Source organism: Sander lucioperca, chromosome 16 (genome assembly GCF_008315115.2).
Source record: "Sander lucioperca isolate FBNREF2018 chromosome 16, SLUC_FBN_1.2, whole genome shotgun sequence".
NCBI lineage: Eukaryota > Metazoa > Chordata > Actinopteri > Perciformes > Percidae > Sander > Sander lucioperca.
The window spans coordinates 19,461,970-19,682,431 of record NC_050188.1 but is presented as its reverse complement, the minus strand read 5'-3'; the positions used below and the strand labels follow the sequence as shown (position 1 = coordinate 19,682,431).

The 220,462-nt window shown below is 41.4% G+C and overlaps 11 protein-coding genes and 1 long non-coding RNA gene across 71 annotated transcripts; 5 read left to right on the top strand and 7 right to left on the bottom strand.

Annotated features, from left to right (window-relative positions):
- Positions 1 to 2,549: 2,549 nt before the first annotated feature.
- Positions 2,550 to 6,921, bottom strand: fabp3 (fatty acid binding protein 3, muscle and heart). Its single transcript, XM_031323186.2, has 4 exons — positions 6,646 to 6,921; positions 4,759 to 4,931; positions 3,046 to 3,147; positions 2,550 to 2,958 (listed from the first exon to the last, which is right to left on the bottom strand). Exons 1-4 carry the CDS (start codon positions 6,716 to 6,718, stop codon positions 2,905 to 2,907), a joined length of 402 nt encoding a protein of 133 aa, XP_031179046.1. The 5' UTR covers positions 6,719 to 6,921; the 3' UTR covers positions 2,550 to 2,904.
- Positions 6,922 to 20,503: 13,582 nt separating this feature from the next.
- On the top strand, positions 20,504 to 28,465 carry dclk3 (doublecortin-like kinase 3). Of its 2 annotated transcripts, none has more exons than XM_035992797.1 (7): positions 20,504 to 20,818; positions 22,277 to 22,494; positions 22,874 to 23,005; positions 24,485 to 25,639; positions 26,323 to 26,455; positions 26,642 to 26,809; positions 26,899 to 28,465. In XM_035992797.1, exons 1-7 carry the CDS (start codon positions 20,752 to 20,754, stop codon positions 27,768 to 27,770), a joined length of 2,745 nt encoding a protein of 914 aa, XP_035848690.1. In that variant the 5' UTR covers positions 20,504 to 20,751; the 3' UTR covers positions 27,771 to 28,465. The 2 variants fall into 2 exon arrangements, with proteins under 2 accessions (XP_035848690.1, XP_031179035.1); XM_031323175.2 differs by having other exon boundaries at positions 24,485 to 25,711.
- Positions 28,466 to 29,620: 1,155 nt separating this feature from the next.
- On the top strand, positions 29,621 to 36,924 carry cyhr1 (cysteine/histidine-rich 1). Of its 2 annotated transcripts, XM_031323183.2 has the most exons (7): positions 29,621 to 30,151; positions 30,409 to 30,739; positions 31,695 to 31,789; positions 32,451 to 32,594; positions 33,765 to 33,976; positions 34,200 to 34,378; positions 35,021 to 36,924. In XM_031323183.2, exons 2-7 carry the CDS (start codon positions 30,452 to 30,454, stop codon positions 35,231 to 35,233), a joined length of 1,131 nt encoding a protein of 376 aa, XP_031179043.1. In that variant the 5' UTR covers positions 29,621 to 30,151; positions 30,409 to 30,451; the 3' UTR covers positions 35,234 to 36,924. The 2 variants fall into 2 exon arrangements, with proteins under 2 accessions (XP_031179043.1, XP_031179042.1); XM_031323182.2 differs by having other exon boundaries at positions 29,621 to 30,739.
- A 1,881-nt stretch (positions 36,925 to 38,805) lies between these two features.
- Positions 38,806 to 50,866, bottom strand: arpp21 (cAMP-regulated phosphoprotein, 21). 3 transcript variants are annotated; one of them, XM_031323176.2, is made up of 20 exons: positions 50,774 to 50,866; positions 46,335 to 46,496; positions 46,031 to 46,196; positions 45,869 to 45,907; positions 45,699 to 45,764; positions 45,488 to 45,596; positions 45,122 to 45,260; positions 44,561 to 44,698; positions 44,370 to 44,469; positions 44,167 to 44,262; positions 43,979 to 44,016; positions 43,824 to 43,880; positions 43,284 to 43,474; positions 42,662 to 42,796; positions 42,453 to 42,571; positions 42,223 to 42,297; positions 41,960 to 42,109; positions 40,581 to 40,683; positions 39,586 to 39,692; positions 38,806 to 39,449 (listed from the first exon to the last, which is right to left on the bottom strand). In XM_031323176.2, the coding sequence occupies exons 3-20, from the start codon at positions 46,190 to 46,192 to the stop codon at positions 39,291 to 39,293; spliced, it is 1,983 nt and encodes a 660-aa protein (XP_031179036.1). In that variant the 5' UTR covers positions 46,193 to 46,196; positions 46,335 to 46,496; positions 50,774 to 50,866; the 3' UTR covers positions 38,806 to 39,290. The 3 variants fall into 3 exon arrangements, with proteins under 3 accessions (XP_031179036.1, XP_031179038.1, XP_031179040.1); XM_031323178.2 differs by having other exon boundaries at positions 39,586 to 39,689; XM_031323180.2 differs by lacking the exon at positions 40,581 to 40,683.
- Positions 50,867 to 68,849: 17,983 nt separating this feature from the next.
- Positions 68,850 to 83,609, bottom strand: LOC116066920 (programmed cell death 6 interacting protein). Of its 2 annotated transcripts, none has more exons than XM_031323126.2 (18): positions 83,287 to 83,609; positions 80,422 to 80,476; positions 80,261 to 80,330; positions 79,122 to 79,249; positions 78,401 to 78,554; positions 77,515 to 77,615; positions 75,632 to 75,763; positions 75,248 to 75,470; positions 74,913 to 75,036; positions 74,415 to 74,592; positions 73,357 to 73,468; positions 73,012 to 73,181; positions 72,309 to 72,557; positions 71,742 to 71,876; positions 71,479 to 71,573; positions 71,090 to 71,207; positions 70,766 to 70,974; positions 68,850 to 69,964 (listed from the first exon to the last, which is right to left on the bottom strand). In XM_031323126.2, the coding sequence occupies exons 1-18, from the start codon at positions 83,490 to 83,492 to the stop codon at positions 69,775 to 69,777; spliced, it is 2,649 nt and encodes an 882-aa protein (XP_031178986.1). In that variant the 5' UTR covers positions 83,493 to 83,609; the 3' UTR covers positions 68,850 to 69,774. The 2 variants fall into 2 exon arrangements, with proteins under 2 accessions (XP_031178986.1, XP_031178987.1); XM_031323127.2 differs by having other exon boundaries at positions 75,632 to 75,748.
- A 1,214-nt stretch (positions 83,610 to 84,823) lies between these two features.
- Positions 84,824 to 99,313, bottom strand: ubp1 (upstream binding protein 1). 5 transcript variants are annotated; one of them, XM_031323130.2, is made up of 16 exons: positions 99,032 to 99,313; positions 94,205 to 94,356; positions 92,851 to 92,927; positions 92,627 to 92,732; positions 92,431 to 92,537; positions 92,141 to 92,293; positions 91,916 to 92,026; positions 90,496 to 90,603; positions 90,081 to 90,184; positions 89,897 to 89,993; positions 89,598 to 89,691; positions 88,562 to 88,652; positions 88,314 to 88,462; positions 88,072 to 88,214; positions 87,256 to 87,307; positions 84,824 to 87,132 (listed from the first exon to the last, which is right to left on the bottom strand). In XM_031323130.2, the coding sequence occupies exons 1-16, from the start codon at positions 99,103 to 99,105 to the stop codon at positions 87,095 to 87,097; spliced, it is 1,656 nt and encodes a 551-aa protein (XP_031178990.1). In that variant the 5' UTR covers positions 99,106 to 99,313; the 3' UTR covers positions 84,824 to 87,094. The 5 variants fall into 5 exon arrangements, with proteins under 5 accessions (XP_031178990.1, XP_031178991.1, XP_031178988.1 ...); XM_031323131.2 differs by lacking the exon at positions 99,032 to 99,313 and adding an exon at positions 97,132 to 98,083 and having other exon boundaries at positions 89,939 to 89,993; XM_031323128.2 differs by lacking the exon at positions 99,032 to 99,313 and adding an exon at positions 97,132 to 98,082.
- Positions 99,314 to 100,322: 1,009 nt separating this feature from the next.
- Positions 100,323 to 161,484, bottom strand: clasp2 (cytoplasmic linker associated protein 2). 50 transcript variants are annotated; one of them, XR_004895443.1, is made up of 47 exons: positions 160,517 to 161,484; positions 152,557 to 152,635; positions 148,951 to 149,054; positions 148,167 to 148,258; positions 146,368 to 146,443; positions 145,544 to 145,641; positions 138,976 to 139,046; positions 128,090 to 128,230; positions 125,471 to 125,544; positions 125,222 to 125,314; positions 124,938 to 125,083; positions 124,347 to 124,482; positions 124,146 to 124,216; positions 123,918 to 123,977; positions 123,730 to 123,807; positions 123,365 to 123,532; positions 122,777 to 122,817; positions 122,266 to 122,418; positions 121,490 to 121,513; positions 120,878 to 120,895; positions 119,671 to 119,772; positions 119,416 to 119,442; positions 118,448 to 118,474; positions 116,843 to 117,016; positions 116,583 to 116,627; positions 115,292 to 115,399; positions 114,815 to 114,877; positions 114,204 to 114,310; positions 114,088 to 114,111; positions 113,760 to 113,915; positions 112,941 to 113,032; positions 112,793 to 112,856; positions 111,999 to 112,058; positions 111,682 to 111,684; positions 111,022 to 111,185; positions 110,756 to 110,834; positions 107,830 to 107,973; positions 107,473 to 107,616; positions 107,290 to 107,396; positions 106,676 to 106,817; positions 103,953 to 104,148; positions 103,651 to 103,844; positions 103,425 to 103,553; positions 102,932 to 103,138; positions 102,525 to 102,641; positions 101,695 to 101,883; positions 100,323 to 101,519 (listed from the first exon to the last, which is right to left on the bottom strand). XR_004895443.1 is itself a non-coding variant. In XM_035993339.1 (46 exons), exons 1-46 carry the CDS (start codon positions 160,712 to 160,714, stop codon positions 101,806 to 101,808), a joined length of 4,674 nt encoding a protein of 1,557 aa, XP_035849232.1. In that variant the 5' UTR covers positions 160,715 to 161,484; the 3' UTR covers positions 100,323 to 101,805. The 50 variants fall into 50 exon arrangements, 49 of the variants coding, with proteins under 49 accessions (XP_035849232.1, XP_035849233.1, XP_035849237.1 ...); XM_035993339.1 differs by having other exon boundaries at positions 100,323 to 101,883; XM_035993340.1 differs by having other exon boundaries at positions 100,323 to 101,883; positions 113,760 to 113,912.
- On the top strand, positions 133,681 to 141,742 carry LOC118493473. The gene is made up of 3 exons (XR_004895444.1): positions 133,681 to 133,882; positions 138,016 to 138,025; positions 141,730 to 141,742. It is a non-coding gene; the product is annotated as an uncharacterized LOC118493473 (long non-coding RNA).
- A 422-nt stretch (positions 161,485 to 161,906) lies between the features above and the next one.
- On the bottom strand, positions 161,907 to 178,468 carry fbxl2 (F-box and leucine-rich repeat protein 2). 2 transcript variants are annotated; one of them, XM_031323162.2, is made up of 14 exons: positions 177,902 to 178,468; positions 171,888 to 171,949; positions 169,219 to 169,273; positions 168,420 to 168,494; positions 168,036 to 168,130; positions 167,307 to 167,471; positions 166,993 to 167,119; positions 166,056 to 166,130; positions 165,816 to 165,946; positions 165,285 to 165,345; positions 165,125 to 165,169; positions 164,710 to 164,766; positions 164,374 to 164,586; positions 161,907 to 164,007 (listed from the first exon to the last, which is right to left on the bottom strand). In XM_031323162.2, the coding sequence occupies exons 1-14, from the start codon at positions 177,929 to 177,931 to the stop codon at positions 163,900 to 163,902; spliced, it is 1,299 nt and encodes a 432-aa protein (XP_031179022.1). In that variant the 5' UTR covers positions 177,932 to 178,468; the 3' UTR covers positions 161,907 to 163,899. The 2 variants fall into 2 exon arrangements, with proteins under 2 accessions (XP_031179022.1, XP_031179023.1); XM_031323163.2 differs by having other exon boundaries at positions 165,816 to 165,943; positions 177,902 to 178,467.
- A 7,426-nt stretch (positions 178,469 to 185,894) lies between these two features.
- susd5 (sushi domain containing 5) lies at positions 185,895 to 197,242 on the top strand. The gene is made up of 5 exons (XM_031323207.2): positions 185,895 to 186,282; positions 187,579 to 187,756; positions 191,416 to 191,525; positions 192,157 to 192,345; positions 193,411 to 197,242. Exons 1-5 carry the CDS (start codon positions 186,195 to 186,197, stop codon positions 195,297 to 195,299), a joined length of 2,454 nt encoding a protein of 817 aa, XP_031179067.1. The 5' UTR covers positions 185,895 to 186,194; the 3' UTR covers positions 195,300 to 197,242.
- Positions 197,243 to 199,400: 2,158 nt separating this feature from the next.
- Positions 199,401 to 205,230, bottom strand: LOC116066965 (cartilage associated protein). The gene is made up of 7 exons (XM_031323208.2): positions 204,496 to 205,230; positions 203,197 to 203,346; positions 202,432 to 202,603; positions 201,454 to 201,582; positions 201,221 to 201,366; positions 200,374 to 200,457; positions 199,401 to 199,782 (listed from the first exon to the last, which is right to left on the bottom strand). Exons 1-7 carry the CDS (start codon positions 204,955 to 204,957, stop codon positions 199,705 to 199,707), a joined length of 1,221 nt encoding a protein of 406 aa, XP_031179068.1. The 5' UTR covers positions 204,958 to 205,230; the 3' UTR covers positions 199,401 to 199,704.
- Positions 205,231 to 205,954: 724 nt separating this feature from the next.
- fkbp9 (FKBP prolyl isomerase 9) lies at positions 205,955 to 216,280 on the top strand. Its single transcript, XM_031323242.2, has 10 exons — positions 205,955 to 206,290; positions 207,382 to 207,527; positions 209,180 to 209,369; positions 209,463 to 209,608; positions 210,490 to 210,679; positions 211,709 to 211,854; positions 212,699 to 212,888; positions 213,486 to 213,631; positions 214,794 to 214,957; positions 215,074 to 216,280. The coding sequence occupies exons 1-10, from the start codon at positions 206,088 to 206,090 to the stop codon at positions 215,248 to 215,250; spliced, it is 1,698 nt and encodes a 565-aa protein (XP_031179102.1). The 5' UTR covers positions 205,955 to 206,087; the 3' UTR covers positions 215,251 to 216,280.
- The last annotated feature ends 4,182 nt before the right edge of the window (positions 216,281 to 220,462 follow it).

The window sequence follows — 220,462 nt, the reverse complement described above, 5'->3', positions numbered from 1 at the left end:
CGTGCTTCGTAGTATAGGCCTCTGGACTGAGCCGAGCTGAAGGATTAACACAAACTGAATTCCAGGTTGGGTCATGTACCCACAGGTCAAAGTTGCAAAAAGTAGGCTAGCTTGTTTTTTCTTTTCTTTTCAAAAGACAACCTCTGTTAACTGTCAATGTAAGACAAGATAAGGCGATGTTAAGGAATTGCCATCTTGTTTCTTTTGTGCTGCTCTGACCTTGTCTCAAAGCTCCCACTTGTACAATTGTGGAGAAATAGAATGTTTCCAGCTGTAGCGATTTGGCAAGACTGCTGTGAACTCCATTGGCAGTGAGCCCTTTTCTTTAGTCAGTCTCAAGACTCCTCTTCCTTTTCTCACGTTCTCCCTTCGCTAGTTTGCACCTGACAGATGTACAAGATATATATATATATATATATATATATATATATATATATATATATATATATATATATATACAAGGCTCCAATTACGTGGGAGCCAGTGGGAGCTGAGCTCCCATAGAGAGGGTGAGCTCCCATGAAAGCAGTAAAATCATACACCTGTGGGGGTCTCTAAAAATTATCAGCACCATTATTTAAATCATAAATAAAGCACTTTTCCCAAACACACTGAGCTCTGACGCAGACCTGTGCGTCGCTTCCACTCTCGCTGTAAAAATAGACATGAGCAGCACGCCTTCCGTCCGTGGTCTGTGCAGCTTCAGGTTTATAATGGACGCGCTCTGCTGTCGACATGCTGCGGCAGACGTGTTACGTTTGTGCTCCGTGTAATTGTGCCGTAGTTTTGGTTTTCCACCTCCGATGTAGAGTAGCGTACAGCCACTTCCCTAAACTCTGTCTCATTCAGAGACCAGAGTCTCAAACGGGGCTCTGAGTCTGTCAGGAGGTCTGAGATCTACCGTATCAGCAGAGCAATCACGTAATGCACAGCAGACTATGGTGCAGGTACATTATTTTCTGAAGTATTGTGACTTTATTCTTGTAATAGCCTATTATCACTTTATTTTTCTCAAAATATCAAGACTCCTCCAAAACACAGAGAGCACAGATGGGATATATTTTGAATGTGCACACAAAGTTTTGAACATGAGCAGAAATCTTGCTCAAACACATCTGAAATATTACAGTCCAGGGCTTTATTAATCCATTAAAATGAATTCATGTATCATTGAGGTGAATAATTGTCATATGCACATTTAAGGAGGTTACTTTCTCAACAAAACACGCAAAAGAGGAGGGAAGAGTAAATTATAGGCTACATGTGTGCTAACTCAGATATAATTAGAAAAGTCGATCTACAGGAGAATAAATAGCAATACAGAATGCCTGAGAGCCTTATTGTAATATATTCAATTATGTTTTTATATTTGGATTGTAATCTGTTTCCCTTTACATAAAGATATTTCCAGCATACATTGATTCAGAAAAAGGTAAATAGGTGCATAAAAATTCACCAGAATGCAGGAAATGAAGTGTTTAATGCTCAAAATTTGCTGCTCATAGACTACTTTTTTTTTAAAGAGACCCCCACAAAGATGAAATCATAATTTCAACTATATATATATATATATATATATATATATATATATAATATGTACGTACATTTAGTATGACCCTGAGCTTGCACAACCAGAGTTGTGAGCTTGTTGCGTTATTGCACATATTTTTAATAAAATGTTTCCACACAGAATTATACCTTCAACATATTTTCACCTTGATAAGCATGTATTCAATACTTTTAGCTATGCAGATATAGTTACAGTATATATTTGATACAGATATAGAGGTCTATACTCAATCTCTATTTTGCATTGGGTTTGTCCTTTCTTCTGACCATTTCAGTTCAGGTTAACTTTAACTGCCCTGCACCCTTTCACCCCTTCCCCCTGCCTCTAGTTGGCAGGCTGTCACTCACATGACATCAATCTACTGTGGAGGAATGATCCGAATTTAGAAAGCACACACACGCACCTAATGCACAAGTACAGGACATGACAGTATCCACACACCTAGTACAAGCAAACTTTCCCCTCACTAAGCCAGGGCATAAGCTATAATTACCTGAGTATCTGTAAAACTAGCGGTGTTGGAAACTATGGTCACATTCTGTGTAAATGCTTGTACAATTGTGTTGCCTTACTGAACTTTTGCCTGGAGTGCGTTCAAGTCCACAACACTCAGAAAGTTTAGCTCTGAATTCACGACCGTGACTAACTTTTACTGCGCCCTTGGGCTGAAGCTCCCTGAATGACACTGTACATAATTATTTACTGATTGCAGCTGCCCAGACATTTAATTACATGATACGATATTCCTGAAATTCTACAATAAATTAGAATAATGTGAAATCTCCCTCAAGGATATTTGCTCATTTCAGTCCCAGTTGAATAAACTTTGTCTTTAGTCAGTGAACGTTGTGTGCCTGGAACTACCAACTATGTACGAACATTAAACATCTCAAGAATGAACACATCCCAGAGCATTTTCATTGTTTGTCCAACAGTGTACACAATTTAATTTTTTTCAGGTCTCAATAGGCACACTTTTAAATTCAAAACACTTTTCCAAGTTTAACATAGGCACCATGACATAACACATTTTCAACAAAAAAAAGAAATGCAGAACTGGATTTTAAAAGAAAACAACAACAAATCATTGGACTATATTCAGTGTGTCTTACAGTAGGAGGAACACACAATATAAAGAAAAGTACAGGGAGAAAAGGGAGCTCACAGTCAGCAGTAATGTTATCACTGAGCGTACAGTATGAAGGGAATCTGCAGTAGTAGTCTGCAGTGCCATATGAGGGGATTGCTTGGCTTGGGCTGAAGTGGTGTTAAGGACTTTGGGTGTGCGAGGCTTTAACTGATGCAAGTAGATGTTGGAGGGAGGTTTCAGTGTTTTACTCTGCCTTCACGTAGTGACGTTTGCAAACGACATTTCCAATTGAAAGTGTCTGTGATGAAGAGAGAGAAATACAGTTAAAAAAAAAAGCAATGAACACACATATTGTTAAATGTACACATTTTGTGTGAGCACTGACCAGTGTGAGGGCGTTGCCGTTGACTTCCCTGACCAGACTGGTCTCTTTGCCGTCCCACTTCTGTACGTGCACCATCTTCCCATCCTCTATGTTTACAATAGACTGGAGCCAGCAGAGAGACAAACAGAAGGAGCTTATTACACCCTAGTGTACATATTCAAGACCATATGAATCCTCTCATGAATGAATGTTTGGTTCATTAAAAATGTATTTAAGTAAATGTTTAAATGGTATTTGCTTTGCTACTTTACACTTCTACTTAACTACTTTTCAGTGGTGAATACTGTACTTTTTTTTTTACATCACTACATTTATTTGACAGCTACAGTTAGCCTACCTTGCAGCTGCAGCTGTTGCGATTGAAACAGCAAACACCAAACTACACAAATGTAATTTATGTGTTTTTTTAATAAGTACCACTATACTGTAGTCGGGTAGTGGGAAAACAAGCCGGTATATATTATACTGGGGGTGGTAATGCTCCGCCTGGTTGCTATTCACCATTACAAAGAAGAAGAGTCATTTCTGGTAAGTGCATAATGGCAGTGGGCTATTTGAGACTACTAGAATAGAATACTATCCTGTCGAAATGTATGCACTACACAAGTGATTACATAGTGTACACACTGTACTTCATGTAAGTTTACTAACGGAAGCATCCACAGTGAGACACAGTATACGATTTCACATGCAAACCATATGATCTTATTAAATATGCATGTTACAGATTAAACTACCAAACACTAAAGTAGTTAAATTAGCTGTGCCTTGACCAGCTACAACAGAAAAATGCTACTTATTACCGAATGTAACCGTAATGCTAAAACGTTGTGTAAAAAATAGCACAAGTAGAGAAGAGTTGAGCCAAACTGACTCAGGACTGTCAGTTATACACACAGCAACATCTGAAGTTTGCAAACATTAGTTAACGTTAGCCACCATAAGCTTTATAAAATCGATCATAGGTGTGTTTTATCACTTGTAAATGATGGTTTTTATTTAAAAGAAAGAATGTTATTTCTTCTCTCAAAACATACATATATATATATATATATATATATATATATATATATATATATATACTATATACATACTCTAAAGCATGAGTAATAATGAGCCAATCATATGTAATATTTTAACATTCACAGGGGTAAGTGCTTTTACTTTTGATGCTTTATTAATACCAAAATGCCTTCTTAAAGTTCAGTATGCATCTGCTCTGCCTGTTTTGTGTCTTAAGAGTTTTGAATCAGACTGAGAAATGATTTGACTCACAACGAGCCACAAATAAGGATTCCAGTCTGTGACGTATCTCAAACAAGCAAAACTCTACTCCTCTGTACCCCGAAACTACAGTACATTCCCCCCCCACCCTCTAAATTAGAATACGGTTATGTCACTGTGTGTCTTAAGTGGTTGCAAATTATAACCAGTCCATTTTTTTACCCCTGACCTTCAAAACAAGAATCACAACCTCCAACTGTGACAAATCACAGTTTTTTGTTTTGCCATCAATCTTCCTCTTGACTGTTATTATCACTCTCATATATTTATGGATACTTCAGCATGCTTTAGGTGTATAGTGGGTTTCATAGAGAACCACTTAAAGACGCTTTATTAAAAAAATAAACATTGTTAAAATATAAATTGAGGTTGTGCCCTTGAGTGTTGGTATTCTCACTGATCTCCTGTATGAGCAACCTGACCTCTCACCTTAACTTTCCTGTCATCGGCGGTGGTCTCGTCAAACTCCTCTCCCAGCTTGAAGTTAAGCTCTGTGTTCTTTATGGAGCTCTGGGTCTTCACCGTCACCTTGTCACCTTCCACTAAGATGATAGTGGTGGGCTTGGTCATGGTTCCCACTGCACGTGTAGCAAAGCCCACACCTGTTAAAAACAAAGACACATGGGTTATGTAATGTTTTGGGGGAGGACATACAGTAGTTGCCTTGATGCATACAAAAAATAAACAAAACTAAGAGCCTACAGCCACACTAGCAGCTCTAAGAGGCGATAAATCTCAACCAATTAAAAATCAAAAATGTCAACCCTGTGGTGGGGCTACATGAAAAGTCAAGTAAAAAGCAGTGGCCATGCATTTGTCCTTTGGGTCTCCTTCAGCTGACACTCTCTAATCTCTATTTGACTGCTGTCCAAACTTGCAGCGTGTTCTTCAAACACTGCAGGGCCCCACTGACCTGTCTGCCTGGGCATGTATGTGTGCAAATGATTACTTGCTTTCTTGTGTGTGTGTGTGTGTGTGTGTGTGTGTGTGTGTGTGTGTGTGTGTGTGTGTGTGTGTGTGTGTGTGTGTTGTGTGTGTGTGTCTGTGTGTGCGCGAGGGAGGGATCAAAAGACTAAATTTCATTGGGTAATAGTGACTCCCTTGTCTACCAAAGGAGAAAGGAGGCTGGCAATCCGGTTCATCTCCAAGAGCAAAAACAACTACTTTCCCACAATCAATACAACAAAAAGTCTGTGTGTGTGTGTGTGTGTGTGTGTGTGTGTGTGTCTGTGTGCGCTGCATACACCTCATTGATCAAGAGGATTTAGGATTTAGAGGTTGAAGGGTCTCGGTTTCTATGGTAATCAGAGCAGATAGATCGATTAATTGTGGCTGAGGTCAGTAGGCATGAATCTCTCTCTCTCTCTCTCTCACACACACACACACACACACACACACACATAAAGTAAAATAGTTTAGTGTCATTCGTCACGGTTGTAAAAGTCCGAGCACCTGTCCCCATCACATACACACAACAAACTATGTGCGAGTGTGGGTGAGATATTTGAAGCCCACTTTTTCTGTACATTCTCATCCCATTTGCTCCTCGGCATTGGGACCATCTTAATATTCAACTCCTTTCATGGCCTCAAACAATGAACAGCTTTCAGCAGAGGTCACCCACACTATGCAAGTCTGTGAATGCCAGTTTGTTGCCATTCAGACTCAAAGGGGGGGTTTGCTCCACTAAAAGAAAGCCCCTCCCTCATTTCCAGCACTTTAGGCCATGCGGTCAACCACTCTTCCTCTTTTTCCTCCCCCTCTGGTTCCCATACTCTCCAGTTTTCTTTCTTTCTCTCTTTTTCCACCCTTGTTGCTCTTTTACCAGTTTTTCTCCTATTCTCTATTTTGGTTCCACCCTTATTTACCCATTCTTTTGTCTCCCTTTACCTGCTTTACAGCTTCAACAGCTGCTTAAAAAAGTTAAACACAAACACACCTTCAAACATCTATCTTTCCTCAGCCCAATTTTCACATGTGCTCACATGCAGCATTGCGTCCTGTTACTCACGCATGCGCACACATTCACATGCATACATTTTCAAGATTCAATTTTTCTATTGTCATTAAGCAGAGTACAAGTACAGAGCTAATGGAATGCAGTTAGCATCTAACCAGAGTGCAAGAATATAATGAGCTATATATATACATATATAAATATGTATACAGAAAGTGCAGGAGTAAGTATTGCGGTGAATATATTAAAATGTAGACAGTAGGGATTGCAAATATGAGGTATGTAAAGTATGAAACATCAACGAATGTACAGTTGGATAATATATGTACATTTACTGTACACACAAAACACACACTTACCCAGCTCCTTCATGTAGTCATCAAATTTCTCACTCTCCTTGAGGTTCCATGTGCCAACGAAAGCCTCGGCCATGTCTGCAGCAGTGTGGAGGAATAAGGTTGCAAGAGACTGTGGAAGGGTGTGTGTGTGTGTGTATGCGTGTGTGTGAGAGAGAGAGAGAGAGCGTGTGAAGCAGCAAAGGGAGGGAGTGATAGAATGAGAGAAGAGGGAGACAGTGTAGTCAGCACCACAAGCTGTGCAGCAATCCTACTGGCTGGATTTATACCGGCTGTTCATGATGTCATCAGGCTGTGCATAGAGCGCAAGGGAGGAGGGAGGGGTGAGGAGGGGGGTGGAGACAAAAACAGGCTACTCGTAGTCTCAAGCTGTTTTTTTTCTCCTTTCTGACCGTGGGGGCTCCCCCTCCTCCCCCTCTCTTTATTCAAGCTTGGGTGTCTTTAGGTGGCCTTGTTGCTCTCACTGATCCTCCCTCTCTTACTCCTTCTCAAATGTTACAAAATTCACATTTTTTTTGGGGTCATAAATAAATACAATGTTGTCAGGGTCATGTTGTACAAGGCTTACAATGTAGGTGTAATGCTACATTCCTGAACACTATACTATGTTATACAACTACATTACATAGGACACTGATAAATTGATGCAATCTAACCATTAAAAACATGTAATTCAAATTTAAATATACTTTATTTGCATATTTACAAGTGTCTGTAACGCCACAGGTGGCCTTCGGCTCGGCCCTCAGCGCCCTTGTCTGGGCCAAAAATTTGCAGTGAAACACACCGCACAGACTATAGCCGACTGCCAAGTACCACGTACATTTTGCGCAAGCGTGCAATGAAATAACTCCCCATACTAGCAGGCAGCGGTAATCTATTCATCATTCAACAACACAAGGGAAACCGGATACTCTGGTGAGTGAATTTTATGAATATGAAGAAATTAAATATAAAGGAATATGTGCACATCTTCACAGATGGATCAAAGGATCCAGAAACAGGAAACACTGGATCTGCTATTGTAGTCCTGAGTTACAGAGGGGACGTTTGTAGAAGAACATCAAATTTGTTAAGTGTATTTACAGTGGAGCTATATGCTATATTGATGGCTCTGTAATGGGTGGGAGAATATAGACCAAAGAAGGCCCTAGTCTATAACGACTCTCTATCTGCCCTGTACAGTCTAAGATCAGGAACATCTAGTCGGCAGGATTTGCTCTATGAAATCATGACAGCACATGCAGGAATAAGAAGACAAGGTATTCATATTGTATATATGTGGGTTCTTGCTCACATATGCATTTTGGGTAATGAGACGGTGGACAAGCTAGCCAAGGAGGAGGAGGAAACGGACACAGTTATTAAATTATCAAAAACGGAAAGAAAAGAGCATTGTGTGGAAGGAAATAAACAAAAAGTGGCAACAGCACGGGGAACAACAACAAAAGGGAAGACATTTATATAACATACAAAATAGTGTTGGTAATGTAAAGAGAGGAGGAGGAAATAGGAAAGAGGAGACAGTCATCACCAGACTGAGAATTGCGCATACTTATTTAAATAATATGCTTTTCATCATGGGAAAACATCCAACAGGGATGTGTAATAGATGTCAAAAACCAGAAACTGTGCAACACAGCAGCTCGATTGGTTGGGGTTAGGCAATGACCTGGGGTTAGGATAGCCTATTGGTCAGGATATAGGACCTGAACAAATCGGGCTACGTTACCTTACGTAAGCATGGACGCCTGGCCAGTAGTAATGTGTGAATGCTATTGAAGGGCAGGTCTTGCCCAGAAGTTGCATGGGTTCCATAACGCCACAGAGAGAGGTCTATTACGGTCTTTATATTAAATATCACGGTGTATGATATTAGTTTATTAACGTTAGTTTATTTTATGTTATGTTGGAATAAAAATACCTAAACAGGTAGTTATGTATATCTCGTTGTAGGTGACGTTTGGCATTTTATGGACATGTGCAAAAATAGCTATTCCAATAGTTCGAACCTGTGTGTTTTTAGAAGGAACATTCAGAATCAGAATCAGAAAGGGTTTTATTGCCAAGTACATTTTTTAACACATACAAGGAATTTGTTTTGGTGTTGTTGGTGCACGTCACACATTCTCTAGATGGAATATTAAACAATATAAGTATAGGTATAAACAATACACATAGTATATGTACACAGTATGTATTAAATTAAAAATAAAGATAGAAATAAAAAATAAAGAGCATTACAGCAGAGCGAGAACAGTGGCATGAAGAGCCAGGGGTGGAGTTTCAGGGTGGTTTCCGGGCCTTGTTAATAAGGCTAGTGGCGGATGGGAAAAAGCTGTTCATGTGACGTGAGGTTTTGGTCCTGATGGACCTCAGCCTCCTGCCAGAGGGGAGTGTCTCAAATAGTTTGTGTCCGGGGTGGGAGGGATCGGCCACAATCTTTCCAGCACGCTTCAGAGTCCTGGTGGCGTATAGGTCCTGGAGCGGCGGCAGATTACAGCCAATCACCTTCTCTGCAGACCGAATGACACGCTGCAGTCTGCCCTTGTCCTTGGCGGTGGCAGCAGCGTACCAGATGGTGATGGAAGATGTGAGGATGGACTTCCACCACTGGAATGATGGCTGTGTAGAAGTGCACCATCATTGTCTTTGGCAGGTTGAATTTCTTCAGCTGCCGCAGAAGTACATCCTCTGTTGTGCTTTCTTGACGAGGGAGCTGATGTTCAGCTCCCACTTGAGGTCTTGGGAGATGGTAGTTCCCAGGAAGCGGAAAGACTCCACAGTGTCAATTGTGGAGCCACAGAGGGTGATGGGGGCAGGTGGGGCTGGGTTCTTCCTGAAGTCCACAACCATCTCCACTGTCTTTAGAGCATTGAGCTCTAGGTTGTTTTGCTTGCACCAGGTCACCAGGTGGTCAGCCTCCCACCTGTAGGCGGACTCGTCTCCATCAGAGATGAGTCCGATGAGGGAGGTGTCGTCCGCAAACTTCAGAAGCTTGACGGACTGGTGACTGGAGGTGCAGCTGTTGGTGTACAGGGAGAAGAGCAGAGGAGAAAGAACGCAGCCCTGGGGGGATCCGGTGCTGATGGTCTGTGAGTCGGAGACGTGTTTCCCCAGCTTCACATGCTGCTTCCTGTCACACAGGAAGTCAGTGATCCACCTGCAGGTGGAGTCAGGCACACCAAGCTGGGAGAGCTTCTCCTGAAGCAGAGCCGGGATGATGGTATTGAAGGCAGAGCTGAAGTCCATAAACAGGATCCTGGCGTAGGTTTCTGCGGAGTCCAGGTGCCGGAGGATGTAGTGGAGGGCCAGGTTGACTGCATCGTCTACAGACCTATTGGCTCTGTAGGCAAACTGCAGGGGGTCCAGGAGGGGGTCGGTGATGTCTTTGAGGTGTGAAAGCACAAGGCGCTCAAAGGACTTCATAACCACAGAGGTCAGGGCGACGGGTCTGAAGTCATTAAGTCCTGTGGTCCTTGGCTTCTTGGGGACAGGGATTATGGTTGAGGTCTTGAAGCAGGCTGGCACGTGGCATGTCTCCAGTGAGGTGTTAAAAATGTCTGTGAACACTGGAGACAGCTGGTCAGTGCAGTGCTTCAAGCTGGATGGGGAGACAGCATCCGGTCAAGCAGCTTTCCTGGGGTTCTGTCTCCTAAAGAGTCTGTTGACGTCCCTCTCGTGGATGGAGAGAGTCGTCACTGAGGTGGGTGGGGGGTGGAGGGGGGGACCTTTAAGGAGGGCATTGGTGGGGGGGCCCAGGACCCTGCTGAGGTGGGGGGAGGTGGTAGTGATGCACAGTGGCTGTAGCTGTAGGGAGGTGTCGTGGGGGATGGGGTCAGGACTGTCCTTTTGTCTTTCAAATCGACAGTAGAACTCGTACAGGTTGTTGGCTAGGTGTCGGTCATTGAAGGAGTGGGGGGTTTTAGGCCCCATCCACACGGAGACGTTTTTTGGTGCAAACACACATTTTTAGCATCGTTTGGGCCGATCGTCCACACGAATGCAGTAAACGCACTGCCTGAAAACGCACTTTTTTGAAACCGGGTCCCAGGGTGAAAAATTTCGAAAACAGCTCTCTTTTGGCTTCGTCTGGATGGTGAAGCCGGCTTTTTATCGTATCGATGATGTCATTGCCACACCCCTCGACCTCTCACCCGCAGTCCCGCACTAGTGCACGGCCACACACGACTGTGGTGAAGCTAGCGAGCATATCCCATCTCAATGGTCAAACCAGCTCACTTCATCTAGCTAAATAGTTTGTCTCTGCTCCCTGACACTTCCCTCTGCTCTGCCGGTCCTGGATTCTACACAAGATATATTGCTAACGTTAAACATCGCTAAAGTAGCTGGCCGCTAAAGTAGCTGGCCGCTACAGCAGCGACGTAACGTTAACGTTAACTGCTATGGTTAGTTAGCTGTTTATAAAGTGGAAGCTAGCTAGCTAATCTGTCTGCTTATCAACTCCTTGAACGGATTATAGTAACTTTTACCACGGCTTATTGTAGAAAAGCTACTGCAAGAAAAACGTGTAGATTATCACAAAGACATTGGATCATTGATGTTTGTTTGACTGCCGATGTTAGCTAGTTAGCAGAGCTAACGTTAGCGCGCTAAATGAAAACCGGCAGCTGATTGGACGAACGTGTCACGTGGGTCTTTTTTCTCCGGAAATTCACAGCCAGACTGTCATGGCGGCTCGTTCAGAATACGATCTCATATTGTACTAAAATAGTTCACCGAAACGTGTTTCTGAAAACATTTTAGGCGAGAAATTGGCCATGCAGTTGCTGAATCTGTCTTCATTTCAGATCAACAAAGGTCCGTTAAAAAGATTTTCGTCAGATTTTGAGCGGCTCATCCACTCCCCATTTCCGGGTGAGCCCCGACTGCCCTGTCTCCGACTGAACATGTCGGGTCGGCCCAAATGAAGGCCGACGGCACGGGACACACCAAAGAGACTCAAGTCACCGACCTTGCCAGACGGTCCGACGGCCGATAATCGGCTGTGTGGCAGCGCCCTTATAGGTGGTGATCTGCCTAAGTCCTTTCCAGACAGTCGCAGAGTCGTTAGCTGAAAACTGGTGTTGGAGCTTCTCAGAGTACCGTCGTTTAGCCTCCTTCACTGCCTTGCTAAACTTGTACTTTGACTCTTTAAATCTCTTTGTCCCCACTCCTGAACACCTTCAAACGTAATCTTTGACCCGTTTTGATGTATCTATGTGTATTGCATTGATCAGATGAGATAAAAAATGTAAGGAGCCTTGGGTGCGCCTGTCACAGTCATTTGTTTGTTTTCCTCACTCTTGTTTCCAAGCTGAACAGCCAAGGCGACGCCAACGCCCTAGGACCTTGGTGTGTCAGGGCCAAGGGAAGTTGGGGGATGATAGATTTTTTTGTAGGGGCAAGGTTTGGGGGAGGGGGGGGGTGTAATTGCATGTGATGGCAGTGAGCTATAGTCATGTTAACGAGTGTCGATATACAGGTGTTGGAAGGTTGGTTCATTACTACAGTGCTTATTTTACACACACACACACACACACACACACACACACACACACACACACACACACACACACACAAACTTGTGTTTGTTGTTTAGGAGGACTTATATCAATTCCCTAAAGACTTACCATAACCTTAACCAAAAAGATAAAATCTGGTGATATTCTATAGTTATCAACAAATCCCATGATAAAACAAAACCAACAATGAATTGATATTCATTATATCATCATATGTGTAGCTTTTTCTTCTGTGCCATATACCTCAATTTTCTTCAAAAACTATTTTAAAACACATCAATGAGCCACACAGTTAAAAGAACATGGGCACTGTAATCTATTTTGAGTCAAACCCCACCCAGATGCAGTAAATATTCACTAGAGCACCAAATGTGTATTCACCCACAGCTGAAAATAATCCACAACAAATGCACTTTTTACTCCTGTTTGAGCAACATTAGATAATAACTACAGTGCCCAGCTGTATTATGAGTTTGTTTAGCCTTGCTTAAAAGTATAGGCTATATTTGTGACTTGTTTTTAAAGATCTGCTTCTTCACAAGAACCACTGGGCTAACTGCTGAACACCAGACAGGGTAGAGAGACGAGCTGATGCATTGTTGCTTTTGGTCTTTTCATGGGATTTGTTGACAATAATAACACCAGCTTCATCCATTATAAGGAAAACCTATTTAGCAACATTTGAATCTAAATGGGATAACTTATATTGGCAGGCCACTGTGAATCATATCTGATCAAACCACTCTAAATAGTCCTCAGCACCTAAACTATGAAAAGCTCTGCCTCCACCCTTACGGTCTGCTGTTTCTAATGAAGACTTACCTGTTTGGACAGGAGTTTTGGTTTACCTGCATGCACCTGGTTGGCTTACTTATTTACATACTAATAAATCATTACTAAGGATTTCTTTCTGTGCAATTTTAACTTTGATTGTTGCTTATATAATCATTCATATTAATATTATAAAGACATATTATATATGGTTATGAAACCAGTTTTTCAGGGGCTATAATCTTTAAATGTAATAGTTTACTCTGTAGAGATCAGCTTTTTGTGCCCATTTTGGAGGTCACTGCTCTGAATTTTTCATGCACTATAACAGGCCCAACCTGAAGACATCTACATTCCAATATTGAGTCATAGTCATAGCGCCACCTACTGGCAACAGGAAGTCAGCCTTATGCGACATTATCCCATTTACATTAAGAAATTTCTATGCATGTTTAGTGCATGTTGTCTAACGCCATATGGTAAACACAGGAAGCGATCCAAACTTTGCAAAACATCATCTTTAGCGCCTGGCACTCTGCACAGTGTCCGATGGTCAAAGAAATACACGGCCCCGTCGACAGATGTACCGCCAGTGCCCCTGACGTGCGGGGAGGTGTGAGACCCCATTCATCGCTGGTGGCAGGTTTAATAAACAAGTTATATCTCATTATTTAACTTGTACAAAAACTGAAGTGTAAGAATGAAAAGTTGTGGTTTTAGGGGGGATTATGTGCCAGACTATTTCTTAGCCAGGCACGGTGACTTTCTAGTCTTTGTCTTGCTGGTTGTAGTTTCATATTTAGTGTACTGATATGAGAAAGGTCTCCATCGTCTTATCCAACTCTTGGGCAAGAAAGCAAATAAGCCTATTTCCCAAAAGTGCCCCTCAAAGAGCCCTTTAAGGAGGTGAGGACAGGCCAACACTTTTTTAGTTGCCAAACATTTCCCCACTCCCAAGGGTTAAAATTAAAATCATTCCTCACATAGTGTAATGTTGTAGAGGGGACAAACACACACAGAGCAGCATTCATTGATAAGCACAAATGTCCACTTATCATCTGTCTATCTCTCCATGTGCAAATATTCTCTTCACACATTAAAACTAACACCTCCTCCCAAACGCACACACACATTTGTTCGGTAAAAGCAGGAATTGAAGGGGGGAAAAAAGTCAATAGTGAATGTTGTTACATCACATCACAAAATGTTTCACACCGTTCTACTGCCCCTGTCCTCCAGTTGCATTCCTTCTCTCATCTATTAGTGTGTCTAAACTGGCAAGTTTGTGACGAAACAAATCTCTGGCGTGCATGGGTCTGACATTTAACATAAACAGGTGTGAGAGAGACACATGGAAAAGGAAAGAGGGAGAGAGAGAGAGAGGTGAAAGGTTGAAATCATTTACGAGGATCATTTGAGGAGGGGGGGATGGAGACGACTAGCTACTTGTTTTACAGATACTTGTTTATGCAACAATGGCTACCATGTAATTAAGTATATTTAAATTTGAATTAGATGTTTTTTATAATGGTTAGTTTACATCAATTTGTCAGTGTTCTATGCAGTAATATAGCTGTATAACATAGTATAGTGTACAGGAATGTAGCATTTTCTTACATTCTGAAAGATTACACCTACGTACATTGTAAGCCTTGTACAACATGACCCTGACAACATTGTACTTATTTATGGCCACAATTTTTTTTTTTTTAATTTTGTAACATTTGAGAAGGAGTAAGAGAGGGAGGATCAGTGAGAGCAACCACGCCACCTAAATACACCCAAGCTTAAGAGAACAAAAGGCAGAGCAAAAACAAACAGAGCCTGAGGGGAGGATAGATTTTCTTTTATTGGAGGGGGTTGGGGTTGAGATCAAACTTAGGGAAAGACTGCATTGATAAGCATAAATGTCCACTTATCGTCTGTCTGTCTCTGATGAAATACCCCTATCTGCAAATAGTCTGATGATCTTTGGAAGTTGTGTAATAATGAACACACATACACACAAATTTGTTTCGAAAAAGCAGGGACACACTGTCCCACTGCCCCTGTCCCCCAGTTGCCTCCCTTCTCTTATCTATTAGTGTGTCTAAACTGGCACATGTGTGTGTGACGGAACAAATCTCTGGCATGCATGGGTCTGACAACAGGTGTGAGAGAGACGCATGGACAAGGAGTGAGAAAGAGAGGAGAGGGAGAGAGAGGAGGTAAAAGGTCAAAATCATTTACCTCTGGCCTAAAATACATTCACAGGCTGTCTATGGCTGTCCAAGTGAGTTTTACCATGTGTGTTTGATCCTATGCAATCCTATGATATAGTGCTCTGGGATGCCACTGTGGTCATAACTAACATCAAGTTGGATTTTCTCCTGCAGTTTCAGGAAAGATATTCCCTGCTTCACAAAGGCTTCTAACACATGCATGGTGAACGCTTAAGCTAGGCTGGATAAATAAGCACTATCTACAACATGAAGGAAAACACGGATGGTAACATTAAGCGATCACATGAGCAGTGTCCTGTTTGTGCAGAATCTTCTAATCTTTGTGTACACATTACACAAAACACTTTCAGGCTAGACTGCTATTGAGGTTGTTGACCTGAGATGTGATTATAGCATCTACTGTATACTGTACAGGCAAACCCTGCACTGCATCTGTGAGTGTCTGTGTGTGTCTAAATACATTGAGCTGACATAGGCAAAAAGCTGGTAGGGCTTAAACGCTGAACAAGGTTAAATCCTCGAACAGCTAAAAGAAGAGTGGGAGTGCCATAAACCGAGGAATGTTGATACTTCTTCCAGCTTTCTTAAGGCTTTCCCGTGCATCTGTGACCATGTGAATAAAAAACTAAATAAACATCTGGACATGTCACTCCCTTCTCTAACACATACTTATTAGTTCAGTCATGCTTTCTGCAGCCTCTCCCTCAACTCCCTTGTCCAAATGGAGCTTGAGTGGCAAGATAGAAAGTTAATGACATGAATGGAGGGGCTAAAAGCCTGAACAGCATCAGGACTCTGCATGACTTACATTACAGAATGAACAATGGACTTGCATCAACAGTATATAAGCTGTAACTAATTGCTTTATTAATGGTTAATGGCTAACCCATTAAAACAGCAGCTTTAAATGTTAATTAAAGCTGCAAGCAGCGATGGACGGGCCCTCGCTCCTCTGCGCATTTGCGCGGCACTCAGACACTGCAAATCGCCATTGAAAAGGGAACTCCCTGCTGAGTTCAGTAATACCTCACACAAGACTCTACGTCATACAGTTCATTAGCTGTGACAGGGGGCATGGCCAAAGCATAGGGGTTGGGGCAAACCCTTACCAATTAAAAAGAAAGTCTCTGCTGAGTTCATTGATATCTCACATAAGACTCTACCTTAAACGGGTCACCAGTTATGAAAGGGGGCGTGGCTTAAGCATAGGGGGGCGGAACAAACCATCACCAATGAATAAGGAAGTCTCTGCTGAGTTCAATGATACCTCACACAAGGGTCTACCTTAAACAGTTCAAATGTTATGAAAGGGGGCGTGACCTTAGTGTGTGGGCGTGGTTAAAGTATAAGTATGCCAGCAGGGGGCGCTATGACCAAAAGTCAATATTGGCCTGTAGATGTCCTCAGGCCTGGCCAGGCCTCGTGAGAAATTTCGGCCAGATACGAGAACGTACACTCAAGTTACAACAACTTCTTTGTTCATCGCCAAACACTCAAAATGGCCACCACGCCACGCCCACACCGTTTGATGAAAAGTTTTTCTTTTAATAACTTTTCATCTTTAAGGTGTAAAGTTATTAAAAGAAAAACTTTTCGTGGTGGTGGTGTCTCCTTCAGCACCGAAATTTTGCCGGGGCTTCAGACCAGAATGTTTTGAGTGTAGCCCTGAATGTATTTTGAAAAGTTGACTGACAAATATGAAACCGGACGTCGCTTAGTGTCCACTCTCGCTGTAAAAAGCTGTGCAGCTTCAGGTTTATGGACGCGCTCTGCTGTCGACATGCTGCGGCAGATGTGTCGCATTTGAGCTCTGTGTAATTCTGCCGTAGATTCGGTTTTCCACCTCCGATGTAGAGCAGCGTACAGCCACTTCCCTAAACTCTGTCTCATTCAGAGACCAGAGACCCAAACGGGGCTCTGAGTCTGTCAGGAGGTCTGAGATCTACCGTATCAGCAGAGCAATCACGTAATGCACAGCAGACTATGGTGCAGGTACATTATTTTCTGAAATATAGTGACTTTATTCTTGTAATAGCCAATTCTAACTTTATTTTTCACAAAATATCAAGACTCTTCCAAATCTCAGAGAACACAGATGGGATGAGTTATATTTTGAATGTGCACAAAGTTTTGAACATGAGCAGTAATCTTGCTCAAACACATCTGAAATATTACAGTCCAGGGCTTTATTAATACATTAAAATGAATCATGTATCATTGAGGTGAATAATTATCGTATGCACATTTAAGGAGGTTACTTCCCCAACAAAAGATGCAAAAGAAAAGGGAGGAGTAATTTATAGGCTACATGTATACTGACTCCGATATAATTAGAAAAGTCGATCTAAAGGATAATAAATACAAAGCAATACAGATTTCCTAAGAGCCTTATTGCAATATATTACATTATGTTTTTATATTTGGATTGTAATGTTTCCCTTTACATAAATATATTTCAGGCATATTGATTCAGACCCCCCGCATCATAAGTCACCAAACAAATCTGGTAACAAAACCCTGACCTTTGGGTTGCCAGACCAGTTATGATTAGGCCAAATGTTGGTGCCATCTAACTAACAAAATTGGAAGCTAAAATGAACATACACTGGGTATTAACAACCTGGGCAAGCCAATCGCTGTTTTGCATTGCATTCAGTTTATTTAAATGGGTCTGGGCTAAGCCCCGAACCTCCTCTAGTCCTAAACGCCCCTGGCACCAAATATTGTTATTCCACTTGAATTATTTCTCATATATTGGCAAATACATGGCATATGAGACTGAATAACGGGTAGAGCTATCAAGCAGCTACCACTTAAGTCATCTGTTCATAGTCTGGAACTTTTTCTTTTTTTTTTGCCATTTTCAAAAGGGTTTTTTTGGGCCGAATCAAATGTTTTATGGTCACGATTCATCTTGTAGCTGGCTGACTCGGTCCCAGACTTAAAACTCTTTATATCAGCAGTTTAATGAAACGTCAACGGAGATAATGAACGAGGGGAAACACTTTGAAAACAGAGCCTTTAAAAAATGGTGATATAGAAATTGGCCCTGATTCTCTTAAATCAACATAATTTTCTTGTTTAAAAATATGTTTACATATTTGCCAACCAATATTTTTCAAACATTTTCAATTTCATACATTTTCCAAGGGTGAAATCCGTTGCCTGCCTGTTAACATTAGCCTAAAGGTAAAAAATAATAATAAAGTAAGTGAATTGTAAAGTATTTCTCTTTGTTTGAATAACTGATTGACCCTACCTTACACATTAATACTGGAAATAGAGCCCCGTTGGTGTAAAAACACATTAAGTAATTGTACGGCGCAATTTTGAATGATGACCATTTATCGTAAATAAGGGCTCCCCCTCCCTACAAAAGCCAATTTAACCACTGTGTGTGTGTGTGTGTGTGTGTGTGTGAGTTTTGTGTTACCTCTGCAGATGGGCTTTGACCTAGATTGCAATCCTCTGGTGAGCCAGCACCAAGTTAAAAAAAAGGGGAAAAACAGACAGTTACTCAAGGACACTTCAATCTTCTTTATAATTGCTTCGGTGTTGTCAGAATCAAACCTGTATCATACCACTGCATGCATTTTACAAATAATCTCAAAATATAAATCTACTAGGATGTAATGACAAGATACATTGACCAATGTTTATCTAGCTGGGTAGTTCTTCAAGGGAACCACTTTCCTAGATCACTATGCATGGGTGCAACTACTGGCTGCTAAGACACACAAAAGGTACACTTTTGTTTTTTGAGACACATTAGAGCAGAGAGAGAGAGACACAGTTGGGTCTCAGGGTGAGTCCAGGATAAGAACCGTAAAATAGACGTTGTTGCTTCCTGATCCAATATTAACAGTAACCTTGGAGACAGAGCCATGGGGGGCAGTGTATTAAAAGACCCACCGGTCACTGTGTGTGTGTGTGTGTGTGTGTGTGTGTGTGTGTGTGTGTGTGGCAAAGTATTGGATTCCATCAGTGAAACTATGGTAACTTTATTGTTTCTATGAATTAGGAGGTTTTAACAATCTGAGGAATTTACTTTCTACAAATACACAACATCAGGGCTACATTGTGGGTTTGTTAGGCTCATTCTTTTTTTAAGTAATTTAGACCTTTTTACTTTTTTTTTTATAAGTTAGTGATTTTATTACCTGTAAACACAGTAGCCTAATTGGATAGTCTTGGATAAATATCGTCTTTCTTGTTTTCTGCTATACTGGCTGTCTGATCTCTTTCTAAGACCAGGCCACAAGTAATTCAGTAATTTAAAACAATATCACGTTAACTAAAACTGTAATATAATTAAATGAATCGCCAAGACGCAATATGAAATGTGCAGCCATTCTACTACAAAAGACTGCTTATATCAGCCACTGAACACAACATTATCTGTAACGTTACATCTTACAAGAGAATATTAAGTCAGGTCACCAACCAGAAAAGCCATTCAGCTAACGTTTTAAGTTAGCGTTAACGTGAGTTAGCTGCTTTATTTTCTAACAATATTTGACTATCTAGCGTTAAACATAAGAAAACATGGCACCACAAATGAGAAAAAAACGTAACATAAATGTATAGGGCATTTGTGGACTTTTCTCACCTATAAACACAGTAAAAGGGCCGTCATGAATCAATATCGGCTTTCCTTTTTGTTGCTGTCATGGTTTGCTCTCATGCTCAGACTGTGCTAACCATAGACTGTATATTGAAGGGTGCTAACTTCCTTCTCGTAACAGCACCAGTCACTAACATAGCGAAGCCACTACTGCCACCTACTGACAAAAAATGAATATCGCCCCAGAGCTCCTGGACATGAGCAAGTCAGTTTTCTACTGTCTTTCATGTGACACAAAGCGTTTTAATTAATGATAGGCTATAATAAATGATGACCAAGGTAATAACACAAATTAATAGAATACTAATCATTGACATAATCCTAATTAGGCTACTAAAAGGTCCAGTGTGCCACATCAGCATAGGACTTTCAAACCCCTATAAACCAGTAGGCTATTTACCAACTTGGTGATTTAAAATGAAGCAATGACTACTTGTGACCCCTCCTCAGGAGTTGCAGGAAATTCTATGTAGATGTGTTTTTCTCAAGGCCCCTCAATGTATCTCACAACCCCTCGGGGTCTAACCAGTGCCATGCCACAAGGGTGTTCCTTCAGGCTTGTCATTATCATGTTTAGTAGGCATACAGTATAGTAGCCTACACTAAGAGAAAATGGTTAGTTTCTAGTTTCTAGTGGTAGATGACAACCTGTTTGTTTTAAAAGTATGCTGCTTGGTAGATAAGCCATCAACGAGACAATATTCAGTCATTCAAAATATTTTATTTTGTCGGCAAAATTGCTCCGCTTCCGGTAGCCTATTTATCTTTCTTTAGCCGTCCAACTTGACGTGTATCTATGGTAACCACTGTAGCTACACCAGGTCCGGTCATCTCACAGCGCATCCTGTTACCTTTTCTAGAAGCTAACAGCCGAGGATATGACAGCAGCGACTTATAGAGAAAAAAGAACTGAATAAAAAATGAATGTCACTGAGTTGTTTTAGTTCATGTGTTGTTTTGGAGAGTCATGACGCCCTCACAGAGAGCCCGGTATGGATGCGAAGCGGCACGCAACCCTAAATGGAGAATAGCAGGTGAGTCGATGGTCGGATTGAATGGATTTTACTTATATAGCCTAGTTAAAATAATAATAAAAACTTTAATGAGTGTTACAGTCAAGACTCTTGAATACAAATAATACTTTGTCTTTAAACTCAAATGGCTAAGCTGCGTAGGTAGGCCATTGACGATTAACATTTTAAAGTATTTTAAAGATTGAGGCCTCATTTTAGCTGTGCAATATGTAAAATATTGTGATTTATTATGTGTTATTACTAGGTCTAAGAAGAAGAAAAGTAAAGAACAAGAAGACGGGTCTTAAAATTATTGTCTACCCCCCCCCCCCCCACACACACACACATATACACACACACACACACACACACAAAGACCCTCTGAGGTCCCAGAACCCCAAAGAAAAGGCTTATTCTGTCTTTCTTGACCGGCCACAGGTGGCTCTTTATGAGTTGTTTAAGCTTAATGACATGACGTTTTTCTGTGTCCACTGTGAAAATCTAGTGTTTGTGTGTGTGTGTGTGTGTGTGTGTGTGTGTGTGTGTGTGTGTGTGTGTGCGCGTGTGTGTGTGTGTGTGTTTAACGTGGGGTCCAAAAACCGGGAGTCCAGTATACTTGTGGGGTCCTGACAGCTTTGTGGGGCCAAAATGCTGGATCCCACAAGTTTAAAGGGCTGTTTGAGGGTTAAGACTTGGTTTTAGGATTAGGGTTAGAATTAGGTTATGGTTAGGGTGAGGGTAAGGGTTAAGGTTAGGCATTTAGTTGTGATGGTTAAGGTTAGGGTAAGGGGCTAGGGAATGCATTATGTCAATGACGGATCCCCACAAAGATAGTGCCACAAACCTGTGTGTGTGTGTGTGTGTGTGTGGGGGGGGGGGGGGTGCTGCTGCTCACTCTCAGGGAGGCAATGGTGTCTTGTTAAAGGGGGGCACTGGTCATGATAGAGGTATAGAGGCTTGTGTTTCTGTGTGTTCTTTTCATCTTGAAACAAAAGAGAAACCCCCCCGACTGGATAACATCTCTCTTTCTCCCTCAGTGGCAGAAAGTGAAACGTCAAAGATGTTGTGTTTCTCTAATGCTTCATTAATCATGCAGATTCAGCTGAGCCCTAACCAGGTCAAGCAAGCTTTTCTCAAGTGTGTGTGTGTGTGTGTGTGTTGTGTGTGGGTTTGCATGACTTAAGGTAGCCTAAATAATTCAGTCGGTGGAGCAAGGTGCTTGAAGAATCTCAAATGGCCTTTGCACTCCATGTGATGGAAAACGCTCAAATCTGATCAGCCGGATTTGTTTTCACACACGCGTGCACACTAACACAAGATGAGGAACTGGTGTTGTGTTACTTATGAGTTTTCCTTTGTATACAAGTCTCGAAGAAACAATGTGATGACATCAGTGTTATTGAGTACACTTTCAATAATCCAGCTCTCGCTTTCTATCTTTGTGCTTTCACCCCTGTCCTCCATTTCTCCCTGCTTCAGCTCCTCCGGTGCCCTTGATGAAGCGTGCTGGAGGGGCACCCCAGCCATGGCCCATTCACCCCCACCCTACGAGACAGGTCCACAGGTCCCACTTCCTTCCTCCTCCTCCTCCTCCTCCTCACCTCCCTCTCTTCCACACTCGCCATGCAGAAGAGAGCGCAGAGAAGCCCCATCTGGTCACCATCATCCGCCCCTGTGGTCAAAGTACACTACGCAAGGTGAACTCAATATTTACCACTTTCACTTTAAAATAAGGTACAATTCCATTTCCTGATCAACAAAAATTGACAAAGGACCCTAAACCACGCAAAGGGACTTTAAACAACCTGGCAACCTAAATGTTGTTCTCATGATCAGCCAATAACATTTTGGCATTTAACCAATAGGATAGTTGTAGACTGGAAAGGGGGGAGAGAGAGGGGAAAGACATGCATCAAAGGGCTGCAGGTTGAAATCAAACCCTGGGCTGCTGTGGTAAGGACTGAGCCTTGGTACACGGGGCACACGCTCTATCAGGTGATCTACCAGGGCACCCCTCTAGAGTTACATAGGAAAAGATTTCATAACTTAACTGTAATTTTTATCTCTGTTTTCAAGATAACAGTGCTTTTGAACCGTAGAGGTGTGGTGTCCTTCGAGCAGCTGCTATTAGATATCTCTGAGGCGTTGGGGTTTCCTCGCTGGCACAGAGCCAGAGTCACACGTCTCTACACGACCCACGCACGAGAGGTGAGGCTCAACCACGGTCACATAAAACCTGAGGCAAAAAAACTATTCTCACATTCTTTCCACATTCTCTGCAATATGTACCTTGCACCAAGGTTTGCTGTAGGGTACTAGGGATATGACACATGTAAGCACAAAATCCAAAATAATGAAGGACTTGAAACTAGATTTTTCATGACAGGGCCTCAATATTAGGTAATACAGCAGGACACACCTTAAGGCCCTTTTCATGTCAGTTGCTCCATACAAATGTTCAATTAAATAGCTCAAACAAGAAGACACACAGTAGAACTGGAGCTTTCGAGGCCCCTGAAGTTATGGGGCCCCAGGGCATTGTCCGTCTTTGTCCCAGTTGGTAATCCACAGCACAGGCGGCTGAAATAAAGGGATATGTGGACACTATCCCAATGAGAATTTAGAAATGTTCATGTTCACAAATTGCATGCAGTGATGCTACAAAGCTCTTAAATGATGGTTGAAAATGAAATTACCTTGGGGTCGCAGGCGAAAGTTGTTCTTTCTATGGAGCACCACTTGCGGGGAGAAAATACTCAATATTACAATAACTTTAAACTATATCTACACTCTGAGGCTAAGCAACTCATCTCTTCCTATTTTGGCTGTCATACAGCCCTAGATGAGAAATGCTGCTTGACATTGTAAATCTGGAGAACAACAGCTTTCTCCACCACTCTCTTACATTAAACTAAAAAAGCAACAACAATCAATTGTTGACCTTTTTTGAAACTCTGTGTGCTCCAGGTCGACTTTCTTTTATAATACATAGAACAAGACATTTTTTTTTTTTTTTAGATCAACTTTTTATTGTTTTTTTATATGCAGACATACAGAACAGAGAAACACAAACTGAACAAGAACAAAAACCCTCACCCACCCTCTGCAGTCTCGAGGAAAATAAAACAAACAAATAGAAATCACACCTTGCCTAGTCGCTCTCCTCTAGTTGTTGTGGCGCTGTAATTTAGAGTCATCATTAAGTAACAAAACAATCAGGTCAGTAGGAATTCAACATCCTATCACATCAGATATTATTGATGTTGTTTTATTCCAGAACTCATGCACTTGTTCACACTCCCAGACCATGTGCAGGAAAGTTCCAGTTTGTTCAGGTTGACAGAACGTGCAATAGGGAGTGGAAATGACTTTAGAGACGTGTCTCTTCTGGGGAGTCCAATATGTCCTATGACATATGTTGAAGTGGATATAGCCTACTGGTGATTTGGGTTCTTGGAACAGTGGAAAATGTTGTCCCAAACTGTCTCCCAATTAATTGCGTTCCCCTCAGGGCTGAACAAGACATTTTTTAATTAAATAATTACAGTAAACTGAAAGACTGGGGGAAATCTTAAAGGTAAAAAAAAAGTAAATTTTTGGGCTGGATGTAATAGTTAATTCTAAACAGGAGCCTTATGAAATTATGTTGTGGTTTGATCAGGTCCACTTGCCTGTTTTTTTTCATAGGTGAAAGGTGTATGTGATTTCTTCCGAGGCGAGGTTGCCTTCCTGGCGTTGGGGAAGGCTCGTCCAGAGCTGAGTGGTGTGCAGGAAGCTTTAGAGGAGCTGTTTCCAGAACATTCCCATTACCGGGCTGACGCACTACGGGCCTGGGAGAAAAGACTTTGTCCAGCGCCAGATAAAGCAACTAAAGCTGACAGTGGATACAGTGAGGGGACGGACAGCAGCAAGGCACAAACTAACCAAGAGATACATCAGGACACAAATACACATGTCAAAAATAATACAAATACATACCCAAGTACACAGCTGCCTCACCATATAGGCACACACCAGCCTGAAAATTATGACTCAGAAGTTCAGAAGTGTCATAAAAAGAATTCATGCAGAAAACCTACTCAGCTGCCCAACCACCTGCAGAGACTGCGTGTGAGAGTTGGGGTCAGAGAGCGACAGCTGTCTGTCATTGGTCCATTTAAACATGAGGAAGGTCTTAGAGAAGCAGACATAACCTCTCCTGCACTGTGTGAAGACTGCTTAGCAAGGAGAGTTAAACATCAGTGTCCAGAACGGCTCAATCTACTGTCAGGGAGGGTCCCACTTCCTCCTGTGTCGAGGAAGCAAAAAGGAAGTTCCTATACAGAAACGGAAGTAAGAAAATTGCACGTTAACATCAGCCCTCCACTTCTTCAGCCAATCAGCAGAGATGAGGAGAAGAGTGTTGCCCAATTACTTTCAAATCCACTTCGAGATGTGGGTCGAGTACACAAGGACATACAGCAGAGGACGAGCTTTGACCTTCCCTCAGAGAAAAGTGATGTCCCCCTGGCAGATATCGAGCGTCGCTATGAAATTGGACGTGTGGTTGGAGATGGCAACTTTGCAGTAGTGCGAGAGTGCCGCGATCGTGACAACGGACAAACCCTGGCGGTGAAGATTGTTGAACGCTCCAAGCTGATTGGGCGAGAGCACATGATGCAGAATGAGCTGAGCCTTCTGGGTAGCCTCTGTCATCCTCGCATAGTGCGGCTGTTTGCGCACCACCACACGCACACTCACTCCTACCTGGTGATGGAGCTGGTGAGTGGGGGGGATTTGTTTGAGGCCGTCAGTGAGAGGGGGAAGTTTCCAGAGGCAGAGGCAGGACTGATGGTGTCAGATGTGAGTGAAGCACTAAACTACATCCACTGCAAAAGTATTGTCCACCGAGACCTCAAACCAGAAAACCTACTGGTGAGTGTCAGTGTGATTCGAGAATTACATTTGAATTTGTATGTGATTATTGCATCTTGATTCTGATGGCATACTTTTTGTTTGAAAAAGTTTAGACAACCTGCTTTATATATTGCCACTAGGAGGTGCTAAATATATATATATTTTATAAATTCTATACATAGTTGCAAGCAAAATTATTTATTATGATTTTTTTTCTTTGTCTCATGAAATCCTATATCCAAAATGGACCTTAAAGAAAGAGTTTTCAATTAGAACAGCAAATAACCACAATGGTAATTGGTAATAGGTAATTGGTAATAGTGTAATTAAAGGCAACAAGTCAGACAACTTTTATGCATCTTCTGTCTGGACCTTGTTTTAAAACTTTGGCTGGCCTGTCAAACTGCCACATTACGAGTTTGTCATACCAGTACAATCGATGATATTGCACTTAATCTGGAGGAAACTATATTCTGCAAAAAACAAAAATGCAGGAACGTGTCAGTAACAGAAGTTTCTATGGCAAGCATGAGGGTGCCCCTGGAGACATTTGAATTTTAAAATAGTCTCAACGCCTCCAAGCCTGACTCAGTTTCTGTCTGTGTCTTGTTTTTCTTGTTATCTCTCAGATAGAGCATGTTGCTGCTGGCATCTGTAGGCTGAAGCTGGGTGACTTTGGGCTTGCCATGGTTGTGACTGAACCAGTCTTCACCATATGTGGCACACCCACGTATGTAGCCCCAGAGATTCTCTATGAGACAGGTTAGTATTGTTTGCAGCATAAATCACTGCTTTACAAAAAAAGTAATGCTTTTTCATTTTAAATCTGTGTTTTATCACTAATTAAGGGTGTTTCTTATTTTAAACTCTTCCTAAAACTTCTTTTTATCAATTTGTAATCTGAATTTGAGAAATATTTTCAAAATTAACTGTGGTTTGACCCAGCAGGTTATGGAGTTGCAGTGGATGTGTGGGCTCTGGGTGTTATTCTCTACATCCTGCTGAGTGGATTTCCCCCATTTCGCAGTCGGGATCGGGACCAGGAAGAACTGTTCCAGCTAATAAAACAGGGACAACTCCACTTCCTGTCCCCCTACTGGGACCCAATCTCAGAAGGTGAGAAGTACAGAAAAATAAAGTGTGCAACCACAAATGACACAAAAAACTATATTTTTTACTATATTATTGTATGTGCTTGTGTGCAGAAGCCAGAGGCCTTGTCAGCGCTCTGCTTCAGCCAGATCCCACGGTGAGGCTGACAGCAGAGCAGACCTTGCTCCATCCCTGGGTGAAGGCTATGGCTTCAATTTGCAGGCAGAGGGCGCTCACAGACAAGACTCAGAGGGACACCGCAGATACTGGAGCAGAACCAGACAAGTCCAGACAAGTCCAGAGACTAGCTCAGACCAATGCAGCCGAAACAACGACAGACACAATACCAGGGCACACCAACCTTGAGGGAGAGGTCACACATAAAGAGTTCAACAGACATGATGAGAGACAAACTGAGATGAACACAGAAAGAGGACAAGATGAGAACAAACCATTACGGCAACAATCAAGAGAGACAAGTATAGTTCACACCATATCTCCACAGCTCCAAGTGCACACACCTTCAGTGGCCACACCTGGTCAACAGAAACCAGAGTGCATCTCTGCATGCTCCAGTTCACCCAACAGGGAGCCCAGCATGCCAGAAATGCAGGATCCAGGTCCCCCAGACTGTGATCTTGGCAGCCCAGTCAGCCCGAGTGTTGAACTCAATCCGCTTGGTGCACCCTCAGCCCAATCTGAGTTTCCATCCCAGATTAAGACAGAGAACAGCCAACAGCAATTACCTACATATTCACCAACTTCCACCAATACAGTGCAACGAACCACAGCGGGTAACTTAACGGAACACCACCCATCCTTGAACCCAGCAGCACCTTCTTCATCTTCTCACTCTCTCCATCAGCAGAACTGCACCTCTCCCCTGCGCAACTCTACCACAGCCACTGCCCAGAATCACCCATCTGAAAACTATGACAAGCCGAATGCTTACACCACCGCCACCCACCCACCCACGCAGTCTTGACCTCAATGTCAATCTCCTGTTTCACTGTGTGATTAGATCAGGGTCATCACTTTCATTGTTCCGGACAATACCACTGATTTCCTGGCAGCTGAATCCTTGAATGACCTGCAGATGATGTGATTTACTCTCTTGGGAGTGAATAGGTTCTGACTGGCTAGGCTAGATAAATCTCATAAATGTGTGTAATCCATGTATCCGGCAATCACAAATTGATGATGAGGTGTTGTGTAATGACCAAGGTATGAAGAGGGGAAGTAGTTTAGCACTATGTTGAAGTTAATGGAATAGAGATGATCAAGTGGGGCTCAATTTTGATTTAAACAGATTTGCAGTTTGTCATGGTTTCTAATGTTGTGATGTATTAATGAAAAAGACTTTTTAGTATATTTTTGAAGTGTTTTTTTGTTTTAGTTGTTATATATCTTTTTCTGCAAGCCATGTTTAACTTTGAGAATATGATATGTTGTTGTGTCTGCCATTGCTAGTGGTGGCTATTTTTGATTGTTTGTGTGACGACACTAATCCATCCTCCTTTTATTCCCCTTGAAGTCAATTCCTAGAAATCTGTGCTAGGATCGTTTATCTAGCAACATTTGTTTACTATACATTCATAAACTAAAAATACCTGTACCAAGAACTTTTCATTTTAGTCCAGGTAAAAGTTTGCCATATTTACTAAACTCTTGAACACCATATTTCTGACAATGTGTTTATTGTCCATATTTTGTACTGGGTTGGGTTGGCAACAAACTAGGGCTCATGAAATTAATAATTCTGGCACTGTAACCATGTGATAATCAACAGCCAGTGAATTAGCAATCTGTGGTAATATTTAAACAAATTAATGTGTGATAAGATCCAGTGGATAATAATGAGAACTGCCCAGCATTTAGGACACAGTGTATGGCCACATGCTACTGGCTAAACTGGTGTGCATAGCTGAAAAGGTATGGCTCCACTGCCATGCCACACAGACCAAATAAGGCATATCTGTCTGTCCAATGGGAGTGGTTAGTCTCTCCCCCCCCAACCCCCCCCCCCCCCCCTCATTGCACACAGCTGACACATAGACATCCTGCCCCACCTAATCTAAAGGACTTACACATAGCCCCCTATCCTGTACACAAATGCACCCCTCCCAGCCCCTGAAGCTGCTAAGCCACATATCTGGGGCGCTGAAGGGGTAAATAAGCGTATAAATGCTTCTGACCTACTATCAGTGGCCAAGGTTAGTTTAGGCTTGCTTCAATCACCGTGTTTTTTTCTGGCTGAATTATTTATGCATTCTTTAAAACACACAGACACAGGGGCACAACCAGTTGAACCACTTTGATAGATTGCTGCCACAGGGCCATAAAAATGGCAGCAGAAAGGTGTTTTTGTTATCAGAATAAGAACCAGCTTGCGGGGCCAAATTAGTGTAAACACATACAAGGAATTTGACTCTTTTTGTTGCTCTCAAAGTACATACACATAGACATATGGCTAAAAACAAGGACAACAAAGCTGAACAAGGTAGACATAAACATTTGACTACTATGTACACATATGTTTGTATATAAAAAAGTGTACACACACACACACATAAACAAACGGCTATGAGGATTGTAAACAGTAAGACAATAGGGCAATGCAAAATGAAAATTAAGAATGTAGTGTTATGAAGTTTAGTGACGGTGTTATCAATGTGTTATAATATGTAGATGTGGTCCATTACATTGCATGGACGCATCCTCTGTTGGAGTGGCCTACATTTGTCGCATATCAGGTTTTGGTCACCTTTCAAGTCCTGCCATACGCTGACCCGCAGGCGCTCAGTACGCATGCGCTTTTAAAAACTCTTTAAATACCCCAAGTCATCTGCCACAATAAACATTCCGCTGTCAGCCAATTCACGGCTGTACTGAAGTAGTCACTGGCACATAGAGGCCATTGCAGATACAGACAAAATATTTACTTTTAAATACGGTTCTTCTAGTATTAGCCACGATCGAGAACCTGCCTGAGTAATAACGAATTTGACCCGGAGTCGTAAAGGCTGTGCAGGGTGAAGTCGGGGGAGACGGACAGGAAAAAAACAAAGATGGCTGTGTAGCCAGAGAGACGAGTCCCAGCAGAACTGTCTCTAGCCACAGCTTTAATCACCGACAAGTCCCGTGGGTCCCGTGGACTGTCAGCCGGTACCGAAGCAGGGACGTTAGATGAGCAGCCGAGCTGGGCCGCTGGTGTAGCTACATCGTTGTAAGCTGCTGTCATTGCGAATAACGGCGTCGAGTGTTCAACAACAGCTGAGAGACGCCTGAGTTGTTTTTGTTCTGCAAGGGGAGAGGACTGCTGTGTTTGTGTCAACGTAGCTAGCCGCATAGTCTGCTAGCCTCACTGTAAGTCAACAAAACTAGTCAACGCTTTGCACATGATCTCGTTATTACACAATCATTGGCTTGTTAAATTTCAAGTGCGTAACGTTAAGTGGAGGGGGGCATTAATAACAATAATAAGTTAGCCTGCATTCCTTTCTGACAGCCTGCTGCCGTAGCGTTAGCCTAGCTAACGTTAGCTAACGTTATCTGTCAGCTGACCATTAGCTTGACAGGTTGTAAGCTAGCCCTGAGCTAACCTGCTAATATTTCGGGCTCAGTCTGGTCGCGGCAGGTACATCTCAGAAATTTCTAGACATCGCCATGTCTTCACTGGAAGAGAGAGACGGTGGTGTTGTGGCCGCCCCTGGCTCCTCCTCAGCCGGTATGGGGGTCGGGGCCGTGGGGGCAGCGGTGGAGGCTGTCGCCGGGGTCGCAGCCATGCAAGAGGAGGTCGGGATACGACGAGAAGGGCCCGAGCCTGACCCAGACGAGCCACCCAAGAAGAGGGCGAGATTGCCCGAGGGAGAGTCAGGAAAGCTGGAGGAGAGACTGTACTCAGTGCTGTGCTGCACCGTGTGCCTAGACTTGCCCAAGGCTTCTGTATACCAGGTAAACGTGGTGTCAATCACAAACCTTCCCCTCATAACCCTAAACCTACCGTCAATCAGCAGCAAACCAGCTGGACCTCATACTAGAAACTCTCCATGTGTCCCAACCGCCGATCCCCAGAGTCAACCTGTTGAATATGGCCAGCAGCATTTATTTTTAGTGATACTAGATACAACACAGGCCCCAACTGTCTATATGCTGCAAGCTGAGCCATGAGGCTGACAGACCAGACACACCCAGGCCGAGTTGCCAGCTGTGCTGGCTCAAGTTTATAACATTATATTGTGAATTCTCCTCAAATAACCCCCAGCAAAAGCCACATCCCCAAACCCCACATAAGAACTCAAACATCCAGAACTCAACCAAAACTAAATTTGAATAATCTTTTGCCCTTCCCTTCAACCCACCCCAACATTCTCCTTCATGACCTCAAACTGCTCACTTCAATGTCAAGTGAACAAATTTCTTAAACATGTACATGCCCTTCATGCAGCACACATGTTTTAAACAGTTGTTTAACATTTATTAACAATACTGTGTAAACACAAGTTGACATTCTTTCCATACACAATATTCTCCCTTTAACATTGATACATATCTTAAAATGTATTAAGAGAAGCACAACAAGTCAGAAACATAAAGCCTGTTAATCCATATATCCCCCAAATTGTGTGTCTATCTGAGTATAACATGCAATTCTAAAATAGTCTGTTTCTTCTTAAATATTTTCCCAAAATATCTATTTTTTAGGCAGTCCCAATTAATAGTCTTTAAATAAACCACAAATGGAACACATTATGTTCACATTTTTGTCATAACAATCAACGAGAAAGTTAAAATTTAATTTTCAAACTTAGTCCTTTCCAGCTTGCACTTAGGATCCAAAGTAATGATTTTTTTTCACTTAACCCATACAATTTGTTTGACTGTTGCCTCAACCTTTCCCCCACCACAGTGTACAAATGGACACCTGATGTGTGCAGGCTGTTTTATCCACCTCCTGGCTGATTCTCGTCTCAAGGAGGAACAGGCCACGTGTCCCAACTGCAGGTACACCAAGCTCCCTGTAGACATGAGCACTTCCTGACCAGTGCACATGGAAATACCAACTAGTTCAAAGTTTCAAAACAGTTATACTGTCAACAGACACTTGGCTACAAAACATACTTTTGTATGGGGCCATTATTGTAGCAAAACTATTTGCAAATGTGTGTCGAGAGATGTGCAACTGTATTTCAATCCGTGTGTACTTAATCACATTTTTAAATTTGTAAAAGAATATTTAAATGCGTACTGACTGAGATTTGTGAATGTGTACAGGAATCTAATACTCTAATCTATAAAAAAATCTCCAAATCTGTATTCAGATTTGATGGTAGCTAATACAGCATCAAAAAACACAAATCCGATGAGCTAAGGCAAGATGACAATGATATCAAACGGTAGGAAAAACATTAATGCAGTTAAGTTAATAAAGTTCTCAGAATCAAAATGTATTGTTATTTACAACATAGTTTTACCAAATTACTTTAGCATTTATCAGTGATGCATGGGCACTGGAAAAATAATTTGTCACCAACAATTGAGAAAAGCATAACATAACTAGCTATTAATGGTTGTGTCAAGAACTGGTTTGAACATTCTTTACATACCACACATATTACATATCCTACTGCATTGAGCTATGATATGTGGTTTTCTGTTTGTGTAGGTGTGAGATCAGCAAGAACTTGTGCTGCAGGAACCTTGCAGTGGAGAAAGCTGTCAGTGAGCTGCCGACAGAATGTACCTTCTGCCTAAAACAGTTCCCCCGCTCCAGCTTAGAGAGACACCAGAAAGAGGAGTGTCAAGACAGGTATATACACCCCACACACACACACACACACACACACACACACACACACACTCACTCACCTTCACACTCACACTCACACACACACACACAAAAACACCTTTTTTCCTAGCTAAGAAATCTCACATACCTGTAGTCAACACAAATGTTCAAATTAAACAGCTTACAAACGCTGTCTTCAAGCAAGTTCAGGCTCTTTCAGATTACAGAGAATGGAAAGAGAAACATGAAAATGAAAGCTGTGTGCATACCTAACACACACAATGACTAAATCACTAGTACATATACATAGATGTGTGTGTGTGTGTGGGTGGGGGGGGGGGTGCTGCTGCTCACTCTCAGGGAGGCAATGGTGTCTTGATAAAAGGGGGCACTGGTCATAATAGAGGTATAGAGGCTTGTGTTTCTGTTTTGTGTGACGCTCAGACCAGTTGAATTTGCATGCATGAAATCTTATGGGGTTGTTGCTATAGCAACAGGTGACCCTGCTTTGGACAGCTGTGCCTGCACTAATGTTACCATGACAACGGCCAAGGCAGTCACCAGGTTTTTGGTCAGGTCAGACAGAAGAATGTGCTGGTCTCCTTTGAGGACCCGACTGCTTCTCACATAAAGGTGATGTTGTTTTTCTCAGGGATGCCACCATTCTTTTTTAAGGAAATCTACCCATTTGAATATCAAACTCAGTATTTAATATGCAGTAATTACAATCAGTGTTTACATTTATTTTAAAGTACTCTGCCAAAGTAGTGAATCCAAACTACTGAACCCCTTCCAGCTACTTGGTTATATGTATAAAGCAAAACTTTGCAGTTAACATAAAGAGAATTACATCAGTGTGATTTTAATTATCTGCGGTTCACTAAAGAGGTTAACTAGTACGTTTCACTTCTACTGTTAAGAAAGTAACAGGTATTCATTGAAAAGCACTTCAATCCAGGATGTTATTGATATAAATCCAAGTCTTTCTTTCCTTGAGGTTGGCTCTCGGCACAAACGTATCATTAGTACAGTATGAATTAGCCTCAATTCACAGCCTAGGTTAATTACAACCTTTTGATATTATTAGTACCTTCCACTCACTGCAGAAAAGTACACATATTCATCACAAAGCACATCTGTAAGGGATCTTATTTTTTCATAAAGCCATGACTCTCATCATTATGTTGCCAGGGTGACACAGTGTAAGTACAAGAGGATTGGCTGCCCTTGGCAAGGTCCGTTCCATGAGCTGCCAGCACATGAGAGTGAGTGCTCCCATCCCACTAAGACTGGTACAGAGCTGATGGGAATACTGGGAGAGATGGACCAGAGCCACCGCAGAGACATGCAGCTCTATAACAGCATCTTCAGCCTGCTCTGCTACGAAAAGATTGGGTTTACAGGTACATGCAAAAAATACATACGGACGGACGGACGGACGGACGGACTGACTGACTGACTGACTGACTGACTGACTGACTGACTGACTGACTGACTGACTGACTGACTGACTGACTGACTGACTGACTGACTGACTGACTGACTGACTTACTTACTTACTTACTTACTTACTTACTTACTTTATCCATGTTTCAAATCTTGTCTTCCACTTATTTGTTCATCCAGAAGTGCAGTTCAGGCCGTACCGCACTGATGACTTCATCACTCGTCTGTACTATGAAACACCGCGCTTCACTGTTCTCAACCAGACGTGGGTGCTGAAGGCCCGTGTTAACGACTCTGAACGCAACCCCAACCTGTCCTGCAAGCGCACCCTCTCCTTCCAGCTCATCCTCAAAAGCAAGGTACGCACACTCCTCCGTCTGTCCGTGTTTATTTTTCAAGTTTTTTAGTGTGTGCGTGTTTTCAGGGCCGATGATGCCAACGATGTTAAGAAAATGACATGATAGTTACAGAGTGATCATCACCGCTTAGCTAATAAAGATTAGGAGCTTTCATCTAAGTTGCTTATTTCTCAATATGAATTGCATCAAAGCATTCAGACCATGACTTTAACACATCCGCTTTGGTGTAGTTGTGTAAAACACTGAAGTTGGCCTTTCCTGCTCTAATGTTTGTGTGTTATCTTTGCCATTGTTCCCTTATTCATGTCAAATGTAAATGGCAGTGGAGCATGACAAATACATATGCATGGCCCAAATCATGGGCCATATTTAGCTTATCACAGATATAGCAATATTGGCGTATACGTCGACTGATAAGTAACAAGAAATGTCAGGACAGAAATAGCAGAAATACTGTATGTTGGGAGGTCTCATAGAAGTTTGTCCAACAGCGAGCACTGACAAGTTTATTCCCCCCAAATTGACAGGATTCTTATCAAAAATGTTGATTTAAAAAAAGAAGAAGATCAGTATCATATTTGTTGTATCCTTAGTCAGCAGATGTTGGGGCTAATATAGCAACACATGGATTTGTTTGTGCAGGTGAACTCTGCCCTGGAGTGCTCCTTTCTGCTGCTGAAGGGGCCGTATGACGACGTGCGGATCAAGCCGGTCATCCACCACCACTCCTTCTGCAACGACGCCAACGAGACCGACTACGTCCCTCTCCCCATCTCCGATTCGGTGGAGTGCAACAAACTGCTGGCCGCCAAAAACATCAACCTGCGCCTGTTCATCTTCCAAGTCCAAAAATAAAGAGTGAGGGAAGAGAAGGAGGAGGAGGAAGAATGGTGATGGAGGGCGAGGGGCTGAGAGAGAGGAGCGATGAAGATTAAAGAAAGACACCACTGAACCACTGATACCTCTTAACACACACACACACACACACATTCACGCAGGGTACACACGCCTCCACACGCACACACATACATACACACACACCACTAATTACACTTACCTCCTTTTACAAGATAGTGAGACCCCTTGCTTCGGGGAGCTGTGAGTTGCTATGGAGATGGGTGGGCGTTGCCATAGGATGGAGGGGTGGGGTGAAACATGCGAAGGCACTGGCGAAGGTGTTTGGGTGAGGAAGGGGGTTCTGGGATGGTTGGTGTGTACAGTACCTGTGGAGGCTCTCTGACGTTAGGTTGTGTCTGACCTGTCACCCCTGACACCTGCAGCCAGAGCTGGCACACACACCAAACATAGCAGGATTTGCTGTGTGCATTTGTTGTGTGTGTGTGTGTGTGTGTGTGTGTGTGTGTGTGTGTGTGTGTGTGTGTGTGTGTGTGTGTGTGTGTGTGTGACTGAGAGAGAAAGAGAGTTCGGTGACCCTCGAGTGTGGCCCATACTCTGATTTTATGATGAAATGTCACAAAGACGTGATAATGTGAAAATAGAGTGATTGACTCTACTAAGCTGTTCTTTGGACATGTGACTTGATGTGGAGTGTATGTGTGTGTGTGTGTGTGTGTGTGTGTGTGTGTGTGTGTGTGTGTGAGAGAGAGAGAGCGAGTGTGTGTGTCCCTTCCCTCTACACACTTTATGCCTGAGTCTAGTCTATGATTTCTTTCTGTTTTGGCAAAAGTGTCCCTCTTGCGTCTCAAGCTTTACCAGAACAGACAAAAGATGACGTTCCCCATCAGTGACCCCCTTTTACCTTTCACCAAGAGGAGAGATGGCCTGGCTGCATGCATATTTTAGTTTATTCTTCTACTTCTTCCTCTAGCTGTGGTTATATTTAACCTTCAACACTAATACCATTTTTATTTCTCTTAACCCTAAATATTTAAGTACCTGTGAACTTTTTTTTCTTTTGGGTTTTAGCGTGTGACTGGCTGCCAGTATGCGTGAGTGTGTGTGTAAACAGATCATAATTGTGAGAATCCTGTCCCTATTAAACAATACAATCCTTGAGGACATGGCTGGATTAGCAACAGACCGTCAGGGGCCCTAAAAGCCCCAGGTTCACTGCGTGTCAGCTGCCTTTTGGTAATTTGATTATTTGCAAACTTATTTGGGAATTTGCACCCCTTTAGTACAATAACAACTGGTCCTGCATAACTTCTAACATTCTTGATTTTAAGGTAGTAGTTAGAGCTAGATCTATATATCCACCAGGGAATATATTAGTGGATGTTAACTTGTCGCGGCTATATCAGTATATTGTATATGTCGGCTGATAAGTAACAAGAAATTGCAGTACAGAAACTGTCACCAAGTTTGTTCACCAGAGAGCACTGACACGATGTTTCAACTGTAAAATGTCCCGCTCAGTGTGTATCATGGTCACAATCCTTTAAAAAAAAACAAATCTAGGGCATCTGAAACAAGATTGTTTGTTTATGTTGTGTATTAAAATAAATAACTGAGATTTTTAGAACTCCCAAATACCTTTATTGTTATCAGCCCCAAATATCCAGTATCAGTCAGGCTATAATCACTGGATATGTAATTTCCTGCCATCATGGAAGAAGTTATAAATAAACATTTCTTTTATCAAATTACCACAAACCGACATACAGAAAACCTGGGCCAGGTTGTTTTCCAGTATAAGAGTACTGGTTGGATTTTGGGTCTCTGTGCAAAACATAAAGAAGATGGCATCAACAGTGGGACATGTGTGTGCGCTGCACTTGATGGATGACTTTGGAGACAACAGGGTCCATGAGGACGAGCCAACAACCCAAACTGTGAGCGCAGAGTCTCAGAACGATCTGGACTAATGCATTCGCTCAGAGCTTCCTGGAAAACATTTCTGGAAGATCAGACTTTGAGTGGTGCAGGATGGTGTGTGTGTGGCAGGGGTGGGAAGGGGGGGGGGGGGGCGGGGGTTTACCTTACCACATAACATATTAGTGTTAGTCTTACTTGAACGAGAATGAGATGTTACTTAAGTAGATTCTACTGTAAAGCAGATAGATCTCTCTCCTCCTGACCTCTACTTCCTGTATTTCTGTGTTTTAATGCTTCGTCTCTATGCCAGTGGACTCACTCATCTCACTATGGCTGTACATGTGCCTTTTATTAAAGATCATGGAACCTGCACTGCTGCTCGTTTGTGTGTGTGTCTGAATATAGAGAGGACAAAATAGAGTTGGCTTTCTGAAACTGTTGGTCTGTATAAATATTGCATTCAGTTATGAAATCTAAATTTTATTTTAAAGCCTTGTGCGGATGATGGATATGTTTCATTGAATTTGCTAGGGAGAATATAAATCACATTCAGTAAAAAATTATCCAGCATCTGAACACTAACGCACATTGGCTCATCATTATTGCTTGCATGAAAGTGAAAGGTGTTTTGAAGTAGTGTCAAATATCAGATGCCTGAAGACTTAAACGAGAGAATTTTATGTAATGGTTCTGTATGTCTGTAAAGACAAATTTAATTGGATATTGAGCTGTATATTTTCACGTTGCAGCAGAAAAATCATAGGCGTAAATAAATTAATGATGGCTGGATTCCATTTAGCTGCTTCAGATTCAGGGTGTTAGTAAAGTGCATGCTGCCTCACTGTCTCACTGGCATGGCTTACTGGGACACTTGAACACAACAGAGCCGATGTTTTTACTAACACTGGTGCTTTTCCTGCTATGACAAGTTAAAATGTCTGCTGTAAAAAAAAAAAAAAAAAGCCTATTTAATGTACATCATTCTCCCATGGGTAGAAATAGCATCGTAATGATTATTAGTCAATCAACGTGAAGTTAATTGTTTAGGCAATTTTGTAAAAATCCCCAAATTTGATTCCAGCTTCTCAAATGTTAAAATTTGCTGGATGATTAATCAGTTAATTATGAAAAATACTGCAGATTCATCAGTAATGGAAACGATTGTTAGTTGCCTCCCTTTGAGCTGTACAGTCTGAAGAGCAAGAAGAACAAGTGGTAAAAAAAAAAAAAGAGACCTGTACTGTTTTACATGAGAACAGTGTGTTGAGTCTTTGAGCAGGAGGGGGCGCTAAAGTCTCAGTGAGAATCTTTCAGTAGTTTGATGGAATATGGTAACTGACAATAGTCTCTTTTTGTATAATTTGCAACCATTTTCCAGATTTACTTGTTTTCAAGTGTGAAAACCTGAACATTATTGCTCAACTGTATGAAAACTCTTACTGTGTGAGCATCTTGGTCTCCCAATACGATTCCCTAAAACTAAATGCCCTTAATGATCAACCATGTTAATGCAAAATCTTTCACTTGCTAAGGCAATGACATTCATCTCCGTTTTATGAACTCAGTGGTTAACAACACATATCTCCGCACCTACAGCACACACATCACTTTGATTATCATGTGATACTGTTGTGAACAGAAAGTACTGTATATCCTCATATAATGTACTTTATTTCCTGGCGTATGTATCTCGCCACGCCTGCATCCACTTGCATTAGCATCATCATCGTTAACATTGCAGGAAACAAAGAGCCAGGATGATATAGAAATGTGACATCATCAATCCAGCCACAGCACTTTATTCTATTCACACAGTGCATTTTCTTGGAACACAATATATAATTTAATATCAATATAAAACTCCATTTGTGTATATAAATTATGCATTCAATACAGCAGCTCTGATATATACTATTAAGCTTTGGTACAGTGGTACATTTCTGTATGTGAGTGGGTGTATGTTGTGTGCGTGTGTGTGAGTGTGCACATGCTTGTTATGAGTGTGAACGGAGTACCCTGTGGGCATTGTCAGGAGGAAGATAGGTGTAGGTGAGGGAGTGTGTGTTAAGAATATGTGTGTACGCATCTAGGTTCACTCAAGAACTCAAGTATCAGCGCTCCATCCGTCGAGACATCATCAGTACTGTGCGCTCCAGGCCGGGGCACTGAGGTTGGTGCAGCTGGGAGGATGGCAGCTGCCGTGGTGGGAGGGTGGGGGCACCACGCAGCAGTAGCCCGCCTCCCCACCAACTCCTGTCACAACTTTACTTTGGGGATAGGAGACTGAAACACCTCCCTGCAGAAAAAAGAAAGTAAAGTTGGAGTGAAGAACTTGCAAACACAAGCACTTTCTGAAATGCTAAACGCCTCTATTGGGGGCTGAGTTGTTGGAGGCTGTCGCAGAACGAGACCTTCGGGTGCTCTGTGTTTACCTGAACTATGCTACGCTGATGAGGGGCCATTGGTGAGTAGGTCCCCAGCACAGCCTGGCCCTGGGTGTGTGAAGACTGCTGCACACCCACAGCAGGAGCGTAACCTGCTGCAAACACACAGTTTTAAAAGAGATTATTTTCAACATATTTCATCAATGCAACTTGTTTAGCAATAGGTTAATTTAGAAGTGAGTTTTGCAGTTATTTAAGAACAAATAAGAAAAAAAAGAGAAGATAATTAACAAACCATTAAAAAACAAAGAGATGGGAAATACTCCAGAAATTGTGTCTTCCAAATGAATTCATTATTTTCTGGCTGTGTAAGTACTTCTCTATTTTTTATTATTATTTAGACTGACACAAATCATGTATAATTTATAGTGTTAGTGGTGGATTTGGTTAGTTCCTTTTTAATTTATTAATTCAGTATTTACATTTGAATATTTCTTGGCAATATTAAATAATAACAGCAACAAAAACCACTGCATGGGAAATACAGATTTCTTTTCCATCATTCATGCAGTCCTGCTGATGGAGTCATTACTTCTGATGTTGCCGCTTTGAGTCTTCTACAATAAATCTTATAGAATTAATTTCTGTTTATTTTGTTAACGGCCACTGATGCCTAAAAGGTGTTTACGGACAGTTTGCAGCTGTTTTTAATACATTTGCTCAACAATATTTTTAAAAAATTCTAATACATGACAGTGTTGAAATGTGCGTCTCATCGGCCTTTGTCGTTGCGTTGAATAGAAGCAGCAGGAAAAGAGACCGGTTCACTGTGAGACCCTCAGACTACATCTCTGACAGTGTAACGGCCCCCTCCTCTACTGCCACGGCCTGCATCTCTCACACACACACGCGCGCGCACACACACACACACACACACACACACACACACACACACACACACACACACACACACACACACACACACACACACACACACACACACACACACACACACACACACACACACACACACAGGGACATACCTGTTGGTTGCGCTGCTTGGCTGTGGATGTGCTGGCTAGGTGAGAGAGGCCTGCATGGGTGCTGAGCTGAGGTAGGGTACTGGTTGTAGTAATACACAGGCAACTATTGGAAAATAATATGAAAAATACTAGCTTTATACTTACTATTATTTACCTTAAACTCTTCTTTGAAATGGCTAAATCAATTTAAAGTCACTAAATGATTGTATAACCAGAATTTAAGCTTATCAATGCAGAATTTATACATATTGTTTTCTTAAAACAGCAATATTTAATACATCTTAAATAAAAATAAAATGATTGTTTCATGTACTTGCAGTAATAAAAAAAGTGACATGACCGCAATTTGGAATCCCCAGGTCTCAATCTTTTAGATGTTTGCAACTTCGCCATCTGTTAGTGGGGATTTTTGGATCCAGTTCTTCAGCCCCAAAGACACCAGAATGTTTAGATAAAGTGTTGTTGAAATATGGAAAAGGTCATGAGGCTTCTAGGTATTATTCTATGCTTATGCAGAACCTGGGGGACGGAGCTTGGACAGCCCTCAAAAAGACACGGGAAAGGGATCTGAGTATTACACTTGATGATGAGGAATGGGACAGAATCTGTAGGAATATTAAAACTATGTCACGCGATGTGAGGGTGCGCCTTATTCAGTTCAAGATTATGCGTTGTTTCTATTGGACTTCCTCCAGATTGTTTAGAATGGGTCCAAATTGTTGGAAATGTAAGACAGAGGACGGCCAATTACTTCATGTCCTATGGTCTTGTGATAAGGTCCAGGAATTTTGGACCAGAATACAGGATAACCTATGTCGGATTGCAGGGACCCAGCTTTCATTCAGCCCAAGATTATTTGTTCTGGGAGATGGGTCAATCCTAAAAGGGATGGATAAGCACATAAGAAGCTGGGTCCAGACTAGTTTAATGATAGCCAGACAGATTATTTTAGGGGGAAGAATGAAGGGGTGCCATCAATCCAGGACTAGGCTTGTGAGATGGCTAGGGTGGCGGCGTTTAAAAAAATGTCATATAAACGGTTTGCCAGATTGGAAGTCTATACGAGAAAATGGGGAAAGCATCTGAACTTTCTGGAGGGCTCCTAAGAAGCTTTGTGCTGGGGAGAGATGTGTATGATGGGCTTATGGTGTTGTCATTCATACATATGTTTATTTGGTTTATGGCTTATTGTCTTTTTTGTTACTATTCTGTTGAATGGTTTTGAATATTGTAGTTACTGTGTCATTTTTCTTGATTATTATTTGGGTATTCATGTTGTTAGTTGTATGTTTTGTATTTCGTTAAAAAATGAAAAATAAAAAAAGTAGTTAATCACAAAAAAAAAGAGGGAAAAATACAAAGTGCATGTGTATCCGTACCTGAGGTGAAGGCTGGCAGTAGCTGGGGGGGTTGGGAGGGGGAGGAGGAGGAGCTGCATAGATGTAACCCTGACTGGGAGGGTAGAGGGGCGGGGCTTCACCCGCCGACTGACAGCTCACATGAGCGAACTGCGAGGAAAGATCTTCAATCTGTTGGTTAGGAGAAAGGAGGTCAACACACGCATTTGGACGCCCATAAACATACAGACATACTGTAAACACACTTGTGTGCAGCACTTGTCAGACTATACAACGATACATACTGTGGTGTATGGCTGTGAGGGACTGACAGGCAACATCTGTGGAGCTGTGTAAGAGACAGATGAGTACTGAACCACCTGAGAGACACACATATGGGATAGAGATAAAGACATAAGAAGCAACATGTATGCATGTCAGTCTGAACATGTCAAACAATCCTGCTGTGTGTGTGTGTGTGTGTGTGTGTGTGTGTGTGTGTGTGTGTGTGTGTGTGTGTGTGTGTGCATGCTACCTGCTGCTGTTGGTGCTGAGAGGGAGGGCTTTGCAGCTGAGTCTGGCTCCTTATTGGCTGCAGACTGTCCGGAGGGTTGTACACAGCAGGGGTTCCATCGGGGTTCAGGAAAGGCTGCCCTAAAGAGGTCAAAAAGTTGAGTATGATAAATGTGTATTTGTCGTGTATGTGATCCTACTGGCTACTGGTGTTACTGGAGTGTTATTTACCAGTATGTGGGTTCACTAATATGCTTCCCGGCGGAATCCCGTTCTCCATGATGTAGGCACAGTTAGAAGGCTGCTCATCTATGATGGGAGGAGAGGAGGGGCAAGTGGTTTGCAGTCGGAAAAGAGCGATCGAGCCTGAGACAGAGAGAGTGAAAAGTGGAAGAGAAAGTAGACATGATAAAATAAACGGCACGTAACAAATTCACGTTTAAACATCTTAATTTGATAAGAAACTTAACACTCAAGCCCTGCCTGTGCTACAAATATACTGGGTGCAGCCCTTAGCAATGACGTATTTTTCTTGAATATGCGAAGAAGACTGAAGGTGTTGTGTGAAAATTTACAGCTATGGTGTGAAGGTTTCGTGGATTAAGATACACAGAACTTCCACCGCTTTTTGTTAATTAGATGCTGCTGAATAAAGAACAGATATAATTTATAAACAGTGATTTTCCCAAGTGAGGTGCAGTGATGATATCTGCTAATAAGTGTGCTTGCACACACAGATAGAGAGGAGTGAAGTGCCTCACCCACGATGACTTAATTTACACCTTTAGGTGTGACAAAGAAGTGATAAAACTTCTCTCAGTGTTATTCTTGATGCAAGGTTCAAAAAACACACCTGAACCACGTGCGTCCCAGCTGTGGTTAGCAGCTTGGCCGGGTTTCTGGGCGGGACCCGTCCATTGGTAGGAGGAATCAGAGTCTGTGCTGCTCCAAGGTCGGGGGTCGTTGCTATAGCGACAGTCAGTCTCAGTGCTACTCTGCCTGCTGCTGCCTGTCCAGCTGGAGCCTGAGCTGTCACGGCTCCCCCTGTGAGGCACATCCAGAATTATCCTACAACCTTATTACTGCATGAGAGGCATGCCATTTATGTGAATGGGGGACAAAAACAGCTTCCACACTTGCTCATATACCACACATAATGAAGGCCATGAATACATTCACTGAGATAAATAAAAATATAAACTTTTCTTCAGTTATTTTCATTCACAATGTAAAAGATTTTCAAGAATCCTTAACCCTGATACAGACCCCTCCCCCACCCCCAAATCTAGGTCTTTATTTTGTTTCCACTGCAGATTCTGAACAGTTATGTTGCAGCCAGGCTGACCAGATTAAGATGATAAATGACTACGCATCTGGGCAGATAGAGCTCTACCTGAAGAGCTGCCTTCTCCTCTGGGTCTCAGCATATGGATTGTACTCCTCCACAGCCCTGCACACCACACACACACACACAGTATATTAATGTCCCCATCTGAATATAAAAAGCTGAAAAGGCACATGGAGAGAATACACTGCAGGCAAGGTTACCTGGTTTCTGCATGGGTGCGCTCCTGGGTGCAGAGTGTCTGTAAAAGTACATTGGAGAAATTAGTCTCTCTCTCTCTCTCTCTCTCTCTCTCTCTCTCTCTCTCTCTCTCTCTCTCTCTCTCTCTCTCTCTCTCTCTCTCTCTCTCTCTCTCTCTCTCTCTCTCTCTCTCTCTCTCTCTCTCTCTCACCTCTTGGTTAAAGATTCGGTCTCGTGCTCGTTGGTATTCCTCCTCTCTCTCCTCCATTGACTTACTTTGCTTCTCCCGTAAAGGGTGAAATCGGGTCTTTAGAGAGAGAAACGAGAACAGGTCAAAATAGGATACGATCAATGTCAATTATACAGGAAATTCCACGGAGACAGGCAAATATAGAGATAGGAGGACAGACAGACCTGGTCATCTGAGCTGTTGTCTCTCTTCAAAATAATTTTCCACTGGTGGATCTCTTCTGTCTTGTCCTTATGCACCTCGTCTAGAAAACGCTGCTCCGGTCTTGAAGACAAACAAGTAACAACCGCTGTTACTTCAAAACAAACGCTAAAAGGCAAGGATTTACATGCAGAGACACATTATGCATGCTTACATGCGTGTGCTGCTGGTCCTGTTGATGATGACAGACTTGCCTGTCTGGTCTACATTATGCTCCATGCCAAAGTAGGCCGCCACCCGATGGACCAGCATTCGGTGGTAGGACGACATGTGAGGGAACTTCTTGTAGGGGCTGAGATGTGAGAAGAGAAAGAGGCAGGGTAAAAAAAAACAGTGAAAGGGAAAAGGAAGGATAGAGGCAGAGAGGAAAACAAGTATATAACGAGAGAGAGACGAAAGAAAGTGGGAGGGAGGAAGCAAGGTGAAAGAGATAGGACAGAAGGTAGGTAGATTGTAGAAGGTAGGTAGATTGAGACTGGTTGTATTTTTTGACTTAAGTCCAATTTTATCCCGGTGGCTCAAACACACCCACACTAACATAACTGGCTCAATATATTGATCAGTACACTAAATAAGCTGTATGGACAGAATTATAATATATGAGCTGGAAACATATCTTAAATTAGCATAAACTGTATTCAGTCTTTAATAGGATTAAGCATGCATACAAGTTTTATGTACACACACATATACACACACACACACACACACACACCTATTGCTGGTGATGAAGTCGATCATGTCCTGCTCCAGTTTAAGCAGCATCATGCGGTCTCTGGGGTTGCTGTTGAGGGTGTCGATGATAAACTGGTGCAGGTCTATGCCGGTGGAGTCGGTGTACTCCACGCTGGACTCTGAGAGTGTCACAAGCAGGCAGGATGTATTACGAGACAATAAAATAAAAAATACAGAAACTACACCGCAATATTAAACACCCCGGGAGAACTACATCTAAATAGCAGCACTGAATCCCGTTTTATTACATTTTATTTGCTTTCTCTTGTCTCTCTTTTATGAGATATCACACACACACACACACACACACACACAGATACACACAGACACACACACAGACACATACCTTTGGACAGTGAATGTTTCTTTGGATCTGTGCTGTTCTCCTGCTCATCCTCCTTACAGGACGTTCTCTCATCATGGCAGCTAGATGAGATGTTTGCGTCTGGAGATGCCTGAGAGAGAAGAAAATAAAAAAGAGTGATGATGGTAATGATGAGAAGGTGGATGATGATCTGGTATGTGTGTGTGTGTGTGTGTGTGTGTGTGTTTGTTACCTGGGTTTCTTCAAATGGTGAGGACTCCTCACAGACAGCCATACTCCGCACTAACTTTCCTCTGGCCTGAAATACACACACAAGCAAGTAATATAACAAATTCATAGAGTATAATACAATAGATAAGTAAGTAAGAAAGAATAATGAGCAGCAGAATTATTTTAGCTTACCTTAACTTTTTTCTTTGGTTGCACCTGGTTACAGTTTGTCTGCGAGTGAGGACACAATTTGTTATAAAGTAAGAACTGGTAGTGGGAGGGGGGGGGGGGGGGGTTGCATAATTTTAATGTGGTATATTATAAATGTGGCACACTACATTTTGTGTAGCTCACCTGCTGCACCAGCTTCTTACTGTCATGGTGACACTCCTCGTCCTCCTTCTGATTGCAGGAGGACAGACATGGCGGCGGGGAGGGGCAGCTGATGACTTCACATGACGTCACATCACAGGGTTTTAGGAGGACATCTGTACTTTCTACAGCTGCTTCAGTCATCCTTCTAAACGATGCAAAACATGGACTCATGACGCGGTGTGTTTACCCACATAACGTCTACATTTGAATACAGTATGTTTCTGCTGTTTAAAGATATCTTTGCCTCCATTGGCATGAGTCTGTGTGTGTATGCTGTATCTACCTATCTGGCGTTGATTACTGGAGAGCCTCACAGGTGAATGATGAGGTCATATATCCCATGTTCCCACAGGGCAGCCAGAAATGCAATTATACTCTCCGCCTGTGCCCAACTTCTCTACTCTTCCTCTCTCTGCCGGCTCTTTACTGGTCAATGGAAAATGGCCTGAAAAGATCGAAAAACATAGGAGAAAAAAACAGTGTTAGCGGTTATTGTACAACAGAAACACTGTCACACACACACACACACACACACACACACACTGTCACACACACTGTCACACACACACATCAAACAGTTGCCAGAGCATAAAAGCATAGCTGCTGGAAATTACATCAAGTAGCTAAGCTTTGCGTGTGCGTGTGTGTGTGTGTGTGTGTGTGATACTGTTACATCAATTCCAGAGCCTCACTGAAGTGCAGGGATGTCTGTTTAACCTCTGTGTGTGTGTTAACCTCTCTCGGCTTCCCAAATGCTCTCCTGGCTGACAGTTAATTGCTGCTTAAAGTGTATTACTGTAAGTGTTCCTGTGCATGTGTGTGAAGGTAGCATAAAGTCATGTGGTTGTATGTGGTATTTGAATGTGTATTTACATGTGTGTAGCTGAACGCATGTCTGGTGTGTTTGCATGAGTGTGTCCTTAAGCTTTTCTTAGAAACAGCAGCTGTGGAGAGTATCATCCGATCCGCCAGCATTGATATTCCCAGAATGCCAAGCTGAGTCTCTGATCCCAGTGGTGAGAATATTACAGAGACCAAAGAGATAGACACACACAAGAGGAAGTGGCATTCCACAATCTTTTCCTGAAGGGCCAACTGCATTCAATGGGGACACATTCTGCTGTAACACAGACCTCAAGGGGACACTTATTCATGTAACACCTGGGACAGAATAACGAGCTCAGAGGATGCAGAGTCCCATAACATGGTTATTTAACACCCGACTGGAGATTATAGCACTTTTTAAAAAAAGACCTCTGTCAGTCTATGTGCACCCAAAGTGGTGTTTACTTCCCAATGCCGCCTCAATGAAACACTATACATGACAGCAGTGATTCCACCCAGCAAAAATATTCTTAGTATGGTAGAGAGGCGCCTGAAATCTCTGCATGTTTTTATACGGTCATTTTATAATGGGAACATCATCAAATTCAATGTGGTACTTTACAATTAGAATTGGTTTAAAACATACTGTACTTTATATATCACTGTGTGATAACATAACCCTATAGTTAGCATGTTTGTATTGATATAGCGCATTGATGGAGGTTTTCCAGAGAAAATAGTCATGTGATATGAAACCACCCTGAGTTGAGGGATTATAGAACGGGGCTCTGCTCTCTATGAATTGAAAAGATGTGATTCTGTTTTATTTAGATGTGTAACAACTAGTCAATTAATGTTAATTAAAAACTAACTCCATTTCAGTCACAATTAAAGCAAAAATGCTAGACAATTTCCTATTTCCAGCTTTTCATGTGTAAAGAGTTGCTGCTCTTCCTATACTTATATAAAAGAAAATAGAATATGCATTTTGGATTGTTGGTCGGACAAAATAACCAACATAAAGATGTCACCTTGGGATCTAGGAAATCGTGAAAAGCATATTTCAATATTTTCTCACATTTATCACATACAGATAAGATGAATAATTGATCAATCAAGAAAATAATTGCAAAGTATTAGAGCAGAACTGTTTGACAGATCTGTATCACTGTCTTAGCTTTGTTCTGCATCCTACCTAGGGAAGACACCTAAACACTCTTTAGGACATAATAATTTGGGAGACTCCCTAATGTGCCAAACAGACCAGCTCCATGTGTGCTGCACTGTAACTGACCCTGACATTAGACCTCACAGAGGGGAGGGGCAAGGGAAAAACAACACATCTCCTTTAATTAATGCAATCAAAGATATTTTGTTTATAAAATAAGAGAAAGCATGTTGGTATTAAACTGTATTCGAGCTGCGAATTGAGAGCAATACCAGCGAACAGGGACATAAGCGGGAAAGAAAAGAACGACGTGGAGCAGATGCACTACAGAGAAAACAAGATGAATGGGAGGCAAGGGAAGCAGGGTATGAAGAGAGATGAGAAAGGAGTCTGCAGGGGCTTTAAAGGTAAAGAGGGGTGAAGGAAGACGATGGAGAAAGAGGAAAGTGAAGAATTAGTGATAGAGAGGCTTGCAGTACAGTCTGTCTCCAGGCTTTTCAGCCGACGGCTGTGGAGAGGGGATTTGAGTGGAGCTACCAGTTTTTGAGCTGAGCGCTGCAGAAGCGGCCGGCCGCCTGGGGAGAAGGTGTGACACGATCATTAGCGCGTGACGGATGGCGGCAGGAGGCAGGGAGCGCCAGTACCCGCTACATCATCATCCATCTGCTGCTCTTCCCGAAGCCTCCAGCCTCAGAACCACCTACTCACCAGGACACCTTTCTTCTCCAGCCAAAAGCTGCCTGGCTCATCAACACTGACATACAGGCAGGCCAGTGGGGAAATATCCAAAAGCTACTTAAGATGGCCATTGTCAGCTCTACCAAGTTGCATTAAGTGCTTAAGCCCAGTGCAATCCTGTTTGTAATTAATTAGACCACTGAAAAATGTATCTTCAAATACCAGGACTATAAATATCAGTGGCAGTTTAACACTGAGGTCTACTATTTTACCTTGTATGCTTGGATTTATTATCCTGCCCTCTGTACTTCTAGACATTTATCTGTAAATTTTTCTCATCTCTAAGGACTTGCTAGTCTGGATTCTTTTTTACTTGCACCCTTCCATCCCCTGAAAACCAAACAGAATAGGAATAGAAAACAGAAATCATCAGTGCTGAAAATGCTGATTGTGTTTTGTCTCTAAGGTTGCGGCTGAATTTAAAAGGGGATTTGTGATGTTTTCTCCCTTAGCTCTGAGCTCATTAGGAAATGATTCAGCAAGAGACTCAGAACTAGAGAGCAGGTCTCTCTGGTTTAAAATAATTGAGAATTTTGAGGCAAAGCATTCAGTGCTTGTTTATCCATAATCTGTACAGGCTTTGCCCCTGAGTCTGTAATTGGACTGCTTTCCCTCTTACAGTATATAGGGTATTTTGAGTTTTCACTTACACATTTTTTTGTTTTTTTATATATTGTTGCATCTTGTGTGCCTGCACCTTTTACATTTGCAGCTGAATTATTTCCCTTCTGTGCATATTTTATTTTATGTCCTTGCTGCTGCATATTTAAGTCATATAAAACAGGGCAAGCATTATTTCACTATCTACTTTAAGACAAGCGAAGAACAGAAAGTAGGCTACACATGAGAAGAAATGTAGGTTACACCGTCCTTTGAGCAGCCACCAGCTTTATTACCAAAGTGACTTGTGGGTGCGACAGCTGTGTCGCTCTGCAGCTGAACTCAAACCTCAAGACGGGGGGGGGGGGGGCTGCATATATTCAACACAGTACAGTAGCAAGTGCTGGTGTTAAAGGGCTACTTCACACAAAATTAAGCTTCGCAATCGCAACTCTTTATAGTTCAGTCTACAACTGATGGCATCTTCACTGTGTCACACGTTTAAACGGAGGATGCGGTAAGTAGGCAAACAAACAGGTGTCATCTTCTTCATGCACAACTTCTGTGGCATCCTGTTGACCTACATAACGGGACAATCCGATAACGGAGCACGATCGGGTTTGTGCGATCTACTCGGGATGGGAATCTCCCTCTTGGATGGGTGAATGCAGGAAACCGATGGGGAACCGTGTCTGATAGTGTGCGTTTGTTTGTGTGCCGCATTACCGTGACCCAGGCTAAGCTGCCACACCGGGCTATTTTTACCAATGATTTTTACACCCGGGAGGGAGTGGACCTCCTGCTCCGGGACTTGACCGTGTTGTCAGCTGCATGTGGATCAGCGCATAGGACGGTGGGCAAAGGATACACAGCAGGAACTCAGTATTACAGAAAGGGACTTTTGTCTTACAGAAACACAGAGGCACATAGGCAACTTAAATCGCCTTAAAACTCACATTTGTACACTCAAACACACACAAGCCACAAGGCATATAAAGAGAGAGGTATCTGGTTAAAATCCGTTAAAAAAAATACAATACATTTACTGGCTCCTAAATTAACGTTATCATTCATTCAGCGGTGTCGCTAACGTTACAGACCCGGGGGGAAATGCGACTGATAGCTAGTTGGAGCCCTTAATTTAAACCGTCAACTCAGTAGAGTTTCGGCTAAATTATAAATATTTCTTAACCCAGTGTGTTCTTGTATCGCCCTAGCCCATGATGTGGTGTGAACAATATCGCAAAAGTACAAGCAACAAGGGACGGCGCTGACTAAAACAGCATCACTAGACAGCAAAAAAGCGTCGACGTACAACCAACGGTTAACGCTAACCGTTAATCAAGCTAGTCGGAGAGATGTCTTCGCGGTGAGAATGTCCGTTAGCTTACCGTGAGGTGATGTCTTCCTCCCTCCGTGGGCTTCTGCCGGTGTAGTCTACCGACCGACCTAACGTTACTGCTGTCTGTTGACTGTGAGGTCCTCTGTCGGGAGCAGGGGGAGCACGGGGGGAGAACGGGGGGAGGAGTAAGGAGGGAAAGGAGGAGGGCCGACAGCTCTATGCTCTGAACCCTGCCACGCGCCCACACACACGCGAGCAATGCACGAGAACCAGCCCTCCACCAGCCCACTCATCTCCATCTCTGTCTCTCGCTCCCATACATACTGTATGTTTCTCTTTGTCTTCCATTTCCTTTTGAACTCAATTAAATATCCCTTTGCTATGCAATACTACTACTGCAATAACTGACACTAACACTTGAGGAGACACAACAAGAAATACTCTCTTATAGCTTTGTCAACGTAAAGATTTTCCTCTTATGAAGTGGTGGACTGTACATTTTTCTGAAGGCTACCTACAGTAAGTAGCCTACACATTTCTGTGTACTTCAGTTGAGTATTTGCATTCTATGTTATGTTGTAGCCTACTTTTTTACACCACTACATTTATTTGACAGCTTTATGGTTACTTTACACATTAACATTTTAGACACAAAACCTATAAGGTACCATTATATATATATATATATATATATATATATATATATATGAGGTAGTTAAAATTAGCATCCCCTCGACCAGCTACAACTGTTAAACGCTGCCTACACATTAGTACTCACAAGGCCCATGCATTGTGAGTACTTTTATTTACCTTTGCTTGATACTTTAAGTACATGCTAATAATACTTATATAGCCTACTTTTACCTAATCAACATTTTCAATGCAGGACTTTTACCTGTAATGTAAAATTTTCATATTGTAGTATTGCTAATTTTACTTCAAAAGATCTGAATAAGTCCTCTACCAATGCTCTTATGTAGGAAGAAACAGGAAGTTCACATGGTCAAATTAACACTGTACACCCTGAAAGCATATTAATTAAAGGACAGCCTTGTAGATTCTGATAGGATCTTGCAGCCTCTCATCTGTTGCCTAGAGATCTAACATTAATCATTGGGATCGAGAACTGTAGAACGGCCAAAGTTATACCACTCAAACTGGATATTTTTTACTGCTTTATACACTTTTGGGTAGAAAAAGTACAATATTCCCCTCTAAAATGCTGTGGTGGAAGAAGTATTCAGATCCTTTGCTTAAGTAAAAGTACTAATACCACAATGTAAAAATACTCTATTATAAGTAGAAGTCCTGCATTGAAAATGTTACTTAAGTAAATGTATGTAAGTATCATCAGGAAAACGTAAAAGTAAAAGTACTCAATGCAGAAAAATCCTCAAATTTTAGAAGGTGGAAACGGTCAAAAAAGTGTTTAATTAGTGGGAATGCTGTTCAGCAGCATTCCAACTATTGTTGTTCCTGTCGGCCATTTTGTTTATATATTATTATTATTATTCCGTACGTTTTTTGGCTCTCTGTATCTTCTGCATACGTTCAGCTATTAAAACCATTCAACTTTTAAAATGTTCAGCTCTTTCAGCTAATGATGGGACTTCTTCAACTTTTTTTCTACTATTCATACTTTTTAAAATATTCAGCTTTTTATGACTTTTTTTTAACATTGAAGTCAATGAGAGCATGCTTCAAATCCTTCAAATCTTCTTCCGCTCCCAAAATTTTCAGCTCCTTCATACTTTCACCTACAGACGCCACACAAACTTTAAAATGTTCACAAAATATTCAGGTATTAGGCTATGGCTTTTCAGTTTGATATCTTTTACAGTTTTTGTGAAAAAGCTGTTTAAGTTTAGTGATCATTTCAGGATTTTTCTGTGTTTCTAGTGATTGTGTATTGCGGCTGGCAGAGTGGATGATGTCATCGTTAGAGTGCAGCAGCTTAAGAAAAATATCTTCGTCCCCTCTCTATAAATTGCTCTCACGCCCACAATATCTACTTGTCGTACACAATTTATACATCAAAACGTAGGTATTTTTGTCTAGTTTCAGCCAATGTGCTCAGTTTTGCGATACGCCTTATACTTTTGGCTCCGTGAGCTTCCAAATGACAAGAGTTCCACATTTCCCTCCATTCACGGCCATTTTAAACGTCCTCCACATTTCCCAGCGAAACGCAGAGCGAACCACTTTTTTAAATCGCTGATATGCCCACATTTTTAAGTTTATCAACATAAATTTTATATCAATACGTTCACAAAGGTCTTGTGGTGATCACGATTACATCATTTCACCGATAGCCCTTATCGTTTTAGCAGTCTGAGGCTTTATTTGAGAGCTTGCTCTGTGTCTTTGAATAGCTCCAGTGGGGCACAGCTGACAGTTTCAGCAGGTGACACGGTCGTTAACCTGATTAAAGATCAAAGAGATCTCATCACAGACTTCAAAGGGTGTTTTCACTGGTCATACGTTACCATGACAACCCTTTCACAGACACTTGACTTGAATACTACAGGCAGTAATATGAACATTAGTCTATATCTTTAGCGTTCCACTTCTGTCTGACTGTCTCTGTCTCTCTTTGTCTGTCTCTGTCTCTCTTTCTCTGTTTCTCCCTGTCTCTGTCCGTCTGTCTGTTTCTGTTTCTCCCTGTCTCTGTCTCTCTCTGTCTCTTTGTCTGTCTGTTTGTTTCTCTCTGTCTGTCTGTCTGTCTGTCTCTGTCTGTCTCTGTCTCTCTCTCTGTCGCTCTGTCTCTGTTCCTCCCTGTCTCTGTCTCTCTCTGTCTGTCTGTCTGTTTGTTTCTCTCTGTCTTTCTGTCTCTCTCTCTCTCTCTCTCTCTCTCTCTCTGTCTGTCTATTCCTCTCTCTCTCTGTCTGTCTATTCCTCTCTCTCTCTCTCTCTCTCTCTCTCTCTCTCTCTCTCTCTGTCTGTCTAATCCTCTCTCTGTCTGTCTATTCCTTCCTCTCTCTCTCTCTCTCTCTCTCTCTCTGTCTGTCTGTCTATTCCTCTCTCTTTCTCTCTCTCTCTATCTCTCTCTCTCTCTCTCTCTCTCTCTGTCTGTCTATTCCTCTCTCTCTCTCTGTGTCTGTCTATTCCTCTCTCTCTCTCTCTCTGTGTGTCTATTCCTCTCTCTCTCTCTCTCTCTCTCTCTCTGTCTGTCTGTCTGTCTGTCTATTCCTCTCTCGCTCTCTCTCTTTCTGTCTATTCCTCTTTCTTTCTCTGTCTGTCTATTATTCTCTCTCTCTGTCTGTCTATTCCTCTCTGTCTGTCTGTTCCTTCCTCTCTCTCTCTCTCTCTCTCTCTCTCTCTCTCTCTGTCTGTCTGTCTATTCCTCTCTCTCTCTCTCTGTCTGTCTATTCCTTCCTCTTTCTCACTCTCTTTCTCTCTCTCTGTCTGTCTATTCCTCTCTCTCTGTCTGTCTATTCCTCTCTCTTTCTCTCTCTCTCTATCTCTCTCTCTCTGTCTGTCTATTCCTCTCTCTCTCTGTGTCTGTATTTCTCTCTCTCTCTGTCTATTCCTCTCTCTCTCTCTCTCTGTGTCTATTCCTCTCTCTCTCTCTCTCTCTCTGTCTGTTCCTTCCTCTCTCTCTCTCTCTGTCTGTCTATTATTCTCTCTCTCTGTCTGTCTATTCCTCTCTCTTTCTCTCTCTCTATCTCTCTCTCTCTCTGTCTGTCTATTCCTCTCTCTCTCTCTGTGTGTGTCTATTCCTCTCTCTCTCTCTGTCTGTCTGTCTATTCCTCTCTTGCTCTCTATCTGTCTGTCTATTCCTTTTTCTCTCTCTGTCTGTCTATTATTCTCTCTCTCTCTGTCTGTCTATTCCTCTCTCTCTATCTCTATCTCTTTCTCTCTGTCTATCTATTATTCTCTCTCTCTCTGTCTGTCTATTCCTCTCTCTCTCTCTCTCTCTCTCTCTCTCTCTCTCTTTCTCTCTGTCTGTCTATTCTTCTCTCTGTGTCTGTCTATTCCTCTCTCTCTCTGTGTGTCTATTCCTCTCTCTCTCTCTCTCTCTCTCTCTGTCTATTCTTCTCTCTCTCTGTGTCTGTCTATTCCTCTCTCTCTCTGTGTCTATTCCTCTCTCTCTCTCTCTCTCTCTCTCTCTCTCTCTGTCTGTCTATTCTTCTTTCTCTCTCTGTCTGTGTATTCCTCTCTCTCTATCTCTCTCTCTCTCTTTCTCTCTGTCTATTCCTCTCTCTCTCTCTCTCTCTCTCTGTCTGTCTATTCTTCTCTCTCTCTGTGTCTGTCTATTCCTCTCTCTCTGTCTATTCCTCTCTCTCTCTCTGTGTGTCTATTCCTCTCTCTCTCTCTCTCTCTCTCTCTCTCTCTGTCTGTCTATTCTTCTCTCTCTGTCTGTGTATTCCTCTCTCTCTATCTCTCTCTCTCTCTTTCTCTCTGTCTGTCTATTCCTCTCTCTCTCTCTCTCTTTCTCTCTGTCTGTCTATTCCTCTCTCTCTCTCTCTCTCTCTCTGTCTATTCCTCGTTCTCTCTCTGTCTGTCTAGTTCTTATATCTCATTCGGTACATTTTTTGGCTCTCTGTAACTTCTGCATACGTTCAGCTATTAAAACCATTTAACTTTTAAAATGTTCAGCTCTTTCAGCTAATTATGGGACTTCTTCAACTTCTTCTACTATTTATACTTTTGCATACGTTCAGCTATTAAAACCATTCAACTTTTAAAATGTTCAGCTCTTTCAGCTAATCATGGGACTTCTTCAACTTTTTTTCTACTATTTATACTTTTTAAAATATTAAGCTTTTTAACACCTTTTTTAAAAACATTTAAGTCAATGAGAGCATGCTTCAAATCCTTCAAATCCCACTGAGGTACATCAATCAATGTTTCCCTGAGGTAAACACTTTACCCATACTCACCTCAAGATGTGTTACCACTGACATATATAGTAATTGAAAGTTACTTCTTTTTCTCTTTTTTCCTCTCCTTTTATTTTTCCTCTCTTTTTCCTCTCTCTCTTTCTGCTTGTTTGTTCTATGCAATGGATATGGCTGATAATAAGTCTTCTTAGTCAATTCATTGAAACATCCACTTTTGACAGTATTACGGTTTAGCTTCCAGCTTTTCTAAAATGTATTTTAGCTCTTAACTTATGTGCAGATCAACTTCCAACTTACAAGTTTTTCAGCAGTTTAGAACAAACAATTTGTTCCATATTTCTGCATTTTCATCAATGTTTCTCACAGCATTTGTAAGTTTTCCATACTGATTCATAATTTCAGATAAAATATTATATAACATGTAAATTACTTTATACATTAGTGGTGTTATTCAACTTTTTAATGAAATTCATACTCATTCTACCAATTTCCACTTTTTCAACTATTCTCACTACTTCACCTTCTTCTTACTGATTTAAGCTATTCAACTAGTTTAGCTTTAGCAATTCAGCTATTCAGCATTCCCACGCATTTTCCGCAGGAAATGCATTTTCTAGTTGTCAAATAATTTCAGCTGTACTTGTAGGCCTATATATTGTTGGGTGGTTTCAATTTATAATAAAACATTGTATTTTGATCAGTATGCTCCTTAAAAAACCCAACATGTGTAATACTATTACAGAGGATGAGACCTCAGTGTCCTCAGTGGTAGCTGTAGCCTTGGGCAGGAGACGTGGTATTCTTAACCCACGTCTGTTTGCACTTACCAAAGAGCCCATCTGAAGCTGAATCATCAAGTCTTATCTAGCTCTGGTTTCACCACAGCAGACACAAGTAATAAGATATCTTTTTATGTGGATGGCATCTTGTTGAATGTTACCAAGCTAAATATCTGTATCATGGCCAGGTCCATTTTAAAAATACTGAGGTCATATGTCCAAGTCCAGTGATAGCTACAGCCCTGATTGCACCCATTCTTAACAAATATAATTAATTGGGGGACATGGCCAGATTTACCTACCCAGGGCAAAAATAAGCAATGAATCCCCCATTATTTCCCATGCAATGTGTACAGTTTTTTTATGGTGTTATACTACCTTTACTTGTTAATTATTTCCCACAATTGGTATGTGTACTGTCAGTAACCTTTATCTGTGTGCTTAGTTGCAAAAGAAGTGTGGACTTCCTACAAGTCTTCAGGTTACTGCAAATCAGAAACTACATGCACACCCACACAGCTAATTTTAAAAGTGCTTCTGTTTTTTACAAGTCTCCCCTTATAAACAGGTCAAGTTGAGGCTGTGCCTTATGATGTTTAATAATTCCTACGAAAGAAGACCAAATGCGAGAATAAACTAGAGACACAGATCTATGAGGAGATAGGGGCATCAAGTCAAGAGCAGATTCATTCTTGTTCTATTAATTCTTGTCTCATTCAGTTCAAAGTCATTCACAGAATCCATTATTCAAGGACAGAATTACACAAGATATAACCTGAGATCTCTCCGATAAGTGATAAATGTAGCCTGGAGAAGGCAAACCGACTTCGCAGCTTCGCCCCTTGTCCCAAGATAGAAAATTAGTGCTCTGAAGAAGTTAATATCAATATTGATCCAGACCCTGTTTTAATAGTTTTGAATCTCAGAACTGATTTTGACACTTAAGAGAAGACAACAACAAATTATATATTATATACATAATAGAAAATATAGTATTTTGGAAATATCTTTCTGCTCTTGTGATGATGCTACATATGAACAATAGGCAATACATGTCCATACTGTATATATATGACTTATAGGGGCACCAGATTCAAAGTTATAAACTACAGAGATGACTGATCGCAGGACTCAGGATGTGCGTCATCCAAAATTGACGCACACACATTGCTATGTGTGTGCATCACTGGTTCTCTCTACATCTCTACATCTCCACACACACACACACACACACACACACACGTAAATGTAATGTTTGAATGACACTTCACTGACTTACAAGGAATGCTTTTACATTGTGCTCAACATTAATGCAGCTTAATGAAATTGGAGTCATCCACAGACAACTGGTGTGCATATAATCTAAAATCTGTCCTACAAAGTGGTTGCCTATGAGACACACACACACACACACACACACACACACCTGCTGTCTGTTGGTTCTGGCACTATGGTTGGCATGTGTGCACACAGGACAGACTCGGTGGCGTGGTGCGTGTGCACAGAAATACCGCTACTGTTGTGGCTTGTTATATAAACAGACCTCATTAGAAAGCGCACAGCTGATTGTGTGTGTGTGTGTGTGTGTGTGTGTGTGTTACCGTTACATCAGTTCCAGAGCCTCACTGAGGTGCAGGGATGTCTGTTTAAAGACCTTACTGGAACTGGGATCAGAGTGGCCCTCCTTTCAGGCAGGCCGTGAAGGGTAAACTCACTACCTCCTCTAATAGACACATAAAGTAAGTCCATATAATATCTACCAGCACATTACCCTTAAAACGACACAGTCAGTGTTACATTGCTGTGCAGACTTAGCGTGTGTCTGTGTTACTCAATACTCAGTTCATTGTTAACTTGAAAAGCACTTTTTTATTCCCAGTTAACTTTCTTTAATCTTACCTGGTTGCCTGGCACATAACCTCTTGTAAAACGGTGAAATGTCGCTTTTCCACATTGGTTTTTGTACTGATTAAACAAATAGTATATAACATGTTAATTAGTGAGCTTTAGAGGTGCTAGGCTAGCTGTTGTCTCAATGTCAGGTCTATAGGCTAACCAGCTGCTGGCATTAACTTCTAATATTGTACGCACATTTTTCATCTAACTCTCAGCAAGAAAGCAAACCGGTATATTTCCCACAATGTCAAACTATTCCGTTACTATGAGATAGTCACTAGTTTTATGGATGTAATGGACTTGCCAGTTTTTATTTACCATTACATCACAGCTCTAGAGTAACTTACACCACTGGTTATGAATCTGCCCGAGACATAGCTATCTCCTTTGATCATCAGTGTGTGAAAATGTCTGTGTGTGCATGTGTGTACAAGAGATCGAGTGACACCTCAACAAGTGAAGCTCATGAATATTAATAGGGGCATCATGAATATTCAGAGGGTGCGCTATGAATATTTAAACTATGATGGAGCATGTGGCCGGGTGACTAGACAGCCACAGACAAGAAACAGACAAATAGACCTCCTCCTTTGCTTCTTAACCTCAGTGAGACACAGCAGCACAGCCTTTCTTTTAGGCTACATTAATTCTAATTAAGAATAAATAATTTTCATGATTTTAGTTTCATGTGAACTATTGCTCAGGATAAGAATAATGGTCTTCATGATGTTTTGCAACAGACTTGCTGCTTTATTCAAATGAGGTAAAACATGCTGAGTGGAGGCTTCCTAATTTAAATGTTGCACACTGTCCAAATCATAAGGATAATATGTAAAAACACATAGAAGTCTGAAAATGTAGTCCTAATAAAGATACTGTACATTTCACTTAGGCTCATTTGCACATCCCGTAATCTTATCTAGGCTATATTTGACTGACTGTGTTTATTTAACTTGCCCATTCTGTACATGTTACACCTGCTGGCTGTTTGTACTGTTTATCACAAAACAAGACTCATTCTACTGTACATGCTATTTATTGGTTTATGTTCATAATACTGTACATATTATAGTTACATTAGTGGCATATCACAGCTGCCATTCAATTGTACTATACATTTTGTATATTGTGTAATTAGATGCTAAACTGCATTTTGTTGTATTAGTACTTACTTTGTGCAATGAGTATAAGTTAATGGTGAACTTCTAACTAAAACAATTTTCCCATGTTTTTGTGCCTATAAGTGACTAATGGGTACAACAGTTGGTCCAATATTGAGCGAAAGCCCTGTAGCCGGCAGCCACAAAACGGGCTGCAAAGTGAAAGGATACCATACCTTATTCAGACACTTAAAATAACAATCTGAGCCTGTCTGTGGCAAAAAACAGCCCTCTTAGTGGATGTACATTAACGGTGCATCATTGCCCCATTGGATTACATTTTGTGGCTGCAGGGCTCTCGCTTAATACTGGGCCAATTTCAAAAAAGTGTTGTCCCCATTAGTCACTTAGACATGGGAAAATGGGGTCCAAGTTGAAAAATAATGAAGTTCCTCTTTAAATCTAAAACAATTATAATTCTTGTATGTAAAATATCTGATTATATATTATGTATGAAAGAAAATTTTAATCCCTATGATAAAGTGTCATTAATGCTTATGTCAGAAAAGCTATTAATCTCAAAAAATTCAAAAATCATGGTCATTTACATAATGGATTACAGAATACTATGACCATTTTTAATATCCCTGCAGGAGCTCTTTTTTATACAGTAAACAGTAAGTGAAAGATCCTCTGAAAAGGTTACATCTTAAAATAGTGTATGATCTACCCAGAGTCACAATTCTGCACCACAACAGCATTTACATTAGTAGCACAGACATCACAGTTCTCATTGGTAGGATGCGGAAAGATGTCACTGCTGTTTTGCAAACAAAGAATTTGCTTCCAAATACACCTAAAGCTGTTGAAATTGTTAAAGTCACATAGGGACTAGAAAAGGAGTAAAATATAGGAGTACAGCTCACAATGTAGGGTCCATGATAAAAGAGAGACCCCTTGAGAAGGTTTCAATTCATTCATTGATAATTAATTAGAGATCATTTGGTGCTTCATTTCCCACCCACAATAGAAACAAAAATACCTGTTTGATGGGGCTCCTGTGGTCTTAACTGTACCTATATATGAGGTAAAAAACAAAAAAGCCCTGATGTAACCCCATAGGGAAAGTGGATGATGAATTTAGATGCAGTGCGTCAGCAGTCAGAATTACAAAACTATGAGCACAGTGAGGAATAATATGGGTTCGAACGTGGGTTGGCCTGAAATTGCGCACTCAGATTGTGCCAGCGCAGAGCTAAAACAGTTCAGCTCAGGAGTGGGGTGAAGGAAGCATCAGTATAAAGAATCCTCCTTACTGGTTTTATTTTCCGATCAATGAAAGTGACTTACTGTGGATCACCTTCCGCTGTATGTAAATCATCCAAGACGGGTTTATGCTATGTGGACAGGCTCAATGTGCGTAAATGTGGCGTGCGCACGCACGCACGCACGCACGCGCACTCACACACACACACACACACACACACACACAGTATCAGAGTTTATGAGAAAATGTGTGTGTGAAGGTGAAAGAAGTGCACCTGTTAAGTGATAGACCTCAGCAGTGCAATGGCTGTGTGGGTTTGTGGTCTATAACGGATGTTTGACAGGCTGATGAGCTCTGGCACTCAAACACTGCTTCCTCCACACATTCTCCCCATCCTCTGCCTGGCTTCTTATCTCTTTAGGCGGTGGGCGTAAACTCCCTCCTTTTCTTCCTAAACACTGTCTTTCCTTCTCCACTCTTTTTCCCTCCCGCTCCTCGAATCCTTCTATGCATGTTGTTTTCGCTGATTGTGAGTTTGACAGGTCTTCAGAGAGAGAAATGCAGAGGAAGAGGAATCAAACAATCTCCTCAATTAGACAGCCTACAAAAACGCACGTCTGAACTCTATACCATCTTCATCAGTTGTCGCAGTTTTCATCTTTCAGTCGCAGACACCTTTGTTCCCGAGTTGAAAACACACTGTTCACAACAAAGGCAGAGAAAACCATTTAGCTTTGAAGAACAGAAAGCCCCGACAAGCTTTTAAGGTTTATTTGCATCGAGAGGACGGAGTCTCAATGCTTTTTCTGCCTTAATTGACCAGTTTGCCTGAAAATTTGCAAAGGCTACACAGCGTCCACCGCTATGAGGGCATTCAAACTGCAAACGGATCTCTGACTGATTGTGTTATAAGATTTAATATAATCTGGGAGCTAAATTTCAGCAGTTTAAATGCAATTAACGAGTAAAATGGGAGATGAGGAAATTGCTGTTATGTTCTGTGTGTCGTGCAATAATTGTACCTACTAAATGAAAATGAAGAGATTCCGGATGTGAGGAATAATAACATTGCACGCTTGAACAGGAACCAGGAGTACACACGGCCTCTCTGGTCTTATGTCACTAACCAGACTTTCAGCACACGCACACGCACACACACACACACTGAAGAGAGGCAGCCGGCTACAAAGGAATAGAAAGAGAAAGTAAAACACAGGAAGCAGTGAGACAGATAAAGTCCATACAGGACCTCCGGACTGTCAACAACAGGGATGAGTCAATACTGTAGTAATACTGTGCTGCACTGCAGCATACCTGGAGAGGCTCAGACCTGTTGATGCAATCAGTGGTGGATGTCTCGAGTTTTCTCTTTGCTCCCATCTGTCACCTCTACACTTGGCTGTCAGCTTCTCTCACAGCCCCCACTCCCATCTTTCCTCCCACAACGCCTGCCGTCCTTTCCTCTCCCCTCCTCGCTCATTATGTACATCCCTGGGAAAAAAGAAAACGCCGGTTTTGCAAAAGTCAGTTCTTGGAGATGAAGAAAAAAAAGAATTCTGCCTTATTTCCACAAGGCATCCACACCATTTCATTATGCTATTTCAGTCATGCTTTCTTTTGCACTTATGTTTTGGGATTATATCTTTATCTTGCTTGTTGCCTGATCCTGTCTCGTGATTTTATTTCATTGTAAAGCACACTGCATGTAAATTCACTGATTTTCAAAAAATCTGGGGTCATGAAGCTCCCTTATACAATTTTAGTTAAAAAAACAAACAGGTTGACATTTGAGAGATTTTCATCAAACAGTGAATCTTTTCCTCATCTATCTTCTTTCTTTCCCACACGTACATCCTCTCCAGTTTCTCCCATCCTCAGGAACTCAATCTTTTCCCTCCCTCCATCCAAACCTTTTTTTCCCTCCTTCCTTCCATTTAATTCTCTTAAATCATTTCCTCCATTTATCACTTTCTCTTTCTCCGCATCCTTACTCTCATCCTGTATTGTTGACCTGGAAGCCTCTAAGCCTGTTCTCTCAGCTGTGGGCATCATGACCATAAGCTGAGTCGCAAGGCTATTTATATTTGTTCCTAATGAGGTGAGATTTTTCTCCGCCATAGCAACGGTCTCTATGGATACCCTGCACTTGGATACCAGATCCCATCCTGTTTTAAATGTCTTATTATGGGCTGCGCCTTCCCCCGTGAATCGTAGCCTAATTAATTCTGAATTATGGCCCCTCTGTGCAAACAGTGCAGAAATGCCCCCAAACTACCACCAAGCAGGTCGACATCAGTACAAGTTTAGATCAAAAATACTGATAGGAGTTGCAATGGTCAATTTGCAGCATCAAATAGATCAATATTAAAACACTTAGACATGCAATGTGATGCACAGCTCAGTTTTTTTAAACTGTAAACCTCTGCAACATGCAGAAGGGAGTACAGACCACTACAGGTGCTCTCGTTATGTGATCTGAAACACGGACAAGAGTAGTATCTATCTTCTGTGCGCGAGAGAGGCTGAGGGTGTGATATTGGTCTGAGCCAAATGAAGAGCAGGTTGCAGCACAAGACCCTGGCAGCCGAGCTCAGATCATTAGAGGAACTCTGGGGTCACACAGGTGCTGAGACCCGCCATCTCATTTCCTGCCACAAAGCGAGACAACCAATCAATAAAGCGGCAGAGCAACTTCTGGAGAAAGCCACAGTGGTGAGAGCTGACACACATACAGTATATATGGACAGTCTGTGTGCTTTTGTATTTACAGTAAGTGAGACAGCTGCATGCACATGTACTCGCACAGGCAGGCAGGCACACACACACACACACACACACACACACACACACACACACACACACACACACACACACACACACACACACACACACAGGTGTGCATTGTTATGGCGTGTCCAACTCTGGCAGCTTGTTTTGCCTCAGACCTCTCACCCTGTGTGATGACTCAGAGATGGGGAGATGAAAGGAGAGGCAGGGACATGGTGGAGGAGAGGGACGGGGCACTCTGACAGGAAGGGATGGAGGGCCTGAGATAGTTTAAGTGTAAGAAGGTTAAGTAAATCATATCATTAATACTATGTTAAGAGATTGCTTTGACCTCTGCTTGGCTGTCTGCATATGCAAGTATGTGTATGTGTCTGGCCTTTGTCCCACTAAAGCAGGTGGCAGCAATGACGTCCGTCTTCTTCCCAGCAGCGCACACACGCACACACACAAACTCACACACTTTCTCTCTGCCGCTCTGTGCTCTCCAGTGTCAGTCCCACTAGATTCTATCGTGCTTGAAATTCACTCTTCATATCGGGTGGCCTCACTGTGCCGCTTGCTGACACAAGTGCGGGCATGCATGCAAAGACACCCACACACGCACACATGCAAGAGCACAGCGCGGTGGACTGACTTGATTATACAAGCAGAGCAGCTCAACCTGACAGAAGAACAAGCACCAAAAAGGAAACACGAAGGGAATATAAAAGGCTTATTTCCCCGTGTTGTATAAGCATGTTTTATCTTCCCACTCTCGCCTACCCTCACCCACACAGGTTAGATCCAATAGCTAGTGCCAGGCCTCTATCTTGCAACACAAACATCTTCATGTGAAAGAATGTTGCAGTTGAGTTCTTTTTCATAATCTCTTCCCTCTACACCCACACAAGCACATAGTGAGGGGGTGAGAGGGAGACGGGGGTAAAAAGGAGAGCTGGTAAAGGAAAATGAAAAGAGAAGAGGTGAGGGGGGCGGAAAGGAAGAGAGAGAGAAGTGCTTGTGAGAGCCAGGAGGTAGTTGTTATAGTAACTGAGTCTCTATACCTGTCAATCAAAGCTATTTCAGGCATCTCGCTTCTATGGAAAAAAGCACAAAAAAAACCTTCACATATACCAGGGCCAGAGAGCTGTTTCGTTGAGGCAAAATTATCAGCCAACGCACATGCACCGATACTGGCAACTTGTAAGCCGACAGACTGAACAAATTAACACCATAAATTTAGCGCTATGCCATTCTTATCTTTTAAAAAAAAAGATTCACATTTTTACTTCACAGTGCACTTTATGGAAGGAAGACAGAAAGCAAAATGAAAGCCAAAGCATCTGCACACTTTGCTACCATCATGTTTTTAATTTGTTCATTACTGTTTATTTTTAAACTGGATGATATTTAAGACTATCAATTAATAAAAGTGATTATGTTTTAATATTATTTTGTACAATTAAACTGCCAATGTTTTGGTCATTCTGGTCTGCATTTATCATTGTAGCTACATACTTGGGAATTGGCAGAAACGTGACTTTAACGAACCATCTATTATAATTATGATTTATCCATTACTTTTAGCTATGTGTCTCAACCATTGTCATCCAAAAGTAATGGATCCATTACTTTAATACAGTTCAACTATTTGTCAACTACCTTTAGCTTTTTCACTAAAGCTATTTATTATTTACTTTTAGCCAACTATTTCTACCATTTATTCATTACTTCTATATAAATATCTAAATGGTTTATTCATTATCATATTTTTAGCTAACTATTCCAACTGCTTATCCATTATTTTTCAGCTATACAGTATATTCCAACCGCTTAATCCATTTCTTTTAGGTAATTATTTCAACCTTAAATTCGTTATTTTTAGATAACATGTTAACTATTTCAACTGCTTATCCGTAATTTTAACTTACTATTTCAACCATTTATTCGGTATTGTTAGCTATTTATTTCAACCATCGTTACTTTTAAAGGTCCAATATGTAATACTGACAACTAGCGTTTAAAATAGTTACTGCAGTCCAAATTCAAAATACTGGAGAGAGTCGTCTCCCACGGCCCCTCCTCCCCAGACTCGAAGTTCATGGAGGTTGCCTGGTTGACAACCAAAGGGGTAAGCTTCTCCTTGGAACCGGAACGCGTAGCTCCTATGGCGCCATTTTGATGCTAACAAGCCATCACCTCCCGTTAGCATTCCATTGACTGACATTCATTTTGGCGCCACTTTGACGAATAACTTTACATCTGAAGCGTTTAAAGAGTTTATTTGTCCATTGTTTATTTCTAAAGAAACACAACAATGTATTAAAAGGCTCCATTACCTGGTACCTCACGTTATGGCTCCGTAGCAGACGTTTTTGTAAAAATAGGCTAACGATTGTGTCATAACCACGCGACTTACTGTCGCACAGTAGAGAAATTACTGTACAGTACAGGAGAAGCTCGCAGGCAGTTTTGACTCACATTAGCTGTTTAACTACTAGTGTTAACTAGCATTTTAGTTAGCAATAATTAGCCTGTGTCCATGTTATCTCCTTACATATACCTACGCTCTCCGTCTCTGCTAGATTGGGAATGATTGAGATTTCTCTTGGCACAGCTACCAGAAGACTTACAACTTTCAGACAGGTTGCTCATGTCACATCTACGTCTTCGAGCTCAGTTGGAGGCTGCGCAGTAATGCTCAGCCATCACCAGAAAAGTGCTTCTAATATCCTTCACTGGTCTCCGTCCAGAGCAACGGGATCTGTTGGTCCATTTTATATATGTCAACGTTGAGAACGCATCATCCAACAATGTTGCTAGAAGCTAGTCTCATATAGCCCGACATTACTCCACAGCGCAGCTAATGTTAGATGCTGGCTATGTTGACAATCATAAAAGCCCGTACTCATGTGGAGCTCTGTACCCGACTGACAACCACCCTATCTCCGCTTAAAATTACTGCCCTGCCGTCCTCTCTACCCCTTAAAATTATGGCAACAACCGCTACTCGCCGTCCTCTCTACCCGACTGAGAAACACTTTCTCGGCTTAAAATCACGGCATCAACCGCTAGAAACACCACTACCTCGCCGTCCTCTCTACCCGACTGACAGACACACTTTCTCGGCTTAAAATTACAGCAACAACCGCTAAAAACAGCGCAAACTCACGGTCCTCTCTACCCGATTTAAAACCACCCTTTCTTGGCTTAAAATTACTCACCGTTTGTCAGCTATGGCCACTGAACCGGCTACACGTTGTAAACAGTTGTGGCCCGCTTGCCTGGTCCTCCAGTAACGTTAGCAGTTATGGCATGTTAGCATGGTGGCGTTAGCCAGGACCAGTCGGGATCACTTCACTGGCTGCGTCTCAATTGTTTTTGCGAGTAACCAATATACTAGAGTACTCTCTATAATTCAATGTGAGTATGCCCGTCCCTAGTAGCCGTGATAAATTAGCCTGAAGCTAATGCTTAGCTACCTGTTCAGGAGGAAATAAGCCAAATCAGCATCCTTTTGGGCTCTAAGCTGTCTCCATCTTTCAAATACATCTCCAATATTTACCCGGGATTTGTTACTGGCAGTTGATAATAACACAGGCCAAAACACAGACAGTCCGGAATGGAAATTTCAAAAGGAGAAAATACTGGCTTTAGCATTGTTGTCAGAAAAGATAGTATTTCAGCTTAGCATGTTTCCTTAATGTCTGATGACATATTGTGGTCATTTTGGGATTTAATACAGTAAATATTACATATTGCACCTTTAAATAATTATCTGAATAGTTTATTCATTACTTTAAGCTAACTATTCCAACCACTTATTCATTACTTTAAATAGCTAACCTTATTTAAATGGATTCTAAATTATGTTTGGTTAGCTATTTGAACAATTTATCTGTACTTTTAGCTAACTGTTTAGACTTCCTAGCTTGCTTGCTAACGTTAACTTAATCTCAATTGCAACCTAGTGTTTAGGTAGGTGTTACAGCTCACTCAATATGTGGATTATATATATAGGCTATATATTATATATAGCCTTTATGTATTTTAATCATAATTTATATTTTAAATTGATTGAGCTACATGTACCCCCTGGCAAATGCATTAGTGCCCTAAGTTGGGACTCACTGTATAAGAGAAGATGCTTTGTTAATCAAGTATTTCTGTGTAATTATCAACATCATAGCCAAAGAAAACCCTTGATTCAGCCATATTGCGGACAAACACATGGTGAGGAGGAGAGAAAAGAGTGGGGGAGTAAGAATAGTGTGAGCACCAATATGGCACAGTGCTGAGTTTGGGAGCCATTAAGCAGAAGGTAATTAATACCTGTCACCACAGTGCTCTGTTCGCTGCCTTTATTCTGTTTCAGACCAATTAAAATATGACACTCCTCTGGTGGAGAACGTCTTGTTAAAATTAAGCGCCTGAGACGCACAGACACCTTTGATAAACACATCCACAGCTACAATTGGCTTTGGCAGCAACGGCATGCTGTATAGAGGGATAGAGAAGAACATGGCTGTGTATATATGTTGTGTCACTTCCAGTAGATGTGAGCTGTTAGATCTGATTAAAAGTGTGTGTCCTTCCTTGTGAGTTTCACTTTCAAACACACATACACACGGTAGAGTGACGTGATGTTATGAGACATTTATGAGCCAAAAGATACTGACCAGTGAAGACAACTCACTGCCAACGATTTGCAGCTTGGACAGCAAGGAGAGACGAATGGTAAACAAAAACAGATGAACCAGGGGAGAGGGAAAATAAATGAAGGAGAGAGCAGCTGAGGATATAAAAAGACAGGTGGTATACAGAAAAAGCTTAGAAGCAAAAGAACTGATGAAGAAAAACAAAGGATGGGAGAGCGCTGGGGGAAAGTGAAGTGAAATATGGTGGGTTTTTTTCCTGAAAGAATCGAGCAGATAGGAACTCAGATTAGATGAATAGAAGAGAGGGGAAAATGGAGAGAGGTGGAGTGAAGAGAGGTGGAGTGATGGTTGCCGGCAGGGGACCAGCAGCTCTCTGCCAACATCTCCATGCATCCTTCCAGACATCACACTGCGCTGCCATCTGCACACACACACACACACACACACACACACACACACTATGAAATCATTAGCGTCTCCTGACACTGAATAAATATCTAGGGATGAAATCTGTCTGTGGAGAAATAACCTGCAGGGAAATATGATTGGATGAGCTCACGACCTCACTGGAACGTAATTTGCATGTCATCTAAATGGGATCTGCCCCCATTGCTCTGGAGGTCAAAAGGCACCAGATTAGTTGATGGCATAACTCATCCTCTGATTGGCTGAAAGGAGAGACAATGGCAGGTAAACTGTTGCTCAGCCGCATCTCCCTCTGTGAGCTGCAGGACTGCCCTCTTCTGGCTGCTTTACAAATCTCCAGTTTGATAAAAACTCAAGACATCCAATTTGTAAAGACAAGAAATTCTGGCTGGCAGTTGATGTTTTTAATCACATTAGAGCTGAGAAATAAAAATAAACACAAAGAGCATGAAAGTGCAGCACACAGAGTGTCTCGGTTAACCACAAACAGTCTTATTTATACATATATTTATATAATAGAGCCATTTCTCCCACTTGTATAGCCTCTGATTGTAACACAGAAATATACCAACATTCCCTGGGTGTGAGAGAGAAAAGAGCGAAAGAAAAGAGCAGAACTCTCAACAGTCATCATCTACATTAGAAAACCTACAGGCCATTCGTTTTTATAGGTTTTTACATCAGCGAGGCATCAGTATTCATTACAAAAATAGGAATATAGTTGATATAGAAGCACTGGGGGTTGATTGAGTGGGTGGGGGAGTTAGGATGTGGCTGTGCCCTCCAATCAGTGGCATGACTAGTAATGACCACCCATCCGCCCACCCGACACATACACCCAAACCAGGAAACGAAGGAATCCTAGGATTCTGTGCGTCTCCATGAGTGTTGTACAGCAGTCCAGCCATGACAAAGTCAGTTATCAATGGAAACCAGTTTGGGTTTAAATTAAACAATCAACAAAACCATTAGAAAATGAGTACGTAAAAAAAGAAGAGGGGGTTAGTGCATTGATGAAAGTCGAGATAGTTTAAGAAAAGTGACGTCAGAACCCATCAAACATGAGCTAGGACAGAAAAAGGGGGGTGAGATGAAAAGGAGAAAGGAATAAAGGGTGACAAAGTAATAAAGTATTTCAGAGAGAAGTGCAAAGCAGCTTCGAGGTCGCCCTTCACTTGGGTTTCTATAGCTGCGGTTAGTGAGAGAAAACAAAAGATGAGAGGAGTGGGAGCTAATGGAGATGGTTATTGCTGGGGCTATTTTTTTATTTGGTGTTAACTGGTGAGAAGAGGAATGAGGGGATGGAGAGGGGAGTTATTGCTGAGGGTAGTAGGGCTGCTGCTGAGGGGGTTGCTGGGGGTAGCCAGGGTAGGGCTGTCCGGCAGGAGGGGGTGCTGGGTAGCCTCCCTGTCCTGGAGTCTGCTGGTATTGCATGTAGGGCATGTTGGGCATGTTGTACTGGCCGTAAGCATAAGGATTGTAGCCCATAGGCATCTGGAAGTACCTGGGTGGACACCACAACAGAGAAAACTAACTTTAAAATTCAAAGCGTTCAATATTTTGGGAAATATGCTTATTTGCTTTTCCTTTACGAGAGTAAGATGAGATCAATATCCCTCGCACCAGCTTAAAGACTGAGAACAGGGGGAAAAGAATCCACCTACCAGCACCTCTAAAGCTCACCAATTAACATGTTATATCTTGTTTATTTTTAAATCTGAAATGTGAGAAATGTTGAGACTTAAAGCAGAAGGGAAACACTACCCTGGGGTCAAGGTTGGTTGCCTTGCAACGTCACAGAGATGACAAGAAGTCACTTTGCCGTTACAACACGTACAGTAACTTGCCATAAAATCACATACGTTGATTTTACACCTCGTTTTTGTTCAGATTAAACTAAAAAGATATGATGATGATATGAGATGCTATCTGTTTGCTACTGTTTCCAGTCTTTATGCTAAGCTAAGCAAAGAGGCTGCTGGCTCCAGCTACCTATTTACTGTACTGTAGAGTGGTATCATCTAACACTGTGCAAGAAAACCAATGAGCATATTTCCCAAACTATTTCTTTACTTAATTACAATTTCTAGCAACAACATGTGTCGAAGCAGATCCAATACAGAGACATATCTTTTCAGAACAATTTAAGGGGTCAATTGATTTAGATTGGATAAAAGACATGCTTTTACTATCAAAATTCTAAAAGGTGCGAGGAGGAGGATAAAATCATGTTAACTCTATCCTGACATATGTGGGTCAATTTGTACTCAAAAATCGGATCAGGATGTTGTGATGGGAAACTCACCCTGGGTAGCCTTGATAGCTGGGGTAAGGTGGTCCCTGGGCCTGGGATGGTGGGGCCAAAGGTGGTGGGTTGCTGCTGGGAGGGCCAGTGGCCGGTGCATTGGTGGGAATGGTGGAGGCTGCCTGAGGGGTGAAGCTCGGTGGAGGAGGCCTGGCTGGGGGCATGGGCTTCGCCTGGGGCTGCTGCTGGGCTTGTTGAGGCTGCGGGTTCTATCAGGTAGAGAGAAAGAAGACAGACAGATCAATACCTAACCATCAGCCTCAAATCTGCTGCAGTGGTATTGAACAGTTGGCTTTGTGTTTGTTTGTTTGAGTGACTGCTTACAAAGACGGTCCTAGGGGCAGGGGTTGGGCCACCAGCGGGGGGAGCTGGGTTGCTCTGATAGGCAGGGATGTTGAAGGATGGAGCACTGGGCTCTCGGGCAATGCTCTGCTGCAGGTCCCTGGAAAAAGAATTAAAGCATCACAAAACAGTGACTGTGCAGCAATGTTCCCTTCATATGCATGCATCATTACTGCATGCATTTATCAGCTCTCATTCTTATACTGCAACACACCTTAAAACTAATGCTGGAATTGGCTACTACAGTGTTAAAATCAAATCAATCTACAAACTAGAAACAAATGTAAAACTGCTGATTGGCCTAACTTTACTCTCTGGCCAGCTCATAAGACATGTCAGACAAATCAGTCAGAAACCAGGAAAGTACATACTTAAGTAGCTCATCCCGCTCTGTCTTGCGAGCGAAAACGATGTCGCTGCATTTGTTCTGGAACTTAAGCAGGATTTCTGTCAAGTCGTTGTAGAACTGAGGAGGGACAAACAAAAGGGGACAAAAATAAATCACTTGGGTTGCCAACTACCTCACCAAAAAAACAAATAAAAGTAGAAAGTTTCCAACAAGATATGCATTACTGCAGTGCAGTGCATTCTTGCTTAGGCACGTGTGTGCCGGTATGTTGTGCTGAGTGAGTACCTTGGTGCCTTCGCGCAGGTTGTTGCTGATCTCAACGTAGCTGTCATGGGCTGAAGCCAGCTTCTTCAGGACCTCCTCCCTCTGGTTGGCCTCCGTGTTAGACTGCTTCAGACTGCTAAACTCCTGGTGGGACGTCTGGAAGGAGATCACAGGTTGAAAAGATCGATCACAGATTGAGAAGATTAATCGCTGACACCTCTTAGAACACAAGTATGTTTATGCACAGTAAACTATAAATTATTTCTTCACAGTGGCACTTTGCCACTGAGAGGGCAAACTAGGTTTAACTCACTCTTTGGATTTCATCTGCACCTGTGTAACTGCTTGCATGTGATTTTTATTTTATTTTTATATATAGGTAATGCTTCATTGATTCCATTAAGGAAATTCACTTTTTGTTTGCTCTACTTCACAAGAAGGTGAAATGTCTTTATTAGCTCACTCTTCTGACACATGACCTGATTAAGAAATGGTCTCTTTAACTTCTTTAACAGCCACCTTGCTGCTCAATCAATATTTTGTTTCTGAAATAACATCAATCTTCCAAAACTGTGTGTGTTTGTATACCTGAACTTGTCCCAGCAGCTCTTCCTGCGTGCGGATGGTGGCCTGTACCCTCTGGTTGTAGGCGCCGTACAACTGGTCAAGCTGGGAGAGCGACAGCTGCTCCTCATTGATGGCCCCGTCCTGGGCGAGTGCCGTCAGGAAGGTGGTCGACATGTCAAAGGTCACAGCCTTGATCTCTCCCTCTAGGGTCTCCCTCTCCTTCTTCATTTCGTCCAGCTGGACGAGCTGGGAGCGCAGCACGTTCACTATCTAGGTGACGATAGAGAAGATGAACACAGTGAACAAAAAGAGCAGTAAACATGTTAACTTCTACACCTAACCCCTGACCTCTCGCCCTTATGATGATTGCAATATACTGTTGTTTTTTTCCACTTTAGCGTGAATTCAGTGTAGCTGTGAAGCGACATGCACTTCTTCCTTGTGCTTTTACAGTTCTGCTTGCTTAGTTATTTAAGTTCCCGAGTGACACACAATGCAAAGTCAGCAAACAAAATGAAAAATGGAGCTGCTGTAGAGAGGAGGGACACTGCCCTGAAGCACACAATGTCCACTGAGTGTTTCTAAAGCAGGAATCTATGTTTACATGACATACAAAATACCTTGCGAGGAGGTGACACACACTGAGCTAAAAAACTAACCACAACAATGTCTGTCCATACAAGCAATATATAATGTATAAATACACCAGTACAAGCGGACAGACCTCGCTGCCCTGCAGTGTCTTAGTCGGGTTGGCGGAGGGGATGGCAGCATTGAGCTCGTTCTCTGGTTTACACAGCAGAGTGATCATGTCACAGTGGGTGTTGTAGCGGTCCCTCACCACCTGGTCTGCCTGTACGGCCTTGTCCAAGATGTTGCTGAGGTTAGCTCCCTCTGAGAGAGAGAAGGGAGGGAGGGAGGGAGGGAAGGAGGTAAGGTTAGAGATGACAAGGGAGAAGGAGAAAGGAAAGAGGAAGAGACTAGGATAAGAGCATTGTCAAAAGTGGATGACATGGAGACAAAGACAAACTTCAAACAGGAAGGACATGTTTTTAGTGTGTTTGCGTACCTGCACGAAGGGGCTTGTAGAGGTCTCCAGAGGGGGTTCTGTTCCAGCGCTGGTTGAACTTAGTTCTCAGCTCGTTGTCGGTCGTCTCTTCATTATCCAGCATCTTCAGAGACTGAATACAACACAACACACAGACACACACACATACACACTAAGTGCCTTAACAACACACACAGCAGATCCTCAGATGAGTACACCTTTAGTATTAATTTGTTGTTTTTAACCACGTGTAAGTATTATCTGACTGTTAAGGACTATTTTAAAGTATAATTATTACTCAGCCATCTCATTGCAACTATACAGACCATCATTTAATGTAGGGCAGAAACTAACAATTATCAATTAATTTAATTGATTTATCAATGAATTGTTTTGTCTATAAAATGTCAAAAAAAACAACAACAAAGAAGCATATTCATTCAAAGAGTTCAAAGACATTCTGGCCCGATACATAACTTCAACAATTATTCTATTTAATATGTCTGTTGAATTTTCTTTCAATCAGCTGATTAATTGTTTCAGCACTACTTTCAAGTCACTATAAAGTCAGCTTTTTGGCAAGCAGAAATGTAATTTTCTGTTTTTTCATTTTCGTTTTTGACAATTGTCTTAATAAAAACACAACCGACTACTTTTTTGGGGGAAATTAGGACATTTTAGTGTGGACTTTTCAACTCTGCCAACAGACTTGGAAGCAGTTTGTGTCTGAAGATGTCTAAAAAAAGAGAAGAGGGTTGGCTGAAGCTGGTGGACAGACAGTCCTTGGCCAAAAGATCAGTGGATTTGAATTTAGTGATGATCCTGATTTGGGATTTCTGCCATTAGGGACGATTTTGAGTTTTCAGCATTCTAGTAGTAGGTGGTAGAAAAGCTGCTAAACAGCATTCCAATCATTTGCTTCTTTGTCAAGAAAGCAAACCCATATGACAAACAAGCTGTTACAAGGCTGTAGTTAAAAAAGCTAAAAATGTCTGCTTTACTTTTTAAATAAATTTGTGGTTACACAAAGTGGATCTACAAAGTGCAGTAGCATAGGTGTAATTCAGTGTGTTTCTGACCTCGTCCAGGATCTCTCTGTTGCGGGTCAGAAGCTCAGGCAGGTCTTTGATCAGCTGCTCGATGCTCTGCAGTCCTCCTAGCTGCACGATGGCTCGGGCCTTCTCAGCAATGGATTGTGGGATAGAGTCTCCTGACAGGTCTTCCAGAGCAGCTGGCAGGTTTAGGGAAGCCAACACCCTGATGGACAGTTCCAAAGCATCTGTCAGACATCAAACATCAACTTGTGCACCTTGCTCTTTGGGCAAAATACACTAACTGTTAAGCGCTTATTAGTGCCATTAGATAGAGTGATACAAGCACTTGACTGCTATTAAGGGCACTATACTAAAACACAAGTACTTCTATTGCATTTTTAATAGTACCTGGTACACCATTATGTTATGAATTTTTAATAAATCCATGTACGGAGACACAAGTGCTCAAAACACTTTCATCTGCATAGTCACTCATGTGCACAGCAACATATGGTCATATACAGTAAACACAAAACAGCGTACCCATTGCAGAGATTGGTGGCCTCCCTCATCGTTCCCACCAGTCTGTTCACAGTCTCAGCCTTCCTCTGGCTGTAAATGCTCATGGACTGCTGCACCGCCGTGGGGACCATCTTCTCAAACAAGTCTGAAGAGATAGGAACAACATAAACAACTGATTAAAAAAAGCAGAAGCAATAACTAAAATCTTACCATGGGGTTACAGGGCAACCAGCAGAGACATCTAACTCTTGACAAGTAAATAAATGAGCGTATTTCCCAAAATGTCAAACTATTCCTTTAAAGTTTAAACTGTCTTGACAATAAAAGGCACTTTGTTGAGTGTCTGTGTTTCTTACCTGTGAATTTCTGGCTGAGTGGAGGTGTGATGGCGGTGGCTTTGACCAGCGTTGCCTTGCCGATGTGTTCCAAATCCTTGACCTCAGGCACGCGGTCATGGTAGATAAAGTCATTGTCTTTTTTGGCTGCGGTGAGGGCTCGGTTGATCTTCTCACTCAGGTCCTTTACGCTCACATATTCGTCGTAACGTGACGCCACCGTCTTCACCAACTCTGCTGCGTGCTGGACAGATGAACAGCCCAGAGGAGAGAAGATGGAGGAACGAATTTGCTTTATGAATAAGTTTTTACTAGTTTTGATTTGAAACATTAAAGGCATGTATGTCCAGTTTTTGACAGTTATACAAGACATTAGAGATCGTAATCTATGTTAAAGCTGTGTACCTGCAGGCGAGCGATCTCCTCTCCAAAACGCTTCTTCTGCTTGGCCAGGATGCTCTGGTGCAGCTCAGCGTTGGCTTGCATGATGCAGTGCTTGGCCGCCAGCACCGGCAGCACTTCCTGAAAATAAAAATACTGACCAGGGAGAGGCAACCACAGAGCAACACGCAGGCACGCAAACAAATATACACACACACGCACGATGGCAAGGCAAACCACAAAATGGCAGACGCACACCAGCGAGGTCAAATACCAAACAACATCACGAAAGCCAATCACAAACAGGCACAAGCAGTCACAGGTGTGCAAACATAACACAAGCGCGCGCGCACGCACACACACGCGCAATGCCAACACCACCACGAGGGATGCAGGAAGAAAGGAAGACAACAAGAGAGAAAACAGAACAGGCCATAAGTGTTTAATCTTTCAGCAAAAGCTGCTACACCTTCATCAAACGACCCATAGCCATATGTGTGTGTATGTATGTGTGTATGTGTGTGTGTGTGTGTGTGTGTGTGTGTGTGTATGAGCGTGACTTTGACGGTGCAATGTGTGTGTGTTTGATTTCAAGCACGCAGGGAGAACACAGACACGGCTTTTTTCCTGATATGAGTCAATTTACCTTGCTTTGTTTCCTCTATCCAAACTGAGCAACATCTTTATTCTAAACAATTAAAAAACTACAAGCTCATGAGTGTAGAGCTGCTGTCACTGAGGAGACTTACGTGCTTCATAACAGAGTACATATGACGAGAACTGTGTTGCACCAGCTACGCATAAATCTATTACTAATTTTGTAATTACTTCCTAGTAACTATCAGCTAGTTTCAACATCTATAGCACTGTCAAATTAAAAGCAATAAACTATTCTCACGGTAGCATCACAAGCTGTAACATAACAGTTTCCCAGAGTTCAAAACAATATTTTCTTCTGACCAAACATTCTAAAAAGAGATTAAATTCACACCGATATCGTGCAAAGAAAAGCATCAAATCCTCACATGTCAGAAGCAGGACATTTTTTTCAGTTTTTTTTTTCTTGAGAAATGACTCAAACGATTAAGTCATATAATCTTCTCTTAACTAACTAATCGATTAATTCACAATCATTTCAGCCCTTATATGCACACATGGAGAAATGTGTGTATTTCAGTATTATGTAGTTAACTGTGTGAAAGAAATGTAGAATATTATGCAACCTTTCCAACGTTATTTGGTCATTTAGTCTGAAGTTACTGGCATAGCATTTGTAATGTAAGGTATACTGTGTTATCTTTCTGAATTGTATTTTGAAATCATTATTACACTTTATATAAGTGTCACTTATAAGAACGCTCATTCTGAACTTACACACAGCTGATGCAACTTACTTTTTTGTGCTTTTCACTTAACTTTGATTTAATTAACCTAAAAAATAATAAATCTGTAGTGTGAACTTGAGGTAGTGTGTGTGTGTGTGTGTGTGTGTGTGTGAGAGAGAGTGTTTCAGTCACAGTGTTAGACAGACCGTAAGTACTTCAGATGCCCATGTTTAGATGGTAAGAAACCAATCAGAATGAAAAAAAAACAAAAACAGGTTAAACGGCAGCTTAGTAAATCACCAACCAATCAGAGTGAAAACAGGATGGAAATGGACCAATGAGAACAGAGAGAAGTTGCAATTTGGACAGTCACACAACCTGAGTACCACTCTTTAAGTCTGTCTCAGAAATACACACAGACAAAACAATACACACAGACAAAACAATACACACAGACAGACAGACAGACAATACACACGCCAAACCATACAAAAACCAAACCGTATGCATCTTCACCACACTGCACACATGGCTGATAGAGCAGTGTTTAGATCAGCGTGTAGCTGTATGTCCTTCACATACCTTGGGAAGGTTGTCTTTGTACTGGCACTGCTTGAAGGCGTCGCCGTAGAAATCTGCTGCCTGATTGGCCAGCTTTGCGATTACAGCATCTTTCATCTTATCTATTGAGTGAACAAGCCACTTTTAAGAGTTCATATCAGATAAAATACACGTAGGATAAGAAGTTGTGTTCTTGAAAAACACATCACAAGCTGATCAGAACATCTGTGCTTTAAAGTGATTACTGACATTTGATCATACATTTAGTTAATTACTCTAAGTGGTTTTCAGAGAGCCTACAGCTGTCTGTTGTGTTAACTGTATTTCACAACGGTGTTTCTACATCGCCCTGATGAAATTGCTTTTACATCTTACAAAGTATAAAAACAAAACCATCCCCCCTCAGCAAAAAAAATTAGAGCTTATTTTATGATGTAACCTTCAAAACGGTTGTGCTTAAAAACTCTAATAAGCAACTCTGTAGACAGAACTGGGACAGAGGCTGTGTGCAACCTGGATCAAAACGGCCTACTGCCATCGCTATAAATTAATCTTATAACAACACATGTGCCTGATTAAAGATGCTATTTATTCAAAGTGCAATTGCTCCGCTTTCCTTTATATCTGGCTGACTGGCAGATTTGTCATACCAGTGTCCATAAACTTGTCAGACACATTACAGCGCAAAAGACTAAGCAGTGGTCCATGTCAACGATGCACTTTTAAACTTAGGGACTAAAAAATGGATTGCGTTTCTCTTCGTCTGAGTATCGACATGACAAAAACAGAGATAAATCATAATGACACTGAAAAGGCTTGAAAGTCTCCCCAGCAATTTTTGATTTAACAGTCTCTAAGTGAAGACTATGTGTGTGTTTGGATCCTTGAGGTGTCTGTCCTTTGGTACCTGAGGTGGCTTTGAGGAAGAAGACCTCCTGGGCCTGGGCCAGCATGATGAGGCTCAGGGTACCAACAGTCTCAGGGGAGATGTCCATGGTGGGCTCCCTGTTTAGCGCTGACAGCACTGTGTCCTTGATGTGACCAAACGCTCCGCTGGCCAGCTGGGTAGTGAGACAGATGAAGAGAGAAACCGATGAGACACTACTGCAGAGATTGCCAATGATTGTTGGTCACAAATACAAGATAAACCTGCAAGACCTTGCATGCTCATGCCTGTGTCAAAAGTGTGGAGTTTATTTCGATTAGTAAAACATTTCAAAATTAACAGGGGAAACAATCTCATGTTGAAAATTTGTTGAAATTGGCCCTAGGTCTACTTTTGCTAGAGGAGCTACTATTTCGAGACACATGTAAACAATACATTTGGTGTCTTAATCATACTGTTTGTGTCTATGTTAAATAGCCATTATTGAAGGAAAGAAGAAAAACATCAATATAACAGGGGATTTCAAACTTTTGAACGGTAGTGTAAATAGAGTGAAACTAGTTTCTTTTGTTTGTTTGTCACATCCCTGTCCCAAGTGATGACATGGTGTGTAGCATCAGTTACCATACCAATCATAGTTGAAAATGTATTTTCAATATGCTTAAAACACAAAATATGTTGACAAAACAACTCTCCTAATCTTCTAATCGCAGCACATGTTACTGTGTGTTGGTATGCCCACCTGATAGTACTTGGCAGCAGCCTTCAGTCCCTCATCGTTATCCAGGTTCTGCTCTGAGGCGATCTGACTTGCCAGTGCTGCTGCGTTGAACAACACACATGTCTTCTCGTAGCCCAAACTGGCCAAAGCTGCAATACACAAAAACAAATGCACCGGGGTAAGACTTTTTTTTTTTTGTCAGAGTGACTTTTTGTTTTCCCCATCATCTGAATCTTAAAGGCATTCTGGTTGTTTTCATGGACAACTTGAACTACAGAATAATAAGCTTTCATAGCATACGGGCGAGTTTCCACCAAATATGTGACAATAAGACTGGTTTTAGTTTCTTTCCCACAGCTAGAAAGTGATGACAGAGGGGAAAAGTGACATCTATCTTTCATCCCTTGGATACTGTGTCGGATATTGACTGCTTTGTTTTTTGTGTGGGGTTGGCATTTTCTTCAACCAACATTTTCTATTGCTTCATTTTACATTTTTCTGCCCGGAGTACACTGGAAAAAATCCCACAATTCACCACAGAGGACAAAAGATTCAAGCGTAAACAGAAAAAATGTGAAGACTGAACTCAACAAAGAGCAGTCTTGAGAACTGAAAGATGTTTTTCTCTCTCATTATTCTTTTTTTGTTTTGTTTGTTTATTGCTGTTATTACCTGTTAGCACCTCTGACCCTGACAGACACTTATGTTACAACGCACATATACCTGTGTCATGTCTTTCTTGCAAACCCTTACACCCATACTTCAGTGGCAAATTTTTCATCAAACCCTATAAGGCACCTTGTCAGCCCGGTTTCTGGACGCAAAATAAAACGGGGACCTTTAGTGTAAGAAAGCTTTGTTTCTCATTGTGTGTGTGTGTGTGTGTGTGTGTGTGTGTGTGTGTGTGTGTGAGTGTGAGAGAGTGAGAGAGAGAGAGAGAGAGAGAGAGAGAGAGAGAGAGAGAGCCAGATAGACATACAAAGCAATAGATTATAAGAGATTGATAGTAAGAGATAATATGAAAGATTTGTACCCTGAGGGCAAAGTCTTACATTGGCTTTAACTCTTTTTAATATGAAGCTAACTGCATATGTGTACTCGCACAGTTACATACACAGATATTCTTCCACAGACACAAATGTATTTGAGGTTGCACTTACCGAGCTTGACTGAGCCTCCAAACAGAGATCCTTTATCAAAGGCATCCTTCCATGTGAAGGTTAAGCAGAGCTGTGGAAACAGAGAGACGCTTTGTGTTCAAGTTCTTCTGTTTGGGAACTACTGTAAGTCTAACCCACATGTGAGCTGTCCAATCAGTTACCTGGTTTTCAGAGAAGGGAAACTTGGGCTCGACAGCACACAGTTGGTCATAGTATCTGGAGAGAGAAAGAAATGGTAGGATTAAAACCATGTTTCCTTATGTCTAAACCCAAATATACGTGCTCTAAATTGTTTTCTACAGATCATATTGTCATCGCTTTCATTGTAAAGACAGATATATAATTATTCTAATTATTATTAAACTTAAGTTTAGTTAAAGTTAAGTTGAAAAAAAAAAAGGAAATAAGGCCGTACAGTAAAATCATAATTGAAAAACTAGGTTAAAGGGTAGTAATTATTATGACATAACTACAGATCTGAGAAAGCTCTGCCATTTCAGAGACACATGACAATGAGTCAGGAAAAAATAACAGACAGGCAAACGCGCACATGCACACAGTCAGTCAGTCAGTCAGTCAGTGACGGCTCCTCAGCACTGGCATAATATATAGAATTACAAACACAGAGTTTGTTATCCTTATGTTCCTCATTCAGATACACAAGGACACACAAATGCACAGAGGAAAGCTGAGATGAGGTGGGCCTACTGGTTAACTAAAGAGTAAAAGAAACGGCCTGGACAAAACAATGGTTACCATGGTGAAACAATAGATGTGTGTCATGGCTTTGAAAAGGATAGGGCCGGTTGCCCTGGCTACCTGGCTGACATACGACATGTGCAGAGAGCCAAGGAGTGGCAATGCTAGCAGTCAGCAACGGACAGACATGCTAGCTTCCACCTCGTTGCTAATTAGCCAAGACCATGCATCTACTAACTCGCAGCCCTACATCTTACACACAAAGCACTTCAAAATCACACTCTACATTTGAGGTAGTTAGTTACATTCCGAGATTAAAACAGTAGGCAAATCTTTTAGATCCTGTGAGAAATATTGCCTTTCAGGCAGTACAGATCACATTTTTTGGGGGATTTCCTGTCAATATTGCTTTCAAATACTATCTTAGAAAACAGTGGCATAAACCAGGGATGCACCCATCCAACAGTTTGTCTCTTAATAAAAATGATGATACCACAACTAAGGTTACATGTCAATAGATCTGACACCAGTTCGCTCCTTTCCCCAAATTTAGAATCTGTATTGGGATCATTTTTTATGTAGGGTAACATGATTTCAGAGATTGCAATGACACTTCAAACTTGGGCAAAAACCAATCTGGTGTATTAGATCGGTGCAACCCTAACATAAACTGACTGAAACTGATCAACAGTCATGACCATCAGCCACTACTTTTTGGCGTCTCAGGAAAGCATTAAAGTCACATGAGTGAAAGAACCCATTGTGTTAATGTTCTGCATAATTTTGCTGCACTCTGCCTGTTGGCCTTCACTCAGCACCTTGAGCTGGTATAATTTTTAATACCTAAAGAGCTTAATCTTGGCACTCGCTAGACAGTTCCACTTTCCGCACCCTGCAAGTGCATATCTGGCTAATCACGCAATCTGTGCAAACCCTGTGCAATAAATAAACCATGTTGTCATAGAGAAGAAAGACTGAAATGAGAGAGGGCAATCTGCATGTATACGTCACCTAGGAATTTAGTATGTTGGTTATTGTGAAGTCACAACAATTTTACAGTTTTCTATAATAAGTTAAAAATATTTAATATAAAGAATAAAGAGCAGGTTAACTCAATCAAGACCTCTGTGGCCTTCTGCATTACTAGCGCTCAAGTCACTAATATATTATAAGTCTGAATTACTGCATAAGAGCAAGTCGGCAGTCAACAACAGCCAAGCAGGGTAAATGGAGCATGGGACACTTTATTACCATAAATCCTATTTCGGTCACAGTTCCTCTATGCAAAGTGGTTGGCACTGTGACAATCTTTTGCTCCACTGTGTATATATGTCCTATGTATTTTACAATTTTACAGCCAGAGCAACTATTTTAAACATAAAATCCACTGAGTATATACAGGCCTTCTCTGTAGCTCATGTCTACATGTGTTTTCTTGCTTCTGAGTCTGGTACACACAGCTGTAATGTTTTATCATATTTATCTCTGTTGGCTGATATGAAAAGCTGTGGTTCTCTTTCCTACCTACCCTGGATGTCTGATCATGTGGCTACCAGTGGCCTGAAGGCCTAGGATGTAATGTGGGCCTGAATGTGACTGACATCTGACAGGAGAGCTGGCTGTACTTTCTCACTGGTGCGATGTAGATACATAGCTCATGTAATTGTTTCTTAAAAGGTGCCCATGAGTTTGAATATGTATTAATAGATCTGTAGGCTGGTGATCTTCTGTGTAAGTTATCGTTTGAAGCTGTGACCTCTGTTGATGTCATTACACCAAACACAGGAACAGGCAGGTGAAGAAGGTTGATGGATGATGGTTGGATGTACTCCAAATTTTATGTTATGCTGTCACTGATTTACAGTTTTATTTGAGCTTGTATGGTGGGTTTTAGCATGTGTTTTTATATATTTTATTATGTTATGTATGCTTTTCACCTTGGGGACAATACAGTTTAAGTTGAACGTTGAAGCTAATTCTAATGCTAAGGTAAACCATGTAGCTAGAGTTTACTTCACTTCGATGAATAAGTCAAAGCTAAAGTCATTTTATAAGTATCGGACAGTTCAGTTAAATAAGTAAACAAACAAAGTCTGTGTCTCTCAATGAAACTTGGCATGAATATCGTATGAGTCAGTTATTATGGTGAGAAATGCCTCCTAGCTTATTAGCTTGTCTAACTTTAGCTCCTAGGTTAGCAACTAAAAGCTATCCCATCTGGGTGCGGCAATGACTGGGCTAACTCATCGCGACAGGTAAGAAGGCTGCCCTGAGTGTTAATAATATCGTATCTAGTTCAGGCGTGTTATAAAAGGTTGACTTTCTACCTGAGCAGAATCTCCAGGCAGCTCTCATGTTTGTCCAGCGGCCTTCCCAGCGCGTTCCTGCGGAGCTTGTTCAACTCCTCCACGGCACGGATATACTCCCCCTGCTCCTCGCCCGCTGGGTATGTGGTTGTTACAAATTTCGATAGCGGTTTCATCAGATCCACCTCAGAGGACTTTTTTAACGGGACTGAAATAAACGTCGCCATTTCGGCCCGTAAAAGCGATATATTAAATCAGAAAAACAGAGACGATTAACGACCAACGAAATACAAACAACAGTGAGCTACCCACTTCCTGGATTCTGACAAGGAACGTCAAATTACGTCATGGGAAACGCAGAGGCGCACTGCGCAGAATCGGTATTGTTCAAATGAGAACCTGTAAGGCCTTATCATGTCAGCTTTAATTGTCCATTACTGCATTCCCAAACATTGTTAGATCATTTTTCAAACAAATAATCAAATTCCTACAAACCAGGTGCTACACAGCGAACCGGGGGCTTTCTGGGCCAATGTACGGGGCCTGGAGTCCGCAGTTGCCCACTTAACCCAGGTGGTGATTAAGCAATATGCACCTGCACAACATATATACAATAAATGTAGTTATAACTGTTAAACCAGATGGAAAATGAAAAAGGCTATAATGCAAGCAACTGGGCGACCTGTAAAACCGCACATACACTCAATGACAGACCCTTTGAGACATTCAGGTGTGAACTACCAGCTGTTTTCAGTCCACCAGAATGCAAATAAATTGCTAGTTTTTTGTCCTGTCTGATAATTGATTGCAACAGCTGTATTCACTTCATCCCAGATGGGATTCAGCCTCTGACACAATTGTTGGAGTATACAGTAAATGAGCACGATTCTGGGTCCTAAACATCTGCTTTGGGAGGGACCTTTGGCAGGTGTTTTGTGCTCTCAATCTGCTAAACAAACTATATGAGTCACTGCACTGTCATCTATTTGTCCTGCAACAAAGGACCACTATTTTGCACTGTCACCTTTGATATCAAGCCAAAACACCAATACACAGACATTGTTATTCATTGTTCCTTAGGGAAGTCAAAATTAGATTTTTCTCCAAAGTAAATGGATGCTTTTATGAGTCAAGAAAGACAAAATAGGTCCTTTAGATTTATGACTGCCCAAACTGATGTATGAACAAGAGTTTATCTGGATTTTCTTTAAATAAAAAAATTAATAGGGGCACTCAGATTTCTCAGAGTACAACTCCGCTTGTGAAAACAGGTGTATAATGTCCACTATGGCATTGAAGGAGCTATCCAAGTCTGAGAAAATAATCCAGATTTTATTAGGGTCGTCTTGGTTTAGAGAAAACAGAAATATTGGATATGCAGTTTAAAAGACATGGGCGTTTACCAAATAAGGAGGGTCTAACTAACAAATATACAAAATTGCAAAAAGTACCCCTTTAAGAACTATGACAATCAAGCCCTTCCATTTCTCTGTCCTATTGAGTCAAGCAACTATGCTACAGTTCAAAGTAAGGAAATATAATACAGCAGGACACCAGAGAAAGTTATGAAATCATTTATTCCCAGCACATGTGGTTGTGTACATCTCCAGCATACAATACTGTGCACATGAGAAGCATCATCATTGACATTAGGCTGTACATGAACAGTGGTCACCTCTCCTGCTCACACTCTCTCTCACACACCCACACACTCAGTTGCACAGACAAACAGACAGACGACTGGTCAGGCCTTCAGGGGACCAAAACTGCTCGCCAGAGTATGCCTGACTTAGATATCACATCCGTTCTGTTACTGAACACAGTTTACTGTGATATATACTCATGTCCTTGTAAACACCACAAGAGCTACAGTCCTGGCTCTGGCGCATGGGGACTCAAAAACACAGATGCTTTTTAGTCGGGACATTTTTTTGTTTTTGTTCTCCTTTTTATAGGCGGGTAAGAAAAGGGTGTAGTCTGTAGGACTACCGACTACTCATCCAGCTTGAGTTTTGTGATTTCTTAGTGCAGACTTTGTCTCTAACATATAAAAAAACAAGGAGGTGTTATACTCAACAAGAACCAAATTATCCCCCCCTCTCCTCCCCAATTTTCTTCCACATGCTCTTTACTAAATAGCAAGCTAAACAGTTTCATCATACCAACAGGAAAAAGTTTATGACAACTACTGACATAATTAAGTTTTCTTCGCAAGAATGAAAAATGATACACATGCACACACACACACATTCTGACACTTAGAGGCGTGCAAACCGTATGAACCTGCAACACTGCCAGACATTGTGTACCAAAATTAAACGGGGTCAATTAAAACAACAGTGACTCCAAGGACCTGTGTGAGATTTCACACAGTTGTCACTCAAAACACACAACCTGTACTTCCCGTGTTCAGCTACATTAAAAACACAAGATTTTAACGATGGACGTGGAGGATAAGACTACTGAAACCAGGCTACCGCTGTGATACATTTCTACCAGCCTGCTGTGTGATGGGTTGTTGCAGAGCAGATCCTGGAATGGAGGGTTTATTATTATGTACATGCAGCGCACAAGCAGCTCTACTAGAGGAGGGTTTAATTCACCATCGGATCAATTCTATGAACGCTTCTGATGACCAAGATGTACAGAGCCAATGAGGCTTTTCTTCAAAAAATGCCTAGCAATCTGAAACCCGTTTGGTCCACATTATATAAGTTTTTGGATAGGCGTTAATGCTCTGCATGTCAGTCTTCTATAGAAGTTTGTCCCTCTTTTTCTGCATATTTATGGCCAAAATCCCAGAAGGCGTAAACCGCAGTCCTCTAAACCAGTGTTTCAAAGTCAGCACAGAAAGCAGAGGACTCAAAGACGAGGTGCACGTGCACTGTGTTTGTGAAAGTGAGTAGAAGATTGAGTTAAAAAGCCAGTATGGCACCAGGAACAAGTAAATTCAATGACAGCAACACAAACTGCTGATCCATAAATAAAGCATCAACTAAAAACAGTAAAAAAGCGCAGGCCAACCAGAACGTACGTGAAGAGAGTTGAGCCGAGTGGGACGTCATGTCAACAGACAGAGAGATATGGTTGGAAGTCTAAAATCCTAAAGGATGACTCTATGTGACACGAGTTATTGAAATCAGTCCATCTGACAAAGTCCAAGAAAAAAAAAATAAAAAATAAGAATCTTGGTGTCAACATCCATCAATTTTCCACAAATTTAGCCTGGATATTTCAGGGGTTACCAAGTTCAGCTGATCAATAAATGGTTTATTAAGACAACCCCGTCAAGATTGTTAAACAAGCAGAGTAAATTTTGGGATTCTCATTTAAGCAGGTTAGTATGTTGAGATCGCATGCTGTTCAGCAGTACAGGTTATCAAATACTGGCCTAGTGCTGGTTGTGCGCGTTGTGTAAGAAGGGCAACAAGCAATAAGGAAACTCTGCTTTCTTTCCTTCTCCTCTCTCCTGGAGCCGCCCCCCCCCCCTTATCCCGCAGAAACCATATAAAAAGACAAAAAATAAAATAAAATAAAAATACATACATTGTTATCTTTCCCCTAACCCCATATCCCCCCCAGTCTCTCTTCTTTTAACTAATCTCCTCCGTTATTAGTGTTTTCAATATGAAACAGTGGTCACACCCATGTCAGATTCTAACATTTACATGGCTTTAGCGCAGTCTGACTGCTTTTCATCGAGCGGTCGTTTTTTGAGAGAACGGGAGGAAGTACTAGGAAAGAGTAGAGGCAGGCAGAGAGAGACAGAGGGTGCTTCTGCTCCAAAACAGAGGGTGGAGTACTAGTGATGCCATCAGATGCCTCCTCACTACTTCAGGATTAGATGGAGTCCTTCGCCCAGTTCATCTGGAGACGTGTTGTGAAAGAAAAAGTACATTGAATCCTTGTCAAAAAAGGGATCTACTGAGTCTCGTTACAGGCCAAAATATAATGCAAGAGAAATGGGCAAGTAATGCATTATGAGCTCACCTTTGACAGTGCTGATCAAAAAACAGCTCTCGTCAGGCAAGTTGTAAACCATCTAGAAAAGACAAAAAAATACAGTGAAAATTGGCTGTTCATCAAATGTCCCTGTCAATTTGTAGAAATAGTGGTTCCTTGGTACTTTAGTGGTGACTGACAGAGTTAGGAGAGGTGTTCATAAAAGCAGCAGCAATACAGTACAGCATGTGTGTGAGAATGTCAATTACATGCAAATAAGAGACCGTTGTTGTTCCTGGTCAGACGGCACACAAAATAGTGACGCACATCTTAATTCTTCCTCTGTACAGCCTAAGTCTCAGTCCCAGTCCTGCCATTTACTCTTGCCCCATCACCCAATATTACATTTTTTAGGCACATACCATTAATTAAGCGACATTGAGACATTTTTGTTACATTGCCCCTGTTGATTTATTTATTGGCCTTTTATTGGATTTCAGAACGTCAAGGGCCATCCGTGGGTCGGATTAGAAGATTTAGACACGATTCACAGGAAATGTAGTGTTAAAATGAAGTTAAAATGAAAAATGGCAAAGTCTTAAACCCATTATATTATAATACAGTCATTGTTTTGCGGATGTTTTGTACTTATAACAGCAGCACGAAATGCATGAGCAAGCAAAGTGTCTATAAGTATCCATGGTGATGGTTTTTCCTGCTTATAGCAGAGAGTTTCCCACAGTTTACCTTTTTAATTATAACATCCCTCTTAATCAAGAGCCCTCCACAGCTGAGAGTGTGACACTCCAAAGTGCTAGTGAAGAGGAACAGTTTTGCAAACGGCCTCTGTGTGTCTGTTGGTACCTGGTCACTGAGCAGGATGTGTATGCCTGTAGGACCCTGTCTGTACACCTGGTTGATCGTTCCCAGGGGAAGGCTGCACACACACGCCATCTTGCGGATCAGTTCTGCAGCTGTGAGCTCCTCTAGGTACAGAGCATGATACACTACACAGAAACACACCAGAAAAGATGACATGTTAATATTCACACTCCTCCATGGACTAATATGAGTGTTACACTGCTGTCAAACACAGATTTGTTTACCGTGTAAACTAGAGGAAATGCTGTGTTCTCCATTTTCATTGGTAGAGTGTCTCTCCAGCAGGGGGCTCTCCAGCAGGGGGCTCTCCAGCAGGGGGCTCTCCAGCAGGGACTCCTGACAGACGTACACTGTCAACCTGGGACGCACTGACCTACAGACAAACATAATAATGTATTCAATGAAACATACTGGCACCTTTGAAATAAGCATACACACAAACACAAAAACTGACACACACGTTGTAACACACCTGGATTTAAGTGCATTGAAGAGTCTGATCCCATCTGCTGGCCCACAAATCTGGACCAGGTCGTCCCGGGTTAGTTTCAACAAATCAGAACCTAAGCAACAAGTTAAGAGGACCAGTCAATTGTACTGCAGCATTAAGCTAGGTTTATGGTAGCTGCGTCACCACGGCTGACGTTTCCAGCGCGAAGGCCCCGCAAGCTTTTCACGGCGCATGGTCGTGCACCTCTGAATTTTTGTAACTACACGGTCGGCTGGGGAGAACAGGTTTGTCTGTACAAACATCTGTGTGATTGTCTAACTGCGTGTCAATCACTGTTCATGCACACGCATTCATTCTCCCTTGTGGGGGGGAGGGGTTTAGGAGAATGTTTTGGGCTTTAGCAAAAATGGGGGAGGGACTGAGAAGTTGTTGATGTTCAAATGTTTTGGCTAAGTCCTGGATCTTCCCAATCCTACCTACAGCACCTTTAATGATTAGAGTAGATAAGTAATGTTTCGCGGTACGTTGGCGTTTTAACATGGATGTGTTTACTACTGTTGCCATACAGCCTATTTTTTTTTTGCAGGGTGGTAGGGGAAGACTCATGAATATTCATTAGGGAACTCATTCCTGAATGGCTAGAACTTGTTGCCTGCTCTGGTTGGGTTGGTTAGGTTTAGGCAAGAGGAGTGGGATTGGTTATGGTTAGGGTAAGAATGTCAGGGCGAGCCAATCAGGGATGAGCTCCCTAATGAATATTCACGAGTCTTCCCCTACCACCCTGCTTTCCTGAACTTCCAGTTTCTTCTTCTCTACTACTTCTTTCTCATTTACAGATTATTTTGTCTGTACGCCCTCTGGTGTTTCAGAGAGTACTGCAACGAAAAATGCGTTGAGAATAAACGTCTGTGCGTGCTTGTAGGGCGCTTGCCATCTACGGCGGCCCGCGCATGGTGTCGAGCAGTATACCCGCACCTTCACACCCAGGTTTTAGTGTATTTGACAGCGTGTGTGTGTGTGTGTGTGTGTGTATGTGTGCGCGCACACACGTGCGTACCTGAGAAGTGAGTGAAGAGCCGTGTGTAGGAGTTGAAACGATTTTTCAGAAGCCACTTCTGTGCGTCCTGTATGGAGGCAGTGGGGCTCAACTGCTGCAGAGGAGGACAAGAGACGCACACGGTGTCACCACACTTCCACACCTGAGTTTTGCTTTACCTACTCCACACTAGCTCAGTCCCACTGAGGAAACATACAATACTGTACAGTTTTCAATGTTTGATGTAACAATTGGGGCTGTAACTAGTCATACGTTTCTTTTAAGTATTGTAATGTAATGTGAAAAATGTTTATATTTACCTTTTCCACCAATTCATACAGGTGAGAAGAGGGGAGACTAACCTCCGAGTTGCCATGGCTACCAGGGTCTGCTGGGTGATTGGGTGAGGACGAGTCACTAGAACACAAGAGAGGACAATTATGAGAGGTGAGACCAACACACGCCTCAGTTAAAGGCCACACACACTTGCACCCACACAGTTACCTGTCCGGTACTGAGGAGGTTGTATAGGTGGACAGGGGGGTGGAGGTGAAGGAGGGAGTAGCTGCCTGGTTGGGGCTCACGTAGGCGTCTGGCCACGGGGAGCACTGAGGGGAGACACATATATAAATACACAATTAATCAGACATACTGGGTTGATTAACACTGTAGGCCAACTCCAAATATCCCAAAGAAAAAGCATAAAGGTTGAGGAAAAGTCAAGGGTGGATTGGGAATTTAGCTTTGCACCGTCTCCACCCAACCTAATGTCAAATACATGGCATTAAAACACCTCCTTCCCAGCAGCTGACGGTCTAGTGTCTACCAGCTTCAGACTACAGCCAGGTGTCTACAGGGGGGGGCAGACTGTGGATGGACTGATGGAGAGGAGTGGAGGAGAGGGGAGCAGGGTGCTTACACTGCCTCTCTTGGCCAAGGAGTCACCACAGTCAGCGGGAAGTGTCCGCTTGCTGGATTTTTTCAGCTCGTGGTCACCCGCATCCTCTATGATGGGTTCAAGCCTCGTCTACATACAGACACACAGCAGAGGTTAGCCAGCCAGCGACCAACACAAAAACACAACCAATAAGCTGAGGGCAGTCTTAGTGTGGCATACAAGTGTAGTACATCCCGAAAAAGCCGCGATAAAACCTCTGAGACAATAAACAAACGGTCTAATCTATACTGAATGACAAAGACTTAACAGCCCAATCAAAGGAGCAGTGTTTTTGTACATTTTAGCATTTTCTACAAAAAACTGGTCTTCCTTTATTGTGGACATGGGCCGCCTCACCTGACAAAAAAGACCACCTTTGCTAATGTCATACAAATGAATGTAGTTTCATAAAATAAAACATTAGCGTTCTGGGGAAAAGAAGAGCAGCGTGTCTATTGTTTAGACTGTCCTCTACTAATTAACTTGATCATGAGACGAGATGCGTCATGTTCCAGGTGGCTGACCACCTCAGCTAAACAATTTACAGTACTTGGGGAAACCCTGTTGTGCATCTTAACATTACTGCCAACCACTTTCCAAAGCATACCAGATGCCATACGGTCTTGCAAGCAACCATTTGTTTTAGTTACAGAATTAAATGTACTTGAGGAGACTTCAAAACTTTCTGTGGTGGTTTATTAATGGGCTTATGAGAAGCTATGCCATCTAACATCAGCAACACAGCATTTTAATTTAAGAGCTATATGTTGGAGGGAAACAATCAAAGCCAGAAAACAATAAGAAAATTAATAAAAGGGATCATGTTAATTTGGCAGCTCCTTGCATTAAAATGATTGCTGTTCAATAGTGTTTTTTTTCAATAGATCAATCTAATAGTTGGTTGGCAGAAAATGAATTGGCAACAATCGTGATAACAGACAATCACCAGTTGGTGTCAATTATCAAGCAAAAATGCCAAAAATCTCTAGTTTCAGCTTTTCAAATGTGAGGATTTACTGATTTTCTTTGTCAAATTGAATATATTTGAGTTTTTGACAGACAAAACAAGCAATTTGAAGACGTCATCTTGAGCTCTCAGAAAATAATTATTGCAGCCCTACAATGGCTGTCTGGATGGTAAGAAAAAAAAGTTTATAAATCTAAAGCATTCACACATTTGAGAAAATGGTTGGCAGTGATGTAAAGCACCAGTATGGCCCTTAACCTCAAATTTAGCAACATAGTGCACCGCTTTGCAGAGACACATTTCACTTACTTGGGTGCATACATGGGTAACCCCCAAATTAAAAATGAAAATGGATGCTTTCTAGTACTTTAGCCTAGTTTGTACTAAAGCCACATATATGTAAGACCTGACAGTCCATAGCAGCTGCATACTGACCTCTGACAGGATAGTGGTATCATAAGAAGGCTGGTACTTTTCCTTCTCTTGAGGTGAACGTTTCTCCATCTTCTCCCTGTCCGTCTTTTGCTTTCGGTCCGCCCCCTTTGGCTAAACGGGAAGCAAAAAAGCAGAGATCGGTAAAGGAAGACAGATTTAATTAGCTGTGAGGGCCGACGCATGAGGTGGTGTAATGTTGACCCCTATGAGAGAACAGGTGTGTACCTTAAAGACTTTAATTTGGCAGGAGGCAGAGTGGAGGTGCTCTGTGTACTCTCCACTCTCTCCCTGGGCGAACGTGTCAAACTGGATCCTGAAGGGGACGCCCTTCTCTCCACCATGCTTTCTGGGAGTGAACTCTGTGCTGATGCAGTGCACCTGCAGACAGCAGGGAGATAAGAGTGCAATGATGAAAATATGTGTTTAATGTGGAAATTCAGTAGCACGCCCAACAGATGGCACAAAAGAGAGCTTGTGTGTGTGTGTGTGTGTGTGTGTGTGTATTAGTGTGTTACCTGCACAAACACAGACGATCTTTTGTTTAAGTCCCACAGGAACTCTGCAGCATTAAGCTGGGAGGGGTGAGTCTTTGGCTCCACAATGCCCACGGACATGGGGATATCTGTCTCACACACAGACACGCAGATATTTGAACTCCAAATCACACACATGGGACATTTTAGGTAAACATTTCTCGCCAGGCTTCATTACCGATGTCAAGGAGACGGTCGCCAGGACGATTCCACTTCCAACCCTCCAGCTGCTGGTGCTCGGTGTACTGCAGCCGACGGTCATGAAACACCACACGCACTATGCTCTACACACACACACACACACACACACACACACACACAATGTTAGGTATGAAGTATGTTTGACGTAAGAAGTGAAATATTTTTCCTACAGTTACCCTCCAGCTGTGAGGATCCTCTCACCTTCACCATCTTGTTGTTGAGCTCTGGTAACTCTTCCTGCTTCCTGTTGTCCAACATACGCACCTCATAAGACTGGCCTGAGAGAGGAGAGGACAGGGAACAACATCAGAAGAAGGCAAAAAAACATGAAAAATAAGAGCTACTAAAAACAACACAGTGGAGTGAATGCAACTATTCCCTGTGTTTTAATGGTCTCCTCAATGAGGATAGCTTTGTTTGTTGTGTAATTTAGGTTACTTTCTCATTATATGGTTTGACACTGTATGTTTATAAAAGACTTAAATGTCTTTACGAAGGCAGCATTTTTGTGGCAGACTTTATGATTTCAAAAGTAATGTTTTACATAAAGGCCCCTCTACACTGTGTGATTTTGGGTTGTCCCAGTCAAAAGATGACGATTGGAGAAAAACGTGAGTCGGAAATCTTGGTGTTGGATTGTACTGTGAGACAGACAGTCCACCAACAGACAATTTCAGAAAAAAAGTCAGCATTTGACCCCCCACGCCTTGACCAGCTATGCATTCTCCACCTCCTTTGAGGTTTTTTTAAGCACAGAAGTGCTACAACTTACTCCTCTCTCTACCATCCCTACAAGTTGGATCTTGACTACACAATAAGTTGACATATTTACATCATACATATTGACATGACATATTTAAGCTGACATTTACGTCCTGATAATAACATGGATGACCAGACCATCTTAAAACAGCCCAGTCTGCACTTTGGAAAATGTTTTGCACCAGCAAACAATAGACCTCAATTTGCATTTTAGCTGCACTAACAAATCCATTTATATGCATACATTCTGTTAAATCCTCTGTAATTCCATAAAACCCAGCTTAATAATTGACAATTTCTGTCTTCCAGTAAAGCATATACGGACATAATGCCACATATTTTCTGTGCTTCTCTTTAAAATGAGAATGTTGCTAGTTCCTTCATTGATGTGAATCCCTTTGCGTTTAATAAAGTAAATCTCCATTCGTTCCATAAAGCAAAGTACTGTAGCAGAGTCAAACTGGTGGTGTCTAACATTAAAGTGCTGAGTAGAGATCAGAGGAGGCTGCCATCCGCATCAGCAACGGTTTCATTTTACAGTAATTATACTAATGTGCAATGAATGAATGTGGTAATTATTTATTTATGTTAAAAGATGGATGTAGCCCCAAAACACAAAGAAGTGAACTGTGTATGTACAAACCACATCAAATGCCAAAGTCGTTATGTGCAGTTTTAATAGTCCAAGTAGAGAAAATATAAAGTCACTATAATATTTAACAAAAAAAACGGACAAACTGTTGGTTAAGTATAACCAAAACTTTCTCTTGAGTGCATGTACGGTGTGCCTCACCTTGGTTCAGGTAGGTGAGCGTCTCATCGTGCAACTTGACAGCAGGCGAGGTGGCGGCGCACAACACATACTGGAATGGGGTATTTTTGGTCTCGCTTTCAGGAGGAAGGCTGGAGTCCTCCTGCTTAAAGATGGGCAGAGCCAGCACATCGCTGAGAGAGACAGGAGAAGAAACAAAGGGGAGAAAAAAAACAAAGTCAGCATGGATGTGATGAAAAGACATGCAAGCAAACAGAAAACCATCATGAAAGAACAGCAGCCTAAAAGTTTTCCCTTAGAGCTGCAAAGATTAACCGATCAACAACTAACCGCCAGTTATTTTGATAATCGATTTGAGTCAAAAGTAAAGATTCTCCGATTCCAGTTTCTTAATTGTGAATATTTTCTAGTTTCTTCACTGAATTCGGAAAACACTGATCGACATTTTTACCATTTTCTGACATTTTATAGACCAAACAACTAATCAAGAAAATAACTGACAGATTAATCAAAAATAATCGTTAGTTGTAGCCCTATTTTCCATGAAGATCTTAATTGGTGCATCTTTGGCCCCTCAATATTTTTCAACTGGCTTTTGTCCGTTTAATAAAAGTTCTAAGCTTTTTTTTTTTTTTTTTTTAATCTTCAATACCATACTGATGGAAACCTATCACTGTGACCTCCAGGTATTTTTGCAGTTATCTCTAAAAATACATCAAATTTGTTTCTGCCATTTAAACTGTTGCACGCTTTACTTTTGGCATGACCATACTTTACCTCCTCATAGTGTGGAATTATTAAATGCATTGGCTTATTTTAGAAGAAGGGGCTCTCCATCGATCAAATGGCTCTCTTATTATGTATGCATGAGACAGAAGCAGGATAAATGAACAAAAACATCCAGAGATAGCCTGAGCTGCTGACACACACTCTCTCTCACACTTGGCAGCCAATCTAGACAACCAACCTGTCCTCAGCTCACCCTGACAAATGCTGCAAGAGTGTCAACCGGTGCACAGTGAACTGGGTGTGTGTTGATCTCAGGGGCTGTGCAGAAAAGGATCCATGCAAAAAAAATGCATAACATAACATCTCATTACCTGAAGAAAACTTTTGGCAAGTCATGATGCTGCTCTAAACCAGAGCCCAAAAAAAAAAAAAAACTTGTCTCTAAATAACAATAACTTGAAAATGTGAAGACATCCCTGAAGCACCTTCCTCCTAAACAACAAAGTCTTCCAAACAGAAACCTGCTAGATTTATTCAGTCTCAAATCACATCTCTCGCTGAATCACTTGCTGCTGTGTTTTCTCTGCAGAGTGGGTGCCAACCTGGGTGCCACAGCCCTGCTGCCCAGGAAACTACATTTTCTTCCTGAAATCTGAGGAGCTGGTTTCACTGAAACACACGGAGACATTCTGTTCCTTCTAACTGCTGACTCCAAACATGCCCTGCCGAAACCCACCCCAACACCACAGATAGCACTACTCCTGCAGCCACTGACACCCCACACACACTCCGTTTTCACTTATTCACTTACATGCAACCCGTCGCTTGAGTATTGGCAAACTAGCTTACCGTCATAAGAGACTGACACACACCTACGTCACACCCAGCTGTATGTACGCTAAAAGCAGATGGCCGAGGGGGCAGCTGATAAGACATGCAGGTTCTGGGAGCTTCTTGACTTATGCACATAAATGTCATCACCTCCCATAACCTATTACATAATTCAGTGCACACATACCGCAAGTTACTAATTTAACAGGTGGTTTACAACATTGCCCCTTCGATGCCAACACATTCCTTCTTAGTCAACCATTTAAGAAAGAAAGATACAGGAAACATATCCATCATCCACGGACACATTATCGACAAGTAGTGCTGACTAATCAGTGTTTTCCTGATTCATAATATGCAACATTTGGGGAGAAATCACCTATGTGACCTGCAACTGGTGGTATGTTGACAAGTCATTCAATTAACATGGAAGATGAGAGGGCTGCATGTATTCCATTCGGGCATTGAAGACTGTGGGTGATTACTGGAGCTTGGTATCTTGTGTAAATTTTAGATTAGATTTTGTTTCAATGAAAGACCTGTATAGTGATACCAAAACAACCTTTTTTTAATATAAATGTATATATATATATATATAATATATAAATAAAATATAAATGTTTTGAACATCTAGAATTCAATGACATCTGGACAGACTCTGATGCTGAGGATGATTGTGTGATAGGATCAAAAGCTCTAAAGCAGCAACTTAATCGTGAACCTTGTGGTGAGATTGTTTTGTTCAATGTTAAAGAATCTGACCAAGCTTTCATTTTGTTAGAAGTTAGGAAAAGCCCAGGACGGTCAGGTCCTTCTTAAGCTGCAAGAGAGAGGAAGAAAGTGCTGAAGCTTCTGCCACTTACACCTCCAAGTCAATTTTAGGAGCTTTTCTAATTAAAAAAATACTCAAATCAGATCAATCACTTTGTACATAAAGTACAACCTTTTGTTTTCCACACACAACTGGTCTTTAGAAACAAAGCCATAGATCTGTTCTGATAGCTCTGCCAGTCTGAGGGGCCAAAACAAGGCCTTTCCTGCAGACTTCCTCTGTGTTGAGGTCTCTTTATGGTAACGCACACATAATTTGAGCAACAGCATGGACTGACAAATGCATTTGCCCCCCACATATAACACGTGTCCTTTTGTTGTTTTTGTGCGTGTGTTTAGAGAAATTAATCTTTGTGTGGCACCCTGCAATGACTGCCCTTCTCCAAATCTCAAAACAAAGAGAAGCCATGCACTCAGTAGAAAGGGAATTGCACACACAAGCATGGGGGGTGTAATGGTAACACTTCCAGACAGAGTGTATCTTGTTCTCTCTATCTGTCGACCCACTAATGTTAGGAAGCTGGGGTTGGCATGTTGATGTTGACTCCGTCTCTAACCTCATGCTGTAGGCTCCAGCCCCCAGCTCCTGCCCGATGCCGGACAGGCTGGCATCGAAGTCGTGCACCAGCCCCGACTCTATGGAGGCGTCGTCCATCTTCAGCACCCAGGCCATCGGCCCCAGCTCCTTGTCCTCGGCTTCTACTCGGAGGGCCGCCAGCTTGCTTCAGGTACGAGAGGTTGGCTAGCGAGGAAGTGGGCTCTACAGCTTCTTAGTGACACCGAGAGAGGAAAGTTATGCTAGTCCGCTAGCCGCTCCTTGGCAAGCTGGACAAGCGAATCGGTAGCTTTCCACAGAGACCGGATGTATCGCCATATCTCCACTTGGGGTTTTTCGGTGGTCTTTCTGTCACGCAACACGGCGCTCCACAACTGGCAGACTGTCAGAAAGTAACGATAAGTTTTGGTCCACTCAGCTAGCAGATGCTATTCGTGACTGAAAATGTGAGCTGATTGTCAGTATGCTAACGTGAGCTAACAGCTAGCTAGCTTCACAACGGCAAAAGCAAGATAGCATGAATCCAGCCGCCCCGTTGTTAACGTTGACCCAAGTCGCCAAGCAGTATATCTTACGTTAGCCCGACAAAATGTAACAAGCAGAGAATTTGTTTTAGTCCACACACCGCATCCCACGCAGCGTCCGCACAGCTGTTGCTACCTAGCTAACAGGCTAGCATCAACTTCACTTGCTTGAATAAACCGTGTAATGTCTGGTGACCTAAGAGAAGCTCTCCTCTGGTGCTCCCTGTACCATCTCAACCCGCTCTTCTCTTCTCATCGCGGTGCTGGAATCACCGCTAAGGCTCCCGGTCCTTGAGACGCAGTCCTTTAACCATCCAAAGTGCAGCGATTGACACAAAACCAGGCATCAACATGGCTCCCTTAGCATACAGACTGACGGTCTGTGTGAAGCCTGCACGGAAGCCACCGCCAGCCTCAGGAAGGATGCCAGGACGGCGATCAGCCAATCAGAGGCCACATTCTGTGCACAGCGCAGGGGGGTTAGCCAATCAGAGGCCTCCGAGCTTCCGTCATTGTGTCCAACTGTACTTGCGCTCAGCCTCCCAAAAAGTATAATGCATACTACTGTCAACAAAGATGAACACTTAGAGACATGGTACAAAATTAGCACCATCCATCAGCCAAATGCTGGTAAAATATGCATGTGGCTGGTAGATTTGATTAACTCACCGGTCAAAAGAACAATAGTAATCTACTGAGTGGCTGGTAAAATTTGAACATTCACTAGCCATTTGGGTTGCAAGGAAGTTAAACAAGGTGTATTACTGAGGTGAAAATCTATATTGCAAGCCTGTTGGCTACAATCTTTTCAAATATTAGTTTCCAAAGAGAAAGATAGATAATTAATAGATGGAATTAAAAAAGACTCATTACTAAATTAACGGCTTGAGTAATTTTAGAAGAAAAAAATCTCTGATTCCAGCTTCCTAAATATGACTATTTACTGGTAGGCTATCTTTAATTCTCTATTACAGTAAACTGATTCTTTTTGAGTTGTGGACAAAAAAGACATTCAAGGATGTCATGTTGGGCTTTGGAAAACACTGACTGACATTTGTCACCATTTTCTGGTCTATTTTTATTTCATAAACCAAACAACTAATTGATTAATCGAGAAAATAATCGACAATTAAAATAACTGTTTGAGTATTTCTGTAGATATATGCAACCGTCTGTTCCACACATAGACAGTATATAAGAAGGTTCCACACAGAAACACATGTCATGTAGGCCCACACACTCAGTGACAGGACGCATTGAGCCCAGATTGCCTGACGTGAAAGAAGCCAAAAATAGTTATTTATTAACATATATTAGATAACTCAGACAGCTATAAACAAAATAAACATTTCACTTTTAGCTTCACGAGGTTCGTACCGTGTGTAACTGCTGCCGCCGTCTCTCTGTACGGGGGCTCGGAAGTTTTCAGTGTAGGGCTGCCAGAACAACATCGTGTCCCACAAACAGCTCTCGCTTCAGTACGTCTCACTCAAAATAAACACGACTCAGACCGGTACCGAGGAGGTCCAAACAGGAACTCATGTCTGTTTCATTTTCACTGTTGAAGAGGAGTTTGCGCCACAGAAGTCGGTTGCAGGCTTGTCTAGTCAATAATTATCCACAGGTCGGACCCTGGACGTGGCGCGCGGTCAAGTCTCTGGGTGGCAAGTTTTTCCGAGCGGGATACACGCGCTATTTTGGCTCATGGGGGAAGACCCGCCTCAGGACTTAATTACTGTCCCCCTGTTTGACTTCGCACACGATTCAGGACATGGACATTTTAAGTACTTTATAACAGTGCATTATATTTTATAAACTGTTCATGTTTTGCATTTAATCTGTGAAGTATTTTCCCTGAATTGTACAGTAGAAGTATAAAGTAACATACAATGCAAATACTGAAGTACAAGTATCCTATAACTGTACTTAAGGATACTTTTTTGAGGAGTGACAACACATTAACTGGGACTTGGCAGTTAGGTGACTGCAGGCTGATGCTGTATCTGAGATCCTCTATAGCAGCACCTACATTTACAGCCCAGATAACAGATGCATACATGACATTCAGCACCAGTTTCACAAATAGCTATGTTGCGTAAGACATGGATGTTGTATTTTACACCACGCCTGGTTTAGTCCACTTTATTAACTGCTGTGCACATTTTCCTGCAGATGAAAAATAATGAAAATATTACAATGAATAAAAGTGTACTTTTATCACAGGTTAGACATGAGTTATGAGCAGTATAACCAAAGAGGCATTTTTCTTTGTCAGTTTCATTTGAAGGATTTTTATCTGCCTAAAGAGGGAAATGTATTCTGTATTTCACAAGAACAAATCCCACAACAATCTTATTCCGTTTATCATCAGCTGTGATATAAGATATAAGTTACTCCAAAAAGGACGGAGGCATTGTTGCAGCTTTTCTTCAGTAACTAATCATACACCTTTTAAATGTCAGGATCTCTTGGTTGAAGGTACAGCTAGAGATAGTGGATCTTTAAAAAGATATACTGGAGGTGGTTTACCATTGATCCTGGGTCTTCAGTGTTGAAATGCACGGGCAGTACTGCAATCAGTAAAAATGTTTAATATATCATTAACATTTCTATTCACCCTTTTACCACAGGACTCTTTTCCACTGCACAAATCAAGAGGCAGGGCTTATCATGGTCTGTACAAGTTCTTTATTGTAATGTAAGCACAGCTTTGTAAATGCACGGAGGAAACACAACAGTGAAAACTAGAATGTTACAAGAGGAAGGAAAGAAAGACACAATGAAGAGAAGAGAAAAGGGCGACATGACGATTTTTTTCAGAGCTGTAAATGATACATTTCTACAAATTTCTCAGCTGAGAAAAAATAAGTGAGAGAGAGAGACTACGGCTAGCGCAACAGAGAGAGAAAGAGAAAATAAAAACAAGGATGGGCACACATGCGCACCCCTCTGGGCGAACTCTCCTAAATGACACTGTTATTATTGAATATCCCATTTTAATATCATATATAGATACATATCCACTATGTGATAATAAGCCATGTCCTGCCATACTTCATGTGGTAAGCAGCACGCACCCATCTTCCTTCCCATGTTGCCCAGAAGTGGACTGATCTAAGATGAGCTGGGAGAAAGGGAGGACACCATGAATTTTTCTGAAAGGGGGCGGACAATGTTCACATTAACTTAAAACCCCAGTCACACTATTCTGACCGCCGATAGGGCTCCAATAAAAACTTTTTAAAATTTAGTCTCATGCATAGCCAAGCACATAACACCTCCGATACTTTGGAATCTGCCTGTGTACTGTATTCGCTATGAGCAGGCATGACCCACTGTGACCCGTTAGTGCTGTGCACGGTCGGTTGGTCGTACCTTTTAGGCTAATCAGCACCTTTTTGAAAGAGAGAAAGTGTGTTAATGTGTGTGTGAGAGAGAAAAAACTTGGACATAAAAAAAAAAAAAAAAAACCCTGCTGCAGTAAAACCTCATTGCGTAAAATAAATCCAAACTATGACAAAATGTAAATTTACATTCCTGTCTACCTGGCCCCAGTTGCTCACTGTTTAAGAAAGACACAAGACGGTACCATTCGTTCGTCTCAGCCCTGTTCTATGAACCTTACCCCGTTAAAAATGAGAACCATGCAGACGCACCGCTTCCTGTTGACATCAAGATGTTATTCAAAGGGATACTGTAGTGTTGGGGATAGAGGACGGACATTTCATATCTTCATCCTTGAGTGATTAGTGACAAACCTGGGTGTGACTGAATGTGTGTTATCTGTTTATGTTTAATCCAGATTTGAGGGTTCAGTTCAGTCTGTGATCAGGGTGGATCCTCAGCGATGGTCAGGGGAACTACAACACTCCTCTCTTCTGCACCACAACTACCATCTTGTAGTGGGACAGGAAATGTATGAGGACTGTGTGTGTGTGTGTGTGTGTGTGTGTGTGTGTGTGTGTGTGTGTATGTGTGTCACTCTTCTGGCCAGAGTGCAGGTACGTGTGAAGCAGTTTGCTCCTGTGAAATGTTCTTAGGATGTGTGTTTTGTTCTCGGTCTGTGTGGGTGTGAGCTCATGATCTCTCGTTTACGTTTGGTGGGCAGAGTTGCAGTTCTGTGGTTGCCCTGTGGGAGGGCGTTGTGTCTCCTATAGGCCCTCAGATGGGGGTTCACTGCCGCCGGAGCCAGACTGGGCACGCTTGATGTACAGATTCAACAGCTTCAGCTGCGGACAGAGAAACAGACAGAAGATAGATATGTAAATGCATGTGTCTCTAGGGGTTGTAAGGAAGTTATACAAGGTGTATTACTGAGGTGAAAATCTATATTGCAAGCCTTTTGGCTACAATCTTTTCAAGTATTAGTTTCCAAAGAGAAAGATAGATAATTAATAGATGGAATTAAAAAAGACTCATTACTAAATTAACGGCTTGAGTAATTTTAGAAGAAAAAAAGAAAGAAAAAAATCTCTGATTCCAGCTTCCTAAATATGACTATTTACTGGTATCTTTACTTCTCTATTACAGTAAACTGATTATTTTTGAGTTGTGGACAAAAAAGACATTCAAGGATCTCATATTGGGCTTTGGAAAACACTGATTGACATTTTTCACAATTTTCTGGTCTATTTTTATTTCATAAACCAAACAACTAATTGATTAAATCGAGAAAATAATCGACAATTAAAATAACTGTTAGTTGCAGCCCTATATGATATTGCATAAAAATACAACAAAAAGACCACACTGGTCTCCCACTAACACACAGAAAAGGTGTTTGCTCCCATTTTTGTTCAAAAGTATCTTAAGATGCCAGAGTTCAATCTGTTAAGACGCCATAACTTGGTGTGTACAGACATATGCTTACCTTGCTGCTGGAGAGTTGGCTGAGGTGCGGTTTGAGATCCTCTCCGATCACTGCGTAAATGGCCACCAAGCAGAACACGCACGCTTTCCTTACACTGCTCTCAGAGTTGTCGTATCCCTGTTCAACAAGATAAAATAGATTAGAAAACCTGCAGGACACTTTGTTCAAAACAAGGAGTCAGAGAAAGTATACATGTATGAATGTGTGGATGGTGTGTGAGGACAGGAGGTGCATTCATTTTACAAACTACAAAGGTCTAGAATAACTAAGAACCATTGTTTAAACAGTAACACTTGCAGCATAAGATAAAAAGAACAATTCCTCCTACTTTTCATGATTAATACATCCAACATTTTATTTCTAAAAGTGCTGGAACATCAAATTCAAATATATGATATGTGTGTTACCTGTATGAGTCCTGGCACTATCTCAGGCAGCAGGCTCATCAGGCCCTCGCGGGGAACCCTCTCCACCACTTTGGTCTGCATCTTAATGGCAGCCAGGTTGATGGGGTAATCAGCTGACTGGATAATGGGACACAACACCTTGACGCACTGGTCTGGACTGATGGACAATGCTAACATGGCTGCCGTCTCCTCTGCTGCTCGTACCACCTGCAGGAACACACACACAAACATCATCAGTACTGATGCTGTAGAACAATAACTTCACCCTTCACAAGTATGTAATCTGTGTTAATTTGATCTTTTCATCTGAAATGGGTAAATATTACATTTCATAATCATGTAGCAGATGCGTACATGTTTTTATTCTACGTAACACTTTCATCGTCCATAAATAAACTGAAACACAACCTTTGGACCATCTCTTCACGCTCTCTGAAGTCCTCATGATAAAAACTCTTCAAGATAACTAATTTACGTGTTTGAGTACACGTACCTCCTTGTGGGGGTCTTTGTGAGCCTCCAGGGCCTTCATGATGGTGAGCTCTGCGTAGTTTTTGAACCTCCAGGGCTGCTTGCTGAGAATCTCCCTCAGCACCCGCAGAGCCAGCGTTCGGATCACATGCTGGGAGAATAACAAAGATTTTAGAAGTTTAAAGGAAAGGAGTTTAGCTTGGCCTATTTGCACAGTGTTGTCAATGAAATGTAGCGAGTGTGTGTACCTCTCTGTCACCCATCGTTTCCAGCAGCAGCAGCAGGATGGTCTTGAAATGTTCGTCCCACACTTGCAGGGTGTTCTCGCGAATCAGCTTCAGCAGTTCGCACAGCGCTGCCTTCCTCTCCTCAATGCGCTCGTTGTGATTGGACAACTCTTTCAGCAGCTCTGCCACCAGCTCCGATTGGTCCAGGCTGCTGTCTGTTAAGAGACAATAGACAAGAAAAAAAAACATGGGACAATTATCATATAATTTGTTTTGTGTGGTGCAGTGTGTCTGCGTTTTTCTTATAGAATGTGTTTGTTTACCATCTGTGAGAAGCTCAGAGTCATCCATGCTGGTGTCTTTGCGGCTGTGTTTAAAGGGAGAGTCTGATAAGTGATCGCGGGCCCCTCGGGGGCTGGAGGACAGAAGGGGAGTGTTGAGGAGGGACGTCTTGTTGTCCAGAGCCATGCGACCTCCGTCCATAAAGTCTGACACTCTGCCGTCTGTCCCACTGTCCCCCTGCAGAGATGTGATAAAAAAAATGTAAGAGGCTTGGACTTTCAGGTCACTTTCACAGCTGGATTTTAGTTCACACCAAATAAAATGAGATAAAATGAGATAACATAATTATCTTTTATTTCTACCAATCAAAGTAAAGGAGTAAAAATGTAACTCATACATCAGACAAATTCCATGTAGTAAGTCAGATGCTTATTAATGTGCATTATTATTTGCTTATATTTCAGAACCACATCCAACTTCACATGTAATGTCAAATACAACTTCATAGTTAACTTCATGTTGGAGTTGTAAATAAATCTTCCTGGATCTCAAAGTCAGACATCTCTGGTTCAAGTTCTTACCGGACCCCCTACAGCGGGCCGGTGTTTCAGTAGCCAGTTTTCAATAGTTTTTACAAGCCTATTGCCTATATTTTTGTAATATAATAAACACTGTTACACTTTCTGAAACTATTTCAGCTTGTGTAGGCCTATCAGTGCTTTCTGAACATATTGAACACACTTTTAAAAATACCGCGATAATACCGAAAACCGTGATAATTTTGGTCACTATAACCGTGAGGTTAAATTTTCATTCCGTTACATCCCTACTTGGGAGATTACTTTATTGACTATCACAGAATCCTGTGTAGTTGGTCTGATTTGCTTTTACACCAAAAACAAAATGAACCAGAGTTGGCTTGGAACCAGACCCAGCTTTTAAAGCAGTCTCAGTCCAGTTAAGTCCACAGCAGAGTTAAAACGACAGCTTTCACAAGAGACTAAATAAACCAAACCAAACAAGTGAACACACCAGAATCCCTTTGACATGCCTTAAAAAGGTAAGGTGTACAAATATCCTAAAATTCTGGGCTGTACGCTATTTCAGCAGGTGCAGATACTGGTCAAAACAAAGGAAACGCACACTATTTCACACGTTTCACTTTCCAGATCTATTCATCTGGATCACTTCAAGGTACATGATCAGTAAAATGTTGGTAACATTTCTTTTGTTGACAGCATGTAGTTCCCTAGATGTGATAAAAGCAACCCAGTGTTGGAACTTGAGAAGGCTGACACACCAGGTGACAAATGGACCAGGGTGAAGCGGGTCAAGGTGCTCTTGTTTCTGTGTATATTTACACTCAAACCACTAAATGCCACTATCTTGAGTGGGGGTTTAATGAGTCAGGTGTGATGTGATTGGCAGGCTGAGGACATGTGGGCTGGTAAGATTTCGGTTGCATCTCATGGGGAAAATGTCAGAAGGTCACACCTCTGTACTAGAGTACACCATGTTGTTGGGAGGGACCGCAAAAAGACCTGGCATGTCGTCTGAAGTCATACATTTAAATTTGGACTGAACAAGCAGAGTATCAAAATAAGCACTTGTGGAAATATTAAAGGTGAGGTTCTTGTTGAGAAAATTCTGGGATCAAAACAAAAAATGCTCATTATTTTATCAGTAGCTGTAGAGGATTAAGTTTACGGTAATCAGTCCCATAAACACTTAATGTACAGTGCTCAGCATAAGTGAATACACGCATGCTAAAGTTGACTAAAAAGAGGAATAAAAAAAAATCATCTTTTGGAAATTGATCTTAATGCCTTAATTAAAAAAATGAGGAAAAAATCCAGCCTTTAAGTACACCAATTTTCTTTGTGAATGAATAATGTATCGTAAATAAATAAATGTTCTTCCTTAAAATACCGGGGGCATAAGTAAGAACACCCCTATGTTAAATTCCCATAGAGGCAGGCAGATTTTTATTTGTAAAGGCCAGTTGGATCCAGGATACTATGCATCCTGATAAAGTTCCCTTGGCCTTTGGAATTAAAATAGCCCCACATCATCACATACCCTTCACCATACCTAGAGACTGGCATGGGGTACTTTCCATAAAATAATCTCTCAATGCAAATCAAACCAGCTATTAGGCTAACTGAAATAAAACCATTATTGATTCACAAAGAAAATTGGTGTCCTTAAAGGTTGGATTTTTAATTTTTTTAATTAAGCCATTAAGATCAATTTCCAAAAGATGATTTTTTATTCCTCTTTTTAGTCAACTTTAGCATGGGTGTATTCACTTATGCTGAGCACTGTATGACCATCAGTTCTCACGCTAGAGGGGGAGTGGTGAACAGATCAGATGTCAGGGTCACATATAGTATGTGTTTAGACCTCTGCAAGTCTTGGGAAACATGCTGTAAGGCTAAACAAGACTATGCATCAAAACCAATTACTGTTTTTGAGCAGCAAAAACAGTCACAGATCAAAAGTTAGCATGAAATACTTTGTCAGATCGTGTTTACATATTTTTTGTTAAATAATCAAAAAAGAATTTAGAACTCTTCTTATAAACTAAACTAAATGAACTTGTTCAAAGTCATGTCATCACGCCTTGGTAAAAAAACTAATTTCCTTCACAATAATATTTTACAGAAGAAACAGTACAGCTCTAATAGTTCCATATGCGGATATACACATACTGATGTACACTACTGATCAACACATACAGCATCCATCCGCCTGCTCTACTGACCTCCTCTCCCTCCCGCCGGTGGACTGGTTCATTCATGTCCTCTTGGCTGCGGACGCTAAAGTTCTGGATCGCCTCAGTGACACCTTTCAGTGAGCTGTAGATGTCCTCGGAGTTCATGTTCTCTGTGTCATAGTCAAATGCACTGCACACAAACAATTACAGCTGAAGTGAGTCATCAACCGGTCCTGCTAAATATCACCCTTGGTATTGTTATACCTCACGTATGATACATATTTCAGATGGTATTACGATGGTTTGTTTTTATACTACACACTTGGCAAACATCTGGTTGAGATAAATGGGACAAGTGGGGGGAAAAAAGTCATTGGACTACCAAAATGTTTATAATTACATAAATAAATAACACAAAAACAAAACAGTATTGATCATATATTGTCAGACTATTTCTTTTACACTGTGAACTAAAAACAAAAGGAGAAGAAGAAGCGCATTGAGCCATACTGTCTCTACTAAAACTAAATGTGGTTTAATTCATATAAACATCTGTAGACTTCACTCTTTTCTACTGTGTACATCTTGTCCTATGTTTATGCTAATATGTCAATGATTATGAGATGGATTTTTCCAAGTGTGTGTGTGTGTGTGTGTGTTACCTTGGTGATGGGGTGTTCTGGGAGGTGTTGGTGGGGGATGTGACCGGGCTGGACCAGCTTGCTGGAGATCGGGGGGTGTGGCGCGTCAGAGGGCTGCCGATCGGTGCCTGAGGAAGTTAAGTTAGAAATTATGCCATTAATGTTACACTATATCATGTGTGTCTGAAACACTGCCTTTGTTACCTGTGCAGCGTTGCCAGTGTTCTTCAGATGGTTTTGAAGCAGCTTGGTGGCTCCGTCCTGAAAGGTTTTGGGCAGAGCTGCCAGCAGCATGGTGAACTCTGGAGTGTTGAGCTGAAACAGTGAGATTAGCACCGACTGGGCTGCCTGTAACACACAAAACACATCTCTCTCAGTTAAAAAGACTTAGAATCTCTACTGTCTTTCCTGTGTCTGTGTGCACGCGCGCACGTGCGCGTGCGTGCGTGTGTGTGTGTGCGTGTGTGTGAATGAATCAAAGTGTGTGGCAATTCCTTCCAATAACATTAGATAATGTTAAATAATAATGCTTTGAGCTAGTGGAGGTTTGTGTGTCAGTACCTTTCTGACGTCAGAGCTCTTGGGTTCAGTCGTCCAGGTGATTATGCGGGAGATGGCCAGCCGAGTCTCACTGGAGTTCACAAAGTCTGGAGCTTCCATCTGTAGCGTCAGCGTCTCAATATACTTCAGAATGGCCACCTTCACCTGCAATACAAAAATGTCCATTTAAACAAAATCATTAGTAAGTTGATTGTTAACAAAGAAATTGCATGGCCAATAGTCACCTGCAAAAACACAAATGCAGTAATTACAAAACTGCAATCACACGCATAAAAAAGTGACCACCAATGTTGACAGTCAACATGTACAACCGCAGCAGATGTGCATCTCTTGCAGGTCTGAAAATCAAATGATCTGATGAATCAGTGAGAGAAGATAAAAGTGCATACGTGGTCATGCTTTATAATGTGGGAAAACAAATCAATCAAAAAGAAAAGTGATGACAAATGACAAAATAAAGGAACCAATAGATGCAAAACATTCACCGCAGAATCCGAAACGCCACAACAACTGACTCCTGCCCTGATTTCCCTCCATCTCTCTCCATATGCACCTCAAGGACCAGAAACGTCCTCCAAATCACTTATCGTACGCGCCATATAATTGCTCCCCCCGGAGCACACTGACCTGGGAGGACTGGCTCCAGGCTGCGGCCTGCTCGTCTAGAGAGCAGGCATGGCGCCGCGCTCTGGGGGGGAACAATTTTACCCCGGACCCTCCCCTGCCTCGCCCTCGCCTGCAACACGAGCTCCGTACAGGCTTCAGAGAGAAAGAGGAGAAGCACCGCGTCAATCAACGGAGAGAGCAAGGGTGACGAGGAACAGGGGAGGGCAAGGGGAGACAAAAGAGGAAAAGGAAGCGGAGGGAGGGAGGGTGTAAAAGAGGAGTTTAAGAGGAGAAAAAAGATGTGAAAAGTAGGCTTGGGCGATACTGAAATTTTATATTATTCTGAAAATCGGGCAATACACAATGTAATTGTTTAGGCTAAATGATGACAGAAAAGAGCTGTGATGCCGAGTTAATCAACAAAAAACAGTGGTTCATGAAGCTTAATGAAACAGTTTATAAGATGGACAATGACTGCTGCGCCGCTGAAATGCTCAACATTGTATTAACATCCTTATATGTGTACACTTATCAGCATTGCAAGGAAAGTGCAGGTCTTGATCTTGCAAGTCACCTCAGGCAGTATCTTTAGGGTGTTATTTGTATTTTTATTGTGTTATGTTGATATATTTTGATAAAAAAGTAAATTGAGAAACTGTTCGAAGATGAAGATAAAATAACTAGATGGGAATGTTGGATTTTAGTAAGCCCAGTGAATTGCATATCAGAAAAATCCAGGTACTTCATCACATTTGCAAAAATACTGTAAATCCAAGATTGAGTACGCTTACATGCACACCAATATTCCACTATTATTCCATAGGACAATATTCCAAATTTGACACAAGTCATGTAAACAGCATATTCCGGTTGGATATTCCGAATAAGGCCTTTTTTTGAATATAGTATTTTCCGATTAAGACGTGGGATATTCCGGTATTATTGGGGTTTTAGAAGCATTGTTTGGACATGTATACAGCACATTCAGAATCTGCGTCTCAATTGGAGTTTTTACTGCAGGCTTATGGTCAGCTCTGTGCGTTGCTATGGTTTCTGTACACAAACCAACCAGCCAACAGTTTACAAGGCTGCAGACCCGATAAGAAGGAGAAACACAGCTACTTTTAAACATGATCAAAGACTTGGATGTCAACAGGTTTTTGGATATACGCACACATCGCTATGCCGACCTTTTCAAGAAGCTGGATGAAGAAATGAAAGAGGGAGGCTGTGTTCGCACGGTCCAACAAGTCTCCCACCGCTGGTAAACTTTGAAAAAAAAAATTGTATTTCGCACAGCTGCATGTAAAAGAGAATATTAGTGGAATGTTCACTTTCATTAGCCATGTAAACAGCTTAGTCATAATATCGTCTTTTTCGGAATAAGGGCAAAGACTGGAATATTATGTGCATGTAAACATAGTCATTGATTTGCAAGATCCTCCACAAACATATTTCTACTGTCTGTGTTTGACATATTGCCCTCTCCTAGTCTGTGATGTGAGCTGAAATGTCACGCTATGAGCTAACAGAGTCTGAGAACAATGTTTTTTGATCATTAAGAGTTTCATTTTCTCTTAAATGAGGTGTTGAAACAGCAATAAAAGAGTCAAATGAAGAGCGAAAATAATCTTGAGGAAATGTATATTGCAGTGGACGGGTAAAATTGTGATGCTGATAATATCTTTCATTGCCCAAGCCTAGTTGGAAGAAAAGAAAGACTAATAAGGAATGAAAAAGTCGCGAGAATGGGGTCAAATATTGGGCAGAAAGACGGAGAGATAAAGGGGTGAGAAGAGCAAGGGGTGAGAAATGAAGTAAAAGAATTTGAGGGGAAGGTAAGGAGTGGGGGGCTAGGTGATACTGGTGAGGCGAGAAGCTGCTCTAACAGAAGGGTTAGTGAGGAGGAAAGTACGAGAGGATGGATAAGGAGTCAGAGGAGGAAAGCTTAAAGGGAGTGCCCACACTGTAGCAGAGCAAAAAGCCAGTGGAGAGGCTAGATCAATCATTATCCAATCACAGGCCAGGATTTTAGGGTTTTGGGCAGGCATGAGGTCATAGCAGTACAGCGGTTACCATGGTTACACAGTTTTGTTGAGTTTCCAGCTTTATGTATGCTGTATGTTCCCCCCCCCCCCCCAAAAGACTCAATCTACACGCTAGCAGAAATTAAGCTAGCTAGAAAGCTAGCATTGAAACTTGAGACACGCTTGCAACAATAGTGCAGCATTTTGAACGTGCATCTACCAGCAAAACACAAGGAAGACAATATCACACCCACCCACACCCACACCCCCACCCCCACACACGTGTCATTTACCTTGAGGTTGGGCGTCTGCGTCTGGTCCACAGTGAACCTCATGAGAATAGTAAACTGGAGGTCATTGGGGAAAGACTCTCTATTTAAAAAAAATAAAATGAATTGTGTTACCAAAAGAGTCAGAGGTAAACAATAATTTGTGTTATCTTTTCTCTTTGTGTATGTGTAAAAACACAAGACAGAGAAGGCAGTCTATTTATTCTTTTATATATATAACAAATCAAATGTCCTAATGTCAGTCTGTACTGTGATAGCACGACACCCACCGTGTGACATCCAGGGCTCTCTGAACTTTGGCCTGTACCGAGCCCAGCAGGTCAGCTCCCATCTTCTTCAGCAGCTGTGTGAGCAGGACAAACAACCAGTCCTGCAGATCTTCCTTATGGACCTGGATGAAATCTACCAGTGTCTCCAGGAACATACTGAACACCTACACACACACACACACACACACACACACACACACACACAGTTAGAGTGACAGTGACTCAGTCACTCAACAATTCACATTTCATGCACATATGCATGCATACAAGTAGTCCTGTGTTTACAGTGTCATTACAGGATACATGAAGGTTATGCTGAAGAAGTATCATGTGAGAGTAACATTAGTTCCCACGGTGAAGTTAGTGGTTATTCACTCATCATTGCAGCAGCCCACCTTCATTTCCAATCACCAATTAACTTAAATCACCCAAATTAATAATAATAGTATTAATATTAGAAGACAACCACAATGAGACAGTTTATTACTTGACAAGAATTAACACCAATCAGACAGTGTGGGGTCACCATCTCTACATGCCAGTGGTTAATTTCAGCAGCACGGTGCAGTTACAGGTAACCTTTTGTGAGGTAGGTTAGTGTGTGAGATTTTATTCAAACACAATGTATGAATACAGTTAACACTGATTGGCCAAACTTACTCTCTACAGAGAGTTCCAGAGTAGGGGATGCATGGGGGAGAGAGAGACACATCTGTTAGCAACCTGACAAAGAAAACCTGAATGAACTCGTCTGTGTACACTCAAAATCAGTCCATGCCTTTAATCCAACATTTGCAAAATGGAAATAGAGTCAAATAAATAAGAGCAACAACTTTTAAAAAAACGTGATGTTTTGTGCACACTAGGTAAGAAAACAGAGAGACGTTGAAAAAAAAGGGAGATGAGAAAGAAGAAGTGGGGATGGTGTGGGATAGATAGATGAAGGCAGGAGAGGGATCCATGGTGAGATGCAGTACCTTGAAGGAGGCTGAGCTTATACCGGATTCTGCCGTGCCGTACACCCTGCTGCAGTCTCGCTGAAATTCATCAAATCGTCAAACGTCAAACGAGGGGGAAGGGGAGGGGTTCAGCTCACACACCTTATGACGTGTGAGGCAGCGGGCATTCAAAAACGCCGAAAAAACAGTAGCAGTGTTAGAGAGGGTGGAACGCAGCTGGTTAGTCAGAGAAGAGCTGGCAGCCCAAATATTTGTGTGTATATTCAAGAGCGTTTTTTAGCGTGTGTGTGCGCGGCCAGTGTCGTCACTTCAGATTGCAGGGAGAAAGGGGAAAGAGAGGGATTGGCAGTGAATGCAGTGAGCACAGCCGGCGGTTTGGCTGCTGAACAGTAAAAGAGCAATCCTACAGGACGGCGGAGACAGTGTCAGGTCACACGCAAACTCAGGCTTGTCATGCCGTTAGAAAACAGTCCGTTGCACACTCTGCATGCCTGTGATTATGTTTGAGTGTAAATATCAATGTGTGTGTGTACATCTGAGAATACATTTTGACCTATTTATCTCTAAACTTATTCAAAAGACAATGTTTAACATCCTTGAGTGTTAAAATGTGTCCGTTTGTATTAACAAATAGATCCTTGTGTTTGTTTTGGCAGAATCCGGTACTGTCAAGAATGGTGGGGATAAACAAAATATTTGAAACCAAAGTAAAAATAAAAGTGGGTGAATTATGAATCTGTTTGGCATGATATTAGAAAATGAGTGAGTGTTGTGCGGCTTAGTGTGAGTACTTGCGCTCTATGCACTCATACCTTACTGTGAGGATCTGCAAACATCCTGGTGAAGATTTCACAGAGCCTCTTCAACTCTACCCGACTGCAGATGAAAAACAAACCGTTAGATGAAAATCAACAAATCAATGCATTCTTTGAAAACACATCCACCTGTTCTGTGGCTGACCTGAGGGTGCGTTGGTTCTTGAGCAGCGCCTGTAGGCCCAACAGCCCCTCTTTCCTCTCTGACCAGTTGGCACTGGCACAACGGTTCAGCACCTGGCAAGAAACACACACACACACACACACACACACACACACACACACACACACACACACACACACACACACACACACACACACACACACACACACACACACACACACACACACACACACACACAGGCCTGTTGAGACTTTATATAGGCACAAGGGAAGTAATGACATTAAGAAACATTTAGCCTGATACTGAAGTGACATGGCTTTCCATTCCTAGCACAAATTTTCATCACTGAAAAGTTGTAGTGCTCAAAATCATCTGAAATCCAAATTTAACTTGTTTGACCAAACTAGCATGCTTATAGCTCAATCATGGCCTCAAAATTCTACACTGAGGACATAAACTTAAAGTCTGATCATTGCAGATGCACAGTATATTCATTCAGCAAATCCTTAAAATCTGTGCAAGGATAAGAAACTGCAAGGCTTCAAATTGGATGTTTTTCAAATGTAATGAACTTAACAGTACATACATGTACAATATGTATATATGAGTAACATGTGATCAGCAGTATATTATTTTCTGCATGCCATAGGAGGCAAGACACACTGAGCAGAGGAAAAAACTGCCTGGATAAAAGACAAAATGCACTATAAAGGTGTCATTGTAATCAGTTTCGGAAAGTGTGCACTTCTGTCTGGCACGTGTCTTTTTGATACTTGTTGTTTGGCCTAATGACTGATCTGGTTCACAAGAGATTTCTGCTGTACTGCTGTTGCTAACAACCTCAGCTACGTCTTCAGTCTGTCTCATGTAGGTGGGGATGGCTCCTCCGTTCCTGGAGCTGTAGGACCTCTCTGAACAGGCGCTTGATGCATCACTGTTAGCGTCATCATCAGAGTACATGCTGTAGTTTTCGTACCGCCGCCGTGCTGGCTTCTTCTGTGGGTGGAGGACAGGAATCCAAAGGAGATGAAATTATACTGAAAGTGAAGACAGAGTAATACCAGGCACAGGCAGAAAACATGCAATCACACCGCTGCTTTAAAGAACACACACACACACACACACACACACACGCACACACACGTAAGAGGCAGGAGAAGAAGCTGACCTTGGACCGCATGTCTCCCAACAGCTGAGAGCATTAAACAGCAGGTAGAACCAGGGGTTAGTTAACACAAAGTGTTATGTGTTTTTAATGTATACGTGTTGTAAGTGTTTACATACCAGTGCATCTGCGAGAGCCTCTTCTACGTCTGAGCCTGTGTTGAGGACCCTCATGGCACTAACTGAGGAAGAGAGACGACTAGACTGACTGATGCCAAAACCGGATCCTGCACGGAATCAGACAGATAGAAAGATCCTCTGATGATCCACCATTCTCCTCATCATCCATTCTCAACCCACACACACTACATTTCCCATGAGCCAACCCTGTAAGTTGATGTGATGACTTGTTAGGTGACATTGCAGGTACCGCTGGGGGAGAAAGTATGATTTACAGAAAACACACAAAACATGTTGGAGTCCTTGCCAAAAAGGGGCAGAGCTAAATAAAGAAAAATGGTAAAACTGGCAGAATGGTTGTCAACTGGCAACTGAACGGGTGGAAACATGCTATTCCACTGGAAGGTTCGACATCCTGGAGCAGAATAACAAAAAAAACAAACAAAAAAAAAACACACACAAGGGCTGATGGACAAGAAAAGAAACAGGTTGATAAATAATATAGGAGAAGATGCCTGGCAAGAGAACAAAAGGAGTGACGGGTGAGCGAACACAAATTAAGGCGACGTGGGTGGGTGAGGTACGGAGAAATAGATGTACTCAGCCTTCACCTGCAGCACCAAAAGCGTCAGGTGTGTGTAGAGCTCCAGTGGAGCGAGAGTAGCTCCGCGTTGCTGCAACCAAGATTAAAACACACATACAATATAGAGTTTAACACTCGCACACAGACACACACACACACACTCAAAGAGACAAACGCACACGCAACCCTAACACTGATCAAACAAGGTGTAAGAGTAGAAAGAAAGGCTGAAAAACATGCAAGTGATTGTTTTTTGATCACCCTCAACTTTTTAAACTGTTGAGATTTTTTATAAATTTGGTTTAAATAAGACACTGAATTAAAATAAAAGCATATGTTTCTCTGGTTTGAACTACCTTTATGTATAAAAGAAAGGTGTCTTATTCATTCTGAGTATGACATGGGTCATTCTCAGTGACCCATGTCACGATAGTAGACTCACAATGGGTCATTCTGAGTCTACTAGTCATCCCTCCTGGGGTATCTGGCTACCACTGCTACTCACCAAGGGGAGTGAAGGAGCGTATGGGGCTGGTGTCCCGGCTGCTCTCCCTGCTGGCCTCTCTGCTGCAGCCCTGACTCATACTGGGCCGAGGGATACGACTGCCCCGAGCTAACGCCACCCGGGTTACAACACCGCACCGCAGCAGAGGGAAAGATGAGGAGTAAACAGTGAAAGGAAGAGCAGCGGAGAGAAGAAAAGTGGTAGTAAGAACACAAACGACAAGGGGAAGGTACATAAAGAAAAAAAAGACAAAGAAGAAAGACAAACATGAGCAGTGACAAAGGAGAGAGAGTGGACCTTACATGAATATAGACATAAATAAGACAGAACAGGCAAAAGTGACAGAAAACAAGAGAGAATACGAGCACAGGTCGACTGACTCCGAGGGAGCATCTCAACAGATTTGACTTATTTTCTGTTATTTTAGAGCAAGAACAAGAAGTTCAAAATAGTTGCACATTACTTTCCTGTCGATGACAAATCGTTTAAGCTCATCTATAAAATGTCCAAAAATACTGAAAGCACCCATCAAACGTTATATATTTGGGTTCTCCTTTGTTGTTTCCTAGTCTACTATTTAAAAAAAATGCTAAAATTAACATCTCAGGAGCCAGAACCAGTGAATTTGGGCATATTTGCTTAAAACGATTAATTGATTCTCAAAATTGTTGCAGATAATTAATTTTCTGTTGATTGACAATTTTGTTCAGCTCTAGATGAGATGCACCCAAAAGAACCAGAGGACTGCAGGACTCACATATAAATGAAACAAACTTGTCTGATAATCACATGCACTCAGACAATCACCCTGCGTCTCACACAAAGACACAGAATGGTCAAGGAAATGATCTGCGATGAATTAAGCGATCGAGGGATGGACAAAGGGAGGATCTGCGTTTGCCGTTTTCATCCAGTAGCATCGCAATCAACTCCACTGTTCATTGCTCTGTTTATCAGCCTCAGCATCTACCCAGCCAATCAGCGTTAATCACAGCCTACCAAAGGGTTACCCAGCCCTGATGAAGCTTCGCTGATCCTGCTAGAAGGTCCATTAACCAGCCACTGACAACAGGTTAGTAAAGAGAGGGAGGAGTTCATAATTCATGGACATCTGCTGATCATGAAGCACCCATCACCATAAAACACAGCCATAAAGTTAGAGACTTGATGTGATGGAGGGATTGGGAAGGTGGGAATGATGGATTGAGATAAAGAATGAGAGATGATGCTGAGACTAGGTAGAGGTTAAGAGATGGATAGCAGGAAGGTCTGGTTGAGATCGGAGCCTTACCTCCTCTGCTTGCTCCATTGTAGATGGAACTAATGCTGGAAGGAGCTAGAGGACAGAAGTACCAGGGGCAGGAAGAAATGAGGACAGGGAGCAGGAGGGGAAAAAAAAAAGTTGAGATCCAAGGGTATGTGGATGATTGTGTGAGCTGCTTGTGTCTACAGCTGAGTTTTTAAACCAATCCATCAAATAACATTTGAGCAGTTGTTATAAAACTGATGCAGGAAGACAAATATAAAATGAACCACTAATTGTTTACTTACCAACAGACAGGCGGGTGGGGGAAGAGTCTCTGGAGCAGCCCTGGCTGCGGGGGATGCGGCTGCGTCTGTTTTTGTCCCCACTGGACCCAGCCAGCACCCGGTGGGCCCCTGAGCTCATGGTGCTCAGGGCTGTACTCGTCAGCACACGACCCGGGGAGCCACTCCGACTGCCAGCTTCAGAGAGACAGAGAAGAGGACAAAATACAAAGATAGGGAGAAAGTAAAGTCAGAGCCTCACTCAGGCAACAAGTGGAATTTGACAGTGAAAGCTATAGAATAAAGGAAAGCCCCCTTTGTGGAGCTTATTTTAGAAGTGGTGACTCGTTTTGACTGACAAAGACAGTTGCTACTGCCCTTCACTTAGTTTCCAAATACTTTAAGTAAATGTTGTAACATACACTACGTATATTTAACATACACAGAACTTAATGACAAACTTTACAGTGTTGGATGTCATTGGAAATAGGATTCTTGGGGCTAGGAGAGTTGAAAACCAGACAAAGAGGAAAGTGCATTTTACAAGTGTTGATGCTTATTTGTACAAAATCTTTCCTAAAAATACATTTCAACAAAATGAAAACATTTAACAAATGCATTTAAATAAAATGTAATTAAGGTTGATGCACTATTAAAATAAAAAAGGTAGCAGTGTACTGTAGAGCCTACACTATATTAAGGGAGTGCTTTATGTTTTAGTAACAAGTTTGGATGTTTTTATAAATAACATAGTTGTGTAAATAGGCCACATACAAAACAGACAACACGATGATGATTTACAGACAGCTCTCCTGTCTCTTTGAAGAAAGTTTTTGTCCAAAACGAATACACATTTGATAACAGAGGTTTCAATTTCTCCTCTCCATGACATCCTGTCTCCAAATGCAAAGTCCACTGTGTGTCTAATTCTACAATGACTCACATTACTATCAACCTGAAGACAAACATAGGAAAAGCAGCTTTGAATATAAAGTGTGTGAACAGACTTTTGGGAAACAAGCTCAACACATGAAGCTTAATGGATTTCAACATGCTTGAAAATGAGCACGCAGACCAGACTCTCTCTATCATTGACACACAAAAACTACTAAAGCCAAACACACAAACTCAACCCATGAAAAGTCTGTTGCTTTGTACTAGTACCTAGTGACACAAAGCTAAACAAATACATTTAAATGACAGGAGAAAATCTAAATGGGGATTGTTCTATTATCTTGATCACCACTTGTGACTTGAGTAGCTGATAATGTATTCATCTTTTAACGTTTATGATATAAAAAAAGACTTGATCCTGACTTTGACCTCAAGACATTTTTTGTTATATTTGCCAATCAACTCTCCCTTCCTTCCTCTTCTCAGTCTTCTCAATCTTAAGACTACATCCAGGCACACATAAGAGTGCAGAAACATGAGGCTCCCAAAGCAGTGTGTTTAGCATGATCACATGAAAGCCATGTTAACAGTCTGTGACTACAAATCCCAGCATGCCAGAGTGGGAGGAGTTTTAAGTGACCTTTTTGGGTGCATCTGAAGTATGGGGGAGTCAGGGCAACAGAGGAAAGGCAGTAAAGATAAAGAGAGCGGAAAAAAGTAGCGTTGTAATCTTACCACCAACAGGGGTAGCAGACTGAGATCCTGAGCCATTAAGCCCATTGGTTGGGAGGAGGGGGAAAGCAGAGGCGAGGGGGAAGGAACAGCAGATTAAACCAGATGAATTTTGGGTGTTAGCGCAAAAGAAGTATCATGGGAGTTAGAACACAGAGTACGATGGGAGCGCATCCTGGTGTTCCATAAATAAACAAATCAATTTATTATTAAATAGAAACTAGGTATTGAAAATGTGTTGCTAAAACAAAGACACACTGAACCAGCAGCAGATGATAGCCTGGGAAAAGCAGTGCATGTTGGGACAGCTGGCATATGTATCAAGCACAAGCCTGTTCGCAATGAGGAAAAGAAAATGCCTCAAAGTAAATATGCTCAAAAATATCCATACACTCGATCACACGCACACATATACGTAGAAATCTTTGTGAGACTCCGTTCAGCTGCCATTTCCTCGGTTTCTGTTAGAATGTTGTTCGGAGATTTGGGCTTTGAACTCTTGATCAGGCAACTTCCATTTGGTCTTTAAATGTCCAGATCTGATTGGTGCAGTGGACTGTGGTCCAATCACTGTCCACCTTTAAACTGGTTTTCAAACCAGCACCAAAGCCATCATGCTTTAAGCAGCAATTATTCTAAGAAAGCAGGTACACACACATCTGCTTTATGAGTTGCAATAGCAGCTAGCTCAGTGGCTTGTGTTCCTTCGTGTCTGTTTAAGTATTTTTAATAACTTAAATGACAGCCAGAGCTATAGGCTAGAGCACCGGAAACTGTCCACCACACAATCCTCAGTGATGAGACACAGCATGCATAGTAAAACACACACACACACACACATAAAAACCCACATACACACTCCTCTTTACACAAAACACCTTGATCAGAATGAGAGCAATAGCAGGTGGGCCACCATTCCCACTGTGATACACAGATAGACACACTCTGACTCTGACACACAAACAGAATACCTGGTGTGCAATCGGATTCGTCGGAACCTAAAGGCACAAAAACATTTACATAGAGCTTATCGTCACCGTGAAGGCAACAAGTAATGAAACCAAAGAGCCTGAGAAACTGCAAACATTCACTCCAAGAAGCTCACACGCCCCGTTTCTGTTGCTGTTTATTTGTTTATGTTATGTGGTAAGTGGACTTGATACCCAGAATGTTCCAATCACAGCTGATTGAAGTCATGCTGTGTGTCGGTGGAAGGGGGTACATACGTTGTGACTGGGAGACCATCTTGGTGCGGCTGCGTCCTCGTGAGTCCACCTGGCTAGACATGCTGCTGGCAGTGGATAAGGGCTGCTTGGTACGTACACGGCCTGTATGTAAGCGGAGGGAAAAATACGGTATAAATACAGAAACACCAAACACTGCTGTACTTTCTACGCTCCTACTTTCTATGCTCCTACATCTTGTTACAAACTGTTGAATGCAGACCAGAACCTAAAAGGCACTACAGCTGAAGAAAAGCCACTAATGCTGGAAGCCGCTGAATGAAAATCAGATCCTAAACTAAACACTCAGATTCAGCCACACAGATACAAACACCAGAGATGCTTCAGTGGATTAGGAACCAGTGTCAGTAAAGGGCGTACATACAATTTGTAACTTGTCATGACCCAGCTAATTATGTATCTTTAAGTATTGATTGATTTGATGAAAATATCATCCAACATCTTGCAATATTTTGTGAGTCACCGTGGGATATTACTAGCCTGGAAACCAAAATAATCTGTAAACTCATGTTTCATTTGCTCTGGCAGATATGTCTGGCACCCTTCCCGTTCATGCAGATTTCCAGGCGGCCAGAACCTTGATGGGTCAATCACAACCGTTTAGCTCACATGGGGCGGGTTTAAGACAATGACTCACAGAGGAGCGTCATGCTTACCGAACGCCATCCATGACATGACCGAACTTAACATAACACTCCTTGGAAATTGAAAATGAACGGAGAGGTTCCAGACTAATACGCATTTGCCAATTAGTCTGTTGAATCCAGGCAAAAATATTACTTCAACCCACAGTTCATTCATATCATTCACTTTAGCCTCTGCAGTGCATCATCCAATCCACTTACAGCTGCATTTTTTGTTTATGTAAAGTAATTCTTTATTAATTATATTAAAATACTTGTTCAAAGGCATTATTAATGTTGGATCTGTAATGTCAAATTTCAAGATTTAGAGATATTTAATTTTTAAAGTTTTAAATTGAGGGTACCACAGTAAAATAATTTCAATATATTGATTACTGGTGATTACTCTGCAGACGACAACAAACTAACTAAATTTGTCAACTTTCCCAACTAGAACATCCCTAAAACATGCCCACACACACACACACACACACACACACACACACACACACACACACACACACACACACACACACACACACACATCCAACTAACCACGATCTTACCATTGTCTGACCTGGTCCCTACAGACAGAAAGAAGGAGCAGGTTGTAAATATTACATTTCACCTGCACGTTTCAAAATGTAAATATCTAGCATTTTCCCCTTACGGTTTATTCTACATTCTCTATTTATTCTATATAGTACTGTTCATCATGTATATACTCTGTACATTACTCTGCACTTTACTGTTGTTTTGCACTTCTGGTTGGATGCTAAACTGCACTTTGTTGTGTCAGTACCTGTTCTCTCTGCTCTGTGCAATAACAATAAAGTTAAATCTCAACTTACATGAATATAATAACACCACAACAACACACCCTAAGAGTATCCTAATAAAGCCTCAATACCTGAATGATACAGTTTAATGCAGGGGTTGATTAGTTAGACCGCTTCTGTATTAAAAATAAGATGATTCATGATATGAGTAGGATGGTGATGTAAATGAGGGTTGAATGCAATCTGACAGCAGGGGGCGCTGTGGCCACACACTGCAACAAAAGGAGCTGATATGGACTGGTGGACTGGAATGAAGTGAGGAAAGGGAAAAGAGGAGAAAAAAAGATAAGAAAAGCATGAGTAGGTTGTCGCTGGTGAAGCAGAGTGAGATGATCTTACCATCCGTTTTATCAGAGGCATCATCTTTAGTGGCAGAGAGAGAGAGAGAGAGAGAGAGAGAGAGAGAGAGAGAGAGAGAGAGAGAGAGAGAGAGAGGGGGGAAGAAAGAAAAGGGAACAAACAAAGGAAAACAAAATGGAAAGGATTGATTCAAATGATTATTAACAGTAAGAGACACAAAAGGAAAAGCCCAAGAAAGGGAAAATGAAAATTGAAATGAAAATTAAAACGAAAGTGTCAGTAACCAGGAAACACAAAATGATGAAAAAGAATACATAATGAGAGAAGAGAGACAAGAGAAGAGAGGAGAGGAGCACAGTCTGTATTAGTTACAGAACATCTGTTTAACAGAGAACCATGCAGATACAGTGGTCAACATTGAAACAGCGAGAAACAAACACAAGGACGATATTCATCTACAGAACATGCACACAGAAAATATCCATACCAAAACATATACAGGATACATTAACAGGCAATGAGGAGGCATCAGGAGAGGAGAGTACAGGAGCGGAGAGGAGAAAGGCCAAGCACTGAAGTGTGTGTGTATAAGTCCATCCTTAATCATTGTTTTGTAGATGTGGGGAGCCTTTATAGAGGATGACCTTTACTTCTTACTTCAACCTGTCAGAAGCTTTAGAACTACTACTACTTCTGAGCTGATCTGAGAGGACTCCTCAGATGTGGTCATCTCTGCCTGACATCCTGCTGATTACTTGCCGACTAATGTCTGCACTGTCTGATTAGTCATCTAACTTGACTGACAGGGCCCTTACCCAGTGAGGAGTAGGAGCCAGGGGGCAGACGCCCTGTTGCCCTGGTCTGTCCGACGTGCCGGTACTTAGCGACTGCTGCTGCGTTTACATCCACATCACTACGGGAGCGCTGCAAGGAAGCCGACGACAACCCACCCTTTGAACCCGCAGGGACTGATAGGACAGGAGGAGGAGTGTGTTGGAGAAGGGATGGGAGGTGATGAGGGGATATATATACACATCACAAACACATGCAAGCACCACACAACCCAAATACTGATACCGTACAGAAATACACAAACAGCCAGACACATACACATATGTGTGTGGTAACATAAAAACAACATAAAAGGATGTGACTGTACAGACACAGGCAGATGTAAATGAGAATGATGGGAAATGGCTCTGTAAGAGCTGATGTTTGTCATAGTGTATGTGTGCTTTCACAGGAGTGAGTGAGCCTGAGATTATTTGTTTGAGAGAGCCTGCATGTGTATCTGCCACTGTGTGTGTCGGAGTGGATTTGACTCACCTCGCCCTGGAGCTGCAGACCATTTAGAAGTCAGAGGCCGACTGCCAGAGGAGGGAACAAAGTAGGTCAGTCCACAACAAAACAAAATCACATTGCTAATGTAATGCTGGGTGATGAACAATTTTTTTTTCTTCTCATAGTAATAAATATAATTAAAAAAAATATATAAGCTAAATATTGTTTCAATGAAGTAGAGTGGACTACTTCAAATGTTAACAAATACACACTAGAGCGTAAATTAGGGCAGAAAGAGTACAACATGAAACTGGGTTATTCAGAGAATGTGCGCTAATTCAACAAACGATTTGTTTGACATAAAAAAAATCTATCTGCGTGTCAGACAATATTTTGGTTTATTTATGGTGACTCAAACAGAGGTCAGTTGTTTATGTTGTCCTCTGTGTCCCTGAAGCCAGCATTTTTACATTTGTTCCACATAGGGTACATTCTTCTAACCAATAATCTAGTTATCTAATTCTATTCATTTTTCCTCTAGCATCAATCTAATTTGTTAAGACTCAAAGGTAGTCTTAAAGTAAACCTAGAGGTCTATAGAACTATGAAGGAGCATAGCTGAGCGTTGATTACTTGAGGCTCTCTTGAGAGGAGGACGAGGAGCGGTCACTCTGGGGAAGTGAGGCCACGCTGCCAGAGCTCCTCAGGCAGGACTGAAGGGTCCTCTGGTACGATGGCTCCAAGGAGTTGTAGAGAGCGTCGGTCTCCCCTGGAAAGTGGTTCCTCAGACCCCAGTAAGCCCTGGAAGACGCAGCAGGGAAGAAGGAAACAGAGACGGGGATGGACAGAGAGAGATGAAGAGAGACAAATGAAAAAGTTAAAAGGAGAAAAACATGGGTGATTAAGACAGGAAAAAAGGGTGCTATTTAACACGACCTGTCTTTCATATAATACAATTCATATAATAACATTTTCAGAAATGCCTGCGTGTGTCTTACTTGCGGGCCTCCACTCTGGCCTCCGAGTCTGCATCTCGAATTCCCTTCTTGATGCTCTCAACCAGAACTGCCATGTGCCTGCAAGAAAGAGATACATAGGTACAAAAGGTGCACTAGTGCACTAAGTGTGAACAAGTAGAAAAGCAGGTTTAAAACTTATTTTGAACCTTATTGGAATCAGTCCTCACCTCTCTAGAGAGTGGGTTTGCCATTCCTGTAGTAGAAGGTCTAGGAATTCATAACCGCGCCTGGAGATGACACATTTTTATCATTCTCATTATCACAAAAAACATTACTTAAGAGCATCATCGTAAGCTTTTTATAATCTTACAGCTGTTATTATTTGAGACCTGTTCATTACCAAACTAGGCTTTTCATCACTGTAGTGTCAACATCAGTTCCTTTGCTAATCTCACCTTCTAACAGACACAGACTTGGATGTGCAGTTACTGGTTATCAGGGGGATGAGCCTGGGGACGTGGGTGTGCTGTAGAGAGGAGAGGAAGTAGAGCGTGAAAGAGGAAAAAAAATCTAATAATCAGACTACAGCAGTAACACTGACCACAAAGAACCTCAACGAGAATTTTAAAAGTTATAAGTGTGTTTGCAAAACTCACCCGTATGATGGTGCGGATAGCCAACACGCCAGAGGTGGCCATGACTTTTGCACAGTTGGGGATGAGGTTGAAAAGGACGGGAATGATGGCTTCCGCTCCATGATCAAATTTATTCCCCAGCACTGATGAAAGGTGGCTATAAGATTACACAGACAAATACACAACAAGCGTATGTTATGAACGCAGAGCACAATCAAAACTGTGGTAAACATCACAACAAAGGTTGAGTGCAAATCTCATTAATCAGGACTGTCTCCAAAATCACACTTTTATTAACTTTATAGTGCCCTCAAAAATGACACCAGTGGAACCAAAAAAGGAGTGTCAATGCAATGAGCACTTCTTTTTGCTAACTTACCCGCAATGCAATGAGTTTCATTTGACCGACAAAATTACCAATGTGCAACTCTACACCTGTCAGTGATGACACAAAATGACAATGATCAATACGTGCAAGAAGTTACTGTTACTTATAAATCCAATTACTGTGTGTCTGTTTATTGAGGGAGTAGTGAATGATTTTGGACACAGCCCAGGTTTCCTCTCACTGCACTTCATGCATTCACAGCAGTATCTATAATCAACACTCACGCCACAGTGATGCAGGCCTCTCGGACAACTTGTGAACGCAGGTCTTTAGCTGACAGTTTGAAGGCTCCATCCAGTAGCCGCAGGTGCTGGTAGAAACAGTCGTAGCTGGTTGCGCCCGCAACCAACAGCGAGCGAATCTTCTTCATCTGTAAAAAAAAAAACAACCCAAAAACAACAAAAAAACATTAAAGACACCAACAATGATCAAACAAAGCAGTGTCAAAGAAGGTAATATCATTTATATAACCGAAAAAAGGAAATGCACTGAAGGTGAAAATACTGACAGCGCTGGCTCTCTGGTCCCAATCATGTTTGTCATCGGAGCAGACCTCACGGATCTTATTCAGGTTGTCTTCGAGATCCCTCGCGGAGTAAATCTGCATAGAGACACAGTGAAGAAAAACAGGAGGGAAGGGAGCACGGCAAATATGTGAAGGACAGATAAAAGTCTCAGACAGTCTAACCTTGATAGCCCGTGTAGTTTGTTTATTAAATAGGATGAATGTGCATTTATGCTCCTGTGTGTAGTGTACCTGGACAGAAGGGACATCTGTGAAGGCTTTAATGAAGTCCTCTTCATCAAGTCCCCCAGCACCTTCCTTGGATACTAGAAAATCAGAGCAGAGTCATTTAATATGTGTGTGTGCATTTAATCGATAGCTTGTCAGCCTTCAGCATTTAAGGATTTCTGTGCTGGTTGGTTTTGTGATTCTGGTTTAACTCACAAAAACACAAGCACACTTCCAATTACACCCTCATACACCCCCACACATTTAAGTCAGTAGGAGCAGCCTGTGTTTTTATGGACTTCCTGGCAGTAATGGGCATGTCAATCATATTGCTCTGGGGACCACACATCCTACAACTCCTTACTAGGGAAGCAGAGAGGAGAGGGAAAGATAAGACAAAGAAAGCAAAACAAGAAAGCGAGCAAGGAGGAGCTGAGAGCAATCCACAAGGATGAGAATATTACATTTTTAAATTAAGTGACAGGTTAGAGAGAAGACGTTCACAGGACAAAAAGAGGCTGAAGGAAAGGTGTAGACATGGTGGAGGAGAGTTGTGTATAAACAGAAATAAAGGCAGTAGAAATATATCCTTTCCTTCTTTTTCACCGGGGTTGACTTTAATCAGGTTGTTCCACAAAGACGCGTTATGTCAAAAACTCTACATGTATATGGCCCTTAGAGAGCTGGTGAACATTGATGTGGCACTATCCTCTGTTATTCTCAGGGAGTAACATGGTAGCAGCCTGGGCATGAAACTCCATCACCATTTTCAATTATTTTTATTGCCAGCTTTATGAATTGGAAATGTTCATGGCGTGTTATCAGGGTGAGCAGTTATGGCTGCAAAAATAATTCTAATTATGTTGATAGGTGATAATTCACAATTCTGAGAACTCACTTTGATATGAGAAGCATTTTATATATATATATATATATATATATATATATATATATATATATATATATATATATATATATAATTTTTTGGGGCATTTCCACCTTTAATGGCTAGGACAGCTATGAAAGGAGGGAGATAGAGGGGGAAGACATGCATGAAATAGTCACAGGTCGGACTCAAACCCTCGACCTTCTGCGTCGAGGAGGAAACCTCTAAATATGTGTGCCTGCTCTACCAACTGAGCTCACCGGCCACAGAATAAAATGTATTTAACGTAAGATTGTAACTAAAGTATTTTGTTACCTGTATAAACAGATGTGTGTGATCATAATGAGAAGAAATGATCATTAACCAGCAGTGTGAAAACAATGTGGACTGCTGTGATTAAATACTGCTGACAGAAAGCAACCACCTTGTCCTTTGAGAGAAGTCGTGCCCTGGTACTTCATCCTTTTGGTCATGGCTTTAGATTTTTTTCAAGACCTAGAGTTTTTATTCTGCCAGTTATTGGCAAAATGGAAATGTCTATCATCTGTACGAGTCTTGCTGCCGGGTGTTGCCAGTGTGTGGGCGTACTGTCATTTAAATGCAAATACGGACGAACAGGCCTCCCATCGCCACTATCATGGAAACTAGCCTGACATAGCAGAGTAAAAGCCAGACAAACTAATTTCCAAAAAATTAAATGAAAAACAAAAGGACAGGTCAAGTGACTGAAATAGCACTATGCTGTGGCAAAGGTCAAGTCAGATATTTTCCTTTTCATCAAATTAAACTTAACAAGATCAAGGTTTAAGAGCTGTAGTACTGTGAAAAATACCCAGCATGCACTTGACTTCAGCCTCTAACAGCCGCTCCAATATCAATAAGACTGTAATGATCCCAGTGACAAAAGATCACAGTCTTGCATTTCCAGTCAACGAAACAACATACCAGGACTCTGAGCTTGCTTGTGAAACACATACTTTCCTTACAGCTTTCCTCCAATAGAGAGATGGGAAAAATCAATACATGCAAAGATGAAGCAAACATAACAGTCCAGCCATCTACAGCAAGAGGATGACTCGACAGAGAGGAGGCTTTCTCAATGAGAAGGATGATAATAACGCTTTCTGCAGGCCTGAGTCTACCACAGATTTCTGAGGAGACACAGAGGGAGTGTGTCACTGTGGACTGCAACGTCTTCCTACTCAAGTCCTTTCGCTTCTTCCAACAGCCCCAATAGTCTGTCCCTATTCTGTGACCACCAGTAATGTACTATCAGAGAACCTTAATACAGAAGGCCGCACCCACATCCTGGAAAAATGTGACCTACACTGAATTGTCTCTGAACCAATATTAATTCCTGTTGTAGTGGTCCAGCTTTGTATTTCGACAGCCTGGAAGATCGCTACCAGTCATTCAAATTCCTGTCTGTACAAAAGAAAACATTTTCTGCCATTTGCTCACAAGAGGAGGATACTGGTAAATTCTTAATGATGCTTTATGGCCTTGAACTCTTTGTCAGGCAGCGGGATGTATTTATGCTTAAACATAGATAAAAGCAAGGCTTGCCAATTGCAATTATTCTGATCATTTTCATTTGCTACTAGCGTAGAGGAGCCCAAGTCTACCAGCCATGAATGAATAATATAAACTCCACTTTCTCAATATAGAAATGCCCTTTTTCCGAACTTGGAGGAAACAGATGAACTCAGCTGTGTGTCTGCATTCATTGTGTGTTTAAATGTACAGTAAGTTTATACCAAGCTTGCCACTGGTAGCGCTGGGCCTGCGTGAAGCGGAGGACTCTGCAGGCTTCTTGGGAACTTTTGGCACCTTGAAGGCAGCCTGGGCTGAGGAAGAACGAATCCCATCCACACTGTCATCATCTTCAAAACTACGATCTGGAAGGAGAGGACAGAGAGAAGACTGTTACCATCCACACTGTAGGCAAGGAAAAGTGCGGTTCAAACTTTTTGCAAAGTCTAAAAAAATGTATATTAATAAGAGTAATCATTTGACAAAAAGATCGAGATCTACTCTCACAATTACTACGTTGGAATCTGATTTCTAAAATGTTAAATAAAAAAAGATGAATTATTCAAAACCTCAGGTCCTTCTGAAAAATGTGCATCTTTTTTTTTTTTTTTTTTTTAAATCAAGGTGTGTTTTTAAAGATTTTTAGTGTATACAAGAAACTAATCCCGAACATCTACCCATCCACCTACCCGACCCACACCTCTATATTAAAGCTGGTCACAAGAAGAATGGAATAAATAAATGAAATGAGAAATCAACAATAACATAGGAAGTTACAATGTATTATGTATATGGTTAGATTCTTTGCTTCCATTTTTTTCTACAATATTCAAGAAAGGCTGCCAAATAGCATGAAACTTCAAAACAGACCCTTGGAGAGAATATCTTATCTAGTTTAGGAAATTGCATAACTTTTTTAATCCAGAGAATACGAAGGGGGAAAAGGGTCTTTCCATCTGAAGAGAATGAGTCGCCTGGCCAACAAAGTGCAAAAGGCCAGCATGTTACACTTATTATTACTTAGCATATCCTGTGATATAACACCAAACAGAGCAGTGAGAGGAGGCGGATCAGTTGGCTCCTTTTGTATTTCAGAACGAGTATTTAAAATTGACTGCAAGAAATAATGTAGTCTTGTCCAAAACATATGTAATAAGGCCTTGTTTACATCTGTCACATGTGGGGTCTGTACTTTGGATTTTATTTGCCCATTTTATGTTGAGCATAACAAGCTCAACATAATAAAGACGAGAAGAAAAGAACGGAGGAGATGGTCATCTATAAAGAGCTTGGTCAGGAATCACTAAATCAATACTAATTAAAAACACACTGGTTAGAAGAAAGGCAAACCCACACACACACATATACGGTCACTTCTAAGAGCCCAAAAACAACAGCCAATGATCAAGATGCCAACCATGCAACCAGTGACTGGCAAAACTCCTCTGCAGACCAAAGACCCAATCTGCATGCTAGCAGAAATTAAGCTAGCTGGAAAGCTAGCATTGAAACTTGAGACATGCTTGTGCACAACAGTGCAGCATTTTGAACGTGCATCTACCAGCAAAACACTCGAGGAAGACAATATCACACACACAAGTCGACTGTGGAGATGCAACTGTTGGCATAGGAATGCAGCTGCGCTCCAGTCGCTCTGACAACCAGCCGTTCATGAAATGCGCCAAAGCCACCACCCTACACCTTGAATCATACATCAAACTTACCAACACTCGCAGTCAACATGCAAAATCAATTGACAGGAATGTGTGTACATACAAGCTACATGTTAACAGTGATTGCAGAACCTATTGTGTCAAGCTCAGGAAATGTTAAGCAGATGTGTATAGAAACATACACACACACGCCCATCAATGCACTCACAGTCACAGATTCGGTCGCAGATAAGTCGCCTCATGCTTCTTCTCCTCTTCTCCAAGTGGTACCACAAGACACATACACACACTTTATAGTTGGACTAGAGCTGCACGCACACACATACACACCTCACACCGCTGTCCAAAAACCCCTCCACCCATACAAGTGCCGGCATTTTCTTTCACTCTCTATATCCTATATCCCTTCCTCTCTCTATCCTAGCATCTCTCCTCCTTTCCTCAGCAGCCTCAGAGCCAATCAGACGAGAGGTGACATCATAGTGTTGCAGCCAGTGCGGAGGCAGGACTAGGAATGTGTGTGTGTGTGTGTGTGAGATGGGAGAGAAAAGGAGTGACACACACACACACACACACACACACACAGACACCCCAGGAATATTAACAGGGCTTCTCGATGTCCCTGCCAGACTAGCTAACCTAAACTCATTACCATTGACAATACACAGCCTCTCTCTGTCTCTCTCTCTCTCATACACACACTTATCAACAACCTCTTAACATACTTTTTGTGTTGCTTCATTTACCTGTGAGACACGAGGGAAAGAGAGACATTCGCCCTCTTCACATACACAAAAGAACAAAGGATGATGGATCAATGATCAAAGGAGGTTGTGTGTGGAGGGTGAAGGGGGGACCACACCCCTCCATCTGAGGCCTACACACACACACACACACAAACACACACACACACACACAGCAGTGTTTTTGAAGACTGGGTTTGAAACAATGACTATGACAGGTCAAGTGCCAACTTTCGGCTTTAATTGGAAGGTGTTTGCATCGACATCAGATGAGCAGTGGAGAAATTGTTGCCCTTTTAATAAAAATCTACTATAACCATATAAATCCTTTACAATAGGGCTGGGCAATATCTATGTGTGTTCTGGTAATTCAATAAATAGTCTATATAAAATAACCACATGGTAAAGCCTATTTATTTTTGTATACTCTATACTGTGAATTAAATACTTGACAGATAAGAAGTAGTAAGTATTTTCTCATTTTATTAAGAACTCTAGTGCAAAATGAAGACAAGATGCAAGGATCGGAACTTAAAGCGTCGTCCAAATGATGTAAATATTGCCGTAAAGCAGTTCAGCTGCTGGTTTTTTCGACATTGCGATAAAAACGATATAGATAAATATATGCGACAGGCAATTTCATATCGTTTTGACGACATATAAAACAAGCCAGAAGTGAAGATGGCTGTAGTACAGCCCTGACAGAAGTTCACCAGGCAAGATTCAGGCAGGTTCTTCTTACATACGTAAAATGCATGCAGAAGAAAAAACAGTAATGTTTACAGTTAAATTTGAGTATGAAGAAACTAATGACTAAACAAATTCACAGTATCATACCAGATTAGTGAATTAAAATTGCTTTCTAACAAAACCCATGGGGTCCATTAGCAATACTCGGTCATGCATCGAGGGTCTTAGCATCGACTAACATCACTGTGAGCAGGATTTGCATCTCCTGCTTTTGTCTAGTCAGACCTCATGGGAGTAAATGTCTCTAGGTGAAGGACAGAGCAAAGACACCAGAGAGAAAGAGAGAGAGGGGAGCGACCGAGAGAGAGAGAGAATCCCTTGTAGAGAGCAGACTGCACACATGCTGTTGCCATGGCGACCAGTGCAGACCAGCTTCTCAAATAAGTATAGCAGCAAACAGGGAAAAAAGATGTTCAGTAAGCCCACTTGCACATATCTAATTCAGTGTAATCAACAGTTGCTGTTTATTCACTGACTTCATGCTGGTTTATTAAATTAGGATTCTGGTTTGAGGGAATGAAAGGCTCCTCCAGCAGCATTAGTCTCCAAAAATACACCACATTGCAAAATAACAGGGCACAAAATGCAAACAAGTATATATACACGTACACCCACAGAAACAGACACAGCCATACACAGATATTGGCTCCACCATGTACCAGCCAGTGTTGCCATGGAAACCCCAGGCCGAGATTCCCTTCCTCTCTCCATTTCAGAAGAGACAAAAAAGAGGAGCAAAACGAGTCTTGAACATACAGATCTGATAGTATTCCAGAAATGATCAATGGTCAAATTAAAGACATTGTTAAAACATCTGCACCAATGCCCCAGTGTGTCCCCCATAATCCCAAAGTTCTTCCCAGCCAAAACAAACAAATCTACATGCAGGGAGAGATGGGGGAAATGAAGTAAAACACATGCATTGTTGTTCTGTTTCTCTGTCCCTGACTAAAGAGAAAAGGAAAGAAAAGAAAAGAGGAAGACATATAGATCTGATCAGTCTTGCGAAAGTCATGTAGTGATTAAATCACAGATCTGTGAACACAAGCACATTTTCAGTTGTGACCACATGGTGGCAGCAACGGCTTCGTCCTAAACAAATTATTTCTATGGTTCAAACATGCTAAAATCCTCAAAACACAGAGGGACACAGTATCCCACTGCATTATAGACAGAAAAGAGAATGAGAGGTAGAGGGTTTGTGTGTCCCAAGAATTACACGGAATACACCTCAAATCTCCCCAAACCCAACAGTAACAACTCAAACATGAGATTAAGATTGTATTTAAGGCTGGATGTTTATGACCCTCTGGAGATGTATTGGGACTATATTTCTAACTTAAGTACTCATGAGTCATTGGCTACAATGAAATCAAGGTAAAGCCAACAAAGTACCACCACTTCAAATAAAAACAGCCATACCAAAAGCTCACACAGCAGTGCTGTTGGTATAAACCGTATAATCATTCTATGCTAAACTTCCTTAGCCTCAGTAACAGAAAGTGAAGAACTGTCCAGTCAGTTTAGCTGTTTTGAGTATTGAGACATCTGAGAGTATAGTGATTATTAGTAGAGAAATGTAAACTGCCTCAAGGGCTACAATTTGAAGAATCTAAACAATACACACAATGAGAAGCATGAAGTTGTTTACAATTTGCTCTACTGTTATCTTAGTCTTTTATATATTTGCACTCTTTCTAACTGCACTCTTCCAACTTTGTTTTGCAGCTGCTGGGCAGCAATTTCCCTCAGAATAAATACAGTTTTATCTTGATCTTATGAAACCACATATAGAACAGAAGTAAATATAAGCTATCACCACACAGACTCACTAATTTATTTGTTTCATAAATGAGTCACTAATTAGTGCAAAAAAGGAGGAATAAATAAACTTGGCACTGTTAAGTATTTTTTTATCAATTCTGATCATACAGTTCATTTATAGGCATTGGCATGATGATCAGATGTTTCACTTTCAGCCACCCAGTTGTTTCTGGGACGGAGAAATGACAGAGAAAAGGGGGAGAGAAGAGAGTGAGTGACACAATTGAATTTCAGGCCCAGATTTTCTAAGAGGAGACAAACTGCTCCATTTCCAACCGAGCTCAGAGAAAATGAGCTTCTTTGAGTCCCAATTTCAAGTCGGGAAGAAGGATAAACCATAATATTCAGAGGAAAGCTTTGCCATGGCAACCAGCCTAGCCTGGAAACGGGGTCATGGTTTCCTTTGCAGAGCCGGAGATGCACTGAAGCAGAATGAGCATGTCTGCGAGAGAGAGAGAGAGAGTGAGTGTGATTGTCTGTCAGTCCCTGTCAACACTGAGCTATGCAAGCAATGAAAGTGGCTACTGATGGTAAGTTTGCAAGGCACCAAATATCTCTGGGCTTGTATATGTGAAGGTAGGTGTAGGTGTGTGTGTGTGTGTGTGTTTTTGTATTTGCACAAGCACATTTTCAGACATGACCAAATAACATTAAGTAAGGCGCCAGCGCCACTGATATGCATTACTTTCTTACACAAACACCGGAAACAAGCTTCATTCCTCCACACACACACCCTTACACACAGTAGAGGATATACACAAATGATAATTATTCAATTAGTTATCAATTCTAATAGGGTAACTAATCAATATTACCATTGCCCTCTCTTAGTCGCTTTGTCAACTTATCAGTCGTTTTGATCTTAATCGACTGGGATTTCTTCAGTCGATTAGTTATTTTTTTTAAAGCTTTTTCATGATGAATAACTTATTTCCTAAAAACTTATGAGCACATCTTTGGTAAACACAATATTTAAAAGTAATGCTTTTGCATTATTCTTTGTGGAGAAACTCAGTTTTAAAGATATGTTGATTAAATGAACTAATCGATTAGTAAACAAAATCATGACTGTTAGTCGACTAGGAATGCCTTTAGTTGAGACAGTGCTAGTCGGAGGTCAGTTATTTTGTCTTGCCTGGGGACTTTCAGTTACTAGTATCCAGCTGAATTTTGGTTTTTCAATGTTGAAACTGGACGGCATGTCAGCCTGAAAGAAAGGATTTGTTCAATGTAGTAAAAAAAAAAAGAGCTCTCTAGCAGCTTGTTATGCTATTTGGTGCATGCATATTTTTTTTTTATTTCTTTTTTTAATGTTTAGTATAAATGCAACGTTATCATGATTTTTCTATTTGTTTTGTGTATGTGCTACCTGATGATGTGTTCTTATATTTTTTGATGTTTTACATATAGAAGTGTCTTGTAATTCCATTTGGGATGGGCTACATTTTCTGCGAGACATGGAAAAAAAAACGTATGTAACTATTATTAGACAGCAAGTAGAAAACTTTTGAACAATTGATCTGTTTATGACTGTACTGCCATACTAGATGACATTAAGCGGCCCTATGTGAAATTCTTAGAAAGCCAGAGAGAAGAGACACACAATTCTCTCAAATAATGTTAATTATGTTTCATCTAAATTTAACCTCCATCTAAACAAATGTATTTTTCTACTGTGACACACGGGTAGAATGGTTGGTCCAATGTGGAAGGAAACACACTTTTCAAGGCTGGAGTCAAGACAGGCAGAGTGAGCCATAATGGACCTTATCTTAACAATGATTATTTGTTCATAATTAACAATCATCAATCGTCTGTCCACTGGCTTGTTGTGAAAAAATCTTGGATAGTGAGAGTAGAAAACAGGAAGGCTGCCAAAACAATAGTTAAAGTGGGAGAGAAAAAGGCAGAAAATAAGAGGCTACTTCGCAGTTAAGTCCCAGTATTTTTATTTTTTTTTCCAGGTCACTTGAAATATGACACTGAAAAGCAAGAATCAGAAGAAAATATTTTCTTTAATTTCTAAACCAAACAGAGAAATTGTACATGATTCCCAACAGAATATTCAGTCTAAGCATTCGGTTTGCTTGGGTAGCTAAAGTGCGTACCTTTTTCATGTAACTGCAACTGTTATCCTGGGTTTAAGTCAGGCCTCAGGCTGCAAGTCATAACAGCAACCATCTCTCCCAAATATGTCCCATCTCTCTTTCATATTATTTTGAAAAATTAAAACAAAAAACAATGAATCGCAAGGATACACACATGCTCTTGCACATTGTACTGTATATCCAGAGAGACGCACAAACGCAGTATGCCACGATGGGAGACATTTTAGGACACCCCAGTTTTCACTCTCACACACGCACACATGGAAATGTAGCCTACTTCTCAGCCAGGGCACTTGGGGTGAAAGTGCTTTGAAATTTAATCTGATTTCAATCTAAAACCATATGTTGACAAGCCTTTGTCTGAGTGCCAGCATCCACAGCCAGATGAGATTAAACACACACTCACCATCGCCATCATCTCCAACTGCCATGGTTACAGTGTGTTATGGATAGAAACTTCCTGTTGTCTTTATCTGTATTCACTCATCTCTCTCGGGCCTCTCCTTTGTTTTCTTCTCCATCTCCTTTCCTCTCTTGTTTGTTCAATCTCTCTCTGTCTCTGTCATGATGAATCAGGGAGAGGCAGTGATAGGCACAGCGCTGTGACTCGCCTACTGCGAGAGATCTCTGTCAGCTTCCTCCCATTTGCCCTCTTTGCCCTCTTTGCCTCCCTCCCTACCTCCCTCCCTCCCTCCCCCACTCTCTCCTGTTCTCTGAGCAACAGCTGCCTTGAACTCCTAGAGCAAATGCCAAGAGCTGGCCTAAAAGAGATGTGGAGCAAGGGCAAGAAAGAACAAATAGTAACAAAGTTTGTGTCCTGTACTTGTCTCAGAGGTTGAATTCTTGATCGCTTCTTGGGAGTGTTTAGAGACAAACACTAGCTCATGCTCATTATGTTCAGTTTCTCACCTTCCGCTAACCTTTTTGGTAGATTTTCTCGCCTAAAATAGAGCTGGCTGTGAGCCTTGAGCTGGTCATTGTTACTTGTTGAGTGCCAAACATGAGCTCAGAAAGCAGGAACAAGTTGGGGAAACTAACAGACTAACATTATTTGTTTATTCAACAGAAATATTCAAATTTGCTTTGCATATGAAAGAGAGTCAATTCAGTTTAGTATTTTTATGGCGCATGCACAAACTTCGAAAACTCAAAGCTGATACCGTTTGTCGATTGAAAGAAAATGAATCTGCAAAATGACAAAGGATTAATTCAGTACCAAAGTAGTTGCAGATTACTTTTCTGATCAATTTACCGACCAATCACTTCAGATTTAACATTGAATATGTTTAGTTTTGGACTGTTGATCAGTCAGAACAAGTAATGTGAAGAGGAAACTTTGGGCTTTAGAAAACTGTGATGGGAATTTTTCACCAAATGTTTATTCAAGTAAATAATGTGCAACTTGATCAATAATTTAAAAAAAAGCATGTGTGACTCAACCAACTGTGGCATGACAAGCTGCAGTAGCTGAGAACTACAAAAAGAAAGAAACTTAAAAAGGAGAATTCCGGTCAATTTCAACATGTTTGGAAATTTGGAGTGCTGGCAGTAGCAAAAGAAAACGAAAACAATCGGTGCTGCCTACACCGTGTTATCCTCCTGCTAGCGTTAGCACCCAACAGGCTTAAACAGGGCAAGTTTTAAACGTGTTTTAAGCCTCTAAACATGCTTGAAATGTCATTACAAGTGCCTACCCATGTGAAGTGATTCCTTCCGAGGGAACACAGCGAATCTGACTGCAGTAGATGTGACAGAAAGGCATAAAAGTTGTGTTAATCCAGCCAGTGCACATACCTCTGTTTATTTCCTGTTTCCACACTAGTCCACACTAGTCGATTGTCGAACTCATGCAATCCAATATTCCAGTCAAATTTGCTGTGTTCCCTCAGAAGGAATCACTGCACATGGGTAGGCACTTGTAATGACATTTCGAGCATGTTTAGAGGCTAAAAACACGTTTAAAACTTGCCCTGTTTAAGCCTGTTGGGTGCTAACGCTAGCAGGGGGATAACACGGTGTAGGCAGCACCGATTGTTTTAGTTTTTCTTGCTACTGACAGCACTCCTAATTTCCAAACAACAGAGCTACGTGTTGAAATCGACCGGAATTCTCCTTTAAGTACATTTGAGGTGGCAGCCAAAGCCAAACAGGCAGGAATGCAGCCAATGTTCACCCTGGAGAGCATCTGCCCCATTAGTATCTGATTGTTAGGTGGTTTTTGAACTGCTTTCTATGCTGTTTCAGGCCAGCAGGAGGGGTTGTCCTACACTGCAGGTAAAGGCCGTTACAGACCAACCAGACGGCCGACCCTTGGCAGAAAAGGCAGCTGGTTGGTCAAAAAAAGTGCCTCGGAACACACCAAAGCGACGAGACGTAATACGTCTCCATAAGAGCAGGCGGCGCTAATCAGCTGATTGGACGAACGCGTCACGTGGGTTTGGCTGCTGCTTCCGGATTTGGGATTCTTCAACCGGCCATTACTGGCGACTCGTTCAGAATATGATCTCATATTGTACTAAAATAGTTCACCGAAACGTGTTTCTGAAAACATTTTAAGCGAGAAATAGGCCATGCAGCTGCTGAATCTGTCTTCATTTCAGATCGACAAAGGTCAGTTTAAAAGATTTTCGTCAGATTTTGAGAGGCTTACTCACGCTCAACCTGCTTGCCATTTCCGGGCGATTCTCGACTGCCCTGTCTCCGACTGAGCATGTCAGGTCGGCCAAAATGAAGGCCGACAGCTCCTCCAACGGACGACAGCACGGAACACACCGAACAGACTCGAGTCACTGACCTCGCCAGACTGTCCAACGGCCGATTATCGGCCTGGTGTGTAGCTGCCTTAAGGTGTAGAGTTTTTAATGTCTCAGGCATGAAGGATGGTTGTGTATCAAGCACCACTACATATTTTGTTGACCATCAACACCAGTTCCTTCTCAAACTTTTCACTCAACTGTTGCAATGTTTACTCCAATTGTCTTTCTCTGCCTCTTTTTCACTTTTCATCTTTTTATAAATGAAAAGTGATAGTCCAAAAAAATATTCCATCTAGATAACAAACTGTGCTTTCATGCCCAGCAAAGCACATGACAGAAGACAACAACCCTGATTTAAAAAGAAAAGAAAAAAGAAAAGAAATCACATTATTTGATCATAACAACTACATAATCATGGATACAAGAACAAAAGCTTGGTCTAAACCCTAGGGAGGTGGGAGTTAAAAGTAACACTCCCTCCATCCCTTTGCTGCCACCAGAGATGGCATCATGGCAACTACAGCACTACACACCCTAAGCTCTTCTCCACATCTCTGCCTATGACTCTCTCTCCAAGTAAACAGACTGCAACAGCTGACCTGACACCAACCGCTGCTGTCGTTGTTAGACAGATAGAGACTATGACAGGGCAGCCTAAAGGTACTAACAGGCAATGACAGGCTCTGCTTGACACCAACAACAGACCAAACTGACCACACAGAGAACACATACTCAACCTTTTCTCTCCTGATACCAATCTGATACCAGTGCTCTCTTTCTTCCCAAATTTAAAATCTGTTTACCTACTGCAATTGAAATTATTTTTGTACAAGGTTAACACAAGGTTACAAGGTCCCTATCAAATAATGCATTTCCTGCCAACTACCAAAAGAGACCACTATGTTGATCATTATTCAGTTAACAATGTTCACACAAACAATTAAACATATGCAAGAAGGTACTGAAGGGTTTCATGGGTGTGTCAGTAAATCCCTAAAGGGCAACTGTACCAACTTTTATATTCTGAAAGGTGAAAACAATAAAGTGAAACAATGCTGTGGGGTGTCCTCAATACCACTATAACTTCCCATGGTCAAACAACACTGGTTGAGCCTGAGGCTCCCAGAGATCCACAGCCCCACACAATCACAAACTGCAAGCGCACATACGCACACACATCTTGACAACATGACTAAACTTAGTGGCTCTCAGTGGACAATGCAACTGTGGCAAAATAAATGAGAGAAGGCACTGACCGTGATTAGGGCTGAGAGCCATGTTGCCTGAATTCAAGGCTTCATCAAAACGAGTGAATAACGTCTGTAACCTGAAAAGAGAGAGAGAAGAAATGTTACAGCAGAACACGCAATCATCTTCATTGACAGGATCATGACAAAGAAAATGAGAACACACACACACACACACACACACACACACACACACACACACGACCTAGAGACAAGCAAGGTGCTATGAATCCCAGGTGAAAGTAAAGTATCAGCAGCAGCAACATGTGGAAAGCCTGCCCGCCTGTCTGTCAGCGGGTGGGTGTGTCTATTGTGCCAATCACACTCATGAAGGTGCAGGAACAACACGACTTCTGACATCCTGCCCAGCACCAAACACACAATCCCAAGCCAGATCTGCTCAGTCACATGCTGTACATGTAAGACTGTCTGCATGTTAATAACACAAAAATCTAACCCAATCACAGAAAAGTCCAATGAAAATAACATCTTTGCACAAATAATAGCTTTAAACATATCCTGCACACTAAGCAGTGTCGATACTTTTTTTTTTTTTTTTTTTTTACACACGACTGGTATGTCAATAACACAACGCAGACACAATGACCCACATCCAGTAACATGCCCTAATGTCTCCTTGCCAATAGGTTAGCAATTGATGTGAGCACACAAGAATAAGAGTTATACACACCGTCCTCTGTCTGTCTTTTAATGTCTGGGTGCTGGTCCACAACTACAAGACAGCTTAGCAGGTCCTTATAAGTGATGATTAGCGTTGCTATGGGCTCCACCACCGTTCAGCGTTTTCACATGGTTCTCTTTCTTTCATTAGCATTCCAATTTGCCTATTTGTTTCAGAAATAGCCCAGCCTTTAATCTTCTCTACTCATTTGCCTCAGTACTTCCCAGTGGACTGATTGATAGGTTGCTGCGCAACGTTGCATTAGCTCCCATGCTAGTGACACACTCCGGTCCTCGGCTTCCCTCAGCTCTTTGTATCCAACATGGTGCAGTGGCTCCGAGAAGGAGGGAGGAAGACAGGAGGATGGAGGGAGGGCGTGAGGGCGTGTGAGAGAGAGAGCGAGAGAGAGAGAGAAGGAGCCAAACAGTAAAAAAAAAAAACCAAAGCATGCTGATGGCATACGACAAAGCACCACCTACTGTCACACATACGTACTGTATGCTGATGAGCCCACACACCCACTGAGAAATCTCCCCAGTGGTACAAAGAGTTAAATCTCAGACAGGGTCTTTGCGTGCATGTGTGTGCATTTGTGTGTGTTGAGCGAGAGACAAATAGGCCAGTGTGTGACCGGGTGCGAAGAGATTCAGCTACCCTTTACATAACCTCCCTCACAGACACCAACACATACATACTGGTCAGAGGGGGAGGGGCTGTACAGCTTGCAAGGCTGCTCCTCCCCCCTCTATGTCTCTCTTTTCACCCCACTTGCCACTTGGCTCCCTTGTATTCCTCTTTTATACACCCACCTCCCTCTTTACATCCAGGATCCCCTCTTCACATTGCTGCACCTTTTACACTGAGCTCTCAATCTGTGGTGGACACAGTCATTGAAGAAAGGTCACCTCAACTCCAGATGATTTACACCTTTTAGGTAGCTCATTTCCCTTTCCAACAAGAAATTCAAGCAGCATTTGACCAACTAATAGGAGACTGTTGTCACAGGTTAATCCCATGTTGTTACTCTTAACAGGGACTCAGGTCTACAACAGTACTTCCATACAAATCACTGCTAGACCTTAGAAATACCGGTACACACATTTACAGTATGTTAGAGAAATACTGCTATAGAGTAGCTAACGTTTTAGTTAGTTTAGAGCAACGTTAGGCCTGTAACAATAACAATTGTCTAACCGCAATTATTTTACATAACCGTGGTTATTTTGTATAATCGCAATGAAAGCATTAGAGCATTTTTAATGAGATTGGTCACAATATGATTTGGATCCATCAAACGCGTTTGCAATACCAGCGTAGCATCACCTAACAGCAACGTTAGCTAACGTTAGCTAGCCTATGATGCTATGGATTCCTACCAGAGGACACCCCGCCCGCAGCAAGTCCAGTCGGCTTTCAAACGTTAAAAATCCACCGATTACATGTGTTGTAAGTAATGTAGTTAGTGCGTCTGTGGTGTTTAATCTACTAGGGTGCTTTGTTTAATTAGTCACGTTACCGTAAATGACGACGCTGTAGCGGAGATGGCCGTCATTCATTAGCATTATCCTAATGTCGGTTCACGGGGATTTGTGCTTTTATTTTTCTAATCTGTACATAACTTGTTTGCTAACTTTAGCCAAGGTCCTAATGGGTATGACTGTTGATGGTAATTGTTGGTTTTGTTTAGATGTGCCAAACTGTAATTATATAGCTAAGTGATTATTTGTCGGACTGTTGAGGTAAAGCTATGCTAGTGGCAACTGTCACTTGTTGTCATAGCAACTCCAAACATCCAGGGCTGTTAAGCCGTCTAAAGCCAGAGAAATGAATCACTCTTTTTTTTAATGCTTTGTTTTTTATTGACGGGAATAAATGTTATTTTTTTTTTTTTTTGTTCATTTAAGCAAAAAAATGTATGATATATAAATGATAATAAGGAGGTGTGGTTTACTTCGTAGGGGATTCCTGGGATTCATTTAAGCCTTAATTTGTTTGAAAAAGTACTACTTTTAATATTTTTTGAATTTATGTACTACTTTAAGTAGTACATAAATTCAAAAAATATTATTTTACTAAAAGAGACAATTATATTGTTAATCGCAATTATTTGTGAGACAATTAATTGTCCGTCAAAATTTGGAATTGTTACAGGCCTAGTTTAGAGTCATTTCTTAAATTATGTTTAAACTTCAATAACAATTCTGATCAATAAAACTGCCATCTGTGACAGAAACGCACACAAGGTAGTGTGTCTGACCCGCATTCAATGCAGGACAGGAGGAGCTGGGTCAAACAGCCAGGTCAGAGGAATCTCGCTGACCCATTTGGACCATTTGGTGTGACTGTCCATCTGAGAGGGGTTATTAGGTTCACTGTAGAATGAGTGATCTCATCTGACACTGACTAACATACAGAAAAGTGCACATATACAGTGTGTAGTGCTGAACGCTGACCAGATTAACTGACCTGAATGATGAAATTAAACAATATTCCAATCCGGTTAAAAAGTCTGGGACCCCTTTAGGGATGAAACTAATTTGGAGTAACACAATTCCTAACATTCAACTGACAGTTTGTAAACTATATATTTTAACCTTTATTATCAGGCTATACAATTCAGGAGCCTACAGACAGAACAACCTGCATTTCATTTCTGCAATGGTTTGCTTGTACAGTGTTTCCTCTATGATTATACAATTGGAACCCCCGCCAGGCCAGAAAAATCCTTTTTTAATGCCAAAAATACGCCAAATACTAATTCCTGTGTTTTTCCTTTATTCATTCTGCAGCGGTGCAGCTCCGTGAACGGCAGCGACGCACCACTGTGAGTCTATGATTGAGGCAACTGTCTGTGGTTAGTTCACATGTCTGTAATAACAGCAGGATAATTAAGTGTCTGTTATCTAGACTGCTAAAGTCAGTTGAAGATAATGTTGTCATTAGCCTAACCGGGTACAAACAGGTTCGGTAGTAAACAACACGCTAACTTCCAGACGGATTCAGTGTTTTTAGCTGAGCTAGACTGGAGAATATTCAGTTAATACAGATCGATGATGCTGTTTTGCTCTCATTGTTCTCCGTGAAGTTTGCTGGAATTGATGTAATGTAGCCCCGGTGTGTTTTGCTTCTGGTGTTCTTCATCACTGTTTTGGAAGAAGGAAATAATTGGAGTAACTGGCGAACCAGCTTTAAAAGTGACAACTTCTTTTTAAATAAGTGCTGTGTGGTGGATCTAATTCATGCCGATATGAAGAGTGGTTCATGTGGATTTCAAAAAGTAACCTAAATATTTGGAAAAGTAACTTATAAAGTTGGTGTCGTGGTAGCACGCCCCTACATAGCAAATGACACTGATCACCCCCTCAATCAACACTTCACATTACTTCCATCTGGCCGGAGATACAGGACTCTAAAATGGAGAAGAGCTTGTTTCAGCAGGAGGTTTGTCCCTTCTGCAATAGCAGCCCTAAACAATTTGCCTCATTGACACTGTTGTGAGCTGGGATGATGAAAGCATTCATGGAGATTTTGTGTACTGTCTAGATCTGGATGTGGCTATGTGTTGCCATGTGTACTGGCTGTGAAAACAAATATCCCTCTGCGACAATAAATCTACATCTAATCCATTTTAAAAGCGAGATGTGAGCGGCCCTTAAGAGCTACTAAAGCATTTGTTCCATTAAATCCACACCAACTCTGCTCAGTTCGGCCCATCTCTGTTGTCAGAACCAACTGTCTGTCAGCAGCACAGCTCCTGAAAGAGCTGAAAGGACAGCGGCTGACCAAAGGTCTTCACCAGGCTGATTGACAGTAGAAATTTACTATAACAATGATAGTTTTACATAGGCTCCACATGAAGACACATGGCATTGTTTTTACTTATTGATGGATGCATTTTATTCTGCCTGGGTATTGTGGGCTATGCCAGCATATGCCAGATAGTGAAACTGGCTAACTCACAGTCTGAGGGTAAAAGAGGGTGCCAGGCAGTGCTTAATTGGTAAAGTGGGCGGTCCCAGAGCGCGGGGGGGGGGCTTGATCCGGCGACTCAAAACGGGGGTTGGAGGTAACGGAACAAAAAAAGAAATTACACTGCCTACGTAGCTTCTCTGACTAAAAAAACCTAAACAACGCTGTGTGTCCATCAGGGCAATGTTTATTTTTATTTCAGAACATGCACTGCATGGGTACAATGGACAGCCCAGTCCAGTTTTGTCCATTGTAAGCCAGGGATAACTTTTTTTCTTCCTCTGTAAACTGAGCGTCCGTTCAGATTTGCCCAGTTTGAGTGCCCCCGACAAATGTACCTGCTTCGTCGCCATCACAATCTCTCGCAGATCCAAAGTGCCCATCAGCCGTCTCGTTGTCATCTTCATCTCCTTCCCCATGTGGGTCATTATCATCCCCGCTAACGACGACAGTGACGGTGAATTAGCAGCATTAATGGTAGGCGTACTACTGCTGTGTCCACCGTGGTCTCCACATTCTTGATCGGCGGAAACGATTTTTGCTTGTTTGGGATCCGACTGGCCAGCGTATTTGAAAAAAATTAAGCAAACTTTGTTGTCTTTTTGACATTTTTCCCCTGAGTGAAACAAGGCTAACAGCAATCTCAACCAGCACAAGCGCATGTGTCACTTGAAGTGCCTCCCCTCCCTCCGTCCCTCTCCACCCTCTGTCTTACCCTGAAAATTCACCTCAAAACGCATCGAAAATGCAAACAAGATTTTTGTGGAACTTCAATGGGGAATAAAGACTAACAAGACAGATAACAACATTTAACACTACACAAACAGTAATTTATTTTCTTCATTTAGGCGATTCATTTTTCATGGTGACACAGGAGTTGCCGGATCCAATAAAAAAGGTTCCGGATCCAACGTCGGAGGTGCCGGACATGTTCCGGCGTGTTCCGGCTCAAATGAAGCCCTGGTGCCGGGGTGACATGCGCATCTCTGTGTGGATTGCGATATTTTATAAAACGGAAGGAGCCTTTCTGATTTCATTAATGCTCTTTTTACATCTTATTCTCGGCCTTCTACACTCCCCTTCTCTCCATTATCTGATGCAAGCTCTACAGAGTTGATATGTGATCTGGTCAGCAAGACTCTGGCTACAGCCCTGCATTCCACCCTGCAACCATATACTAACACAAACACTACTCAGGCACACACAACCTCCACCTTACCTTCATATCAGTGCTCCAATATTTATAGTGAATACTGTAACAAAACACTACATCTACAGAAGAACAAGCAATGATTTCAGACTTAAATCTTTGCATCTGTCAGACCTCCACACATAACAGACACACACCAGTCTGTATAAATCCCACATATACAGACAGCGTGTTTACACTGGAGACAGGCTCAATATGCGCAACACATGACACATGGCCACGGCCAGCATTCACAGACGCAAGACTCATACTGAGCAGTCAGCACACAACACTGGCTGCTGCTCAGATCACAAGGGAGAAAGAGGGAGAGGGGGTCACTGTGTGCTTAGAATAAACCTCAACCCAGCACATGTAACCAGGACGACCAAAGGACTAAATGGACCTCTACAGATGACATGAACACACACACACACACAAACACTTTCTCCAAATTTTCCTCAACTTTGTTACTCCAACCAATTCCTTTGTATCCCATCTGCCTCCTCCACCAGTCAGTCAGCATTGTGCTCTGGATGAAAGTGCCTCTGTATGTGTGAAGGGCAGAGTGGTGCATGGCGTGGCCTGGGACAGACTGAGTGCCAAGGCCACGGGACCCACAGGCCCTCCACACAAACTCATCCCCTACTGTGCAGAGCAGGCACACACCCCAACATACAAATAAAGATATAACCAGTGCTCACAGAGCTTATCAATAACTGACACAGAAAATAACTCACCGTGCAGCAGGCAGTCCTCTCTTTGCCAGGTCTGCGCGGACCCTCTCTCCAACGTGACGATAAACATCAACCAATGCTGCTATGGAGGCCTCACGTACCTATAGACAGCAGACATTAACCAATTTAATACAGACAACACACAAACACAAGACACAAATGTAAAATGGTGTGTTTGTTACGATTATGGTTAACTTTCTTAATAATTCCATACACCCCACTGTCTGGGGTTACACACACACTAAGGATTGCAAACGTAAACACATTAAAAAAACAAAGTACTTATCCCCCTAATGGGAGATATCTGATTTGTTAGTTATGTTGTGATTTGGTAGTGGGGTGCTGTTAAAGGGATTTTCTGCAACTGAGGGGTGGGCGGGCCTGTTGAGGATTTTGATTGGTTGGGATAGCATGTGGGTAGATAATCATTGGGTAGACGATAAGCAGATTTCAGCTTTGGGGTGCAACTCCACAGGAGGTTAAAACCAACCTCTCTCTATCCCGCTCTCTCTCACACACATATTCAGCTAGTGTTGTTGTGTGGGTTAATGGTTGCTTATGATTCAGCAGTGAAGCTGGGTGGGGGGACTCTACAGACCACATCTCCTCACTAATAACAGTAATAATCACAAAGATGCCTTACGATGCCTGCCAACACACTCTGGATGCTGAGAGCTAAACCACAAGCTTAGAATAGCTACAGACTGATACAGGGGAAAAAACATAGGACCTCTACCTACTCACTCAAACACACAGAAATTACAATAGAAACAGATACGTAGGAATGTTGATGATGTATCATATTGCTAAAGGGCAGTGTCACTTACCTGTGGGTTCTGGTCTCCAGTCAGAGAGCAGAGATGAGGAACTAGTTTACTGAGGCTCAATGTCTGGGCTCCATACCTGAGAGAGAGAGCCATGAAAAGACAAGGAAAAGGAGTTACCAAAACTGATGAAGATGCTAGTGATTAGTAAATGGCTGGCATTAGGTGTACGGAGAAGATCTCCAATACTAGAGGAGTAATGCAATCAGAATTTTAAAACTAAGATAAACATGGTTACTTCATTTTCCAACATCGTAGAAAAGTGGTCAAGGTGTTAATCAGTTTTAACCGCCACACGGAAACTTCTGTTGAGTTGTGTACGACGTACAGCGTATATACACTACATAATAAGAGTAAAAATGTAGATGGCTTCTTCATTTCCTTGTGTTTTACCATTTAAGTGTGTTTCTTAAACTGCACTACATTGAGCTTTGTCAGTTACTGTAATAGCTGGAGCTATATGACCTACACACAGCAATAACAATATAAAACATGGAGAAAAAAAAAACAGAAACAGACCATTTCTGTGCCATGTTATACTCAGTCTACTCAGGCTTATTGGATACCTTACTTGTGTAGGCCCAGTAAATACTTTAGCTTTACTATCAGTAGCAGTTTAGCATTAAGCACAACAGTGTCAAAATCTATTAGCAAAAAGATGCTAAGATTAGCACTGCCATTCTAACGGGCTAGATTAGCTGTGTGGTAACCTGAAGGAGGACAAATACAGTAAGTTACAACCTGCACAGATCTGAACTGCCTTCAAGCTGCTGTCAAAGAAGGTGAGGCTAGAAAGCATTCGTTTAGTCTTAAGTCTATAGGTGTATTTGTTTAATGATCTTGCAAAATGCAGAGTAACTATGACAGCTGTGTCGCTACAATCCCTGACTGTGTGGCATTCTACAAGAGCAGAAATCCTCTAATAGCTAATTGGAGGAGATGAGAACAAACCAATTAATTTAGGAATAAGCAGAAGACATAAAATGTGTATAGAATACAATGAAAATGAAGTCAAAAGGCCGTACACAGCCCAAAAAAACATACGAGAAAAAAAGCAGCTAACCATGTGACATTAATATTGACCATTTGCAAGTCATGATGTATTGAAAGAAATTAATACGTTGTGAGAAAATGTTGTCTAGTTTAACAAACAAGCCAATTTCAATTGGTCTATTTTCATTTAAAATGGGCCAGCATATTTTCCTCAGAACATAGTAGTAAGATACAGTCAGTCCCATTCAAATTAAAATAGTAAAACACATGTGCTCCATCAGGCCTGACAGCTGAGCATGAGACCATGTAAGAGTTGAGGCCGGGGTGATTAGAGAACAGATTTTTAAATCTCTTTAAAAGCAACAATTGGCCAACATGTATCCTTTAAGGTTGTTAACGCCACATGACAAAAGTGGTGGTGCCATTCGCAGCACGTGTGTCAGCTCCACAGAGTCACACAAACAGTTAAGAAGATTAACCCTGGACACAGAGACTGTGTGTGTTTCTTGAACAAACTAAATGGGGCATGCTAGCAGAGATAGTAATAAAAACACATAGGAATAAATTGACCCCTCTGTGTGTGAACATCAATAACTGAAAATAGATACATATGTATATAGATAGGAAATCAATGAGTTTGTTTAAAGTAAGTACAATTAGATATACTGTATGTTTATGTTTTATGTAAGGACTAACGTATGACCTTCTGCCCACAAGATGAGATAAAATATGCATACAATAGCTTTACAATTTATTCTTTCACATTTCACCCTGAAAGTGATACAGATGAAGAGGGGGAAGCTACTTACGTGCTGAGCGTGGCACTGAGACAGAGGCAAATTCCTTCTCGACTGCGGAAGTTCTTGTGTTTAAAACCAGGAAGTAGCTTTTCCCAAACATACTGGACGAAGGAGAGATAGAAAATGGGAGTGCGAGAGAAAGACAGTGTCAGTAGGAACGAGAAAAAGAAGGTTCTGCCAAACAGCTCATCAGGGGTTTCAGCAGATTACAGAGTGCAGAGGAGGTTACAATCTGTGGCGATGCGCATGTGTGCTGTGTGTAGATAACCCAAAGCAGAGTGGAGATGTAGCCTGTGTAATTCCTTTAATTCCCAGGTGAGGGAGCCCAAATGACAAAGTGCACCTCTCAGCTGTAGTGAATCTCTATTCATGTGGAGGTGGCTGTAATTTGTCTGCTGTCTCTGTCTTGATCGTGCATTCTTTCGAATAACTACAATTGATCTAAAGGTTCCTGCCTACTGACTCTTTTAACATAATACCAGACACACAATACAACACCGTTTTTCACATTGCAACCTTTCATATCATCTACACTCAGTGCCTGAACTTGAAACACAACAGTCCTGAAACCATTTTAGGGATTAAGATCTTTGTGTGACGAAAAGTTATTATTCTGATATCTGTCATGTTACACGTGGTGCTAGAAATCAATCGCTCAAAAAATTTATTTGTCTGATATCCTGGTTTCAATCACTATTTATACGACGGTTATAACAAGAGGCTTTGTCTGGTCCTGAGGCTGACATTTGTGTGTGTGTGTGTGTGTGTGTGTGTGTGTGTGTGTGTGTCTCACCATGGGCGAGGCAGTCTGCTCCATACAGCGAAGGATGACAGCTTGGCTGTTCTCCCTGACTTGGTCCTTCCCATCACCCAGCCTGTCCACCAAAGCTGGCAAAACTACAGACAGAAAAAGAGATGCACAAATGGAGAGAGAGAGAGAGAGAGAGAGAGAGAGAGAGAGAGAGAGAGAGAGAGAGAGAGAGAGAGAGAGAGACAGAGAGGTTGGGGTAATGATGAGAGTCGATGTATGAAAACTGCAGTTGAGGCCACACATGACAGAGCCTCTACTGGATTAGAAAACCATAACAAACCATGACAATGAAGACTGCCCCCAAGTGGTACTTGAGCCGCTTAACTATCCGCTGACATTTCAGCGGCACAGTAAATCTTGAACTGTATTGGTCTTGCAGAGGAACATGAAAATAGAATGAACAGAGCAGTGCTGTTTTGAAAACAGTTTACATTGTGTGTTTGGGTTATGTTGTACTTGATGCGTTTTATTTTTTTTTTTAATAACAGTGGCACTTCTCCTTTTGATAAGAATCCAGCCATATTCCTTTCATTGTATTTAAAATACTCCACTTTAATTTCAAGTGAAAAAAACAATTTGTTCCGTTAAGAACTGACATGTTATAGGCTAATGTTAAAAAACAAAAAAAAAGTCTAGTGCTGACTGAGCTTATGCTTCACTTTGATGATGGCCTTAGTCTATAACGTGGACATTTTTATAAAAAATAAATAACAAAGTTGATTTTTGTTTGCACTAATTAGAAAACCTATTCTGTTAATATTGATTTGAAAATTAAGAAGTGTTTAGAGAATTATGTAAAGGCAAACTTTTTTTGCCAAATAAATAAATGAAGGCATGTTGAAATTGGAAATACACCTATCTCTTAAAAAAAAACAAAAAACAAAAAAACGTACTGAACCAAAAACTGTGATATGAATTGAGAATTTTGTGAACCGTTCCACCCCTAGTCTGTGGGTGTGTGACAGAGAAAGACATTGTAATGTTAAAGCTTAAGCAATACCACCATTGACACCAAGGCTCCGATAAGACGAGGGGAAGAAATGACAGGAAATGAGAAATGGACCGTGACTAAAAATAATGTCAAGATCATCAAATGCTCTCGTGTCAGTTCCACTTTAACGAACACAACTGCTCCAGTAGCACGGCCTATGTAATACAGTGACCCACAATGTACAGAATTAGGAGTAAGAGCCTTTAAATGTTGGCATTCACTCAACTACACAAATGTTTCAGATGGTTACTCTAATCCTCTATGAAATGTGGAACAGAGTGAACAGGAGGGCCCTCAGCTTGTGGTGTATTTCAGCTTTAATATCAGATGAACAGCTACTTGACCGATTTTTATCTTTAGACCATTTGTGGTTGACAATATGAATAAATAATCTTCAGTGAAGAGATCATTTAAAAAGGAGATCCTGGAAATGTCAAATATTTTTCTTGTTATCAACACATCTCATGAAAAGACCTAAAATCAACAATGATTTGTTCCTATAAAGATTTTTCTGAATAGGCAAAGCCTGATATATCTTATTCCTCTGTGCGATAGTCTTCCATTGTTGTCCCAAAGCTATTTTAAAATGCATCAATGAGCCAAAACGTTGCACTGGCTGACATGTTTCTTTATTATAATTTGTGAGTCGATCCTATATACATAGTCCTGCTTTCATAAATGCTCACTAACGCGCCAAAACTTTGCAGCTGAAAATCCTGTTCAAACCGACAAAATGCCAAATCTGGTGAATCTTTCTCTGTCTGACCATCAAATGGAAAACTTTAAACTTTCTGAGTTACAAAAAACTCACAATCTCCCGTTAACATTCACTCAATGAGACAAAAAACTAATACCCACAGGATGACATGAGCCTACATTCATAAAAACACACACACTCAGCATGGGGAGTGATGTCATCTGTCCATTTCCCGTGCTCTCTCTCTGTGTGTGTGTGTGTGTGTGTGTGTGTGTGTGTGTGTGTGTGTGTGTGTGTGTGTGTGTGTATTATGTTACCAAAACAGCTGGTTGCCTTGGCAACAAGGACAATACTCTCAAACAGAAGAAATGACAGGGGGACATTGTTGCACACAACGTCATCTGCTGTAGTAAGCATGAACACACACGCACACACCCCCCTTGTGTGGCAAATTGACTCATTTTGTTTTCAACAAGACGAACAAACTGGCACACAGCTGCTGGGCCAATCATGTCATTTTATCTGTCACATTGCAACAAGAAGGTCCAAGTACAGCCTTGTGTGACCTGTAAGTTTCACTTCCATTCTCACTTCACATCTGGGAGTTACTTTGCAAGATAGCCAAAAGTGCAGTAACAAAGCACATACAGTATAGCAGCCCTGAGTCAGTCCTGTAGATCAATACTATCACTTAGTCTCAATGATCTCATCTTCCTCCCCTCTGAGTGAGTGAGTGAGAGTGAGTGTGTGTGTGTGTGTGTGTGTGTGTGTGTGTGTGTGTGTGTGTGTGTGTGTGTGTGTGTGTGTGTGTGTGTGTGTGTGTGGGGGGGGGTGCAGGGGGAAGGAGAGAGAATACAGGGAAGAAGAGATGGAAGTCAGATGGAGAAAGGGGAGATTCCAGAGCCAGCAGTGGCTCATAGAGAGGTTTTTACCATCAATCTGTAACACACACTTCCATTACACACACATATACATAGAGCCAGACTAAGGCACCATCCTAGACAGTAAGCGAAATTTCTCTGTGTGTGTGATGGCAGACATTGCACTGTGTGACAGGTCCAGTCATCCCAGAGCTGCACTGCAGGACTGACTGTGTTTGTTGGTGACAAGAGCCAGCCTGGTTAACAAAGACAGCTGGTGACACCTTCAGCGGGCACACACAAGGGCTGGCGCTGACATCACACACAGAGCATGACATCTGATCTGATTCAGTGCATGAGGTCATATGAATGTGAGGTGTGGTTTTGGGGTGTAATAGGCCGAGCTACAGCATGGCAGACAAATACCAGCCTAAATGATATATAGTAGAAAGAGGGTGGTGCCAGGCTTTAGAGTAGTGCTCCTAGTCTGTCTCTGAGGAACCACAAAGTGGAAGTGAGTGACTAAATGGAAGGTCAAAATGCTGAAGAGTCTATACAACAATACAGAAACTATTACACTTCATTCACAGAACAGTGTTGTTGAATACAATTTGGGAAATTGTAGCGATTACTGCCATTTATTAGCACTGCTTAAGACAATGGAAGGATGAACGTAGCAGCATTTACCTTTGAGCCTGATGAACTGAACAAAGAAAGACATTCTTATCTCTTTTGCAAGGAATGACAAACTAAAATATAACAGTAAGCATGTGTCTATATAATGTCTGATAACAGGTTTATACAGGTACAGGTTTGTTATCCATTTCATGGACAAGGAATTTTCCACAAAACATAAAAAGTATGTGTAAAGTTGTTTTTACTTCAGCATTTGAGAAGCAAGAAAAAGTTAAAAGTTTTAACTAAGTTTTTTGTGAGCAAGCTTGGTTTAAGAACAAAAAAAACATTTCATGAACAAGTTTAACTGTAAAGAGAGCATAACCTTAAGGAAATTTAGGGTGGGTATAGGTTAGATATCTTACCTGTGGCCAGGTATGTTTTGAACCGCTCTCCCAGGCGGTCCACAAACGCACCACAAATGTCTATCCCCAACAATGCCACCTACAAAACACAGAGCAAGACAGAGGCAAAGGTTATAGTGGGCCATACACATACTATAATATACCTGGCTTCAGGTATATGATATTCCACAGCAGTTTCCCGTACTTTTCATGTCACAAATTGAGTACATTTTGACCAGTGTCACTGTCTGCTTACACACATGTGGGAACCACAGTGGCAACAGTGATAGGAAGACAGGATTAAATCAGGTTCTCATTGGAGAAGTTTAGACAAAATCTGATCTTGGCATCCCAAATGGATAAAAAAGTGCCGAATCAAACTTCTTCTGAGGTTTGCTGACTCAGCAAACAGAGGAGACTGTGAAGGGTAATTTATTTATGTTCAAGGACTCAAAGTCCGTCAGCCAATAGCTTTTTAAACCGGTAATCGGTACTACCGAGGACAGATTGACGTTAAATCAAGCGCGAGCATCTCTGTCCTCTCTGCATGTTTCACAGTGAGCGGGGCTTAGCTCTGACACACACGCAGGGGTGCGGTGCAGACAGAGCGTGACGACGTCGCCTCTAAGTCACAATGAGTCACAGCAATGCAAGTAAAGCGGTCGCAGCAGTTTTCTAAATTTCACGCAGACAGCGTTTGCAATATAATATAATGGCGAGATCGCGGTGCAGTTAACTTTGCACTTCCGAGTTAGACAGGCACAACGGTGTTCACCATGCCCTGGTGCCTGCCTGCCTGCCTGACTGACTGACTGAGGTTGAAGGGCAAGGAAACTTGATATTTTATAGCACATTTCAGCGACAAGGCAATTCAAAGTGGTTTACATAAACATTATAGAGCAATTAAAAACGGCCATGAAAATAAAACATACAAATGCAAGGATATATATAATGTTCTAAATAAATAACAGAATGTTTTAAGTAAATAGGATAAATAGGCTTGGAACTGAAATACATATGTATAAAAATACAAATAAATACTAAGGAACAGTACACAGTGTACAATATTTACACTAAGCTACTGTGATTTTCCATCTACCTGTTAAGCTGGAATGAATGGTAATGCCAGAAATTCAATAAAACGTTTTAGGACCATCCTTGAACCCCTACTACGCCCCAACCACTTGTTATCACGTCATCAATAAGCAAGGATACCTAAACCAGCTCCATTCACTGGTGAAGACCCTGAAATGCAGTGGAAAGCTCCAGAAAACCTAGTAGGTGGACTTTTCAGTTGAGATTATTTTGTCATACAAATGTTCTGAAGTATGGCGCTTGGCTGAGGTCGAAAATGTTCACGGATAACGAGATGAAACAAACACATGCCACATTTAATGGGTAACATCATCCTGTATCAAAAGGTTACTGTGACAGCTGTGGCACTCTTGATTATGTAACCTTTTTGTGCCTTCTTTATACTTTCTGCAAAACAGCAGCTAGCACATTCATTTGCACTTTTTTGTTGTTGAAATTTGGTAAAAATCAAATGACTTGGATATCACCACGATGACTTAAAAAGGTATAATATGTAACATTTCATTTGTAACATTTCCACATTAAAATATCTATTAAAAAAAAAACGACTAGACCTATGTTGTAAATTGTACTGAGTTGTGTACTTACATTATCCCAAATGTTTCCAACTATGTTAAAACCCAGAGAAATCTGTAATTTTATTCTGTTATATTTGGTCGCCTGTCATATCCCCTTTGCACATGCGTCAGCGTGGTGGTTGTCTGCCAGAAGTGGCCATGAATTGACCTTTTATCCAGTTCTAAGCCACATTTTTTTAATTTTAAATACACTTTTTAGATCTTGGTCGTTTTCTTCTATTTATTTTAACCGGATAAAGGATTTTAATCATCGGATGTCTTGATCTTAAGTTATCAAAGAAACAAGCTGAGCAAATGTAAGCGGCAGCTCAGCTCACAGCCCCTCTGCCAACGAGCTGAACAGCATCGGAAAAACACAGATTTTGAAGATGAGACTGCTTTATTTTTTTTACCAATTTTAATCAACTGGCCCATTTGTTTTGGAGAGGAGGATACCTCTGCGGATAATTCTGGTAAAAACCTCCGGAACGATGAACACTGAAGGAATCCTAACTGGGAGAAGCTGACTGCAATGACAGCAGTGTTGGTAAAGACAACAACTGCCCTGATCCCACGCTACTTCACAACGTCACAAAACTGCCTCTTTTGCTATTGCTTTAGCAAAAGAGAGGATTACATATTTTACGTTTAAGTCAACTGTAGAATAAACTGTTGAGGGGACAACATGTTAAGATGTATGCAATGTATTCACAATGTCATGATGTTTGTTAAAGTGAGCCTTAACAGTCCCCTAACTCATCTCTCTTGTCTATCGCCACTGTGATTGGGCTCAGTCATAAAAGAAAAACTGGCATGTTATATGACTCGTAGGGGGAAGGTAGACTGGATTTTTGTTGAGTGGTAAAGTTGAGTTTTCCACTGTGTTTCTGATTAGGATCACATCCCACACTGCGCTGTGTTCCTGGAATGCTTGTTTTGGCAGTGCTGCGGTAAAACAGTCCAAAAAGAAAATCATTAAACATTATTCTCCAGACTCCTCTGCCTTGAGTAGGGAGTCAGCCTGCAGTTTTTTCCCTATTTTAGTCAAAAGGAAGAGCAGAGCCAGGTAACAACAACACAAAAGGGGGAGGATGGGGGCAATGAGGAAAAATACAGGGACGATGGCCAAGCTATACCACAGAAGAAGAAAAAAACATCATCTGGAGAGGAAATACGCGCTCTAGGTCACTATGATTACTCCCTCATACTGACCTAATTTAGGAGGGAAGGAGGAAAAAACAGCAGGAGACAAAAGAAACAGTACAGGAAGGAAGGAGCCCTTAGGCCTCCACTCCTCCTCCACCCAGCACCCCAAACAAGCTCAGCGCCCACAACCATATGGCATCTTCACTTGAAGAGAGAGAGAGGAAGAGATAGAGGATGAGAGATGGAAAAGGCTGGGCTTGTTATCTACCTTGGACAGGAGAAAAATGAAGGAGGGGAAATGTTCTCCTGTAGTGAAGTAACTGACTAAGGATGAGGACGGAATGAGGGAGGAAAGAAGGGGAAAAAAGAAAGACCAAATTGGCACTTAGGTATCACCCCAAAATTCTAAAAACATTGGGCATGTGGACAAAGCGGTGTCTTAAGGTGTGGACACACAGAGCCGACGGCCAAACGTCGGCAGAAAAGGCAGTTGGACTGATCAGTCTCCCCAAATTGGTCAAAGAAGTGCCTCGGAACACACCAAAGCGACGAGATGTAATACGTCTCCGTAACAGCAGGCAGCGCTAATCTGTATTGTCGCCCAAAAATGAAAACCGGTAGCTGATTGGACGAACGTGTCACATGGGTTCTCCGGAAATTCAAAGACAGACTGTCATGGCGGCTTGTTCAGAATACGATCTCATATTGTACTAAAATAGTTCACTGAAACGTGTTTCTGAAAACATTGTAAGAGAGAAATAGGCCGTGCAGGTGCTGAATCTGTCTTCATTTCAGATTGACAAAGGTCAGTTTAAAAGATTTTTCGTCAGATTTTGAGAGGCTCTAGTCACGCTCATTCCGCTCCCCGTTTCCGGGTTAGTTTTCTACCAATCAGATGGGTCATTTGAGTCCGACTGCCGGCAGTGCCCGCCTCGCCGATTACACGTCAAATAGGCCAAAATGAAGGACGACGGCCCCTCGGACGGATGACAGCACGGAACACACCAAACAGAATCAAGTCACAGACCTCGCCAGACTGTCCAACGGCCGATTATCGGCTCTGTGTGTCCACACCTTAAGGCTACATCCACACTACTACATTTGCATTTTTAAACAGCGTTTTGAAACAAAAATGATCTCCATCCACACAAGCGTTTAGGCTCCATATCATAAGTGTTCTCCATCCATATTAACACACTGATAGTGCATATCATTGCATATCACATGACTATTCATTCACATAGACTGGGCACGCGAGTGCCGATGTAAACAGGAAGCAGATTGTCTAAGGTTACTCTGTGGTTGATAATCATGGATGTAGAAGTTGAATATACAGAATATAAAAGTAAGACCAGGGATTTATTTGCTTGGACCAACGACGAGGTAGAACTGTTACTGAAAGGTATGCAAGATGACCTAACTGATAGGACTGACTGATGTGCGTTGACGTTTCAAAGGTCACCATTTCTGCACTTCCAGACTACAACGCAACCCCGGAGTTTTCAAGCTTAAACGGTTTCAGCAGTGTTTCAAAATGTCTCCCGTTTTAGGGGCTCGGAAACGCAGGAGTACTGGCATAAATGTAGCAAAGATATGCGTTTTTAAATGAAAACATAGTATTGTGAATGTAGCTTAAAAGGACACCCCTGCATCTTAAGACTGCAAGTTTCAAAACATCAGTGCAACTGAGGTATGCTGGAGAAGAAAACTGTAAATATGTAGCCAAGTATGAATGGTTCTTTGTGAAGACTCAGTTGGTCTAGCCTGCTTCTTCGCATACCATGTAGAGGGTTTACTCTGGATTCTAGAGGGGCTTTAAGTGATTTAAGGGTCCAAGGCTCACACAGCAACATCTGGGAGTGGACTAAATGTAAAAAGATGCTGAAACAATAAGACCATTAATCCATTGATAACCAAGAAATTTGTTGACACTGCTTTAAGTAATTTATCAAGCACAAACGCCAAACATTTGATGGTTCCAGCTTCTCAAATATGTGGATTTGTTGCCATGGCTTACTGAGAGTGAATGGAGGCCTATGTAAGTTCAAATCCCTGCTAAAGCCGTGCTACTAAATATACACTCACTTTCATCTGTGTGGTCACTGTGCAATCCGTAGGCATGAGGCACATTGCTGTTAAACACAACTCTGTGGTACAAAGCAATGGCAAAAACGTACCTTTGTTTGTTTTTTTGTGTAGTAACAGAATCATAACAGGATTTTCACCTAGCCCACAGCTTCACTAAGGTTGGTGTGTGACTACTGAGGATAAAGGAAACAGAATGGGAAAGACAACGTATACCTTAGTTTTCTGTATTTGAGCTCTGAGATTTTACCAAACTGCAATAAGCAGCTGCAGATCTTCTCATAACCACTGATAACACTTATCTACTGATAATAAAGCACCCAAAAAAATTATAAAAGCTGCAATCAATTATTTTCACTTGAAGGTTTCTACTATAAAGCACCTGCAGGAAGGGTTTAGGAACATCAGACTAACACAAAAATGGGTTACAATAACGTATTAACGCAGCAGTGGATACATTTAACCGGTAAATGCTGACTGTACGGAGTGTTTGCGTATTGTATCCTAAAGCCTGCATTGTGATACATATTTTATCAAGGTTTGAGCGTAAAAATAATTAAGCATATTTGACACTTCATCTTAATTCAAACAAAATCACAAAGATCAGAGTGTCTGGTCAGGGCAGCCTGTTAGCAGTATCAACCCTCGATCAGTTCAGTCGGTGTCTGGCTCTGCTGCCCATAAATACAGAATACAATATTAATGCCCTCTGTTTACATTTCTCACATAAGCGCAGGGGCTTCTATAATGTTGTGAGAGCAAAGTATATGAGGGAACAAGGAAAGAAATCAGAACGTAAAATTGACTCATTGTCAAAAAAAAAAAAAAAAAAGACCCAAACAAGGACACAAGTGAAATAGAGTGATGAAGAGGGCCAAGGGGACAGGGGAAATGCAATATTTTATCCATTTCAAAAAAGGGGAACTTTGGTGTAAAGTCGCCTTCTCCGAACATGTAATGTATTTATGAGTCCTGACTTGTGTTTTCCACTTACCTACCATAGGGCTGGGCAATTCCCGTAACGCAGTTCTGCCGCTGGTTTATTCACATAAAGAAACTATATAGAAATATATATAAAAATGTTTATTATATATATATATATATATGATAAACATTTTTATATTGTTGTGATAATATATATCTTCATATTGCCCAGCTCTAACCTACCCTTACCCCATTTATCACTCCAGTTCTGGATTCCCCCTCTAACTCCTTCATTATCCACTGCTTTTCAACTTTGCATCATCTCTCCATTCATCTTTCTCTCTGTGCTGACTCAGCATCTTGCTTACAGCTAACCCCTCTGTCCTTTTGCCGACAGGGAGCAAATCTGCATCACTAAAATCCTGCTGTCAAGGCCTCTGGGGGTCACAACTCACTCACTCGCTCATCACTGCCAGATACTGAGTTCAAGTTACCGAATGTGTCATCAACATAAAGGAACAAATCTGAACAAAGGGACACGTTAGCTTGTTACAGCTTGAGATGTAATTGTTATGGGGTTGATTTAAGAGGTGGCAATAGTTCACGTATTCACATCAAACAAGTTGGGTCTGGTCACTAATTTGAGAGGATGCATCATATAACCACATTTATTTTCAATTGATTCTTTAAGTCTAAACTGCAAACATTACAATATTACATTACATGTCATTTAGCGGACGCTTTTATCCAAAGCGATTTACAATTGCTATATATCAGAGGTTGCACGCCTCTGGAGCAACTAGGGGTTAAGTGTCTTGCTCAGGGACACATTGGCTGATGTATTGCAGTGTGAATCGAACCCAGATCTCCCACACCAGAGGCATGTGTGTTATATCCACTGCGCCATCACCAAACGTTTTTTTTACTATTTCTATGAATGTCTACAGTTCTCTCAAATTAGTTTTGAGGTAGTTAGATGCAAAACCAGATCATGGGACTGTGCAAAATGAACATTTTCTACCACTAGAAGGAGATCCCAAGAGAGGATGCTTTCCTTAAGCTGAACACACTCTTACAGTCTAGCTGAGTCCTGCATATCAGTGCAGACAGTTTTAATCAGTCCAAAAAGAGATTTGGGAGTCAAATTTTACAGCGCCTTGGAAAGAGATTTCAGACTGTTTTGACTTGCTGTCTGGATCGGTGTGATAACTTGGCAAAAATGTCACATTCCAGCGTTTCTGAGAGGCAAAGACAAGGCCAAAAAGGCCTCCACACACACACACACACACACACACACACACACACACACACACACACACACAGTGTGTCTGAGATAGAGGGGGGGGGGAGAAAAAGAGAGAGCGAGAGATATATGAACGAGGGATATTATATTGTATATTTTACATAGTGTTCTTGATTATTTTTATTGTATGTATTTCTTTATACCTCATGTTTTCTTGTAAATGGCATTCACAGATGAAGGCAAATGAAGAATTGTATTGTACAGGAAAATTTGTTTTTAACTGTGCATATGACAATAAACGCGATGACTTGGAGAGAAAGCATAGGGTACACAATGAGTCTGCTAACCCCTCCCCCATCCCATCCAGTGCTACAGTAGTCTGCAGTCCTGACAATGGGGTTCCCCTCAACACAGACACAGAGTCTCAGCCAATACCACAATATAAACTCTGCCCTGCAAATGTCCTACTCGGTCACTGGCATGACATTTAAATATGTCTGCCTCTTGTGATCTAGAAATAGACTACTAGGTTGTCAAAAACAAACATGTCCTTTAGCTTTTTCTAGGTTTCGTAAAGTAGATGGAGATAGAGCGCTGTATGCAATATTTGTATCCTCTGACTTGGCGGAGGTCAGATATGAAAATGGGCTACCAGTTTGATTAGCTCTGTTTTAAATAAGATACGATTTCTCTCTACATACCACTCAAGTGATGACAGCTCGTTTAAAATGCCTAATCACTGCTAAGGTTCGTCGCATTGAAACCAACCTCTTGGCAAATGACATAAAATTCCCATTAACGTTACCCCACTCTCTCGCTCTTCCAGCTCACTTGGTGAATTGGTGGGAAATAAGTCATGAACAGGCCGAGAAGGTGACTGCTGCAGTGATATTGCGATAACCTCATACGATGACTGGCCAAGATCTCTCACCTTGAAATTGCTGGAGTTCACCCATCCCGTTAGCTCGTCTATGGTCTTATCCAGCCGGGGTTTGTCCTGCTCCACGTCCGGGGACCGGTGCGGGTCATTCAGGTAGTCAATGAGATCCTGTCCGACCTGCAACCTACGGGTAACATCTTTCTGCACTACCTGCTGGTAAAAATAGTCCATGTTGTCATGTTCCTCCATTTGGCACTCGGTGCCGTGTGGCCAGCCACTGAAGCCGGCCAAAGACAGGAGACAGCGGTCGGTGGTACTGGGACTAAAGGACCGAAAACTATTTCAATTATAACGTGGAGGGACAGATAGACTTTGCGGTCTGGACTGCGTCGAACTGATGTTTGAGCATCAACATGCAATTCCTTTTTACAAAATAAATATAACGTTACAGATTATTTTAACACACAATGCATCCCACTGCTCAAAACAACGACAAAGACGAAGCTCGCTAACTGTTAGCTTGCTTATTATACAATGTTAGCTCAGAAGGTTAACTTAAAACTTCGAGAAAGTTCAGGAAACAAGTGCAGTGGACCCCAGCAGGTTCCTTCAATATATCAACATCAAAACAAGCCAGCAACCCTGGTTGGCTAATTGTTATGCTAGCAAAAATAGCACCAAGCTAGTTAGCACAGCGACCCAAACAAGGATAGACTGCTTCCCATCAGCTAGCTCAGCTAGCTAACGTTAGTTATCCGCAGGCCTAACGCCTGGCTCCACTCCGCTTTTCTATTCCATGCCCACGGGCTGGAAAGTCTGCCGAGCGTTCAGCTGTCGATTCCTTTAGCGGTAAAGTTGCACCAAACTTCAACAATAGAGGCTCAGATCCAGTCCCGCGGTAACTGGTTTCTCTTTATCCAGGAATAATCGCCGCTCCCGCTAAACCCGTTAAGAGGCGCTGGCTCAATAAGCTTGCGCGCTGCCGGTGACTGCAATTCACAGAATTCACCAGGCGAAGCAACCGATGAACGATCAGGGTCTTCGAGAACTGCACAGCTAGCCAGCATAATGCCTGTTGTAAATGGCGAAATATTAAGTGTAACGTTACAGTGGACCGCACTTGTGCTTAAATAGAGCGAGAGATACACTATCTAAGTTATTTTTTGGCATTACTAATAGCTAGATAATTCCTGTTTTCTGTAATAGTCATGAATCAAACAAACAGCACTGTTTGTGTGGGTGTGTCTGCCGTCTACACCGCTCTTGGGTGACATCTAGCGGTTGAGCTGCGGTGTAGCCGGTATGCAGTTTGCCGCATTTTATTATAAACAGAGACAGTTTGGTTATAGAGCGTGGGAGACAAAATATTACACTAGAGAGACAAAGCACATTTACTATTAGTCACTTTTATTTATTCTTTAGTTCACTTATTTTTTCATGTATTTATTTATTTATTTATTTTCTTAAACATAAAACTGTTAAAACAGATGTCGAAGAGAGGGCATTAGTATCACAGCCAGTCAAGTCAGCTATGTATCCATCTGAATCTTTCGTCTTTCTGTCTGCTCTCCCTGTTTCAGTCCTATCCACTATCCTGCCAATCTCCCCAGTCTTTGAGCACTTAGCACTACACAGCACTTGCCAGTCTCTTCTTTAGCACAAAATTGCGAGCTGCTTCTGTTTTGTTGTATTTTCAGTGCTTTAAGAAGTGGTATTTCATGCCCCATATATGCGTTACTCTGCATGACAAGCCATATAATGTTGAGAGCCTGTTGATTGGAAGGAGTGTCTGTATAGAGTGAAAAAAACCTTTTGGTTTTGGGGCTTTCCAGTCACTGCATATGACATCCCTGTTGTCACACAGGTTTTGTAGAACTGGATGAGTGGAAATTTGGTGCTGATCAATTTAATACATTAGACCTGTGTCAAATGCTATTTCTTAATCCTCTCTAATGTGCTGCTTGGGGCATTAGGGGAGTATATTGAATATAGACAATTAATTATATCCTACATCATCAGTACATTGCCAACTACACAAAACTAGAATAAGTTAACTTTCAAATACATAACTCATGTGATTGTCAAAAAGTTGAGGTGCCGTTGTTGACCTGGATTGGAGGGTATGGTTTCATAATAACTATTATCTCAGCTTTAAGCAAATTTTAATATAATTTTGAAGCAAAGTTGCACCAACGTTAGCCCTGATTAATATCCAAATACACACAGCAATACATCTGAATAATGGCCTTCACAGTCCAGTTAAAAACAGTGGGTATACCACAGTTGTATCAGTGTTTCTGACCTCACTCTGAATAGTAGGGAGACTGGAAACCTACTGATGTAAACAAGTTTGTCTGTGGTGCTGACCTAATCCAGGATGTAAACAAATGCTTAAGTGGTCAAGTATAGGAGCTAGTGCACAGGGTTACTGACAGGATTGGATCAGGGCCTAAAAGCCAACATAACCACACAGTACACAGGAGAGGCCACTCATCAGAGCAACATACAGAGTCAACATTACGCTTTTAGACGCTGAGGGTATGAATCATAGGTCCTTTTTTTGTTAAACAGCAACAGATGCTTCTTTTCTATTTCAAAAAGAATGGCAAACACATATCCCTCTCTGCATAGACAGGCATGGACAATTACAATAAGCACTGAAAAAAAATGTTTTTTTTGTTGGCCTACCCCAATTTTGAGTGAGTTGCCATAAGTGTGATTTCTTTTTTTCCATTGCAAAACATTCTCTGTACATACAGAATCTAAATCTCAACAAAAGTTTCTCAGATGCACAAATATGTCATATGTCACATGTCCCATTCTGTACTTCCTGTTTCTTCTCAGCTCTTCCACACTAGAGATTTGAGCTGGCCGTGCCAAAGCTTCACTGTTTATATCCAGAAGATCTGCATTATCTACAACCCAGCTCTCCTCTCGCTCCATGCTGCATGTTTATTGGTCAAAGCAGAATGAATCACAGGATGGTCACATAGAGGTGTCGTGTGATTGGTTATGATACTCCACAGAGAGCAAACTGTTGTCCAAGATGACAATATCATCTCTTTTTGGGGGGGGGAGTCAGGGATGTGAAGTGCAGGATGGAGTGGAGAACCTGTTTTTGCCTTTACAGTGAGAAAGAGAGAATGAGATAGAGAGAGAAAAAGTGCGAGTCCATCCATCCATGTTCTTTCCACCCAACCCTCCACGCCCAAACCCAAGACTGTTGCAATCCTGACTGGTGAGCAAAAGGAGAGAGGAGGGTCGGGTTCAACTGATCAGGGGCGATCAGTCTATGTTTTGATCTGTGATCAGGAGCAGTGAGTGGGTCCAGCCCCTCCTCTCCCCTATCCCAGCCCCCCCCCCCAATCCCATTTCAGCCCATATCAGATCAGTAGGACCTGCAGACAGAGGTGGCCCCCCCTGGCCCTCCACTGTCAGAGGATAATGCAGCAGCGGCACAGACGCTGGCCACCTCCATGTACAGAGGGAGGAGGTGTCACTGGGGCAAAGTAGGCGTGGACCTTGATCTCTGGAAGGTGGGCCTGTGTAGGGAAGAGGTGTGTTAATACCAAAGTATAAAAAGACACAAAAGACATGCATATGTACGCATGTGATCAGGATTCTCTCCTGTAGCCAGTCGACCATTCAATTTCTCCTAAAAGGAATAGATTAACGCTTTGGGAAATACACTTATTCACTAACTTGTGGGGAGTTAGATGAGAAGATCAATACAACTGTTATACTGTATGCGAGTGGTATTGATCTTCTCCTCTTATTCTATGCAAATTAAACTATTTCTTTAATTTGGGTATAAACTACAGTGTATGCTTTTTTAGAGAAATAAGGTAGAGAATAACAGCAGAGAAGCGATTTTAGGAAGTCACTGATCCAATCCTCACTTCACTGACCCGGATGCGTTTGATGCCAGCCCTGGTGACCTGCTGACAGTCGTAGAGCTCAATGCGCTCCAGACGATGGCAGCTCTTTAGGTGCTCCAGGGTCACATCAGTGATGAGGGGGCAGTTGTCCAGCTCCACCACGGTGAGGCGCTCTTGGCCACAGGTACTGCTGCTCAGAGCTCTAATGCCATCATCTGTGATCAGCTCGCAGTGGGACAGGGACTGGCCGGGACACAGCAAATAGGGTTGAAGGCACACAGATAGATGGATTAAAGCTCAATAAGCATGCACACAGGGTAAGGCAGATCCTGGCACAAAATCTGAACTTCATATGTAAATGTTTACCAGTGCTTGCAGGCGAGGGCAGTGGATAGACAGCTGAACCAGAGTGTTATCTGTCACCTGAGGAGAGGAAATGCTTGTTGATCAAACTGTTCTTACATGTCTAGAGACAGTTGAGTCTTAAATCACAGTTTGTGGAAGCATGTGTTGCATGTTTGTGTCAAGTTTTGTAACCCGCTAAAACCTTTTCTCCTGCGTCACTCCTTTTCTGTCTCCCTCTCTGCTTTCTGTCAAAATCAATTTAAATACTGAAGTCATTGGACTGCTCACTCTCCCTCTTGGCTGGAAACATACCCTTCCTACAATCCATCTCTAACCAGACAAATCAATCAAAGCCAAAAATAATTCCAGATTCAACATATATAAATACCATGAGCATGATGTTGGGAATAAATAAGGAAAACACAAATTGTCCTACCAAAATACATTCTTCTAAGTCCATTTTTTCAAGCTCATGACAATTCTGTGAAGAAAAACAGAAATCATTATATCAAACGCACAGATAGAGGGGAAATGGATTACCCAAGAAAAGGTTCACAGAAGAGAAAACAGGACAAAGAGAGCAAAATGAAACTCACTCTGGCCAGTACAGTGAACCCAGCATCCGTAACATGGGAGCATCGTGCAGCTTCAAGGATCCTGAGAACACACACACACACACACACACACACACACACACAACTTGTAAAGGCTAATTGGAGGGTATGGTTTTAATCAAAATCATTAGCCAGCAATTGGGTATGGGTTTGAATCAGACCTGAGATCCTTGTCAGATCTTAACCTTGTCTGTCTAATGAAATATTTTTTTTCCAAGCTTTAGATAGTATGGGACCTTCTTCTTTTTGTTTGTCGTATAGTGACAGCTCTGATGTACCTGTCTCTCAAAACTTTAACATGTTTACAAGCCCTTGGAAGGACAACACTGAATAAAAAAAGAGACTTTCTGTGTAGTCTGGCATTTCAAGCAGCTAACATTTTAAATATTTATGTTGATTCTAGTCCATTTTTAGAAATGACACTAATCACATGCCCTGAGAAGGATATTTTGTGGATACTGAAGCAAGCTGTTGTCCTTGTGAAGGATGGGGGGACAGGTGTGTTTTTCTTACTTGAGTCGGGGACAGTTGAGTCCCATTGCAGTGAGGGAGGCGTCAGTGATGTTACTGCAGCCAGACACACAAAGGATCTGTAGCTTGTGGCAGCCTCGGCACAGACTGACCAGGCCTTCATCTGTTATCTGCTGGAGGCAACAGAAGACAAAATTACAAAAACACAGAGGCATACAGACACATCCCTCATGTATTATTATCGGTCTCTATCTCCCCCCACCCCACAACCAAATGCCTTACTGTACAAGACTGCATATTGATGGTGGTGAGTTCTGGGCAGTGTTTCTGAAGGTGTTTCAATGCTCCATCTTCCAGCTGGGTTAAATAAAGAAAATGCACAATATTGTTAATCAAACACCAAGATCAATATGTACTGTATGTGTCCGTGATTTTGTGTGTTGATGGGAAAAACCTTTCCTCAATTACACCATCTTTTTCCAATGAGTTAAATCAATTCACATGTGACTACTGTACTGTGAGCCCCAAAAGATGATTCATGGGGGTTTCATGGTTTTTTTCCAGGCAAAATAGACTAGACTTTGGTTTAAAAGAAAAAAAGACAACAACTGAACACACAGCCTGAAGAATATATTGGCTCTACAAAGGCAGCAGAAAAAGAAAATGCCAGCCTGACACAAACCACTACATCAACAAAAAAACAACCATTAAGTAAAAAAAATTTAATGGAAAAAGTACTGTGTTGGGAACAGTAGGTAGGGAAAAGGGCACATTTTTCTTGAGTAAGGCCTGCTTCAATTTTTCAGCAATGGAAAAGAAGTGTGGCGTTTTGTGTATATTGTGGTCTTGGTTTTTGTATTAAATAATCAGGGAATATATGGGTATTTGTTTTGAGTTTTACCATTTGTTTTACATTTTTTCCTCAGCTGAAGCATAGTGTGAGCTGTCTTCACCACCAGAGGACCCTGTTTACAGTAAACTGTAGTGAACACTGTCCTATGGCAGCAAGTAACAACATCTTGATGCAAGGGAAGATAAAAAAACAGGTAACATGTCTTAACCAATCTACTCCTTTTAAGAAATCTTGGTATTTCATAGTGAACATTTGTTTTAAAAAAAATAAGCGCCATGATTATGTCCTTATGGAACTGTAACTCAAAAATGTATTTCAACATGGTATAAAAGCACTCCGGAAATGGTCAAAATAAAATAACTGTACCTGTGTGCAGCCTCTGAGGAACAGTGCTCGTAAACCATTGCAGCCTCTAGCCAGAGCCTCAATGCCATCACGTGTGATCTGGTCACACCATGACAGGTTCAACATCTCCAGCATTCTGCAGCCATCGCTGAGCATCCACACACAAGATAAAAACAAAACAAAACACATAGGACGTGAGCCCAATGGAGATATGTCTTATATTATATTATTACATATTGTGTGTGAGGGCTTGAGGAGGAATTCTATTGTTGATAATAGGGGTTATGTTATATGGGTTTGGGTTACTAGGGTAATGCCAAGAGTGCGGGTGCTACCTGAGGGCCTTGAGAGAGTGGTTGCTGATGGACACACAGGAGGTGAGATCTAGCTGTTTGAGTTTGTAGCAAAACTTGCTGAGGCTGAGACAGGTGCTGTCTGTGATCTTGGTGCAGCCGTTTAGGTTCAACACTTCGATGTTTCTGCAGTTCTGAGCAAATGTCCTGGGAAACAGTTGAACAATAGAAAGGGACAAGGGGAATTACTCAGAAGTCACTTCTTTGAATAAATAAGAAGTCAGATGCTGGGAGTTGTTCAGGAGCCTTTTAGTCATTTACAGTCATTTACAGGCCCTTGGGAGGTTGTTGTACAGGTACTGTACATTTCCTTTCCTTTTTTTTTTTAACCAAAAACTTACTTTCCAAAGAACTTGTACTTCTTTAAATCAGTTGCTTATATGTCCATGTAAAAAACAAAACAAAATTACACTCCTATTGTTCCTCTTTTGTTTGGTGTGTGTGTGTGTGTGTGTGTGTGTGTGTGTGTGTGTGTGTGTGTGTGTGTGTGTGTGTACACACAGTAAAGTGAGACTAAATGGAATCACAAAAAAGAGATTCTAGCACGGAGTCCCCTGGGAATGAAGAGGCCCAAGCCACTTAAACTTTTAACATAATTACTTTAAACAAAAACAGCAAGTAATCAAACCAACAAGAAAATGACTTTTGGTAAAAGTCAAGAGGCACAATTATTTATACTAGTGTATGCCAGAGTGACAATGACAGTCTCACTTCATGGAGGCATCTCCCACGCTCAGGCAGCCCCTGAGGCTCAGCTGCCTCAGGAAGCCTCCACAACGCTTCGAAATGTTCTCCACCACCCGCCCCTGAGAGAGAGAAGGAGAGAGAGAGAGAGAAAGAGAGAGAGAGAGAGAGAGAGAGAGAGAGAGAGAGAGAGAGATGGATTGGATGGAAAGAGAGTGTTATGACTTGGGCCACAGGACAGAGGATCAGCTGTGACGTCACAGTCGGCACCAAAGCCTACCGACCCAACGTTAAGCCTTGGGCTGGATAATGCTACTCAACAAGAACAAACGTGCAGCACATATAGGCACGCACACGCACACACACACACACACACACACACTTATTCTCTCTCATGAACGCAACCCTCACCTCTATGTCTGTCTGGAAGTTGAACAAGTCAATCTTCTGCCAGTTACTTCCATCTAGGGCCAGGACATTCCACGCCTGAGAGGGTGACAGACAAGTTGTGGTCAGACAGAAGTGTGTGTGTCTGTTATCATAACATGTGGGAGGAATTATTGAACATAGTGGGTCAACATCTATGGTTTGGCGCATTAATTATGCCCACTTTCTGTTTCTTTGTTCATGAAGCAGGTTGCACAAGCTGTTGCCTCTCTAATGTGAGGACTTGCTGCTTTGCTCTGTTTTATATCATTGAAAACTGAGTTTTAGGCTGTTGATCACACAAAACCAGACACCTAAAAATTTTACTGTAGCCGGTTGACGGCTCATACCAATGATTGGAAATGTAGGTACACAGAACAGCTGCATGAAGCTCAGCAGACAAGAGATAAACTACCCCAAGATTAAAAACCTGTACTTTGTACAGAGAAATAACATTTTCCTAATAGAAGTGCATTGGATCTGTTGTAGAAGAAGCTGCCACCACAGCTCTGCATTTACAGTCCATGTGCCAAGCCCTTGTTATTATTCACAGATAGCTCATTCATAAATGGCTTTCAACTGCAGTGCACTATAGCTTAACAGTGGTCCACTTACACATAACCAGCAGATGGCACTATATTAAAGACACTTCTAGAGAATTCAATAATGTTAAGCCGGTTTTAATTTAACCATACCATAGTTTAGAATTACATCAATCCATTATTAAAACAAGTGTGTTAATCCACAGTGGGTACTTTCGAGGTGTAGAGAGGGAAACGCTTACCTTGGATACTTGACCACACCTACAGAGTGTAACCACATCTAGATAGGAAAATATTCTAGAAAGAGAGACAAAAAAAGAGCATGAGTTTGTCACCTATGACTCTCAGATATAGCAATCAGTTTTTAACTAAACTTTATTTTTGAATGTCTTTCTTTTTGTGTGATTCAATATATGTGTTTTGTGTGCCGATAGAAAAAAGAACAAGCCCCTGTGGTGTTTGGTTGGTAGCAGGAGAGCCCCACAGACTGCCAGTGTTTGAGCTGTGGGGCGGTCAGCCACAAAGGGCTGCATGCAGCAGGCTACTGGGTCAGCTCAATCCATTAATCTGCCAATGAGTAATATCTGGCACTCAGAGAGGCAAGGCCACAGACAGAAAAACGTATAATATACACACATACACAAAACCAAATATGTATGCTTTGTCTGAATTCCCAGTGCGTAAATGGTTACTGCTCATAGAAGTGCCTTAAAGGGCCAATCTATAGAAAATGTGAGGTATTCAGGGAATTGTCATGGTGCCAAAGCTTTGAGTGCAGCTGGGGTCTGAATGTCCTTTTAACCCTAGGAAACAGGAGCTGGCCATTGTTTCCTTCATATAGATGCAGACAAAGGCTGTTTTGATGTGCGTTTGGCCAGGGCATGTTGGGACATGTCTGTATAATCTATACCGGGTCTTGTATCAGGGAGTATACATGCACACAATCGACAAAGCAATGCAAAGACACATATGCACATCAAAAACGCGCTGCATGCATGCATGTGCGCGCACACACACACACACACACACACACACACACACACACACACACACACACACACACACACAGTCTTTGGAGTGATTGCAGGCCACCAGTGTACCAATCAAACAGGCACTTATTGATCTCCCTTCTAATAACCGGTTAATGGCTGTGACGCTGATCATTGATTGACTGTCAGATTTAACACAATCTGACTTCCGTTATCTGCAAAGGCCTTTTACCGACCACAGACGTATTCTGTTATTCATATTCAATCAGTCCGATTTGGTGAGTCCTGTGTAGAGTCCTATTAACTAGGGATGCATCGCACTTTTTTTTTTAGTCCCAATACCAATACAGATAACAATGCCTGGGCTTTGAGTATCGGCCAATACTGAGTACCGATCCAATACCAGTATTAAATTCATAAGCTGTACGCCTCACTGTGTGAAAGTGACTGGGACCATTCTTTTATGTGTAAGGCAACATCAGGCCTGACTTAAACTTTGCTTTCAAAACAAAATGTAACAAATACATAAATATAAATTTACTAAGTTGTTTTTAATTATTAAAATAATAAATCGTGCACCAGCAACTTTCAAGTTTCAAGTGTAAACCTTTTAAATGCAGCAACAAATTGGTCAAAACTTCAACAGAAATTAACAATCCAGTATATAATGTTAAACTAGGGGTGTCGCGGTTCTCTGAATCTATGATTCAACTTTTGATTTTTAAGGTTCAACACTGACAGCTATGCCGCAATAGGAGAGAGAAAGCCACACCAGTGACTTCAGGGCAACAGGAGAATTTTTCAGTTCTGTTGTTTCTCCGTGATCTCGGACTCAAGGCAGTGTCCATTACACCTTGGACAGCATAATGTCCCTCCCTGTGTACCATGGTGACAGGGCATAACAACATTTTAAATACAAAAACAAATAGTTTCAGTCAACCCACTTTCCTCGTTTGAAAACAAGATTAACTGCCATAACAATGGGTCTTCCTCACAGCTGATGTTGTGTAAGTGTCTCAACATGACACATGTGACAGTAGGTCATGTGCTGTAGCTAGCGAGTGCCTGTGAGTACATGTTTTTTGTCCACCAGTGAAAGTAGTGCTGCTGATAATGGGTGTACTGGTAGTCTCTGTGGAGCACAGCTGGAGCAGCAGAAGAGCACAGCACTGCGGAATTCCCCACTAGCTAAGACGAGCTATTTATAGCACACATACACAGACGTACAGTTTGCATAGGCCCACACAAGCACGCGCGCATGCACGCACGCATCACACACACCACACACCACACACCACACACACAAATCCACATATAAATCAGTGTGGAGGACGAACATGTGAGGGTGTGTGGGATGTCAGATTTATGGGTCATGTGCAGCTACTGCTGTGGGACAAAATATTGGTCTGTAGATCGCATAGTTAAACCTCATTCCAGACTAGTGGCCAACATAAGTACATCATACAAAACACACACACGGACACACTCCTGCACGTAACTGTGGCAGTGGTGGCTTAAAGGTTAGAGACACGAGCTCCCTCCACCGGGAGGTCACCGGTTCAATCCCCAGACCAACATGATAAAATCTGGGTGGGGAAGTGAAAGTTGTCCCTCCCTCATTACCACCTTGAGCAAGGCCCTTAACCTCCAACCACTCCAGTGGAGCTGCTCAGTGGCCAGCAGATCAGACTGTGGTTGTACTGGGCAGCTTCCAGGTATGAATGTGTAACTGTGTGAATGTGATCAGGGCATTCTGGCAAGAGAGGCTGCTCTCAGTGAACCTTCCCTGAATAAATAAAGGTTAAAAAAAAAAAAAAAAACTGTTCAACTATTATGAGAACTGTTATGAGTAACCCTGACCTAAGCCCTTGTCCTAGGGTACTGTATGTTATACTGTATTTTGTGTGTGTATGTAATCTTACCTGAGAAGAAGCTCTTTGGGGAGCTTTTTGTTAATGGGGGCTTCATCGCTGTTTGAGAACACCTGCCGAGAAACACAAGATAAAACTATAACAATGAGTGAGTGTCTGCGTGTGTGTGTGTGTGTGTGTGTGTGTGTGTGTGTGTGTGTGTGTGTGTGTGTACATAAAAAGCACTGTTTGTCACTTTAATTTTACTTCTTTGTGCAATTTATGTGATTAACATTTTTTTATTTCTTTTTTAAACAACATACAAAACATACAATTCGCAACATTAACATACCCTCTCCCCCCTCCTTCGTCATCACCACCCACCCAAACAAAAATCAAGAAAAGATGACATAGTAACTACAATATTGAAAACCATACAACCAAATGATAACAAAATCGACAATAAGCCATAAACCAAATAAACTTATGTATAAATGACAACACCATAAGCCCATCATACACATCTCTCCCCAGCATAAAGCTTCTTCTTCTTCCTCCAAAAAGCTCAGGTGCTTTCCCCATTTTCTACACATCCAATCTGGCAAACCATTTTTTCAAACGCCATCTCACAAGCCTAGTGCTGGATTGAAGGCACCCCTTCATTCCTCCATCCCCCTAAAATAATCTGTCTGGCTATCATTAAACTAGTCTGGACCCAGCTTCTTATGTGCTTATCCATCCCTTTTAGGATTGACCCATCTCCCAGAACAAATAATCTTGGGCTGAATGAAACCTGGGTCCCTGCAATCCGACATAGGTTATCCTGTATTCTGGTCCAAAATTCCTGGACGTTATCACAAGACCATAGGACATGAAGTAATTGGCCGTCCTCTGTCTTACATTTCCAACAATTTGGTGTGTTTTTCAGACCAATTCTAAACAGTCTGGAGGGAGTCCAATAGAAGCGATGCATAATCTTGAACTGAATAAGGCGCACCCTCACATCGCGTGACATAGTTTTAATATTCCTACAGATTCTGTCCCATTCCTCATCATCCAGTGTAATACTCAGATCCATTTTCTGTGTGCAATTACAATGTAAGTGAGGGGCGACAAAATCCATACGCTAATTATGTGTAAAAACATTCCAAAGTTCAGCTAAAGCTACAATAATATGAGGCTTCAGGAGTCTGAGTTAGTCAGATAAAATGGGTATTGTTAGGTAGTCATTTTAGTATGAAATGCCGAATTATTTTTTCTAGCTCATACTTCAGTAATAAATCATTTTTGGACAGAAACAGGACTGTGAGTTTTGTCCTCCATCACTTACATTGAAAATGCTTTACAAATGGAATGGATCTCTTTGCAGCCAGTATTGACAAGAGGAGTGATACGTCAACCAATAACACTTTCAAAGTACATATGAGCATCTGAGTTAGGTTTATGTGAACCTATCCTTTAATAAAAATAGAACCTTACATCTTTCCAGTTACTTGTGAGGGAAAAAAAGCTATTACTTCCTTGAGCAATGCTAATAGACAAGCCAGAGCTACATTTGGCTTCCCACATCCCCTCCTTACAAGCTTATAATTCTGTTAGCCTGGTCAGCTTGTTGGCATGCTTATCTCAATTAGTCTACTCGCTGGATGTCTGGCCATCTGCTGAGTGGGACACATACACACACATACACTTACTCGCTTGCAGGTGATTTAAGTCCTCTCTGTGTTAAGAACAGAGGCAGAACATTCTAGATCAGGTGGGCTCTATTCAGCCATGAATTTAAATTACGTCAAACACCCACATTCACTGTGCCTCTGCAGACACGCATCCTGCCAGTGAAACAATTGTATCCTCAAAGACCCAGAAACCATATTTAATGAGGGGGGACTCCCTGCTGTTTCACACGGCAACACAAACACTGCAATGTAAAAACTCAAAGGGAGCGAGGGTAAAGCACAGGAGGAGCAAAGGTTGATTCTGAAAACGTCTTGGCTCCAGCTAGCTGCATGACAGATGCAAGCTCCTCGAAAGAGAACGCAATAAAGGAGAGGGAAGATGGAAGAAAGAGGGAGAAATGGGGGAGCAGGAGGAAGTAAGAGTAAGAGGCAAACAAAGAACGCCGCAACAGTCAAGAAATAGAGGAAAAATACGTACAAAAGTAATTAAAATCAGAGAGTGAAAAGAGAGGAGTGAGAGGGAGGGAGGAAGTAGAGGCCATTTGAGAGAAAATGTGGTCCAAAAGACAAAAGAGGTCCAGCAAAAGATTAACTAAGCTGGTTTGAATTTTAACATCTATGCTCAGGTAACAACACAGCAGAAAAAGAGCTTTGAACTTGATCTGAACCGATTCATTAACTATATCCAATAATAGCTCTGGGATATAGTGAAAACCTTTTTCATCATTGGTTCCCACATACCCCTGTATTAAATAACAAATGTTTACACTCTCTGTTGTGTCAACTCTCTGTTGACTCTCTCTAAAGCCAGAGGTGGCTTAGGATTTAGGACTAAATTTAGACTTAATTCCAAACCACCTCTGTAACACATCACTCACCTTTAACCTTTCCTTCAACAGACACATAGTTACACACAATTTACTGTAGACAACCTAAACCTTTATACAAGATGGCATTGGCAAAGAACATACGCAAAATAATATTTTCATGATGTGATTTAAACTTGCAAACTGAAACATAACTTTTACTGTGTAATGAAATCTAGTCTGGTACTGCCCAGACTTGCTAGACATTGAAAGTACTTACAATTCACATTCAAACATTTTTGATTACTGCTGAAACAATCATTGAAGTAATTTTCCAGTGAAAAATAACAAATATTTGCTATTATTGTATCTTTGATATCATATAGGGCTGTCATTGACAATTATTTTTATTATTATCAAATAAAGCTGAGGTAGGCAGGCAAAAATTCCATAATAACCTTTCAGCATATTGTAATTCAAGTGGACTGAGAGAAAACTAGACTTCTGCAGCTCCTCTTGGCTCTCTTTTCAGGCTTTAGAAAATCTAGTCCCTGACAGGAGACTTTGACCAATCAAAGGTAATTTCAGAGAGAGGGTGTTCCTATTGGCTGTTCTATAAATGCAGATGCACGTGCATGTCCCTTCAGATGGTGAAAGCCTGATTCAATAATGGAAAATCCTGCTGAAAAAGTTACTATTCCAGCAATGGCAACAACTGCCTACACTGCAAAGCAACCCAAAAGAAGGAAGACAGGCTTATCAAAGAAAGAGAGTCTAAAAGAGTTTGACAATAAATGCAATAAAACACGTGTCAATATCAGCAAAGCGTGTCAGAGATGGAGAGAAAATCTTGCTAATAGTTTAGCCTTCTGTTAACCATAGCCAAACGTAGTTAACCGTATGTAGCTAGCTAGAGCCTCGAATCACAGTAGCCTATGTCATCTGAAAGGGTTTACAGGCCTACAAGTTTGTTAAGAAAACAGGTCAGTAATTCTCATAGAATTGCTGCTATATAATGGCTTTAGGATCACAATCAGGATCGGGATAATGACTAGTACTCATGCAGGCTTATGTATGTAGAGAGGGGAGAGCTGCAGGAGAAGGGCTGTACTTTCAATTTCTTGCAGTTTTTTTTTGCCTTTTCCAGAAAACTACCTACCCCAGCTCTGCTATTTAATGTTTGATTAATTGATTAGTTGTTTGGTCTATAAAACATCATAAAACTGTGAAAAGTGCTCGGCATAATTTCATAGAGCTCATCAAATATCTTGTTTTGTATATTCAGTTTACTATATAATGTGACAAGAAAAAACAGAACATTCTCACATCTTTGAAGCTGGAACCACATAAAAGTTTAAATTTTTGCTTAAAAATTTACTTTCACGATTAACCGATTATAAAATAGTCGATTCAATTTCAGTTGCTTGACCAATCCAAATAGTAATCATTGCAGCTCTAATATCAACGTAAATTGATTAGATTTTGGACTGCTGGTCATGAAAAAACATGAACTATTATTTATAGACTAAACCATTAATAAATTAATTTTTTTTAAAAATCTATTAATCGATCATGTAAATAATCGTCAGTTGCAGCCCTATTTGATATACATTTTATTTGCATGTCAGGCACAAAGTTAAAAGTAACCCACAACCCGGTGGAGAAGTTGCCAAGTGGAATGGCATGGACACTGTAGTTGGTGTGTGATCCCAGCCATAGTTATGACATTATGAAAGCAAGGTTCATCTCTTGTATGCATGCTTCATTAAAGTTATCACCTCAGCATTCTGGTGCCCTCGTTTCCTGTGCCAGCAGAGCAGCATTCCCAAGCAGGGAGTTCCTCTCTGCAGTCATACTCTACTCCTAGACAGTGTACAACTGGGTGACTATGCAAATCTGGTCTCAGAACTTGCATGTCTCAGGTTTAGAGTTGCCACATTAAAGCAACAATGCAGACATTACATATGGGTCATATTATGTGTTCAATTTTTTGCCTTTAATACAACAACTACAAGTGGGCTTGTGCCACATGTTCATTATAAAGCATCATCTCATGATCTCATCATCGTCTTAGGCTATTAGTCAACCCTCCCAAGCCTACTCTTCTCTTCCCCCTACTCTTCTAACACACATAGCCACACCAGCTTGTTTCCCACCACACAATGGTTTTCATCTGCGTATAAGAAGCTTACAGCTATGTTGAGAAATCCACTGATATGGCAACTCACATCAGCGCCACTACCACTCCTTTTCTCATCCACTCACACGTAGACAAATACATTCATGATACTGACAAGCTTACAGCGTGCTGAACACCTGACGGAGAAAGTCAAGTAGTCAAGTAAACCCTAAAGCATCTCAGTAATTTGTGAATGATATTTCAGATAACAATGATCACAGCTCAGTCGACTTTAAACCAGCTGGACTGGAGGTGTGCACAATGATGAAGAAAACGTTGACACAGCAAAACATTGTTATTATTTTACTACAGGTAATACACATGAATTGAAGGCATGCGAGCTAAGCTGCACTTCAAAGCAATCTGTAAAACGTCATGCAGCTGAGCAATGGTGGAAAGTTACCAAGTAGGTTTCCTCAATAACTGTATTTAAGTGCAGTTGTTGAGGTACATATTCTTTACATGATTATTCACATTTCATGCTACTTTATACTTTAACTCCACTACATTTCAGAGGCACATATTTTACTGCTTACTTCAATTATTTAACAGCTGTAGTTACTGGTCACTTTACAAATGCAAAGCAGATCATCATCTTTTAAAATACGATGATGAATATGATGTATTGTTATTGATTAAACTACCTATACCTATAACAGTATATAACATGAAGATTCTACATACACAATAATGTGTCAGTAATAGCATCCAGCAATATAACGCTGGCAGGGATCATTCTGCCTGCATAATGAGTTTAGTAAAATGTTGAATGCAGGATTTTTAGTTAAGTGTTGTCTACCTTGAGGTATTGCTACTTAAGTAAAAAATCTAAATACTTCGTCCACCACTGCAGTTAAGCACAGGGGTGTGTAACCACTTTCCTGCAAATTATCATGGATATATGGAAAGGTTGTGTGAGGACACATGGCCATTCATAGTTCTCATCATGTTATATACTATAATATTAGTGTGACTCTCCGAAAGCAGCCCTACCTCCTTCACAGGTACCACTGGAGGTGTCACAGTGCCAAACCCAAGTGATAACTAATTGAATGCTGCTATACACTGCTTTTATTTACAGCATTATTCTCCATCTGCAGCCCCAGTCCCCCCCTCGTGAAAGCCTGTAACCTCAAGCGACAGTGCCAGCCACCCTCGGCCCTGATATATTGACTATCCTCAGCCACAGCCCTCCTGTCCCGCAGTCCTGAGCTTCATGTTGTCGCTGTCTACATGGTGCGGCAGGACAATAACAGGATTTCGGATTACCCTTGACCAACAAAACGCCTCAGCTCCCGACTGCATGTAAAATTAGGAGCACGGTCGACCACACACACACACACACACACACATAAAAAGAGTCTACGACTACGTCTACTAGAAACAAACAGCTGAACCGTTGGTGGTCCACTCCCTCTGTCATACCTCGAACCGGCCCTTGGTGATACCGTTCATGTCTGCTGCGGCACGCCCCTGCTACAAACCGCACAGACACCAGTCGAGCCGTTTGACGAACGCCGTTATTGTTTTTGTCGCCGTTTTATTTTTGGTCGGCTGGAGTGTAGGAGCCGAGCTGGAGTTGGAGCTGGGTCCTCACCCCCTCCCCCCTCCCCCCCACCCCAGCCGTCAGCGAGGCTCCTGTCTCTGGGTCAGTGAGGAGGTGGTAGTGGTGAGGGTAGGTGTCGGTCCAGGGCGGCCTGCAGTAACGTTAACAGTTGTCTCGGAGACCAACGGCTCCCCAGCCCGTCTCATCACAGGGCTACCAAAATAACAATAACAACATGGACGGTCTATCAAGTGACTTCACTTCCGCCTCTCCCTTCATCGCTCCAGCGCGAGTCAGCTGGCCCCAAATCCCCCAAGTTAGCTAAAAACACACGGGAAACATTAACGTCCGTTTTAATATCTCACAGCAAATTCCCCGCATCAAACACTCGTTTGGCGGCTGACATGAACGTTTTCCCTAATGTTTTCTGTTTACTTGCGGGGAATGGGAGGGCTTACGTGACGTCATTGCTGCGGGAAAAGCACGCGTGGTCGATTTGTTTTGATTGTGGGGTCTTGGGGAGATTGGGGGGGAAATTACAAAAATCTTTTTTGGTCGTATTTACCGTGGCAGTCACGGGGATTACAGCACCGAGACGTGACCTGACGCGAACCCTGCGTCTGATTAAAGGAAGGAAACACTCGCATCTGTGGACGCCAGATCCAGGAGCCAAGACTCCATTAGAGATGTGTAACACTATCACATGAAGGCTTCAACCTGCAGACACACACCCACAACTTCTCTGTCGCTCCTGCATTATGAATACTGCGTATGTAGCTAAACCTGTAGTGGTGGAAGAGGTAGGCTACTCCTTTATTGAAATAAAAATAGCAATACAAAAAAGTCTTACATTTAAAATCTTATGTACTGACAAATTGCCCTTTTCAAACACATTTTGAGTCCTAAAAACCTTATTTCACAGTGCAGTACTGTTTTTAACTTAAATTTACTAAAAAACTTAATTTACTAAAAAATGACATTTGTATCTTAAATAATATAGCATGTTGGGACAGAGTTATGAAAAAAATCGATTTTAGAAAGTTGTTTTTAATGAAATATTCATACTATAATGGTAGATTTGTTTTCTCTCTTTTTAGAAGAAAAGAAAAATGTAAAGGATTCCAAACCAAATAGACTTGATTAGAAATAGTTTTTTTCCCTCACTGAACAATGCATTATGTTTTAGAAGCTGATCATATGTTTTATTTGAAGAATAATCTGCAATCTAAGTAACTATGACTGTCCAATAAATGTAGTTAAGTGAAAAGTACACAATTTCCCCTCAGAAATGTAGTGGAGTAGAAGTATGAAGTGGCACTAAGTACAGTACAGTACAGTATTTGAGTAAATTTACTCAGTTATTAATTAAGTACAATTCTGAGGCACTTGATGATTTCCATTTTTTGCTAGTTTATACCCCAGTACATTTCAGAAGGAAATATTGTATTTTTTACTGAACTACATTTATTTGAAAGCTTTTACCATTCAGGTTATTTTTAATACAAAATATATAATCAGCTTCTAAAACATGATGGATTATTCAGTAAAAAAAAAAAACTCGCTCTTATCAAGTTATTTAAGTATTATTTATTATCTGCCAGTGCTGTAAGAATATTCTGACCAGTTTTCAATGCAAATCCACTTGCTTTAGTATTTTCTAAATAAAAAGCCACATTTTTCATAATTCTAGAGCAGCCATCTGCTTTATTTTTGTTTCAAGATACATATACTAATATACTATACATATACATGTAATAATATACACTGAAAGGGTCAAAGCTGCATAACTTTTCATACTTTAAGTACATTTTACTTAGGCAAGATTTTGAACGCAGGCCTTTACTTGTAATGGAGTATTTTTACCATGTTGAAGTGCTACTTGTACTTAAGTAAAGGATCTAAATACTTCTTTCACCTCTGGTATTGCAGGTTTTGTAGACAGGGCTGCAGACATACTAGAGTGTGAGTTACATATCCAGAATGAAATATCTTCACAGGTGTTCTCAAGATCCACAGCTAGAGGGCGATCTAATGCAACCAGCCTCATCAATGTCCATCCTGTACTGTTACAACAAGGGGATGATACAATGTTTACTCTTGTAATATAACATAAATCTGTGGAAACAGGATAGGACAAACTATAATAGTTATTGTACTTTACTTGAGTATTTACATGCTCTGTTACTTACTCCACTACATTTATCTGACAGCTTAAGTTACTTTTCAGATTACATTTTTTCATACCCTTCCTGTCCAGTGAAAACCATGTATCTCTAATTTTGGTGATTTTGAATTATACAGTTATATTTCGTAATAAACTGAAGGATTAAGTGTTCCTTTAAAGGTTGAGGACATTCTCCTACTTCTTAAGCTAAATAAAAGCCCCCTTAGAGTACAGTACTTGAGTAAATGTAACCTGCTTCTTCCACCACTGCCTTCAGTCTTAGGGTCCTGGGATGCTGGTTCACTGTCATAGCTTACTGGGTCACAGACTAGAACAGTGCCATCTTTTAAGTTATTAGTAACATCTGTACTTTTCTTACTAAGTCAAAATATCTGCTGTGAAAAAGGCCTAAAACGAAAATGTTCTCATAAGTTCTTACAGGTAAATACAAAGGAAGGCTGATGTCAGTCAAGCTCAGTTCATGTGCACCCACACAGTCCTGAGGAGAGGTCTAATTAGGCAAAGTGAAAACACGTGTGTGGGTGTAGTTTGAGTGTGTAGGGCCTTTAAGGTCATACGGATACTGTAATAGTACGATGTTCTTGTCCTCAGTACATTTGGCCAACGCTTTGTAACACAGGTGCAACTAATAATATTATTGACTGAATTAGATTTAGGTGTGCTGGTTTCAGGGCCCTGCTTTTGTGTATACTGGCACACTTAAATGACATCCACCTGTGCTGTTCCAACCATAAATAAAAACTTCAGTTCTAACACTGTTCTGGTCAAAAATGACCGATTTACGCATTCCCTGTACCATAAATATGGCATTTTTCATCAGATTGCCTCAATACCTTATAGTATCCTTCACAAAAGGCATTTGAACACATAACATTCATTGTGACTACTTTCTTTGAATTTTGAGTGATTTATTCAACTTGGTCACACTTATTTTGTTTACGGTCAAAAATGACCGCCATAGGAAATGAATGGGAAAGAGTATAATTTACATCCAGGAGATGAAAGACATCTCCAAACACACACTCCTACAACTTCCCTGTGCTTGTGTGCCCATTCTACACATGCATCATACTTTCCACAAGAGAGCTTAGAGTAAATTATGGGAGCCCCAGTGTTTTCTTGAACTAATGTACTTCTCCCCCAATGTGAACCACACCTGCCAAACAAATCAATCTTATGTAAATTATAGGAACCCATCTCTTTTACATACTCCTTCTACTACTCCTCTTCATATGTCCTTCGCTCACATGGAACACACCTTTCCCAAAGCAGTTTAGTGTGAACCCACTTCTTTCCCATGCTTATGTGTCCCTCCCCCCCCAAGAAGAACATTCCAAATCAAACGATGTATCAATATCTACTTCTTTCTCGTGCTATGTGCCCCTCCCTTCACGAGAACAGCATCATATCTACTGACAGACACTATGTAAGCAGTTTTCATGTTGCTTCGCCCTCATTTTACTCTGCAAACAACATGAAGAGGCGAATGACAGTGATAGAGGCTCGAGACTATATTCTGGAGACACACACGTTTTAGATGTTAATGTTCTAATAAGGTTCTTTTTACAATAAATGTTCTATTAAAAATACTTTTTTGTCATTTTTATTGGTATTTATGTTAAAATAAGAGCAGTTAAAACTGTTCCGTCAAATTTGACCGTGAACAGTAAATTAAGGGGGGTAGCAAAGAATGGTGTTTGCTGTGCTTTTCCTATTATGACAAGTCAAAATGTCTGCCGTGAAAAACTTCTATGACGAACCTTAACATAACTATATTTGATTGGTGGAGCTTGTCAGGGGAGATATACAGCCTGGCAGCATGGTCTGCTTGGCAGCCACTGTAGAGTCAGGGGCTTATGCAAGGATTCTATTTTACCTGTGCAACCCCTGATGAAGTCATATATGATATTTAGAAAGGTTTTGTTATTATTAAGTTGTTGTTAGAAAGGAATATTAGTGGAGAGAGAGAAATATCTGAACAAAAATGTCAGACTTATTTCAGGAATTTATTTGGACTAACCAATACATGAAAAACCATGCAATGTTAACAGTCCCTTATTTTGTCTGGGTTCACCTGGCAAAGATCACAAGAGTATGAAGAAGTTTTTGATGGCATAAGTTATTTATTTTATTTTGATAAAGAAAATCAGAAAAACAAAATACCCAAATATATGTTTCAAAAACTAAAACGGACAAAAAAAGACTTCACTCCCACCCACATGTCTGCTGATCTACATTTTTCAAAGCAGCTGCTTTGCTGCTAATTACATTTAATAATATAGTAAGCCATTTGGAACCAGGATTTGAATTCAGTTTTATGCAAACAGCCATGTAACAGTCACGTAATAGTTGTAGTCATTATACACTGTATTATTCTATAACATAAATATAGAACACAGATGACTCGGATTGAGTCATTTTATGATGCTTGTGCTAAAATGTAGTCTTTAATCTGCATGCAACACATTTTCAATCCCTGTGCCAACCCATCTCACTGCAATCCATGGTAATTAACAATCTCTCATCAAAAGTCAAATTCATTAACTCTGCTCTTTGAATAGCTCCATGTCCTTCTCATCCTGACTCTTCTGTGGCTGGCAGCTCAGTGTTGAATGTGTCCTGATGATCGCAGTGTCTCCACTGATGTCAAGCAAGGCCATCTCTACACGTACTGTTTAGACCTCAGCTGATGATACCACCAGACCTTCTGTGCTTCATCCAGTATAGTGTATTTAAAGACATATGTTTAAACATAGTTGGACTTTTAGTCATAATCTGTATTTACTGCCTGTTTTGTATTTATCTGATTTTCTTATCTATTTTTAACATGTTTTTGTATATTTTTTGTTTCATTACTGTGTCTATGAGTTTAGTTTAGTTCACTCCATTCACTGTGCCTTTTTTAAAGTGCTATACATATAAAAAACATATATGTATAAAACACTGTAACATATTGTCACTGTCCAGTTAAACTATGTATCTCTAAATTTGGTGATTTTTGATTTAAACAAACATTCAAAACCCCCATTGGTTTATCTAAAAGTGCATCGTCACAATGCTAAACATAGGGCTATTTTCTGCTTGAGAAAAGTTGACAATTTTGTTTTCACAGGACGGTGACACACATGTCAATCCACCTTTCACATTAAGAACATTGCCCCCCTGCGGCCCTCCGTGCCCTCCCTGCCCTTTGCCTATGTCGAAACACTTATCCATGCCCTCTGACTATTGCAATAGTATCCTCTACGGTTCACAGGACAAGATCCTCATTGAAAACCAAAACTCTGCTCTTTGATGTATTATTATCAATCATCTCTCTCAAAACCAATTTTCCCTGAGTGCAGCTTCCCTTCTTTGCTTTCAAAGCTGTTCCTGTTTTCCGACCCCGCTTCTCATGGAGGCTGTTGCCATGGAGACAAAGCCCCCCCCCCTTTTGTCCCTGGGCTGCACCAGTATGACCAATGATTTCCTCTGAGTTAGTCACACACCTGCACTACACCTCATTGTGACAGGACATGTCTCACATGGGAAGTCACTGGTCCCACACATACTCCAAGCAATCTTGTGGTTGGTGTATGTGTGTGTGTGTGTGTGTGTGTGTGTGTGTTTACTTCCACAGAACAGACTGTCTGATGGGTGTGTACTGGAAGTCCTGTGAGATTGCACACCTGTGTGAAGGACACCTGCAGCAAACTCAATTCTCACCAGCCTCTCTGAGACGGTGCAGGTGTGAATCACTGTCTCTCTCCTCTTCGCCGTCACTCTCCCCTCTCCTCTACGAACCCCCACCCCTCCAGAAATAGCCCCTGTGCATGAGTCAGGATCCCAGCCCACCTTAAACTCCCTCATCAAAACCCTCTGAACATGAAGTAGAAGTATTTGAGGTGCATGAGAGCAAGGTCAAAAAATGTCACAGAGAAACACAGAGAAGAAAAACATCAGTGGGGGGATTTAATGCCATGATGCAGCAGCTATTGTTGACTCCATTGGGGCAAGGGGAACACAGAGAATTATGAAAATGGAGAAGGTGGGACGTGAAAGAAAGTAATGAAAGAAGATGAGTATGTGTGAATCCTCAACAAAGGTGTCACTCCTTAAGGAATTTCTATATTGCTTTTTTTTATAATCTCATTCCAATTGTTTTTTCTGTAAGTGTGTAAGCATCTGCATACACACATGTATTGTTCCTGTCCCCCACTGACTTTCCTTTCAAATCTCAGCCATCATCTTTCCTACTGCAGGGAACAAGAAAAAAGTCCTTTTCTCCAAATGTTTTTATAACCTTCTCTCCTCCTCCTTTCCTTTTATCTCTTTGGTTTGAACAGAGACAGAGAAGAACAATTCCATTCTTGACAAAACAATCTGCTTCCCTAGTGGAGTGTCAGTACATTCACTCAGATAAGTAACATTTTTGCTAATAATACTTAATTATAATAATACAGTACATTTACTTGTAATGGAGTAATTGTATATTGTTGTATTGCTTCTTTTACTTAACTAAAGGATCTAAATATTATCACCACTGACAATCTCACTAGGTCCAGTCTTTAGCTGCTCTGGAGCCTTCATTGCATGACCTTCTTCAGCAGATAGAGTTGCCCAGTTGTCATTAAATGGTAGAATTTCCATTCTTTGTTCAATTATATTTATATACATATATATATATGTATATAAATAAGTATATATACTTCTTGACCAAGTTGGCTTAAAAGTTCAGAAATCGGGAGTTTGATCATCTACAGTTCCATAACAAAGTGACAACATCTACCTGCTGAGGAATGTAAAAAGCTCCAGAACAGCTACTAATGGACCTTGTGGTGAGATTGCCTTATTATACTGTTTGCAAGTCAAGACGGAACTTTCAGCTTTTAAATATTTCATTATTGCTGCTTGTCAATGAAAAAATGCCCCAAATCTTCACAAAACTGTCATACTGCAAATCTTACACTATCCTCTTGCATGTAATGTTTATGTACATGCATCTATGTGCAAATGAGAGGGAAACACAATTGCTTACTTTATACTTTATAGATAAGTTCATTTATGTAGCAATTTAAAAAAGCATATGTGCACACTGTGATAACTTTTTTTGTCTGTGTATAACGTTTTCTATAGGTTATAATGTTGCTTTAGGTTAAGTGGTGTGGATCCTGTATGTAGCCTACTGTACGTGGGTTGGTTATCTTCACCTGCAGAGTCACTGAAAACAATGCCTGCATAATCCAAATAGCTCTCTATGGGCTATGGTCATCTGTCTTTATCTCCCTCACCAAATGGGACACACACACACACACACACACACACATACACACACACACACACACACACACACACACACACACACACACACACACACACACACACACACACACACACACACACACACACACATACACACACACACACACAGGAAGTTGAGCCTAGTAGAGGGGACAATTAACATTAATTAAGATTTATGCTCAACCTCAACCTCAGGTCCGTTAAGGGGTGTTAAATTGTCATATATATAATAGCAATCCTTACATTTATAACATTTAGCTGATGCTTTTATCCATAATCTCTCTCTCTCTCTTTCTGTGTGTGTGTGTGTGTGTGTGTGTGTGTGTGTGTGTGTGTGTGTGTGTGTGTGTGTGTGTGTGTGTGTGTGTGTGTGTGTAAAGGAGCAGTCCGCCTTTGCCCACCCTCAAGATTTTGAGCCGTGACGTATTTACTAACGGGGACACGCGAGTTTTCACACCGGTGCTCGATCTGCTTGCGAGGGCGACTATTTGGGGGGGATAAACTGCGCCTCGCTCTTGAGCCGCTCTGACCGTTTTTTCCGTTATCACTAGTCAACAAGCGAACCTTCCTGCCTCTCAGTCCACATCTGTCCACACCGGGAGTGTGCTCTCCACCGTCACTTTGACCTGCAAGACTGTGAATACACAAGTCGTCTGGAAGTTTTTGGACATATTTTCCAACATAAAAAAGTGAGATTTTTCCAAAAGATGCTGGATCGTTGTAACCAAACTGTTCTATCATTGCTCTTTGGATGCCTGGCTTATCTTGCGGTGACCTCTGTTGTAAATGCAGACGGTAAGTTCATATTTTAAGCTATTGTAACAGAACATTATAAATTATAATATAGGCCTATATGTGACAACAAACCATTGACGGACTCATTATAAACTCACAATTTAATCCCAAACAAAATTATGAGCTTTTATTGCAATATGAAATTATTTTTTATCACCAAAGTTAGGAAGCGCGCGCTAACAATTGGCACCACCTGCCTTGTGGTCTTGTGCGTTTCGTGGCTTTCTCATCGCCAGAATATTTCCTCTCTCAGCGTGTGGGATTTTTTCTTTTAAAGTTATCATTGTATTGCCTTAAACTTACTTATTCGTCTAATAAAACTGTGCGTAATGGATGAAATATTTAGAAGATTTAACCGTTAACACGTTAAACATTAAATCACATTTTATTTAGGCTAGCGATTCTAGCTAATGACGTGACAATGAGGTGATAATGAGAGGGACAGCGTGCACCTGTGATGTAAATTGATCACACCTGTAGTCAAAACACACTAATTAAACTTCTCTGTTGAGCTCTGCTCCAGTGCACTGACATGCAAGTGATCATATATATATATAAAAAAAAAAAAAAATCATACTATTTTATCAACCTTTAAGCAGCTGGCAACAATATTATTTTTTATTAAATAGTAAAATATATTGTAATTCTATGTGATGACAAGCAGTATAGACATGTCTTGATGATTCATAGCCTACCTGTAGTTGTATTCAAATGCAAATCTGCATTATGGCACACAATTAGGATATAGATTTTGGTATCAGTCTCAATATCCTTATTTGTGCGTTGCTACTGGTTACTACTCCAAAGTATCCATATCCCTCAAATAAAACTGATAACCTGCTTACTCAGTCAGTGGTAACTGTGTGGTTTTCAGCAACCATTCCAATGGATGCCCAAAACCTATATTAACAAAAATGGGGAGGGCTCAAAAACTTGGCATAGGGCTGGGGACATTTAAGCACAAATATAATTTATTGTTAAAATATAGTTCCAATAAAAAGCCTTTTAGCCTTCCCTTTCTCTTCTGGGTGGTTGTCTTTTGTGAATGGATACATCTGTATTTTTTCTTCATGTAAGACAGGAAAGATGAGTCAATATTGTTTGGATTTTATCATAATGGTCAAAACATTTAGGAATTAGGTGAGGTGTCTAATTCTTACAGACCCTGTCAATACCCAGAAGCTCAGGTCGAATTTAAAAGGCAGCTCATGAAAACTTGTCACTTTATGACTTTGTGCAATATATGTAAGACGTTTCAGAGGTTTTCCTTTTACTCCCTGCTCTCTCTCTTCTCAGGTCGAGTGTTCGTATTGGACCTGAGGAACTCCTCCGGCCTGCAGGGCTTCAGAGATGCTGAGGGGGCTTGTGCCTCACAACATGCCCGCTTGGCATCAGCGGAGGAGCTCCATCATGCTGTGGTGGAGTGCTTCTTCTCTCCGTGCACCCGTGGGTGGCTCTATGGAGGCACAGTGGGGTGAGAAAATAAGTATTTGTGCGTAAGGGTCTTCATTGTTTTAAGGGACGTGTAGAGCGACTTCTAGAGATGTCAAAGGTCATTTTGGTGTGTGCGCTTCTGTGTGTGTGACGGCAGTTGCAGGAACGGATGAAAGAGAAAGGAAGTAAAGGCAGCAGTGGTAGTTATAGAGAGAGTGGGAAGATAGAAAGTGACACATTTCAGGGGGGGAAGAGAAAAAGAGAGAGGAAGAGAGGGAGAAAGACTCCTCTGTTCCTTCCTGAAGGAGGAGAGAATTCTGAGCCGGGGTGTCATGTCGACAACTGCCTCCATTTACACCTCTCATCTCCACGGTAACATGACACACAGCTTTCAGCACCCCGAGACAGACACAGACAGAGACGGAGAGAGACAGGGCTGATTTGGGCCTGGAGGAAGAAGATTAATAGCTTGTATGCTTTTCTTTGGTGGCAATAGACCTTTTTCACGGCAGACATGTGTCTGCCGTGTCATAGTAGGAAAAGCACAAGTGTATTCAAAACCATTAATGATTCCTGCATTCCACATAGGAGAGGCCCTGGTATTGTGCATGCTGACTCACTGAAATAGCTCATTGGGACACTTGATGGAATTGAGCCATCGTTAAGGTTATCAATTTCAGCTGTGCTTTTCCTACTATGACAAGTCAAAATGTCTGCTGTGAAAAAGGTCCATGACAGAGGATACAATCCATACAATAGCTGTTGCACAAACCGACGGACCTACAGGCCGACAGACTACCTATCCCTAGAGCCATGCCGCTAGCACGACTTACGCTAACACAAGTATTGGTCAGATAGATGCTGACTTTAAAATTCCAACTCTCTTCAAAGTTACTCAATAGACGAAATTACCCTGACAGTGAGCTTATTCAAGTGCCTTAAGTGCTTAAAATGGGCTAAATAAGATATTGTAAACTGATAAAGTATTGCAAATGAAGGTTTATAATGTAATTTCTTGAAAGATGAATATATGATGCACGGAAAACGCTTGTAAATAACTAATATTTTCCCAAATCATTGTTCAGAAGAGGAATTATCGGTGTTATGAAACAGAACCTGCTTCAAAATGGCATCTGCCCGAAGAATGACGTACGTCTGGTCAGAGGAAAAGCTGACACATTTCTCCTTTCCTTCCTCCCTGCTCTCTACGTGTTGACCAGTGGACATCAGCTTTCACACCCGCTTACCATGTTTCACAGGGTATCACCCATCTATGACTCTGTGTGTCTAAGCGGAGTTCATCCCTATAACCCATGCTCTCGTCTCTCTCTCTGTCACACTTACAAGTGAGCAGCAGAACAATTTCAGTTTTTTTGGAGGCTGTCATGGGCTTTTTCTCCCAGAAGGCAACACTTTGGTGAAAGTGTCAGTTAACCTGTAGTCCTTGACATAATTTTTAGGTCTGTTGCATACAAACGAGTGCTTCTCAGATTGACTCTCCTACCTTAACGTCTTCCTCTTACCTGTCAATCATAGATCTGCTGCCCTGGCAACCAAACACAATACCAGTGGACTCATACAAACACATACACATATCTTTGGGTTTTCTTTGTAATAGTTATGTCATGCAAGGTGAGGGTTTTGAGAAAAGGTTCTTTGTCCAGGTGAAGTGTCCCCTGATGTCTGTCATGGGGGTCAATCTCTCTCTCTCTCTCTCTCTCTCGCTCTTGCTCTCTCTCTCTCTCTCTCTCTCACTCACACACCCACACACACACACACACACACACACACACACACACACACAGCTGCCTGCAGGAGATATAGTTTAATGTGAAAATAGACTTTGTGTGTTTTGTCTCTCTCTGTGTTTTCTTGGCGATTTCTGTCATGCTGCCTATTTCTCGCTTTCAGATTTTTGTCCTTATAAGCTGAAGTTAGTGTTGTACAAGCATGCAGTATGACTCACACCGCTTCTCACAGTCTCACTGCACTGCCAGTCAAATTCTTTCCAATTACTTATGCTTTGATTAACTCTCAGTTACACAAGTCCACACACACACACACACACACACACACACACACACACACACACATACATACACACACACACACACACACACACACACACACACACACACACACACACACACACACACCTTTTACATTTAATGATGCGTGATATTGCTGTGTAATATTTAATGAAAAGGGTCATATGTCTGACTTTAAATTATGTTTATGAACTCTGCTTTGAATTTTTCTTCCACATGAGGTTGATTGGTGTCAGGAGCTGCTATGGGAACATGATTTGATTGGCCTGGGAAGTTTGAGTCAGCCTTATCTGGTGCTTTTGGATGACAAATGGGCAAATGATGCTATAAACCTTAACATGGCAACAAAAATAGACTATTTACTCAGCATTTATTTTGCTGTAGCTTGTAGGCGTTGTGCACTGACCGCATTTTTCATTGGGTCCCTGTGGAATGGATATTATATTAAGTCCTTAATGTTATGAGTGTTCTATAGTTGGCTGTAACTTAAAGCTTCTGCATGGGAACATCTATTTGTAACGTGCCATAGTGTGATAATATTGTGCCACAGGCTACCACCGCTGATACTGCAACATGTCTGAGCCATGATGTGTATTCCTGGACTCTGATGTCATGCTGTAATAATATTTGAATAAGCAGCATTTCAGGCGGGGCCTGAGAGAGCACCACGTACTGTATACATTTGTCCGTATGTGTTGTCATATTTCCCGTATACATATGACAACCAGAGCTGCAGCTTTACATGTGATATTATTCAGCAGAAATCGCACTTCACTTTTTATCAGTAGTGTAATAAGTGGTGGAAGAAGTATTCAGTACCAATATATTAATGTAACAATACTCCATTACAGGTAAAAGTCCTGCATTCATATCCTACTTAAGTAAAAGTACATAGGTATCAGAAAAATTTACTTACAGTAAAGTATCAAAAGTAATACCTGTTTTTGCAAAAAGAAAAAGCCTCTGTGACTGATACAATATGAAATTATTAGATTGTTAATACTTAGTGTGTAGGCAGCATTTTACTGTTGAAGATGCTCAAGGTAATGCTAGTTTAAACTGCTTTATATACTGTTAGGCATTTAAGTCTATGGTTCCCAACCTGTGTGTCGGGTCCCTCCAAATGGTCACAAGATATATCTGAGGGGTCGGGAAATGATTCATGAGAAATATAAAAATAAAAAAAAATAAAAAAAAGTTATGCTACATTATGCCATGCATTTTTTGTACTTTTCACTTATTTTTGCTTGTTTGTTAAATATTGGATTATTTTACCTCTTTAGGCATATAACAATTATTTAAATGAGATGTTTAGCATTAACAATGCATTTTAGCTCTTTTTTTCTGTTAAATATAAATCTGAAAAGTAGGTAGTAACTAAAGTTATCAAATAAATGTGGAAATTAAGTACTTAACTACATTACTGGAGGGGATGTACTCAAGTGCAAGACGTGTACCCAAAGGAGTTTTTGTGACTGTGTTATAACCACTCTCAATTCTTGAGTCCCTTAGTGGTGCCTGAATACTTTGCTGTAGGCCATTTGCTCCCATATCACGTTGTAATTAATGAGTGTATTTGTGTGTATGCAAATATTAATTTCTACAAACATTTATCTATCTATCTATCTATCTATCTATATCGTTTTGCTAGGACCACGGTGTGTAATGTTGTGGGCAGTGCACTGAAAGCAGTGGATGTGAGAACAGAAAACGCTACAGAGGTCGCTGCACACCTGGACGCCTTCTGTATCAAAGACAAAGGTCAGTAAACACACACAATACACACTGATATATACCCTCATAATTTATAAATCCGTACATAAAGTTGTGAGTGGTGGTCAGGATATGAATGGCTTAGCTATATGTGTACAGAATGTGTGTATGTTTCTACTCATATCTGTCGTTATATACCAAGCTTTCTGCCTCTTCATGAATAGCTGCGTGAGTGACCATATAACTTGATCCATGAATGTACGTAAGCACAGAAGGAGCAGGAAGCTAAATTTCACACATTTTTTAATCTAGTCAACATGTTATGTATCGAATAAACTGTGCTGTCTCCGTCTAATTACCATAAAAAATTAGACCAGAGTCAAGACAATACATAGCCTTTATCTCATCCCAGTGGCATTGTTAGTGGTCTTGTTTGTCAAAATTACATCCTCATTTTCCACAAAGCCCATTGCTTCCTGTCCCTTGAGTCATTTTTATCTTTTTCTGTTTACAAATGGGATAGTGATGCTGGATAATAATATTGAGTGGTGTTTCATTAACCACACTGTGTAATGCTGAATAGGGGTTTCATCATTTTTATTACAGTAAATAGTTTGTTTAACAACTCAAAACATTTACATGCATTCATAACATGCATCTCTGTGTTTGTTGTTGACAGGCGTGCCGTGTGGTGACCCTCCATCTTTTCCGAACGCCCGTCTACAGGGGCACACTGGGTACGAGATGGGAGATGAGCTGCTGTACACATGTGTGCCAGGTTATGTAATGCCCAGTGGACACACTGCCTTTAGCCTGCTGTGCGACAGCTGTGGAGAGTGGTATGGACTAGTGGAAATATGTGTCAAAGGTAAGAAGGTGTTTAAACTGTTTATGTTGGAGAGTGGGACACAAATGGAAGGAGACAGAAATAGAAAGCCCCCCTTTTGTTCATTCTCTTCAAAGCTTTGACTGAGACGGACAGGAGACCACTTTGAGGTCAACCTCCTCACTTCTTACTTGTTAGCTCCCAGTGTTGTTAAGTGATCGGTGCTTGATTCTTGGCTTTTTGGAAAACAGAGTATCAGTTGTGAGTTGAAAATGGCTGTTATGACACCTCAGTGTGACATGCCGTAGTGTGGCCCACTTCATAGCATAGAAGAAAAGGGCCAGAGTTGTCTATATGAAAGCAGAATGCCAGGCCTGTGTCCATAGTTAGCTAACAGACTCAGTCATGTTTGTGCGCTACAGCTGTGGTTCTTAAACTGTCCCAAGATCAATCTGAGGGATCACAAAATGATTTAAAGAGATAACAAAGGAAAAAATACATTTATGTTTTATTAATTATATTAACTTTTTTCACTGGATACTTTTACTTAGTCAATCCTCTAGAAATCCTTTAAATAGGCATGTGACCCCCTATGATAAAGGATCACAAGCAGACATTGCTTGGCTTGGCTGTTTCAAACAGGAAACTTTGGGATTCCCGACATGTTAAAAAAGGCAAAAATCCTAAAGAAATATTATAAATAATTGTCCCTAACCCTAACCCTAACCCTATATGGTCGGAACAATGGGATGTTGGAGCAAAGGGTTTATATTTTCGAAACAAAGGGACGTTGGACTAGTGGGCTGTAGGACCAAAAGGGAATTTTTCGGGTTATTGAGAGGTCGGAACAATGGAACCCAGCTGGTTCCCCTTGTTTCCAATCATTATGCTATGCTAAGCTAACTGGCTGCTGGCTGTAGCTTCATATTGATGTCAAACTATTCCTTTAAGAGGTCATAATCCCATGCGCTAAATTATTTCCACATTTTCAGAATCCAAAAGTTGTCTTTAAATGCAAATGCTATGTGATTTGTTTTTTATTTGAGTTGTCTGATCATGAATGTTAGAATTTCATAAAGTAAATGTGTCCTTGTTATGTCTTTGCAGATGAGACTGAAAGTCACATAGACTACGAGGACAAGTTCACAGATTCCTATGGAGAGGCAGAAAGCCACAACGAGAGACCAGAGGAGGCTCATGGTGAGGTGTACGAGGAGGTGCATGAAGCTGCATCCCCGGAGGGTGATAGGATACAGGAGCAGCAAGAGAAGAGCTTTAGTGTTGAAGTAGAGGAGGAGCATCAGGACCAACATGGAGAGCATGAAGTGGGAGGAGAGGTGATTGGGAAAAAATTTAAAGGAGCTGTAGAAGGAGGAGAAAAAGACGAGGATCGCGCTGTTGAGGACTTCATAGGCCATCCAAGGTGGGAGCAGGAGAGGAGGGAGGTGGTCAGGACTGATGCAGCTGCAGCCACAGAAGCACCTGTATCTCTTCTCTCCCAGAAGCACCTTTTCTGGTTCCCCTCTGAGGCCTTCCAGGAAGAAGGACATCCTGTCTCCACCAATCCAGTCACACAGACTACACAGAGAGCCTCAGGCGCCCAATCAGAGGAGAGTAAAGAGCATGACAGCCAAGAAACGCACCACCACCAGCGTCCAGTTGATGTCGACGACCAGGATCACAAGGGAGACAGCTACAATGATCGTGACACAGAAGATAGAGACGATCACGATGACAGCCACCATGAAGACCTGGATTCCCATGATGAAAGCCACCATGATGATGAAGATGACCACGACAGCCACCAGGACAAAGATGGCCATGATGATCATGTAAAGCATTACATTCCATCTCAGCATGATGATGTGGAAAGACAGGACCGCCACCAGAATCATGATGATCATGATGATCATTATGACATGGGTGAACACGAAGAGGACCGTGATCGTGTTCGCTATGGCAGCCAGGAGTATGATGATACTTACGACGAACACGAAAGCTATGAAGAACATGATGATGTGACCGATCGTGGTAGCGATGATCGCGGCCATCCAGACGGCTCTGAGGAACATCCAGACCCCGATGACCATGAGGAGCATTATGACCCGGAGGAGGATGATAACGACCGTCACACTGATCACGATGAACACGATGACCATGACAGCTATGATGATCATGATAGCCATGAAGATGACAGTCATCAGCATGTAATATTTTCTATAGCAACGGATAAATATCAAAACGTCACTCAGAAGGTTGCAGAAGGAGAGGCCGCCACAGACGACACCTGGCTGGACGGCTACCCTGTCGTTCCAGAGGAAACAGAAAATGGTGAGTCCACAACAGAAAGGGAAAGACCAAAGGATACAGTGAGGGGGACAGTTGTTAGGACAACAGACAGACCCAATGAGGTGGAAATCAGTAGACCTGTCCCTTCCACCAGCTTACCAAAGGTGCCCGAGTTTCCCACCACGGAGCCTGCCTTAGATCAAGGGGGAGTGGAGGAGATGTGGCCTGGCTTCATCCCCACCACTGCTCCCTCACAGGCCTCAGACTCCCCCTCATACTCCGACACCCTGGACTATGACACACAACAGGTAGCTCCCACCCACCCCTGGCAGGATGACCTCACTAAGCACCCCTTCCTTGATCACGGCCCAGTTCCACCGATGCACGATGGCAATAACGGAGTGATGGAGGAGCACACTGTACACAACCTGCCCGGTGAGACAGGCGAGAGGGGCGAGATGGAGGGAGAGATGGGGGAGGCGATCTGTACAGGCGAGAACTGCCCACCCCGTCCTCCGAGCTCCTCCAGCCGAGGTCCCGTGGTGGCAGCCATAATTGTGGCGGTGTGTGCGGTCGCTGCAGCAGTCATCGTAGGCGTGTGGTGCTGCCGACGGCAACAGCAAAAAAGCTCAGTATATGAGATGAATGGGAAGGGCCAAAGCCAGACCAGACAGGGCCAACAGATAGAGATGCAGCAAAAAGTGTAAGAGCGACGGATGAGGAAAGAGGGACACTAACAGAGGGCAGAGACATTTGGGAGGGATAGGAGGATTCAAATGAATTTGAGAGGAACGCACAGCCCCTCATCTTGCTAGAAACTACTGCATTATTGAAGATTTTGGATAGGTATGAACAGATGAGTTGTGCTACAGCCCTGTTTTGAAGAGCAAAACCTCACCTATGTGATGCAGAAAATTGTGTAAAACAGTAAGAACTGATGCTTAACACAGTGAAACCTGAGTGAAACTAGATGGTAGATTGATTTTATTGAATTTTACCCATCTACTGTATGTTATACCTACCCAATATTTTCAAAGCTCTGACATGTGGCTGGGCAGGTGGAGGGTCTGTGTCTGGACTGGACTAAACTCCAGGAACTGAAAAAGGAGATTATAAGGAAATAACCATGTAGGAAAACCACAAGAAGGCATGCCTGCCCGCCTGAATATACGAACTGAGACTTAAACCTCCAAAGCTCTTGGACATTGTGGTAAAGTTTCTCTGTGTTACCTTTTTGTTGACTTCATTGACTGCTTTATTGTTGATTCAGCTGCATTGTTCTCGATTCCCCATCTTTTTCTGTTTGTATGAGTATTGTGCTGATAAAAACGGTATTCCACGGCAAGAGCGCTGCAGTTCAGAACACTTTAGATCATCGCAGCAGATTTGGACAGGTAGTCCCAAATGAATGACCAGGCCTCTGTCAAAGCAGCAAGAATGGAAAAAAGAATGATGATGAAGATGATAATGGTTAGATCAGATGAAAGGGTCGAATGGGCTGTATGGGAGAAACGTACGGTGTGAGAAAGAAGGATGGCGAGTGAAACATTTTAAGATCTTCCTGCCTCTGTTGGTTTTGGCAGTCAGCTGGTAAGAGATAAAGTGCGGGTGTTCATCCAGACTGCAGACTCAGCCTGTGTGTGTGTGTGTGTGTGTGTGTGCGTGTGCACGTGTGTGTGTCTCAGGTCCGTGCTTTAGCGCTGTGTTTGCTGACGGCATTCAGACCAACCAGTGTCATTGCCATGGCAACAGAGACAAACTAAAGTCACAACCCCCAATGTTTTTAGTTTTAACTTAAAGGGTTAGTAGTACTTTGACATGTTGCAGCGGTTTGGGGTTTGGGTTTCAATGAAAACAAGTAGATAGATTTCTAAATATTATGTGGAGTTGGAGAAGAATTAGGGCTGGACCACATGCCCTAAAATGTATATCATGATAAATTGTTAGTAAGGCTACATTTAGCTATATAATGATAAATATAATGCTTAATATTTTTCAGCACATCAATGGTTTGTACTTCTCGTGTTCTATGTTTATCCTGATAAAAGATTGAAGGGGGTTATCATTTCATGCTGTTCTCATTTTAAATATTTGGGAATTCAAACAATTTGTGATATGAGTGAATTTAGCTTGGTTAGAAATTCATAATAAATGTTGTTTATTGTCCAGTATTTTACAGTGTACTGTAGCTCTGCATAATTCGGTGATATTCATTCTTGCTGTTTCCGTAATGTGCCAAAGGTCAAATGTTAAAATAGAAAAGCTAATAAAAAGCTAATAAATAGGTGCAAATGTAAATAAATTAAAATAGCTATGAGAGGGTTTGAACTTATCTACTAGAGTTTGTAATTCTGGTGATGTATAAAGACTACAAAAATGTATTATATGGCAATAACTTAAATAGAAAGTGCTTCACTTGTAATTAATGTCAAAAGTGGGTGATAACTTGTAGCTGTATTTTTTAATGGTGTTATTTAGTTACATATTTAGTTATAAAATAAGGATTTGTTGAATTTGAACGGGTTAAGTGAACAACAGCTATATTGATTTGCAAAAAACATTTCATGTTTTTCATTTCCGTATTGTGGTGCATGAAACTGAATTGACTGATGTGGCGAGGGCACGGGGAATAAAGTACTTATTGTCTATATGTTTCTGTAAATATGAATGTTTAACTGTAATAACTCGCTATACAAAGTGCAGCATTACTGGTGTGTGGGAAATAACTTTGACTTATGTTTCTTCACCGAGACAGTCAAGCACAGTTGACATTAGACATTACCTCTTTGTGTCTTACACAGGGTCAGCCCATCTCAAATTTACTTCAAAACTACTCTACTGCCTGCCTTTTACTTCAACTGCTATTAGATAAACCTGTTTAAATACAAGTACTGTACTTGCAATAGCATAAAATGGTTATCGAGCAATGACCTGTCTGATCACACACCAGGGTTGCTCCAAGATCCATGAAGACTGATCATAATCATCAAGAATGGTTAAATATTGTGATTATAGTTTGGGATTACCTGTGTTACAGTATGTGCAAAACCATGACAAATGTGAAAGAAAGGACTTTTTTTTTTTTACATTGCTGACTTATTCACATGATGCTTATATTTCTGTCTGTGTCTTCATCTCAAACAGCCTGATGTGTGTGATGTCAGGATGAAATGTGTACTATATATGTGTTCTCAAAGTCACAATAAACTCCTTAACGTGGTTTTAACTCAATATCTATTTGAGGTCATGGTGTAGATCTCTAACCATTCATTGTGTACGAGTGTGAAAGAGACTGACTTGTCATATTAAGATGTGACTTTGACTTGTGACCTTGACTTCTGACAATCAGCCTTTTATCTTAGCTTTTTACCAAGCCCTTTTTGCCAGCCATTATCCCCCCCATTTCTTTGTGATGTGATCCAAAAATGTTTAAAAAGAACAAAGAATAATGTTTAAAGATAAGCGGGCAGATGAAAGAAAAGGATTGGCAAAGGAGAAGAAGAGGTAATAAAAGAGACAGGTTAATACAGGCAGGAGAGGAATGAGAACGCAGAGTCAGAGAAAGAGAGATACAGTAATACAGCAAGAATGTTCCCCTTTGGGTTTTTAACATCGCTGTGTGACAAACTGCACAGAGGCTCAATGTTCAAACATTATTAAACAACTCAGTGTTTTCTCTGAACGCTGTCAGCTCAGCACAGTCTGAAGGACTCTCGCAGATATGCTGCTCTATAGGGGCTCCAGTCAAAAATCAATAGACTGAAATATTATTTGTTTAATTAATTAATTAATTAATTAATCATTTAAGTAATTTTTCCACGCAGAAATCCTAAGAATTCCCTGGTTCAAGCTACTTGGTTCTGATGATTTGCTGCTTTTCATTGCCTAATGTGATAATAAATTGATCATTTGCGTTTGGATGGTTGCTTGGACAGAAAAAACCTGAAGACCTGAACTTGGGCTGCAAGAAATTGTGACAAGAATATTTCACTATTTCACTGAAATTTCATCGAGTGAACAATTAACATTATCATTAGCTGAAAAAAACTGCAGGCAGATGTAGATATATTTTAGTCCCTATACTAAAGGGGTGTTATTCACAACTGGGCACATCCCCAAAACCAGTGGTGGAAGAAGCATTCAGATTGTTTACTTAAGTACAAGTAGCAATACCACAGTGTAGAAATACTCTATTACAATTTCAATTCATGCATTCAAATTCTTAGTAAGTTAAAGTACAAAAGCATTAGCATGCATAAAAATATACTTAAAGTACCAAAGGTAAAAGTACTCACACAGAATGGTCCATTTCAGAAAAATAAATGTGGGCATTTTAGGCCTTTATTTGATAGGAAAGCTGAAGACATGAAAGGGGATAGAGAGGGAGGTGAGGTGAGCTACCCAGGTACCCAGATTATAATTATTGATGCATTAATGTGATCATCACTTTAATGTTGCAGCTTGTAAAGATAGAGCTAATTTTGATTACCTTACATACTGCTGGGTAGCTTTAACTATAATAATACATCATAATTTATTAATTAATTTATATTTTGTATTAATTACCTGAATCTGCAAAGTAACTAAAGCTATCGAATAAATGTGTATAAGTGCAGTAAAACGTACAATAGTGGCCTCCAAAATGTAGAGTATAAAGTAGCATAAAATGGAAATAGTCAAGTAAAGTAAAAGTACATAAAAATTGTACTTAAGTACAGTTCTTGAGTAAATGTACTTAGTTACATTCCACCACTACCCAAAACCAACAACTGTAGTATTACAACAACATTGTAATTATAACTTGAAAGACCCGATGTTTGGCAAGATTTATTATCATTTCATTGTAAAAATTACCATTTTTGACAGACAACATACATACTTGATTCACAGTGGAGGAATGGATCCATAAAACAGCGAGTAAAAATATTTATCTCTCCATTATTATCATTGACTTTAAATCATTTAGTGCTGTATGTCCATACCACTAAACTGGATGTTTTAGTGCACAAAATAGGAAATTTAAAAATATTCAGGATGTGGATCTGCAGGTAAAAACACACAGCCTCTCAACCCAATAAATACAAACCGGGAGGTGTTGTTTGGTTGTGTGTTTCACAGTTTCGGCGGCATTTCCAATTCGGGCAATTCATCACCGTCCAGGAACTCATCTATAAACTCCACCACCTCCCCCTGCACACACACACACACACACACACACACACACACACACACACACACACACACACACACACACACACACACACACACACACACACGAAAAATAAATAAACAGACAATTCAGGAGGTTAGAAGTGCATTAGCATAAATCCTCCCACTCACAGTTCTATCTGTGAATTCTCATACCTGGCATTACTAAAGAGATTACAGTCAAGAACTGAATGGTGTTTACCTCATACAGCATGTAATCTTGGTTTATGTTAGGTTGCCCTGATGGCTATGGTCCTTGTGCTGCATCATAATAACTTTAAGAAACGTCAATGTCATGCTGCCACCCCATGGCCGTCTGCCCTATTGCAGCCCGATAAAAATAGGGCCCACATTGTACTGCAGGGTGTTATGTGACCATACTAAGTAATCTAGGGTTTACCATAAATCACACAAAGACGGAGAATAATCCAAACTGATTTTATGGGAATTACTCAGGTCTATTTTAAAGGGTAAACTGTAGCTTGTTTTCCTTTCACTTGACTAAAGATAACCACTTGACTTGAAGCATCCTGTAATACACCAACACATAAATATATATAAACAGGCACACACCTCATCGTCGCTCACCAGGCGCTGTCTGGAGAACTCCAACATCTGTAGCTGCATTGTGGTCTGATTGTAGTAACGCAGTGCCTCCTGTAGCAAACACACAGGATGTTAATAGAGAACCGAGAAGGCAGAGGCCAAATGGTAAATTCATTTCACATCATGCAGTTAGTCCAGGGAACCTGGAAATATGCTTATTTGCTTTATTACAGATTTACATTCAAAGAATTGATACCACTCTCATATCTGTCATAGCTTAACTTCTGCAACGACTGGAAACGGATAAACAGCTACCCTGGTTTTGTCACAAAGTCTCTGTGCCTGCATGGCCAAGAAATTGGTACATAACCCCAGTTACACCACAACAACACAATGTTAATAAGTAAGCTTTAGAGGAAAATGTTGTTACCCTCAGACAGAGCCAGGCCAACTGTTTTCCTCAGTTTCAAGTCTTTTTGTTAAGTGTCTATATATGTACTGTACAGACACAAGAGTGGTGTCAATCATCTCATCCTACTGACTAAAAGACTTTTTAGGTTACCCTTTTGAACCCATGTGGACTATTTAAAGCAGTGTGCTAATTTGCTTTCTTGCCATGAGTTACTGTAGATGGGAAGATTGATACTGGCCAGTAAACATAAAACTACAGCCAGTTGCTAGCAGTTAGCTTAGCTAAGCATAAAAACTGGAAACAGGGAAACAGCTAGCCTGGCTCTGTCCAAAGGTAACAAAATCTGCCCGCACCCCCGAAAGCTCACTAATTAACATGTTGTATCTTGTTTGTTTAATCTATATCTGATAAACTAGGGACAGAAACTGGGTGCACAAGATGTGTATAGTCAATATGTCTCACTGATCTGGGGAGGAAGTCCTCTTCTGTCAGTTCCCACTGGTTTTTGTGAAACCGGTAATAGGCCAAGTTATTATTCATAACTTCATCGCTGGGGTCAAAGAGCACGTAGCTAGCTGCACATGGTACAGCATTCTTCAGGTCATTCACTGAAAACACAACATTTACAGCACTCAGGGATTGTCCTATATACAATTCTTAACACAGTAGACCTGAAGAAACTACAAGCTACTCACATTTGTAATAGGCAAACTGCAGGTAGTGGTACATTGTGGCCACAAACTTCTCAACGACAAAACCTCCTACGACAGGTGTCAGGTCACTTTCACACATCACTTTCCTGTCAAGGACCTCTATGTAGTGATCTGTAGAGGAAAGATTAAGCACAATATGATCCTTCTCCAGACATGTTTTAAAGTATAGAAAAATACAAACAAAAAAAACTCTGAAAAGGGGCTGGAAGCACATCTACTCTTTATCCTTCGTTGAGAAATTCTGGATCTGGATCTGGCCTGGAAGTGCTGCCTGCTTCCATTAGGCGCCCAATGTTATCCAATTGGGCTGTTTAGACAGGACGCGCTGCGACGGCTCGCCATCTGCAGCGATAGTTTCAGCGTCCTGTCTGAACCTGGCGATCAGACCCAGATTCTGTTGTGCGCCAATATTGGTGACGTATTAGAATGGTATAGTTTAGTTAGCATCTATGTTGTTTGTTAGCTTGTTAGCTTGTAACTGGCAGTGGCTGACACAGCTATGATGACAGTGTGTTTTCGCTCTATGACAAGTCCGCTCTTCACTGGAGGTTTCAGGTTTCTTTTCCGTCTATTGCATATTAGACAGTGATTGGCTTTTGAAACTGTGACGTATCAAATCTAGCTTGCCCGAGTACATTTGAATCTCAGATTTTAGTGAAATGCACAGGCATTTCCCCCAGGAGTAGAGGAATGTGAAAACACCTCTCTAGCGACAAACTTTGCACAGATACAAGTCAGTATAGTCAAAGTCTGACATTTTAGGAGACATAAACATAAAAAAACACATTTTTAAATGGAGGGGATCTTTAAACGTAGCCATAACAAGAAACATGCTGGGTAAATTAAATAACAAAAAGAAGACAGAGGCAAAAGTGGATATTTAACAAAAGAGAAATGCAGTGATAGATGGACCCCACAGGAGAAACAGAGTCAGAACGGAGGTACTGCAGATGAACTGACCAGCTATGGAGGGGTAGAAGTCTTTAAAGTCTTTGACGTCCCTGGGGCCCTCAGATGCAGCCAGACACTCATCGTAATTCTTGAAGAAGTCCCGCAGAGCCAGCTCCATGTCTGACACCGAAGTACGGAAGTTTTCTCCATTATACGCCCGCACTGCACGCACAAACAGTGTCTGCAATAACACACACATAGGAAATCATGTTAATTTTGGGCATCATGGCATTACTGAAAGCATTCTACAAGTTAAAAAATCACTTTCTTATTAAAATCAATGATATATATATATATATATATATATATATATATATATATAATATGGTATAATTGCATTACATTATCTGTATCGCTATTGTTAGCTATAACAGGGACAATTTTCTTCACCGTGGACTCTTTAAGAGATGTTGATTTTGATTGAAAATCCAAAATTATTTAGGCAGCATTCATGTAATAGTTAACAAATGTAACAAGTTAATGTTTATTTCTCAGTCCTGCTGGGGCTACTACAGCTCTGTCAAGGACCACTGAAGGCTCAACTCAATAGTATTTGGAATCAAAAATCATACAGCAAATGAAGTCGTCAGCACTCACATGCAAGCATGTACTATTTTCACTAATGCACAGCAGCAAAGTAAATGGAAATGTTTTAGCTCTAGGCTTCCTCAGCTTGGCTGGTTCACCACAGGCTGCTACCACACCCACAGAGCCAATAATAGGATGGTTGGTGTATGTGTTCACAAAGATATGTTGGTATGGATGTGTGTATACCTCATAGGATTTGGTTTCCAGGTCTTTGAGGTGTTCGTCGGCTCCAGGCAGACTCTTGTAGTAGGCCATGTTCCTCTGCATCATCTCATCATTTGGGTGTTTCAGTAGGAAGGTGTGAGCAGCAGACGCCGCCTTGGCGAGGTTGTCAGACTGGGAGAAATAACACAAACAAACATTGTAAACAGCTATTTTTATGTGCTCTGATCAGATTAGGAAATCACACAAATCCAATGTTATAACACTACACTGTGGTACAGAAAATATGGACTAAGGACATGATAACTAATAAAAAGCCAATACATAATTCCTTAATAACTCTAACTTTGAGGACGGTATTTGAGATCATTAGAAATTAATGTTGTTTTTGGTCACTTATCAGTTCAAATCAACTAATTTAAGGTATTCCGGTTTTTCTTTTAATTTGTCCCACTTCCGTATATGCTGTATGTGCAAATTAGACCATAACCATCAATACTAGCTTAAATGCCATCATAATTCCAACCCTTGACTCTAAATAAACTGTGATTCATAACCTAATCCTAAACCTAAACTAGTTCCCTTGTAGAGGTGAGGACTTGTAAAATATCCTTGTGTCTTTATTAGTGTTTTCTTTTTCTTCTTAATACAGTATCTCACAAAAGTAAGTACATCCCTCACATTTTAGTAATTATTTTATTATATCTTTTAATGGGACAACACTGAAAAAATTACACTTCGCTACAATGTAAAGTATTAAGTGTACAGCTTGTATAACAGTGTAAATGTGCTGTCCCCTCCAAATAACTCAACACACAGCCATTAGTGTCTAAACCGCTGGCAACAAAAGTGAGTACACCCCTATGTTAAATTCCCATAGAGGCAGGCAGATTTTTATTTTTAAAGGCCAGTTATTTCATGGATCCAGGATACTATGCATCCTGATAAAGTTCCCTTGGCCTTTGGAATTAAAATAGCCCCACATCATCACATACCCTTCACCATATCTAGAGATTGGGATGGTTTTATTTCAGTTAGCCTAATAGCTGGTTTGATTTGCATTGAGAGATGATCTTATGGAAAGTACCCCATGCCAATTTCAAGCATTCACAGGTTCAAGTATAGGACCTCCACTCTTGCAGAACAGTGTGCATCCGTGGCACGTAGGTGACGTCAGAACGCATTTTAGGAAGAAGAAAAAAACGTGTATGGCGTAAAAATAGAAACTGTGGATGCACTGAAAACCACCACCTTATATTTATTATAATGAAACCAAGGTTTGGAGCCCTTTGACCCTCCTGATGACCCCACATATTTGCTTACTTTGAAGTAGGCGTACTGCAGATATCTGTACGGCTCTCTCTTATCAAACTCATCTATGGTGTCCCGGCTGGGCATAGTCTGCCTGAAAGCGGGCAGCCCTTGTTTGCAGCGCTTCAGGCACTGCGCCCTCTTCATAACGTTACCAAACGCCCGCAGCTCTGGAAACTCCGCAAACTTCTGCTCGTTGTCCAGCCCGACAGAGCTGCAGTTGAGGTTGCAGAAGGCCTCGCTGTCCCGCAGCAGCCGATACAACCGCAGAGACACCTCCATGTACTCCACCGACTCCTTCCACTTCTCTCCGGTGTACTGGTCCAGTGCGTATTTGTAAGCGGACTCCAGAGGCATCAGCTCGTGCCTGGGGAAACTCCTGAAGCTGTATTTCTCATACTGAGAATTCACCACGGAGGTAAAAAATGCGATTAAAAGCGCCGAGAAAAGTTGCGTAGAAGTGGAGGGTGCCATTTTTAAGTTTGCTAAATGGTGGCTTGGGATGATTCCGGAGTTTCGTGCGTGAGTCTTTAGGACCGCCTCAAGTTCCAACACGTATCCGGCCAAAGCCTTCCCACCCCCGGGTGCAGGACTGGAGGGGCTGTTCCTCCCACTAAATCACACAGTAAATCACTGCTATTGTTCTGTCCTTTTACAGAACAAGTAAAAACCTGATTTTAAATCCTAACTGAGGTATACATTTCTGTACTTTTTAGATAAGGGACCAGGTAATTAAGTCATTTTAATATTCCAGGACTGACAAGAACATTAATCCCATAGCCTACTGCTCTTTAAAGTTTAACTTGTTTCTTCTCCGTCACTAATTAAACCCCTGGTGAGAGACTGGAGCGGCCCTCCCCCTCTCACTGCCACGTAGAGACATTCCTGCCTGGATCTGTCCCCCCCCCCCCCCCATCTAAAGGCCTGAACCCCACCAACACAACAGGGTCAACGTATCCACGTAACATCATTTAAAGGCACACTTTACGAGTCCTGCTCATTGTTACAATTCGACTGCAATTCACAGGCGTATCCAGATGTGTAGGCCTATTCTACTCTGGTTAAATGGCTCCGGGGTGGGGGGGGGGGGGGGGGGATGTGTGTGCAGCTGTGTGGAGACCCCAACGTTACCACGTTGACACATATGAGGCTGCACTGCGCAAGAGCAATACGTGGTGCCCAAAACTATCCTATTCAATCCCGAAGCAGGTCAAGTCAGCTAGAAAGAAGCAGTATGTAACAGGAAATATGTATTGAAATTTCAAAATAAAAGCACAGTTGGCTATCTAAGCTTTGTTTGTATTCGTTTATGTCTCACACCGATATTTTATTATATATATGTGCAGCCCTTTTAATTTGAGCTTTACAAAGAAAACATGTTATTGAGGTCATCAGTCGACGTTTTATCTTTAAAGTTCAACCGGAAGTTGTGCAGTTGTATCTGGCTTGACACGTGATCATCCCTGCGCTGGGACCGGGGGCAGGACTTCTGTCCAAGTCGGAGTAGAGGAAACCAAAGTACCGGGGAACAGGGAGGCAGCATATACTCCTACGGGCCGTACCCACAGTTATCGCCCTCGTCTGAGAGTTTGTCGGCAGAGAAAATGATCCCGTGCGTGCAGGCGATGCTTTATTTGTCGGTTCTGGTGGCGTTCGCCGCGTGCAATGCTCCTCCGGTACCGTTAGACGACATATTAATTGAGAAAACTTTCGTGCCAGAGCAATGTGTGCGCGCAGTCAAAGTAGGGGATTATGTCAGGTATCACTACAACGGCATGTTTCCTGACGGCAAGAAGTTCGACTCAAGGTGAGTATCGAGCAAAGAATGCATGTTCTCACTTTTGGAGTCTCACCGTGCAGAGCAGAGCAGTGCTCGGTGCGAACACTCGTGCGCGATGCGTAAAAGTGCGCGTTGAGTGGTTGGCCCCTATGAGCCACGCAGGCAGGCAGGCTGACTGAGCTCTGGATCCATGTATGCTTAATCCAAGGGCTTCAAAACCCTTTTCATATACACATGGATTAAACTAAAGGCCTCAATTTGATTAGATTGAGTATTTTGCCACTAGATTAATATTAGCCTGCTTAATCACACTGGATTCCTTGAAACCTGAGGATTAAGTCCTTATTCTTAATGTTGAACCTGCTTCCAGGACCTCCAAAGGTCCCTGGACTCCACTTTGGGAACCACCGACCTGGTCAACAGTAATAACCATGTACCATGCAAAGTGGTCAACTGCCCAGGGCCTCTAGAGCCCTAAGGGCCCCAAAAGCCAAACATAATTTGGTTTGGTTTTTGGTCATTTAATTAATTGCACATTTGTTAAAGAATATAAACTACCACAGTAGACAGGCCCTGCAGTATTAGCTAATCGTGTGGGCCTGTCTGGTAGAGGGGTCCTGTGCTGCTTATGTATATTCCTAATTAAAGTCACGTTTTACACATTTCAATCTGGCTGTGTGTATATGTATGATAGATCTAAATACATCACTGGCTGTAAAGATGGTGACATCCTGAATAACTTAAGTCCAGGCACAAAATGACTGTAAAAAATAAAAGTATAATTTGCACAAGACACTATAATAAGATCCTGGTGCATTTACTCACTTTTGAGTCCCTTTGGATGAATCTGAGCCCTGGCCAGTGGGACATCTTGTTTTGCCTGAGTGAGTTTTTTCTTCTTCTTCTGAATGAGTTGTCAAAGCTTGCTTGAGAGATCTAATTGTCCCTCCCAAACAAATAGTAATGGCAATGGAAAAACCTTTAGCCAGGGCCCATAGTGAACTGGCTTTGATTAAGGGTATGCGTTTTAGTTGCAGCAAGGCACATAATGAATGTAATGCAGTCATTCATGTCCTCACAGCGATATAAAAGTAATGGGTTATGTGTATGTCTTTCAGTTACGACCGTGGCAGCACCTACAACGTGTTTGTTGGCAAGAAGCAGCTGATCGCAGGGATGGACAAAGCTCTGGTGGGGATGTGTGTCAACGAAAGAAGCCTGATCAAGATCCCACCTCACCTAGCATATGGCAAACAGGGATACGGTGTGTTTTCAACTTCCTGTCATATTTGCACATCCCTGTCCTGGCTGATTGTTACAAATCAGTCAGGACAGAATATAACATTCTCCATCAAGTTTCAGGACATGCCAGTGTTTATTCCTCTGGAGAGTTATTATAAATACACAGATGAATGAGCACACGGCTGGCACTGCTCACCATAACAATGAGAGAATTTGGTTGGGGGGCAAAAATTACAGTCTTTGCAGAAAGTACCGTATTGTGTTGTACTAGAGTCAGGCGAAGTAGAAAGGAAGTGGGCTGCTCCCAAGCGTCCATGTTGAATGATGTCACAGGGACATCACAAACCAGGAAGCTGGTCAGAGGAAGCTGCTTTGGATCAAGATTTTCAGCTGTTAGTAACTGCACTGCAGATGCTAGAGCATCAGCAGCAGGCAGATACATGTTCTAGATCTTAATTTGTATATGAACATAAATAAATCTGGGCCACTGTGCACCATATAGAGTGTTTGTGTCATATGTGTTGATGTATTTGGATGTGATTGTAGTGATGAGAAGAAAAATGCAGAGGTTCTCTTTACATGTAGATACCGGTGCGTCAGTGTATGTATTTGTGTGTGTGTGCGCATCAAATAGATAATGGAAGAGAGAGGAGAGAGGGGGGCATGTGTGGACAGGTAAAAGCTGAGGCTGTGTCCTCTAAAATGAGTCTGTATCAGAGGGAACATCAGAGAGAGAAAGAGGCCTGCCAGCTCAGTAGTAGTAAATATTGAATGGCTGCCTCCCACACAGTCCTTGCACCTCTCCTCCACCTCCTCCCACTCCCACCTCTTTAACATCACCATCTTCTCCTTATCTATAGGTATCCTGTACGCTTGTTGAGCTCAAAAGGCAGTGACTCATGCTCATGTTTGAAACAGAGCTGGTTGAGATGTTGCACTCACCAAAATAAATGTTAGTGAGAGGACAGACTGATCAGTCAACAAGGCTATAGCTATCACTGAGGACACCACAGTCATGTCCTATTTCTGGAAAACTGAGGGATTTAATGACATGAGGAGTTTACTTTGTATGATTACTCACCTGTTACTCAGGCTGCATTCAACAAGTGTTTTCATAGTTGATTAATTTGCAGATTTTTTTTTTAATGATTGATTAATTATTAATTAATCAATTAATTAACTGAAACTGTAACACATCAGAAAACCGTGTGAAATGCACATCTCGATTTTCTAGAACCCAAGTTAAACTTGGTTATGTCTTGGTTTGTCTGACCACCAGTCCATAACCGAAAGATATTCTGTTTACCATAATGTTAAGACCAGAAAAAGCAGCAAGTCTTCACATTTGATAAGATAAAACCATCAAATTATTTAGATAGTTAATCGATCTGATGGGTTTTTTTTTAAATGGATGGGCAAGAACTTTCAAGAACATGGTTTTTATGTTAATTCAAAATATAACATAATATAAGGTCTCTGAATGTTTACTGATCGTAGGACCAGCACACACATCCTGAGAAAAAAACCCCACTGATGTAAATTTGTATTTGTAATGCAGCAGTTTAATGAAAGTCTTCACAACCATGTTAACTCTAAAGCATTCATTCTCTTTTCCCTAGTACATTTTCATTTCTGGCTCAATTTCACTCTTCACTCTACTTCTCTTCTCCCCAGGTGACATCATCCCTCCTGACTCTATCCTCCATTTTGACGTCCTGTTGCTCGACGTGTGGAACCCAGAGGACGGCGTCCAGAGCAACACCTACCACACGCCTTCCACCTGCTCCAGAAAGGTGGAGGTGTCTGACTACGTTCGCTACCACTACAATGGCACCCTGCTGGACGGGACGCTCTTTGATTCCAGGTTTGTTCTGTAAAACAATCTTTCCTTCACACAAAAATGCACCCACACATATACTGTATATATGTGACCTGTCTCTTCCACCCGTCTCTGTAGCCACACCCGTTTGCGTACCTATGACACATATGTTGGGATTGGGTGGCTGATCGCCGGTATGGATCAGGGCCTTCTGGGAATGTGCGTTGGAGAGAAACGCATCATCACTATGCCACCGTCACTTGGATATGGAGAGAATGGAGATGGTGAGTATTCACAACTTCTTTACTATTATTTATTTCCTCGAGCCCGGTTACATTCCTGTGAGTGACCTTTGAGAATAACGAAAGGTTGATAGTAAGAGTGGAAATCAACAGGTGCTGTAGTTGCACACTTGGAGCACAAGGTGGCAGCACATCCCACACATATGCAGTTAAACTACACATACCATACTCCTCTTGTTTTACTGCTCAATTCTTTTCCCAAAACACAGCGTTGTTCAATGTCTTGCCAATTTTATTTTTTATTTTATTTTATTATTTTTTTTACATCGTCTTACCTTAGAAAATTTGACAAATATAATTTTCATGACTAATTTTGTTACATGGTTGAACAATTAAAGGAATAGTTTAACATTATGGGAAATACGCCTATTCCTTTTCTGGAATCCTAACATTTAAACATTACATGAACAGATAAACACAGTCCCTTTAAAGAGTATTCCTTTAATTGATTTCTTGAATTTTTTTAATACCATATTTACTTTCAAGATTTTTTTTTATTCTTTATGCATGTCTTTATACATATTTTCAAATAAGCAAACATGTTGTTGATTCTCTCCCTCATACATTTAACGGACTTTTAAATTAGGCCCTTCTAATGCCAGATATTTGTAACAATAAATACTGTCATGTTCACATCAAATTTTCATTGTCTGTGTAACTAAAAGTTGATTCTTGACATTGGAAATAATAGTTAAACAATTTGTTTTAACTCCACTCACTACTTACTTGTTTAGGGTTATGGATTGATCCTGGTCATGACTAGAAGTAGAATGAGGAAGAATATTTTTGTAGTTCCCAATCCTGTCCCCATACCTGCCTCCCTACTTGTCTTCAACCTTTCTTCTTCTTCTTCTTCTCTCCAGGTAGCGACATCCCAGGACAGGCATCTCTGGTGTTTGATGTCGTACTTCTAGACCTCCACAACCCCAGAGATGGGATCACAGTGACCAATCAGTTTATGCCCGAGTCCTGCACGAGGAAAACCGTCGCTGGAGACTTTGTACGCTACCACTACAATGGCAGCCTTCTTGACGGAACATTTTTTGATTCCAGGTATGTGTCAGTGTTTTTTCATCATGTTAACCACACAGAGTGGCTCATAGTAAACCTTATTATAAATAGAAATAAATGTTATTCGTCAAGTGGCCTCAGGTTGGCAGCATCTCTCTGTGCACTGAAGACGTATTGAGAGATGAATTGAAACTTAAAAATCACGAGTGGAAATTTCCTGTTTGCTTTACATAATGCTGTCTGCAGCCTCTAAATAGTTTTGTTTTCTCTTTTCGTGCTGCTACTCACAACAGAGGATTAGGTCATGTGTGGTAACTTTTTTGTTTTTTATTGTTTATGTACTCTACAATTTATTCAATTAAGTTAAGGATTCTAAACTTTAATATACAGATCCTTTCCAAAACATGCAGAAAACAAATATCACAAAAGTTGTTTTATTTTTTTAATTCCTGGTTATAGCTTTAGAAAATCTCTGTGAGGTTGACAGAAAATATGAAACATATAGTTCACTTTTTGAAGAACTTAGCTTGGAAGAACTGCTATGATAATTTACTCAGTACGTTCTCATCATTACAGCCTTCACAGCCTTGTGGGTTTGGCCTTGAAGCCTCTCTTGTTATGGTTACGAAATTATTTCACATATTCTGTACAGATGTCAAGGACTCAAGAAAGCCACTATGGTAACTTTCTGCCACACGCATTTTCTATCTCTGCATGCATATACTTATGCCAGGATTTTGAAATTCTTCATATTCTACAATGCCAACATACTGTATGTTTGTGTCAACAAAAACCACAAATGCATCCTCCAAAACAAGCTGCTTCTTGCAACTCAAGCACAGTGGTTTTGGAGGTAAGGAGAGATTGGAGAGAACAGAATCATTTTGTGTCCTATACTGTAGTGACGTCTTGCAGGTGTTATTCAGTTGTTCTCTTCTGTGCACTGCCTAAAACCCCTTTATATGTGATTAAATGGCAAGTTGATATGTACTGTAAGTAAAAAAAAACATGTGATGGGGACTTCTATGGGGGACGTGTAATAATACTTTTGTTATATTTTCTGTTCCACAGCTACTCTCGTAATCGTACCTATGACACCTATGTGGGTCGAGGCTATGTGATTGCCGGCATGGACGAGGGTTTGATTGGAGTCTGTGTCGGAGAGAAGCGCACCGTCACCATCCCCCCACATCTCGGCTATGGAGAGGAGGGCACAGGTGTGTGTGTAATGCTTGAATACCATTAGTCCCTTACCGACCGGAGGGATTTTTGCAGTTCCTAGAACATAACGTTCCTAGAACCCTTTTTTTCTCGTGTTCTGACTGGACCAATTTGGGGATTATTAAGTTCCTCTGGCCACAGTTCCTGTAACTCTTTCAGCTCCTACTTCAGGGCAGGGTCTTTTTGCCTTTTCCCTTTTCCGCATAGGAACCCTTAGTGACCTAGCAACGTCTGAAACACAAACAGTACATATTCTTCACTGTCTGTTGCGATTTGCCTACGTATGCTAACTCATAAGACAAACATCACGCCATCAAGCTAATTGTTAATGCTAGTTAAACTTACCCGTCGTTTCGTTTGCCTGTTGCGCTCTGCTCTTCTATCTTCTTCCATCATATTAATTAGGATCATATTACACTGGAGCCTTCGTTTTCTGTGTTTCTCTGTTAAGTACTCCAGCCTAGCCGTTCAAACTCCCGTTATGAGGATCCCGGCAAGGCACAACAGGAACATTCTGATGGCCTCCTCCATGCTGGTTTGTTGTTGTATGTGACGCTAAAGTCAAGTGATGACGCTATAAAGATCGTTGCCGTGCTTGCGTCACTCCCTTACCCCTCCTACCAGTTCCTATGGCCACTTGGCCAGTGCGAATGCAAATGGCAAAACCAGTTTTGGGGGAGAGTAGTTAGTAGAACTGTTTAGAAGTGGACTGTTCTATAACTACGTTCCTGTATAACTACTTGGTCGGAAAGAGGCCATAGTCTCTCACTATTATTACTCCTTTGTCCGTAGCTTTAAATATTAGATTCTTTCATTTTTTCTTCACCATGTCTCTTTTAGGCTCTAAGATCCCTGGTTCAGCTGTGCTGGTGTTTGACATTCACATCATCGACTTCCACAACCCATCAGACAAAACTGAGATCACCGTCACTCACAAGCCAGAAGAGTGTGATAAGCCAACAAAGAAGGGAGACTTTGTCAAATATCACTATAACGCCTCTCTGATGGATGGTACATCCATCGACTCCACGTGAGTAAACTTCAGTGAGACACTTCTGTGAGACACATGAGATAATAGGGTTTCAAGTGCTAAGAGGAAGTTCTTCCTCATAAGCCCTTAACTCTGCTGTTCGTCTTTTAGTCTTAACCGCACATTTCCTTTCCTCTGCACTCTGTTTTAAGTCTTCGTAAAAACTAATTATTAGTGCACCATACTGCCCTGTCTGAACAAAAGTTGTTTGGAAATTGCAGGAGCTTACTGACAGCACAAAATCATCATCATAGAAATTAAAACAAATTCAAAAAAACACAAAATATCATAAATATGAAAGATAAGCTAATCTTTCAAGAATGCCTTGAAGTCTTGAATTGTCCTTGACTCCAGTTTTAAAAATATTTTAGTTCCTGGAATCAAACCAAGCTTTGGCTTCTTTCACCCACTGAAACACTTGATAAAATGCAAGAAAATCTTCACCTCTTACATTCCCACACAGCAAAGGAATTAGTAAAAAACAAGTGTTAAAGGACACTGTAAGAAGTAACATGATATGTGTGCTTGCTTAAGAATAATGACTATAATACAGTTATTTCGTATGTCTCAGTTTCATTCTGACTCTATTTGTTTCAGGTATAATTATGCAAAGACATACAACATTGTCCTGGGAGCCAACCAAGTAGTCCCAGGGATGGAGGACGGACTGATGGACATGTGTGTGGGAGAGAAAAGGCACCTTGTTATTCCTCCTCACCTGGGCTATGGGGAGAGAGGAGTCAGTAAGTCACACACAACCACACATGCAGTAAAAACGGAGAATATATGTGATGACTTACACAGAAGCATTTAATGAACTCTTGATCGATGAGATTTAGGATGAAGCATTACAGTTTAACCACAATGTAGTGTCATGCAGTGCCATCCCAACTCTCAGGCACTCTGCATCTCCAAGAAGCATTTATCTCAAGCTGAACACATGTCAACTTTTGGTTATGTAAAGATTTTAATGGCGCCATAACATAGGTGCCGCAAACACAAATGCTCACCTAAATCTTGTTGTTTTGCAAGTTCAGTCTATCTCTCTTTTGGGGATAGGCTTGTGTGTGTGTGTGTGTGTGTGTGTGTGTGTGTGTGTGTGTGTGTGTGTGTGTGTGTGTGTGTGTCCGCCCCCCTTCCTGTTTGCGTTAACCTTCAAAGGAGACGGCCGCAAAACACAACATTACCTTATCATGCAGCTGCCTAGACTCCCTCAATCTCTAGAGACACACATTTATTCATACAGGACAGGTTTAGTAAGGGAGTATGAATAGATCTAGAACCACAAGGAGAAGTTAGATTCAGCTTTTCATGCATGCAATTATGAGACAGGCTAGCTGATACCCTATTTCCAGTCTTTATGCTAAGCTAAGCTTGGAGAGTGGCATCCCTCTTCTCATCTAACTCTCAGCAAGAAAGTGGATAAGCGTGTTTCCCAAAATGACAAATTATTAATTTAACAATTCAACAACCCATCACGCATTAGGTGCTTCAAGAAATCTTGGAGAGGAACAAATTTGGAACAAATTCTTGGATTCACATCTAGATTTGGATTTGCACCACTCAATCCTTGGCCCAAATTTCATTGGAATCTGTAAACAAAATATTGAGAAATCATGTCTGGTAGAAAGAAATACAGAACATATTGACTTTGTCAGGATACACTGGCATTGTGTGCAGACAGATAAGATACATCATGCAACCCCATTTTCAAAAAATCTTAATATTTATAATGTATATAGTTAAAGGACAAACAGCAGGGATGTTGGTAGTGACTTTCTTCTGCTGGTCACTGGAATTCACTGATCTCTTACTCAATACAGTCTTGCTTCATACCCCACTGAGTTTGAGCTCTACCGCTCATGTTAATGCTGTTTGTGTGTCTCTGTGTCTCTGTGTGTGTAGCTGATGAAGTTCCAGGGAGTGCTGTGCTGGTGTTTGATATCGAGCTGGTAGAGATGGAGGAAGGACTTCCTGAAGGCTACATGTTTATATGGAACGACGAAGTGTCACCCGACCTCTTCACAGAGATGGACACAGACCAGAACAAGCAGGTGGAGCCCTCTGAGGTACGTGATAACCTGCTGTTTCTGTATTATTTTTAACATCTGAGACATTTTCCCTTTTTGCTACTGTCTGTGCATCCTCAATTTACCCTCTTCGCCCCCCTCCTTTGTTTAAACAGTTTACTGACTACATCATGCGGCAGGTGAATGAGGGTAAAGGCCGCCTGGCTCCTGGCTTCGATCCCTATCGCATCATTGACAACATGTTCTCCAATCAGGACCGTGATGGAGACGGAAAGATCACAGAGGCAGAGTTCAAACTTAAAGCAGATGAAGCCCCTCATGACGAGCTATGACGGGACTGAGTGTAGAGCTCAGATCAGGGTGAAGGCTGAAGGGTCAGACAGCGGGGTTAAAATACACATGTGGGTGGTAGAGTAGAAAAAGATAGGGTTGTATGTGTAAAGTAAGTGAGTATGAAGTGAGAAATGAGCTGAGAGATTTTGTTTTTTTATTTTGAAGATATAGATGATGTTCAAAGGGCATCTGGTCCGTTAGGAATGAGATTATTTTGAGAGATAAATATTAAAAAGAAAACTCCTCATTTGAGGTCTACGATGACAGAGAATTACTTTTTTTTACCTCCTCTCCCATCAAGTTGTGTTGTTTTATGTGACATTTATTATTTTTATTTTGAAGGGTACAAAAGCACTCGTGTGTGAAAGAACAAACCGAGGCCTCACTCCACCATCTCTACGTTCAAGCACTCCTTCGTGACTTTTTTATTGTTGTTAACTTTTTGTGGTTGTGCGTGTTGTTTTCTTATCACTGGGTATCAGCTTGTCTCTGAAATATCTGACAGTCTATCAGGAGCAATAAGTCGGTCATCACTCACTGTAATATACTGTGATGGAGGGAAGTTACATTTGTTTCTGAGAGTTAAAACTCATTTATTGATAAAAGAATAAGTGATCATTTTAAGTGAGAGCTTTAAGTTTGAATACAATTGTATTTACACATTTTGCAGCTGACACCTTTACTGTTTACCTTTAAATGTCAGGATGCCTTCTGTGTTTTCTGGAGTTGAAATCATCCAAAATAAGGCTGACAGGTTCAAAATCCTAAAACGTGTTGAAGCTCTCCAGTCTTTCAATCATTTTGGGTCAACTTGTGTCATTGCTTGTTTGTTTGCATCACCAGCAATTTGTGTGTGTGTGTGTGTGTGTGTGTGTGTGTGTGTGTGTGTGTGTGTGTGTGTGTGTGTGTGTGTGTGTGTGTGTGTGAGAATGTTGTTTTACTTTTTTATTCAGGAGAATAATGAAGCTTGATGATGACAATGTCAACACTAAGTTTAATTTGATTAAATTACCTGACCTAAATATATGCCTAGATTGTGTCTGTCCTTTTGTTCCTTGGATTTGTATGTATCTCTGTGTGTAAGTCTCTCTGTTTTTACCATTGCACTCTGAAAGGAAGATTGAAGTTGAAATCGATTAGGCAACAAGGAGATTCTAAGTTTAGATTTATTCACACGTGTGGACAGAGTCACAGTCACCACAGTACAACCACAGAGATTTCCAAATGCTTGATTGGGCTGATTGCGTGTGCAGAATGGTGATGTCTATATGTGTATAAAAAGTCAGTCTGTACAGTTGTGCAACAACACAAAGCTGTTTGGACACCTAGAACTAAGGACTACTCGGAGCGGGGAGATCCAACATACACAGACATTGAAATTGAGTCAGCTTAAAGTACAGTAAATATAAAGATATAAAAGGTATATAGAATATCTCAAAGGTTAATATGGATGATTAAAATAATGCAAAATACAAAACAACACAAACATATTAAATGTGATTATTTCAGGTCAACATACAAAAAAAACCCTATCTGCAGTCTTGCAATCACTTTTTTAACTTTACTTTTATTGCATCAACTTCACTCCACTGAATTAGCATTGCCCTCCAATAACATTGTCACACAGACTCACAGTGGACAGTTAAAAAAAAGGGTCAAGATCTAGCTGTGGCCATGACCTTGCATTAACCCTTCCTCTTCATTGTTCAATATTTGATGACATTCAGGAATGTGTTCATTTTTTTTGCTATTAGTTGCACAATCCTCGATCTAAAACTCAAATTATTGTCTGATATGTTTTCGGGCTGGATGCCCAGGATAAAAAGTGCTGTATTTAGTGTCAGACTATAGTTTGATAATGAATCACATGGACTTAATTGACTTATGGACCTTTTAAAGTACTTGAAATACTTGTTCCTTGTAGTTCTCTTTCTTTCTTCCCTCTTCAGTGTCTTTTATGCCAGTTCTCTATGAGTGAATTTCACTGTTATGTGTAACTTGGAGTTCATTTAGCTCAGTGATGGAGGTTGATTTATTTCCTTTTACGAAGCAGTAATGGCAGATTAACCTCAAAGTTTAAGTCTATCGTTGTGTTCAATAAACCCAAGTACCAACAAGTGGAAATAGTGATTCGCTGTATTAAAGGCCCCTTATTCAGATCACAGTTTGACCTACATGAGCACTGCTTCACTAGAAAAGCATCTAAAGGTGAGGCCCTTAACCCCAACTGCTCCATATATCAAGCCTGGTGCGAGGAGTCTTTGAAAGGTAATGCTCAAACACAGAAACTAAGGGAAAGGCTTTCTATGGCTTCTGTTCTGTGCTTGTACCAGTGGAAACTATTTATCATACCTTTTACTTAAGTAATAGTAACAATACCACAGTGCGGATTATACTGTTAAAAGTCCTACATTACAAAATGTAAGTAAAAGTAAAGACATTTTTTTTGTAAAAGTACAAAGGTATTAGCATCAAAACATACATAAAGCACTCATTGTGCAGAGTGGCTCAGAATGTTTATTTTTCATCACTTTAATGTTGCAGCTGGTAGAATTTTTAATTATTTATATACTGCAGGGTAGCTGGTGATTTTTCAACCCCCTGGGCCCAGTTTTTCAAAAGTAATCCAGTGGGATTTCGGATCACGGATTGGATCAAATCTTGGAAATAGGTTTTTCAAAAGCAAAAGAGGGATTCCGAACTAAAATCAGACCATGTAATCCAATCTTACATTTGATCTGGATCAAACCTGCCCTTTGGGTTTTTCAAAACTTTGAACTCAGTGTGGGATGTTTGATCCAATAAACTAGGATTATCCTGATCCCATCAGAAGGGTGAATTCAGTTGTGATTTTTCCAACCAAATAAAATCAGAGAGTTTTCTTTTTAAGTGAATGATCACAAAATCAATGTTTACTGATGATATACATGTCTTCATATTTGAAGCATATATGAAGCATGTCACATCTAATGAGATATGGACTATTGGATAGTATTATATATATAAATATATATAAAGCTTTATTGCAGACACCGGTCCATATAACACATAATACAATATACATAGTATAAAAAGGAGATACAAAAACACAAAAAATTGCATATTAACCTATAGGATACACAATAATACATAAAAATTACATATGAGCCTATAGGATATAAAGGCTATTGCACCAATGTCGTCTTAACCTAGAAGTGTATCTATAACAGCTTTTCAGAGGGCTGACGAGAGCTTCAATTATGTGGTTCTCTGACTTGTCCAAGCGACACATAAAACTAAACATCAATTGTCTTAAGAGTGCCTCACACGTTGGCACTTTAGTGGACACAAACAAATGACTGGCACTCTGCCACCTAGGGACACGGAGCATCAGTCTCATTGCATCATTGTATGCTACCTTGAGCCTCTGCATACTCTTTTTCTTATAATTAGACCACAATTGAGCAGTATATAACGGTGTGATGTAGGTTCTAAACAGAGAGCACTTCACAGAGTCAGAGCACATAGAGAACCTCCTTATAAGCATGTTAGCTTGAGAGTAAATTTGACAGCGCTGTCGGTAGAGGTCTTTATCATCCGTCCAGTCATCAGATATGACATGTCCTAAATATTTAATTTCCTCACACACAGCAAGAGGACTATCTGACAAATAAAAAGTCGGAAAAGTTGATTTCCTGTCCTCGTCACTTCTAACTATCATTATGTGACTTTTCATAGCATTATACTTTATGTCATAATCAAGGCCATACTGAGAACACACCTTCAGCATCTGCTGCAGCCCAGCACTATATGGACAGAGCAGGACCAGATCGTCTGCATACATAAGATGATTAATTGTAGTGTTGCCCACAAGACAGCCAGTTTGTAACCTATTTAACTGATTTGATAATTCATCCATATAAACATTAAATAAAAGAGGAGACAAAATCCCTCCTTGCCGCACTCCGTTACTAACACAGAATGGAGCAGATACAACATTATCCCATTTAACCTGAAACGTTTGGTGGGCATACCAAAACTCTAAAATTCTCACTAAAAATTTAGGGACACCTCTATCTAACAATTTTACAAACAATCGTTCATGATTAATTCTATCAAATGCCTTTGACGCATCAATAAAGCATAGGAATACAGATGAATTTAAGCTTGTGTACCTAGACACAATCTCTTTAAGAGCATAGATACACAGGTCAGTTCCATGTTTTCTTTTGAACCCAAACTGATTGTCAGTAGTAAGGACATACATTTCTAGCTTTGTTAACAGTATTCTCTCCAGTACTTTAGACAAGATACTGGCTAATGCAATTGGTCGATAATTGTCAATGCTGTTGAGCTTACCAGCCTTGTCTTTAAGCACAGGTACTAATATTACAGACATAATATCATTTGGCAGAACACCATGAACCAGACAACCATTAAAGCATAAGGAGAGCAGAGGGCAGAGCTTATGGCTGGCATATTTTAGATGTTCTGCAGTAATACAGTCCATACCACAGGCTTTGTTGTTCTCTAACATATGAATGGCATCAAAAATATCCACTGCCCTAACTATCATGTCTGCTGAGAAATCAATATGTTCATAATTGATTCTAACTGAATTACTTTTAAGACAATTAAAAAGGTCACTGTAATGCTGACACCAGAGCTCAGCTATTTTTTCTGGGCTACCAACCCCTTCAATATCAGCCGGTAACATTGTTTTATTGTTATTCATAACTTTTACCTCTTGCCAGAAGTCAGTAAGTTTGTTATTCTGTAGCTTTCTGGCTAGCGAGTCTGCTCTCATCGTGTTCTCATTTTTCTTAATAAAACGAAGTGCATACTTAACTCTAGCATTTGTCAATTTTTTCCTATCCAGCAATACCCCATGTCTAGGCCTACCTGCCTCTGACCAGAGTCTAAAGGCCTCTCTTGCCTCAGCATACTTTTCAGCCACAAACTCATTCCACCCAGGTCTGATGTTAACTACCTTACATTTACTTTTACAAAAGGGTTCACTGGAAATATTAAGACATTTCACAATAACATCATACATAGCACAGAGTTTTTCAACATGTTGCACATCCTTGCAATTCATATCTGAACACATTAGGGCCTCATGAGGTAGAGCAATATTATTTAAGAGACTCTCCGTTCGCAGTGATTATCCAGCCACCACCTCTTTGCTCAGTTTTGACCAGTCCAGTTTACTTGAGGAAGCAGCATTATTAT

What these genes read in the sequence shown, in the direction of transcription:
- fabp3 (XM_031323186.2), bottom strand. Translation starts at nt 6,718, where the DNA reads ATGGCCGAGGCTTTCGTTGGCACATGGAACCTCAAGGAGAGTGAGAAA. An exon ending in TGACTACATGAAGGAGCTGG is followed by an intron (nt 4,932 to 6,645) that starts GTAAGTGTGTGT and finishes TGTTTTTAACAG; the next exon opens with GTGTGGGCTTTGCTACACGT. An exon ending in ACGGCAACGCCCTCACACTG is followed by an intron (nt 2,959 to 3,045) that starts GTCAGTGCTCAC and finishes TCTTCATCACAG; the next exon opens with ACACTTTCAATTGGAAATGT.
- dclk3 (XM_031323175.2), top strand. Translation starts at nt 20,752, where the DNA reads ATGACGCCCTCACAGAGAGCCCGGTATGGATGCGAAGCGGCACGCAAC. An exon ending in CCCTAAATGGAGAATAGCAG is followed by an intron (nt 20,819 to 22,276) that starts GTGAGTCGATGG and finishes TCCCTGCTTCAG; the next exon opens with CTCCTCCGGTGCCCTTGATG. An exon ending in ACACGACCCACGCACGAGAG is followed by an intron (nt 23,006 to 24,484) that starts GTGAGGCTCAAC and finishes TTTTTTTCATAG; the next exon opens with GTGAAAGGTGTATGTGATTT.
- cyhr1 (XM_031323183.2), top strand. Translation starts at nt 30,452, where the DNA reads ATGTCTTCACTGGAAGAGAGAGACGGTGGTGTTGTGGCCGCCCCTGGC. An exon ending in AAAGAGGAGTGTCAAGACAG is followed by an intron (nt 32,595 to 33,764) that starts GTATATACACCC and finishes TTATGTTGCCAG; the next exon opens with GGTGACACAGTGTAAGTACA. An exon ending in CGAAAAGATTGGGTTTACAG is followed by an intron (nt 33,977 to 34,199) that starts GTACATGCAAAA and finishes TTGTTCATCCAG; the next exon opens with AAGTGCAGTTCAGGCCGTAC.
- arpp21 (XM_031323176.2), bottom strand. Translation starts at nt 46,192, where the DNA reads ATGACTGAAGCAGCTGTAGAAAGTACAGATGTCCTCCTAAAACCCTGT. An exon ending in GACTTCATCACCAGCAATAG is followed by an intron (nt 44,699 to 45,121) that starts GTGTGTGTGTGT and finishes CTCACATCTCAG; the next exon opens with CCCCTACAAGAAGTTCCCTC. An exon ending in ACCGAATCTTTAACCAAGAG is followed by an intron (nt 44,017 to 44,166) that starts GTGAGAGAGAGA and finishes GTACTTTTACAG; the next exon opens with ACACTCTGCACCCAGGAGCG.
- LOC116066920 (XM_031323126.2), bottom strand. Translation starts at nt 83,492, where the DNA reads ATGGCGACGTTTATTTCAGTCCCGTTAAAAAAGTCCTCTGAGGTGGAT. An exon ending in CTGCTGCCAAGTACTATCAG is followed by an intron (nt 78,555 to 79,121) that starts GTGGGCATACCA and finishes CTCACTACCCAG; the next exon opens with CTGGCCAGCGGAGCGTTTGG. An exon ending in AGCTATCAAGGCTACCCAGG is followed by an intron (nt 69,965 to 70,765) that starts GTGAGTTTCCCA and finishes GTGTCCACCCAG; the next exon opens with GTACTTCCAGATGCCTATGG.
- ubp1 (XM_031323128.2), bottom strand. Translation starts at nt 97,247, where the DNA reads ATGGCCTGGGTGCTGAAGATGGACGACGCCTCCATAGAGTCGGGGCTG. An exon ending in GCTGGAGCCTACAGCATGAG is followed by an intron (nt 94,357 to 97,131) that starts GTTAGAGACGGA and finishes TGTCTCTCTCAG; the next exon opens with CGATGTGCTGGCTCTGCCCA. An exon ending in TCAACAACAAGATGGTGAAG is followed by an intron (nt 92,733 to 92,850) that starts GTGAGAGGATCC and finishes GTGTGTGTGTAG; the next exon opens with AGCATAGTGCGTGTGGTGTT.
- clasp2 (XM_035993339.1), bottom strand. Translation starts at nt 160,714, where the DNA reads ATGGAGGAACATGACAACATGGACTATTTTTACCAGCAGGTAGTGCAG. An exon ending in AGAGCTCTGACGTCAGAAAG is followed by an intron (nt 107,617 to 107,829) that starts GTACTGACACAC and finishes TGTGTGTTACAG; the next exon opens with GCAGCCCAGTCGGTGCTAAT. An exon ending in ACCGGCGGGAGGGAGAGGAG is followed by an intron (nt 104,149 to 106,675) that starts GTCAGTAGAGCA and finishes ACATCTCTGCAG; the next exon opens with GGGGACAGTGGGACAGACGG.
- fbxl2 (XM_031323162.2), bottom strand. Translation starts at nt 177,931, where the DNA reads ATGAACGGTATCACCAAGGGCCGGTTCGAG. An exon ending in GCCCTCGCCTGCAAGCACTG is followed by an intron (nt 164,587 to 164,709) that starts GTAAACATTTAC and finishes TGTCCCGGCCAG; the next exon opens with TCCCTGTCCCACTGCGAGCT. An exon ending in CTGGCATCAAACGCATCCGG is followed by an intron (nt 164,008 to 164,373) that starts GTCAGTGAAGTG and finishes TTCCCTACACAG; the next exon opens with GCCCACCTTCCAGAGATCAA.
- susd5 (XM_031323207.2), top strand. Translation starts at nt 186,195, where the DNA reads ATGCTGGATCGTTGTAACCAAACTGTTCTATCATTGCTCTTTGGATGC. An exon ending in CTCTGTTGTAAATGCAGACG is followed by an intron (nt 186,283 to 187,578) that starts GTAAGTTCATAT and finishes CTCTCTTCTCAG; the next exon opens with GTCGAGTGTTCGTATTGGAC. An exon ending in AGTGGAAATATGTGTCAAAG is followed by an intron (nt 192,346 to 193,410) that starts GTAAGAAGGTGT and finishes ATGTCTTTGCAG; the next exon opens with ATGAGACTGAAAGTCACATA.
- LOC116066965 (XM_031323208.2), bottom strand. Translation starts at nt 204,957, where the DNA reads ATGGCACCCTCCACTTCTACGCAACTTTTCTCGGCGCTTTTAATCGCA. An exon ending in TGCAGTACGCCTACTTCAAA is followed by an intron (nt 203,347 to 204,495) that starts GTAAGCAAATAT and finishes TATTTCTCCCAG; the next exon opens with TCTGACAACCTCGCCAAGGC. An exon ending in GCAGTTTGCCTATTACAAAT is followed by an intron (nt 201,367 to 201,453) that starts GTGAGTAGCTTG and finishes TTGTGTTTTCAG; the next exon opens with TGAATGACCTGAAGAATGCT.
- fkbp9 (XM_031323242.2), top strand. Translation starts at nt 206,088, where the DNA reads ATGATCCCGTGCGTGCAGGCGATGCTTTATTTGTCGGTTCTGGTGGCG. An exon ending in GGCAAGAAGTTCGACTCAAG is followed by an intron (nt 206,291 to 207,381) that starts GTGAGTATCGAG and finishes TATGTCTTTCAG; the next exon opens with TTACGACCGTGGCAGCACCT. An exon ending in GGAACATTTTTTGATTCCAG is followed by an intron (nt 210,680 to 211,708) that starts GTATGTGTCAGT and finishes TCTGTTCCACAG; the next exon opens with CTACTCTCGTAATCGTACCT.